The sequence below is a fragment of the Schistocerca americana genome, chromosome X, assembly GCF_021461395.2.
Source record: "Schistocerca americana isolate TAMUIC-IGC-003095 chromosome X, iqSchAmer2.1, whole genome shotgun sequence".
In the NCBI taxonomy this organism is placed as follows: domain Eukaryota; kingdom Metazoa; phylum Arthropoda; class Insecta; order Orthoptera; family Acrididae; genus Schistocerca; species Schistocerca americana.
In genome coordinates this window covers 591688355-591976712 of record NC_060130.1, presented here as the reverse complement: position 1 = coordinate 591976712, position 288358 = coordinate 591688355, and positions in this window count along the sequence as shown.

The window sequence follows — 288358 nt, the reverse complement described above, 5'->3', positions numbered from 1 at the left end:
ATATAAATAATTAATAAGAGAAGTTAAGCGTTTTGGTGCCAAACACCCGGATGTGCCAACCAATCAGAAGCAAGTTCAGTACAATTGGCGGACTCTCCCACGGGAATGATACATACTGTAACATCTGCTGCTTGTACCCCACTCCACTTTTGTACCATATGCTACTTCACGTATATCAAGCTGTATCAAGGCGAGATTCTTGCAAGATATAATACTGGCGGCCACAGCCAGGAATATCACAAGCGTCTGTCACTGTAGTTAGCTGATAATCTCTGTAACGCTTCCGCGTTTGCTAAATGAACGTGTAAGGTAATGACTCACGAGCAAAGTTCAGGTATTGGTCGAACGAGAGACATGTATGCTACCTCCTTTGTTGATGGCCTACATTTTCCGAGGATTCCTCAGATGGATCTGCCCGGCATCTGTCTTTCATGCATTCCACTCCAAACTCTCCGTACACATACTTCTAGATGTCTTATGGAAGCAACTGCTGCCAGCGATTGTCCTACAGTCGTGTAATCATAAAATAATGGGTCTTTCTGTCTATGTATACGCACATCATTTCATTTATTTATGTCGAGGGCCAATTTCTATTCCTTGCAGAAAGCGTCGATCCACTGCAGATCTTCCTGCACTTCACTAGAATTTTCTAGCGTTGCGACGTCTCTAGATACAACAGTATCATGCGCAAAATACCTCATGGAACTTTTGAAATTGTCTACTATGTCAGTTTTACATGTTGTGAAAAATAATGGATCCATGACACACACTTGGAGTACTTCCGAAGTCACTTTTGCGTTTGAAGACTGTTTTCTGTTTGCTGGAAACTCTTCAGTCCAATCATACAGTTGGTCTGATACTCCGTAAGCTCATATTTTGTTCATTAGGAGGTAGTATAGAACTCGTGGTCTCGCGGTAGCGTTCTCGCTTCCCGAGCAGGGGGTCCCGGGTTCGATTCCCGGCGGGATCAGGAATTTTTCCTGCCTCGAGATGGCTGTCGTCTTCATCATCATCATTCATCCCCATCACGGTCGGAGGAAGGCAATGGCAAACCACCTCCACAAGGACCTTGCCTAGTAAAGGGGTGCGGGTCTCCCGCATCGTTCCCCCACGCTCTGTAAAGAAGCATGGGACTTCATTTCCATTTCCATAGAACTGTACTGAATGCCTTATGGAAGTCAAGAAACACGCCATCTACAGGGTGAGTCAGGAGGAAAGGTACACGCTTTGAGGGGTGATAGTATTAGTGATTTTAAATAAAAAAATGTCACGTGAACATATATCCTGTTCTTAACAGTTTCCAAAGAAACGAATGAAAACAATGGGAAACAGGACTAATGCATTTAATAGTAAATGAAACTTGGTGATCTAATGTTTGTTTTAGTTAATTGTGTACATTTGCTCGCAAAAGATGTTGTAAGGTACCTCTTATTACAGATAAGAGCGCATTTTGCTTTATTTACACTTATGGTGTTTCACATACGTGAAGTGAACGTATCAGCGCTGCAGTACCTACGGCGCAAAGAGCGAGCGGTAGATTCCCACATTGGCTAGCAGACGTGGTTGGCCATCTGGCGCTTTCAGAGCCAATGGGATGGGTCTGATACAGAAATCGCTCGTGACATCAGCAAAGAGATACGTAGGGAAAGTGCATTCATTGTGGCGTGAATCAAGTATATGTTATTGATAAATATTTGCTAACAAAAGCTGCCTTTGTCACTCAGACATTAGAAGGAGTCTACAGGTCATAAATGCCATCTTCCAGTAATTTTACAAGCCAAGAAACGTTGAAATTAATAAATAAATTGATAATTTTGGCATAATCTAAGATGTAAGATCTTGTGCGAACTATATCGATTGTACACTCAAGTTACAAACTGTGCGCTGTTATGGCATAAAGTCAAGCACCGACACGCCAATTGGAAACGATAGAGAAGAGATGGCTGTGAGACGACGTCAGCCATTCGCACGCTGACCGACCCCTCTCGAGGACGACAACGTCTCAGCAGCGGCCCCTATGTAAAGAGGACATAAGCGCCGCACCCGAATTTTAGATTTAAAGTCGACACAGAGGCGAATGCAACCTGAAGGTTTGGGGAGCAAAACCAGTGGACTTGCCCACTGACTAGCTGATACGGACGCAATAACTCCGCTATCTTGCAATTCTTTAAGTTCAGCAGTGACTTTGTCTCGTAAGGCAATGGTAACAGTTCTGAGCTGGCCGGGGTGGCCGAGCGGTTCTAAGCGCTTCAGTCTGGAAGCGCGCGACCGCTACGGTCGCAGGTTCGAATCCAGCCTCGGGTATGGATGTGTGTGATGTCCTTAGGTTAGTTAGGTTTAAGTAGTTCTAAGTTCTAGGGGACTGATGACCTCAGGTGTTAAGTCCCATAGTGCTCAGAGCCATTTGAACCATTTTTTTAACAGTTCTGGCCCGGCAAAATTTCGGCTGAGCATTATCTTTCATAGTAATATGTACAACAAAACTGTTAGACTTGTCTAAACCTTCAGAAAAAGAGTTCAGGCATTGAATGCGGTCACTGCCAACACATTGCCCTGAATTTGAAAGCCAAACAAATCAAGCGAATCAATGCCAAATATGTTCTCACAATCACGTGATTGTAGCACAGTGAAATTCGTGTATGCGAGCGATACATGGCAGGCAAAGTACATTCTCTGAGAACAGGAATGTCTTGTCCATTATAAGCCGTCAGGTACGTGCTAGTTTTAGACAGGCATTGGGAGCCTGATAGTTCATATGTGTTACTATTGAAACACCGTCACCTCCAGCCAGGTCTACTTTCTTCATGAGTCGTTTGGTTTTACACACCTCATCTGGCATTACTGCCGGTGTTTTCTTTACTAACTCTCTGCGTTTCCAATCCATGTCTTGGAATATCCCAACATTATAAGGAATCTTCGAATGCCTGAACTATCTCTCTCTTTTTTTACTGTGTTATATACCAGTTCACCTGATGAAGATGATGACTACCTAATATAAGCTTCTGCTTTTGATTTCTTTTTATTCATATTTTTTCAGTTGCTTCTTTTATCAAATTTTCTTTCAATCTCTTTGCATCCCATCAAATATGTTTGTGAGTAGTTTTGTCTACTACCGCATATCCTGTTATGTTCCTAACATCGTGTGCTTGGAACTCAGTTTTCTCCTTATACTTACCTTGTTGTACTTTCCTTTTATGTTTCGTTTTTATACCTGCAACATCTTCAGCTCTCTTCGTAAATACCTCTAGTACTTAAATTCCATTTTATTTGTATCTAGTCTTCATTTTATAAGACGCTAAAATTGTTGCTTTATTTGATTTGGTATATCACCTACTTCAAATAAACATTTATAATCTTCATTTCGAATCCCGGTCTGATAATTTTTTTCTTATTAAATTTGTATCTAATTCTACTCAGTAGCACTAGTACATGATCCACTGATGTTCGGAAGTAGTTTACGATCGCTGCAATCTGCACAATACAGTTTATTTAGTTGCAGCCACATGAACATTCTTCCATTGGAATCTACACACCATACGGCGCACAGTCACCCTCTTATAGGCGTGACCGCAACGGAAAAGATCGACAAAGGAACGGATCTCGGCCAAATTTCGGCCTCCGACCTTTCTGCACATGAAGTATTCGTGACCTATTCCGTGTAGCACCAAAAAGCTGAAATCGCGATATATAACGTGTAGTAACATACATGGATCGTGACGTTTTAACAGCAGACCGCTCAGAAACCTGATGACGTCAAATAATCAGAGCGGCCACATTTGATGGTAAAATCCATAAATTTGCTAATAAACTCATTGCTCTATACGAAAAACATGCCCCTGTACGAGCAATCCATGCAAGAAACCCCCTGTTCCATGGTTGACAGCAAAATTACGTCCAATGACTAAATGATGAATGACTAAATGATGCCGGCCGAAGTGGCCGTGCGGTTAAAGGCGCTGCAGTCTGGAACCGCAAGACCGCTACGATCGCAGGTTCGAATCCTGCCTCGGGCATGGATGTTTGTGATGTCCTTAGGTTAGTTAGGTTTAACTAGTTCTAAGTTCTAGGGGACTAATGACCTCAGCAGTTGAGTCCCATAGTGCTCAGAGCCATTTGACTAAATGATGATTAATAGGGATGCTGCTCATAGACGATTCAAGATTAATGCTAAACCTGGATGCTACGAAACATACAGAAAGCTACAAAACAGGGTTCAGCAATGCGTTTGTAATGCCAAAATCAGACACGCTCCTTCCTTTGTATGCAGCAAAACGAGACCCACGATCCTGTGGAAGAATCTTCGTAGCTTGGGTGTTGGAAAGTCAAAATCAAGGTCCCGGCTGACGAACTGAATGAATTTTTCTCTGCACCAACCAACTCCCATGCGGCAAGGAACTGTCGCCCACAAGAATGTCTTAACTTCTTAACTAACCACGACACTTTCCTCCTAAAGCACAACAAGAAAAACAGTAATGAGAATCTCTTCAGAAGCGATAGGTAGCGACGGTATTAGCATAATCGTGATCAAGAACGAAGGCAATAGCTTAATGTCTATCTTAAAAGACAAATTTAATTTTTCTCCGATTTATTCCTTAGATCGAAAACCCGCAAATATCTTGTGATTACCGACCAATTAGCGTATTACCTGCTGTTTTCAAACCCCTGGAATATAATGTTCACGACTCAGTTACTTAACACTTATGCGAATCCGACTTGTTTGATAAATATTAATCAGGCTTTTGCAAACACCATAGTACAAACACTGCGCTAACCAGTGTAACTGATGACCTGAAATATGGCACGGAAAACCGTGAGGTCACAATATTGACTCTATTGAACTCCAGCTAAGCTTTTGACACTATCCTCTTTGACGTACTGCGACAGCTAAATCTCTCGGATAATGCCCTGAAGTGATTTGAAAGCTACTTGAAAAATAGGCAGCTAAGTGTTGTCTGTGGGAAAGAAAAATCTTCCAGGAAAAATATTCTTTCAGGAGTGCCACAAGGATCAGTCTCACCTTTGTTTCCCTCGTATGTCAGTGATATTTCATCAGTTCTGTCTTCCTGTTAATACTCGTATCATTTCTATGCCGATGACCTCCATGTCTACGCAAGCACCGGACCTGAATATATAAATACTACAATTGCCCAGATGAATGATGATCTGTCTTCAGTGGTAACATAGGCGAAAAACCTGGGGCTTAAACTAAATGCAGAAAATTCGGAAGTAATTTTAGTATCCCATAAGAAATTAAAGAGTTCGGAATTCCGCCATCACTTGCCTCCCACTCAATCTAACGGCAACGAAATATCGTGTCAGAAAGCAGTGAAGAACTTGAGTGTAATTTTGCATGAGCATTTAAACTGGACAGAGAATACTGTCTCAATATGCTGGAAGACTTCCGCTTGGCTCTATGCCCTGAAAAAGTTTCGGGACGTATTTCGACAGGCTGTGACTCGCAGACTCGTGCAATCACTGTTTTCTACGGAATCTCCACTATTTTGATGTAATTCAGCAAGATGCAAGTACTGAAAACACAAGACAGTTAGAGCTGAGTATGGATGCTTGAGTGCATTAGATCTGCAGCATCCGTCGATATGATCATGTCAGTAGTTCATATGTCCAATAAGGATAGTTGCGCTAAGGCAAGTTACGGGTCTACCATACGCTGTGTCTACTTCACCGGCTCCTCGGTGCATAAGCACCCCAGCTTATCTCGCTTCAGAGATTAAATACCTTTTGTGCAATCATAAACACAAGGTCTCACCTATCCAGTATCCTAGCTGTGCCGATTCGTAAAGCAAGACCATTTGCAAACTCCATCGCTGTCGCTACTGTCCGCCTCTGGAACTAGCTACCCTGCACTCTTTGCACGATTCACTGCCCTCTCACTTTTAAGAAAAAGTTGAAGGAATTCCTCCTGCCATCCTCAGAGTGTTTCCCCAAAATTTACGTAACTAGTCACCTTCCCCTCTGTCAATTAGCAAAATCAGTGCTCCTTCCTTCTCCTAGATATGCTTCTATTCCTTTTCCTTTCTCTATGAATCACCCCACTTTCTCTTCCCTTATAGTCTTTAACTGTATCTCATCACATTCATCTTTCCGTCTCTCGCCCATCCCCTTCCCCATACCCACTGCTGCTAGCAATCATAATTAAAACTTCTCACAGTAAACTCTAATTATTGGTGTATCTACCATGTACTAATATAAACTGTGTATGTTTATCTTACCTGTACTATTGTAACTTTTCTTTTCCTAAATTAATGTAACATGCAATGTAGAGCTCCTGGTTACTTGCAAAAATGGCTCTGAGCACTATGGGACTTACCATCTGAGGTCATCAGTCCCCTAGAACTTAGAACTACTTAAACCTAACTAACCTAAGGACATCACACACATCCATGCCCGAGGCAGGATTCGAACCTGCGACCGTAGCGGTCGCGGTTACTTGCAAGAGAGGACTTGATGTTCCTAATCTTGCCGGGTTAAATAAACCAATAAATAAATGATAAAATAAAATAAATTCACTTTCTCTATAGTATTATAAAATAAAGCCAATTTTATTTTTAGTTCCATTTGATCCTTTCTATTGCATTTGCTTTCTTATTGAAGTATATGGTAAGGACGCACATCGTGTTCTTTCTGGCAGATTCTGTTAATGTACAAACTCTATTGTTTCTACGATCATACCAAAAGTTTTCTAGTGAAGATTTGTTCTTTCATTTATTCTTTGTTTTGCGTGTAGTAGTTGCACTTGCAGTCATTTATCGGCTTCTGCAGCTCTTTGTACAAGTCTGCTATTTCCCTAGCGGACTGTCACCATTTTGAATTTGAATTATTTCGGTGGATGACCTATTGTTTAATTTTAAAACATATCTCGCTATTTTTTATGGGGTTCTTTAAACACTTGTAATATTATTTTTGATTTTCTTGATTATAATACTTTCGCACCTGAATTTACTTGCTGCTCTTTTCCTTTGCAACAAAACATATGTTCTGCTTTAATGCCATATGGTCTTCGTGTGTTTGTCGCGTTTGTGACAACTCTTCAAACGTGCTGTCGCTACGTAATGAGCATTAGAAGTACCTGGGTTTCTAAGGTTCTTATTACCGATAGTTTAGACAAACTTCGTGTTGCAAAGTGAGGGCGCAGAATAAGCTCGGCTTTCCCAGTGGTCTAAAATTACTACTTGCATTACCTCAGTCCACAACTCTTAGGCTTTCCCCACAATGAAGCAGCAGAAACAAAAATGGTTCAAATGGCTCTCAGCACTATGGGACTTAGCATCTATGGTCATCAGTCCCCTAGAACTTAGAACTACTTAAACCTAACTAACCTAAGGACAGCACACAACACCCAGCCATCACGAGGTAGAGAAAATCCCTGACCCCGCCGGGAATCGAACCCGGGAACCCGGGAGTGGGAAGCGAGAACGCAGCAGAAACGCAAGGTAACAAGAGCAATGAATAAAACCGTCTTATCTGTTTGATCTGACATGTCGGGTGTAATAATGTAGCACACACTCACCACATTTTGTTAACCGATTTCGCCTGACCGCTCCTGGTAGGTCATGGAAACACACCAATATCGATTCTGGTAGCGCTGTTCTAGCTTCAGGGTTTCTTCTCCCACCGTTGATTTTCGTTCCCATGTAAACGCACAAGCGTTTTTAAAACGTGCTTAGTTTGTGAAGTTAAGTCTTGTTTTTAAAATTTTCGGCTAGTTTGAATGGAGTGCCTTTCTATGCAGTAAAGGAGAAGTAGAGTTATCAGGCAGACAAAGGGACAGTACGAACTTCCTCTCAGTGATTTGATTCATACTGACACAGGCGTACTACACGGCTAGGACTTCAGCATATGTAAACAGAAAGGCGCAACTCCCAACCGTTTTCGACGAAACAGAGCTTGAAAATTTTCGGCAAGCAAGTATACAAGCAGCCCCAGCCAGGCAAGTGAGCGCTTAGTTTCTGAATCGTATCTCGCTGCCGGTAGTACTTTTTCTTGTGAAGTATCTGCATCAATATTCGGTGATACACTTCCATATGCGTGGTACGCTGTAAAATTGTGCGACGATCGAGAGCCGTTTATGAATGTAAACGAAGTTCGTTTTGTAGTAGAAAGAGAGAAAAAGCAATGTACATGGAAAAATTCAGCACTCATTACATGTGCTGTATACAGCAATAAATATTGTTTTCCGTAATTCTACAATCAGTATCATCCTGCTTCGAGCAGAGCTTCATAGGTTATATATTACACTTGCCACAAATGAAGATACAATAATGTAAATAAAATGCCTATACTAATTTGAAAGTTCTCGTGTAAAATTCAGTCTCCTTAAGAAATTTTTTTTACCATTTTTCAAGATAAAGATTAGGAGAATCATTAAAGACACTACTGGCTCGATCCCTGAGTCAACAGATGGGGACGTTTGCAAGACAACAACCATCTGCACGAACAGTTCGACGACGTTTGCAGCAGCATGGACTATCAGCTCGGAGACCATGGCTGCGGTTACCACTGACGCTGCATCACAGACAGGAGCGCCTGCGATGGTGTACTCAACGACGAATCTGGGTGCACGAATGGCAAAACGTCATTTTTTCGGATGGATCCAGGTTCTGTTTACAGCATCATGATGGTCACATCCGTGTTTGGCGACATCGCGGTGAACGCACATTGGAAGCGTGTATTCGTCATCGCCATACTGGCGTATCATCTGGCGTGACGGTATGGGATGCCATTGGTTACATGTCTCGGTCACCTCTTGTTCGCATTGATGGCACTTTGAACAGTGGACGTTACATTTCAGATGTGTTACGACCCGTGGCTCTACCCTTCATTCGATCCCTGCAAAACCCTACATTTCATCAGGATAAAGCACGATCGCATGTTGCAGGTCCTGTACGGACCTTCCTGGATACAGAAAATGTTCGACTGCTGCCCTGCCAGCACATTCTCCAGATCTCTCACCAATTGAAAACGTCTGGTCAATGGTGGCCGAGCAACTGGCTCGTCACAATACGCCAGTCACTACTCTTGATGAACTGTGGTATCGTGTTGAAGCTGCATGGGCAGCTGAACCTGTACACGCCATCCAAGGTCTGTTTGACTCAATGCCCAGGCGTATGATGGCCGTTATTACGGCCTGAGGTGGTTGTTCTGGGTACTCATTTCTCAGCATCTATGCACCCAAATTGCATGAAAATGTAATCACATGTCAGTTCTAGTATAATATATTTGTCCAATGAATACCCGTTTATCATCTGCATTTTTTCTTGGTGTAGCAATTTAATGGCCAGTAGTGTACTGATAATTTTCGCAGTCATAATAAATATGTTGTCAGAATTGCGTCGGAATAAGAAAAAGGGGCACCGGCGGTAAGATTCTGCCCAGAGGCCTCTGTCTTATGGAACTAAGCGCTTACTCGCTCGGCTGCGGACTACTTGGAGGTCACCGTCCGTAAAAGTATACAAGCACACCTAAAATTTTCGACCTCGATTTGCTCGAAAACGGTTGAGATTTGCGTCTTCCAGTTTACATAATTTGAAGTCCTAATTGTGCCACCGTGCGAGGTGGCGCAGCGATTAGCTCACTTGACTCATATACGGGAGGATGACGGTTCAAATCCGCTTCGGACATCCTGATTTAGGTTTTCCGTGATTTCCATAAACCGCTTCAGGAAAATGCCGCGATGGTTCCTTTGAAAGGGCACGGCCGACTTCCTTCCCCGTCCTTCTATAGCCCGATGGGACCGATGACCTCGCTGTTTGGTCCCTTCCACCAAATCAACCCACCAACCTAGTCGTGGCCGACACAGTCTGTCAATATGAATGAAATCGGTGAGGGGGAAATTCGTACGGTTCCTTGTCAGCATGAAGCTGTGCACTTGTGATATTTAGATAGAGAAAAAGAGCCACGGTGCTAATTAAATCAGAAACCTGAGTAAGTGATTTCCATAATCCACTTGCGTAAAAAAAAGAAAAAAACTAATTCGTAAACAAGACAGCGAAAAACGGTTTCCGAACACGGTTTCTGTGTTGGATATCTTGTTTCTTATGTAGACGTAGCAGCTGAAGAGGATGTTCGCCGTGCGACGCGCCTGCAGAGTTGCGATTTCTGCTGACCCAACTTTTCCATGCAAAACGTGTTTCGTATCGCGCAGCAGCACGACTAGGCAGGGCGTGTGTTTATGGAGTCAAAAAGGAAGTCTCGAGGATTTTGAAGGAACTATTCGGTTAAAAAAATTGACAATTTATAATCTTATATGTTCAGAGTGTTACTTGGATATGAGTTAATTATCTTTTGATCATGGGTCAAATTTATTTATTATTCGCCTCCCTTAAAAGCACAGTGAGCTGTTTTAGTTTTTAGTTTGATACCAAGGGGCGTTGGTAGTGGAGCAGAAGCGGTCCCAACACGGAGCATTTTGGAGGGGCTTACCAGTTCCGTTATTTGCCTTATAACCACTGGAAACTTACCGATATCTTTGTGTCAACTAGAGAACGAGAGCTATTTTTCAATTAACTCCGATGCGATACGCAGCCGCAGAAAAATAACTATTGAAGCCTAGTGTCTGGATCCACTGAGCCGAAACAAAATGACCACCTGCAAAATAGCATGTTTATCCACCTTTGAAACGTACCGATTCTGCATGGGATGGATTACAAATGTCCTTGGTAGGTTTCCAGAGGTATGTAGGACAAGTTATGCAACTCCCGCAAAATATGGACCGATGGTTTGTGGACGTGGAGCCGGCGCTCGATAGCGTCCCAGGTGTGTTTCGTTAAGTCCAGATCAGGCCAATCCGGTGGCCAAGGCATCAGCGTGAGTCCACTATCATGGTCAATGTACATCGAACCACTGTAACATGATTTCGGCCTTGTGACACAGACAGTTATCCTGCTGGAAGATGCCATCGCCGTCAGGCAGACATCAAACGTGAAAGGCTGCAGGTGGTCCAGAATAATATTCACGTAATCCACAACTGTCACAGTGTTTGCGATTACTACCACAGGTCCCATGGAAGCCCAATCATTTGCCGTACTTTTTCGTACCGAAAACAAGATTTATAGGGTAAATAAATGAACAGAAATGCCGGAAACATTTGCTTCAGCAAGTTAATGATTGAATCTTTCCCGCAAACATTAGCTAATACTCAACCCGGGAACCGTAGTCATGCACATGTCATGAAGTCCTAACCGCCAGACTATTAACGAAAACTTCGTCCTTGGTTCCTTCTTTACTCCAACTGAGCTATTGCTGTGTATCTGATGATTTGGTAGGCGACAAGTCTTTAAAAGCTAACCTTCCTTCCATCCTAGAAGCGGAATTCTGTTTCATCCCCATTTCTCAATAACAGTTCATCGTTCAGTTACTTGTGCCTCGTTTAGTGTCCGTTCTGCAGTCAACCCCTCACTAACTTCCCCACACACTATCTGAATGATCCCGCAGGATTAAGAAGCCCTTACGTTGGTAGGAGTACGAAGTTAAAATGCAGTTTGTGATGTTCGTCTTAATGAAACGTGCAGTTTCAACTTTTCAGTTTATTTACGGAGCTTAAAGGTTCATGACAATGAATGTAATAAAGTAATCTCGAAATGTAGTAACATAGACTTACTGATTGCAAGACCCTTTCCTCACATGACCTTTTTCACTTTACGCCTATGACAAGAATTGCTCTGGAGAGATAAACAATAGGGTAGATAGTGTTGGTGGAACGAAGCAACCGAGCCATATTTAATTTCCTAAACTTTCTTTTTCATTAAGTAAAGAATAATATGAACTAAAACATCCTACTGAAATCTTCTTTAATGTGACACGAAATCAAAGTATATATCTTTGAGTAGCACTTTTTTAAAATGGGACTTCGGTATTTTTTGCTCCATTATGGGAGGTCTGTGTGAGACAGAGTCATTGATTACATTTTTTATAGATCAACAAAGAAATTATGGAGATGAAGTGCATTGAATATGGAGATTCTTGTGCTGTTGTTGGGACCGTTTGAATGGAGCAACGCCCACAAATTAACAACACTATCCACGGAAATTAATGTCACCGATGAAAGCGATTAATGATGTTTACGTCACTCTCGTCGGAAAGTAAACTTCCCGGAGTGTGCCATGAAAACGCTCATAGCAAAGTTAAAAAATCTTCGTCTTCAGAATATTTTCACTTCATAATTTCTTGACAGATTTTCAGAAAAAGGTCTATCTTTCAATTTGTCTCATTCGTATCTGCTGCTCCGGCGCAAAAAGATTTTATTTTCCCATTGAAACTTCCCCTTTCAATATAAAGAAAGACTATGTTGGTAAAACTTCTACGTTACTTGATTTTCAAACTCCAGGGTGAAACTGAACGTACTCAGACTGTTTTTTCTTTACTTATTCTGATCATTTCTATACTGACACACAATATTTTAGCGCAAAGTTATCTGACTTTTAATAGTCCCTACAAAAGAATAGCCCTGACTAACAATAACCTATACCCTTCATGAATCACTTACCTCACAAAAATCTTCGTTACTCGAACTACTTCAATACAGCGAGCGCCAATACTACCTGCTAAACAGAAGATTCTAACAACTGAAGGCACTAACTGATATAGGCATACAGTTAGCAAATGAAAGATTTTGATAGAGAACAAACAATGTAATTCCCTTAATAGTGTTCAAAAGGCATAATATACACATAAATTCGTGACATCCAGTTTATCAAACTTCCTTTTTCTGACGGACACACGTCCAGATCGTCAGCTCATACACTCCTGGAAATGGAAAAAAGAACACATTGACACAGGTGTGTCAGACCCACCATACTTGCTCCGGACACTGCGAGAGGGCTGTACAAGCAATGATCACACGCACGGCACAGCGGACACACCAGGAACCGCGGTGTTGGCCGTCGAATGGCGCTAGCTGCGCAGCATTTGTGCACCGCCGCCGTCAGTGTCAGCCAGTTTGCCGTGGCATACGGAGCTCCATCGCAGTCTTTAACACTGGTAGCATGCCGCGACAGCGTGGACGTGAACCGTTTTGTGCAGTTGACGGACTTTGAGCGAGGGCGTATAGTGGGCATGCGGGAGGCCGGGTGGACGTACCGCCGAATTGCTCAACACGTGGGGCGTGAGGTCTCCACAGTACATCGATGTTGTCGCCAGTGGTCAGCGGAAGGTACACGTGCCCGTCGACCTGGGACCGGACCGCAGCGACGCACGGATGCACGCCAAGACCGTAGGATCCTACGCAGTGCCGTAGGGGACCTCACCGCCACTTCCCAGCAAATTAGGGACACTGTTGCTCCTGGGGTATCGGCGAGGACCATTCGCAACCGTCTCCATGAAGCTGGGCTACGGTCCCGCACACCGTTAGGCCGTCTTCCGCTCACGCCCCAACATCGTGCAGCCCGCCTCCAGTGGTGTCGCGACAGGCGTGAATGGAGGGAAGAATGGAGACGTGTCGTCTTCAGCGATGAGAGTCGCTTCTGCCTTGGTGCCAATGATGGTCGTATGCGTGTTTGGCGCCGTGCAGGTGAGCGCCACAATCAGGACTGCATACGACCGAGGCACACAGGGCCAACACCCGACATCATGGTGTGGGGAGCGATCTCCTACACTGGCCGTACACCACTGGTGATCGTCGAGGGGACACTGAATAGTGCACGGTACATCCAAACCGTCATCGAACCCATCGTTCTACCATTCCTAGACCGGCAAGGGAACTTGCTGTTCCAACAGGACAATGCACGTCCGCATGTATCCCGTGCCACCCAACGTGCTCTAGAAGGTGTAAGTCAACTACCCTGGCCAGCAAGATCTCCGGATCTGTCCCCCATTGAGCATGTTTGGGACTGGATGAAGCGTCGTCTCACGCGGTCTGCACGTCCAGCACGAACGCTGGTCCAACTGAGGCGCCAGGTGGAAATGGCATGGCAAGCCGTTCCACAGGACTACATCCAGCATCTCTACGATCGTCTCCATGGGAGAATAGCAGCCTGCATTGCTGCGAAAGGTGGATATACACTGTACTAGTGCCGACATTGTGCATGCTCTGTTGCCTGTGTCTATGTGCCTGTGGTTCTGTCAGTGTGATCATGTGATGTATCTGACTCCAGGAATGTGTCAATAAAGTTTCCCCTTCCTGGGACAATGAATTCACGGTGTTCTTATTTCAATTTCCAGGAGTGTGTTAACATTTCAGGACTCGGGCATCTCTCTCCCCACACCCACCACTGCTGGCTGTTCACATTCAACTGCCCAACACTACACAGGTGAATAACTTCCAAAAACGAGTCCAGCCAGCCACAGACTGCACACAGTGCAGTCAACGACTTTAATAGAGAGAGCTACGTGGCGTCATCAACATAAAAACCTAAACAGCCAACTTACACCATGTTAAAAATATTTAGTGATCACTGCATTTTTAGAACATACCATTCAAGTGATTTTCAGTAGCACAAACAAACTTTGTCTGAACCATTTTCTTGTCACATAAAAATTAACTCAGCTCCTGATGATGCCAGAATTACAGTTTGTATGTTTTTGCAACTTAGCTCCCCTTTTATCATTCTTTCTTCTAGACGTAATTATTTTCTACTGCTCGTATTCACTACTAAAAGAAATAGAGTAGAACTAGCAAATAACTCTAATAGGAAACTAAGTACTGATATCGTTGAAGAATTGGGAGGGAATCACTTTCACATAACACATTCAGTGCCACTGTCATCGTTTCGTCTAACATTCCTGTCACTTGTTGACGTCTATTTTCAATTGACGAGCTACTATTCACGTACTCTGTCGAAAGTTAACATTTTATATTAATTGCTCTGTCGTCTGTCTTAGTTATTTATTTCTGAAAATAGGGTTAATCTATGTACTCATAGTTACTGAACATTTCCACGAAATTTTATTGTTGTTTTTTTAAAACAACTCTGTGTATTCTGACTGAGACTTCATCAATGGCAACAATATTTTTTAACGAACGTCATATTTCTGCGTAGGCTGTTCTTATATTTTGAAATAAACACTTTCTTTCATTATTTAAGAATTATTTAATTTCATTCCCATTGGCATTATGAAGTTACATTACAATAAAAATTGTGTGGGGGGAAATGAAACATGTGATGGTGCTCCCAATAAGAGTTTCGCACAACCATAGCATGCACGGGCACAACGAACACAGATGTGAAGTCCATATGCAAAACTTCAAAGGTGCTATGCATATGCGTCTGTTGACAGCGTACCAGCCTGACAACACATACGTGGGCGAAATTATCTAATTTATAAATAAAATAAAACATCAGTGTACACACGAAAATAATTTCCAAAAAGAGATTAACAGCGGGTGTGGACCCATGCATAAAAAATTTGTCTTTAATATTTTTCAGTCTTCTTGTTTACACCTATACCTAGGCGCACGCGCCAGCACTTGAATTTCCTGCCTGCTCTGTTTCTCTATAATAAACTAAGTCACTTGATTTTAAGTCTATTTGTTCTTTTTTTTTTTCGTCGCAGTTCTGCCAACCCTGCTACATATATTCTGTTTGATGTTATTTAACTCCTTTTCCAACTGCACTCGCTTATTTTTGAGTCCTGAAGTTCCGTATTATATTGTCCCTAAATAAAATGTAGTGAAAAGAGATCGCAGCTAAGCTTCGTGCAGCATAGTGGGGGCGCAGAGGTAACGGACCGTGCTCCATGCTGCGCAGCAGTAGTCTGAGTTCCCTCACTACACTACTCGTAATGCTCTGTTATCTGGACCAAAATATCGACGTCGCAACGTACCGGACGTGACTGTAGAGTCTTCGCGACGCTGCCCGTGGGACATTAGTCTGTTAGAGCCTAAGAATTTGGGGAGGCACGTGTGCTACTAAATCTCAGAAGAGCTACAGTACTGGCCATTAAAACTGCTACACCACGAAGGTGACGTGCTACAAACGCGAAATTTAACCGACAGGAAGAAGATGCTGTGATATGCAAATGATTATCTTTTCAGAGCATTCACACAAGGTTGGCGCCGGTGGAGACACCTACAACGTGCTGACATGAGGAAAGTTTCCAACTGATTTCTCATACAAAAACACCAGTTGACCGACGCTGCCTGGTGAAACGTTGTTGTGATGCCTCGTGTAAGGAGGAGAAATGCGTACCATCACGTTTCCGACTTTGATAAAGGTCGGATTGTAGCCTGTACCGATTGCGGTTTATAGTATCGCGACATTGCTGCTCGCGTTGGTCGAGATCCAATGACTGTTAGCAGAATATGGAATCGGTGGGTTCAGGAGGGTAATACGGAACGCCGTGCTGGATCCCAACGGCCTCGTATCAATAGCAGTCGAGATGACAGGCATCTTAACCGCATGGCTGTAACAGATCGTGCAGCCACGTCTCGATCCCTGAGTCTACAGATGGGGACGTTTGCAAGACAACAACCATCCGCACGAACAGCTCGACGACGTTTGCAGCAGCATGGACTATCAGCTCGGAGACCATGGCTGCTGTTACCACTGACGCTGCATCACAGACAGGAGCGCCTGCGATGGTGTACTCAACGACGAACCTGCGTGCACGAATGGCGAAACGTCATTTTTTCGGATGAATCCAGGTTCTGTTTACAGCATCATGATGGTCGCATCCGTATTTGGCGACATCGCGGTGAACGCACATTGGAAGCGTGTATTCGTCATCGCCATACTGGCGTATCACCCGGCATGATGGTATGGGGTGCCATTGGTTACACGTCTCGGTCACCTCTTGTTCGCATTGATGGCACTTTGAACAGTGGACGTTACATTTCAGATGTGTTACGACCCGTGGCTCTACCCTTCATTCGATCCCTGCGAAACCCTACACTTCAGCAGAATAATGCACGACCGCATGTTGCAGGTCCTGTACGGGCCTTTCTGGATACAGAAAATGTTCGATTGCTGCCCTGGCCAGCACATTCTCCAGATCTCTCACCAATTGAAAACGTCTGGTCAATGGTGGCCGAGCAACTGGCTCGTCACAATACGCCAGTCACTACTCTTGATGAACTGTGGTATCGTGTTGAAGCTGCATGGGCAGCTGAACCTGTACACGCCATCCAAGGTCTGTTTGACTCAATGCCCAGGCGTATGAAGGCCGTTATTACGGCCAGAGGTGGTTGTTCTGGTTCCTGATTTCTCAGGATCTATGCACCCAAATGCGTGAATATGTAATCACAGGTCAGTTCTAGTATAATATATTTGTCCAATGAATACCCGTTTATCATCTGCATTTCTTCTTGGTGTAGCAATTTTAATTGCCAGTAGTGTATAATTCGCAGTACATGAAATATATTCGCAACTGAAAATACGGACAACCATCAGTTGTATAATGGAATGAAGACGATGAAAATTTGTGTTGGACAGGGACTCGAACCCTGATTTGCCCCTTATCGGGAGTGGCCGCCTTACCCTTAAGCTACTCGAACCCGACTCACTGCCAGACCAAAATTTCCGTGTGTCGCCAACCATATCCCTAAGGCCTGTAATCTTTCATCCACCATTTATGTTTCAGCACAGGCGAGACAGTTAACTTGAAAGTTGCTTACCCGGTGTCGGTGGATAAATAGGGCAATATAGTATTTATCCGCCGCCATCGGGCAAGAGACTTTCAAGTAAAATGTCTCTTCTGGATGGGAACATACGTAGTGGATGTACGAATACAGATTGTTGACACATGGTTAGCGACATATAGAAGTTTGGGTCTGGTTGTGAGTTGGCTCGGGCAGACCACTCGCGATGAGCGGGAAATCCGTTTTCGAGACTCGGCCCGGCACAAAATTTCACTGTCGTCATTCCATTATACAGCTGATAGTTGGCCATATTTGCAATTGTAAATACGTTTGACATATTTCATAAAGGTCCTTGTCGCCGTAGTGCCTGTTCCTTTGGAAGTGCATGCATGTCCAAAGGAAAGGTGCACCGTAACTCGGAATAAGACAGGCACTGCAATATCGTATATTCGCAGTTGTGTCCTTCAGGAGTGTGTGCTTCTCAGTTTCGGAATCTGGGATTAACAAAACCACTGCACGTGGTGGTCACATGCCAGCAGAGCTCTCAGATTGGTAATTGAGCACTTCGTCAGTCGTTGCGTGCCTCATCATGCATTGAAGTCTTCTCTGAAAAATTGCAGATACTGACACACAAGACTATTGGCAGTGCCGATTGGCGAGCAGCCCATCCATATTTGTTCCTCACAACTCGATCTGGCAGATGGTTACCACCTCTATATTAACAGCCACCAAAGTGAACGTCAGCAGTGGACATTTGGAACTAACATTCTTGTTTCCACTATCGTCACTAACATGTAAATGATGACTCTGTGCCGGCCGAAGTGGCCGTGCGGTTAAAGGCGCTGCAGTCTGGAACCGCAAGACCGCTACGGTCGCAGGTTCGAATCCTGCCTCGGGCATGGATGTTTGTGATGTCCTTAGGTTAGTTAGGTGTAACTAGTTCTAAGTTCTAGGGGACTAATGACCTCAGCAGTTGAGTCCCATAGTGCTCAGAGCCATTTGAACCATTTTTTGATGACTCTGTCCTCTCTTATTAGTAATGTCAGTTGACTACATACAACCTCAGGTGAACCAAAGTAGAGACGTAAGCCACCCATAGAAAACATCTGCAGGTTCCCATTAGTGTCCCGTTTATTGGAAGTATCTTACTTAAAAAAATTAAAAAATACATTATGTAATACAAAAAGAATTAAACGGAGCTGTCACTGTTGTTCTTGTTGTTGTGGTCTTCAGTCCTGAGACTGGTTTGATGCAGCTCTCCATGATACTCTATCCTGTGCAAGCTTCTTCATCTCCCAGTAACTACTGCAACCTACATCCTTCTGAATCTGCTTAGTGTATTCATCTCTTGGTCTCCTTCTACGATTTTTACCCTCCACGCTGCCCTCCAATACTAAATTGGTGATCCCTTGATGCCTCAGAACATGTCCTGACAACCGATCCCTTCTTCTAGTCAAGTTTTGCCAGAAACTTCTCTTCTACCCAGACCTATTCAGTACCTCCTCATTAGTTATGTGATCTACCCATCTAATCTTCAGCATTCTTCTGTAGCACCACATTTCAAAAGCTTCTATTCTCTTCTTGTCCAAACTATTTATCGTCCATGTTTCAGTTCCATACATGGCTAGACTCCATACAAATACTTTCAGAAACGACTTCCTGACACTTAAATCTATACTGTCACTGTATGATAACTTAAATTTCTTTTACACACAGAACTGATCTAGATCAAATGTATTTATTAATCCTCACGATGCATTTCAGCTATAGCTACCATCTGATCTAAATAAAGAAAAAGGAAACATAAGGAGCAGCGTAAGGAGTCAGCTGCCAGAAGGTCCAGTCTAGCACTTGTCACTGTAACATTCAGAACAGGTGTTGACGAGATACTGTACATAGTACCTATCAGTGTTTTATTTTAGTATATGACAGCAGTGCTATGCTGTCCGCGTTAACCTGATTGTGCGTCAGTTCTCAGTTGATTGGTCATTATGATTTCGCTTTTTTTATTGTGATCTGATGATGGGTAGAGCCACCCGTGTTAAAGCGCCGCTTCCAGAGCGCGAAGGTGTGCCACCACCGGATCGAATCCGCCCGATGGATTAACGGCTAGGGTCGTTGTTCCGGCCACCGTGGATGTGTTTTAGGTGGTTTCCCACATCACATAAGGTGAATAGCGGCTAGTACCCATGTACCGCCTCAGTTACACGATTCGCACATTCACATGAATAATACTACACGCACACGGTTGGAGTGCACATATTCCATCCCCGGGGTAACGGGATGGCGACAGGAAAGGCATCCTGCCTCCCCTTAAATTAACCATGCAAGTCCGTTTCTCACCATGCCGACTTTGCGCCGATGTTGGGTAAAGGCACAAGAAAGAGAGGAAGAAAAGTTGGTTATGACCGATTTCCGTCAAGAGGATCAATAAACTGGAATGGAAACAAATTGTATGTGCAAGTGCTAAGAACGGCCGCCGGCCTCAATAATGATTTCCTGTCCTGTGCCTTAAACATATCTTGCCTCGCAAAAGATAGAAAGGTATTTTTTGTCTGCATCTTCAGTGTCTATTTTCACCTAATTACTAATTCAAATTCAGCTGCGAACCAGTTCCCAATGTATGCTATATCATCTTCCCTAATGACACCGACTCAGAGCAGCGGAAAGCCTTCAACACCATTTTTATTTATTTCGTGTCAGAAGCAAACTAAAACACTATTGCATACATTACTGCGTACATTATGGTTTATAACTTAAAACAGTCAGAGAATAAAATAGATATATATGCACATAGATTATATTAACAAACATTGGTTAATTTAACTATACAGTGGATGCCCAAAATTTAGCAACGTCAAGTGCACTTTGTGTAGCATTTACAAGATCTTCCATAGTGTACACATTTGGAGGTAATGTGCATTGTAGCAGATGTGATGATGTCTGCACGGTAGCTCCACAATCACACTTGATAGAGTCCATATGGAAGCCCCATCTCTACAGGCTGCTCTTCGATCTTGTGACACAGGAACGCAGGCGATGTGGACCATTTCTTTGTGTGGCCTGGGGGGAAGAGCTTCTTGTGGAAACAGCCACTCCTCCAAATGCTGGCATCTTGCCTGCCATCTCTTTTCTCCGTGTTGGTGTTGAGTGTCAGCCAGTGCTTCTGTGCTGCGAAGAAAGCTCTTTCTAGACACAAGTCTTTGCTGTGCCGGTTGATGGGCATATAGTGGATGGGCTTTTCCACGTGTGTGGCTCTCAGACAACGGGTGATGATACGACATGTCTCGTTCAGAGCAACATCAACTTTCTTGGTATGTGTGGATCTGCACCATACTGGACAAGCGAACCCAGCTGCGGAGTAGCATAGGGCTAATGTGGATGTCCGCAGTATTTGGCTGTGCTCCCCATGTTGTTCTTAGCAGCTTCCTAACAACATTGTTCCTGGAAGCTACTTTTTGCTTTGTTTTTACGCAGTGCTTCTTGTATGTGAGAGCACGGTCCAGAGTGACCCAGAGGTATTTTGGTGTCTTTCAATGTTTTACAGATGTTCCTTCCCAATCTACCTGTAGGGTTCTGCTAGCTATTTTTGTTTCTAAGGTGAAAAGAGCAGGTCTGGGTTTTGAATGGATTTGGTTTCAGCTGTTTGTCCCTGTAATAGACACAGCATTTTTTCAAAGTATCAATGAACTTCTGCTCCACACTCTCAAAGCTATATCCTTGAGCTGTGATTAGACGGTCATCTGCATAAATAAAGTTTTGTGTTCCTTCTGGTAACGGCTGGTCGTTAGTGTACATATTAAAGAGAATGGGTTCCAGCACACTGCCCTGTGGCAACCCGTTTTTTTTGCTGCCTCCATCTGCTTCTTTGTCCTTGATATTCCACAAAATATCTTCGATTCTGCAGTAGATTTCTAATCATACAGGTTAGTTGGTAATGCTTGGTGAGGTTGTATAACTTCAGCAACAAGAGTCTATGGTTGACAGTCTCGTAGGCTGCTAAGAGATCTATAAAGACAGCTCCCGTGATCTGCCACCTTTCTAAGACGTCCTCTATATGCTGTGTCAGCTTCAACACCTATGCTGTGCAGCTCTTCCCTTATCTGAATCCTGCTTGTTGGGGGATCAGTAATGGGTCTATCGTATCTGTTACTCTTTGGAGAATAAGCCTTTCTAACACCTTATACAGGTGGTATAGAAGGGAGATAGGCCTGTAGCTTTTGGGACCATCCTGGTCTTTTCCTGGCTTATGTATAGCTATGATTTTTGCTTTCCTCCAGGATTTAGGTATCTTGCAGCTCTTCATAAAACTATTCATTAGTTAGAGTAGCCAGCACTTTGCGTCTGGACCAAAGTTCTTGATCTGTTCACTTCTTATATCATCTACCCCTGCTGCTTCCCCGACTTTGGACTTGTTTAGAGCCGAGTCGAGGTCGTACAGATTAAAAGGTCGAGACAGAAAGTTGCCCTCTTGCTCGGGCTCCCTTTCCAGGGTTCGTCTCTCGATTTTACTAGTACGGTCTGGTTTACCATTTTTAAAGAGCTGGTATGCAATCTGGTCTGTCTTCACATTTGTATGTGTATTTGAGTAGGAGAAATCGTTGTTGAGACATCGTAACAATCTCCAGGCCTTTTGGTTGCTTCTGCTCATCTCACACTTCGTCATCAGTTTAATCCACTGTTCTCTCTTCGCCTCAGAGATTGAGGAGAGAGTATTCTGTGCAGCCAGGTAAGTTTCCTCGCTATAAGGATTTTCTTCGTATAGCCCGTAATATTCGTCCAGCAGAGTCGCTGTTTCAGGTGTCACGCCCTACAGATACATTGCACTACATCCTCTCGGAATTGATGCCCGGGAGCAGTATTTTACAGTTTGAACAAAGCTCTCATATTCTTCAGGTATGTGTGGCACAGACCTATTCTTCTTGTCCAGCATGTTAGAAAATTTCGTTGGATCAGCTTTCTTGAAGTTGTATCTCCATTTGAAACTCACCTCCTGTGGCCTTATTGCTGGGAGGACTTGACACAACAGTGGCCTGTGTTGCGTCTTTGGAATGGACGAGCACACTGATTTGGAGCATAGCTGTGCGATGTCTTCACTCACAAAGAGGAGGTCAGGGTTAAATCCACGCTGACACCTGCCACTGTTGAAGGAAGGGGGTAGCTTGCTGTCAAGTAAAAGAGACAACTGGCAGGATTCAGCCCAGGAGAGGACTGCTTCCTCTTTTTCATTATCTTCAGAATATCCCTACACGTGATTATGGCTGTTAAAGGCACCCATCTCTATAGACGTTTGCTGTTGTGAAAGTTCCTAGGCGGTGTAAAGGAAAATGCAGCAGAATGGGGCTTATATATAGAGGTAACCACACAGTTACTCAGTTCCACTGAAATAACATCGAAAAATGGTTCAAATGGCTCTGAGCACTATGGGACTTAACTTCTGAGGTCATCAGTCTCCTAGAACTTAGAACTACTTAAACCTAACTAACCTAAGGACATCACACACATCCATTCCCGAAGCAGGATTCGAACCTGCGACCGTAGCGGTCGCGCGGTTCCAGACTGGAGCGCCTAGAACCGCTCGGCCACCCCGGTCGGCAGAAATAACTTCGATATTGTATTCTACAGTGCAGTGGGCACTGATTATCTGAAGCCCTGATCTTACAAATATGGCACTTCCGTACTGAGAGTGCGGTATTTCTGCAGTTAATTTCATGCTCGGTATTTTAGGTTGTCTTTGTTTGCTCTTCTCTGTGGGTCTCTTGTAGGCACAGGACGTCGCATTTTTTTGGCACAGTATGGGCTGTATAACAAATGTTCTTTGGCTGATGATATGCCTTAAATATTTATAAAACCACAGTTAAAGTTGGCTTTGATAAGGACCGTTTGTTTGCTCGCATGTCTCATCACCATGACTCCTGCATATGACATGAATGTGTGGACGTAATCCAGTTTCTAGTTTTTTTTCCTCCTAATACAAGACGCCCAGTGCCGAATCCCAATGTGACTTATCCTTATCACAGCACCTCTTTTATTAATTGAGGTTATCCTTTCTTCCAAATTATTTTTGGGGTATGATATTCGCTCGCTGTACCGATCACAGTTAGATAGCTGTTGAAAGCATTGTAAGAGCGTTCCCGCCTTAGGGATCCAATATTTGGCGTGGCGTGCAGTATTTCAAAGCGCAAAGGAGTAAGGCATGAGAAACGTAGATGAAGCAAGACGTGATAGTAACGGAAAAACTCGAAATTTAGTTATTAAGTTGCAAATGATATCATAGTTCATTGATTATTTATAAGAAGGGATTTATCGATGTGATGGACGGGGAGAAAATTTGTATTTTAGCAATATTTTTTTCTGATACTTTGAAGGTACAGTAAACATGGCAATCAAGTGAAAGCTATTGTACTGGGCTAGCTTTGCATTGACCTGTGTGTCACAGTGGTTGCACACCAGACTCACATTCGGGGGTACGACGGTTCAAATCCCCATCCGGCCATCCAGATTTCTCTAAACCGCTTGAGGCAAATTCCTGGATGGTTCCTTTGAAAAGGCAGGGTTGATTTTCTTCCTGATCCTTCCATAATTCGAGTTTGTGTCCCGTCTCTAGTGACCTAGGTAACGACGGGACGTTAAACTCAAATCTTCCTTCCCGCCATTCGGCGAGCTTTGTGATGCGCCGTTTTTTCAGCCGACTTCTAATCTGTTATAAAAGATGTCTGTTATAATTCAGCAGTACTGTTGATAACATCAACCAATGTCAATAATTATTTTTGTTTGGCCAATCAGTAAACAAGATTACCAGGGAAATCGGTTTTTAATGTTTTGTTAGATGTTGCGTCGTGCTTTGTAATAAGCTACCTCCTTCAGGGACATCATGAAATAACCTCTTTAATGGATATCATGAAATGAAAAGAAAATGAAAACAAGAACGGTCAAATGTTTTGTGAAGTCATTTGTCTAAAAGTAACGCATGAAATACATTAAAGAAACATTTTCCGGTCCTTTGAATGATGCTCTAAATCATGCACTTTCTAATTGGGATAAGTCTGTAAGCAAGAGTGATGATGGCAACACTTGTAAGGGGTACATTACTTCTTGAAAAAGCGCATTATCTTTATTTGAAGAATTCTCTACTGAAACATTTTAGAGGGCAATAAATTGTTGGAACTTTTTTACACCTGTATCTTGCTTGTAATTTTCCATCATCATCGACAGACGTATTGTTTTCTACCAACAGATGACGAATCCTTTTGTCATCTGCACACCATACGAAAAGTTGTGGAAACATTTGGGAATTGCAATTCCTGCATAGATGGTAGAAATATGTGAAGGTCACACAACAGTAGACTACGGGGTCTACATCATCCTCCATACCAATATCCTCTAATACTCTTTAAAATTATAAAATTATAAGTTAAACACTGAACTTTAAATTCTCAATCGGCACCTCAGTTACCGTACATGATTTCGAGCACCATTCAAAGGCACGTCAGATCTGTTTTGTTTCTTGCCCTTGGAAAAATTATTTGACAAAACATTTGACCCCTATTCAGATTTTTATTTTCAATTTTTGTCCAAAAAGCATGAAGTACTACATATTTAAATACCTATCGATATCAGAGGTATTTTTTTTTCAGGTAATTCTGTGCTCGTGGACGATTTTTTCCGTTCTCGATGCTTCTCACAGGCTTCTCTGCCTTCAACGTTGCTGGAACCTTCCACGTTTACGAGGCATCTTTTGTGCTTCTACACATCAGGTGATGATGACAGTATCTTGCTTGTAATTTTCCATTATCATCGACAGACATATTGTTTTCTACCAACAGATGACGAATCCTTTTGTCATCTGCACGCCATACGAAAAGTTGAGGAAACATTTGAGAATTGCAAACTTTGGAAGACTTTGTCAGAGAAGTGTCAGTGTAGCAAAGTATTTTATCACTGCTGTGTTCAGTTAATTCCACGTTCCTGGGTGATCTTTTCAGTTCTCCGTCCTCAACACTCTTCTCTGTCTTCAATGTTGCTGGAAGACCTTCCTCTTTTACCAAGTGTATTTGGTGGTCGACCACATATGCGCATTTCAGATGATGCTTGGTATATTCTGCAGTCGCGTCGGTGTAAGAGGCTCCCTGATAGCTAGTAGCTCTGTTGTCAGTTTTCAATTGTGAAGCGCTAACGGCTGCAGGAGAAACAATAGTCATCTATAGAACTGCGACAACACTGAGGCGTTACCATAGAAACGTATACAAAACCTTCTGCCCTCGAAATGCCTTGAATTTATTATTTTTACAGTTAAATACCACACCAAGGCAACTTTTTATGTGTAAAATGGCTAGACCTCCAAGAGATGAAATTTTGGCACTTCATTTACATAGGTAGCAGCAGCTGTTCACGAAATATTTAAATTTTTCCTCAAATCACTAATTAAGTGTTTCTTAATTATTCTGATTTTTGTTGAGCAGTTAAATAGATTTTGCGAAAGTACACCTCACACTGGTGAATTTGATACCCCATTTGTCCATTTCTCACACATCGTGTGCTATGAAAATTCTGACAAAAACCAATATTTTCGTTACACTCGTACATTTGACCGAAAAATTGACAACTAAGTGATTTTTACCGGCTCAGGAATGATTCGAGCCAGAGACATTAAAAGCGATGTGCCCTAAGCTACGATTTCATCTAGCAAATGCTTACAGCAGTGCGAGTCCAGCCTTGGTGTACTGCGTGTAGTCACAGAATAAATCATGGCCCGTGAGAGAGAAGTTCGACTAGGATTTTTTCTTCGCCACCGGGGTGCTACTAGATACCAAGTAAAGTGCTACTAATTATTAAAGTGCCCGCATCTCGTGGTCGTGCGGTAGCGTTCTCGCTTCCCACGCCCGGGTTCCCGGGTTCGATTCCCGGCGGGGTCAGGGATTTTCTCTGCCTCGTGATGGCTGGGTGTTGTGTGCTGTCCTTAGGTTAGTTAGGTTTAAGTAGTTCTAAGTTCTAGGGGACTTATGACCACAGCAGTTGAGTCCCATAGTGCTCAGAGCCATTTAATTATTAAAGTCTTCATTAATAGTCAAATTCAGCCATTTACTCAGGTGTGCACCAACAGACATTGAAAGCAACGGAAAAGTCACATAATCTACACATACAGGGTGATTTAACTGCTCTACCTGTGAGTTTTATGCAATACACAACGCCTTCAAATACCACATGCATGATTTTCATATTCTCTCGCTCGATGCGTCCAGACTGTTAGTCTTACAGAAAAAATGAACACGATCTTTTTCCGGGAAATTTAATGTAGACCAATTTTGTACGGGGTACGTTTTTGCTAGAGGTCATAGTTTCCAAATTATTAAAGAATAATGTACAAAAGTAACCTTCAAACGCGTTTTTCTTGAAAAGTCGAAATGACCTCTGACGAAAACATATCCCAGAACAAAATTTAGCTTCAGTAAATTTACTGCAAAAACTTTCTGTTCATTTTTCTTGTAGGACTAATAGTTTGCAGACAGCGAGTGAGAGAAGATGAAAATCTTGTGCACTGTTTTTAAAGGCGTTGCAGGTTGCATAAAACCCATATGTAGGGGCCGCTGAATCTCCCTGTACATATAATTTAAAGTCTCCGGCCACATTTTTCTGTCTGTATGTGAACGCTAATCTTGGAGATCTTGACACGGTTTTCACTAATTAGTAGACTGCTAAATGAGGAAGGTTTGTGTATACAATTTACTGTCGTACTCCAGACAAGTCATGTAGCTGTTGATATCTAGTGCTACCTGTGCAAAGCTAGGTTAGGTCACTAATCGTATATAAATACGAAGTTTGGCTGACAAGTCTTAAATTCCAACTATCACCAAAGCAAAGCAAGACCGTGGCAAATGCATTGGCCTGGCTTTCAGCATGAGTAGGGTTCAAATCCACGTCGGCCATCTGGACTTCAGTTTTCCGTGGTTTCGCTAAATCGATTAACACTAATGCCCTTCAGCTGGCGTGGCCGATGTCATTCCCCTCTCCTGTCCATTAATGGGGCTTTAAATACTTGTATTCTTTCTTTTCCATTTCCTCCAACAGACCATTCGCAATCCGCGTAATTTTAATGATTTATAAGGATAATTTACCTCGCACTTACGGTCAAAAAAGTGAAATCATCAATTTACATCTAAATAAAAAACATGCAAGACATTAATTTTCTCGATCTTTACGCCATTGTCTGCATTAAGTAAGACAGTTAATCCGAGCATTGTTTTTAACGCCATAGTGCTTTACTAGGCATGGTCCTGTTAGAGGTGATATGCTGTTACCTTCCTCCGATCTTTGAACTAACTTGTATGTATTGTATGTTAACCGGGGGCCTAGAAACGACGGAGAGGCTCCGTCCCCGCCGCAGCCGCAGTGGTCCACAACCCCACCACGACTACCGCAGTCCAATTCACTCCTCCGCTGCCCCACACCGAACCCAGGGTTCTTGTGTGGTTCGGCCCCCGGTGGACCCCCTAGGGAACGTCTCACACCAGACGACTGTAACCCCTATGATTTGTGTGGTGGAGTAATGGTGGTGTACGCGTACGTGGAGAACTTGTTTGCACAGCAATCGTCGACATAGTGCAGCTGAGGCTGAATAAGGGGAATCAGCCCGCATTCGCCGTGGCAGATGGAAAACCGCCTAGAAACCATCCACAGACTGGCGGGTTCACCGGACCTCGACACAAGTCCGCCGGGCGGATTCCTGCCGGGGACGAGGCGTTTCTTCCCGTTTGGAAAGCCGTGCGTTAGGCAGCACGGCCAACTGACCGGGCATTTGAACTAACTTACCGAGCCAGTTACAAGGAGACCTACCGTTCAAAGTGTGTTTCGAACCCCTGGGCAACTTAGCATTTTTTACCTCAATAAACATTGAGGTCAGATATCCTATATTCCTAGCTGCTCTCTAATATTTAATCCAGAGATTCGCATTCGCGAGGGATGGGGTGAAATCACCTACTGACCATCAAATTCTAGGCGAATGATGGTCCGAGTCATTTGAAAAGGACGCGGCCAGTATACGTCCGAGCCTGTGCTCTGTCTCGTATGACGTCATCGTCGACAGGGCGTTAAACCCTAACCTGCCTCCGTTACTTTTATCCGAGAAACTTTGAAAAACTTGTCATGGGACTTTCAACGTATTATCGGCGAAATTCGTTACGGTTCCTTCAGAGATGTTGCGACAGTGCGACAGACTTCCTTTCCGTTCGTGTTCTACTGGTTTGTAGTTCTACTTCTAACGGTGTCGACATCATCAGGATTGCAAGAGAGTACCTTACTTACTCTGAATGTAGTAACTACCTTCTCTTCAAGATTGTACGTGGTACTAGTTTGTACCGCCAAGCTTTATTTTTTAGGACTATTTGTAATGTTTGTACCATATATACTGTAACTATGTGCAGGAAGAAATAGAGCTTCACCGACAAACTTTCATCAGCGGTGGTAGTACGGAACAAAACAAGAAAAAATTGTCAACTAAACGTGGGCTCTAAAATGCTTACCTTAAGTGCTATGAGCACTTGTTCAGCAGAAGAGACGTGTTTCACTGTAGTGAAGATGACGAAGTGCTCATAGATGTTAAGATATGATTTTAAATATTTTTATAATTGCATCGTATGGCTCAAACAGTCTAATTCGTTATGTTCATAACATAAGAGTCCAGGTGGAAAACATGCTCTTTCCCTCTCTATCTTTCATTCAAAAGCAGTTGAAAGTGCAATGTTAGGTCTTTTATAAATTCTGTGAAATTACATTATAGTCAAACAAGATGATTTCCCTAAGTGCTGGCCTCTGTTCCTTTACAACGCTTTATATTTACGGCAATGCGTAAATTTCATCAAAAAAAAAAACAGTACTGAACGATAAAAAACGAATTAAACGAACAACTTTGTACCATGGGAGATAGCAAGTTCAAGTCTTAAGATACCATATATCCTAGTCTCTCACAGTTGGTGAAGTACAAACTCAGAAGTTCACAAAAGTTCAAAACTTTTGATTATTTTGGTAACACGATGTCTTTGGATGAATGCTGTAGCTGTTCCGTTCTTTGCTGTTACACTATCTCGAACGAATACTCTTTCGATTTAGCACAATAGAGGTAATCTAATCTCTGACAGCCCTGCTATCAGACTACGTTACATAATAATAAAAATTTCGGTGGCGGCATATCTTAATTTGACTGCCTCTACCATTTACATATACTTGTAAGAATCGTTTACGCAAAATTGCACATTCTCTTTATTGAGCAAAGTCCTGTGTGATGACTGAACACGACAGCTGGCTGCGTCAATCAGTACTCGTCATTTACGTTTGGAAATAGCGCAGTTTTCTTTGGAGTTGTGTGTGTGTGTCACCTCACTCTGTCACTACCGCTGTACCGTGAGTGATTCCGCAGTGATCCTGTTTGTTTCTGCAGTGAGTCCGCAGTGATCTCATTTATTTCTGCAGCAAACGTTGCCATCTAATTAATGAATGTCACAGTTGATTCTGCAATTATACCCCCAGGGCAGGTATGTTCTTAGGAATGCCTTTTTAAAGAGCACTTCACCCACACTCCCGTATTCTCGAAGGTTACGAATCTCAGCGGCGAAACGCTAGCGACACTTGCACAGAAGGCAGCGCCATGCTCTTCAAGGTATTCCAGAAAAGAGGAATATTTCAAACGCACATGCAATTTATGACATTACATCATGTTACGAGTAAACAAGTTTAGATCAGAACGTTTGTCGACTGGAGATCATTGTGGGGGACGAGAATGGGATAGGAAATGGAAAACGGACATGTCGAAATACATATTCCGTTGTTCACTTATTGTGGTTTAAGAAAACCAGACAAGACACAAATCCGACGGCTTAAATAGCAAATACGCAACCAGCTACTTTAGGTAATACTAATTTTTACAATTACCTGTTTCGAGGAACGAAATGGTATAATCATGTGTACATTTTTATTCATACATGTGAATGTACTTGTTAGTGAGTGTCTGTGTTGACAAGATTTAAAATTTGCTGTGATGAAGCAGTTCTACGATTTTTTTCCTTATGGTTCATAATAATAAGTCTGGACCTGTATTAACTACAGAACACGTTGCCTAAACGAACTTCGTTCACTATCGGTGAAATACCAAACAGCAACAAAGTTGTGTCAAACAATTCAGCCAATATTGTATACTGCGACACGTTATATGTGACTCTTAATAAGACTGACTAGACGGAGATTTGAATACAACTCTGCCAGAACGCGAGTCTGGTGGTTTAATATTTCGCAAGCTCTCTCTAGCTTTTTAAATACTGATTTATATATTTTTCACTACTTTGTGAACACAAGCAGTCAACAGTTTAATGTAATTACGCGGTAATTTCAATGTAAATACCCTAAAACTCAAACAGTTTTACCTTATAGATTTGATTGTATTGTTTTCAATGGTAATTACGTACAGTCACTGTCAAACAGGTCATTTCTCATAACATTTCTTGCAGTATGGCGTCACTAGACCAAGGAACTTTCCCCACAAGGGGGAAAAAAGTGAAGAAATAGTGTAAACAACAACAAATATGACATAAACGTGAACAGCCGTCTGAGGATCAACCTGTCGGCGCTGTTTGTGTAAACAAATGGAATTTTTAAGAAATATACGGTTTCTGTTTTCTCATTTCCAAGACTCAACTTGCACCAGATAAGTTTAAAACTTGAAAACAGAACAGGGGCACAGATGCAGCTATGTTGTTGTCCTGAGCAGCATGCTCAGTTTTTTGCTCTTCACAGAATCCGTCTAACCTATGATATTGTTTTAAAATATTCACTTTTATTGATATTTAACGCCTTTATGATGAAAGCTCCCTGAACTTCAAATTAGAAGTAAATACTGGCATTTAGATGGTTTAATTTAGAAAAGCGGGACTACTCGTAATATACTATCTTATCACCTGTAAACGTACCGGTTTCTGTCTCTTTTCGTAGCAAATGTCATAGCTACTGCAGAATAGTGTTAAACTGTCTTGCTGTTTCTTCTCATCCAGTGAAACTGACGGAGCAGTTTTAAGACATAAAGTCCAGTAACTTTGTTTTTATATCCCAATTCTACTTTCAAGCAATGGGTGATTCTGTTACCATCCATCATTGACAGGAGGCTCAGAAAACGCTTACGAAATAAGGTTCTTTTAGTATGAAGTGTCAAATCATTTTAGCTCTAGTGTAAAAGCAGTCTGGATGAGTCGCCAAAGCATCTGCTGGTGTCCTTAAGCACTAAGCGAATGCTTCTGATGATTATACTTCAATATTCTGGACTGTACTCCACGAAGTACGGAAGCCTTGGTATGAATCAAGGCCGCTGGAATAATTATACCTTCATGCACTGATGAAGCGATTATAACAACAAGCTTGTATATCTACCACCATATAATATGAAGGAAGTCAGAATGAAAATAATCACAAAAAGGGAATTGTGATTCTACCGTAGTAGAAGATGGTGTTCATTTTCACGTACGATGTAACACGTCCTCCGAATGTCAAAGTACTGAAATGATTTGGCACTTGTTTTCAAATCACGTAAAGACAGACCTAAATTTGTATGCAAATGCGACTAAAAAGGGGGCGTTGTAGTATTTTTGGTCATCTTGCCGCGAATCAGGATTCAGGTCACGTGCTCCAAGTGAGGTGCGGCGCGAGTGAGATCGCTACGTGACTTAATTACCCCACCGTAGCGGGCCAAGGCAGCATTAATTGGCAGACCCGGATCATCTTCTTCGACTCCTACAAGTGTGAGATATTTCTGACAAGAATCGACAGTTGCACGTAGGCCTCCAAGACAAGATCAGGAAATAACCTAAAAATCACATCCAGGCTGACCGGAAAACCCGCCCTCGTAGTTAATCCGAAGGCTGACTCGATCCGGGGCCGGCGCATCTCCCCGAATCCCAGAAGTGGCGTGCTATCACGCGCGGCTGTCCAGGCGGCTCTAAATTTCCTCCCCATTCTGTAATTTTAATCTGAAGCACATAATCAATAAATTATAGTCCGAGTCCACTTGTACCCTTGGAAATGTTTTGCTGCTTAAACGCTGGTTTTTATTTCTCTGACTTATCATTATGTAATCAGTCTGAAACCTTCCTGTGTCAACAGATCTCTTCAATGTATACAATATTCTTTCATGATTCTTAAATAAGAGTTAGAAATACTTAAATTGTGCTCTCTGCAAAATTCTACCAGGCGATTACTCAGTTCTTTCCTTTATTTTATTTATTATTTATTATTACACTACTGGCCATTAAAATTGCTACACCACGAAGATGACGTGCTACAGATGCGAAATTTAACCGACAGGAAGAAGATGCTGTGATATGCAAATGATTAGCTTTTCAGATCATTCATACAAGGTTCGCGCCGGTGGCGACACCTACAACGTGCTGACATGAGGAAGGTTTCCAACCGATTTATCATACACAAACAGCAGTAGACCGGCGTTGCCTGGTGACACGTTGTGATGCCTCGTGTAAGAAGGAGAAATGCGTACCATCACGTTTCCGACTTTTATAAAGGTCGGATTGTAGCCTATCGCGATTGCGGCTTATCGTATCGCGGTTCCGCGACATTGCTGCTCGCGTTGGTCGAGATCCAATGACTGTTAGCAGAATATGGAATCAGTGGGTTCAGGAGGGTAATACGGAACGCCGTGCTGGATCCTAACGGCCTCGTATCACTAGCAGTCGAGATGACAGGCATCTTAACCGCATGGCTGTAACGAATCGTGCAGCCACGTCTCGATCGAGTCAACAGATGGGGACGTTTGCAAGACAACAACCATCTGCACGAACAGCTCGACGACGTTTGCAGTAGCATGGACTATCAGCTTGGAGACCATGGCTGCGGTTACCCTTGACGCTGCATCACTGACTGGAGCGCCTGTGTTGGTGTACTCAACGACGAACCTGCGTGCACGAATGGCGAAACGTCATTTTTTCGGATGAATCCAGGTTCTGTTTACAGCATCATGATGGTCACATCCGTATCTTGGGTCGGGCTCCCGTCGGACGTTCGAGTCCTCCCTCGATCATGGATGTATGTGTTGTCCTTAGCGTAAGTTAGTTTAAGTTAGATTAAGTTGTGTGTAAGCCTAGGGACCGATGACCTCAGCAGTTTGGTCCCGTAGGAACTTACTACAAATTTCCAGAAATTTGGTGTCGGGATTTCTTTGCGTCAAGTTATATATAGGTGACGATCTGTGTGTTTGTCACACAAATCCTTAATTTTGTCCCTAGTGTGACTAAAATTTGTATAGCTTATCCTTAAAAAGAGGAGAAAGATCATTGCCTACATAACATTTCACCCCTCCCCTCATCATTTACTGATTTTAACCCAGTTAAACAAATGATACACTGGTGTGCAAAACTTAAGGACGAAAGTAACTATCGCATGATGCGTCCCAGCCAAGTAAGATAGCTCGGTGAAATGCGGATCATACATAGAAAGATTTACTACAGTTTAGTACAGAAGGTAACTGAATGAAGTACACAATGAGACGAACAGCAATTACACATTTATTCGAAGACAATAATTACACTGAAGTCACCGCGATTCATGAATTCATGATGTTGCCCTGGACATTACAATAGGCTGTGAGATCACCATGGGCGGCAATGCACGCTGTGCATCGTGCTCCCATGCTGGCCATGAGGTTGGTGATGAGTTCTTGTGGCAGGGCGTTCCATTCTACCACCAACGCGGTTGACAACTGCTGGCCGGCCGTTGTGGCTGAGCGGTTCTAGGTGCTTCAATCCGGAACCGCGCTGCTGCTATGGTCGCAGGTTCGAATCCTGCCTCGGGCATGGATGTGTGTGATGTCCTTAGATTAGTTAGGTTTAAGTAGTTCTAAGTCAAGGGGATTGATGACCTCAGATGTTAAGTCCCATAGTGCTCAGAGCCATTAACCATTTTTGACAACTGCTGGGTGGTCGTTGGTGCGTGAGGTTGTGCTGCAATACGTATCCCCAACGCATCCCACGGGTGATCGATGGGATTTAAGTCTGAGAAACGGGCAGGTCATTCAGCTCACCGAATATTCTCTCCTTCCAAGAGCTCCTCCACCAGCGCTGTTCGATTCGGTCTGGCCTTGTCACCCACAAAACTAAAGTCAGGGTCGAATGCACCCCTGAAAAGCCGCACATGGAGAAGAAGTACTGTGTCACAAGAACGATCACTGGACCGTGTGTCGTGTTCAAACATGCGGAGGTCAGTACGACCATGCAACATTATACCTCCACACCATAAAACCAGGGCCACCAAAATGATCATGTTCGATAATTCTGGTCGTAGCCTCATATGGCGAGAAGTGCGGGAAGACGTAATCTCCACATCCACATCTACATGATTACTCTGCAATTCACATTTAAGTGTCTGACAGTGGGTTCATCGAACCACCTATAAGATACTTCTCGACCGCTCCATCTCGAACAGCGCCCGTCAAAAACGAACTCTTAAGTCTTTCCCTGAGAGCTCTGATTTCTCTTATTTTATTGTGATGATCGTTTCTCCCTACGTAGGTGGTCGCCAACAAAATATTTTCACAATATAAGGACAAAGTTGGTGACTGAAATTTCATGAGAAGGTCCTGCCGCAGCGAAAAATGCTTTTGTTTTAATGATTGCCATTTCAACTCGTGTATCATATCAGTGGTACTCTCCTTCCAATTTCGCGAAAATTCGACTTGTCACTACTTTCCAGCTACACTCATATAACTTGATATTAAATGGTACAACTAACTGATTTCGCTACAGTCTTTTAGTTGACATCAAAAGCGCTTCTCCTTGGTCGGGGGACGGCCGTTGTAGCCGAGCCGTTGTAGGCGCTTTAGTCCGGAATCGCGCTGCTGCTACGGTCGCAGGTTCGAATCCTGCCTCGGCCATGGGTGTGTGTGATATCCGTAGGTTGGTTAGGTTTACGTAGTTCTATGTCTAGGGGACTGAAGACCTTAGATGTTACGTCCCATAGTGCTTAGAGCCATTTGAACCAGTCTTGGTCCGGGAACGTTCGAGAAGCTGGAATATCGAAAGAATTTGCTTTTCAGTAGAGTACAGAAACTCAAATTTCCGACTATATTCATCTTGCGATTATTAAACTTTCCACGTTGATGACCATCACTGATTACATCTTGTATTTTTTCTGTTATCTCTCTATGAACTCTACCAAAGAACCGCTCGCCGCGAGATCTCTCTAGGCACTGTCAGTACAGACATGTGCCAAGTAATGTTCGAGTAAAAAACAAAAGCACACAGTGTGTTACTGTATACAAATGTTCTTTAGTAATTTATAATCATACAGTTCTCATGTTAATATTTTATATAATTTTGTGCGATGATAACTTGACTTCTGTTATTATCATAGTGGAATCTGTGCACACAACTTATAAATTTTATGTAACAAAAACACGAATAATACAATTCGACAGAATCGTTAGCCAAAACCTCTTAGAATGACACACGCAGCTTAGAAACTTTAAAAAGAGAGGTGGTTTACACAAACATGCACAACTTTACACACACACATCAAAAAAAGTTTTGCATCCGAGAGTTCCGGAACCTGTACAGAAAACTAGAATTGAGATCAACATAAACATTTCCGCCCTTTTTATTGCTCATGAAAATCACACATTGCATGTTGTACCACCATACAACGAGACCTTCACAGGTGGTGGTCCAGATGGCTGTACACACCGGTACTTCTAATGCCCAGTAGCACATCCACTTGCGTTGATGCATGCCTGTATTCATCGTGGCATGCCATCCACATGTTCATCAAGGCACTGTTGGTCCAGATCGTCCCACTCCTCAACGGCGATTCGGTGTAGATCCATCAGAGTCGTTGGTGGATCACACCGTCCATAAGCAGCCCTTTTCAGTCTATCCCAGGCATGTTCGATAGGGCTCATGTCTGGAGAATAAGCTGGCCACTCTAGTCGAACGATGTCATTATCCTGAAGGAAGTCATTCACAAGATGTGCACGATGGCCACGTATTGTCGTCCATGAAGACGAATGCCTCGCCAATATGCTACTGATGGCTTTCACGTATCGTACAGACGTTACGACGCCTTCCATGACCACCAGCGGCGTACGTCGGCCCCACAATACCGTGGAAAAAAACAGCACCTTTTGACAGTAATCTTCGGCGCTTGTTCTGTATTGCGCGGCACAGTTTCTTAATGGTCTCGCAGTAACCATGTGCATTGATTGTTCGGCCTTGTGGTAAGAAATCAATCAGCCAAATGCCTTTTCGTTCCCAAGAAACGGTGCACATGACTTTTCGACGTGTCAAGATTTGCTTAGGCTTAACCTTCGTTGGGGATGAAGTGTGCCTCCATTCCAATGATTGCTGTTTTGTTTCAGGGATGTCGTACGATACACAAGTTTCCTCGCCTGTGACTATCCGAGATAGAAAACCATCGCCTTTTCATGGTAGCGTGTCAAAAACTGAAGTGCACTGCCCATCCGTTGTTTTTCGTGTTGTTCAGTAAGAATTTTCGGTACCTAACGTGAGCAAAGTTTTCGAAATTTCAGTTTTTCATTAACAATTTCATGAATTAGTGATCGTGAGATTTGCGTAACTTTCATAGCAAAGGCATGAAATGTAGATTTACGGTTGTGCTTTATCTTCTCGCCGCGCGGTGTAGCCGCGCTGTCTTGGGCGCCTTGTCACGGTCCGTGCGGCTCCCCCCGTCGGAGGTTCGAGTCCTCCCTCGGGCATGGGTGTGTGTGTCGTCCTTAGCGTAAGTTAGTTTAAGTTAGATTAAGTAGTGCGTAAGCTTAGGGACAGATGACCTCAGCAGTTTGGTCCCATAAGACCTCACCACAAATTTCCAAATTTCCTTAATCTTCTCTTCAATTGTGTGAACCAGTTCATCAGTAAGCACAGACGGGCGTCCACTTCGTTCTTCATCGTGCTCTTGATCACGTCCTTCATTGAACAGTCTGACCCATCTTCTAACCATTGAATTACTTACAGCATTTTGTCCGTAAGCCTCACAGATTTGCCGATGAATTTCCTTTGGTTTAACTTTCTTTGCATTTAGAAAACGAATCACAGATCTGATTTCACACGCGGTGGCATTTTCTATTACGGCTGACATTATAAAGAAGCACTACAAAGCACACGTCGGCAACAGCGATCTGAAAATGGCGTACATGTCTTCTCCTTGAGTCAGAGTAACTGCCGCGCAGGCTCGGAACTGCAATGGTAGCGCTGCCGCGGATAGAAATAGAAACGGAACTTGCTTTGTGGACGACCCTCGTATAACCACCCGGTATACTCACTACTGAGCGTAGTCTCGTCGAACTATAGGTGGAGGAATAAGCGTCGAAAGACATCGCATAACCACCTATGGCGTGCTAACATACACTCATAAGTGACAAAGTCCGGCCCCGGTAGCTGAGTGGTCAGCGCGACAGAATGTCAATCCTAAGGGCCCGGGTTAGATTCCCGGCTGGGTCGGAAATTTTTCTCCGCTCAGGTACTGGGTGTTGTGTTGTCCTAAACATCATCATTTCATCCCCATCGACGCGCAAGTCGCCGAAGTGGCGCCAAATCGAAAGGCTTGCACTCGACGAACGGTCTACCCGACGGGAGGCCCTAGCCACACGACATTTACAAGCGACAACATCGACAAGCCCCTGCACATCAGCAGTACCGACTGGACAGGCCAGCTGCTATCACAGCCGACCAACAGGCTACAGCAGGGAAGCCGACAAGCTCGCATACTAACGCACAAATAAACCGTCAGCACTACCCTACACTGAGAATCCGATATACGACCTAACGGACATTAACTGACGATGAACCCAACTGTTAAATGTATGCTGATGCTGGTTGAGAAGTCAACGCCGGTACCCAGGTGCAGCCGCCGAGTAACAACACTTCACAACGTCAAAGGTATCCGCCTGCATGATACCTCCTACTAACAAAACCTACTGTTGCATGACGTATCGCAGACAGTTCTTGCAACCTACCCAACTGTCGCAGAAGTTTTTTTCCCTTGGCTCTTGCCTTGGCACTTTTCTCCTCTGCTCTTCAAACCAATACCATTCGATCCACTTTCGACCCAATCTATCACCATATAAGCGCGTGTTAGTGGTTAATCATAACCAGACGTACGCAAACATTGCAGTACCCACATCCTGCGAGACCTCACTTAGTGAAAACTAACCAATATGCAGAGATGGCAGTAGACCTGGCCATCATCCCGGTGTGGTCGTGGAGGGACTCCACCATATCTAGAAAATTTAAATGTAGTCTCGCCATTGCCGCGCTCGTCATTATCACGATCACTCACTTTTGAATACTTTCCATATCATCAAGACCACGTTAATCTGCAAGTCTAAATGTGTAGAAATCTGGATACATAGTCTCATGGAATCAACTACGTGTTTATAAGATACTTGAGCATTGTGTACTATCTTATGATATAACTGTAGAATTTCTTTGCAATGGTATTTACGTTAAATGCAACGTTCAGTGTTTCGTAAAGATATTTCCAGAGGTGTCTGTTTGTATATATTACTGCTACTGAAGTATCACATAATTGGTACCGGTGATATCTGATGAGAAAAAGTACCTCATTCAGAAGCATGGGTTCTCGAGCGAAATGATTCCTCACACTATCTTCCCCACTCTGGATTCTAGAGCCTTGCGGCACCATAATCATGACATCGTGTGTAGTAGGAATGACATCCCCTACTTCACAGTTTTGGTTTAACTGTTGGAGGAGTCATTCAGCAGCTAAATTTCAGAGGCCGGGCTGTAGGCTAAGCTCTGTGCACAGCATTTTGTAACTTTTAATACATTATCTGTCCCTACTATTTACTCTGACGGTTTCTTCCCTATTAACAGTCGAGGAGGATACAGTAGAGGTATTTGCAACCACGGACTGTACGTTCACTGTAGCGTGCTATATAAAACCGAAGTTACTTGCAATGTTCATCACGCCAGCAATGGCATAGCACTAGTGTGTACTCTGTATCACGAAGGTAGCTTTGTTGTGCTACAGCTTAAATAGATTTGTTCTTACGCATTCCGAAACATGTCTGTCTGTAGGATCTAGAATCGGCAGGACCATTGTCCTCATCACTGTTACTTATAACTGCTTTGATTGTATGCGAAGGTACGAGGTACGAGCATGTGAAATAGGTTCCCAGATATGTGAGTCGCTCGAATACTTCTTAAGCTGACGGCGAGTGTTCATCAGAGACTAAATATCGTAAGAAGTGTCCCAGGGAAGTGTGATAGGACCGCTGTTGTTTTCTATAGACGTAAATGATGCGACGAACAGGGTGGGCAGCAACCTGCGGTTGTTACTGATGATGATGTGGTGCACGGGAGGGTGTCGTCCTTGAATGACTGCAGGAGGATAGAAGATGACTTAGACAAAATTTCCAGTTCGTGTGATGACAGGCAGCTAGCTCTAAATGTAGATGAGTATGAAAAATTATCCGGTAATGTTCGAATACAGCATTACTTGTGTACTGCTTGACACAGTTCGTGTGATGACAGGCAGCTGGCTCTAAATGTAGATGAGTATGAAAAATTATCCCGTAATGTTCGAATACAACATTACTTGTGTACTGCTTGACACAGTCACGTCGTTTAAATATCCGGGGGGAACGCTGCAAAGCGATATGAAGTGGAACGAGCATGTGAGGTATATGGTTGAGAAGGCGAATGGTAGACTTCGGTGTATTGGGAGAATTTTGGGAAAGTGTGGTTCATATGTAAAGAAGACTGCATATAGGACGCTAGTGCGACCTGTTCTGAAGTACTGTTAGAGTGTTTGGGATTCGAACCTAATCGGAATAAAGGATGACATCGAAGCAATTCAGAGGCGGGCTGCTTCAGATGTTAAGGGTAGGTTCAAGCAACACGCAAGTATTACATACTTGCTTCAGGAACTCAAATGAGAACCCTTGTAGGGAAGGCGCCATTTGAAGCTGACAGCAGAACGATTCTACTACTGTAACATACATTTCGCTTAAGGACCACGAAGATGAGATACGAGAACTTAGGGTACCTACGGAGGCATATAGACATAATAATTGGCAACCAATGCTGTACAATCGCAATAAAGTCATGAAATGTTCAATTACTCTTTTATTAGAACATGTTACACGTTTCGGAATTACACCCATCTTCAGACATCTGTTACAAAAAAAAGTACAAAACAGGTGAACAGCACGCTCAACACGTCTCAACGTTACAGAAAACGAGATCGGGTCATATGAGTTACATACCACAAACTTCAACTCCTTCCTAACCAACTAGGCGTACAGCCTTGACAACTCAAAGAAAGTGTCCAATAACATATGACTATAACTACACCCTGTTAGATGTTATATGCTGAGTACATTATTATTAAATTACATGTGAACGCATGGAGCACATGACCATGCAGCGCCCCCTACCGAGGGCGCTTTGCTGCTAATTGACTTGTTTAGCGTCAGTATACTCTCTGCTTCAAAACTGCTTGTGTCGCATTTATAGTCATATGTTATGGGACACTTTCTTTGAGTTGTCAAGGCTGTATGCCTAGTTGGTTAGGAAGGAGTTGAAGTTTGTGGTATGTAACTCATATGAACCGATCTCATTTTCTGTAACGTTGAGACGTGTTGAGTGTGCTGTTCACTTATGTTTTGTTATTTTTTGTAACAGATGTCTGAAGATGGGTGCACTCCCGAAACGCGTAACATGTTCTAATAAAAGAGTCAATTGAACATCTCATGACTTTATTGCGGTTGTACAGCACTGGTTGCCAATTATTAACATAAAAATGATCGCAGGCCTCAGACGGGATTTTATGTCCCGAATATCAGGCGTATAGACAGTCGTTTTTACCTTTCTCTATTTGCAAGTGGAACAGGAAACGAAACGATTAGTAGATGTACAGAGTACCCTCCACCATGCACCGTTCGGTGGCTTGCGGTGTTTCTGTGTAGATTTAGATAAAGAACGACGAAGCGTAGAACTACATTTGGTTAAGACTCTGCACTCGCATTCGGGTGAATGGAGACTCAATCCAGCGCCCAGTCATTCAGATTTAGATTTTCTGTGACATCATTTTAGGCAAGAGCTGAAGGTTATGGTAGATTTACTGCCCTAGCCTTTACCGAATTGAGCTTTTTCTCCCTCACTGATGATCCCACCGTCATCGTTTGTTCATCAGTCTTCACTGCTATAAAGCGTCATTTGCTTCTTTGTGTCAGAAATTACATCTGTGGTGCCACTTATTGCAGGACGTGGAAGTAAATGTCGATTTTTCTATTTCTAGTTCCTTTTTTTCAGCACAAAGTTATGTCTTGTCCCATGTACACGTCTTTTGACACAACCTTCTAGCGACCGTAGCGGTCGCGCGGTTCCAGACTGTAGCGCCTAGAACCACACGGCCACTACATTTCTGTCAGGCGTCTTTTTGCGAGAAAATCGTTGGAGCTATCTGACCTTTGTCTGAGAATTCTTGTTTGCTGAGCATACCTGGTGTTTTTAATTAGGTTTTGATTGAAGTTTACAGTGTGATGAATTTTTAGCGGCTTCTGTACCAAAAATAAGGTAAGTTTAACTACCCGAGAAATTACAGGGTGTCCAGAAAAGGACTCCCTGATTTCAAAATTAAATATCTCGAAAACAAACATCGATAGAGGAATGCAGTAAACGGTATGTTTATTGTGAAAGCTGTAAGAAGTTTATAAAGCAGTTTGAAATAATAGTTACAAAAGCTGCTAACATATGGCGCTGTAATCGCCATACGTAATGCCTAGTATAAATAGTGATCCGAAGCCCAGAGCGATCAGTTCCACTATTGAAACGTGAAAGGAGGTTAGCGTACCGAAGGAAGAGATTAAAACCATGTACTCCATTGAACAACGGGTTTTTCTGGTGCTAGAGTACCACAGGTAGAAGAGAGTCCTATGGCAACAAGGCGAAGTTTTCCAGCACGATTTAATGTTACAAAAGGACCCGAGGCGAAAACCATTCGTAGGCTCTTCGCAAAATTTCAACGAACAGGCATCGTAACTGATGATCTAGTGGGGCATGTTGGCCGCAAGCAAACCGCAGTTACGCCTGAAAATATCGCCACAGTTTCTGGAATTATTCAGCGAAATCCAATGTCATCCGTCCGTAGAATTGCACCTGAGACTAGTTTGAAGCGTTCCAGCACGGAGAAAATACTGAGAAAGAGCCTACACATGTTTCCATTCAAAATTCAAACGCACCAGGCCATACCCGTACGAGCTGTGCAACAAAGGGTTACCTTTGCTAATCAGATGCTCACAATGATTGAGGATTTGATGTTGGCTACATCTGGTTTACAGATGAAGCACACTTCCACCTGAATGGATACGTGAATAAGCAGAACTGGCGATTTTGGGGTTCCGAAAAGCCATATTGGTGTGACGCGAAACCCCTGTATTCTCCTAAAGTTACTGTGTGGGCTGCAGTATGCAGCAGAGGCATATTGGCCCTTTTTTCATTCGAGAAACGGTCACTGGTGCACGTTACGTTGCAATTTTGGAACAATTTGTCACCACACTGCTAGCGTTAGAGGATCGACCAGGTACTGAATGGTTTATGCAAGATGGAGCCCGACCACATCGGACCGAACAAGTGTTTCGCTTTCTTGAGGAATACTTCGGGAATAGAGTCATTGCTTTGGAATATCCCAAATTTACTGGTGCAGGCATGGATTGGCCTCCATATTCGCCGAATTTGACTCCCTGTGACTTTTTTTTGTGAGGCGCAGTGAAAGACATGGTCTACCCGAAGCATCCCGCCACGCTGGACGAGCTTGAACGGCGATCTCTGTGGCATGTGAATCCATTTCGGTTGAGACACTACGAAATGTGATGGCGAATTTCATTCTTCGTTTGCGCCTCCTCTGTAGTGCCAATAGTGAACATTTTGAAAACATTGTGATGTGATTGTTTGCAAAGATTGTTTTCATACGATTATTTCACTTATGTATGCTGATATGAGGTGTACAGGGTACAGCGCCATCTGTTAGCAGCTTTTGTAACTATTATTTCAAACTGCTGTATAAACGTCTTACAGCTTTCACAATAAACATACCGTTTACTGTATTCCTCTATCGATCTTTGTTTTCGAGATATTTAATTTTGAAATCAGGGAGCCCTTTTCTGGACACCCTGTAAATAGACCAGCACATGCATCGACTAGAATCGAAAACTGAAACAGTAAATCACTTGTTTGCGAAATATTACAGTTATTTTTATTTTTATGGGTGGCAGAGGCACACGTATTATATTACAGAATGGAGAATGAGATTTAATTTGAGAAAAGAAGGTATAATAATCGGAGAGGTTAGATGGAGCAGAAAACTTAGTAAATGTTACAAGCAACTGTCCCACTTTAGTTTCCAGAAATCAACTCTTTTTTAACCATTTCCTATGTGTGATTATTCACCCGAGTTTGAAAACAAAATAGGAAGTGGGAACTTTCGAGAAATGAATTCCTACCGCCATTCCTTACATCGCTTACGATGCTAAATTAGGTCGAACTGTTATAGAAGTCCTCACACATACTGATTGTGGAATAAAGTTTTTTCTGTGTTCTGTAATGCGAACTGGATTTAAACGGCAACTTAGATGTACTTTAATGCTTATTACTGAACACAATCTGATGTCCTGGTTTTCTGTGAAATTCAGAAAAAAAATTATGTTTCTTTCGGTGAACCGTAAGATCTTAGCTCTTAGCTGTTGAGTGGTGACTGACAAAAGTGGATTCCTTTTCAGTACTACCTTCATCCACTTCAGACTAGCACTATTGCCTGCTTTGGAATATTGTTCATTATAGTTAGCTGGAAACCCAGCTGTTTTCTGTAATTCCGATTAAGACGAAAAGAAATCTCTTCCGTATCAATGTAGTAATTGACAAGCTCTGTCTGTAAACCTCATATCAGCAGTTTTCTTCCGAGCTTCTTTCTCTGCAGTTACATCATTTCTCTATCCTAAGGTAAGACCGAAAAGCTGAAATTGGTGCTCCAAACGTATTTCCAGCTGCAAACAATCCTGTTTCTGTGTTCTGAACAACACGACGAGCAGAATTAATGATGATATGTTATATTCATAAAATTGAGGAAAAGTAAATGAAAAACTGAAGGCGATATTGCGAAAATGGTCATGGATAATATAACGCACATAATTTAGTTAGTAAACACATGCAAGAAACGGAAGTTTTTAAAAAAAAAACATTTTCGGATTATTTATTATAGATTGCTCATTTAACACCTTTTCAAATAGTATCAACAAGGAGCAGATTGGGTCGTAATTAAATTATCATTTCCTAGGAGGAGTGAATGTCAAAAAATGATGACCAAATTTAGAAACTTACTGTTCCATCATTGTCTTGTCTATCACTGATAAGAAAATACTGGATATTGCCGTGTGTACTGACACCACAAAGCTCGAAGTTAGACATATGAAATCAAATTTGGCGTGCATATTGCACACAAAACTGTTGTTGGGAATTTAGGGACAGGAACACGTGAGGCAATACTGACCTTACGACTTATCTTAGAAAAAAGATTAAGGAAAGGCAAACCTACGTTTCTAGCATTTGTAGACTTAGAGAAAGCTTTTGACAATGTTGACTGGAATACTCTCTTTGAAATTCTAAAGGTGGCAGGGGTAAAATACAGGGAGCGAAAGGCTATTTACAATTTGTACAGAAACCAGATGGCAGTTATAAGAGTCGAGGGACATGAAAGGGAAGCAGTGGTTGGGAAGGGAGTAAGACAGGGTTGTAGCCTCTCCCCGATGTTGTTCAATCTGTATATTGAGCAAGCAGTAAAGGAAACAAAGGAAAAATTCGGAGTAGGTATTAAAATTCATGGAGAAGAAATAAAAACTTTGAGGTTCGCCGATGACATTGTAATTCTGTCAGAGACAGCAAAGGACTTGGAAGAGCAGTTGAATGGAATGGACAGTGTCTTGAAAGGAGGATATAAGATGAACATCAACAAAAGCAAAACAAGGATAATGGAATGTAGTCTAATTAAGTCGGGTGATGCTGAGGGAATTAGATTAGGAAATGAGGCACTTAAAGTAGTAAAGGAGTTTTGCTATTTGGGGAGCAAAATAACTGATGATGGTCGAAGTAGAGAGGATATAAAATGTAGGCTGGCAATGGCAAGGAAAGCGTTTCTGAAGAAGAGAAATTTGTTAACATCCAGTATAGATTTAAGTATCAGGAAGTCATTTCTCAAAGTATTCGTATGGAGTGTAGCCATGTATGGAAGTGAAACATGGACGATAAATAGTTTGGACAAGAAGAGAATAGAAGCTTTCGAAATGTGGTGCTACAGAAGAATGCTGAAGATTAGATGGGTAGATCACATAACTAATGAGGAAGTATTGACTAGGATTGGGGAGAAGAGAAGTTTGTGGCACAACTTGACCAGAAGAAGGGATCGGTTGGTAGGACATGTTCTGAGGCATCAAGGGATCACCAATTTAGTATTGGAGGGCAGCGTGGAGGGTAAAAATCGTAGAGGGAGACCAAGAGATGAATACACTAAGCAGATTCAGAAGGATGTAGGTTGCAGTAGGTACTGGGAGATGAAAAAGCTTGCGCAGGATAGAGTAGCATGGAGCGCTACATCAAACCAGTCTCAGGACTGAAGACCACAACAACAACAACAACGGGCAATTTTTGGGACGCTCCAGTCCGAATAAAACGACTTACCCTACGTTACTTTCATTATAGGACCTAAATGGATATTTGGTGGAGAAGCAGTTGTGGGTACGTAGTCCCTTTAACTACTTAATGGCTAGATCGTTTTGTGATGCGTCATAGTGGATATTAGCAGTGGTACTTTGCTGGAGTAGACGACATTCCGTCAGAACTACTGATAGCCTAGGAGAGCCAGTACCGACAAAACCCTTCCATCTAGTGTGTAAGATGTACGAGACAGGCGAAATACCTTCAGACATTAAGAAGAAGGTAGTAATTCCAACTCCAAAGAAAGCACTTGTTGACAGGTGTGAAAATTACCGAACTATCAGTTTGATAAGTCATGGTTGCAAAATACTAACACGAATTTCTTACTGAAGTTGGAAAAACAGATAGAAGCCAATCCTGGGGAAGATCAGTTTGGGCTGCGAAGAAATGTAGGAACACGCGAGGCAGTACTGGACCTACGACTTATCTTAGAAGACAGGTTAAGGAATGACAAACCTACATTTATGGCATCCGTAGACTTAGAAAAGCTTTTGACAATGTTGACTGGAATATCCTATTTGAAATTCTGAAGGTAGCACAGCTAAAACACAGGGAGCGAAAGGCATTTGCAACTTGTACAGAAACCAGCTGGCAGTTATAGTTGAGGGGCATGAAAGGGAAGCAGTGGTTGAGAAGGGAGTGAGACAGGGCTGTGGACTATCCCCGATATTATTCAATCTGTACGCTGAACAAGCAGTAAAGGATATCAAAGAAAAATTTCGGGTAGGAATTAAAGTTCAGGGGGAAGAAATAAAAACTTTGAGGTTTACCCATGACAATGTAATTCTGTCAGAAACAGCGAAGTATTTGGAACAGCAGTTGAATGGAATGGACAGTGTCTTGAAAGGAGGATTAAGATGATCATCAACAAAAGCAAGACAAGGGAATGGAATGTAATCGAATAAATCAGATGATGCTAAGGGAGTTAGATTAGGAAACGAGACAAAAAAAGTAGTACATGAGTTTTGCAACTTGAGCAGCAACGTAACTAATGATGGCCGAAGTCGAGAAGACATAAAATTTATACTGGCAATGGCAAGGCAAGTATTTCTGAAAAAGAGAAATTTATTAACACTGAATATAGATTTAAGTGTTTGGAAGTGTTTCCTGAAGGTATGTGGTTGGAATGTAGCCATGTATGGAAGTGAAATGTGGACGATGAACAGTTTAGACAAAAAGAGAATTGAAGCTTTTTAAATGTGGTGCTACAGAAGAATGTTGAAGATTAGGTGGGTAGACCACATAACTAATGAGGAGGTACTGAATAGAAATGCGGAGAAAAGAAAACTGTGCTACAACCTGATTAGAAGAAGGAATCGATTGCTAGAACACATTCTGAGACATCAAAGGATCACCAGTTTAGTGTTGGAGGGCAGTGTGGGGGGTAAAAATCGTAGAGGGAAACCAAGAGATGAATACAGTAAGCAGATTCAAAATGATGTAGGTTGCAGTAGTTATTCGGAGATGAAGAGTCTCGCACTGGATAGAGTAGCATAGAGAGCTGCATCAAACCAGGCTTTGGGCTGAAGACCACAACACACACACTTTACTAGCATGACGGGAATGGTACCGGTCCATATCGTGTGGTGGCTCGTTATGTAACGTAACTATACTACCACAGATAGCTAATAAAGCTTCACATCTTTTTAGTTTTCTGATATTCTTTATTGTATTGGTTTTTGTAAGTGAAATGATTTAATGTTTTTCTACGTAAACTGTGTCAGTAGAAATGTGTAATAATTAAATTAGATTACTAGTAACTGTCAAAAAGAGTGTATGATCTCACACTGGTTAGGCAGATAATTTGTATATATTTGAATGTATCCGGGCGCAGTAAATTGGGATACAGGCGCACAGCAGATTGGAATGCACGCACAAAGCACAGCACATATCAGTACGTAGTGGTGTGTGCTCTTGAAAAGACGAAGCTGTTTTGAGATGCGTACGAGGCAAGAAGAGAGCTTAGAGAAGACAAAATGTGACTGCTTTCTGCTCAAGATAATGATTATTAGCGTCGGAGCGATGTTCTGTAAAAACTCACCTGGACAGCCAAGTCCGTTAAAGTGCCGCTACCCTGGTCGGGGGGAGGGGGCTTGACCCGGATCGATTCCGCCTCGCAGATTAACTACGAAGCGGGAGCGGCCAGCACGTGTTCTTTCTTCTTTTTGCGGTTTCCTACATCTAGCTAGGTAAATACGAAGCTGATACCCGCATCTCACCTCAGATACACGCTACGCAAACGTTTAGAAAACGTTTATTTTGAACCTAGATTTACTCTAGACGCAGAAAGACGGGGTAAACAAATTCTGCCCAAGGTGGAGCGATGGCGTCACAGGGAGGCATCCGGGCACCAACTACCACTAACAATGCCGAACCCATACAACAGTTGCGATCCTGTAGAAGGAACGAGAAAACGTAAAAGAAAAACAAGAATAAGACGAAGAATAAAAAGATGGGCGTTTTGTTTGAATACAGGTATAGGAGAAATACGAGGGCATTCTGAAAAGTATTGTCTCCGAATTTTTTGTGTGAAAACTCTTAAAGATTTTTAAATAAAACCAACGTTTATTATTCCACATCTTTTTTCTTCATGTCTACGTATTTATTTTTCAACATAATCACCCCGGTGACGAACATATTTCTCCCAACGAGAGACCAATTTGTTGATACCGTGACTGTAAAATGTCTGACCTCTGCTTGCAGCGCTCCTTCACTATCAAAGTGAAGTCACCGAAGGTATTCTTTAAGTTTTGGAAACAGGTGAAAAACGGCTGGGGCCAAGTCGGGACTGCATGGAGGATGATCCACGACAGTGAACCCAAAGCGTCAGATTGTTGCAGAGATCACAGTGTTTCCGTTTGTTCTGGCATTGTCATGCCGAAGGAGAGGGTGCTCCATGTGTGGACAAACTCTTAGAATTCGAAACTCGTTACAACACGCTGCTCCTTACGCACCGATATAATTACATTATAACACCGCCGTGTTACGTGCTACGATTGGGAGCCTTGTAGCGACAGCCGACGAATAAAGTTGTAGTGTTTGCTTTATTTAAAAAGCTCTAAGAGTTGTCGCATAAAAAAACTGGAGGCATTACTATTTCAGCACGCCATCGTAACTACTTGTAGAGGTATAGGATATAGAAGAAAGAAGAACGTACAAATGGTACATTTGTTACCTAGTAGAACGTAATATGTCTGAGCCTCTGTGAAGTGAACATAAATCTCACCATCATCGACCATAACAGTTACTATTTGTTTAAACTTATTTTTATAATGTGGTAACACTTTTTCTAAAGTTTGAGAATATATCATGTAACAAGAAGAATATGTTTCATTGACTTCAGATTATATTGTTATCCAAGTTATCATCTGCATTGTACTCATACGGACAAATTTCATTGGGCATTTGTTTCGTTGAAAGTGTAGAGAATAGCAAGATTAGTAGTGCTGTTTCACAGCTATGAAGTTTAATGCGTGTTGCTAAAGTAGTTCTATCTTTTATTGTTCTCAGTACATCAGCAAAAATTTAAGGGCCTTTAGCCATGCATTATTCTGATACCTTTCTGAAATTCGTTCAGATATAAGTCATGAATTCTAATACACGTGATTAAAGAATTGCATTTTATACTGGTAATAAATGAAGTATTTCTACTTTCTCAAATTTCATTCCAAGAGACATAGTTCAGATTCAAAACAGCATTAATTGTCAATCCAGAGTTTCTATGGCATTTTAAAAAAACATAAAAACTTTTAGGTGGGTTGTCTAATGGTAAGTATCAGCCTCTGCCTTAGTCTGTGTGTGCTGCGCTGCCGCAAAACTGTGATGCTGTTAAAGAATGCTAAGCACACAGGGAATGATTAAAAATGGAAAATTTAACGGCCATCGTTCAGTGTGTCGTTGGTCTCCAGATATCGATTGTCTTATGAATGATTTACGATTGATTAAAGAGGTCCGGTTTAGAATTGCTGTAACCATTTTATTAGGTAACTTAGGTACTAAAGTGGGGATCTATTGCAAGTATGTTATTCTATAGCTAATGTGAATACATTCTAGATATCTTATTAGGTGACCATATAAATAAAAATGAAACCACTAAACTAAACGAAAATAATTGTTTAGTTCTAACAGCATAGAGAGTTTGAATAGTAATCTCAACTCAATTGACTTAAAACAGGAGCCGTTGAAGTTGCTCTGAAGAGTCATATCATATTGCTGGCAGTAGATGAGCAATGTTGGTTCTAGCATACTCCTCAGCTCTGGCTTTTGACCTTGAATTCTGGTAGCAAAAACCAACGAGGGAATTTGTGACGGGTTGACTGTATATCTCATTGTTAATAATATCTACAGTTGAGTATGTCTGTCTGCAAAAGTGGTGGCAAGTTTTTATGTCACAAGGAAGTCTGATGACGCTGACTTAGGATATGTATTAGGGAATGGGGAACCTATATGGCATAGATTTCTATGCCATATAGGTAAAAATATGTTATACACTATAGGAACTTAAAGCCATGTCTGAATTATATTGTTACTATATAGATGAAATTCTCAGGATATTATTATTAGGTCATGCACAGTGGATTAAAGTATATCTCGACATCAGTGCTGACAAACGTTTGTTGTTGTGGTCTTCAGTCTGAAGACTGGTTTGATACAGGTATCCACACTAGTCTATCCACTGCAAGCCTCTACATTTCTGACCGAGCAAGGTGGCGCAGTAGTTAGCACACTGGTCTCTTATTCGGGAGGATGATGTTTCAAACTCGCGTCCAGCCATCCTGATTTAGGTTTTCCTACATTTCTCTACATCACTTCAAGTAAATGCCGGGATGGTTCCTTTGAAAGGGCACGGCCGATTTCCTTCACCATCTTTCCCTAATCCGAGCTTCCACTACATCTCTAATGGCCTCGATGTTGACGGGACATTAAAAACTAATCTCCTCTTCCTCCTCACTACATTTATGCATAGCTGCTGCTACCAAAATCAACATGTCCAGATTACTGCAGTCAAGCTTCGCTCTCCCATTGCAATTTTTACCTCTCCAGCACCGCTTTCTGACTAACACATTTCCCTTCACTAGAAATTAACAAGTCCTTGATGCATCAGGATGTGTCCTAGTTACCAATCCCTTAGTTTAGTCAAGTTGCATCATTTAAGCTCTCTTCTCCCCATTTCGATACAGTAACTCTTTCTAGCTATTCAATCTACATATCTAATCTTCAGTGTTCTTCTATAACAATTATTCTTTTTTCAAAAGTCGAAGCCTTGTTTCTGCACCCACAGCTTCTTCCCTTCAGTGGTCCTCTTCCTCTCCAATGTATGAAGCACTTCCCATCTCAGTAATCGTTATGTTCTCAGTTGTCTGTCCGTTTTCTTCCCTAAAATCTTGCCTTCGAAAATGTTATGTGTGAGAATATGGTATGTAATTAAATGTCGAACGAGCTTCTCTTTGTGCTGACCTATAACTTTCGATAGTTCTTTCTTCTCCCCTGTATCCATTAGTTATTCTGTCCGTTAAGCTTGTTATTGTATTTATCCTCCACAACTACATTTCTGCGGCTTTGATGCGAGCTTTATCCTGCTTTATTAACGTCCAGGTTCAACATCCATGTGCCTGGACAACTCACAGAAAGAAAGACAGGAAGATAATCTTTTCTTAGGGTGGATGCTGGTGTGCTTATTCAGTAGAGAGTTGTTCTTGTTCTGGAAGGCTCTCTTGGCCAGTGTTATTTCTTCTCTTGATTTCCTTGAGACGTCTATTGTTTTCCTCCATAATGCTATCGAGATAGTGGAATTCGGTTGCTGTTTTTATTTCAATTTTATCTCCACTTCCTTTCTTGTCTATAAATACGACTTTTTCTTCTTTGTATTTGTTTTTAATTATAGTTTTGTTACATCTTGATTTACGGACTTAAATATTTTGTTCACTTTCTTCTTTGAGTCTGCCACTATCGCAATTTTATCGGCAAAACTGATGCAGTGAAAATGAATACCATTAGGATTGTTTCCAGTCGCCTTTTCTTTCACTGTTGTTATTGCCTTCACGATGAACATATTACGTAAGTAAGGTGGTAGAGGGCACCCTTGTCTTACACCCCTTCAGATTTTTGCTTCTCTCCTACTGCCATTAATATCCAATTAAATACTTCGACTCTTGTGTATACTCGCCTGTCCTACAAGTCAAGTCCTACTCTGCGCATTGATTTGAACAATAACTTATAATAACCACACCAATTGCTTTTTCTTGGTCAATAAATATGTTTTTCTGTTTAGTTCTGATTTTCTTTCCAAAAGTCCGCCTTGTTAGCTGAGTGGAGCAGGCACGACAGCCAGCCGCGGTGGCCATGCGGTTCTAGGCACTCAGTCCGGAACCGCACAACTGCTACAGTCGCAGGTTCGAATCCTGCCTCGGGTATGGATGTGTGTGATGTTCTTAGGTTAGTTAGGTTTAAGTAGTTCTAAGTTCTAGGGGACTGATGACCACAGATGTTAAGTCCCACAAAAAAAAAAAAAAAAAAAAGAAAAAGAAACGGAACTTGAACTGATGTCATGTGACGTCCGCCCAGACCAAAGGCAACGAACAAGAAGTGGTAATGTACTTGCCTACCATGCAGCAGGCCTGGGTTCGATTCCCGAACGGGTTGGAGATTTTCTTCCGCTCTTGGACTTGGTGCTGTGTTGTCCTCATAATTACCGACATGCAAGTCGCCCAGTATGGCGTCACCTGAAATAAGACTTGCAACCCGGCAGCCGAACTGCCTCGGATGGGGCCTCCCAGCCAACAATGCTACACTATCATTTCATTTTCATTTCTTTCCAAAATCGAAGTAGTACTAATATTGCTTCTCTCGTTTCTTTACCTGTTCTGAATCCAAACTGATTATTGACTAAGATCCAATCTATCTTCTTTTTAATTCTCTCTTTAACTATAACACCATATAAATACTTTTAACACTTTGCAATGTGAAACACTAAAAATAGCCGGCCGGAGTGGCCGTGCGGTTCTAGGCGCTGCAGTCTGGAGCCGAGCGACCGCTACAGTCGCAGGTTCGAATCCTGCCTCGGGCATGGATGCGTGTGATGTCCTTAGGTTAGTTAGATTTAATTAGTTCTAAGTTCTAGGTGACTGATGACCTCAGAAGTTAAGTCGCATAGTGCTCAGAGGCATTTGAACCACTAAAAACACACACAATGATGCCGTTGTCAGTTCAGCGTGCGTTAGGCAGTTTTAGTGTATAGTCTTAGACATAAAATCTGACAGCCGGCCGGCCGTCACAGAGACTAAGTCCGAGTCGTTCACTTAAGGTGGCCAATAAACCGACCGCCCCTGACAACGCTAAGTCCGGACATCTGTACAATCTGGCATCACTGTCAGATGCGGAAGAGTCAGGAGGAAGTGTTGTTGACTTCCGAGATAGTGTCATGCTGTGTGAGTCCGTTGTCTAGTACAGTCCGGCTTTCGCCTACGTGCAGTGCGGACGTGTTGTTGTTTCCGCCTGCGGAGCGCGCCCGCTCGCTGTTGTTTACATTTCAGCGGCCGTCACTTACATGTCGCTTACGTGTACTAGAACCATGGCCAACCGCTTTAGAAAATCAACACTACGATTCAACTTCTGCAACGACTACGTACGACCAAAGCCCTTGGAAGTGGAACGCTTCTTACGCGACGTTGCTAAGATCCCAGCTTCTGACATCTTGGGCATCCATTTGTCCATATTAAGCAGTACGGTGTACGTCAAAGTCGTCAATGACGTGACATGTGAAAGAATACTTTGTGACACCAAACATGGATTACGATTTTGCCACGCGGTCACTGTCGACCATGCAGGCTTGGGCATGCGCACCATACGAATTTTCGAACTCCCGTTCGAGCTCCCGGCGGAAGACGTTATTGCGGCTTTCCGCCCCTACGGCACTGTACATGGCCGCACTGCCGAACGCTGGGCACAATTCCAAACGTACCCCTTTCTTAACTGTGTATGGCAGATCACCATCGATCTCCATCGCCAAGTGCCATCTTACCTGAAAATTAGCGGGTGTCGCGTGGTTGTCATATGCGACGGCCAACCCAAGACCTGTTCCTGGTGCGGCAAAGAAGGCCACCTCAGATCTGAGTGTCTTCAGCGACGAATCACCCAATTGCCAGCCGCTACTGTGGCACCTCCGGCTCCGACAACGGTTTAACCAATCTCCTATGAATCGGCGCTCTCTTCTCTTCCCACCGGCCGCCGCCCGTCGGACCATGTACCGGTGACCCTTTCTGCTGCTACGGATACCGCCAGGGTCGACACGTCGCGCTCACAGCCAGACGCTACTCCTGCGCCACTACCAACGGCGACGACTTCCGATCCCCACCCGCCCGATCATATGGACGCCCCTCCCAGAGCGCCGCGACTCCCTTCCGTCTTCCGACACAGAGGGACGAACCCGTAAACAACGTCCATCTAAGAGGCACAAGAGGAGGCGCCGTACGGTCTCGGAACGAGACGGATCACCTTCCCCTAATGTTCCAGAGGCCGTCCGACCCTACGATGCCTCGGAGAACCTGCACGACGATACGAATGACGACAACATGACGCCGACTGTGGCTGTGTCGATGCCTACTCTACTGGTTCGCCCAGGTGCTCCTGAACCAATGGACTCCACCGTGCTCCGCCCCTACGACCGAAGTGGAACGTACGACCATCACAACGACAGCGCCTTCAATGGCTTGGAGTGAGGACGTCGATGAAGGCCCAGACCACACGCTGGGGACAGGGTTACCCCAGACGGAAGCCTCGATACGCCGCTGATAACGCTGTCAGGTGGCGTACGGCACGACTCGTCGTTGCCTCGCCCCTCTTCATCCTCCGCCGGTGGAGTTCCCCTCCACGGCGGGGTACGGCTCCAAACCTACCGAGTAGCGACGATCAACACTAACACCATTAGCTCACCCGTGAAACTTCAACTGCTGCGAGAGACGATATGGGCGTCGGACGTCGACATCACACTACTACAGGAAATCCACTTGACCGCACTTCCAGATGTCGTGGGATATAACACTTATCCTTGTCCTGGTGACCACCTGGGACGCGGCGTAGCCATCTACGCCCGAGAAGGCATTCCAGTGGCCGATATCACATACCATCTATCCGCCAGAGACATGGCCGTCACCGTCATGGGGATGTGTATTGTCAACATTTACGCTCCGTCAGGCTCCACCCGCAGGCGCGACAGGGCACTCTTCTATTCAGAAGAAATCGCCCCTTTGTTTCTTGGACGCTGCGACCATTACTTGCTTGGGGGTGATTTTAATTGTGTCGTGCACCCTAAGGATCAAGTGCTCCACTATAACACTTGTCAAGAACTCCGAGATCTGTTGCTCCGCGACACTTGGGTAGTTCGGCACGGCGACGCGCCTGTACATACTTACCAGACGAGTCATTCCGCGAGCCGCCTTAATAGGATTTACGTCTCTCCGGAACTCACCCCTGTAGTCCAAAGTGCAGAACTTTGTCCCTTGGCCTTTTCAGACCACTGTGCCTATATCTGCAACATTATCCTCCCCCAGCAAGTGGTCTGGCGTAGTCGTGCACCGTGGAAGCTAAACACCTCCCACCTTCATGATCCCGAATGTCTTCAACGTGTTACCGAGACATGGGCCACCTGTGAAGATCGCTTACCTAAGTACTGCACGACCTTGACCTGGTAGCTGGGATTAGCCAAACCTGCCATTCGACGTACTTTGATTCAGTATGGCAAGGAAGTTGCTACGTGGCGCCGGCACGCTACCGACTATTTCTACGCCGTTGTCCGCGACCTGGACGCCCAGCCGCCCACCCCCGACACCCAGGGGGAACGTAGCAGGATTAAGGCGCAAATTGTAACGTTGACACGCCGTAGACTGCAGGGGGCTATGGTGCGAACCCGATGTCAAGATTCAGCGGAAGAAGAACATTCCACCATGCATCGTATCGCCTCCGATAGGAAACATCGACGACAACGACTCATCACCGAGATCAACACCTGTCGCGCCCAGCACGTCACTTGCCAGGCCGAAATCTTCAGTGCCTTTGTAGACCACTACCGCACAATGTACCAGGAGGAGACTACCAACAACCACGCTGAGGAGTCTGTGTTACCACACGTAACTCGCACCCTCGCCAGCAACGAAGCGGACGAGCTGATGGAGCCAATTACGCGTGACGAAGTCCACTATGCAATCAACAAAGGTGCTCTGAATAAGTCACCTGGTGTCGACGGATTGCCGATAGAATTTTATCGCACTTTCCTCACACTAATGGCGTCACGGTGGACGACGATGTTTCATGAACTGATGATGATGGGGAACGCCGTACCACCGTCCTTTGTAACGGGAATTATTACACCCATCCACAAACCGACACCGGGTGTGGCGACAGCACATTACCTTCCCCTGACTCTGTTTAACGCAGCCTATAAAATTCTTACGCGCCTACTGGCGACGCGATGCCGCAAGGTCCTGCCTAACATTCTATCCCCGGAACGGACAACTCCGGGTGATTCAGTTAATATGCAAACAGCCACAGGAGAATGTCGCGACTTAATTGCGCTGGCAGCGGCGTGCAGACTCCGCGCCACGGTGGTTGCCATCGGTTTTGACAGCGCATTCGACAAGGTGCGGCATCGTATTCTGTTCTCAGTGATGAACCGGATGGGTTTTCCACCAGCCTTTATCGACGTTATCCGGCGCCTGTACGGCACCGCCGAATCGCTGATTCAGGTTAATGGCCGTGTGGCGGGACCAGTGGCGATACGACGTTCCGTAAGGCAAGGCTGCCCACTTTCGACCCTACTCTGTGCCATAAGCCTGGAGCCTCTCATCGGGAGTCTGACGAGCCACCTTTCTGGTCTCACTTTGAGACAGCACAGTTTTCGGTGTTGTGCGTATGCGGACGACCTCCTCCTCATCATCTGCTCACGGAGTGAAACACAAACGGTACTTGATTTGATATCAAATGGTTCAAATGGCTCTGAGCACTATGGGACTTAACATCTGTGGTCATCAGTCCCCTAGAACTTAGAACTACTTAAACCTAACTAACCTAAGGACATCACACACATCCATGCCCGAGGCAGGATTCGAACCTGCGACCGTAGCGGTCTTGCGGTTCCAGACTGAAGCGCCCAGAACCGCACGGCCACACCGGCCGGCCGATTTGATATCAACGCACGGAACTGCAGCGGGCAGTAACATGAATGTGGCAAAATCCGCAGCGATGTCCATTGGACGCGGCCTCTCACACGGCGACTTAGCACCTTTCCCGTGTGTACAAAAACTACGATACCTTGGTATCATTTTCACCTCCACCGTGCGCCGCTCCGCTGCCATCAACTTTCAGCGTGCACTCCGAACTATCCGCACGACGGTGCGACAAAATCTCCGCCGACTCGATTCTCTACAACGTGTCCAATACCTCAATCAACATGTGGCGTCCAGAATGGTCCACATCGCACAGATCCTCCCGCTGCCATCAACTATTGGACGCAGCCTCCAGGCTCCTTTCGGATACTTTCTTACGGTCGGTACGCTCTTCAAGGTCCTCTACGACACGCTCACCCTTCCCCCGCGAGCGGGAGGCCGCGGCCTTGTCAATGTGCAACTCCTACCGGCGTCCTTGTACATGTCCACCATGCAAAAGCAGTGGCACGGGGGCACCCCCCTTACGCGCAGCTTGCTGGAAATTCTTGTGCCCGCGACCATAACGCCACCAGTAGCAGTCGGACACATCAAGCACCATCTGACGCACATTTCTGTTTTCATCGTCGACTTCAGTTATGCCCACACACACTTACCAACCACGCGTTCTCCTCGACCTAAAGATTTTTACACCCCACTGTTTCGTTGCATATCCAGCAACAATATCGAACTCAGACATCCGTCCAAGCGGTGGCCCACGGTTTGGCGTCATATACACGAGCCTTTTCTTCCCTCCAACGTCCGGGCAACGTGGTGCCACGTCGCAAGTGGAAAATTCGCCACAAATCAACGTCTTCACACCATCGGACTTACGGACTCTCCACTTTGTTCCATTTGCCACCTCACGGATGACGATGTCCACCAACTGACTTGTGGTGCCACCAGTGACGTCTGGAGCTTGGCCGACAGTTCGTTGCCTGTTACCTCCGCGTTCCGCCGGACTCGATTGACCCATGGACTTTTATCCATCCTGAGAATACCTATTTCCCCGCCACCAAAAATCATGCCATTGCATGGGTCAAAGGACGGACGATCGCCTACATGTATAATGATGGCGACAAATCACGCCTTGATTTCTGGCAGTAGTTACAAACCGCTCACAGTGAAGTCGAGTACCGACCTCGCTACCGCGCCTTCTTCGCCAATTACCTACACGCGATCTTTACGTCACCCTCGCTCAGTTGGATGGTGCCACACGACGACAGCACTCCCGCCGCCCTCCCCCCCCCCCCCCCTTCCTGACATCTGAGACTCTCCTCGCTACTTTCTGTATTGTAAACGTAAATCACAGTGGAGTACGCGCATGGACACGCGCCTCCTTTCTTTTGTGCACTATACCGGAAGACGCTGGTTATTCCCTCACTGCACTGTCTATTGCTTCACACCTCTTACCTTACATCATTATTATTATTCCTTTTTTCCTACACCTTGTTAATAAAAAAATTGCTCGCCTTCTACGAGTGTCATGTCTCGTGTTATTTCCGCCGGAAGGATGGCATTTCTGTTGTATTTAAGCTTGTACCAATAAAGATATTTTGTTCATTTACCCTGTTCCTGGTAAAAAAATAATAACATAAAAAAGTGGTAATCGTCATGCATTCTAAACTTATAGTCGCGCGTTCGTGTCCAACTGTATCTTTCTTCTTTTTACCACATTTCGGCCCTCATATAAAGCTATGAGTCTGATTGAACATCGAAGATAATTCGCTTCACATTCTAGCCACCGGTAATAAAAAATACTTCCAGAAACAGAATGAGATTTTCACTTTGCAGCGGAGTGTGCGTTGATATGAAACTTCTTGGCAGATTAAAGCTGTGTGCCGGACGACACTCGAACTCGGGATCTTTGCCTTTCGTGGGCAATTACTCTACCAACTGAGCTACCCAAGCACGTCTCACGCCCCGTCCTCATAGCTTTACTTCTGCTAGTACCTCGTCTCCTACCTCCCAAACTTTACAGAAGCTCTCCTGCGAACCTTGCAGAACAGAACTAGCACTCCCGAAAGAAAGGATATTGCGGAGACATGTTTTAGCCACAGCCTGGGGTGGTTACAGAAATAGTTCCGCAGGACAGCTTGTGGCTGCATCGCAATCAGAACAGTTTAAGCTCGAGCGTCTCTTCGTGTTGCAGCGGCGATCGGCCTACGGTCAGACGCCACCCGCCGCCTGAAATCGCTGTCAGGGTATGTCAGTGTATGTATCAACTGTCATTTGCGAATTTGAAGTTCTAGTTATCATCTTGAAGTTAAGCACTGGATTTTGCATACTTGAAAATCATGAACTGCGGTTAAGCGTTGTCATAGTGGGTCGCAAGTGGAAAAAGGTGTAACATCTGGAACACAATATTTACTTTTGGTATACTTGAGGGGTGAATCCAGAGCAGGCAGCTCGAGAGATCTGAACTGTGTGTGGAGCGAGTGCTTGTTTCAACAAAGATCGTTCTGGCAGAAATGATTTTCCACATTAAGGAAGTCTCGCCTACTGATATAAGTGATGGATTACCCTTTAACTATCATGCGACATTTGCATTCAACGGGCAAGTTTCGGAAGTCTGGTTTAGGAGTACTGTATGCTCTAATTCGAAACAACAAAAATGAGCGGAGTGACTATTATTGCAGTTTTGCTTGAACGTCATCAGGTCGCTCATTAAGCATTCATATGCAATACTGTTATTGGTGACGAGTTATGATGCCTTTATTGTTAACTTCCTAAGAAGAAATGAAAGACTGAACCCTAACCAATGACGTAAACTCGAACAAAGAATAGTGTGAACATAATATTTTCCATCAGATAGCTCCAAAACTGTGTTTTGCACTACGAATTCTTCCCCAAAGTTGTGTTCATCACAGCTTGAATTTGTTGCCAACAGCTGAGACATATTTCGGTCGCAGTGTAAGAAAATCGACCGACAAAACTACATCACGTTTGCTACTGCATGATAACGCACCCTGTTAATTTCAGAAACAAAACTATCCAGGTGATTGGTAGGGAACTCATCTCTCAGGCACTAGTATTGATAGGGAAATGATCTCTCACCGTAAAATTTTACCTTTCCCGCTCTTGATCGATCAACCGTAAAGGCAATCAATTTCCTTTCCAGACGAAAATGCGTTTCAAACTACATAAGAGACGAGAGTAGTTGTATTTCTCCTTTAGAACGACTTTCGAGGAATTAAAAGGATTTACTGATATTCTTATATCATATTTCAAGAGAAAATCACTCACATTATTCAACTGAAATGACATGATAATAGCAAATGAATTTAGAAGGATAGTTCTGTGCTATCAAGGAAGTAACTCGTCAATCACAGAGTTGCTAAACATATGCTGCGATGTTGTCAAGCTTCAGTTATACTACCAGGAAGGATAGCAGCTGATGTGTTCTGCGAGTGTCCTCGAAAGTTACTATAGATTCGTTTCAAAGTTGTGATTGGCAAGGACAGGCAAATCCTCATTATATGTCAATGAGTCGCATTCGCATTTCTGTAACTAGGTTTAGAGGCTAGAGGGTAATTACTTGTAATACATCGATACAAAGAGTGCAAACGAAACGTCATAAATTAATAACTGCGACATTTATTTGTGTTTTACTGTCTTAACTGGACCGAAACCTTGAAAGCGTGTTCACCAGACGCGATTCACTATTTTGGAGCTTCTCCAGTGGTTGAGTTCGCAACATATCTTTGCTAGACAATATTCTTATTGACATCATTACCTTTGGCACACCCGTCAGAAGACAGGCATGACTTGGCTTCTCTTTGTCAGCTTTTCTGACGGATATTCTGCAGTTGCTCGAAACGTGAAGACGTAAGTTGTATTCGAATGTTCCATATGGCGAAAATCTAATGTTTCTATTCTCCAGCTCTAACAGAAAAAAAATCAATAAGCGACAGAAAAGCACCTGTGAGCCAACAATTAATAATGCAGTCATAATTAGTGGAATCTGATAAACTCCATATGTCATCTGATAATTGTGGTCGACCGGTTTTAGGCGCTTCAGTCGAGAACCGCGCTACTGCTACGGTAGCAGGTTCGAATCCTGCCTTGGGCACGGATGTGTGTGATGTCTTTAGGTTAGTTAGGTTTAAGTAGTTCTAAGTGTAGGGGACTGATGACCTCAGATGTTAAGTCCCATAGTGCTTAGAGCAATTTGAACCATTTGAACCAGCTGATAATTGTGAAAAACTACTTTTTTTCATCTGCACAGCACCGCAGTATGAACAGAAGGGTTTTGTAGGATTCCTATACCTAATTTCATTGTGATCGTTTTCAGTGACAGTAGAGGGGGAGCAAGACCATCTGACTTGAAATATACGTTTCCAGCGGGATTTGAATCTTTGGCTACAGTTGCAATAGCACATCCCGTGAGGCATCAAGAATGTGAGCATTCACGCGTTGCTGCAGTATAGGCTAAGGCAGAAAGAAGCAGGTTTCCCTCAAATTTAACGGTGAGAGGCACTGTAATTAACGCATAAAGTAGCCATGTCGCAAACGTCAATTTTCCAAATCGCTGGCACTTACTAAGCATGAATTGTTCAAAAAATTACAACTATATCTAGTAGAATGAGTAGGTCACTGCAGCTCCATCCCGTCACTATCACTGAGTTGACAAATATTTTCCGAATCGCACTTAAGCCAGAAAGGTGTGTGTGTGTGTGTGTGTGTGTGTGTGTGTGTGTGTGTGTGTGTGTGTGTGTGGTGTCTGTTCTTGCGGACATGTCCGAAAGAACAGACACTACGAATCGAAGCATACAGCCTTGTTAATCTATTAAGTATCGAAGTACAGATGTCCAGGCTGTCACAGGGCATTAAAATACAGCTACGGCGGCAGATGAAAAATTGTGCCTGACCAGGTTCGAACCCGGATTCGTAGTGTTTTTTCTTTCGGACGTGTCCGAAGGAACAGACACCACACATATATGCATATACAGGCTGTTTCTGGAGGAATAGTAGATATTTTAGCAGGTGGTAGTACAGACGAATTGCATAAAAAATTCCGTCTAACTGTACCTACTTTTAATTGAGTACAGAGATACATAACCCTAACAAACTCAAATCAAAGGCAAATGAGGACGTTCAAAGTTGACTTTCAAAAATTCCCCCATTAACTTCAATGTACTTTTGACTTCTCTTGGTAACACCACGTGTAGATCTTCTGAGGTCTTCTTTGGGTTCTTTTATGAGGGCTGCACTATTCATAATCCGAACGATGAAATCGGCTCTTGGGTTTACTTGTTCTTTGTAGGCTTCGCCTTTCAATCATACCCACAGGCAAAATAGCAAAGCGATAAGGTCGGGGAACCTTGGTGGACAGGAAAAGTGCAAATATACTACAGATCCATTTTCCTGGAAATGTTAGTTTTGGATGATGTGTCACCTGACGACTAGAATGTGCAGCAGCCCCGTCATTCTGGAGGAACATACGCTTTCTCATAGCGAAAGGAAACTCTTCCAGTAATGTTGGAAGCTCATTTTCAAGGAAATGTAGACAATGGGGTCCTGTAAGGACCAACAAACGAAACGAAAATGCATTGAACCCAGCTGTATATACTCAATAAAAATTGGACACATGTTATATGGCATTTTCTGCAATTTGTCTATACTACTACGTCCTACAATATTTACAATTCCCTCTGAAACATTCTGTATAATTATTCAGGTCTCGACGGGCCATAAAAAGTTATCAGTGGTAGACGCACGTCATAGGCCGAACCCTCGCAGGAAAAATTTGTGCTCGACCGGAGTTCGAACCTGGATCTCCTGCTTACAAAGCAGACGCGCTGACCATTGCACTATTGACACACTACCCATCATTCCACTCGCGCGCAGCCACACTGTATTCCAGCTATGATGGACACACCTTTGGGGAGGAATTCGTAGTGCAAAACACAGTTTTGGAGCTATCTAACGGAAAATATTATGTTCACACTACTCTTTGTTCGAGCTTACGTCTTTTGGTAGGGCTCAGCCTTTCATTTCTTCTTAGGAAGTTAACGATAAAGGCATCATAACTCGTCAACAGGAATGCTTAATGAGCGACCTGATGACGTACAAGCAAAACTGAAATAATAGCCACTCCACTCATTTTTGTTGTTTCGAATTAGAGCATGCAGTACTCCTACACCAGACTTCCGAACCTTGCCTGATGAATGTAAATGTCGCATCATGGTTGAAGGGTAATCCATCACTTATATCAGTAGTGGAGACTTCCTTAATGTGGAAAATCATTCCTGCCAGAACGATCTTCGTTGAAACAAGAATATCTTTTTCTGGCGTATTTTCCCCAAAAGCGCTCGCTCCACACACACTCGAGCTGCCTCCTTTTGATTCACTCCTCTATTATACCGAAAGTAAAATATTGTGTTGCAGATGTTACACCTTTATCCACTTGCGGCGCACTATTACAACACTTAACCATAGTTCATGATTTTCAATTATGCGAAATCCTGTACTTAACTTCAAGATGATAAATAGAACTTCAAATTCGAAAATTACGCCGACCGGAGTGGCCGAGCGGTTCTAGGCGCTACAGTCTGGAACCGCGCGACCGCTACGGCCACAGGTTCGAAACCTACCTCGGGCATGGATGTGTGTGATGTCCTTAGGTTAGTTAGGTTTAAGTAGTTCTAAGGGACTGATGACCTTCGAAGTTAAGTCCCATAGTGCTCAGAGCCATTTGAACCATTTTTTGATTATCTACAAGGTGAATTAAATGAGATAGCTAAAGTGAATGTTCAGTCTCTAATTCGATCGAAGCAGCATATGTTTTCTGCTGTAAACAACGTGAACTGACATTATTGGTAGTTCATCTGAGTTCTTAATCTTGATACAGCTGCCGTTTGTTTCACCAAAGTTTCTTAAATTTTTCCTACGCACAGTTCCTGTGTTTTCAACATTCGTGCATTCTGCTATCGCGTTTCATTTTTCCTCTAGCAATTTGTGATTTGGTATTATACCTTCTATCAATTGCATAATTTAGACGTCTGTATTCTCTTTTGCCTGCTTCATTAGCTGCATTTTTTTTTATTTTATCTTTCGCAGTAAAATTTATCTGCAGTGTCATCCGAGAATTTCTGTTGGGCATTGTCTGATTGCCTAATTGTCTTTCTGCTGCCTTCATTACTTAATTTCTCAAAGGTATCCATTCGTCTACTGTTTTATTTTTAAAGCGCATTTCAGTACGTCGTTACCTAAACTTCTAACTTTCGTACGTTACTTTTCGTACTAAATGTTTCATCCGCATTTCATAGCTAAATATTTAAGGTAAATTACATATCCGCTGCTGGAAATGCTTAACAATTTCAAATCTGGTTTCTACATTTGTCTCAGACGTATGTAATCTAAGGAATACGTTCCATTGCGACTTCAACATTTACGACTTTCATTCGTGATTCTTAAATCAAGGGTCCGAAATGATTAATTTGTTATGGTCTAGAATTCCAGTCCCTCATCACAAAAAAATTTTGGTCTCCCATAACGAACAGAATAATTTATTTTATCTCATCATACATTTTTCAATCTTTTAATCATCTGCAACAGTGGCACTCATATATGAGGTGCAACAATAAAGTAATGAGACTGATGTGAAAAAAATGTTACTTACCGTTTTAGTCAAGTTTAGTGTTGTCTGCTTCAAAGTAGTTCCCTTCTGATTGCATACACTTTTTCCAGCGCTTCTGCATGGATGGTAACATTTCTGGAACTCATCTTCTGCAATATCCTCCAAGAACTTCGTCACAGTTTTTTGGACATCTTGTGTTGTTTGAAAAAGGTGTCCCTTGACCGTCGTTTTGACTCTTGGAAATAGAAAAAAGTCGCATGGAGCGATATCTGGTGAATAAGGTGGCTGTGATAGTACTGAAATTTGTTTTGAGGTTAAAAATTGCTGTACTGACAAAGCAGTATGGGATGGCGCATTATCGTGATGCAGAATCCAATTATTATTAGACGAACCGTTTCTCGATAGATGTTCAGTTCTTCTGCAATCATTTTCACGGATAATCATCGATCAGATCGTACGAGTTCACACACCCAGGCGAAGTTGACATCCGTCCACGAGGTTGATGGTCGTCCACTGCGGTCTTCATCTTCAACTTTCGTTCTGCCTTCACTAAACATTTTATGCCAACGAAAAACTTGAGCTCTTGACATAACCTCCTCTCCAAAAGCCTTCTGAAGCTTATCGTAAGTTGTCGTTACGTTTTCACCCAATTTAACGCAAAAAGAAGTGGCATACCGTTGCGCAAAATTATGCGGTTCCATTTCCGTGACGAGAGACACAAACACATGTTAACTTATTACAGCACAACTAACGACTGAGCAGTTGCATCGATGTGCCACTTGGACTAGAAGCAGCTTATAGACCAAGGTCAAAGATATTGTGCCTACGAAAGCCGGCAGGGTTGCCACATCTTGCAAAGAAAATCAGTCTCATTACTTTATTGTCACGCCGCGTATACGAGGCCCTGCTGAGAAGTAATGCCTCAGAATTTTTGATGTGAATTTTTTAAAGCTTTTTAAATAACGTTGGTGGTCAGTTGCTCAACAGCTACACATCTGTTTGTCCGTACACATCAGCGCAGCCGTCGCGCACCCATGTCATCTACGGCCCATGGTGCACCATAGTTTGCCGGCCGGTGTGGCTGAGCGGTTCTGGGCGCTTAAGTCTGGAACCGCGCGACCGCTACGATCGCAGGTTCGAACCCTGCCTTGGGCATGGATGTGTGTGATGTCCTTAGGTTAGTTAGGTTTAAGTAGTTCTAAGTTCTAGGGGACTGATAACCTCAGATGTTAAGTCCCATAGTGCTCAGAGCCAGAGCACCATAGTTGCCTCGGCACCGGTTTTGAATAGCGCCATTTTGCTTACTACGGAATATTTAAATTACGGTTGCACAAGTATAGTTTACTGTCTTAGCCATTTCGAAAATGATTCCACCTTAGGCCCGAAAGCCAATGATCATGCCCTTTTGGACGCCAGATATATCGCTCGGTTTCCGCATTGCGACGACGACCGCACTGTTATACGCGTTCTCCGACACAGTTTATATACCCTCTGCTGCTAGTGCTGCCACCTGACTTCTGTGAGTGGTTACTGCACGTTGATGTCGAACATAGGTGGCGGTTACATTAATGTGACTGGACCGTGTAAAAAGGTTTGAGTTTTCACATAAAAATTTCGGAGGCATTACTTTTCAGCATGTCCTCGTACTTATGTTACTGGAGTGGGACGTAATTTTATGTCTATCTCGGCTATGCTATTCATACTGATTTATCTGCATTCCTGTTTTCGCATTTATTATTAGAGTTACTGGTACATTAACCCTATTTGATGTCATGTTGATAAACCTGACCAGAAATCCTGTCCTTCCTGCCATAGCACCCCTGATTCCCTTTGTCCCAGACAATGAAGTGCAGCGGTGCTTTACATTACCTACAACCAAAATTCGATCACAAACGAAACAGAAACTCATCGATTATTTAATGGGGTAAACGACTGTAGCCAAGAAAAATTCTATCTAAAGCACATTACTTGCAACACCGTCAAGCAACCCATCATGTGTATCAGTACAGCATCTACCGGAGGCGATCCAAATGATGAACCGTATTACTGATCAACTACTGTCCAGTATAACAGATATTTTCAACCACTCCTTAATCACAGCTGTTTTTCCCTGAACCCTGGAAACAGGGACTAGTTAAGGCATTACCTAAAAATGGCGTTGCCATAGAATCCTCTGATTACCGACCTATTTGCGTTGTTCTTTCACTGTTCAGGGCCTTGGAATATATAGTCGACGATCAGCTAACAAACTAACTACAAACAAACCTACTAGACGAATACCAGTTAGGTTTCCGTAAACATCACAGCACAACATCTGCGTTAATAGAGGTAACATATGACCAGAAGCTTGCTATAGACGCACAAGAGGCACCTATTATGTGCTTTTTAGACTTCCGCAAAACCTTTGACTCTGTAGACTACAGCCGGCCGCGGTGGCTGTGCGGTTCTAGGCGCTCCAGTCCGGAGCCGCGCTGCTTCTACGGTCGCAGGTTCGAATCCTGCTTCGGGCATGGATGTGTGTGATGTCCTTAGGTTAGTTAGGTTTAAGTAGTTCTAAGTTCTAAGGGACTGATGATCACAGCAGTTGAGTCCCATAGTGCTCAGAGCCATTTGAACCATTTCTGTAGACTACAACATTTTACTTTTCAAACTTAGCATCCTAAATTTCTCGCCAAGTGCAGAGCAATGGGTTCGCTAATAACTGACATCTCGCCACCAATGGGTCATGTTTGGCACCAATGAAGGCAGGTAGAATCATACGAGGCGTCCCCCAGTGTTCGGTATCATGTCCTGTACTCTTTTCAGGGTGCGTAAACGATGTGTCATCAGTATTATCCTACTACAAATACCACATGTACGCTGATGACCTCCAGCTGTATATAAGTGCAATACCAATAAACAGAAGAGAGCTGAAAGTTCCTGGCAGATTAAAACTGTATGCCGGACCGAGATTCGAACTCGGGACATTTGCCTATCGCGGGCAAATGCTCTACCATCTGAGCAACCTAAGCACCACTCACGACCCTTCGTCACAGCTTCAATTCTGCCATAACCTCGTCTCCTACCTTCCAAACTTCACAGAAGCTCTTCTGCGAACTCTCATTCTGAAGAGAGCTATCGAGAATCTCAATACCGACCTACATGCACTGTGAAAATGGGCGCTGGGTAGAGGCTTAAAGGTCAACCCATCCAAAACCAAGCTGTACTGGTTGGTCAGTCTAAGCTCATTGGCCCGACAATCGGCAATCGCTACCTTCTTCAACCCTAAATGGGACAAATATGAACTTCTCTCCTTCAGCAAAAATTCTAAAATTAATAATAGACGAAAATCTAAATTGGACTGTGCATGTAAGTGCAGTGTGCAAGACAGCATCGGCATCTCACCATGCACTACAAAACTACAAAAAGTTCTTCCCTCTTGACCACGAAAAGAGAAAAGGCCTTTATCAGGAAATCTCTCGGTGCGTGGTACTCGTTATGAATGCCTGAGTTCGTTCTATTTGTGATGTTCGAATATTTTATCACATTCCACCAACGTTTGTCCAGCTATCCTGGCTGCATGCAGACAGGCGCAGAGATTTCCACATATTCTTTCTTCTCTGCTGTCTTATTAATGAACACTGTCTCTCATATCCCTCCTCGATCTTAACGCTCTTGCCAGGACAATATGAAAAAAACCACCCGTTCCCATCAGAGCAAAATCCTTTCCGTCCCACTCCACCCTTCAGCCAATTTCTCGAAGTCCTTTGCAGTAGCAGAAACTTGACTCTAGAATAACGTCTCGCGTTATATCAGAGAACTCAGTAACATCTACAGCTTCAGAAGACAATTCATTACTTCTCTACAATGACTCCCATTGCGCCTGTACGCATTTGTTACCCTTGTGCATCTCTCTTTACAACTACATCTTCCTTATTTCACAATATTCTTAGCCGATGAAATCTCCTTAAATTTTCTTTCCTCAGAACTCGCTATATCAGGAAACATTATTTCGTACACCTATAAACTCTTCTTGTATCTGCAGCTATCATTATTGTTATTAGTGTCATTATTTTTATTATTACTGCGAGCAGCTGCAGTAGTGCAAGTACTGCAAGTACACTCCTGGAAATTGAAATAAGAACACCGTGAATTCATTGTCCCAGGAAGGGGAAACTTTATTGACACATTCCTGGGGTCAGATACATCACATGATCACACTGACAGAACCACAGGCACATAGACACAGGCAACAGAGCATGCACAATGTCGGCACTAGTACAGTGTATATCCACCTTTCGCAGCAATGCAGGCTGCTATTCTCCCATGGAGACGATCGTAGAGATGCTGGATGTAGTCCTGTGGAACGGCTTGCCATGCCATTTCCACCTGGCGCCTCAGTTGGACCAGCGTTCGTGCTGGACGTGCAGACCGCGTGAGACGACGCTTCATCCAGTCCCAAACATGCTCAATGGGGGGCAGATCCGGAGATCTTGCTGGCCAGGGTAGTTGACTTACACCTTCTAGAGCACGTTGGGTGGCACGGGATGCATGCGGACGTGCATTGTCCTGTTGGAACAGCAAGTTCCCTTGCCGGTCTAGGAATGGTAGAACGATGGGTTCGATGACGGTTTGGATGTACCGTGCACTATTCAGTGTCCCCTCGACGATCACCAGTGGTGTACGGCCGGTGTAGGAGATCGCTCCCCACACCATGAAGCCGGGTGTTGGCCCTGTGTGCCTCGGTCGTATGCAGTCCTGATTGTGGCGCTCACCTGCACGGCGCCAAACACGCATACGACCATCATTGGCACCAAGGCAGAAGCGACTCTCATCGCTGAAAACGACACGTCTCCATTCGTCCCTCCATTCACGCCTGTCGCGGCACCACTGGAGGCGGGCTGCACGATGTTGGGGCGTGAGCGGAAGACGGCCTAACGGTGTGCGGGACCGTAGCCCAGCTTCATGGAGACGGTTGCGAATGGTCCTCGCCGATACCCCAGGAGCAACAGTGTCCCTAATTTGCTGGGAAGTGGCGGTGCGGTCCCCTACGGCACTGCGTAGGATCCTACGGTCTTGGCGTGCATCCGTGCGTCGCTGCGGTCCGGTCCCAGGTCGACGGGCACGTGCACCTTCCGCCGACCACTGGCGACAACATCGATGTACTGTGGAGACCTCACGCCCCACGTGTTGAGCAATTCGGCGGTACGTCCACCCGGCCTCCCGCATGCCCACTATACGCCCTCGCTCAAAGTCCGTCAACTGCACATACGGTTCACGTCCACGCTGTCGCGGCATGCTACCAGTGTTAAAGACTGCGATGGAGCTCCGTATGCCACGGCAAACTGGCTGACACTGACGGCGGCGGTGCACAAATGCTGCGCAGCTAGCGCCATTCGACGGCCAACACCGCGGTTCCTGGTGTGTTCGCTGTGCCGTGCGTGTGATCATTACTTGTACAGCCCTCTCGCAGTGTCCGGAGCAAGTATGGTGGGTCTGACACACCGGTGTCAATGTGTTCTTTTTTCCATTTCCAGGAGTGTATTAATTTTATTAGTTCATAGTCAGTATAATCCACTAACACTGCCACTTCAGGCACTCAAATCATTTTAAAACTAGTTGTCATATTAAAATTGTTATTTCTTAGACAAATGTGATGTAAAAGCTACTGCATATGTGAAACCGTGATCCGATGTGAGAGAGGACTTGATGTCCCTAATCAGAGCAGGCTAAATAAATAAATTCTCACTATATTTAACCTATTCATTTTCTGTTTAGAGATGTCTAACCTAAGATCACGGTTAATCACTCCTGATCAGAGAACACCAAATTAGTTTTCATTTTCTGATGACAGAATTCCCTTGCGTAGTTCCCACCCGGAGGCCCAAATGGGGAATTATTTTGCTACCGGAATATGAACGTAACAGGTTTCTATCACTATCACCACTAGACCACAGAGTAGAGCTATATATCCTCAGGGAATATGACAACTGTAGATTTCGCTTGCATGTAGGACCTTGTAGGAGACTCCAGGAAATGCTGATTCCTAGCGTGCTTTGCCGCTGCCGTCAGCCAAACAATAATCAAAATGTCGTGTGGCTAGGGCCTCCCGTCGCGTAGCCCGTTCGCCTGGTGAAAGTCTTTCGAGTTAACGCCACTTCGGCGACTTGAATGTCGATGGGGATGAAATGATGATGATAAGGACAACACAATACCCAGTCCCTGAGCGGAGAAAATCTCCAACCCAGCCGGGAATCGAACCTGGGCTGTTAGGTATGACATTCCGTCGCGCTGACTACTCAGCTACCAGGGGTAGAAGCCAACAATATTTGTGGGCTATTCATGAAGACTAGTAACGAGAAACCGGTAGAGCCACTAAACAATATATGTGCGCACTGACTGGAATAAGCTTTATAGTGGAAAGTAACATGCTACTGATGCTCCCCACCAGTAACATGGCAAATACGAACATCATGTTACAAGATCGGATCACTCAGTCATCCATACTGCTGCCTCTGCAACTGCCGGAAAGGCTGCTGCTTCTCATCACGTAAATAAATAAATTCTCACTAGATTTAACCTATTCATTTTCTGTTTAAAGATGTCTAAGCTAAGATCACGGTTAATCAGTCCTGACCAGAGAACACCAAATTAGTTTTCTTTTTCTGATGACAGAATTCTCCTGTGTAGTTCCCAACCGGAGACCCAAATGTTAGTGTAGCCCCTCGACAGATATCCCCCCTACGTGGTTGCATCTACGGTGCAGCTGTACTTTCAACTGAAGACCATATTAGAAATAGTTGCAGTTTGAGATTGGTCTCCGAAAAACAACGTGTCATGAATAAGTAGACACAGAAGGATGTCTATAGACTTCGTGAGTAACATCGATTTTTTGGCAAATTTAATGTCTAAAGATCAGAGAAGATAAAATATCACACACTGATGTCGATTATATATAAATATATTTTGACGCCTTACTACATTAAGTGGGAGGCACCTCAGGTCCATCAGAATTCCACAGGCAAATTGTGTTCATGAACATAAATCGGGTAAAACACGTTGCAAGTAGAAACTGGTCAACGTGATGTTTCTTTTTAAAGACTTTGCCGAGAATTCCGCCTTCATTTAGCCTTGAAACGTGAGTGTGTTGTGTTCATTGACCGATCTCTTCTTTTGAGTATCATATTCAGTCGATTGTACGTACATGAAAGCGTGTTTATTAAAACGTATATTATGTTTCTGTACAAAATTTATTACATATTGGCAATGCTTCAACTACGATTTGCAGTGTTCACATGTGTTGAACGCTGGGCCACCAGAGGCACAGCTGCGCATGATTTCAGTGTCTGCTGCGTGCACTCAGCCCTTCCCCTAGCTGTGCTATGACATTGCATAAAGAACACATTCTTTGGCTCTGCACAGATAAAGGTAGCATCAGCTACTGGATCTCTGAAAATTTCATCAAGCCCCTTCACATGTGTCGCATTGCAGAAACCGCTTCCGCACAGCTGCAAATAATTTCCCGGACTGACGCGTTGGTACGCACCTGTAACGCTTCCTGCTGTTTTTTCTTGCAATCACAAGAATTTTATGAAGATAATTTAGTTATGTTAAAGGGATAAAATGCTCATTATATCGACTGGAAGTGACATCGTAAAGAAACGACGGATATTGGCAAATTTGCCTTCACCACGTCTCAAAACCTGGAACTCAGGTTCTGGGATAGGTTGGAATTAAAACTGCTCTCCTACTGTCGGCCACTTCCTACTCATCCCAAAGATTTTCTTCCTTCGACTAACCAACCAACTTTTGAATTACTTTATCCAGGAGTGAGAAATTTTCAGTCACAACTTTCCTTACCGTCTCTCTTAGAATTCTTTCTGTTGGTCTGCGAATACAGCATCCAGATTTTCTCACCGTCTTATTCTTAGCTGGCGATCAGGTAGATTTCCCCGGTGCCAAGTAATCAGTTCCCGCCCCGTCGTGATTGCGAGATGAGGGAACGTAAACAACTCATTTGTGACGCCAGGAGTTTCCACCGGAGAAAAAGCGCACGCCGCAAGGAAAAAAAAATTGGGCTCCTCCACGTTATGCTGTTTCTCCAGAAGTAATGTACCGTCGTCTCTGTCTTAACAAAATATTTACTACTTCCACGTGTATCCTATATATACAGGGTGTCTCAAAAATGACCGGTATATTTGAAACGGTAATAAAAACTAAACGAGCAGCTATAGAAATACACCGTTTGTTGCAATATGCTTGGGACATTTTCAGGCAGACAAACATTCGAAATTACAGTAGTTACAATTTTCAACAACAGATGGCGCTGCGGTCTGGGAAACTCTATAGTACGATATTTTCCACATATCCACCATGCATAGCAATAATATGGCGTAGTCTCTGAATGAAATTACCCGAAACCTTTGACAACGTGTCTGGCGGAATGGCTTCACGTGCAGATGAGATGTACTGCTTCAGCTGTTCAATTGTTTCTGGATTCTGGCGGTACACCTGGTCTTTCAAGTGTCCCCACAGAAAGAAGTCACAGGGGTTCATGTCTGGCGAATAGGGAGGCCAATCCACGCCGCCTCCTGTATGTTTCGGATAGCCCAAAGCAATCACACGATCATCGAAATATTCATTCAGGAAATTAAAGACGTCGGCCGTGCGATGTGGCCGGGCACCATCTTGCATAAACCACGAGGTGTTCGCAGTGTCGTCTAAGGCAGTTTGTATCGCCACAAATTCACGAAGAATGTCCAGATAGCGTGATGCAGTAATAGTTTCGGATCTGAAAAATGGGCCAATGATTCCTTTGGAAGAAATGGCGGCCCAGACCAGTACTTTTTGAGGATGCAGGGACGATGGGACTGCAACATGGGGCTTTTCGGTTCCCCATATGCGCCAGTTCTGTTTATTGACGAAGCCGTCCAGGTAAAAATAAGCTTCGTCAGTAAACCAAATGCTGCCCACATGCATATCGCCGTCATCAATCCTGTGCACTATATCGTTAGCGAATGTCTCTCGTGCAGCAATGGTAGCGGCGCTGAGGGTTTGCCGCGTTTGAATTTTGTATGGATAGAGGTGTAAACTCTGGCGCATGAGACGATACGTGGACGTTGGCGTCATTTGGACCACAGCTGCAACACGGCGAACGGAAACCCGAGGCCGCTGTTGGATCACCTGCTGCACTAGCTGCGCGTTGCCCTCTGTGGTTGCCGTACGCGGTCGCCCTACCTTTCCAGCACGTTCATCCGTCACGTTCCCAGTCCGTTTAAGTTTTTCAAACAGATCCTTTATTATATCGCTTTTCGGTCCTTTGGTTACATTAAACCTCCGTTGAAAACTTCGTCTTGTTGCAACAACACTGTGTTCTAGGCGGTGGAATTCCAACACCAGAAAAATCCTGTGTTCTAAGGAATAAACCATGTTGTCTACAGCACACTTGCACGTTGTGAACAGCACACGCTTACAGCAGAAAGACGACGTATAGAATGGCGCACCCACAGACTGCGTTGTCTTCTATATCTTTCACATCACTTGCAGCGCCATCTGTTGTTGAAAATTGTAACTACTGTAATTTCGAAAGTTTGTCCGCCTGAAAATGTACTGTTGTCCCAAGCATATTGCAACAAACGGTGTATTTCTATCGCTGCTCGTTTAGTTTTTATTGCCGTTTCAAATACACCGGTCATTTTTGAAACACCCTGTATCTCTTTCTGACTTAACCGAGAAAAGTACTGTGGTACCTTTGAAGGTAATCACAAGGATGATCCGGAACTCCTAAACATTTTATTATTATATTAAGCGTATTATTGCGTATTTATGTTCTTTTAATTATGGGTGTTCCGTTACAGGTTCTGCCTTCTCAAGAAACTGCTCGACCGGGAAGCCTGTTGCAATTTTCCTGTTTCCCTCAGTTTTACTAGTGGTTCTGCTATTGTATTCGTATTCTGTAATTCTTACATCACCTTGGGCGGAGATTAAGATTTCACTGTGATCGTTGGTTGTAAGAAATTGTCTAAGGTTGCATCTACAGAGTACTGAACACCAACTGTGTTTAGGTAAATGATTTCTTTGTCCTGTGTTTTTATAATACAAGATATTTCCTCTCTTACTTCTAGAAGTAAATCTCTCCTCTGTCCCTTGTTCGGCTATTCTAGAGATGCAGATTTGAAAGTTGACATTCGTACCCATCGTCAGTGATAAACATGATTTACATCTTTATAGAGTAGTGTTGCGCTCTACCAAAACCACGGTTCGGTCGTTTTGGTACAAAACATAAATGACATAGTGAAAAAAAAAGAGATGATCGTATAGACGTTGATGGCTGGGCGTCTCCTCCTGGGCAGGTTCGGGCGCCGAGTTGCAAGTGTTTTCAGTTTACGTCACATGGGGTAACTTGCGTATCGATGATGATGAAATGTTGAGTACACTACAACGCCCAGTCCCTGAGCGGAGGAAATCTCCAACCCGGCCACGAATCGAGCTCGAGTCCAAGCCCACTCCATGCCAGTCAGACACGCTGACCACTTTTGTAATTATCAGATTGACGCGGTAGATTCATGAACATTCAGACGACCGTAGTCATAATCATCATGTAATATGAGCTGCAAATCGAGAAATCAAATAATTATTAGGAACAAAACAAGACAAAAAAAATTCTGAGTAACCAGGAAACTAACTCGCAACCTACGGTCTGTTTTTCTTTTTTTAAATTTACTTATTCTTTATTTTTAAATTTTTTTAAATTTAACATTTGCATTTTTGTATAAGGAGTAAAAGTGAACAAATCTAGGCTTCACGTGCCTGGCAACAGAAACAGAGAGGAATCAATGACCACAGGGGAACTTAACCAATACCCTGTCGATTAAACATGTGAGAAAAACATAATTGCAAAACGCTCTCGATAACGTGGGAAGCGCTGCTACTTCCAATGCGCGGTCTACAGGTGCTGAAACGTAGTGACTCAGGAGGAAGACGATGGTATTCAGACCGGCCGCTATGGCCGAGCGGTTCTAGGCGCTTCAATCCGGAACCGCACTGCTGCTGCGGTCGCAGGTTCGAATCCTGCCTCGGGCATGGATGTGTGTGATTTCCTTGGGTTAGTTAGGTTTAAGTAGTTCTGAGTCTAGGGGACTTATGTCCTCAGATGTTAAGTCCAAACGGTTCAAATGGCTCTGAGCACTATGGGACTTAACAAAAAAAGATGGCTCTAAGCGCTATGGGACTTAACTTCTAAGGTCATCAATCCCCTAGAACTTAGAACTACTTAAACCTAACTAACCTAAGGACATCACACACATCCATGCCCCAGGCAGGATTCGAACCTGCGACCGTAGCTGTCGCGCGGTTCCAGGCTGAAGCGCCTAGAACCGCTCGGCCATTGCGGCCAGCAGATGTTAAGCCCCATAATGCTTAGAGCCATTTGAATTTGATGGTATTCATTTTCGTCCGAGGAAAAAAGGATAGGTCCGTACGAAAAAAAAAGTCATACGAAATAGCGAATTCAGGACCTCAGGAAAGAAAAGTCAGCCGTCGACGAATCCAAGCCCAATGATACGGTCCACAACAGACCAGCCTGTGAAGTAAGGTGTCGCTGTGAGGTCATTCGTCACATTGATCAGTCAGGCGAAGGTATACACAAAAAAGACAGTCGCCAGTCGGTATCTAACGATGAATGACCCTATACCACGACGAAACAATCTCCATCGTAATACAGGAAGACTGATACGAGACTAGATGGTTTTCCAAGGCCATGCGATATTGCAGTGCCAGTGTTATTCTGAATTACGATTTAAAGTTCCTTCGGACATGCATGCATGATTAAAGGTATAGACCCTGCGGCGACTGCAACCGTTATGAAATACAGGGTGAGCACAAAGTCTTGTCCTGATTATAACAATTTATTACAGAATAACCGTTTGGCATAATAATTTACACTTGATGCCGCTTCATAGGTTAGTGTTACTAGTTTTTTTTAAAGACCACTTATGTTAGTAAGCCTCAACGTGTGCTCCCTTGGTAGCTCGAAGAATGTCGAGGCAGTAATCCAGTTCCCGCCAGGTGTTTCCCAACATGTGTTCTGTCACAGTGCCCACAGTAGCTTGTATCCTAGCCTTCAGTTCGTCGACGGCAGCAATTAGTGTGGCGAAGACTCTGTCCTTGATATAGCCCCCCCCCCCCCCAAAAAAAATAGTCAAGGGGCGTAATGTCTGGAGAGGGGAGTAATGTCCCGATCGGTGATTGGAAGGAATGGTTTAACACCCTGGCGACCCCGTTCTCCAGATATTACGCCCCTTGTCTTTTTTTTCTGGGGCTATATCAAGGACAGAGTCTTCGTCACACTGAGGCGTAGCGCCGTATACCGATCCTGCCTTGGAGGCTGTTAAGTGGGAGATGTGTCTCAGAGTGACAGATGGTGACGCGAGACTGGATGCGCACATACACTCCTGGAAATTGAAATAAGAACACCGTGAATTCATTGTCCCAGGAAGGGGAAACTTTATTGACACATTCCTGGGGTCAGATACATCACATGATCACACTGACAGAACCACAGGCACATAGACACAGGCAACAGAGCATGCACAATGTCGGCACTAGTACAGTGTATATCCACCTTTCGCAGCAATGCAGGCTGCTATTCTCCCATGGAGACGATCGTAGAGATGCTGGATGTAGTCCTGTGGAACGGCTTGCCATGCCATTTCCACCTGGCGCCTCAGTTGGACCAGCGTTCGTGCTGGACGTGCAGACCGCGTGAGACGACGCTTCATCCAGTCCCAAACATGCTCAATGGGGGACAGATCCGGAGATCTTGCTGGCCAGGGTAGTTGACTTACACCTTCTAGAGCACGTTGGGTGGCACGGGATACATGCGGACGTGCATTGTCCTGTTGGAACAGCAAGTTCCCTTGCCGGTCTAGGAATGGTAGAACGATGGGTTCGATGACGGTTTGGATGTACCGTGCACTATTCAGTGTCCCCTCGACGATCACCAGTGGTGTACGGCCAGTGTAGGAGATCGCTCCCCACACCATGATGCCGGGTGTTGGCCCTGTGTGCCTCGGTCGTATGCAGTCCTGATTGTGGCGCTCACCTGCACGGCGCCAAACACGCATACGACCATCATTGGCACCAAGGCAGAAGCGACTCTCATCGCTGAAGACGACACGTCTCCATTCGTCCCTCCATTCACGCCTGTCGCGACACCACTGGAGGCGGGCTGCACGATGTTGGGGCGTGAGCGGAAGACGGCCTAACGGTGTGCGGGACCGTAGCCCAGCTTCATGGAGACGGTTGCGAATGGTCCTCGCCGATACCCCAGGAGCAACAGTGTCCCTAATTTGCTGGGAAGTGGCGGTGCGGTCCCCTACGGCACTGCGTAGGATCCTACGGTCTTGGCGTGCATCCGTGCGTCGCTGCGGTCCGGTCCCAGGTCGACGGGCACGTGCACCTTCCGCCGACCACTGGCGACAACATCGATGTACTGTAGAGACCTCACGCCCCACGTGTTGAGCAATTCGGCGGTACGTCCACCCGGCCTCCCGCATGCCCACTATACGCCCTCGCTCAAAGTCCGTCAACTGCACATACGGTTCACGTCCACGCTGTCGCGACATGCTACCAGTGTTAAAGACTGCGATGGAGCTCCGTATGCCACGGCAAACTGGCTGACACTGACGGCGGCGGTGCACAAATGCTGCGCAGCTAGCGCCATTCGACGGCCAACACCGCGGTTCCTGGTGTGTCCGCTGTGCCGTGCGTGTGATCATTCCTTGTACAGCCCTCTCGCAGTGTCCGGAACAAGTATGGTGGGTCTGACACACCGGTGTCAATGTGTTCTTTTTTCCATTTCCAGGAGTGTAGTTTATGTATCAGCCGATAGAGGACAGTATTGGATAGGGGACTGGGATTTAGGTTCGATTGTGCCCACTAGAGTGCACTAAAGTAATAGAATGTTTTTCATAAACTGTTCTAGTATTTTCATGAAGTGTTATTATGTCTTTTTGCGCATGTAAAATGTTATAAATGTGTTTTAGCAGTATGAATGATGGGTGAGTGTGGTTTAAGGTTAATATGAAGATAACTGTTTAAAGAGTTATATAGTGGGATTTAGTGTGGGAACATTTCGAAGAAGTATGGATGTGAACAAAGGGGATTTATGTAGAATAGAAACCGGCCGCAGTGGCCAAGCGTTTCTAGGCCATACAGTCTGGAACCGCGTGACCGCTACGGTCGCAGGTTCGAATCCTGCCTCGGGCATGGATGTGTGTGATGTCCTTAGGTTAGTTAGGTTTAAGTAGTTCTAAGTTCTAGGGGACTGATGACCTCAGAAGTTAAGTCCCATAGTGCTCAGAGCCATTTGAAACATTTTTTGTAGAATAGATTTGTAAAGTAAGTTTATGGTAAAGGGAAAGTTAATTCAGGTATAAATAACAACAGTAAATAACTTTATGCATAAACAAAACTTCAGCATATTAGATAATTACATCGGTAAAAATTGCAGTCGTTAGGTTTACTATTTTGCGATTGGTTATTGATGAAAAGCGCGGACTGACGCGGGAGAATGTTGTTGTGCTGTTGGCTGTTGAGTAAACTGACCAATGCTAAAGCAATATTCTTCGCGTGCCTTTCTCTGCTGGTAGAGAAGACTTAGAGTATTCTAGAGAGGAGTCGGAGTCTAGCCACGAAACAGTTCGGACGTATGTAGTAGTAGTTCCGATGGAAATGATAAGTTGCCGGATCTAGCAGTGTTTCGTACATTAAAAGTGTTGTAAAGTGACGGCGTAATTATCCCGATGGATGTGTAGAAATTTCGGAATTATTAAGTGAATTTTGTGACGAGAAAAGACATAAATTCCGCGTGGCGTATTGAGCAGGTCGGTGGCTAAAAACTGTGACTGCATTAGGTACCGACAGACTCAATATTTGTCATGCATTCTCAATCAAAAACAATCCGTATTTTTGTAGCTATTACGTTTTCGGGAAATGCAACACCATAAACTTGCTAACGTGAGTGAAAGGGATTGTGAGTGACTGTGTTAAGACTAGCATGGGCTTGGCGGTGATACTTGTTCACGTAAGTTTCAGAATACATTAATTAAGGACAAAAATTCCATCCTTTCATTTCGTGTGAAAACTGTCTCCCGAAACGTAGATTAGTGACTTTAATTGCAGCCTGGTTCACGTCGAAGTACAGTAGGTTTGGCTCGGCTTCCCTACTGATGATCTGCTGAGAAAATGTTCACAGTTAGGTGCAGGTTCATCGTAAAGGGACGGAAGGAAACGCGCCGCCGTAACACCAATTGCTGAAGTCGACGAACTGAAGGGTAGGATACAAGCTGATTTGGGTACTGTGACAGAACACATGTTACGAAACACCTGGCGGAAACTGGAGTACCACCTCGACATTCTCCGAGCTACCAAGGGAGCACACATTGAGGTTTACTAACGTAAGTGGTCTTAAGAAAAACTAGTAACACTAACCTATGTAACGGCATCAAATGTAACTTATTATGCCAAACAGTTACTCTGTTATAAATTTTTAAAATCAGGGCAAGACCTTGTGCTCACCCTGTACATTAAATGTATTCGCAACTGCGAATATGAACACTCCTCAGCTGTAGAATGGAATGTCAATGAAAATTTCTGCATGACCAGGACTCAAACCTGGATTTCCCGCTTATCGGGAACGGTCGCCTTACCATTTGGCGATCCGTGCACGGTCAGATCCAAAGCAACAGGAGAATTAGTAAATGATATCCTCCAAAGAATTATTAAGTGGTTTTCTGGGAACGGACTCTCCCTAAATTTTGAAAAAAAAAGAACTACATTCAATTCTGTAACACAAATAATGTCATAGCAATAACTGACGTAGCACATGAGGAGAAGTCAATAAAGGTTCAAAAGGCTCTGAGCACTGTGGGACTTAACTTCTGAGGTCATCAGTCCCTTAGAACTTAGAACTACTTAAACCCAACTAACCTAAGAACATCACACACATCCACGCCCGAGGCAGGATTCGAACCTGCGACCGTAGCGGTCGCGCGGTTCCAGACTGTAGCGCCTAGAAGCGCTCGGCCACTCCGGCTGGCCGAAGTCAGTAAGTAGCGTAGAATGCTCCAGGGTTTTGGATGAACATACTGATGAAAACTTGAACTGAAAGAAGCCTATTACTGGGCTTCTCCAACAATTAAGTTCAGCCACTTTTGTTCTTAGCATAATCTTGGAAACAAACATATCAACCTCCTGACGTATTTTGCATATTTCCACTCCATAATATCGTACGGAATAATTTTCTGGAGTAACTCATAACTTAGAAAGTATTGATTGCACAAAAGCGAGCAGTAAGAATAATATATGGTTCTCATTCACAGATGTCATGTAGGTACCTCCTCAAGGAGCTAGGCATTTTAACTGTACCGCCACAATACATATTTTCACTAATGAAATTCGTCATAAATAATCCATCACAATTTGAGAAGAACAGTGCTACCTACAACACCAAACAGAAAAATGATCTTCATTACACATTGTTAAAGCAGGTAGTGGCTGAGAGAGGAGTTCAGTATGCAGCAATAAATATTTTTGATCATTTGCCCAGTAACATAAAATGTCTGACTGGTAGCGAAGTTAAGTTTTGAATCTAATTTAAAATCATTTCTCATGGACAACTTCTTCTATTTCATTGACGAAATTCTACTTAATAACTTGTAGCCATTTAAAAAATTTGTTTTTAAGTGTAGTTGCATGAGTAGCAATAAAATGTGTTCGTTAAAGTTAACAACGATCATGCATACATAACCTGTAAATTGATTCGTTCCACGTGGTTTCGATAAAAGAATCGTTTGGATGATCTATGGAACATATAACTAACGCTCTCAAGAGTCGGGCTGCACGTGCCGTGTGAATTTATCAAAATTGAAACAGACAGTTCCTCTACGTGGAAGTGGGAAGTATGTCGGATGCGGCGCGATACAACACAGCCTCAGGAAGGACTGTATAGACACCAGACACTAGACGGCAAACTGGAACGCGTACAGGAACTCACACGACACTGAATGGAAACAAATAGACACCCGGCGCTCATTACAAGGTGGAACTAGGACAACTACTACCTCGAAGGGCGACGTGGGAATGAAACCACTCAGATAAAAGGGCGGACTACGACGTAGTAAATGGTAGGAGTGCTGGTAGCACTGGTAAGGAAAGAAACACAAGTGAATGTGTGAGAGGAAAGCTGGGAGCCGATGACTTTTCTTTGTTTTTTGTTTGTTTGTTTTGCACATAATTAGAACCGTAAATTGTTCAGTGTTAGTCCATTGTGTATTCCACATCCCTGCAAAACATAAATAAAGTTTTATAAGTAATAAAAAATAGTTGATCGCGTATCTTATGCGCTTTTGTGTAACGAAAGCAATTATTTTTGAAGGAAATTCTTTTTACATGCACAAACATAAGAAATCTATATTATTATTGTTGTTTTTTTGTATTCAATAGAACTCTCTTCATCATGGGGTTTCCTGTTATTATTGACAAGTGCGAAAGATGTTTATGAACAACAGAACCATGTATTATTTTTGACACGTTTTTGTTTTTACCTTTTTTGGGTAAATAACGTTGTCTAGTGCTGTATGATAAAACTGTATCTTTTTCTTATTTTTACTGCAACACACCTCTGTTTCACGTTACAAATCAACAATTTTAGAATAAACCCGAATTAAATATTGACGATTTCAATTTTGCTGTACATAGTGTTTATTTTTAAGTAACAGACAGGAAGATATCTACGTGAAACAAAAATGTTCCATGGGCTACGCGACCTTTATATATCTTCACTCAGTTTCGACACATTTCATCGCTTTCGGTTTCTAGGGTAATCTAGGAAGACAGTGATCTCATACGCAAACAAAGCAACTGAAATGAGGAAAACTATAGTTTTACGCTTACTTGTGATAGTCTACTGTAGCCTACGGTAGCTTAACAACACTACTATATAGTAACTGCTTTTCATTTTTGCAAATATGTTTGTATGAGTATGTTATATGAGAACTGTATATAAAGTGTTGTAATGGTAAGAGTTGATGATGTTTGGTTTTTGCGGCGCTTGACTGCACGATCATCAGCGCCCATAAAAAATTCAAATTTTCACACAGTCCAATCTAGCCACAAACACCCAGTCACCGGGCAGAGAAAATCCCCAACCTGGCCGGGAATCGAACACAATACTCCGTGATCCATAGGCAGCAACTCTAACCGCATTTTTTTTTTTTGGGTGGTTTTGATCGTTATCGTTCGTTGTATTTGGTCGTAGCGAACGTCACATGACATCCATTGAAGGTCATTGTTGATGCATTCACTCAGTTTTTTTTTTTTTGTTACAGACGCCAGCCTGGTCTCTGACCGAACACGCTGAGCTATCGTTCCGGCTGTCACTATACCACGAGCTACAGACATAGTAAGAGTTCCTAACAAGGGAAACTTCCCATCGCAACCCCTTCAGATTTAGTGGGAAGATGGGCAGTGGATAGCCCATCAAAAACTGAATACAGATCAAGCGTGAAAATAGCAAGAAGGTGTACTGAACTGTGAAAAAAGAAGCAAAATAGAAACAGTGAACGTTCCAAGCTCAAGACTTGAAACACTGAGCGAGTTTGGTCGGGCACCGCTTCGTAGTTGTATGCTCACGGTGTTGGCGTATGAAGTGGGACATCCGTATTCAGATCTCCCTCGTGTCCCACTTTTCCCCACAAAATTATGAACTGTCTGTCCGCTCATTGACGTGTCTGTCCACTGGATTCAGATTTGTGTCTACGTCTTGGTGTAACGCTCGTTTCCAACAACGACGTGTAAGGAAGAGACCTCCAAACGTACGTCCCCGCTATTTGTTCTACAAAAGTTCCTGTTTGGAAGTTTTGACTCTTGAATTTCTTTGTTGTAGCGTAGTTGATACCCGTTTATTTGTTGTTTTCATTTCTTTGAGAGATCTATGCAGTATCTGGCCTTCTTTCACTGTTCATCACATTTACCTACGACAGTAATAAATTCTTACCACATGACTCATATTCTATAACCAATGTATAGTACGACACTGCTAAGACTACAGAATGAGAACAGACAAGTCAATAACAGGACGGAACGTTCATAATTACGTGGAAAACATGGGGTGCGTGGGAGATTTGAACACGGACCCTCCGATTTACAATCCAGCAACGGGACCACACAAGCGCGACGTCGCTGTTTTCGGAATGCGCTGGATGTTGCATATCTGGAAATTCGACAATTCACTGTTTCTATTTTGCTCTTTTTCACAGTTCAGTACACTTTCTACCTGTTTTCATGTTTGATGTGTGTTTAGTTTTTGACGAACTGTCACTAAATAAGATGGGGGGGGGGGAGTTTCCCCTGTAAGAAGATGGTGGACCTATGCGAAGACTCAGAATGACTTACTGACTGTTTTGAAATAACACTGAAAGAGGATTAATAATTTTCCGCTACATCCCTTGTAGTTTTAAGATTTCCGAAAATTTCTACATTTCGCCATGGGTAAAAATTAAAAATATTACAAGAAGCTTAAAATATTTTATCAGGTGGGGAATTTCTTAAAACAAAATTCGTTCTTGTTACTTTATAATAATTTGATTGGAAACAAAATATAATGTAACTGAAATTAATTTGCTACTTCGTCACTTTATCCACTCTTATCGTTTAAAATCAACATAACACCGTGTGAAGGGTCAGAGGGGAAAAATCGGGTAAGTCACTTTTTCCGATACTGAGTCACTGCTACAGCTCCATTCACACATGTGTTGAGAGGCTAAAACTGGAAACCCCCCTTCCCCCAGCGAATACAGAGATATTAGCATTCTAAGTTTTGCTGCAAGGGGAAGGACCCGGAGGAAAGAAAGAAGCAGGCAATTCAATGGTGACTTATCCACCCCCACGAGAGGAGAGAGCAAACATAATCCTTTTGCAATCTCTGCCCCCCTCTCCCCAGTAAATTAGAGACAAGGAAAAACAAAAAGAGATGGCTATCTGCATAGACTTTGCAAAAAAGGTATCCCTGCCAAATATAGCAACTTACGACGTTTACTTCAAACGGAAATTTTCGTTCAAAATCTATGTTCTTGCAATAGGCGAATCTTTTTTTTTTGTGTTTATCCTGAATACATTGTGAAAAAGAGCGAAAATAAAGTCATTCTTTTCTCACTTCATCACTTGTGCCTTGGATGAGGACACTAAAGAGCTCTATAGACGGTGTCTCAGGAGGTATGGTAAATATGCAGGGATATGACAGGAAAGATCATTCTAACCCCAAAAAAATCTAGTAAACGTGGGCTCTTTAATGCACACCCTCAGAGCTATGAGTCTTTGTTCAGCAGAAGAGATGTCTTTCACATAGCTAAGATGAACAAGTGCTCATTGCTCTTAAGGTATCCATTTTAGAGCATATGTTAACTAGACATTTTTGCTTCGAATAGTCGTGCCTGTCATAACCGTCAATATTGACCATTCCTCCTGGGCCATCCTGTATATTTTGTGACACTGCTGGCCGTCAAAATAAAAACTTCAGTGTCTCCCCCTTCATTCATTATGTAACTCTCAGCCAAATCAGTGACTTGAAGAAGATAATAATTAACATTCCTTAGGGGTGGCCATTTGTAATTAAAGTGCGATAAAAATATTGGATTATGGAACGTCAAGGAACTGATGGAAACAGCTGAAAATATTGAAGGAAATGACTGTAGCATTCAAATGCAAACCATCTCCTTTGACTGCAGTCAGTGTTAATCAAGAAACAGGGAACACTGTTGGACACAAAGTATGCTGCAAAATGCCATTTAAAAACTCAGTCTTATAAGACAATGTTATCTGAATGCAGCCACTATCGTATGCTGGAATATCAAACGAACTTCTCACAGGGGAATGCAAACTGGCATATTAAGGATATCACGAGAATGTCAACCAATCGATGAACTATTCGGACTGCCCATACCTGCTTATAACGGTGTGTTTAACTTCTAGTGTACAATAGCTTTGCAATTATTCTAGATATCATTCCAGTTTCAAGGCTAAAATATAAATAACTGCAAAACCTGATTAAGTTTTTCCGTCCTGATGCTATGAAGTTCTACAGTCAGCTGCCCAACGGCCAGATGTACGTGATATGAGTACTATCGCTGTGTTATCACAACCAGAAATTAATTTGTCCGTGATTATTATGGAATTACTGTGTCTGTTTCACTTGACTTATCTGTTTCTTTCTCCTTAAAAAGCGACGTTTCACTGCATCTTGGGAAATTATTTCATTCTGGGAACACTCCAAATGGTAATACGAGGGCTGTCCAGAAAGTAAGTTACGATTGATCGCGAAATGAAAATCACAGTGAAAATCAGAAATGTTTCATTTGTAACAGTTAGCTACACCTTTCAGCTACTTCTCTACGTAGTCGCCGTTCTGACTCAGACATTCGTCGTAGCGTTGTACCAACTTTCCAATACCCTCATCATAGAAGGCAGCCGCCAGTGCTTTCCGCCAATTCTCTGCGCTGGCCTAAAGCTCGTTGTCTGTGCCAAAATGTTGTCTTCATAGCCAGCGGTTCGTTTGAGCAGAGATGAAACTCAGTGGGAGACAATTACGGGCTGTATTGTGGGTAACCAAACATTTCCAATTGAAACGATGCAGGAACATCTTCATTGCCCCTGCAGAATGAGGCTGAGAATTGTCTTGAAGAAGAAACCGCACGACAGTTATGTAATGTTGGTTGCATAGCTTCAGGGGAAAATTCTCACCAGCCCTCGTACTTGGCTGGAGACACTATTTTCTATAACATCTTTACGCGCTCACTAAGAGCTCAGGAATGAAAAGAGCGACATAATTCTACCTAGAGTCATACTAGAGACACTGCCCAACACATCTTTGCAAAGCTTTATCGGATTTTCATAGTCGTTTCCATTTCGCGACCGATCGTAACTTACTTTCTGGACAGCCCTCGTAACTCTTATTCCACATTCAATTCACCCAAGACGTTTAATTTAGGAAATAAAAAGTGTTGTATGTTCTCATATATTAATGTAATCACAGTTCAAATTTTAAAATAGTTGTTTCTCTAGTTTTATAAAAACTGACCTTCCTGTGTCTTTCCTCTGACCCTCCATGTGTGTCTAAAAAAACGAAGTAATCAGTATAATGATTATAAATAAAGTTTGACTAATTTTGCTTGAAGTGCGCTGGTTTCTTTTTTCGATATATGTTTGTCCTCTTTTTGAAAGATACTCTCACAGGCCTTCCATGTAGCTGTGATACATAATCTTTTCATCTTGTGGAATGAAAACCACAAACAGTTATATGCAAGATCCTTTATTTGGTACAACAACCGGTTTCGTAGCTCCAAGCCACATCTTCGGGTGGGCATCTGAATACAAACGGGAAATATCAGTTAAAAACAGAATATTCTCCAATCAATAAGAAAGGATAGCAAATAAATTTTCACATTACTTACGTCAAATGAGACGTAGATGTGGGGATGAATAGGAGACCTAACACTCACTGTCCAAATAATAGTAACCCGCCAAGTAAGCGTGCTGTGAGTTTGTAAATAGGCAGGATGGTGTCATCAACATCAACATCCTCCAACAATCGAGCGGGAACCTACAACATAGTCAAACCAAGTGTAAAAATCACGGAATGTATCCTTAAAAACAGCACACTCCATGTTAACTAAACTTCTCAAAGTCCAGGAACAATATCTCATCGCCCGTGTTAACTAAACGTCTCCAAGTTCAGGAACAATATCTCATCACACCATATGAGCTCCAGCAATAACAGTATTGAACCTACAGGAACAGACGGAAATCTATCATAGCGTGGCGCATGCGCGCCGACCAGGCACACGCCGCGCCATTGCAGTATACAATAGGACAAGAACCCCGTAAGCTCGTGTCCTGACGGTGAAAATTGGCTAGCTTCTTTACGAAACCAAATTCCTTATAACTGTAAATGTCCAGTGTTACATACCACTGTACACAGCCCCACACACTATTGACTTACAACAAGGTGTAACTGAACAAACATCTGAACCAATATGGTAAGTTTAACGTCGTGTTCGTAATATAAAAAACACTGACGGAAAAAATAGCAAAACCAAAATATAATTAATGTAGAGTAATGAAATTTCGGGCAAACATTTGTCTAGGTAACGTATTTAAGTGATTCATACTGCAAGATCACAGGTTAATGTAAGCGTGAGATAAGCCATTACAAATGTCAAATGCTGGTACATTAATAACAAGTGCAACTGCAAGAATGTTGAATGTTGAATGCACTCTGTCGTACAGGTAACAGATGTCAGTTTGTGGGATGAAGTTCCATGCCTGTTGTACTTGGTCGATCAATACAGGAACGTGGTTAATACTGGTTGTGGATGACGCTGGAGTTGTCGTCCAATGATGTCCCACATGTGCTAGATTGGAGACAGATCTGGTGATCGAGTAGGCCAAGGCAACATGTTGATGCTCTGTAGAGCATGTTGGGTTACAACAGCACTACGTGGGTGAGCGTTATCCCGTTGGAAAACAACCCTTGGAATACTGTTCATGAATGGCAGCACAACAGGTCGATCACCAGATTGACGTAAAATTTCAGTCAGGGTGCGTGGGATAACCACGAGAGTGCTCCTGCTGTCATATGAAATCGCACCCTAAAACCATAACTCCAGGTGTAGGTACAGTGTGACCACCAAGCATACAGGTTGGTTGCAGGCCCTCAACTGGCCTCCTTCTAATCAACACCCGGCCATCACTAGCACCGAGGCAGAACACGTTTCCAGCAGAAAACACAACAGACCTCCACTCCGACCTCCAATGAGCTCTCGCTTGATGCCATCGAAGTCGCAAACTATTGTGGTTAGGGCTCAGTGGAATACACCCTACGGGGCGTCTGGCTAGAAGTAACAGATTTGTCCTTGAACTAACAGATATGTAACAGTTCGCTGTGCCACAGTGGTGCCAACTGCTGCACGAAGCAGGTGCCGAACACGACAGTCTTCTCTCTCGGTAGTGCCAAGTGGCCTCCCGTTTTTCTTGCTAGCGTGGCTTCCCGTGACCACAACTGCTAGCAGTCACGTACAGTGGCTACATTTCTGTCAAGCGTTTCCGTAGTATCGTCGAAGGAACATCCAGCTCCTCGCAGCCCTATTACACGACCTCATTCAAACTCAGTGAGGTGATGATAATGGCATTCTTGACCAACGTCAACTCACCGCGTCCAATCTCAAAAGTAACTAATACGCACGACATTTACAGCGCGCATGTAGAGCAAACCTGATTTGCATCTTCATAGTGGCACTACTAGAGCCACTCTTATGCGACTGACGCGAAATTGGTATAGACATTATCTTTCAGATGTAGAAACGCGCCTGCCAACTTTCGTTTACGTCGAACATTTCTTTTTGGTGTTACGTTTTCTTTGCGGCAGGGTAATTTACTGGTATCGATCTAAAAAAAAATTGAAATCCATTCCCACGCCCTAGGAAAAGCCGCTCACTATTGAAGCCAACAAGTTCAAAACCATAAGTGGCAGTGGACGGAAATCAGTACATAGGAACAGTGAAACAAATCACTGTAGTAGGAGTATAAGACAAGCCCATCCGGCAAAAACAATCTATATTAAGGCCCTATAGACCTGCAAAAAAAAAAAAAAAAAAAAAAAAAAAAAAAAAATAAAATAAATAAATAAATAAAAAAAATTGAAAATATAATGGGGACAAAAAGAACACAGAATAACAGCACAATTAAAAGGTAAAGACAAATGCTAATAACGGGTTGAAGGTGCCGAAAACTATGCCTAGAAACGGTGTATTACTATTATTTGGACAATGAATGGTGGGTTTTCTGCCCGTCCCCACATCTGGGTCTCATATAACGTAATTTATTTGAGTATTTATTCGGTATTGCCGTTATTAGTGATTGAGGGAACATTCCGAATATTTATTTTTTATTTTCAGATGTTTTCCTATTGTATTCGGACATCAACCAGAAGATGTGGCTTTAAGCTACGAAACTGGTTGCGTTTCCATATAAAGTATCTTACATACAATGATTTGTGGTTTTCATTCCACAAAACGTACCTTCATAGCTGCGGTTACCCTGAACGCAAAGTTGTTTGCAAGTATTTTTTCAGAAACAAGTTATCAATCGTTCGGTACAGCAATGGCTTGGATTCCCAAAAGTTTACGGAACCTCTGCTTCTAGGCGAATATGTCTCAGATGAATATTTATCTAGCTCGACAATCGACGCAGGTTCCAGGTTGGGACTTCAAATGGCTCAAAGGGCTCTGAGCACTATGGGACTCAACTTCTGCGGTTATCAGTCCCCTAGAAATTAGAACTACTTAAACCTAACTAACCTAAGGACATCACACACATCCATGCCCGAGGCAGGATCCGAACCTGCGACGGTAGCGGTCGCGCGGTTCCAGACTGTAGCGCCTAGAACCGCTCGGTCACCCCGGCCGGCGGTTGGGACTTCCTCGAGCCTGACTGACGGTATCATCGAACTCCTCCCAAATTGAAGATATACTGACCGTTATGATGGTAATTGGTTGTTTATTCATTTTTTAATTATCTTGTGTTTGAGCAAGTAAGTTGAATGCAAATTGACCCTTTTTTGAAAATACCTAACTGTTCTTGTATCCAGACAGGAAAAATTGTGTAGTTTCTTTGCAAAACAAATTCTTTATAATAGTAAACCACAACAACTCGACGTTACATAGTTCCAGTTCTTATCTAACTTGTAATATTTTCAGCAGAGTGTCTTAGTTCAGAATGGAAGCATACTAGAAAGTAAGACTTTAACTGAGTCTTCTTATCTAGAAAATGTGCCGTTAGTGCAGAGAAACTAATATTATTTATAGTTGTCCACCCGTCGTTGCCTTTGCACCAACCAAATAATTTCTTGTTTTATCAAATAACTAGGCGTTAGTTTGATAACGTTTTTCGAAATTGTAAATTATAATTTGGGCAAAGCATATTTATGATCGTTTAAAATGTTGTGTATCTAATTTCATAATTTCATTTAATGTGATCGGTTTTATAACACTGACAGATTTATTTATGGATTGCTGTAAACAAAAATCAGTTGCAGGAGATGGCGTCATAAAAGAAAGTAAATCAGGATCTGGTCGGGATCGAAACGACATGACTGCATACACACTGAGACTCACTTTCACTTCCTGGAAGGGGGACTTCATCTGAAGAGAAAGAAGACACTGGTGAAGACTATTTACGAGAAACGATTTCTCGAATTTCTGCAGAAGGATCAGTTTGAATTGATTCTTGATCCACATCTTTCCAGAGATTTTACTGAATGCTTGGACTTTAGATGTCCTACCGCTTTGGTTCGGAGCCAGAAGATAAGGAAGTTATCTGCTGGCAGTAATGGCATTTCCCGTTTTTAATCCAGTTTGGCGAAAAGAGACCAGATAAGTTTTCCTGGTTGAAGGCGATGTGGTTGACTTATATCCAGCAGCAATAAAAAATATGTTATATGGAAAAATTAAAATACATTACTCGACAAAATGAAGCACCCAGAACACATGGTGGGATGTCGATATAACTTCGTACACGCACAAAACAACGGCGGCTTTTGTAAATGATTCAAGTCGCAGTTCTCTGCGACAGGTAGAACGGCCACCAGAGTGCATTAGTGTTGTTACTAGGTCTGTCAGGGTATTTGACAACCATTAACAGAGTCAAATGTTGAATGATCGCTGCGAAGGACATGGAGGTGCTGAGGACACGTGTGAGACAGCTTTATCATCACCTGACAGAGTTTGAATGGTGCCTCATTGTGGGTCTCCATTTGGCCGACTCCTCGAACTGTGTAACACATAGATTAGTTGGGTATTCGACTGCCATAATGGCCCATTGTTCGACTGCGTGAGAATGTGAGGGCAAACAAACCCGTCGTTAAGCTTTCGGTCTACCACGTTTTCTCACTACGAGGATCGCCATGGTGTACTCCAAGCACAGTGTAAGCCATTCACAGTTGCGTCTGCCGTCCGGGAACGAATAATGAATTCCCTACAACATTCTGTATCATCCTGCACCATTGGTTGGAGACTAGCACCAGCCGGACCACGGAGTTACCGGCCCATACGTAATCTGCAATTAACACCACAACACAAATGACAGCGTTTGGAGTGGGGCCGTTACCTAGAACCACTGACCGCTGATGAATAGCGTAACTTTGCGTTCAACGATGGATCGTGACTCTATCTCGGATGACCATTGTCGGCGAGTATGGTGGCGACCTGGGGAAAGGGGCCATTCTTCCAGTGTTTCGGAGAGGCACAACGGTTTTACCTCTAGCGTCACAGTGTGGGGAACTATCGTGTATAACCTCAGGTCACGCTTGGTAGTAACTGAGGGGTCTCTGATGACAGAACAGTACGTCAAGGACATCCTGCGTCTTCATGTGTTAAGTCTCATGCGCCGGCAGATGTGGCCGAGCGGTTCTAGGCGCTTCAGTCCGGAACCGTGCTGCTGCTGCGGTCGCAGGTTCGAATCCTGCCTCGGGCATGGATGCGTGTGATGTATTTAGGTTAGTTAGGTTTAAGTAGTTCTAAGTCTAGGGGACTGATGAAAATGGTTCAAATGGTTCTGAGCACTATGGGACTCAACTGCTGAGGTCATTAGTCCCCTAGAACTTAGAACTAGTTAAACCTAACTAACCTAAGGACATCACAAACATCCATGCCCGAGGCAGGATTCGAACCTGCGACCGTAGCGGTCTTGCGGTTCCAGACTGCAGCGCCTTTAACCGCACGGCCACTTCGGCCGGCAGGTGACTGATGACCTCAGATGTTAAGTCCCATAGTGCTTAGAACCATTTGAACCATCTGAACGTCTTGATGAGGGACTCCCATGGCCAGAAACATCCTCAGATGATTAGCCGATAGAATGTGTGTGGGACCGGTTCGGACGTCAGCTCCGTTCCAGTACCCGCATCCAGTATATCAACGACCACTTACAACAGTTGTGGGCCAGCTTGTCTCAGCAGAGGATACAAACGGCTTTATTACACCCTCCCCAAACGAATGACTTGATGCATTCAAATCAGAGGGGATGCTGAGTCATACTGATAAGTGAGCTCATTCTGCCAAGTTCTCTGTAACTGTCACCCGGTTTTTAATCACTGAAATAACATCATATGCCCTCTCAATTCATGAAGTTTACTTCGTTTCCTCCTGCCCTTCTAGGTGCTTCACTTCTTCTGTCAAACAAGGTACATATTGTTACACTAATGAATTTGAAAATTTTATAATGTGACATACATACCGTCATTATTATAATCAACAACACAGTATTACGTTCAGTAGATCCTTATTTGACAAGTAAAGAACGCCGCCTTCCCTCCAGGGATTCCAATTTGAGTTCCGAAGCGTCTCCGTTACAGTTAGTTTTGTTCGAACCCGCCGGTAACAAATGCATCAGCCCTCCTCTGAATTACTTCGACATTGTGATCCAAAAACGGACTCCAGTCACAGTAATATAGGCCACGTGGCAACCAGTAAGAAAATACTCATAAGTCGTTAGAACATTAAACCCGTAAGATCGGGATGGGACGCAACCTTCAAGCTGTGTTCTGTGGTAAACTGTACTTTACATGTGTATCATTCATTTTATTCACAAAATAACAGCAATCGTCCTTTGAATCGTTGTACAGTAAATATATGTCATCAACATATCTGCACCACAGAACAATATTACTAGCAAAGAACGGAAACAGAGTGCCAGTTTTGTCACTTTCTTTAATTTATTTTAAAATTATTGGTGTTTGTTAATATATATACAGTGCGTAATGTTTGTCTCACGGAAAGTTACTGCTTAATGTGTTGTTGAAAAAATGGTGTGCTTAATCAGTTTTACTGTAATCCAAAGAAAAATTAGACAACTTGATCTGGAAAACCAGTATGTAATGCCTATAATTAAATCAGTCCCTCAGAAATGTACTTAGTCTCGTGAACACCGAGGTCTATGGCCCTGTGCAAAATCTGATAAAATTCGCTATGCAAATAAACAGTTAACTACACTTTCCTTTTTAGCTCTTGAGTCACAACGGATGTAAACTTGGTATTCTGTTCTCTCCACAGCAGACATATGAAATATTCAATCTTGGCTCAGAGAATTGCAATGCATAAAATAGATGCAAATAATGTCACACGACGTGGTAGAGGATGAGGTAATGATAACAGGATATGCTAAGACCGAATTCTTGGTTCGAAAATTGTATTCAAAATGAAGTTTCTCCTTCACAAAAACTAATATGAAACATTTTACATTAACTTCAAAATCAGTGAACTTCTCAACTGTTCTACAATTCTCATTTACTGACGTAGTTAACAATACTTGGATTGTTACATGACAAAAGGTATAACATAGTTTAACAAAATAGATTCCAAAATTTAACTTGTCTGTATCAGGTTTACAATATACACAGAATATTACAAATAAGGTATACCTAATCAATTTAGACATTAAATCTGATGGAAGATACTTGTTTCCTACATTCATGGGTCGGTACTGTTAGAATTATGAAAATCCACATTGCGTTGCTGCATACTTGAAACTAAATATACAAAATTTCATTACTTTACAAAACTGTACTATGCTGCGTCCATAGGCCAACAACTAAATTCTCACAGCTAGCCACTAAGTTAAAGTCTGACATCCTACCTTTATCAGAGTGCAACGGCAACTGATTGTGCCCTCCGCGAGCCCTTACTTACAATCGATTCTGCCACTCAGGCAACATGTTTGGTTCAATGGCGACAAAGAGACAATCTCTTCCACATGTGACAACCATTTCACATCATTTTTCGTGAAATGTATTACAAAATCGGGCTTCACGTGCAAGTGGACTCCTTATATAACCCTCTAGCGGGGGTTTGTTAAATTTGCCATACGGTTTGGATGTGCAATGGACACCGAATGTAGGGCAAATTTTTTTTACATTAGAATTTACAGTGTGAATAATAGGTATTACATAATCAATCCTAAAGACAGTACAAATCATCGATCTCTTGAGCAAGCCGGCGCTCTGGTGCAGAAGTTGTAGATTTCAAGTCTGGTAATGTCATATATAAAATGTTCTAACTTCTTGTTGCTAGAAGAGGCATAAAATTAATGATACTGGGAGTAAAGTATATCTATAGTTGTCAAGAAAATAATGGGAAAATGGCTGAGGAAAAGTTGGTGCATGGCTGAAGCTTATAACCATGTAGACGTGGCTGCATTATAAAGTTCAACTCTTTGCAGTTTCACATCTGAGCATTAGTCGTAGTAGATTGGTCCAGCGTCCAAGAACACCTAAACAAGTCACCATAGTCCCACTCCAGTACAAAGGTACAGTTGGTACCTGGCACCACATTAAACGACCCAAAGGTGATTGTTCTCAGTACATCAGTATTGTGATGATGATCATCATCACTACATTTGAAAATGAAGATTCTTCATCGATCCATATCGTGCATAGCCACACTGAAGTACTGATGCTGATATCCAATAGCTCCAATACCACGAGCGGAGGGAGGAAATTTGATGATGGAAGGTGGGAAGCAGTAAGACAGGTAAGGTAGTGGAACATATCCTAATAAATGTAGCAAAATGTCTATGTAAGTTCTAAATCATCCTATGCTGAGTGTTTCAACATGACAACTTCTAATGAATGTGGGAACAGTGAACAGTAAAGATGCAATATCCTAATAAAATCATGAACTGGACTAAGCCATAGTGCTGCACATTATGACATGTCAATTCTATACAGTATAATGAGAACTGTGGGAACATTCTGCCTGTAAGTACAATAATTCTCAATAAATGTGGCATCAGTCTGTGTGAGTATATCGATACTAGCATACATGCTAAATAAACAAGACATAAAGATTTAAGCAAACAAGGCAAGACAATGTTATTGGTAATAGACATACTAGACATATTAGAAAAGTAGTGAGATGGCTACAACCTCATTTTACATAGTATACATCCTGACAAAATATTTAAGAAGGTAATAAGAAATATTCATGGTGAGGCTGCATGTGGCCATTATATAAAGTATACATATTAATGGAAGATCATAGGTTGGCTACGTGGCCGTTATAGAGTATGCATGAGTACATAGTTACCTAAAATTGTAGTGTAAATTTAAAGTTCCTGGCTCTCAATGGCCATTTGACATAAATGCTTACACAAACTACTCATAAAATGTCATGAATGTTAGAATGCAGGCTCTCAGTGGCTTTGTTCATGCAGTACTGTGACATAATTACTTAAGAAAACCTAACAGTAAAATCAAGAATTGAATGGCTCCAGGTGGCCTTCTACTTGGAATACATGCACATCTTAGTAACTAAAATAACAGTAGAGAAAATATCAATCAGAGGCTCCAAGCAGCCTTCCTACACACATAAATGCCGGTCTTAATAGCTATAAAATGATTGGGGCTCCAAGTGGGCTAATACATGATATACATGCAAATCTTAATAACTAAATCAGTTGAATAGAAAATGTCACCCAGAGGCGCCAAGTTGCTTTCCTACTTACATAAATGCTGATCTTAGTAGCTATAAAATGTTACAGACATCATATTTGTGGCTCGAAGTGGCCAAATTTTACAAAGAAATAATTGTTGACCTTAATAACTAAAAAGTGACAAAATGTTCAGTGAGGCTCACAGCAGCCATGTTCCTACATGAAGTAAATGCTGATATTAATTGCTGATGTGACAGAAAACATCTTTCTGGCTCAAGGTGACCTTGTTTTACATAGCATGAACGTCAAAGCTAAGAAAGTACCAAAAAATATCATCTACGTATAACTTTATATGGCACTCAGAAGCCTATTCATGATTAATAACGGGAATGTGTAGCTCAGCATGGCTTTCTACGAAAACAAAGTGCATAAATATCGGTAGTATATAAAAGTATGGCTGTATATGACCTGTACGAGTACATATTAGACAATTAGACTCTTAGAGTAAAAGCATAATAATTATAGATTGTGTAGCACTCTCAGGGCTTCATAAAACTATCTATTAAATGACCTATATCTCTAACAATACGCATATCTGCAGGGAAGAATATGGGAATGATTGATAAGGGCAGTGTATCTGTAAAGAAAAGGAATAACAGTCAAACGTCATTCGTCTTGAGTCAAGAACTGCTATGGCCAAAGCAAAGAAAAATTGTGATTATGGTATATGCAAACATAAAGGCATGAGTTATAAGTGCAATATAGCTTACTGACTAGATAAATGTAACACATCACAGTAAATAAAGAGATAACTATGCAAGGATCAGAGTGAATTGCAGCAATAGTGAAACCTGTAAATTTGATTAGTAACCAGAAAAAAGAAGCAATCAAGCATGCTAACATAAGAAGGCAGTATCGTATGCAGTGTCACAAGGAATGGTGAAGAAAAATGTTTTTAGGTGTAAAGCTTCTGCGACGGTCTCCCACAAACACATCCAATTATGTGGCACAACGTAAGACAGATTTTCCTAGAAGGACGCAATATACACAAAATATTTATCAACATCATAGAATATCATTAAGACAATAATACTTTACATCTAACACAAAATGCAGACAAAAAATTCTTAATCCTAAATCTTCATACAATCTGCCTAAGTTACCTACCACACTAAGAGAAAAATGTTTATAAAGGCCTGCCAGGAAATAGTGTGAGAAGTGTCAACGGTGTTTAATTTCCTATAAGTTGCTTATTTCGTGCCTCCTGTGTACTGTATTTCCTGCCCTTTCATTTGCATCTGTTTACGAGCATAATGTCTCGTTTCGATGCAATGAGACTTTGGTACATTGGTTCTGCGAAATATAGGAAATAGAAGAGAACATGTAATAGACATGAGTGACACGTTACATTGATTTCTTAAATCTACATAGGTGAAAGCAAGTAAACTAGTTATATCACCAAGAATAAAAGATGTCGCTAATTAGAGCAGTCTAACGTTCTTTAATTTATTTTAAAATTATTGGTGTTTGTTAATGGATGTACAATGCGTAATGTTTGTCTTACGGTAAGTTACTGTGTAATGTGTTGTTGAACAAATGGTGTGCTAAATCAGTTTTACAGATTAAACAGCTTAATCTGGAAAACTAGTAAGTAATGCCTATAATTAAATCAGTCCCTCAGAAATTTACTTAGTCTCGTGAGCACCGAGTTCTATGGCCCTGTGCAAAATCTGATAAAATTCCCTATGCAAATAAACAATGAACTACACTTTCCTTTTTAGCTCTTGAGTCACAACGGATGTAATCTTGGTATTCTGTTCTCTCCGCAGCAGGCATATGAAATATTCAATCTTGGCTCAGAGAATTGCAATGCCAGCCATAAAATAGATACAAATAATGTCACAAGACATGGTAGAGGATGAGGTAATGATAACAGGATATGCTAAGACCGAATTCTTGGTTCGAAAATTGTATTCAAAATGAAGTTTCTCCTTCACAAAAACTAATATGAAACATTTTACATTAACTTCAAAATCAGTGAACTTCTCAACTGTTCTACAATTCTCACTTACTGACGTAGTTAACAATACTTGGATTGTTACATGACAAAAGGTATAACATAGTTTAACAAAATAGATCCCAAAATTTAACTTGTCTGTATCAGGTTTACAATATACACAGAATATTACAAATAGGGTATACCTAATCAGTCTGTACATTAAATCTGATGGAAGATACTTGTTTCCTACATTCAAGGGTCGATGCTGTTAGAAGTATGAAAATCCACATTGCGTTGCTGCATACTTGAAACTAAATATACAAAATTTCATTACTTTACAAAACTGTATTATGCTGCGTCTATAGGCCAACAACTAAATTCTCACAGCTAGCCACTAAGTTAAAGTCTGACATCCTACCTTTATCAGAGTGCAACGGCAACTGATTGTGCCCTCCGCGAGCCCTTACTTACAATCGATTCTGCCACTCAGGCAACATCTTTGGTTCAACGGCGACAAAGAGACAATCTCTTCCACATGTGACAACCATTTCACATCATTTTTCATGAAATATATTACAAAATCGGGCTTCACGTACAAGTGGACTCCTTATATAACCCTCTAGCGGGGGTTTGTTAAATTTGCCATACGGTTTGGATGTCCAATGGACACCGAATGTAGGGAATTTTTTTTTTTTCATCAGAATTTACAGTGTGAATAACAGGTATTACATAATCAATCCTAAAGACAGTACAAATCATTGAGCTCTTGAGCAAGCGGGTGCCCTGGTGCATATTGTGTTTTGAAGACTGCGAGGTTTAAGTGCTTCTCTCCAAGACTGTTACATGCAATGAAAGAGGACGATCTAGATCGTACAATAGAGGACTGCGATTAGTTAAATGCCATAGTGCGCAACAACGAAGTGCTTGAAGAGATGATTCTGTGGTCTGATGAGGCAAAATTGAAATTTAATGGTACAGTAAACGGCCACAATTGCGTCTACCGGATCGCTGCAATTACGGTCGTCAGTGTTGACAAAGCCGTGGATTTACCGGAAGTGAATGTGTGGTGTGGGTCATTTCATCGGGATTTGATTCGGCCGTTCTTCTATGACGGCACCATTACCGGTGTGTGTACCTAGAGAAGCTTTTTTTGCAACCCGTGACTTGTATGGGGACAAAAATTTTCACTTTCAGCAAGATAGTACAGATAGTACCACAGCCCACTACGATAATCGTGTCAGGGAGTATTTCAACGGAAATTTGTCCACGCGATGGATAGGCCGAAGAGGTGTTATCGAGTATCGATCGCGTTCTCCAGATTTAACGGAACTGAGCTTCTATCAAAGGCGACCACTAAAAGATCATTTATCAACAAAAGCCACGTACATTGTATGAACCTAGAGAATACATCGAACATTCCTGTGTGGATAACCAACTGGACAAGTTGCAGTCGGTAGTTCGTGCAGCAGCTTGGCGACACCGCCTGTGTTAATAGTGACCGCATCGAACAGCTACACTGAATTTTACAACTTGAAACTGAAGCTACACTTTCACCGAAAATGAGAGGTTTCAGTCATTTGATTTACAAATTATGGGCAATTAAACAGCGTATACATTTCTGCGTCACTCTGTCTTTCATGATCTCTTGAATACAGCAACAGCCTATTATTATTAAGCGAGATTGTACATTTACATGCAATTCTCGTAGATTGGAGAGGTAGTAACACACTGCTTCATATAATTTCGACCACAGGCACCTTTCTTTCTTTATTGAAATTTACTCTGTAACAAGTACAAGTTTTTTTCTTTTTTAGAAATTCGAGTCATGTATTTTCAGAATATGGAAACAGACGACTCAACATAAAACTCAATTTTTTTACTTCCGTGAACTATGTATGCAGTGGTACGATAATCGTGACATTCGAGGCGTGTACTCCGTACACCGCATGCAGCTACCACTGGATCTCTGATGCGGGTTGGAGAGTGGGAAAAAAACTGATTACGGCGAGATTACATTAGCACCGCTGCCTTTCTCCTAGCAGTGTCCTGGAATGACTGCTTTCACGGCAGTGCGACTGCATCGGGTTACATCCACATACAATCCCTTCTTGCTTTAACACGCACAGCGAGCTCGAGCATTAACACCGAGTTATGGGCGTTTATTCTGCAACATTCACTTAACGTTTACTCTCTGCAACCTTCACTTACGAAATTATAGGTGAAGTAGAAGCTATTAACTGAGAGTATCCGGCTTTTAAAAATTGTGAAGTCAGTAACTAATGGATACACTCTCATTTTTGCAATTATTTTGAACTCAAATTTTTGACTGAGATGCTAGTATGTTTGAGCAGAATCTACATATCTATATCTGTATCAACACTACGCAAGAAACCTTATAGTGTCCGGCGGTGGGTACTTCTGGCACCACAATCTTCTTTCCACCATTCCTTTTCCATTCGCGAATTGCTTCTTGGACAAATGACTGTCGGTAAACTTCCGTATTGGTTTTAATTTCTCGACGTCGCCATTTCGCGAGACATACGTGGGAGTAAGTTGTGCGTTTCCCAACATTTCCCGGAAGACGCTATCTCGGAATTCCAACAAAAATCTCCTCCGTGATGCACAACAACCCTCTTGTAGCGTTTGCTAATGGAGTTCACCGAGCATCTCCGCAATCCTCGAAGGCGAATTAATCGATAATGTGACGAAACACGCCCTCTTCTATAAGGAAGAAAAGTAAAACTAACGCTAAAATATACACTTAACTAATCGTTTGATGATGAAGCCCGCCCGGTTAGCTGTGCGGTCTAACGCACTACTTTCTGGGCGGGAAGGCGTGCAGGTCCACGGCACGAATCCACCCGGCGGATTACTGTCGAGGTTCGGTGTGGCAGCCAGTCTGTGGATGGTTTTTAAGGCGGTTTTCCATCTGCCTCGGCGAATGCGGGCTGGTTTGCTGCGCAAACACTTTCTTCACGTACTCGTACACAATAATTACTGTACACGCAAACATTGTGGTTCCACTCGTCTGGTGGGAGACGTTCCTGGAGCGTCCAATGGGGGCCGAACCGCACCATAACCCTGGGTTCGGTGTGGTGAGTGGACTACTGTAGTCTGTTGTGTACCACTGAGGGCTATGGCGGGGACGAAGCCTCTCCGTCGTTTCTAGGTCCCCAGTTCCATACAATACAAACGTTTGATGAAGATTTGTTTCAGCACCTGATATACACTTATCTTCACTGTCAGTAAGCGTGAATTCAAATTAAAAATACTTTCAAAATTATCACATGTAGCTTAAAGGCATCTTTGCTTTAGACGAATGGCGTGTGTCTACCTTCCAGTTGTATTTAGTTAGATTCTCCTCCTTACCTTTTAGATAAAAAAAAAAACGAAGCACCGTGCTCGAAGGTCCTGGCGGCCCATCGCTCCCGACTGTCCGACGTGCCATCCTCTGCCAATGGCGTCATTGAATGTGGTATGGAGGGGCGTGGGGTCAGCACACAGCTCCGTGGCCGTTGTCAGTTTTCGTGACTTGGAGCCGCTACTACTCAGCCAAGTAGTTACTCAGCTTCGAGAACGAGGCTGATTGCACCCCGTTCCAGTCCTCCCACCAAGGAAAAATCTCTGTCAGTACCGGGAACCGAACCCGTGTTTTCCAGATAGCACTCAGCCGCGTTTACCTCTCAGCTACGGAAGCAGACAACTTCCACGTGCGTTAAATAAATATATGAAAATGATACTGGATACGAGGTCTTTCGACAGAGTGTTCTGGTTCGGATTTCACTACCAAGACAGGTGCCTTGAAGATGGGACACAGGGACACAGGAATCGTGTACGTAAGGCGTGGAGATCATTTCACGGCCGACTGTCCAGATAAAGATTTTCGGCTTAACGCTAAATGGTTGTCTTGTAAAGAACATGGCAGATATCCTTCCTCCGTATGTGTTCAAGTTGGCTTGAGTTCCGTCACTGACAACCACAACAGAGACGAGACCTTAAAGTCACTCTTTTCTCCTTCGGACTTTCCGGATGAATCTGACCCTATATGATTCATTTACCCTAAATTTTGTCATCGGCTACAGAGCCTGTCTGTTAATCATACAGATCAAATCGTGTATGAAGTACTGAAGAATCTCGTTAGTATAAACAAAGTTAGAAAACGAAATAGAAAAATCAGTCCTCCAGATACCGCGAGCTTACTTTAAAAGGGCACTGCCGATTTCCTTCCCCATCCTTGACACAACCCGAGCTTGTGCTCCATCTCTAATGACCTCGATGTCGACAGAACGACAGACTCAATCTTCCTTCCTTCCTTCTTCATTCACACACTTTCGTTTCTCTTCTTTTCACTCACATCAATCTATGCAGTTAACTCACTTGTATCCTTTTCAATTACATCAACCACTGCAGTTAACTCGTTGATTAACCTCAAAATGATCAGAGAATAAGTATTTAATTCCTTGATACTTTTCCTGAGTACTTGAGCTCAAGTAGTGTGATAGTTAATTCTGTTGTTGAGCACCTGAGTTTTCAGGTCAGTGTACACACGAATTTTCTACCCTCCTCTTTCAGACTGATTGTGGGTGGATGTTCGCACAAACTTTTCCGTGCCGTAAACTATTGTGTTGTTTCACCATATATACAGGGTGATCATAACTAAAGTTAAATTTCAGACCGCTGTAGAAGTAACACCATTGGTCAGAATGACGTCAAATTGCAACGGAACATTATCGGAGAAGGGGGAAAACGCATGGCAGAAGAAAATAAATAGTTACAAAATATAGCAATAAATGGCGCTGTAAGCATCACAATTTAAGAACGATCGACTACAAATGACAAATCACACAACAATATCTAAGGAGTACGTTTGACGTTAAACAAACTGTACTACTCAGTGTGCGTGGGTGTACAGTTAGTTACGTAAGCCCATCCACCACGGCAACGTCATCTTCACATCGTATGGGAAAAATCGATTTTTAATTGTCCTGAGGCCAAAAACCGCATAAAAAGAGGTTTTTAATTGTCCTGAGGACAAAAACCGCATAAAAAGCATAAATCAAAATCAAATCGGATTATTAATTTCCGTGTGATTGGTGCAAAACATGTTCAGTATGCTGTCCACCGTTTACTGTAACAAGTTGAAATCGAGAAACAGCATGTGCCACAACTGATCGAAGTGTTTCCGGGGTAGCGTTGAGAATGTGTTGCGCAATGCGTGCCTCCAATGCAGCTAAGTTTGCAATCGGAACACTGAACACAACGCCTTTCAGATAGCCCCACAGCCAGAAGTCACACGGATTAAGATCAGGTGATAGGGATGGCCGGGCTGTAGGGAAATGGCGGCTGATGATTCTAGTATTTCCGAAATGACACTTCAGCAGCTGCTTAACTGGATTTGTAATGTGCGGAGGTGGGCCATCTTGCATAAAAAGGAACCCATCCACACATCCACGCTGTTGGAGAGCTGGAATGACGTGGTTGCGCAAAAGACACTCATAGCGTATACCAGTGACGGTAAAGATAACATGACCTGAAGCACCTGTCTCTTCGAAAAAAATATGGACCTATGATAAATGACGCCGTAAACCCGCACTAAACAGTGACCTTTTCAGGATGAAGTGGTACTGGTTGATTTGCGTGTGGATTTCCCGTTGTCCGTATTCGATAATTCTGTGTACTGACATCCTGTCAGATGGAAGTGGGCTTCGTCTGTCCTTGAAATCTTCCACGGCCAATCATTGTCCACTTCCATGCGAGCAAGAAATTCTAAAGCAAAGGTCTCTCTTGCTGGCAGGTCAACAGGAAGCAACTCGTGCACATGGGTAATGTTGAATGGATAGCAAATCATAATGTTTCGCAGGATTTTAAGCACTGTGCTCACGGGTATGTCCAATGTTCGGGCAATTCTCCGTGTACTACACGTTTGCACACCACCACTCGTCTCCTCCTGCATTGCTGCGGCCACTGCTCCCACTGACGTTGAATCAGTTCGTTTCCTCCCTCTACCATGTTGCACACCAAAAGAACCCGTCTTTTCGAGTTTCCGAATCATTTTCCACAGACCCACTGCAGTCGTCGGACTAACGCCTTTTTTCAAACCGTTCAGTGTCCGGAACTTCTGCAGAGCGACGTGTGCATAGTCATTATTCTTGTAATATAGCTTTACAAGCAGAGAGCGCGGTCTACATCTACATCTACATCTACATTGATACTCCGCAAGCCACCCAACGGTGTGTGGCGGAGGGCACTTTACGTGCCACTGTCATTACCTCCCTTTCCTGTTCCAGTCGCGTATGGTTCGCGGGAAGAACAACTGTCTGAAAGCTTCCGTGCGCGCTCTAATCTCTCTAATTTTACATTCGTGATCTCCTCGGGAGGTATAAGTAGGGGGAAGCAATATATTCGATACCTCATCCAGAAACGCACCCTCTCGAAACCTGGCGAGCAAGCTACACCGCGATGCAGAGCGCCTCTCTTGCAGAGTCTGCCACTTGAGTTTATTAAACATCTCCGTAACGCTATCACAGTTACCAAATAACCCGGTGACGAAACGCGCCGCTCTTCTTTGGATCTTCTCTATCTCCTCCGTCAACCCGACCTGGTACGGATCCCACACTGATGAGCAATACTCAAGTATAGGTCGAACGAGTGTTTTGTAAGCCACCTCCTTTGTTGATGGACTACATTTTCTAAGCACTCTCCCAATGAATCTCAACCTGGTACCCGCCTTACCAACAATTAATTTTATATGATCATTCCACTTCAAATCTTTCCGCACGCATACTCCCAGATATTTTACAGACGTAACTGCTACCAGTGTTTGTTCCGCTATCATGTAATCATACAATAAAGGATCCTTCTTTCTATGTATTCGCAATACATTACATTTGTCTATGTTAAGGGTCAGTTGCCACTCCCTGCACCAAGTGCCTATCCGCTGCAGATCTTCCTGCATTTCGCTACAATTTTCTAATGCTGCAACTTCTCTGTATACTACAGCATCATCCGCGAAAAGCCGCATGGAACTTCCGACACTATCTACTAAGTCATTTATATATACCGTGAAAAGCAATGGTCCCATAAAACTCCCCTGTGGCACGCCAGAGGTTACTTTAACGTCTCTAGACGCCTCTCCATTGATAACAACATGCTGTGTTCTGTTTGCTAAAAACTCTTCAATCCAGCCACACAGCTGGTCTGATATTCCGTAGGCTCTTACTTTGTTTATCAGGCGACAGTACGGAACTGTATCGAACGCCTTCCGGAAGTCAAGAAAAATAGCATCTACCTGGGAGCCTGTATCTAATATTTTCTGGGTCTCATGAACAAATAAGGCGAGTTGGGTCTCACACGATCGCTGTTTCCGGAATCCATGTTGATTCCTACATAGTAGATTCTGGGTTTCCAGAAATGACATGATACGCGAGCAAAAAACATGTTCTAAAATTCTACAAGAGATCGACGTAAGATATATAGGTCTATAGTTTTGCGCATTTGCTCGACGACCCTTCTTGAAGACTGGGACTATCTGTGCTCTTTTCCAATCATTTGGAACCCTCCGTTCCTCTAGAGACTTGCGGTACACGGCTGTTAGAAGGGGGGCAAGTTCTTTCGCGTACTCTGTGTAGAATCGAATTGGTATCCCGTCAGGTCCAGTGGACTTTCCTCTATTGAGTGATTCCAGTTGCTTTTCTATTCCTTGGACACTTATTTCGATGTTAGCCATTTTTTCGTTTGTGCGAGGATTTAGAGAAGGAACTGCAGTGCAGTCTTCCTCTGTGAAACAGCTTTGGAAAAAAGGTGTTTAGCATTTCAGCTTTACGCGTGTCATCCTCTATTTCAATGCCATCATCATCCCGTAGTGTCTGGATATGCTGTTTCGAGCCACTTACTGATTTAACGTAAGACCAGAACTTCCTAGGATTTTCTGTCAAGTCGGTACATAGAATTTTACTTTCGAATTCAATGAACGCTTCACGCATAGCCCTCCTTACGCTAACTTTGACATCGTTTAGCTTCTGTTTGTCTGAGAGGTTTTGGCAGCGTTTAAACTTGGAGTGGAGCTCTCTTTGCTTTCGCAGTAGTTTCCTAACTTTGTTGTTGTACCACGGTGGGTTTTTCCCGTCCCTCACAGTTTTACTCGGCACGTACCTGTCTAAAACGCATTTTACGATTGCCTTGAACTTTTTCCATAAACACTCAACATTGTCAGTGTCGGAACAGAAATTTTCGTTTTGATCTGTTAGGTAGTCTGAAATCTGCCTTCTATTACTCTTGCTAAACAGATAAACCTTCCTCCCTTTTTTTATATTCCTATTAACTTCCATATTCAGGGATGCTGCAACGGCCTTATGATCACTGATTCCCTGTTCTGTACATACAGAGTCGAAAAGTTCGGGTCTGTTTGTTATCAGTAGGTCCAAGATGTTATCTCCACGAGTCGGCTCTCTGTTTAATTGCTCGAGGTAATTTTCGGATAGTGCACTCAGTATAATGTCACTCGATGCTCTGTCCCTACCACCCGTCCTAAACATCTGAGTGTCCCAGTCTATATCTGGTAAATTGAAATCTCCACCTAAGACTATAACATGCTGAGAAAATTTATGTGAAATGTATTCCAAATTTTCTCTCAGTTGTTCTGCCACTAATGCTGCTGAGTCGGGAGGTCAGTAAAAGGAGCCAATTATTAACCTAGTTCGGTTGTTTAGTGTAACCTCCACCCATAATAATTCACAGGAACTATCCACTTCTACTTCACTACAGGATAAACTACTACTAACAGCGACGAACACTCCACCACCGGTTGCATGCAATCTATCCTTTCTAAACACCATCTGTACCTTTGTAAAAATTTCGACAGAATTTATCTCTGGCTTAAGCCAGCTTTCTGTACCTATAACGATTTCAGCTTCGGTGCTTTCTATCAGCGCTTGAAGTTCCGGTACTTTACCAACGCAGCTTCGACAGTTGACAATTACAATACCGATTGCTGCTTGGTCCCCGCATGTCCTGACTTTGCCCCGCACCCGTTGAGGCTGTTGCCCTTTCTGTACTTGCCCAAGGCCATCTAACCTAAAAAACCGCCCAGCCCACGCCACACAACCCCTGCTACCCGTGTAGCCGCTTGTTGCGTGTAGTGGGCTCCTGACCTATCCAGCGGAACCCGAAACCCCACCACCCTATGGCGCAAGTCGAGGAATCTGCAGCCCACACGGTCGCAGAACCGTCTCAGCCTCTGATTCAGACCCTCCACTCGGCTCTGTACCAAAGGTCCGCAGTCAGTCCTGTCGACGATGCTGCAGATGGTGAGCTCTGCTTTCATCCCGCTAGCGAGACTGGCAGTCTTCACCGAATCAGATAGCCGCCGGAAGCCAGAGAGGATTTCCTCCGATCCATAGCGACACACATCATTGGTGCCGACATGAGCGACCACCTGCAGATGGGTGCACCCTGTACCCTTCATGGCATCCGGAAGGACCCTTTCCACATCTGGAATGACTCCCCCCGGTATGCACACGGAGTGCACGTTGGTTTTCTTCCCCTCTCTTGCTGCCATTTCCCTAAGGGGCCCCATTACGCGCCTGACGTTGGAGCTCCCAACTACCAGTAAGCCCACCCTCTGCAACTGCCCAGATCTTGCAGACTGAGGGGCAACCTCTGGAACAGGACAAGCAGCCATGTCAGGCCGAAGATCAGTATCAGCCTGAGACAGAGCCTGAAACCGGTTCGTCAGACAAACTGGAGAGGCTTTTCGTTCAGCCCTCCGGAATGTCTTTCGCCCCCTGCCACACCTTGAAACGACCTCCCACTCTACCACAGGTGAGGGATCAGCCTCAATGCGGGCAGTATCCCGGGACTGCATTGAGACAGTCATGGCAAACGTCGCAGACACCAAGGGAGGAAAAGCTGTGTGCCAGAGGTGTTTACACCAACTTCAGTGACTTGTGCGCATGACAGGTGTTTTCGTTTACGTATTCTGACACATACAGCGCCATCTATTGATCAATTTTCACACTATTTTTTTCTTCTGCCATACGTTTTCCCCCTTCTCCGATAATATTCCGTTGCAATTTGATGTCATTCTGACCAGTGGTGTTAATTTCTACAGCGGTTTGAAAAATTAATTTTAATTATAGTCACCCTGTATATTTCGTGGTCTCTGTCAATGCCTACTAATGAAACATTTTCTCTTGTTGTAACACGCGCTGTACGTTCTCTTACTTCAATGAATCTAGAATCTATCCTGAACTCATTCTTCAGTACCACCTGCATCGAATCTGGGGGATGCATTAAACGGCATTTTCTCATTGACTGGAGTAAAATTGCCTTCAGTGATGAGACCCGCTTCGAATTTTGTCCCACTGACCAGTGAGAACGAGTCTGGAGACGCCCCGAACGGCGGTGGGAGCCCAGAGACGCGCGAACGGATTAAGATCAAGTGATCGGGACGGCCAGGCTGTAGGGAAATGTGGGCTGATAATTCTGAAATTTCCGAAATGGCGCTTCAGCAGCTGCTTAACTGGATTTGCAATGTGCGAAGGTGCTCCATCTCGCATAAAAATGATCCCATCCACACATCCACGCTGTTGAAGAGCTGGAATGACGTGGTTGCCCAAAAGACACTCATAGCGCTTACCAGTGACGGTACAGGTAACATGACCGGAAGCACCTGTCTCTTCGAAAAAATATGGTTCTATGATAAATGACGCCGTAAACCCACTGACAGCCACTCACTCTCGAGTGAAGACAGACCAGTCAGATGTTGCGTATTGGAAGTCGCAGCGACAACCTGATCACCAGGGGATTATAACTGCACCAAAGGTTCCAGGAGCTTCGTCTCCCGTGTATTAATGTCGCCATTGATATGAGCAGTAGTCAGAAGGCTGTTGACATTGGTTGATGCAACTTCCAGCTGTTTGTGGACAGTGGCCAAATCTCCTTGCGTCTGCACACAACAAGCACAGTTCCTATCAATATCGCACTGTGTAAAAACTGGATGAAATTTCAGAAAATACAAACAAAGCAGTTTGGATTAATTGAAAAACAACAAGCAGACGCCCGCAAAACCAGACGGCGCTAGCGCTAATTGTTCTATGAAGCTAAACTAAAATCTCGGATTTCACAAAAGCTACCGCAAGATATAAAAATGCAAGCTCTAAATGTAAGTAATCAGACAAAAGTACAGATACTTTTCACTCCTTGTTAGAAGCTCGTTCAATAATAAGGTAATGAACTAAACTTATCTGATTTTCTAATCCGCGATCACATTTCTCAATATATGCCATTTCGACATTCATGCGATGGTTGAAATGATCTTCAGCGGTGAAATAATTTAGGAAGACCGAATTCAGTATTTCAGCCTTTTGTCTGTCATCTTCTGTTTTGATATCAGTATGGAGAAACCTCGCCAGAGCAAGAGGCTCCAACAAATCAGAAATTATCTGAAAATGCCGAAGAGTGAAGAACATGACATTCCGAACAAAAACAGAAAGAAGCAATGTGGTCAGAAGCTCGGAAATAACAGCAAACTGATCGAAAGAAAAGTTTTCGGAAAAACCGGAAGTTAAATCTGAAGTTGCTACTTACGTGGTCAATAGGGGGCCGAAATCAAATAAAAAAAATTCAAATGATGACTATTTCGCGGAAAATGTACATACTGAACAAAACGCACAATATCTTTGAGATACGAAGTAGAGTAATGAAATGCGTACTCATCTTGCTACGCCTTAACCTCTGGGACACCGCACCATCTGGATAAGTAATCATAGTAGCTAGAGCTTGAACAACACAGAAAATATCTTCGTCAATTTTCTCAGAAACTACCATGTATTTAGTTACAAACCAAAAGACAAGTTGATTTTTAAAGAATTAAGAACATGTTTTGTGGGAAATTTCATCAACGTCCTTGACCACGACTGAAGTCGTTGTGAGCACAGATATAAGTGCTTAGCAGGTAATCAGCAACAGAGTGTGAACGAGAAACGCCATCCTGGCTGAATGCGGATGAATATACACTGATGAGCCAGAACATTATGACCACCTGCTTAATTTTTATTTGTCCGTCTTTATAACAAAATACACCACTGACACTGCGTATCATGGATCCGGCAATTTGTGGAGGTATGTGGCATTAGATGTCTACGCACAGCTCACGTAATCCGTGTAAATAACGGCCCGCGTATTTGTGTATGCGGTGATGGCACCCATCAGCGACCCAGATGGGTGTATTTACATCAGGCGAATTTGATAGCAGAGACATCAATGTGAGTTCACAATACTTCTGCTCAAACCACTGTAGCACGATCCTGGGTCCGACACACGGACAATTATACCGCTAAAAGATGACATAGGCGTCGGGGAAGACATCAAGCATGAAGGAATACAGGTCAGCGTGTCTTCGATTACCACCAAAGATCCTACGCAAACGCGGGAGAATGTCTCCCATAGCATAATACTGCTCCCAGCAGTTGTGTCCGTGGCGCGCTGCACGTTTCTAGCTGCCGTTCCCCTCGATGATGACGTTTGTGGAGACGACCATCGACCTAGTGTACTAAAAATGTGATTCACCCGAAGAGCCGACACGTTTGTATTGATTGACTGTCGAATCCCGATGGTCCCATGTCAGCTGCAATCGTAACTGACGATGTCGTTGGGTCAACATGTGGACACGTACGGATGGTCTGCTGCGGTGCCCTGTGTTCAACAATGTATGTCTTCCATACACTTGTTCGTGCACCAGCATCATGCGCTTTCGGCAGAGGTGCAACAGATCACCATCTATCCAACTTTACAGAACAGACAACCCTCCGAACCCCACATTCTGTGAAGAGTCGTGGACGTCCAACCATTTAATGCCTAGTGGCAGTTTCATTGTCCTTCTACCTCTTTCCGTACATGCTCGCGACAGTAGCACGTGAACATTCTACCAGCTTTGCGGTTTTTGAGATACTCGTTCGCAAGGTCCGCGTAATAATAATCTGCCCTTTGATAAAGTCTCTTATCTCAATGTATTTCTCCATTTGCAGCCCATATCTTGATTAGGGTGATCCCCGCGTCCGTGTCTGCTCCGCTTACATACTTTGATTACTGCATCACGTGCCCACAACGCATCCAACCTCGCGGTGGACAGTGATCATAATGATTTGGCTTACCAGCGTATGTCGACACATGAGCCAAGGCACGCAGTTCTAAGTAAGGTGATGGCTGCGCGTAACGAGAGATAGAACGTCTAACTCCTGAATATCGCTGTCGATTTCACGAACTGTAAGTTAAATACTGATCCTTTTCGGAGGAGACAGCTGAGAATAAAAACAAGCGACATACCAAAGTAAATTATTTTTAAGTAAAACCTAAGAAGTGACTACTTAGACAGTGTGTTGCAGTAACTTAGAACCTTTTGTACGATCACATGTATAACTTTTAGGGAGGAAACTACGTCCAAAGCTGATCCAAAAGCGAGAATAATAATATCTACGGTCAACAATATTGGCTCAGACAGAGTCTGCACCTATAAAATATAAGCGGCGATCAAAAAACGTACATTTGAAGACGTTGCTGCAGCGTTTATGCAATTGGTAATATTTCCTACAAGAGTAAGATTTTATGTCGTCCATCGCCACAACAATTAGTACTTACTGAAGCCAATCCATATCTTCCCTGAACGAAGTGGCGCACTGGATTTACATTCGGATGGACGGTGTCGAAAGACCCGTCTGGCCATCCAGATATCAGTTTTTCGCGTATTTATCAAATCAATTACGCCGGGAATCACAAGTCTTACTTAGAAACACGACACAGCCACTTTTTCTTCTTGTTATTGTCCAATCCGAGTCTGTGCTCCCTCTACAATGAACTTCTCGTTTATCAGACGTTAAATCCTAATTTTTCCTGAAAGTGAAGTTTCAGATCCTTCAGCCACTTTCACAACATCCCTAGTGTAAGACGTCGTGGTCTCCTGACCTTCATTGCTTACATATTCCGCCCTCACATACATATTCCGCACATCAAGACGCTTCATTCGAACCAAAACTCGATAAGATAAAGTCAATGTAGTATGAATTCATGTAAACGATACGCAAATAACAAGTGCACACCGGGGTTGAGATACTTGAGCCTGGCGTACACACACACATTCAAGACACGACGGTCACAAGAGCTTTTAGTTCTGGAGAGGCGGACCGCACGCCGAGAGTCCGGTCCCTTCAGAGGACGATTCAGCCTATCTACGTCGGATGGCAACCGCCCGTGGAGTGGACAGCGTTTGCCTGAGTGAAAGGGGAGAACGACCCCGTGTTCGGCTTAAAAGCAAATTCCGCTACATTGTGTGGGAGCGCCCAGCCTATGCATTCTTTACAAACATAGCACGCAGTTTCAGAGGTTTTCACAGGGAGACAGCAAACGCCAAACGTCGATGTTACAGATTTCCGGATTGGTCGCCTTAAACGAAACGTCATTCTCCCGTTTTAGAAGAGCAATGCTGATTGGCAGACGATATTCCTGACGCTTGGAGCTGAAGGAGTAATGGAAGAGACCGAAAGATATACCCCTTCACGTCTGGTGTGGAGAGGGGCCGTTGTGTTGTCGCTCTTGGAGCGAGAACATGTAACGAGAGCGTGTGTGCTCGTACGTGTACTCAAAGAGTGAGGAACAAGTCTCTCCTCAGTACTTCACTGGGAGAGCACCTCTGTCGAGAGCGAATCGGAGTGCGACTCTATACTGAGTCCTTGTGATTAAGCGTTGTTCACTGTGTTGGCCACCACACTTATTGTGCAGTGTGAATGGACAGAGTTATAGTTAAACGCCTGCGAGCGAATTTTTGAGTGGCATCGTGATGGACTGATTATCTGACCGGTGTACCACACCAATAGTTAGACTAGGGGCGAATAGGAGTCCTTCACTTCATCAAGGCGTAGGGGGAGTTTCATTGGCAAATGTCAATCCAGATAAAACGAGAGTTATCTTATTTTTCAGCAGCGAGTGGCGCAGACAGCAGTCATCGCAGCTTACGGTATTGTGGCTACAGCTCTTACGAGCCCCATATTTCCTCCACAACAATACACTTCACTGCATTTCACACGTGACAGCCTCAACCGTACCTAGCAACATTCTAACAGATAATTATTCAAGTTGAGTAGGCGCGGCTCTCAGCCATTCTGCCAAGTCAATAACAATCTTAAACTTTGTATAGAAATTTCATTAGCGAATCCTATCTTTCAGAGGTAACTTCACATTCCTAAAAGAACCCGTAAATAACTTGTACAGTTCATAACTAAAAGTACCATTGTGATTTCTCAGAATTTTTGCAAAATAAATAATAATTTTCGTTAGTTTCATGTTTTTCTTACACTAACTAGTTACGTAAGAAATTTTGTGAATTTTTGTGTCATTTCCCTACAGCGGACGACTCCAGAAGATATTTATTGCTGAAAGTTTTTCAGGCATTTCTCTTTAGAACGTTAGGAGCGTCTGTCTGACTTCTGTAGTAGTGTGGGGGTGGAAATTGCATCTTGCAGGAGCCACAGAGTAAAGGGTACATCTCAGATTAATCCGTTGCGCAGAATGACAGAATAGCAGCCACATGCTCACGCTAGATATATCACAAGCAAAAATATACAGTGCAGCAGGAGTTAACGGACAGGTCCCATCACGGAAGTCGGAGGCGATAGGCGCATCAGTTGTGTAAGTGACTGCGAATATTTTATTGGTGAAATACGAAAATTTGTACCAGACGAGGAATTAAACTCGGATTTTCCACTTTACGCGTGCGGTCGCATTAAACACCTCGGCTATCGGAGCGACCCAAACCCCCATGTGTCACTATGCGTTCGCGTCCTGTACCCGCACAGTTGCTGTGATTTCCACACAGGGAGAGACGTATTTGTTATTGCTGCAGCCTGTCCAGGCACGTAATACTGTTCTGCAGTGTCTGTGTTTTATGGTGTACTATGCAGTGTTCTCCAGACATGCATATCTAAAGGACATTGCATAGTACACTGTAAAACACAGACACTGCAAAATGGTAGTACAGGAAATTAGTTTTGCGACATCTAATTAATAAAATATTGGATTGGAGCGCCTGATCTGTGATCGGAAATGTGGACACGTTACAATACGAAGTTATTCTAAAATAAAACGATCTTTAAAGATGATTCAGACTGGAATTAAACATTGATTTTAATGGATGTGATGAGCTCTGGCTAGACGGGGAAGACGGAAAGCTAGACGGAGGACTATTGATAAGTTTACCTGTGGTTTTCTTTGCACACCAGCTATACTCGTGTTTTTCGACTTAGGTAATTTCTAAGCGATCGTAGGAAAATTATGTATACCAATGGCCGCTAGCTGTAACTATAGTTGTTGTCTTCTTGGGTGACACTTGTTATTCATATCGTAATGAAAACAGGAAAAGCTCTACATGTCTTATGTGCAATAAGTGGTGCATTTTGGGGAACCCAATCTGATATAATTTTTATCAGCTGAACTACGGACTGATGCGTTCTGTAATCCACTACGGGATTTTTTGTAACTCCTCACAATATGTGCTGCAGAAACTAACTATTACGGAATGTACAGGACCAATGAAATAATCACCAACTTGTGGTGTCACCGCCAGACACCACACTTGCTTGGTGGTAGCCTTTAAATCGGCCGCGGTCCGTTAGTATACGTCGGACCCGCGTGTCGCCACTATCAGTGATTGCAGACCGAGCGCCGCCACACGGCAGGTCTAGTCTAGAGAGACTCACTAGCACTCGCCCCAGTTATACAGCCGACTTTGCTAGTGATGGTTCACTGCCGACATACGCTCTCATTTACAGAGACGACAGTTTAGCATAGGCTTCAGCTACGTCATTTCCTACGACCTAGCAAGGCGCCATATTCAGTTACTAACAGATAATATTGTGAATCATGTACCGTCAAGAGCGACGTTCACCATTAATGGATTAAAGTTAAGTATTAAACTATTTAGTCCGCTATCTGAATTCTAATTCCTTGTCATATTCCAGACTTCACGTCAGTATAGTCCTTCCCTCCTCACGCCAGCCTGCGTGAGCTAAAACGCGTGCATTCCGGCCTCCTCTAGTAACACGGTGTTGGCTCTTCTGCCAACACAACACAACTAATCCCCTTCTAATAGAAACAAAAGGAAAAAATGCCTTCAAAATTCTCAATGGACCACCGATTTAAACTGTTTTCCATCAAATATGATATTATCTAACCTGCTCAAAGTTCAACGACCGGCCATTAGCGGAATTTCAGAAGAAAGCATACGAATGCCTCCTGAAGGGATTCCACAGCTTCAGATCCACGTTTCCTTTGGTACAGAAGGATTTAATGTTACTTACTCTTAGCAGAGATTACGAAACAATAATTTGTCAAGTTTAGATCTCTTACCTACCAGTCAGCATGAGTCAGCCGGTAACCGTTAATAATTGCGTAAGGTACTACGTGAAAAGTGAGTGGTCTGATTTCTTGCATATATGCGAGGTGTATAACAACCACGTGTACAAAAAAGTGGGCCGGCCGATGTGGCCGAGCCGTTCTAGGCGCTGCAGTCTGGAACTGCGCGACCGCCACGGTCGCAGGTTCGAATTCTGCCACAGGCATGGATGTGTATGATGTTCTTAGGCTAGTTAGGTTTAAGTAGTTCTAAGTTCTAGGGGACTGATGACCTCCGAAGTTAAGTCCCATAGTTCTCAGAGCCGTTTCAACCATTTTGAACAGTACAAAAAAGTGGAGTGTTTAGAGGAGATAAACACTGTTTTATGAGACAAAATTGTCACAGATGCACCGTTTCCCCCTGGGGATCCATGAAAATTTCGACGCTAGTGATGTTCGGACATGGTGTTCAGACTGCCGTGTCATGAATATTGTGTAAGGCATCATTTCCAAGCCGCCCAGGTGTCGCAGCCCAGTTTCAGCATGTTATTGCCCCAGCCAGTTTCCGGGACCCAGCTGAATTTTCCAGAACCCTTACACCGGTTGGTTCTACAAGGAGAAAAATTTACCCGAGTCGGCCTTTGCAGGAAGTGTGCTTAATGGCCTGCCTGGGGAGAGCACCTGCAAAGTGCTGTAAACTGGAACAAGTGAGTGTTCAATGATTACAACGATGCTACCCTGCAACGACTTTCTCAGGAAAGCGCTCGGCGACTGGAGCTGGTAATGAAGACGATATCGCAGTTATGAATACGATGTTGCCTGTTCGAAGGAACAGGCGCTGCAGCAACTACAGCCGTTTTGAAATGCATGAAATGTATTGGCAGCTGCGAATATGGACAACTATCAGTTGTGTAATGAAATGACAACAATAAAGATTTGTGCATGTTCTTCTGAACAACACAGACACTGCACTGTCGTGTTTATCCACGTACAACGGGCAAGCAACTTTCAATTAAAATGCCTGCTCTGAACAGGAATATACGAAATAGATGTACGATTGGAGTTTGTAGATACATGGTTGACGACATATGGAATCCTGGGTCTGCCCGTGGAGTGTGCTAGGACAGCGTAACGGTAAGGCGATCGCTCGCGATAAGCGAGAAATCTGGGTTCGAGTTCCTGTCCGGCACAAATTGCTACTGTCGTCATTCCATTACAGAGCTGATGGTTGTCAATATTCGCAACTGCGAATACATTTCATATACTGGTTATGAACGCATGTGTTTGTTATATCTGTGATGTTCGATTCTTTGATCATATTCCAGCTTCATATGTTCAGCCATCCTCGCTGCATGCAAACACAGAGATTGTGTTAGAGATCTGAATAACATCTCCAGCTTGAGAAGACAGTTCTTGACATATCTATTAAAACAAAAAATATGATTACCATTATTCCTGCAGACACTTATTACCCCTGTAGATCCTTTTTTCCACCCAGATCTTCCTCGTTTTCCAGTATTCTTAGCTGATGCAGTACCTTAATCTTCCTTTTCCCAGAACTCGCTATATCAGAAAACATCTACTTTGTATACCTATAATTCCTATTAATATCTGCCACTATCATTACTGTTGTCATTGTGAATATTATTATTATCATTATTAGTGGCAGCAGTAGTAGTAGTACTGCCAGGAATAACATTATTAGTTCATAGCCGTAATTGTCTACTCACACTGACGCTATAGACACTCAAATCATTTTAACACCATTTGTTATATTAAAATAGTTATTTCTTAGGTGAGTTTTAAGTAATTTTTGTTTGTGTGAAACACTGGCGTGATGTGAGGTAGGACCTGAGGGCAGATCAGGTTAAATAAATAAAATAAAACAAGTACCTACTTTTTGCTCCTGCTTTCTAATTGGATGAAAGGACTATTTTTAAACATTTTCGTGAAGCAGTGGAGAGGTCACGAAATCGAGGAAGACTGCTGGGAGCCCTTGTCGAGTTAAGGTGGCAGGCAGTGAACCTCTCGTATGGAGGTGGTGTCATTATTGCATATATCTGGAGTCAGGAATAGCGGTGGTCCTTCGTGATCAACCAAGGGAATGGGCACCACATGAAAGACTGAGTGAATCCAAAGTGCGTTTCCGGACGCAGTCATCGATTTCTGTTTTCTAGGTGTGTCTAGCGTATCAGATAGCATAGAATTCGTTAGAAGAGAAACCTCAGAACATTTCGAGGAGCCAGTAACTAGCTGACAGGCAGGGTGCATTGGACAAAATGGACTACATTAAGTTTATTTATAATCAATAAATTTTCCGTGCAAATCTGAGACTGATAGTGTTTGACATTTTCCCTGTTGATATTGAGCTGACTTCACATTTGGTTGGTAGGAGAATTACTAATTGCTAATAACCGGTTGAAGGTTATTTATTGAACTGTTAACGAAAATCTTTCGAATCCAGTGGTAGGTTTTAGGAATCTTACTCGAAAGTAGTTAGGTAGCGACAGAGCTTTTAATTATTTAATGTCGAGCTGAGAAAGGTATGAACGTGTCTGGCGGCTCAAAGCGAGGCTGGTGACCCTTATTTAATCTGACTGGATGTGTGGCTCTATAGACAGTTAATACGGGTCCGCCAAAAAAGTTCCCGATTAAATCCGCGGAGCAGTACTCGCATCATTTGCCTCGCGCGCCTCTCATCAACAACAAAGTGTAGATTCTGTAGGGGACCGTGACTGTGATTGCGCGAGACGTCACCGAGGCTTCGACGACGGACGAAAAGGAATTTCACAAATAATGGCTGTAGCTTCAGCCAAATGGGCGACCAGCTCTTGTACAGTGTCTATCGGTATCTCGTACATGAAAAACTTCATTTATCCCTATAAAAAGGAATCCATAGGAGTGAGGCCGGGAGAACGTGGTGGCCACGGTACTCGCCCACCTCGACCAATCCAGTAGTGTGGGGCGGGGGGAGAGACATTGTCTAAATATTCTCTGACATCAGAGTCAAAGAGTGGTGGAGCTCCGTCGGGCTAAGACCATAATCGTTGCTTGACTTCTAGCGGGACATTCTTCAATATTCCTGGTAGTACTTCACGGAGAAAGCTATGATAATTTCCACACCATATATATATATATTTATATATATATATATATATATATATATATATATATATATATATATATACTGACGGATCTAACACATAAGATGGACCTGGATGCGGATTTTTTTCCGCTGTCAGTAAAGAACCACACGTAACTGCGGTCTATACTGCAGAGGCGACTGAAATAGATGAAACTACTGTGTTTGGTACCAAAAAATGCACGCAAGGTACTTATTCTTGTAAATTATCTGTTTTGAAGTCATCTTACAACTGGCTCATGTATCTGTCCTGATAATTACACGCAGCAGTTGTCAAAAGTATGAAAAATTTATCACGACATATTTCAAGATAATGTTATCCCATTATCAAGTGCTAAAAGCACCATTATCAAGTGCTAAAAGCAAGGAAACAAATCAATAATCTTATTACTACTCATACTGACGACTATGTGAATGTGTGTATCGTCCTGTATCATAACGTAACTTAAAACTTTTGTGCCGTACTGCAGCAGAACAAAATGGAGCAGAGGTTGAAGCATTGGCACAGGGCAGAAATAGATGGGGAAGGTGGGAGTTTATGAGATGAAGTGACAGGATTGTGAAGCGAAGTGCGTACGGCAAACGGGTATAAATTTTAAAGTAAGGTTTAAAGAGCATAATAATAAGGAAAATGGCTCGTCGGCGGTGGCGATGCACCTCAAGAATGAGCAGCATTCATTGGGTAACGGCACAAACAGCATGTGGATATTGCACTTAGAGGACAAAATGTGGTTGCTGTTAAATTTAGAGGAAGTTGACTTTTTGGTGCTTTAAGACAGGAATGCGCCAGCGTGTTAACGAGAAAACCGATGTGTCCAAGGGACATTTTTGGTTCCACTTTAGCTATGTCCTCCTAGAGAAGCAGTAACCAACTGTAACTAACCTGTTACTACGGGTTATTACGTTAAGAGTGGAAGTGGAAATGCCTATTGATTGTGAAATTAACGTGTGAAAATTAGGGTCGCCACCGACTCTAACCATACAACTAATCGAAGGTTTGGTCGAGTCGGAAAATAAATTAATTTGATCACAGACCAAAAACTCACAAAAATTCATACGTTGTGATGTCGCTCATAGCGGATACGATGTAATCAATAGTATTGCACGTGCACTGTTCATGACAATTAAACATTTAAAATAAAATAGAAAATGCATGAACACTGCATAAGATCAGCTCCCAGCACACAACTGATAACAAGACTTAATCTAAAGCATTTGTTATAAAATACAAGGGGAGACTAATCACTGGACCTGTGCGTAAGGAAACGCGTTGGATGTGCTAGCGGGAAAGCTACGAGGTGAGTGGGTTAGGTGCAAAAACCTAATCTCGGAACACAAGAGAAAATTGTAGATAAAATAATTTATTCCTAAGATAAGGATGTGAGGCATGTACACTCGCGTGCCCACGTGGTTTGTGGAGGCGCAATTTCGAGGTATAGTGCCCAAATTGCAACAATATCACATCACACAATCATGTTAACATTATCTAAAACAAACATGCGGTCGGACAGTTAGTGATGCCGGTAGCCCAACAAACTATAATGTTCTACCACGTGGTTGGCTCCCCACGGACGAAAGACACATAAAGTAAGGAAAATTTACGAGAAGGCAAGGCACTAAATATTTAGAAAGGTGAAAGCTTATACAGGCACAGCTGAAGGCAAACAGACATTCATACAGAAGCGAGTGCTCACTTCTTATCGACACCTTTGTGTGGCGCTCTTCCGGCGGATCCAAGTCTGCTACAGAAATTTACTAAAAGAAAAATCTGCCAAAGTTTTGCATTCCTTGCTGCGACAAGGCAAAGCAATCTTTCAGATTTGAAAAGCGAGTCCAAAAGCTAACAGGTCTCCTCTCGCCAAGTAACAGCGCGCTACGCGGTCAGTCTAACTCATCCTTCTTCGACTGGACCACAGCTGCGGACGCTTCCCGTACCGGCGGCAGACTGCCACCCTTTTTCCTCTCCAGCCTCCTCCACGCTCCGCGTGGACCGGAAAACCCAAAGATGCCATTTCCGCCACCAACCCAACGCAGGTGGTTTTCTCACAAGTAGCGCAAACCTCTTTGCCTACTTGACCACTACGAGAGTTGGCTATTCTGTACAACTGCTGCTGAATCTGTATGACTGTCGCAGACTTTCTGCAGCGGACTACGCCATCGTCTAGCAACGTGACACACAACGACATTCATTCAATCACACCACTATGAGTTATGAGAAAAGATAAACAAGGAAAGAAAGAGAAATACTAGTGAACATGGGCTACCGGACCAATGAAAGGTGGCTACAGGACCCTTTCACAACTTATTACAATTAGTTGGTTATTCTATATGACTCCCCAAATATCAACATAGGTGAAGTATTGGTTTTTAGAATTTGCTAGGCCTTGACACATAAAGTTCAAAGTTTTTACGATGGGCAGTAGTATCGTTGGGGGCTATGATACATACGGACTTGAACAGTACCATCTTTGGTAGGTGAAGGTCTTTAGTTTACAACTAAGCCTTGTGAGAGTATGATGTTGAACTTGAGATGTGCTACTTTTGTGTTTGACAATGCATGTTTGCTGTTTACTTTTAACGTACATAATGGTATAAACGTTTTAAGGTATGTTATACTACAGGACGATATACACCTATACATAATCCTCAGTATGTGTAGTAGTATTTCACACGTTCGAAAACTGGTGCGTAAAATTTTCAGTACTTATTAGTACTGACTCTACAAGTGCTTTGGAGGAATTAAAATATCGAAAGTCGAAATGTCATAGAAAGAGTTATAGAGGCACAAATTACGAGCCAGCTGGCATGGTTTACCGGCAACAGTCGCTGCCTAGCGAAGTTTTGGTCACTAGTTCGATTATCGCCTCCTGAAACAATTATTACGAACATTTATAACGTCCAGAAAATTTAGGGACTTATTTATGTATGGAATATTGTAATTTGGTAGAAGATTCTACGTATGTATAAATAGGGGCAAACATTGCTGAGATAGGCAGTCAAGCTTCGTCTGTATTTTCGTGTATAGTCAATAAACGTGCTTTTAGTGTGACGACCCTGCTCACGTAATTGGTTCTTAATTCTGAATTCTGCGCAAAACTGTTTGCTGGATAAGCCGATTATCTCGGATATAGATATTGCTATGGTTCCTACCGTATGCACTGTCAAAGTACCAATAGATATAAAAGCATCGGGAGGTCAGTTGCCCATCAGGCAATTAGTAGTGTTTTTGGGAAATTTTGGCAAACTTACAACTAAGGGGTTGAAGGATTCGTCCGTGTCGCTGAATGCAACAGGTAGGATCACACGATGTGTTTTTCCAGTCTACTTGTACCTGAATGACAGATCGGAGGTGGCTTGAGGACTGTGAGAAAAAAACTGAAGAACTACGATGAACTTCAGGCTGAAACTAAGAAAACATTTAACGACTACCAGCAACAGGTCGGCATAGCCGGAGAATAACTGAAGAGCAGAAGCCATTGCCAGGGGAAGACAAAAAAGTCGTACAGTAAGGAGTGTTCTGGCGGTGCCACATTGTGAAGTCGAACACGACGGAAGAAGAATTGGGAGAGGAAATCTATCAAGACCTTCTTTTGAGGAATGTCAACACAACTGAGGACATCAGCATATTGAGGTAAAGTACCAGAAAAGGGTACATTGAAAGACGTTTGACAAACTGCCGAATGATGCACCGATGACAATCATGAAATACCATTCCTGTAGTGAGGCAAATAGTAAGAGAAAGTTTACGAAGGTTTATGGCACCAATTAATATTAAACTGAGACGGCCGTAAGTAGTAAACTGGACTGTCAAATCCAACCAGAAAGCAGCTACGGTAATTCAAAAAGAGGCCACTGAAAAGCTGGGTCATGTTTTTTACTTTAATTAGCATTAACTATATTTTTTATACAGTTACTTATAAAACAAGCAAGATGTTTAATAATACCAAAATAAATATTAATTCTCAACTTTTGGTACGAGATTAGTATTATACATTGCATTATGCTTCTTATGATCCATCGATCAGCTCTGTTCAGTTAGTATTTAATTTATTTATTTGTTTACACGTCAAGTTCCTTAGGACCAAATTGAGGAGCCAACCTCCAACGTCATGGAACGTGTCAATACATAAAATTGCAATATAAAGCTAATAACAGATAAAAATGAAATGTTTATGAACCCGAAAAAAGTCAGTCCATAAGTTTAAGTAAACGCAATCAATAATACAACAAGAATCAGCGTAATTTTTCAAGGAACTCCTCGACAGAATAGAAAGAGTGACCCATGAGGAAACTCTTCAGCTACGATTTGAAATTTAAATAAAAAAATATGCCTAGCGTTCGAAACCTTTTGTTTAACCCATCCAGTGCCTCACAGAGAACAGGGAATATAGCATTTTCAGTTGTTAAACGACTTCTAAAGCCGAACTGTACATCTGATAGCAAATCGTGTGATATAAAATGATCAATTATCCTTACATACACAGCCTTTCAATAACGTCAGCAAACACTGATGGCATAGAAATAGGTCTAAAATTGCCTAAATTATCCCTTTCTCCCTTTTTATAAAGCGGCTTTACTACTGAGTACTTAAATCGTTCAGGAAACTGACCATTCTTAAAGGAAAAATTACAAATATGGCTAAATACAGGGCTAACATATGCAGCACAGTACTTTAATATTCTGCTAGGCACTCCAGCATATCCATGAGAGTCCTTAGTCTTCAGTGATTTATTTATCGACCCAATCTCTCCCTTGTCTGTATCACAGAGGAGTACTTCAGACATCAATCTCGAAAAGACATTTGCCAAGCAAGTTATATGATTCACCAGCAATGATCAGAAAATGATTGTTAAATACTGCACATATATCTGATTTATCAGTAACAGAAATATTTTTACTACGAACTGACTTCATATCGTCGACCTTGTGCTGCTGACCAGACATTTCCTTCACAACTGACCATATGGTTTTAATTTTATCCTGTGAATTAGCTATTCTATTTGCATACCACATATTCTTTGCCTTCCTAATAACATTTTTATGCACCTTCCAATACTGTTTGTAATGGGCTACTGCAGCTTGATTGTAACTACTTTTAACATTTTGATATAATTTCCGCTTTGTTCTGCATGACATCCTTATCCCATTAGTCAGCCACCCGGACTGCCTATTACAGCTAATACTCAGTTTAGAACATTCTAAGCTATTAATTTTCTTAATTTTCAATAACTTGTACACCTTTATCACTCAGTAGCTGCTAATCTAATTGTGCTCCGAGGTCCAGTGTGGGCTCATCTGTTTCGTCATGACGAGATCTTTAATTTTATATGTTTCATCCTTATGTAGGTGTGGCATATCATTCAATTTCTGTTGTGATTAGGTTTGTAAAGTATCACATGTTTTGCCGCACACTCGAAGGAACTGCAGCATGTGCTTCCAGTGGTACTGCTACTTTGAGAGGCAAGCCTGTTGGCAAGTCACTTGGACAGACACTCGACGATACACGAGTGACTAAAAATCGAAGGTGCTTCGGGCATTGGGCTGAAATCGGAGAGCGGTCATATGCCTTCCCTCGCTCATGTGGTGCGATGTTTGTCTTCACCGATGAATTTACGAAAGCGTTGTTAAGGATCTCGCTTCATTCGCAGTAATTTAAGTTGTGCTTTTAGGTTCCTACGTAACCGCACCCTCGACAATCGCGACATATTCCAAATAAACAGCAAATCAGTGGTGACAAGAAAGACTATAAACGTGATTGCCGTTCGGTTTTCTCACAACAATTTAAGCTGTACTCTTAGGGCCCTGCCTAACCATAACATCATAAATCGTTACGTTTTCGAAAGTAAAGAGTCAAATTTTTATGTCAGGCAATTATGTATGTATCACGCCTGCTTCTTTTACTAGCAACAATTTAAGCTGTTCTCTTAGATTCCTGCTTAACCACATCCTAAGAAATCACAACGTATTTAAAAAAAAAACCTACATATATATATTAGAGACAAAAAGGAATATGAATGTCATTGTTGGTTGTTTCACTCACAGCAATTTCATCTTTCGTTTGTTAATAAGCCTGAAGTCACAAACTGGATGGAACTCATTAGTAAGAGAGCTCATTCATGTATAAATAACATCGAGTATTGCAGAAAATACTTCTGTTATAAGAATAAGAAAATCCCAGAATGTGCTATAATCGCGAAGATAAAAAGAAAAATACTACAAAGTACCTAGTTTCGAACCTACTTCTTTCGACTCTAGAACGACACGTCTCTAACCACAGCAAGCGGACACCAGAACTGGCATTAAAACAGTTTACAGTAAATTTTCTTAAGACGTCTACAAACGATGTGTCATCAAGTGGCATTATTATAACAAATAGCATCTAGAGTGATAAATCCTCCCTGCGCCTTTGCCTTAAAACAGCGTAGTGACAACAAGCGAATACGACCGAATTATGATGAACTCAAAATGGGGTCTCAAGAATAGGGAGCAAGGGACCCCACGTGACCGCGTTCCGATTTCAGCCGAATGCCAGACGCACTTCCGAAATTTAGTCACTCGTGACGGTGCAGTCTTCTGCAGGCCGCGGCAAAGCGCCACCACATCGCTTCTGCCCTGTGGGCACTGCCAACCGCGCCTCAAGCCACCACGCCCCCTTTCTCTTAGATTGATGAGCGTGTTCACGTGCGTGATTTCGGTCGGTACTCAGTGGGCCACTTTCACAAGCCCCATTTATAGCTGCACAGAACGCAGTGGCACCGGAGACGCAAAACGCACTATCTTATACCACAATAAAATGAAGTAAAAGTTATAACTACTTAAGCAGGCAGTTTGCAAGTAAAATATATCAAGATAAACAGTGATAATATAAAGCAAAATATATTCAATTCCTAACTTAAATATCCTTCCGCAGCATAATACATATCCCAAACTGCATTTCTGTAGTAATATTGTTAGTTATTGTGTATGGCGAAGTACATATATGTGTATCAAAGGTCAATAAGCAATTAAGCAAAATAGTTTTTCATTGAAAGTTGAATGAGCACGTATTTTTCCATTTTGATGCTCTATACTTGTGTTTGCACTGTGACGCGCTATTGACTTTGACTCGGGTTTTTACGGTTTTTTAACTTGTTTTAATTCACTTCATATGATCACAACACTACATTGTAGTTGTCGCTGTTGTTGCTGGCTTGTTCGTCGTCGCTGACGTCTTCTTTGATGTCTGGCTCTCTCGCTTAGCAACCAGAGCTTCTTGTTGGATCTCTTGCAGCTCCCCTGACAACCAATCGCATGGTTTCTAGCAAAATACAAAAAACAACAGACAGAAAAGTCGCCGAACCTGTGCCTCGGGTTTACCCACCACTTTCTGTGCTAGACAAACTTCTTAAATATGATATATAACAGATAGAACAACAAATGTCATGTACCATATTCACAACAAACAATGCACATCTATTCCCATATAAGTATTTCAGGAAAATAAACTTGAATTACAGAACACAAGTATGTTTACAGCGCAGTTGTAACATCTACTTCCTGTGAAGTGTCATCACAACAAATGTCCACAGTATAAGTTATTATATAATAATTATTATTAACTCCCATTAAATCTATCACTTGACAAGTAAATATAGTAAATTAAATTTCCTCAAAACTTTACATAAAAACTATCAAAGACGTAAGAATAAAAATATATCCCATGCATCTGGATTTAATAATTCAAAAATGTGCAGTGTATATTAATAGTGAAGAAAGCAAGTAGTGAAGATCAGGTTTTTGCTGAAATGTGGAAATATTCAAGTGACACAGTCAAGACCTCCTTACACGAGACTCTAAGAAAAATTTGGATAACTGAACAATTCCCTGAACATTGGAGCACTGCAGTCATCCATCCACTACACAAGAAGGGGGTAAGACCAACCCAGACAACTATGGAGGAATTTTTCTCCTAGTTGCACATACAAGATTTTATTCACGATCCTATATGGAAGTATCAAGGAACAACTGAGACAGGAATTAGGGAAATACCAGGGACGTTTCAGACCATGGAGAAGCTGTGGAGAGCAGATCATTAGTTTAAAATTATGTTATACTACAGAAAACGGAACAATCCACTGGCAACAACATCTGCAGATTTTAAGAAGCCATATGATTGTCTCCATAGACCTTCAGTAATAAAATTTTTAAGAAATCTGGGGCTCAATCCAAAATTAATTAAATTAATAGGACTTACTCTAACCAACATCAAATCTAAAGTCAGGTTTACAGGAGAAATTTCTAAACAATGCCTTATAAAAACAGGATTAAGACAAGGTGATTCTCTATCACCATTACTGATCAGCTGTGTACTGGAATACATAATGAGAGAATAGTACAAGGATAACCCAAAGAACACAAGATCTGGAAGTGCTAAAAATGATGTAAGTTTGAACTGCTTGGAATTTGCTGATGATCTTTCTCTCCTAGCCAACAATGTTCAAGAAACCAGGCGACAAGTTAAATCACTACAAGAAATAGCACAGAAAATTCGCCTCAGAATATCATTCGAGAAAACAGGGATTATGCTAACTGACCCACCATTTGCAATCAAAATTACAATATGGAAACAAGAAATCAAAATTGTCGATAAATTTAAATATTTAGGGGAAATCGTTACTTACAATCTAAATGAGGAACCGTCATGGCAAAACAGAATAAAAAGAAACTGAACGAAGCAAATTACATTACCAAAAATACATTAAACCAAAAATCCTATTCGTAGATGCTAAATTAAAACATTATAAAACAATTAAACAATTAGAAATAATTTGCGCTACTGAAACCATCTTCAAAATAACTAACACAGCAGAAATTGAGAAAATTCTAAAGACAGAAGGAAGAATAATTACGACATGCTTAAATAAACAATATCAAGTAAGTGGCCATTAGAGAATAGCTTGAAATGAAACAATGTACAAGAAAATAGAACCAGTAATGAGCACGATCAGGAAGAAACATATGTAATTCTTTCGACATCTGATGAGAATATCAGACATGAGAATTAGTAAGGGAATGATAGAAAAACTGTGGAACAGTAAAAGCAACATTAAATGGATCACAGAAATCACAGTAGATGACCTTAGAAACAAAACAGAGAAAACCAAAATACTGCAAGACACACAAAGCTGACTACAAACGGAGATCAGTAAAACGGCTGCAGAAAGGGTGATCTCAGACGAAGAAAGAAATAAAATATCTGAAAGAATGAAGAAGTATTAAGCAGACAGAAAATCAAAACACCCTTCATACAAGTATAATAATAAATTATAATAATCCTTGTATAACCACTGCATAATTGAACTGCGTTATTGAATTACTATTGAACTATATTTTATTACTGAATCACAACAAGTTGTATAACTGACCAAAATGGTCAATGAAGGCCATAAAATAAAAAAAAAAAATTAAAAAGGTAAATTAATGAAGAAAGCAAATCGTAACACATGCTGTATAATCACCAGCTCCCGTTCTGCTGGTGGTTTATCCACCCTCATGCCGGCCGGAGTCGCCGAACGGTTCTTGGCGCTACAGTCTGGAACCGTGCGACCACTACGGTCGCAGGTTCGATTCCTGCCTCGGGCATGGATGGGTGTGGTGTCCTTAGGTTAGTTAGGTTTAAGAAGTTATAAGTTCTAGGGGACTGATGACCTCAGAAGTTAAGTACCATAGTGCTCAGAGCCATTTGAACCATTTTTTAATCCACCCTCATGCACCATTTTGTGGTGTTGATCAAACTAATGCATCAAAACCATATGAAAATAATGCGGCAATTAGCTAAAACTGACATACCAAAGAAAATCTTAGTAATCTAAGCATAAACGTATTCTTTCGTTTCCTCTGTTTTTTTCCGTGAATAGCTGCCCTGATATCTCACACACATACTTCCCATGTCTCCTTATATATACTCATGATTATCATTAGTGTTCTGTCGAAAGGTAGATTTTCACGAGGTAACTCTCCATGCCCCCCTGCTTTCTGCCATCGTCTTCAGGTCCGCGTAATTTCCGTTTGCCTTTATGTTGTCTGTCTGCTTGTATCCTCTCCTTCCTCTTAGTTTCCTCTAACAAATTAGACCAAAGCGTCTCAACGAATGTCTCATCCAGTTCTTCTTCCTTTCTCTTATATGCTGCAGCACTCTTCTCCTCTCACCAACACTTTCCAGCATTCTTTCGTTACTCACTATTTCCCTCCAGCTTATTCTCTCTGTCCTCCTTCACATCCACATCTCAAAAGCTTCTAGGCTTTGTCTATCCTCTCATCTCACTGTATAGGTTTCTACCCCAGTGAGTGCCACACTCCAGCCAAAACGCCTGATGAGCCTTTTCCTTAGACTTTATATAGTTCGCCACATGCTAATCTAGTCTTTCTAATGTATGCCACATTCGATGTAGAACTGCGAGTTTTCACCTTCTTATATTTGTCCTGAATATCTGTTACATGTCTATATGTGCGTGAATGTTGGCATTGAAAGAGTCCTCTGGCTCTTCCATAATTAATGACTAACGATAAGTCGTGGTGGGGTCTCCAAGGCGCAATTGTAAATGTAATTTTGTAACAAAAAAAAAAAAAAATGGTTCAAATGGCTCTGAGCACTATGGGACTTAACATCTGTGGTCATCAGTCCCCAAGACTTAGAACTACTTAAACCTAACTAACCTAAAGACATCACAAACATCAATGCCCGAGGCAGGATTCGAACCTGCGACCGTAGCGGTTCCAGACTCTAGCGCCTAGAACCGCTCGGCCACCCCGGCGGGCTTTTGTAACTCAGTCGAGAGCGTTATGAAGAACAGCAATCTTTATTAGTTGTTTAACTTATTAGTTTGTTCAGCTGTTATCGAATAAACGTGATAATTTTAACAGAGCATACGCTTACGTATTCCCTCGCCAACTTCCATTTTACGTCCTACTTCTATCCTTTGTGCAACAGATAAATATGGCCAAGTTATTTATTTAATATTTATTGAACTATGATAAATGTGCAGATCTGGCAACTCAGTTCATTTAAACATCAAAGGTTTTCATTCATGTATATCCAGACACCGTCTTCCCACCTTACATGTCAATAGGTACCTCATTTTCATGGACACTTTCATCACGAACACCGATCCCCAACCAGATCCTTTACCGACAGATACCCTTCACCAGTTTTGGATGGGCTTGACCGTGCCTCGGATGTCTATTGTCATTTTTGTGTATTTCTGTTATGTGTGGTGTGTTGTGTTTAACTACTGTGTCATCATTCTTTTCTTGGTAGGCAAGACCGTGTCTCGTGTGCCTATGTCTATTGAGTATAGTGCGTTGTTTCCACCGTGTGCTTTACTGAGGGATTCCTCTTCCAGTTCTTCTACTGTAAGGAAGGTCGCAGTTTGGAGTGTTGCTCGCTGGAAAAGTTCGTGTTTAATATGCCTCGTCACATTGTAGTCTATGGCATCGTAGAAACATACATCATCGATGTAAGATGTTTAGCTAAAATATTTTTCTTGCACAATGTTGCAACTGTTGAGGGGATTCATGTCCGTTGGAGAGTCTATGACCACCAGCAGCCCAAGTTGTTGCCTTCCGTAGTTGATATTTGTATTCATATCCCTGTCTAAATTTCCAAAGAATGTTGTTGTTTCACTGCTGTTGTTTTGATGTGTGCTAGTTCACATTGTTGTTGACCTAATACTCCGTTTTCTTTCCATTCGTATTCTGTAGAGTTCTTTTTACGTAGGGAAATATAGTGCCTCTGCTTTGTTACATGTTCCTTTCCTGTTTTTGCAAGGAATACAGCACCGAGCGGGGTGGCGCAGTGGTTAGACACTGGACTCGCATTCGGGAGGACGACGGTTCAATCCCACGTCCGGCCAGCCTGATTTAGGTTTTCCGTGATTTCCCTAAATCACTCCAGGCAAATGCCGGGATGTTTCCTCTTAAAGGGCACGGCCGCCTTCCTTCCCCATCCTTCCCTAATCCGATGAGACCGATGATCACGCTGTCTGGTCTCCTTCCCCAAACCAACCAACCAACCAACCAAGGAATACAGCCAATAATCGTTTCTTCATGACATTCGAATTTTTTTGACCATGTTTCGTACATTTGACGAATATAGCTTCCCTGTCACACCTTTTCGAAGATTGGCCAAAATCCCAACACTTGAGGCACTTTTGCACTGACAAGTAGTCCTTAAAGCGCTAAGATTCAAATTGTGTGTACACCCTATCCCTCTGTAATAACAGTAATCTGACCCTTGGTGTCACCTCTGGGCCGGCCGACGTGGCCGAGCGGTTCTAGGCGCTTCAGTCCGGAACCGCGCTGCTGCTACTGTCGCAGGTTCAAATCCTGCCTCGGGCATGGATGTGTGTGATGTTCTCAGGTTAGTCAGGTTTAAGTAGTTCTAAGTCTAGGGGACTGATGACCTCAGATGTTAAGTTCCATAGTGCTTAGAGCCATTTGATTTTTTTCACCTCTGGAATATTGTTTACCGCTCATTTCCCTTTCGGACATGTTTTGAATCGTATTTTGACTTCTTGAAATTCCTCTTTGGTGATGTGGTTGCTGAGATTTATTTCAAACAGTTCTTCTAGAAAGTCTTGATTTGTAAATGTTGTTGGAACATTGTATACTGCCAGTAGTGGTCTTAGTTTTCAGGGTTCTTCGCGTCGAATGTTCTTTGCGTTTGATGTTTATTCCATAATCTTCCTCTTGTCAGCTGGTGTCTCGGTTTCAAGAATTACTATGTTTTCTTCATTCATTATTGCTTATTTTGTCAAAGCTAGGGTTTATTGCTTTAGTTGACGTTTCCTTTGTGGCTTTAGCACCTTGGTTGTTCTCTAATTGAAAAAAGAGGACAGCTGCCTGTTTATTTTTTGCTAATTTGATTTGTTCTTCAACCCTGGTTTTCGCTTTGGTGATTTGACCAACTGCCGCGACTGCAGAGAAAGTCAGTGGTCTGGACCTAGTTTCAGTGTGTAATTTCTGATTTTCTTCCTTTAGGACTGCTATCTCCATTTCCAAACGTTGAGTTCTGTCTATTGCGTCAGGGGCATTTGCAGTCGCTTATTTCCTACACAATCTTTCGTTTTCAGTTTCTAGTTCATCATCTGACTTGTCTGACTTGATCGAATGCTAATGGCAATATTTTGTTCCTAACTGGCGCAGTAATTCTGGTGGACGCCTTTTTCTTTTTCAATTATAACTGAAAATCCGTCAAAATTTCATCTACAGCTGCTATCATTTTTGGTTCCGTGTTTGTAGGTCGAGTGTTACATTCCCTGTTGAGTTTTTTCTTCTGATCACTCCTTGTTCCCGTGTTGGCGTGTTGTTGTTCCCGTTTCCTAATCATACTACTCTAGTGTTTAATTTCTGCGTCTGGCCGCCTTCTTCGGTGTTTGATGCAGCCGACTCCAGCTTTGTCCACGATGTATGCTCCGCTTGTTTGCGCGGACGTGGAGCTTAACCTTGTGCACGTACTCATAATCTTTCACAAATTAAAGTAGATGGAACCCATACCGGGCAGTAGTTGTAGCCTACAGCCAGCTCCCGATATCTGGGTCTAATGTAAGTGAGAAATAGTCTTAGTCCAGATAAACGCTGTTAACTCTGCCTTCGTGTTCAGGAGTGTACCAGTGCGTCAGTGCCAGTGTCAAAGACACCCAGGGGAGTAACAGCCACACGCCGGTTGATAATACCTGCACCCACTGGCAGTAGATGGGGCGTGCTGAGTCGGCCGCTGCTGTCTGGGACGCCTGACGCAACGAACAACTCTAGCTCGCGCAGTTAGCAAGCCACAAGCCACACTGTCAGCACCGTCCGCGTCCGACGTTACTTCAGTCCGTTCTGCCACGCGCCGTCAGTAGAAGGCGCCACTTGTCGCTGCAGCCAGAGAGAACAATGGCCTTCCACGAAACTTGCCACTCGGCTCTGCAGAATACGTTCACTAACACGGAAAAACCTCTCACGTCCAACCTACTGTCCCGAACTGGTCTTTACTGACTAACGTGACAGATTACACATTTAACTATCTGCGCAGAAAGTTGTACTGCATTCCGACCGTTTCTTCCCACCAAAGCGATAGCCGAACACGTCCACACGCCATTCCACGCCACGCCACCACAACCTGTCGGAACTACTTTAGCTCGGCGATGTGTAGCAGCTCGACGTGGCATGAAGTCAATAAGTCGCTGAAAGTCAGCTGCAGAAATATTGAACCATTCTGCTTCTGTGGCCGTCGATAACTGCGAAAGTGCTGGCGGTGCAGGATTTCGTGCACGGACTGACCTCTCAATTAAGTCCGATAAATGGTCGATTATATTCATGTCGGGATGTCTGGGTGGGCAAATCATTCGCTAGAATTGTCCATAACGTTCTTCAAATCAGTCGTGAACAATTGTGGCCTGGTAACATGGCACACTGTCATCCATAATAATTCCATCGTTGTTAGGGAACATGAAAGCCATGAAAGGCTGCAAATGGTCTCCAAGTAACCAGACGTAACCATTTCCAGTCAATGATGGTTAAACTGGAGCAGAAGACACAGAACATCCATGAAAACACAGCCACCACCAGCTTGCACAGCGCCTTGCTGACAACTTGGGTCCGCTCAGTCCGGAGCCGCGCGACTGCTACGGTCGCAGGTTCGAATCCTGCCTCGGGCATGGATGTGTGTGATGTCCTTAGGTTAGTTAGGTTTAAGTAGTTCTAAGTTCTAGGGGACTGATGACCATAGATGTTGAGTCCCATAGTGCTCAGAGCCATTTGAACCATTTTGAACAACTTGGGTCCATGGCCTCATGGGATCAGCGCCAAACTCGAACCCAACCATCAGCTTTTACCAACTGAAATCGGGGATCATGTGACCAGGCCATCATGGTTTCCCAATCTTTTAGGGTCCAACCGATATGGTCACTAGCCCAGCAGAAGAGCTGCACGCGATGTCAAGCTGTTAGCAAAGGGACTCGTGTCGGTCATCTGCTGCTAGGGCGTATTAACGCCAAATTCCACTGCAGTGTCATAACGTATACGTTCATCGTACGTTCCACTTTAATTTCCGCTGTTATTTCACGCGGTGTTGCTTGTATGTTAGCACTGACAACTCTTTGCCAACGCCGCTGCTCTCGGTCGTTAAGTGAAGGCCATCGGCCGCAGCCTTGTCTGTGGTGAAAGGTAATGCCTGAAGTTTGGTATTCTCGGCACACTCTTGACACTGTGGATGTCGGAATTCCCTAACGATTTCGGAAAAGGAATGTCCCATTGCTCCAGCTCCAACTACCACCCCGTGTTCAAAGTCTGATAAACCCCGTCCTGCGGTCATAATCACGTCAGAAACCTTATCACGTGAATCACCTGAGTACAAATGACAGATCCGCCAATATACTTACCTATTATACCTTGTGTACGTGATACTACTGCTATCTGTATGTGTGCATTTCGCTATCCCATGACTTTTGTAAAAAAAAAAAAAAATGTTCTAAACACTATGGGACTTAACATCTGAGGTTATCAGTCCCATAGACTTAGAACTACTTAAACATAACTAAAGTATGGACATCACACACATCCATTCCCGAGGCAGGATTCAAACCTGCGACCGCAGCCGCAGCTCGGTTCCAGACTGAAGCGCCTAGAACCGCTCGGCCACAGCGGCCGGCTGACTTTTGACACATCAGTATACCTCATCTATAAAATTTTTATTCTCACCTCTGCACTTTTCTAATGCACTTCTGCAGTTCTATTTTTCTTCTTCCTGTACCTCTGGCATAACCCTGTGATAAAACTTAGTGTACTGCTGCCAGTCACTACCTTCATCCTCTTACAAACCCTTCCTCAGCCAGTCAATAATCAGAGATTTAACGTCTGTGATTAGTTCCTGTCCATCCAGAAATAAATGTACCTTCTGCTGTGCCCCCGCCAATGGACACAGCCGTAGCTGGCGCCCCGAAACAGTTTCAGACTGGCGCCGCATGCGGCGCTTTGACGTTCGCCGCCAACCAGAAGTGAGGCCTAATCAGCAACATTTTACGCCGCTGCCAGAGAGAGAGAGTTTCGCGTTGTGATAAGCGCCGCCCACAGGCAGCAACGAGGGGTTCATGTTCGTCGTTTGCTTACGACAGTTCTAGTCATGTGTTCCAGGATTGTAGTTCGTAGGTACAGTTAGTAGTGGTGATCAGCCTGCGAGACTTAGTCTACAAGTGGGTTTACCTATAGCTTTCGTATACTGACATGTGTTTACTAAAGAGTGTGACGACCAGGACGGACAGTCTTTTTAATACTGTATTCAGTAACGTGGGCCTTGACAGGCCACTGCTTAGTTGTATTTGTCCGCAAGCAAATCCAACAAGATGCTGTATAACTTCATTTAAGCATCGCAGAGCAATCAAGTGCATATTTGTGTGTCACTAACTTTTTTGTACTGTCACAGTTCCACTACCCACCGCGAAGTACCTAAACCTAATACGTGTGCGAGCCGTTCTACGCAGACGACCCGTACACTTCATCTGGCTTCGAGAATTCCGAACTCACTGCACTGCTTCATTTCCTGTGTCACTTTGCCATTCCTTGCTTGGTTGTTCGTCAACTTTTCGTGCTTGTGCAAATTTTCTGTTACAGATTGGTGCTCTTAGTTTTTACTATTTACCTGATGGGCTGCCATACTTCGTCAGTTAGCTTTAGGGTTTCTTCTGTGCTTGTATTTGTTTACCATAACAAACCCACCGTTCCAAACCCCTCGTTTGCCTGCCTCACAATTAGCGGCGCCACCGCTCGATCTAAATCAGTTTCTTCACTTACAGATGCAGTCAATGAACCAGCTTACGGAACTCATGGACGGGTTCATTCAAACGCAGATGGTAGCAACTGAGTTACTGAATCAGACTCCATTACCCACTGCACCGCCGCAAGCAGAACAACGTTCGCTGTTGCCTCCGTTTCGACAATCTGAAGAAAAAACGGAGGAATGGTTGGATTATTTGCCACAATTTGAAGCATACCTGGCCGCTCACCAATTTCATGTTACTGTGAAGCAGTTTTTTCTTCTCTCCACTGTTGGCGTCGCCGTTTACCGCATTTGTGCGAAGTTATTCCCTACTACGAGGCCAGAACTAGTTAGCTATTGGGAGCGTATTCAAGCGCTGAACAAATATCACGATGATAAGATCAATTTGGTGGCTGCTAGATTTAAATTCTTTAGGCTCAAGAAACAATCTGATCAAACGTACAGGCAATGGGTGTCAGGTTTGCAGGGTCTCACAAGACAGTACAAATTTTAGTGTGAATGTTGAAAATGCTATAGTTGCTTGATTCGTGAAGCTATTACCCAAAACGTGGCAGGTAGTAGAATCCGTAAACAAATCTTAAAATACCCTGACCCTATGTTGCAACAGGATTTGCAGATTGTACCGTAGCTCCAAGACGTGGGAACGCAAGCAGCCCACTTCGGAGGCAAGCACGCAGAAGCCCAGACGGGTAAGCCACAGGTCGCCACGTAAACAACCTGGCCGGAAATCTACCGGCATGGTGTCTTATCCGCGCTGCTTCAAATCTCACAAATGTGACCGATGCCCTTCGGGTTATGCGAATTATTTTGCGTGTGGTAAGAAAGGGCACATTCAAGCTGTCTGTCTACAGCTTACTAAGGCTTCCGCTCAGTACAAACGCCAGCATAACTTGAGCTTTCAAGTCCTTGGCCGGCCGCTGTGACCGAGCGTTTCTAGGCGCTTCAGTCGAGAACCACGCGGTTGCTACGGTTGCAGGTTCGAATCCTGCCTCTGGCATGTATATGGGTGATGTCCTTAGGTTGGTTAGGTTTACGTAGTTCTAAGTCTAGGGGACTGATGACCTCAGAAGTTAAGTCCCGTAGTGCTTAGACCTATTTGAACCATTTAAACCACTTCAATTGCTTGTTGTTCATTCTGACATTCATATCGACTAGCTGTGGTGCCAGTGGAGAACATAACAATGAAACTGTGCAATAAAAAGAATCAGTAGTTTCTTCAGTGCAACGCCACTCCAACAAACGTTTTGAGGACCTTGTTATGGCTGGCCAAAGTGTTCAGTTTCAGTTAGACACATGTGCTTCAGTGTCATTGCTGAATCGCAGTACTTACGATCTGCTTAGCAAACACGAGTTACAGACGTTAACAACTACGCTGACAGCGTATAATGGACAGGGTATTCCACTACCAGATTCTTGTAGCCTTTCTGCTTTGCGAAACACTGTCATTCCAGGTTTTGCGTTCACGGGGCGGTGCTATATTTTTGGCCTTGATTTGTTTGGACTGCATGTTGTACACAGTGAGCTATCAGTTATTTCGTTTGACTCTAGAGACTGTGTTGCTCAGCTGTGTGACGAATTTAAAGATTTGTTTGCTGAGGGCTCAGATATAGCTACCAATGTTGGTGCTCATTTGACGCTTTTGTAGAGCTCGTGCGGTACCATACGCGCTCCGTGAGCGTGTTGCAAAGTAACTTACACAGTGGCAGGAAAAAGGCGTCATTTCACCCATTACAGACAGTTTGTGGGCATCCCCGTAAGTTTTAGTGAAGAAAACGTCGGAGAAATAGAGAACCTCTGCAGGATTTAAGGTGACAGTGAGTCCTCAGACAGTAGTTGATTCATTCCCACTGCCACGACTAGATGAGCTTATGGATCGCTTAGGAGCGGATCACTACTTGTCCAAGATGGATTTACGCAATACCTACCCACAGATTCCATTAGAAAAACAGTCAAAACAGTCACAGGAAGTGATTAATGCACACATGGGATTCTACAAATTTATTCGCTTTTCTTTCGGTAGCGCATCTGATCAGCGATCATTCAACGCTATCTGGAACAGTTAACTGCACCTGTGCCTTCATGAACAAATTAGTTGAATGACATTGTGGTATCAGGTTGCATAGCAGAACTGCATCTCAGTAATTTGTGTACCCCGTACAAAGTGTTGTCATATGCAGGCCTCAAATGTAACAAAAGTGCGTGTTCTTCCAGACTGAAATAGAATAGTTAGGTCATGTGATCAATTCTCAAGGTGTTCATCCAATGCAGTCGCCCTCTCAGGCTATTCGTGACCTCATACGTCCAAGAAATCTCTCTGAATTGCAATCAGTACTAGGGTAACTGACCTACTACAGCCACTTCATTTCTGGTCCACCTCAAATCGCGCCGCCCTTACATCGTCTTCGTCGCAAGAATGTGGTCCCACGAATATGACATCGCATTGCAGAAACTGAAAGACGCTTTGCTCAGTGACCGTTGTCTAATCCATTTCGATCCTGGCAAACCAGCTGTTTTGGGCATAGATGCATCCTATTACGGCTATGACGTGGTACTTTCGCACAGAACTGGTTTTGTAGACAGACCAATAGCTTCCGCCTCCAAACTTCTCAACCAGGCTCACACCAATTATTTGCAGGGAGAGAAAGAGGCCCTTGCAATCATTTATGGGGTGATTAAATTTCACTAGTATGGAAGCAAATTCTGCTTAGTCACTGACCACAAACCGTTGCAGTCACTTTTCAACCCAGCGAAGCCTGTTCCAAACTGCACTGCACAAAAATTACGACAGGTTCTTATTCTCTCACATTATCAGTACGAGACAATTCACAGGCCCACATCCAAGCATGCCAATGCAGACATGCTCTCGCGTCTTCACATGGGACCGGATGCAGACTTTGACACAGTGGAAGCATCATGTTGTCACAACGATGCACAGGAGTTAGATGCTTTGGACCAATTCCCATCAGATCTCCAGAGGGTCGCCCAGGCAACGGCAGTGGACCTGGACTTGCAGATTTTGTTTCGCTACGTCTGCATGGGTTGGCTTCGCTCAGTAGAACAAATCATTAGCCCAGTAATCCGCCGATACTTTACACGTCTTGCAGTGTTTCAAGGTGTTATTTTGCTGGAAACTGAATCAGAACAATCGTATGAGGTGATCCCAAAGGCTATCTAGAGACATGTACTCAACTTGCTCCATCAGGATCACCGGAGTGTTGTCTGTATAAAATAATATTTGCCGACACTGCACTTGGTTAGGCATGGACGCGCAAATATAACAGGTGATGGTCTAGTGCCATGCTTGTGTGGAACACCAAGCAGCCCCTCCTCAACGTTTCTTTGATTGGCCAAAACCAGAAGCGCCTTGGCAGTGCGTTCATTTGGACTTTGCTGGACCCTACTGGAACATTTATTTGCTGATTGTCTTCGACGAATTAGCAAGTTTCCTTTTGTCGTGCTCATGAATTCAACATCAACACGTTGCACACCCCAGTCTTTGCAGTACACATTTTGCATTGAAGATCCGCCAGAGTTGCTAGTGACTGACAACGTATCTCAATTTGCGTCGGCAAAATTTGAGGATTTTGTGCAACCACAGGCATTTGTCTCATCGCCGGTGGCGCCTTTTTACCCTCAATCAAACGGAGAAGCGGAGCGCTTTGTGCGCACTTTCAAATGGGAGACCGACACGCTTCGCACCCACCACACGTGGATGAAGCTTTGCTGCTCTTCCTCTCGTCTTAGCTCTCCCAGCCTTGCAACGGTCTTTCACCAGCGTAGTTGCTCCATGGACGGTGCCAACATACACTGCTTCAGCTGCTACACCCACCACGGCAGCCAGCGCCTACTATGCCTACTCGGGCTAATAAAGAAATTTTTTAAGACTGTACGGCATATGGATGACCTGGGAGCGCGGCGGTATTGTAAAATCGTTAGGTATATCCATATTTCTTGTATAGGATGCAAGAGGTTTGCAGCATCTGCACTAGAACCAACTTCGCCCTCGTAATTTGCATGATCCTGCTGCAGAGTCTATGTTTACAGATTCGTTGCCTGCCCAGATGACACAGCCTGCGCTCTATCTGGCGACCTGGGGTCCTACATCACCACCACCAGCTCCAGACTCAGCTCCCGTTCCCTCATCACTTGCTGCATCCACATCTCCTCAGCGCCATCGTAGCAGGAATGTACACCACACGACGACAGCGAGTGGTTTGTTAGGGTGGGGGGTGGGGGGTGGGGGGGGGGGGGAGAGAGGAGTGCTGTGTCCTCGCCCTCGCCAATGGACGCAACCAGAGCTGGTCCACTGACACAGTTTCTGACTGGCGCCACAGGCGACACTTCGAAGTTCCAGGGGGTCCATGTTCGACGTTGGCGTACGACAATTCTAGTACGGAGTTCCAGGGTTGCAGTTAGTAGCTACAGTTCGTAGTGGAGATCAGCCTGTGAGACTTAGTGAACGAGTGGAGTCGCCTATAGCCTTCGCATAGGGACATGGTTTACTAGAGTGATTGACAGTGTGGCGCCCAGGACAGATATAGTTTTGTTGAATTTGTCTTCAACAACACACGCTTCGAAATGCCACTGCTTAATTGTGTCTGTCTGCAAGCACATTCAATGAGTTTCTGTAAACTTTAGTTAAGCACTGCAGCGCAATAAGGTGTATATATGTGTGTCACTAATATTTTTGTATTGTCACAGCTCCTCTGTCCATCTCAGAGCAGCTAAACCTATTACGTGTGCTAGCCGTTTTACCAAGATGACCTGTACACATCACCTTTACGTCACACTCATCCACATTGGCATTACTGAGAGTTGGCAATACTATCTTAGGATTTAAAGGTTGGCTACAGCGCGCATACACAAGCTCTGGAATCTAAGATATTGTTGTCACGCTTCGCAGCGCACGGATTAATTAGTGACAGTTTTGAAGCCAGTATAGGAGCCCGCCTGCTGTGATGCGCACGTGTGTTGGGCGAGGGGTCGTCGCCGAGCTGCCGTATTGCCGTGTCCGCCAGCAGCGACACAGGATTTGGTACTGAGTTGATATTTTTTATAATTTGCAGCGCGCTTATTAATTTAAAGAAAAGGGTTTGTGTATGTGCATAGCAGCAGACGGTAATTTTGATAATGATAGGAACTGAATTCTTAAGGGAAACCATTGCTAGGCGAATAGATTAAGTATTGATTTTTGTCATTGATTTCTTTTGTAATTTTCAGGGAATTGTTTCACTATGTATTTAATTCAGAAGTATTTCAGTTTGTCTCAAGAGTTTGATTAATTTGTAATACTGCTTTAATGCCACTGAAGGCAGATTTACATACGAAGCGATTGTTCAAAGAGCTTCTAGCGTTTTGTTAATTGAATAAGAAAGAATCGCTTTCAGAATATAGTTTTTGAAAAAAGGGATTATTTGTTTGGGTTATCATTTATCGAGTTTAGACTTGACCAAACCCTTTCTCTTGAATTATATGTAGTTGTAGTAAGCAGCAGCAGCCGCAGCAACAGCAGGAGCCGCCATACAGAACCTATATTGCACTCAGCATGAATAATGGTTTTATTTTATGTTTTTGTTAAATAATGGAATGCAGCAGGTCAAGCAGTGGCAGCAGAAAGACCAAGTAAGTTATTTGTTGCGCACAGGACCAATTAAAAAAAATGAAGTTTAGGCGATCTCTGTAATAGTAAAGTTAACAAGAGTACAAGCACGAGCTTTTCAGTAGAAAACACGAGACAAGAAGATAGAGCTAGCGACTTTCATTATTGTTGACGCCCTCTTCATCATTAACCTCATTCAGTGGCTCACCCACTTCATTATGATCATAACCGACCTCACCCACAGCATCTGCTTAAAATAAAACGACATTGGCACTGCCTTCATATGTGCAAACCCACTATCATCACTATCACGCTTCTCTAAACCCCTTTCTATCATATCAACATCCCCTTCTTCATTAATTTCTGTTAAACTAGATGTTCCACAATATTCTAAGTTGTTTTTACAACAGCCTCAACACACTCAATCACCCTAGGCACATCAGCAATTCCAATACGTTCATCTGACACCACATATCGAGCATGACTGCCTGGATCGTCAGATCCATATTATCATCTCTCACATTACTTTCATTAAAAATTCGTTCACTCTAAAAATCTTTTCATTACCAGCGACACTGTCGTCTTCTAAAACCATTGACCCAAAGTTCACAATTTTATTAATCATTTCATCCCTTAAAAAGTTGTTAGTCTTACCAGAATACCCAGAGTTACAACACCCTTCTCTGATCCTAGTTATCTCGATGAAATCTGCTCAATCACACATATCACTGTTTAACACTGCTTTGTATGGCATACACTCACACTGCTTCAGCTACCACTGCTGCTGCCATAGTTTCTATTCTTAGCCCTATGCATTACTTGTTTTCTTATCCTATCTCGAGCCACAGCTGAGACAAACTTCAATTTCCTTGTCTGTGTCTTGGCTGCTCCCTTCTGTAAGTATTATCATTCAGCTGATGCACTGGCGTCGCCTGCGGCTCGCGTCTTCACCTCCGGCTGGCATCAGGTTCGTGTCCGACGCCGACAGAAGACGCGGCTATTCGCTGGCAGGAGTTTCGCTGGCACGCGCGAGGTGGCGCGCGAGGCGTGCAATGAGTAGAGAGACTGTATACAGAGAGAGTGGCCATAGGTGAAGTTGTCCGTTATTGGTTGATTAGCTTTGGCGCCATTTTTCTGCCAAACGTCTCTCGCGCTTCCTATGTTCGCCGTGCTTTTGAGTTGAAGTTCAAAGGAATTTGGAAACGATTAAAAGGTATTTGAATTATTGAGAGACTTGTTATGCGTTGTGCATGCATGTTCGATTTAGTTGTACAACGTTTTTAGTACGTAATTAGCGTTTGCGTGCATACTGGTAGCATCACAAGCTTTTCTGAAGCCAATATCTGACAGCCCTCGCTGGAAACGGAAAGGTCCTGTAATTGTAGTGCCGTGCTCATTCGACTTTATAGCGTCAAACTTAATTTCGTCCCGAATCAGAACACTAGGCATTATTTTGGTTTCAGTATTATTGCCTGACTGTTGACGCAGGCAAGTTGTAAGCACGTTTTCCGCAGTTGTCGTGGTTGCTGAAACATTATTCATAATAAATAATTGTAGGTATTCTTGAAGACAGATTTTGATAGGCCTACTTACTGTGGGGTAGAAGGAATACCGTAGTTTTCTTGTTATGTAGACAAACAGAAGCTAAACGATGTCAAAGTTAGCGTAAGGAGGGCTATGCGTGAAGCGTTCAGTGAATTTGAAAGTAAAATTCTATGTACCGACTTGACAGAAAATCCTAGGAAGTTCTGGTCTTACGTTAAATCAGTAAGTGGCTCGAAACAGCATATCCAGACACTACGGGATGATGATGGCATTGAAACAGAGGATGACACGCGTAAAACTGAAATACTAAACACCTTTTTCCAAAGCTGTTTCACAGAGGAAGACCGCACTGCAGTTCCTTCTCTAAATCCTCGCACAAACGAAAAAATGGCTGACATCGAAATAAGTGTCCAAGGAATAGAAAAGCAACTGGAATCACTCAATAGAGGAAAGTCCACTGGACCTGATGGGATACCAATTCGATTCTACACAGAGTACGCGAAAGAACTTGCCCCCCTTCTAACAGCCGTGTACCGCAAGTCTCTAGAGGAACGGAGGGTTCCAAATGATTGGAAAAGAGCACAGGTAGTCCCAGTCTTCAAGAAGGGTCGTCGAGCAGATGCGCAAAACTATAGACCTATATCTCTGACGTCGATCTCTTGTAGAATTTTAGAACATGTTTTTTGCTCGCGTATCATGTCATTTCTGGAAACCCAGAATCTACTATGTAGGAATCAACATGGATTCCGGAAACAGCGATCGTGTGAGACCCAACTCGCTTTATTTGTTCATGAGACCCAGAAAATATTAGATACAGGCTCCCAGGTAGATGCTATTTTTCTTGACTTCCGGAAGGCGTTCGATACAGTTCCGCACTGTCGCCTGATAAACAAAGTAAGAGCCTACGGAATATCAGACCAGCTGTGTGGCTGGATTGAAGAGTTTTTAGCAAACAGAACACAGCATGTTGTTATCAATGGAGAGACGTCTACAGACGTTAAAGTAACCTCTGGCGTGCCACAGGGGAGTGTTATGGGACCATTGCTTTTTACAATATATATAAATGACCTAGTAGATAGTGTCGGAAGTTCCATGCGGCTTTTCGCGGATGATGCTGTAGTATACAGAGAAGTTGCAGCATTAGAAAATTGTAGCGAAATGCAGGAAGATCTGCAACGGATAGGCACTTGGTGCAGGGAGCGGCAACTGACCCTTAACATAGACAAATGTAATGTATTGCGAATACATAGAAAGAAGGATCCTTTATTGTATGATTATATGATAGCGGAACAAACACTGGTAGCAGTTACTTCTGTAAAATATCTGGGAGTATGCATGCGGAACGATTTGAAGTGGAATGATCATATAAAATTAATTGTTGGTAAGGCGGGTACCAGGTTGAGATTCATTGGGAGAGTGCTTAGAAAATGTAGTCCATCAACAAAGGAGGTGGCTTACAAAACACTCGTTCGACCTATACTTGAGTATTGCTCATCAGTGTGGGATCCGTACCAGATCGGTTTGACGGAGGAGATAGAGAAGATCCAAAGAAGAGCGGCGCGTTTCGTCACAGGGTTATTTGGTAACCGTGATAGCGTTACGGAGATGTTTAATAAACTCAAGTGGCAGACTCTGCAAGAGAGGCGCTCTGCATCGCGGTGTAGCTTGCTCGCCAGGTTTCGAGAGGGTGCGTTTCTGGATGAGGTATCGAATATATTGCTTCCCCCTACTTATACCTCCCGAGGAAATCACGAATGTAAAATTAGAGAGATTAGAGCGCGCACGGAGGCTTTCAGACAGTCGGTCTTCCCGCGAACCATACGCGACTGGAACAGGAAAGGGAGGTAATGACAGTGGCACGTAAAGTGCCCTCCGCCACACACCGTTGGGTGGCTTGCGGAGTGTAAATGTAGATGTAGATGTATTACAGTAGCCTACATTTAACTTTACCTGATTTTTGTAATCTTTTTTGTATGTTGTCTACGAGAGTTGTTCAGAAAGAATATCGTAAACATTTGTTTACTTGTGACATGCAAAAAGTTTGAAGACGTGACAAGAAGTTCTAATACGTCTCACACTTTTTGCATGTCACAAGTAAACAACTGCTTACGACTTTCATTCATCTGACGTAATACAGGTACGTTAAATCTTTAGCGTTATGCACTTCCGATACAAAACATGTCACAAGTAAACAACTGCTTACGACTTTCATTCATCTGACGTAATACAGGTACGTTAAATCTTTAGCGTTATGCACTTCCGATACAAAACAAATGCTATACACTATATTTTTTTATTTACGTTACGTTCATTGCAATATGTCTAGTAAACGACCTTTAAAGGAGATAAATGCAAGTAACGAATAATTTTTACAGCCACTGTATCAAATTTTCCTGTGCTGTACGTAGTAGGCTACTATGAGTATATTATAGCTGTAAAGAAATGCATTTAACGAATGATTTCGCCATGTTGTCTTGTGCTTTTGATTCGGTGAGTGTGTACTCCACTACTCCACTACTGGCCATTCAAAAGTCCTGCCCGCAGGTTGGCAGAAAAATGGCCGCCGTATCGTCCGGTTGGCCAGTCTCTCCCTATACAGACTTTCTAGCAACGAGGCGAGGAGGGCGGTGAGATGGTGCGCTTCGACCTCAGTTACCGCGGTGCCTTGAACGAACTCGGACTGTTCGTGTTTGACAGCAACTGGGTTGGAACATGCATTGTGGACTATGTGTCCAAGCTGTGATTATGTCCATAGGGATAGGCAATGCCGCCGAGGAGGCTAAGTGTTTCTGGTGTCGGAGATTGGCACCGGTCGCGGTGTCATAGTAAACCACTTATAGTGTTTATCGTGCTTCCAACGAAGTGGCCTTGTGGATTACTATGGAACTGACTATCTTTCAACATTATCCCTGCAAGTTATTAGCTCAAGTTTGTTACAGCTGGTATTGAAATGCACTGTGTTGTTCTGCAAGCAATATGATAATGTTATTATTGGCACGAGAAGCAAGAACCACGAGGAAAGGTTGACGTAGGGAAGTATTTGACTCCCTGGAATCTTCTGATTTTTTCTTGTAGTTTGTGTAATTAGTGTAGATTTTGTTTATTGCTAGCGCGTAATTGTAGAGAGAATCTCCTTTGTAGTTGCAGTCTTTCATTGTTGTACAGTAAAACAGGTGTGGCACGCATGTAAATTTGCACGAAGTACTTCGCAGCTGCGCTTGCAATTAACTAGATATTATTTTCAATGCTATGTTAATGTGTTTTCTTATTTTGCTCTTTAAATTGTGCTTTTCTGTGTTGTCGTGTGAAATATTGTGACAATAATGGCGTGTGAAAAACGTAACACTAGGCTCCAAAGTAAACTGAGAAATAATAGTGACGACGAGTGTAGCTTTCCAGCACCACTGTGTAATGAATTAACAGACATTCAAAGTAGTAATTTGGTAACTGTGCATAGGGAAATGGAGCGGGCGTCAAATAATGGTGTAGACAGTGAAACAGGTAGTGAACAGGGAAGCATTATCGATCGATCGGTCGGCAACAGCTCGCCTCAGGAATCCGAAATGACAGGGCACAATCTTGCAAATACTGTAGATTCAGGTTTTGCGTCCTCGCCGTTTTCTCAAATAAGTCAAGACACATTTTCTGCTTGTCAAAATGTGAATGTTGCCGGTGCAAATCCACTGCCGGAAAGCGCTGAGGAACATGTTTCAGACACCAGTGCAACAAATCGGACAAAAGCTTCAAAAGTTAGACACAATGGAACAAAATCTTCAAAAGTTAGACACAATGGAACAAAATCAGAGACAAACACAGCAAAAGCTTCAAAAGTTAGACACAATGCAACAAAATCTTCGGAAGTTAGACACCACGCTTGAACAAACACATGAAGATTTAACTACTGAGTTACATAACATTGAATCGAAATTTCAAAAAGTCTGTAATGACTTAAAAACGCAAATTTGTGAGCATTTTCAACCTATTTTTTCGCGACATGAAAATGCATTACAGAATCACGAAGCAGCCATAAAAGAACTGCAAACTATTGTTCATGAAAATCATGAGACCTTGCAAACTAAATTTGACTCAGTTGCATCTACCGATTCGGTTTCGCAACTTGCAAAAACTCAGGAAAACTTAAAGGACACAGTAGATACTCTGAAATTTGGATCAGAAAGACACATGGAGGAAATTAGTTCATTATCAGAGAAAGTAGTTGAACTTTCGGATCAGCTAAATAATTTATCTACGAAGGTAGATGATAATCTGAATGACACAAGACCTGTAGCCTTCACTGACACAGAACAGTACGAACAAATTAGGAAATTCAAACAAAATCAGAATCAAATTAATACGCAACACCAAAGAGAAATCCGGGAAGTACAAGATCAGTTGGCACAAGTGATACAAGAATTACATATTTCAGAGGACACTCGCGCTCCAACACGGGAAGAAGGACTTAAAAATACGGAAAAGCCACAAAATAATACCACAAGGCATTTCGGAAATTATGAAAGAAATTGGCAAGGTGCACCGAATTTTGAGATGGAACCGCCGACACGACATAACAATGACCGATATGCGACTCGCCGACTCGATGATTTTGACTATAAGCTGTTCATTACCACACGTAAATTCAAAACATTTAAGAATTCTGGCAACGACATTCATCCACAAGCGTGGCTTCATCAATTCTCTCATTGTTTTTCTCCCAACTGGTCATTAGAGCACAGATTAGAATTTATGTGTGGCTATTTAGAGAATGAACCAGCTGTAAGAATGCGATCGGTCATTAACGATTGTCACAGTGAAGGAGAATTTTATCATGCCTTCCTCTCAGCATATTGGTCTCAAGCTACACAAAACCGAGTAAAACATAGCATCATAATGATGAAACATTTCGAACAATCGGAATTTTCTAGTCTTATCAAATATTTCGAAGACATGTTACATAAGAATCAGTATCTTTCAAACACTTACAGCTCCTCAGAACTCATCCGCATTTGTTTAATCAAATTGCCTGAACATTTACGACATATTATTTTGGCAGGACGTTGCAAAGACGACATTGAAGCTTTTCAGGGACTCTTACAAGAATTAGAAATTGACACTGACAATCGCGGAACGCGGAAACAGGAACACAACATTTACATGTCACATCCGTCACAATTCCACGATGAAAGAAATAATAACTGGACACGACAAGGCTATTCTCACAATACAAATCGTGACCAAAACAGACACCACCCGTATGACAACCGTTGGCAGAGTAGAAATAATTACAGGGAAAGATCACCTCTACGTGGTAGTGACTATCCCAGAGACAAACAGAGAAACAGACAATATGGGAACCAAAATAATTATTATCAAGGGAGACAGAATAACTTTAGACGCAACGGTACTGTGCGCAGTTATGGTTCAGGTAGAAATTCTCCACCACTTGACCGACAAGAAAGAAACTATGGAATCTACCGACTTGACGACAGACGATATAATCGTAACGACAGACCTGAATTGCATCAGAACTGGCGGGATTCAAACAGAACAGGGCACTCTCGACAAGGTGAATTTGTAGAAGTTAGGTCTCCTAATCCCAACAACGACGCGCGCCATCAAAGAGACAGACAATGACTCGTACCGCAGGCAGCCACGTGCGCCAGGTGGCTCAGCGAAAAATAACATAGACGCTAACCTTGAGAAAAAATTTAGCATTCCTTACCGACGTATACAACATGATAATTGGGCTCAAGTTGTAACTCTGCGTACTAGGAAGAGTAAAAGTTTACACCACATTTCACATGTAAAACCGTTTACTAAGAAGAGAATCTTTTTTTTTTTAACTTAGTCTTTGCCATAAAATTTTTCACTTCACGCTACTAGCACAATTTGTCACACTGTGAAACTGTTAACATGCAACAATATTTTGAAGTTAACTATCCAGCCTAGAACCTAGGGAACATATTTAGACAGTAATTACGAATGCATTGTTATAGTGAACAGACGACACAGTGTTATTGTGTGTGTACATTCTTGCTTGTTAGTTGCACGATTACGTAACGACCATAAGGCTCACATACTTAGAACACGTCCCGTTACTGCTAATGAGATTTTAATGCAACATTTTGGTTTACTTGAAAATACATTCTGGATTTAAAGTACTTTCTGAGAGATATCAGATGACACAGTGGTTAGTTTATGTGACAGCTACACGATTATATCACGATGCTACTAATGAGTAACACAATTTATATTATTGCTTCTGCGCTGTATCTGTTTTATATCTGCACAGTTTTTCTGAATTCTTCTGGAAAGTAAAACATGTTTTAGTAGTAACTTTTGTGGTATAACTACAATGAGACAGCCTTTTCCGTAGCACAACAATACGTTACAGCACAGTACTATCTTCATCACGGCAATAAGCGTAATAACTAAGATATCTATACACAAAGCATTTCACTTTTGTTTGTGATGAGGTAAGTACATTGACTTCAGCAGAACTTTGCTTACAGTGGACGATAACTACGACACTTCCACAGAATTATCTTACAGCAAGAAACACATTTAGCGCTAAAGGACACGTATCTGAGTGATTAATTTTGAACTTGAAACATTTATTTTTATAGATTTTTGAATCACAAAGATACAAAGAAAGTTTTCGTTGATACATTTCATTCCATTGCTGTAATCTGTAACACCTGAGGGTATAATTACATTAATCCTCACGGGGGTACACGCTTACTTTGCGTACCATGTGTCTGGCAAGCACAAGGAGCCCTAGCTAATATGCTATTTGCTTATACAACTTTACACATCGGTACCATATTTCTCTAACACATAAATTACACAGATATCTGATCATTTAACTGAGCGAGACAAACATTTTTTTTACTACATCAGTGACAGGTGTTTACGCAATTACACAGTTGGATAACTTCACACTTATGAAACTGTATTTTGTCTGTACTTCGTGAACTGTTCATATTTTTTCGGAACCATTGTGATACTAAGAGAGCTTTGAATGATGTATTTGATATGGGATCATGATTTCTAAAGTACGTTTGAGGTAGATGACACTATTGAAATGAGCAGAGAATATTTTTTAGGGTTTGAAATCATTGCAGAAAGCTACGACGTTTTTGAGATTTGGCTGAGTTTTTATGATGTTATTATTACGATGACAATGTGTATTATGCTGTTGAGGTATGTTTATGATCAATAAGCTGATGCTATATGAGGAATTTGATTATGCTATGTATTTATTATGATGGAATACTGAAGAAGTGTCGGCAAATATGTATATGTGTAATAAGGTAAGGAATAATGAGTAGTGGCTAGGAACTCTGATTTGCGAAAAAAGGATGTTGGAAACCAAGAATCGTACTTTAAGAGTTATGAAATGAGTGTAAATGCGTGAATGTATCTCAATGCCGGCGAAAATTTTTTTGGACACTGTTATATTCATAGGATTTTGTTTCTACACATTTGCAAAGCAAATTCTCGACCTGTGAAATTTTTTATATGAGAATGTCACGGTAGTGCAAACTGGTGTCGTAAATATTTCGGTAAGAAAGCTAAGTGACCTTGGCGTAATGGTTCAAATGGCTCTGAGCACTATGGGACTTAACATCTGTGGTCATCAGTCCCCTAGAACTTAGAACTACTTAAACCTAACTAACCTAAGGACATCACACACATCCATGCCCGAGGCAGGATTCGAACCTTCGACCGTAGCAGTCGCGCGGTTCCGGACTGAGAGCCTAGAACCGCAAGACCACCGCGGCCGGCTTGACGTAATGCGTTATGGGCGACCAGCTGTGCGAGTCGCCTGGAGAAAAAGCCATTAGGTGGAGAAAAAAAGAGACCATTAACCTCGCTATTGACATTCCTTTGTAGAAAGCATCGCAAATATGACACGCTATTACTTGGAAACATATGATTATACTGTGGAGCACGTGCTTTGTGCTACTTGCTGAAATGCTTATGAATTGATGAGAAACATTTTACATCTATTGTCTTTCTAGTTGAGAGATTGCTCATTTTGTTTAATATCTGGTTTCCAGCTGTGTTGCAGCATTGGTTTTATAAAGTAAAATTAAATGCATTTGCTAATGTGAACACTTTCTGCCAACAGATCTATTAAATAATAAATTTATGATCCACATTCTTCGAAATACGAGCACTTGGAATGGAAATAACAATAAGAAGGGATTAATAACAGTAACTGCATACATAATTTTCTTTTCAACTACTCGGTAATTTTTTATAGAATAAGTTTTTGTGGTGCACCACTTTAATTATATAGACATAACGACGTGAATAGACATTTCCATTATCTGCATTGTTGTCTTTAGTGTACTATTTTTTCTGCTTGAGCTTTGTCATGTTTAGGTATAAGTTATAGCATTTGCTGCTGCTGTTTGCCAGGCATAGTGCTACTGAATTTCACTTTGTATTACTCTGTTAAGCCAGCTTTACTAATTTATTTTTCTTGCTGCTGCACATTGGCTCATATTAGTTGTAATGTTGCATTTGCTCTGCTAATTTAGATATACTGCTGCTTCCTTTGTCAATTTGCATTTTTTTGTCATTGCTATTTGTATTAATTGTTTTGAGCTGCTGCATTGCCTCGTCCCTTAGTCTGTGCATCTGAGCTCAGTAGATTTAAGTTAGCTTAAGAGGGGGTAGACTATTTAAGAGAATGAGTTGCGATGAATTGGAAGAAATGCATTGAGAAGTTATACGAAAAAAGTACAGGAAGCAGGTATAGATAGGACTTTTTGGAAATAATGAAGAACGAAGGGAGATCTCCAAGAAGTAAAGAAAGTTTTGTTTGCAAAATACTACAGTAAAACAAACCCTGTCCTTTCCTTGTGTTATCCCACTATGTGTTTGTCTAACCTTGGGTATTTGTGTTCTTCCTGTCTTTATGTGTTTATCTGATGAGAGTTACGTTGTAGAATGTTTCTAATAATATGTTATTTTCCTTTTAAAGATGTTAATTGATATTATTAATTCTGTTCTGTTTCAATGCTCATATGTGAAATTAATGTTTCGAAACCTATTCTCATTATTTTATATATTTACTTATGTCATAATTCCTGTAACACTGATGTATATGTCTATTTCTATTCTTTTGTAAAGCCTGTATTACTACAAATGTTATCTGTATTCTGTTTTCATGATGTTTTCTGCATCTTTGTAATTGTATTCTCATGTTATAAAATTATAATGGACACCAGTTCATCAAATTAAGTAACTTGTAAGCATACATTTCACTGCACACGTTTCTGTTGGTCATAGTAATGCACAATATGTGATAAGTTGGGACTGTTAGTGTTTGACCGTGTGTTAATAATTCAGCGAGGGACTGGTTAACAGCATTGCTGGTTCCAAAAACTTTGTGAGTGCACAAGTGGTGGTTTATGGACTTGCTATATTCTCCGCAAGACTCTTCGATGGTGATTGTGCACCTGCACAATCGCAAGAGATGGCTGTTGACCGTCTCTACAAGGACTACAGTGTGTCTGCACCTTTGATGATCCACCAATACCATTATTTCTACAAGGACTGCAGTGGGTCTGCACCTCTGGTGGCCCACCAATACCATAATCTCTACTAGGACTACAGTGGATCTACTCTGTGATGACCTACCTACCATTATTCTTCAAAACTTCGACTGACTCTGTTGTGGCCCATTACCTGTCTGCATGTCAAGAGTCAGCATTGTCTTTCCGTTGGAAACTTCTTCAAGACTGCATGGAAATCCACTACTTCCATGTGCATTCTCTTTTACTGCTCAGACTTTGAGAAAAACACTGCAATTTTACTGTGATGAACGATTACGACTGTCTTTATGGACTGTGAGAAAATTTAAGCTTTTGACCAACATTGTATCGATAAGTGTGTGCATTTGATTTCTTTGTTATTGTAATTATGAAATTTTTTTCAAATCTGTATTGGCCAATGCCAAAAACAATTTGTAAAATTTTTTGTGGGGAGTATGGGCGCTATGTAAGGAGTCTGTTTAGGTTCTTATATTGGTAACGCCACCGCCACGTAGCGTTCTGTATGAAAATCACTGGCTGTGCTGTGTGCAGTCTGTGGCTGGGTGGCATTGTTGGTATTTGCTATTGTAGTGTTGGGCACTTGGCTGTTAACAGCGCGTAGCGTTGCGCAGTTGGAGGTGAGCCGCCAGCAGTGGTGGATGTGGGGAAGTGAGATGGCGGATTTTTGAGAGCGGATGATCTGGACGTGTGTCCATCAGAAACAGTACATTTGTAAGAATGGATGTCATGAACTGATATACATATTATGACTTTTGAACACTATTAAGGTAAATACATTGTTTGTTCTCTATCAAAATCTTTCATTTGCTAACTGTGCCTATCAGTAGTTAGTGCCTTCAGTAGTTTGAATCTTTTATTTAGGTGGCATTAGTGGCGCTCGCTGTATTGCAGTAGTTCGAGTAACGAAGAGTTTTGTGAGGTAAGTGATTTGTGAAACGTATAGGTTAGTTTAGTCAGGGCCATTCGCTTGTAGGGATTATTGAAAGTCAGATTGCGTTGCGCTAAAAAATATTGTGTGTCAGTTTAAACACAGTCATGTATAATTTTTCTAAGGGGACGTTTCATATGGTTATTAGCTCAAGTTTGTTACAGCTGGCATTTAAATGCACTGTGTTGTTCTGCAAGCAATATGAGAATGTTATTATTGGCACAAGAAGCAAGAACCACGAGGAAAGGTTGACGTAGGGAAGTATCTGACTCCACAGCATTGCATTGATAGAAGGGAAGACACGTTGCTTTATTTCATTAATAGTTAAAGTATACGGTTTTTCATATATGCCTATTTGCAGGATTTCTTTTGTTCAATGCTAATAATACTGTTTCTCTTGAAGAACTGATTTTAATGCATCATAATTAAAGGTTGTTCTGTCTTTTATGCAGTGCTGTTAACGGCACCACTGAACGGACGTAGAGTGGATGATTCTAGCATAGGGGTCCACTTCATATCGTCGGCAGCTCGTGATCTAGTCGCTATCTTTGCTGCTTCTGGATCACGGGCCCCGGGTTCGATTCCTAGCTGGGCTGGGGCTTTTCTCTGCCTGGGGACTGGGTGTTTGTGTTGTCTTCATCATCATCATCATTCGTGATAGTGGCTAGATTGGACTGTGTAAAAATTGGGACTTTGTACGGGCGTGCCGGCCGCTGTGGCCGAGAGGTTCTAGGCGTTTCAATCCGGAACCCCGCTGATGCTACGGTCGAAGGTTCGAATCCTGCCTCGGGCATGGACGTGTGTGATGTCCTTAGGTTAGTTAGGTTTAAGTAGTCCTAAGTCTAGGGGACTGATGACCTCAGATGTTAAGTCCCATATTGATTAGAGCCATTTGAACAACTCTTTTTTGTACGGGCGCTGATGACCGTGCATTTGAGCGCCCTACAAAACTAAACATCATCATCATCTAGCATAGGGGAGCTGTTCCTCTGTCACGTTTTGTACTTTTATTACGTTTGATTACACAGAAGTCGCCAAGTCAATACAGGGAGGACTTTGTGTAAATTTTTTTATTTCCAGCTGAAATACCTGTTTATACTTCATAGTTGGAACATTTTCGTATTTAACATTTCCGTATGTTGAGGAGCCTGAGGGCTGCAAGTCTGTTGTTTAATAGAGATGTATTTACTGTTGTGTTTTTTTAAATTATAGGTAACTTTTGTTAATGAATGATTTCAGAAACTATTGCGTGTTGAATTTTATTAATTTTTGGTGTCTTTGTTTTTTAAATAAATATGTATGAAAATTAAAGGTCCTCTAAAGCTCAATCAATCGTTCCGCCTCTTGACTTGCAGCTTCCTGTTACACTATCATTTCTTTCGTAGTCCTGACACTGATAAAATCTTTGCTGTACCTGGCTATTTATCCATGTGCGTCTGTGTATCATTGCCTGATGCCACCTCTCTAGAAAATCCAAACATTTTTCCACATACCAGTTGCACTGGCAACCAGTTCCCGCTGCAGTTGTTCTGGAATTAACCTTTTAAGAGCACAAATCTCTGTCAGTGTCCCTAGCATCCTCAAACGGTTTAACTTTCGTCACAAAACAGGCTCATGGTTTGCCTGCCTGTTCTGTATGCAGAAATTCGTTCTGTTGGTGTAATTTCTTTGCTTGGCTCAAATACTACTGCAAAAACAACTGTTCAGACATCTCGTAACCGGCGAAATCATCTGAGAGTCGATTCACTCATGTTTACACTGAACCCTCCAACAACCTGTTCATAACGTAATTTTAGCCTCATCACTGATTCCAACCACAAAATTATTGCACTTGACATTTATATTAGGGATACATGGGACATAAAATTAGCATGAGTGTCACTTAGCTCTAAATTGCGCATTTTCTCATTACAAAATTTAATCTCTCTATCTATTTGTCTAGCAGCTCATCGGCTGTGTTACTTATTACGTTACGTAAAGCAAGTTCTGTTTCCTGTACTTCTCGATCTACTTTAGCCAGAGCCTTCCCAGTTGAGATTTCATAATAACTAATCTGCTGTTTACATAGGTCAAGCCGCGCGGGATTAGCCGAGCGCTCAACGGCGCTGCAGTCATGGATTGTGCGGCTGATACCGTCGGAGGTTCGAGTCCTTCCTCGGGCGTGGGTGTGTGTGTTTGTCCTTAGGATAATTTAGGTTAAGTAGTGTGTAAACTTAGGGACTGATGACCTTAGCATTTAAGTCCCATAAAGTTTCACACACATTTGAACATTTGAACATTGCTCAATCTATCCTTGTAGTTCCACCTGTACACTCCTCATTCTGCCATTAACTTTGCCTTCAACTGTTCCTAAATTATCTGTGATTTAGTGGATCGTTTCATTGCTCAACTCCACCAGTTCCTTAAACTTTTCAGCAAAACAGTTTTTCAACTTCCCTATCTCGCAACTGAAATTACTCTTCATTTTCCCATTTCGCATCTATGCTCTCTGTCCATAGTCCCCAGTTTATCATTCAAATTTCCCTTTTTACTTTTCTGATTCCTCAGTGAGTCTTTGATTTGCATAATAATGTTACTAAACATCGGTAGGCATGTGACATGATGTACTGCCTAATACGAGGGTTGGAACTTAAATAGTGGCAACTATTTGATCACAACCGATACAAAAGAGTTACATGTTTGCACCTGTTACTGTCCTTCAAAGTAGTCACCAGCGTTTTGTAGAGCACGTTGCCAGTGATGTGGAAGGCGTAGTATACCGTTTGCAGAAACTGTTCTGTTGATGGTGCAAATAGAGCGGTCTACTGCCTGTCGAATCTCTGGAATAGTTCTGAAGCGAATGCCACGAAGTGGTTCCTTCATCTTCGGAATCAAATCAAAGTCACAAGGGGGGGTTGGGTTGTTTGGGGAAGGAGACCAGACAGCGAGGTGATCGGTCTCATCGGATTAGGGAAGGATGGGGAAGGAAGTCGGCCGTGCCCTTTCAAAGGAACCATCCCGGCATTTGCCTGGAGCGATTTAGGGAAATCACGGAAAACCTAAATCAGGATGGCCAGACGCGGGATTTAAAGTCACAAGGACTTAAGTCGTATTAGTGTTCGTTTTTGGAGCATCACCTGCGACCAGCTTTGCGAAAGAAACGGCGACACTTTCTGCGCAACCCACCTACGATTTTGCACGACAATGCGCGGGTGCACACAGCGCAAGCTGTCGCTGCTCTGTTCGGTCGATGGACAGGGAAGTACTGTACTCCTCGGACTTAAGTCCTTGTGGCAACTATTTATTCAACCGATACAAAAGAGTTACATGTTTGCACGTGTCACTGTCCTTCAAAGTAGTCACCGGTGTTGTGTAGAACCCGCTGTCAGCAATGTGGAAGGCGTAGTATACCGTTAGCAGAGCCTGTTTTGTTGATCGTGCAAATGTCGTTTGTCGAGCGGGATTAGCCAAGCGGTCTGAGGCGCTGACGTCATGGACTGTGCGGCTGGTCCCGGCGGAGGTTCGAGCCCTCCCTCGGGCATGGGTGTGTGTGTTTGTCCTTAGGATAATTTAGGTTAAGTAGTGTGTAAGCTTAGGGACTGATGACCTTATCAGTTAAGTCCCATAAGATTTCACACACATTTGAACTTTTTATTTTTTTTTTATTTTTTTGCGTTTGATGAGGTACACGGTGCACCTTAAGGGGCTTATGGAGGCACCATTAGTTCATTATTGGTTCATTATAAAACCTAAAAAGAGTGTTTTTACCATTTTTTCGTACCAAAACCGAGCCGCAAATTTCAAGAAGGTTATGCACGGGAAATGGCTGAAACTTTTACGATATATTCCTAAGATCACGTTCTCTAACAACATTGAAAGTTTTCTTGATACCTTTATCCGTTTCCGAGATACAGATCTTCGGAGTTACGCTACTTGTATACGTAAAGTACTCATGTAAAGTCCAGTGTGAGGCGCAAACGTAGTTTGTAAAGTGACATAGCACGGAGAAATATGTTGTAAATTGCCTCCGTCATCATGAGAAGGGTTCTGGGAGCGAAAAGAAAAAGCAATAAATACTGGTCGACAGTGGACAGTGGTTGTGGTATAGATGAGCAAAGGAGACAGTGGTAGTGTGAGGAAAGGACAGGGGAACAGTGGCAGTGGAACACAGTTGACAGTGACGGAACAATTCTAGAAAGGGAGTGAAGTAGACAGTGCCAGTGGGAGAAGCATAAAGAGAGGGATAAGGCGGAAGTGGGTGAGAGCCAGTGAAAATCAGAGACAAAGTCTATGACAATGACTAGGAGGAATAGAGAGACAGCAGCATCGAAAATGAAAGATAGTAGCTGTAAGAGAGAGCACAAGGGAGACAGTGACACTGAGAAGAGACGTTATCCCAAGGATAGAACGAAGGAGACTCTGGCTGTGGGACAGGAGACAGTGATAGTTAGGGAGAACAAAGGGTTAATGACAATGAGGTGGGCTGAATGAGTGAATGAGAATGGGCAAGTGGGAGTGGATGGGTATGAGCGACTTACAGCGGTGGACTAATTACAGTTAGGGGAGCTTGTGGGAGTGAGAGGTCAGTTGCATGTTAAAAAGAGCACGAATATTTTTGCGTGCCAAAATTTTTGGGAAAACTTTTAAAGGTGATGAGAAAGGTAGAATGATGCAGCTGGTGCCCCAATTTTCAGTCAGGGTCTTTTAAACAGGAGCATATTTACATTTTTTGTGCTCCGCTAGGAGCATTTTTCGCTGGTAGTACCTAGAGCAACATCTGTCTCTATCTGCTAGGGATCCCAGGATCATCACTGGCCACAGAATTTGTTACTTGGCGATCTCTTTATTTCCTGCTCCACACTGACTGCCAAGATCTCCACAATTACAAAAATATGCGCCGCTGTCTACTTAGCACTGTTGACCAGCGCCCACTCTCGGCTGCCGTAGCCTCTGATCGGCGGTGTTACCGCTGCAAACCATGCGTTCAGTCCTTTCGCTCTCCAGTGGGCCGTCTCTCTGATGAGCTAAGCGCGTTGTTTGCTGTCTGTAGCTGTCATCGCTCCTCAGCTGTGCACTGCGAAAGCTGAGTTCCTATTGCTCTCTCTACCTTCCTTCAGTGCCGGGCTGCTGACTGCTATCCAAGGTCGTTGCTTTGCCGCGTCACCGGCCGATTCGATAACTGTGCGCTACGATGGCTGAGTTGCTACACCGCTTTCCGGGTCGCCTCTGGTGCACATTCTCACAGCACACCTGACTCCTCCTTCACTGCTTTAGCTATTGATTTCGATCCAGTGGGCCACTCTACCACACTTTTCACATTCAGATTATATTCCTCTTATCTGTTTCAGTACTAAACAGTCCCAGAGAGAGAGACCACAAATCGTGACCCTACCCCTCAATTTAGACTATAAAACGTAACTGATCACGACTCTAATGTTTAGGGGTGTCTAGGGGCCCTATAGAGTACCCACTTTTACTTTTATGCCCACCGAAGTCTAATAAAGTCATATAAATACGGAACTGCGACGCTTTTTACTAACAAAATACAGTGACAAGGATGCTCTTTGAATGCAACAGTTTATGAAAAGTCGCTGAATCGGCTGGATCCTCAGACGCAATAACACATTACTAGTGGCAAGTAGTTTGGATGGCGACTAATCAGTACACGAATGTTGAGTTTCCTGTCCTATTTGTGATCCAAAAAACATATCCACATGAATGCTTGCAATTCTTGAAGTAAGAAATTACAATGAAATCCAGACATTTAGCTGCTTACAGGCGTTGATAAGTATCAACGGGGACAGTTGAAAATGTGTGCCCCGACCGGGACTCGACCCTGGGGATTCCTGCTTACATGGCAGACGCTCTATCCGTCTGACCCACCGAGGACACAGAGACTTATCTCTGGCACGCTCCCCGTGGGACCTACATTCCCAACTTACTGTCCACACATTACATTGTGCCCCTGCCCACTATACTCATTACTCGCGGCAGTCAGTCTGTCCGAAAGAACAGATACCATCTTCATATAGATAAGGCTTAACGGCCAATAATTTTCTTCATTGCGAATGCACTCACATTTCCCGAACTCTTACGTTAACCGGTAGATTGACTGCCGCGAGTATTGACTATAGTGGGCAAGGGCACTACAAAGCCGGCCGGTGTGGCAGAGAGGTTCTAGGCGCTTCAGTCCGGAACCCCGCTGATGCTACGGTCGCAGGTTCGAATCCTGCCTCGGGCATGGATGTGTGTGATGTCCTTAGGTTAGTTAGGTTTAAGTAGTTCTAAGTTCTAGGGGACTGATGACCTCAGATGATAAGTCCCATAGTGCTCAGAGCCATTTTTTTGGCACTACAAATTTAGTGTGTGGACAGTAAGCTGGGAATGTTGGTCTGACGGGGAGCGTGACAGAGATAAGTCTCTGCAGTCGCGTGTCCTCGGTGGGTCAGACGGATAGAGCGTCTGCCAAGTAAGCAGGATATGCCGGGTTCGTGGCCCGGTCGGCGCGCACATCTTCAACTGTCCCCGTTGGTACTTATCAACCCCTGTAAGTAGCTAAAGGTCCGGAATTCATTGTAATTTCAAACGTATTCATAGTCTGAACTTCATCGAATTATTTCTGAGACCATAGCTGCCTACACAAAAGGAAAGTACATCTGATCTTGTACCACACCAAGTCCAATGACTGTTGGAAATATTTCAAAATTCAACACTAAAGAGAATATTTCCAAGTCCCTCAACCTATAAAACTAGCAAAATTTCTCCAAATGCATCATAGGGGCAATTTCGCCACTGATCTCCCAACAGTTACTACTTACACAAATCGTACTGTGATACTAACTACACTCACGTTCATAAATTAAGGATAATGGTGATACATTGTGAAACAACGTTCTGCGGGCCGGTGTGACCGAGCGGTTCGAGGCGCTACAGTCTGAAACCGCGCGACCGCTACGGTCGCAGGTTCGAATCCTGCCTCGGGCATGGGTGTGTGTCATGTCCTTAGGTTAGTTAGGTTTAAGTAGTTCTAAGTTCTAGGGGACTGACGACCTCAGAAGTTAAGTCCCATAGTGCTCAGAGCCATTTTTGAACCAGCAGACAGGAAACGTGTCCAGACGCTACAGTACGGGACGTCCATAGTGTACAACACCACAAGAACACCGATATCTCACCATCAGTGCCCGCAGACGGCCACGGAGCACTGCAGGTAGCCTTGTCCGGCATCTAACCGCAGCCACTGGAACAGTTGTCTCCAGACACACAGTCTACAGATGACTGAACAGACATAGCTTATTCGCCCGGAGACCTGCAAGATGCATTCCACTGACCCCTGGTCACAGGAGAGCCCGTAAAGCCTGGTGTCAAGAACACAGTACATGGTCATTGGAACAGTGGTCCCAGGTTATGTTCATGGACGAGTCCAGGTATAGTCGGAACAGTGATTCTCGCCGGGTTTTCATGTGGCTTGAACCAGAAACCAGATACCAACCACTTAATGTCGTTGAAAGGGACCTGTATGGAGGTCGTGGTTTGATGGATTGGTGCATGTACACCCCTGCATGTATTTGGCAGGGGAACTGTAACAAGTCATTTTTCACCAGTATGTCCGCCTTTTCAGGGGTGCAATGGGTCCCACCTTCCCGCCGATGGATGATAACGCACGGCCCCAGCGAGCTGCCATCGTGGAGGAGTACCTTGAAACAGAAGTTATCAGGCGAATGGAGTGCCCTGCCAGTTCTCCAGACCTAAACTCCATTGAGCACTTCTGGAATGCTCTCGGTCGACATATCGCTGCACGTCTTCACACCCCCTAGGACACTTCAGGAGCTCCAGCAGGCACTAGTGCAAAAATAGGACGCTATACCCCAGCAGCTGCTCGACCACCTGATCCAGAGTACGCTAGCCCGTTGTGCGACCTGTGTACGTGTGCATGGTGGTCATATCCCATATTGATGTCGGGGTACATGCGCAGGAAACAGCGGCGTTTTGTAGCGCTTGTGTTTCGGGACGGTTTTCTCAACTTATCATCAATAATGTTGACTTCCAGATCTTTGCCGTGTGTGCTCCCTATGTGCCTGTGCTACTAGCGCTAGTTTTGTGTAGTGCCACGTTGTGTGGCACCACATTCTGAAGCTATCCTTAATTTATGAGCATGAGTGTAGCACGACTGTTTGTGATCATGGCTAGTAAAAGACTGTCCCTATGAGCGCCCTTCCACCCCTTTATATAGTGTGGCGACCATTTTTCAGTGTAACTGAAGTTAAACTTTGCTTTGCCAATTAAAACTTTTTCAGTTTATTTAGGTGTATACAAATCAGATGATGCATCTTTCCAGCATGCAACTTGTTGTGTGTTTATAAAATCTCTGCAGTTATTATTTATCCCACAACATTTGAAATATTGAAATAATTCTCTGCACAAGGATTCCTTACAATTGTGTGAAGTTGTTATATTCTCACACGCTATGGAAGGACAAAACATCAGCTCTTTTATGTGGTGTGTGTTGCAGGGAGCAGGTGCTTTACTTAGGCACTATTTTGACGTGTTTCTTCATGCCACTCAATGCTGATTTTTTCCGAGTCAGACTGAGGTGCACCATAGCTTTTGGTACCTCAATCGACTTGTCTTTAGATCTACTCTCTTAAACTGAATTGGGTTTCTTACTTTTAATTGGCATCAACGATATTTTTTACTAAAATTAATTGCAAGATATGAAAAACTTCTAATAATATCAAAGTAAATGTTAATTCCGCACTGACTAGTACATGCTGAATGACTACGCCCCCTTTCTCTCAGACCGACAAATGCGCTCACGTGTGTGATTTATCTTTGTGTTTATCGGGTCATCACAACTGGGTGACGATGTTTTCTGAAAGACATTTGAAGAGTATCGAAGCCGCTTTACAACTATGCCGAAATGTATTCATGGCACAGGTCTTTGCCTGAATCATATAGAGTGCCTCCTCATTGCCCAATAAATTAACATCTTGGGGCATCCAGTTAATGGAAACAGAGTCTCTCTTGATCCAGAAAAAATAAGAACCATAAAAGAGAAGGAGCATGAAAGATCTTTCGTAATGAGGTGCTGACAGCTTCACCAGTATGACATTTTTTGATAAGAATGCCGAGACAACTACACACTGATGCTAATGGGTATGGGATAGACACAGTTCTAGTGCGAATTCGTGATGGAACTGAAAGAGATTGCGGGTGCCACTGTACTCATCGGGTCAGAGAAGTCTAGCAGTTGGTAGTAACCAGTAAGTTCTGACACTATTTGTATTCCAGATCATTCACAGTTGTGACTGACCACAAGTCTTTATGCTTGCATGAAGCATCCAATAAGTCAGCTAACAGGATGAGCACCAAAGCTACAAGAATATAACATCACAGCAGTATAGAAATATTGATATAAACACAAGAATGTAACTGCCTTTCATGGAATCCATTAGAGGAACATTACAGCATTGGTGATATCCCTGACACTGCAGCATTAAGAAACATTGCAGATGAACGAAGGGAAAAATCCATCCTTTAAAAATACCATTGAGGACTTAGAGATGGAAGAATCTGTCAAAGGAAAATTCAGGTTAACGGATAAAATATTGCATAATACAATTTATGACTCAGCACAGCGGAAATGGTTGCGCATCATGTTAGCTCATTAACAGCAGCTGTATAGTATTTTCTTCAGCTCTGACATCAAGTAATCTGGGATTTATGAAGACTCTTGACAGAATTAGAAACAAGTATCTTTGGCCGGATTTTACATTAACCCTATCAGTACCTTTGGTACTATGTGCTCTATGATAGATTGTCAGAGAAACAGTTGAAATTTTCAGAATAAAGACTGTATGAACCACATGTGATACTCCTTTGTGCAGAAACTGTTTCAAACAATATCAAAAGTAGGATGATCGATGTGAATGTCACATGAGATACTCGAATTTGTATGGAACAATAAAGAGCTTGTCATTTGGAATAATCTACCGAAATGTCAACTATTTGTAATCAGAAATGTAATCCCAGTACTTTTCTGAAAATTTAGATCGTAAATGAAAATACAAGATGATCATGTTTTTCATTACCACCAGGATGTATACTTCCTATGTCAAAAGATTAGAGGAACAAATATATCCCATCCCTCCTTGTAATGGAAAACGAAACGGCGGAAAATATTTTTTTCATGTTGTTACTAGTGATTACTACATTAATTAAGATAACCATACATTAACGCTTTTCAGTCCAAAAAAAGTGCTAGTGAAAGGGTTAAGTAATCCACAATAGGAAATGCCAATGGTGAAACCATGTGCCTCAGTTACTCATAGAGCATCAGAAACTAATTCTCTCTACATTTGCTCCATTACACTGGATTAGAATTGACCTATTAGGGAGGTTACTTATTTGAAAAGTGGGAATAAGTGGACGAGCGTGTGCCCTGACTACCTCGCCCACTAAGCAATCACTAAAGATGTACCCTGTACCTTATTTCCAGGTACTGCGAGCTTGCTTATTGAAGACACAACTTTGAAAGTGTAGTGCTATGTTAGCTTAGGAATTCCTACTGGCCTAACGAAACGTTCTAGTTAGGCAATGACTTTTATGCTTTCAGTATATGTTGATGTTAAACAGGTAGCCGGCAATACGGGATTGCCTGCCGTGATAGTCACACACAATTCAGTAAAGCAAGATACTTCACATTTTACAGCTGTTTTTCTGATTGAAAGCCGAGAGACTGAAACTACTTCAATTTTTTTTCTGTACCAATCTGACAACGCTTAGGATGATTGTATCAAACAGCCTGTCACCAGAACCGAAGAAGCGAGACAACTTTAGCGTGTATGGACCTTGGACGCCCAGGATAATGGCCGTGAACGTTATAACGAGAGACACCCATCTGTCAGGTTAACTACCATGGACTTTTACACCTGATCAGAAGGTCGTGTTGTCAGAAAAATTATTTAACCGCTGTTATGACCTGTATCGAAACTCAGGTCGCTTATCAGACCTTACCTGTGAAGTCGCACATGATGATTATATATCGAGAAGACAAAAGGGCAAGTAAGTCTTTCTGGTACTGTCCTTTCATAGTCCTAACGATCCGTGATGCCTCGACCGAAGTAATTTCATTTGAACGTCGAAGCAGTGACCATGTTATGAAAACAAACAGAACCTGCGAGATTCTACCACTGCCACTATACGGAGGACCACTGGCTAGACTGACATCCAGAAAGTCATAGTCAATTTGAGAACAATGAATCAATGTATTGAAAGGTTGGGGGGTGGGGGAGAGGGGAGGGGTGGAGGCTATGACTCGTACTGTACAATTTCATACCCCTGAAATCACTGTAGCACGATTCTGGGCTTGTGACACAGAAAGTTATTCTGCTGGAACATGCCATCACTGTCGGGGAAGACACTACGCAATATGAAAATGGTTCAAATGGCTCTAAGCACTACGAGACTTAACATCTGAGGTCATCAGTCTCCTAGACTTAGAACTACTTAAACCTAACTAACCTAAGGACATCACACACATCCATATCCGAGGCAGGATTCGAATCTGCAGCCGTAACAGCAGCGCGGTTCCGGACTGAAGCGCCAAGAACCGCTCGGCCACAGCGGCCGGCACGCAATATGAGCTGCAGTTGATAAGCAGTAATGTTTACGTGGTCCACAGCTTTCGTAGTGCCTTACATTATTGCCGCAGGTCCTATGGAAGCCCACGTGAATATACCCGGTGTCTTAATAGTACCCCACCGGCTGACGCGGCGCGTTCTTCGAGCAGCCTGTATGATGTATCCGGACACTGTCATCGAACTGTTGTAACTATAAACGTGGCTCGTCCGTCCAGGCGACACGTGTCCGTTGATCCACGATCTAATGTCGATAATCCTGTGCCCACTTCAATCTTAACTGGTCGTGTCGTGGGATCGACTTGGAAACATGTGGGGGTCGATTGCTGCGGAGCCCCACATTCAACACTGTGCACTGAACGGTGTGCTCTGTAACACTTGTGTCTACTGAAATTACATTCTGTCATCAGATCTGCCACAGAGTGTCGCCTAACATGTTTACAGGGCGGGAAAGACTCCGACATCCATATTCTGTGATGAGTTATAGACGTTCAACACCTTGTTGTCTACGCGTGGTTTCACCGTTCTTCAGTCACTTTTCATAGATACTCACGACAGTAACACACAAACGACTACCAGCTTCACTGTTTCCAAGATGCTCATTCCATGGTAGTTGACTATGACGATCTGCTCTTTGTCAAAGTTGCTTATGTCAGTACTGGACTCGCATTCTGGAGGACGACGGTTCAATCCTCCGTCCGGCCATCCTGATTTAGGTTTTCCGTGATTTCCCTAAATCTCTCCAGGCAAATACTGGGATGGTTCCTTTGAAAGGGCACGGCCGACTTCCTTCCCCGTCCTTCCCTAATCCGATGAGACCGATGACCTCGTTGTCTGGTCTTCTCCCCCAAACAACCCCACCCAACCCTTATGTCAGTGGGTGACGCTGAGTAAGTGTTTAAGGAGACCAAACAGTCTCCTATTCACCCCCAAGACAGAAGTAGTGTACCCAATAAGTCATGATATAGAGTACATTCCGTGCGTAAGTGCGAGAAAGTGTTCTACTCGTAAATGTTTGCGTAGCGTCTGTCTCAGACGGAATAACGGCACCAGCCCGTATAAACCTAGCTGGATGTGAAAACCATCTAAAAACCACATCCAGGGTGGGTGTTACTCTAAATAGTGTGGGGCGAGTTTGACTATCGCCTTGATATTTGTCGTGCTTCCAATGAGGCACAGTGAACATTCGGGAACGAAAAATGAAAACTTTAATCTTAAGCGTAACTCTTAAAAGATCCACCAACGTCCCAAGGTTGTTCGTGTATGCATGTAAGAGATGTACGCTAGTAAGATCAGATGATTCTTCTCAAAATAGGAGAACGTGCTGAAAAGAAATGCCAGAAATTGTTTTATTCTGTTCTCAATATCTGTTGCGATATTACAAAACATACATATTAGTTAGTCGACTTTCCCGCTTCACTGACGTAAGTTGCAACCATCTGCCGCTATAGGACTCCGAACTGTAGCGTTAACATGGCGGCGAGTAGTCTAACTACGTCGGTGAATGAGAAATCGCAAAAATCGTGCCCCCAATTGAAATCCATAGAAGAATGATAACTGTTTACGGTGATGATTGTATCGACGTTTGGTTGTTACTGCTCGAAATGAAGGAAACGGTGATGCTAACCTCTGTGACAGAGCTCAGACTGGACTACGGCGTACGGCAACCGACGATACTCATTAAAACCAGACTGTGAACTCATTAAAGCAAATCGTCGGATAACATAGACACAGCTGTCACGCAATTGTGAAATATCACGATATCAGGTTATCATTGCAGAAGTGCGGTACAGAAGACTGTGTGCACGATGGGTGCACAAGAGAGCTTCAATGGAGTTCCGTCACAAAGGATCACCGACCCCAAAAAAGTTGAAGACAATGCCATCGACAGGCAAAGTCAGGCTCACAGTGTTATGGGACGTTGAAAGCGTGCTGCATTTGCAATTCGTGGCTAAAGGCACCACCATAACCCCTGCAAGGTACTGCAAGACTCTCAGGAAACTGAAAGCACGAATTCGATGAGTTCGTCCACACATGGATCATCTTCTCATTCTACATGACAATGCCACACTACACACGAGTGCTGCGACATTTGCAATAATCCGAGGACTTGAGTTCACTGTCACCGATCATCTTCCATACAGTCCCGACTTAGCCCCATCCGATATTCTGAAACGTCCCCTTAGAAAAATTTATGAATTACTGTGCTGGTAAACCCCTTACGTTATTTGATTTTCAAACAGCTGAGCAAAAGTGAACGTACTCAGACATTTCGCTCTTTACCTATTCTGATCAACACTAAACTGACACACAATATTTTTAGCGCAACGCAATCTGACTTTCAATAATCCCTACAAAAGAATGGCGCTGACTAATATTAACCTATACCTTTCACAAATCACTTACCTCACAAAAATCTTCGTTACTCGAACTACTGCAATACAGCGAGCGCCAATACTGCCAGCTAAATAAAAGATTCTAACTACTGAAGTCACTAACTAGTGATTGGCATAGTTAGCAAATGAAAGATTTTGTTAGAGAACAAACAATGTATTTACCTTAATAGTGTTCAAAAGTCATTATATATATATATCAGTTCTTGACATCCAGTCTTACAAATTTACTCGCTCTAATGGACACACGTCCAGATCATCCACTCTCAAAACTCTGCCATCTCTCTCCCCACATCCACCACTGCTGGCGGCTCACCTCCAACTGCGCAACGCTATGCGCTGTTCACATCCAACTGCCCAACACTACAATGGCGACTATTCCAACAATGAAAACCAGCCACAGGCTGCACACAGCACAGTCAGTGATTTTCATATAGAGCGCTACGTGGCGTTACCAACATAAAAACCTAAACAGGCTACTTACATAGCCCCCATGCTCCCCACAAAAAATTTTACAAATTGTTTTGGGCAATGGACTATACAGATTTGTAGAAATTTTTCATAATTACAATAACAAAGAAATCAAATGCACACACTTATTGATACAATGTAGGTCAAAAGCGAAAATTTTCTCACAGTCCATAAAGACAGTGCTGATCATTCATCACAGTATTAATTACAATTTTATGCAAAAAGTCTGAGCAGTAAAAGAAAATGCACACGGAAGTAGTGGATTTCCATGCAGTCTTGCAGAAGTAGTGTTGTCCTTCCAATGGAAAGACAATGCTGACTCTTGACATGCAGACAGGTAATGGGCCACAACAGAGCAAACCCACAGCAGAGTCAGTCGAAGTTGAAGAATATTGATAGGCAGGTCATCACAGAGCAGACTGCTGTAGTCTTGTTAGAGATTATGGTATTGGTGGGCCACCAGAGGTGCAGACCCACTGTAGTCCTTGTAGAGACAGCCAGCAGCCATCTATTGCAACTGTGCAGGTGCACAATCACTATCGAAGAGTCTTGCGGATAATATAGAAAGTCCATAAACCACCACTTGTGCACTCACAAAGTTTTTGGAATTGTCCTTAGAACCAGCAATGCTGTTAACCAAGAACTGGTGTCTATACAATTATAAATTTACAACATAAGAATACAATTACAAAGGTACAAATACATCATTAAAGAACATAATAGTACAGATAACGTTTGTAGTAACACAGCCTTTACGAAAGAATAGAAATAAACATGTACATCAGTGCTGTAGTAATTATGACGTAAGTAAATAAATAAAATAGTGAGAATAGTTTTCGAAACATTAATTTCACACATGTGCATTGAAACAGCACAGAATTAATAATGTCTAAACATCTTTACAAAGTAAATAACGTAGTATTAGAAAAATTCTACAACATATCTCTTATCAGATAAACATATAAAGAAAGGAAGAACACAAATACACAAGGTACACAGACACATAGTGGAATAACGCAAAAGGACAGGACAGAGTTTGTTTTCAGTGTGACATTTGGTACTGCAGTCCAACCCAAAACTTCATTTCATAGATGTTTCCTCTTATTTCACTTTTTTTTTATACCTTGTCAATGCATTATTTCCAATTTATCACAACTTATTCTCTTATATACTTATATAGCCTACCCCCTCTTAAGCTAACTTAAATCTACTGAGCTCAGATGCTAAAGTAAGGGACGAGGCAATGCAGCAGCACAAAACAATTAACAGAAACAGCAATGACAAAAAATGCAAACTGGCAAAGCAAGCAGCAATAAATATAAATTAGCAAAACAAATGCAACATTATCACTAATATGAGCCAATGTGCAGCAAAAAGAAAAATAAATCAGTAGTAAAACTGGCTTAATACAATCTAAAATTCAGTAGAACTATACCTGGCAAACAACAGCAGCAAATGCTATAACTTATATGTAAACATGACAAAGCTCAAACAGAAAAAATATTACAGTAAAAATGGTCATGTTTAATACCTATGTCACATCTTAACACTAGAGTGATGCATCACGATAACTTACTCTAGCAGACAAGTTACCAAATCGTAAGAAAATTATTTATGCAATTCCTGTGAAGGGAAAGGTCTGTTTGTGTTCCATTTTTTAAAGAAAGTAGATCGTAAAATTGTTTAATGGATCTGTAGACAGAAAATATTTACATTAGTACATCTATTAAATTTTATATTAACCAATGCTGCAGTGCAGCTAGAAACTAGATATTAAACAAAATAGGCAAATATATATACAAAGGAAGGCATGAAACATCATTCACTAGCCATATGGCATTTCATATGGCAGTAAAAAAATCTCTCAACTAGAAAGACAGTAGTCATAATCAGGTGTATAGACATAAAATATTTCTCATCATTTCATTAGGCATTTCAGTAAATATCAGAAAGTATGAGCTCAAAACTGTTATCATATGTTTCAAGTATGAGTGTGTCTTATTAGAAATGCTTTCTACAAAGAAATGTCAGTAGCGAGGTTAATGGCCTCTCCTTTTTTTTTGTTGTGCCCCTGAAAGGCACGGCCTTCTTTTTTTTTTTCAGGTGACTGTCGCATTGCTTGGCGCCTACAGCACATTATGTCAAGGTCACTTAGCTTTCTTACCGAAATATTTACGACAGCAGTTTCCCCTACAGTGGTAGTCTCATATAAAAATTTCACAGGTCGAGAATTTGCATTACAAATGTGTAGAAATAGTGTCCAAAATATTTTCGGCAGCATTGTGATATATTCACGCATGTACACGCATTTCATAACTCTTAAAGTACGATTCTTGGTTTCCAGCATCCTTTTTCACATATCAAAGACACTAAGCACTTTTCATTACTCCTTACCTTATTACACATATTCGTCGACACTTCTTCAGTATTTCATCATAATAAATACATAGCATAATCGAATTCCTCATATAGCATCAGCTTATTGATCATAAACATACCTCAACAGCATAATACACATCATCGTTGTAATAATAACATCATAACACCCCAGTCAAATCTCAAAAACTTCATAGCTTTCTGCAATAATTTCAAAACCTAAAAAAAAATTCGCTGCTCATTTCAATAGTGTCATCTACCTCAAACGTACTTTGAAAATCATGATCCCATACCAAATACATCATTCAAAGCTGTCATAGTGTCACAATGGTTCCGAAAAAATATGAACAGTTCACAAAGTACAGCCAAATACAATTTCATAAATGTGAAGTTATCCAACTGTGTAATTACGTAAACATCTGTCACTGATGTTGTAAAAAAAAATGTTTGTCTCTCTCAGTTAAATGATCAGATAGCTGTGTAATTTATGTGTTAGAGAAATATGGTACCGATGTGTAAAGTTGTGTAAGCAAGTACCATATTAGCTAGGGCTCCTTGTGCTTGCCAAACACATGGTACACAAAGTAAGCGTGTACCCCCCTCAGGATTAATGTAATTATGCCATCAGGTGTTACAGATTACAGCAATGGAATGAAATGTATCACGGAAACTTCCTTTGTAATTCAAAAATCTTTAAAAACAAATGTTTTAAGTACAAAATTAATAACTCCAATGAGTGTCCTGTAGCACTAAACTGTGCGTCTTGCTGTAAGATAATTATGTGGAAGTGTCGTAGTTACGTCCTCCGTAAGCAAAGTTCTGCAGAAGTCAATGTACTTACCTCGTCATAAACAACAGTGAAATGCTTTGCCGTGATGAAGAAAGTAATGCATGGTTGTGCTACGGAAGAGGCGGTCTCATTGTAGGTATACCACAAAAGTTACTACTAAAACATGTTTTACTTTCCAGAATAATACAAAAAAACTGTGCAGATATAAAACAGATACACCGCGAAAGCAACAATGTAAATTGTATCACACATTAGTAGCGTCGTGATATAATCGTGTAGCTGTCAAAAAAACCAAGTGCTAAGTCATCTGTAATCTCACAGAAAGTACTTCAAATAAAGAATGTCTTTTCAAGTAAACCAAAATGTTGCATTAAAATCTCATTAGCAGTATATTAGCAGTATATGTTACATAATCGTGCAACTAACAAGCAAGAATGTACACACACAATAACACTGTGTCGTCTGTTCACTATAACAATGAATTCGTAATTACTGTCTAAATATGTTCCCTAGGTTCTACACTGGATAGTTAACTGCAAAACATTGTTGCATTTTAACAGTTTCTAAGTGTGACAAAGAGTACTAGTAACGTGAAGTGAAAAATTTTATAGCAAAGACTAACTTAAAAAGCAGACTATCTCTCAATAAACGGTTTTACATATGAAATGTGGTGCAATCCTTTACTCTTCCTAGTACGTAGAGTTTCAACTTCAACGCAATTATCATGTGGTATACGTCGGATTCTGTAAGGTCCATTGTAAATCAGAAAGAATTTGTGACTCAAGTGTTTCTTCTTATGTGACAATGAATGAGCTTTAATGAGAACTTTCTGACCAATATATAATTTCTTTGCATTTGCTTTACCGTGTAGTTTTCTCCTTTTGTCTACTGCAGATTTTATATTTTTAATAGCTAAATGAATTATGTCTTTGTTTCGGAGTTTACGTGTATTCGGAAGAGGTACAATGTCTCTGATTCTGTTCGGCGGTTCTTCATTCTTCAGTACAAGAATAGGTGGTAAAGCAATGGAGTCATGAGGCATTTCATTCAGCACGTTTTGAAATAAGTGTAAATATCTATCCCAATACTGATGCTTTCTGTGACAATAAAGTCTGCAAAGCTTATTGATTTCTTTCATAATCCGTTCAGACGGGTTACAGTGTGGTGAGTACAATGAAATAAAAGCAGGTTTGATTTTATGATTCCGAAGCATGCGTGACCAAACAGCAAACCTGAATTGCGGTCCGTTATCTGAAATGACTTTACTAACGTGTCCAACTTCACGTAAGAAATTTTTAACAAAGCCGTTCGATACAGATCGTCCAGTGGCTTTAAGTAACGGTGTGTACGAAACAAATTTTGAAGTAAGTTGAACAGCGACTAGAACGTACAAAAATCCATTCGATGTTCTGACAAGGGGTCCCAAGAGATCAACATCAGCAAATTCTTTTAATTTAGAAGGAATGATAGGAAACAACGGAGCACGATGTGAGATAGTAGATTGTTTAGCTTTTTGACAAAGTTTACAAATAGACAAGACTCTTCGAATTTTCTTTTCCATATTGTTAAAGTAACAAGTCGTTCGAAGAATATGATAACATTTTCGTGGACCAAAATGTGCGTAGCTGAAATGAATGTACCAAATGAGCTTATTAACAAAATCGTCTGGAATGCGAAGTACCCATAGCTTGTCATCAACAGTGTAGCGTTTGAACAGTATGTTGTTTCTAACCAGATAATAATGCCGAAACTGTGTGTGTGTCTCTTCACGCCATTTTCTTTTGATGTCCTTCCAAATCGGATCTTTATCTTGTTCATGAGCAATGTCCTTTAAAGATGTGGTGATGAAGTTTTCAAAGGCGTCTTTCTGAATGTAAAGAATATTGAAATTTTTCTCGAGGTTGCCTTCTGTGTTACTTTTCTCAAGCCCAGCCGGTGCGCGTGACAGTGCGTCCGCAACAAAGTTCTCCTTGCCGGGAATGTGGGCTATTGAGAAGTAGAATTCTTGCAGAAACAATGCCCAACGTTTTAACCTGTCATGATTTAATTTTGAAGACATAAGAAATTGTAATGCACGATGATCACTGTATACTTTTACGTGCTTACCAGAAGAAAGAAACGGAATTTGTTACATGCCCAAACGATAGCTAAAGCTTCTAATTCAGTAACGGAATAATTTTTTTCAGATTTTGTTAGCACTCGGCTAGCAACAGCAATGGTTTTCTGAACAGTAGTGTCATTTTCTATGGCTTCTTGAATTAAATGGGCACCAAGACCGACTTAAGAAGAATCCGTGCTAAGGCAGAAATCTTGTGACAGATCTGGATGAGCTAGTATTGGCGCGTTAAGTAGCGCTTCTTTCAAAGAATTGAATTCCAACTGTGCCTGTTGGCCCCAGTTCAAAATAGTATTTTTTCCAGTGAGAGAAAAAAGTTTTGGTGTAACTAGAATTTGCATATTCAGAAAACGACGGTAAAAATTTACGAGACATAGAAAACTGCGGCCTTGTTTTTTTGTGGATGGAACTGGAATGGCTCTGATTGCTTCTAACTTTTCAGGATCCGGCTGAATGCCTTCAGAAGAAATGATATGTCCCAAAAACTTCACCTTTGTCCTACCGAATTCAGACTTCTCCAAGTTAACTGTAATTCCAGATTCTGCAAAAATATGTAACACGCTGTTGAGGATGCGATTATGTTGTTCCCATGAGGCTTCTGCTATCAGAATATCGTCCACATATAAGGTGATATGACGTTTTAAGAACTCAGGTAATATGGAATTTCTCCCGGAATCATAACTGCGCGATGGACTGTTGCGTCTGAAATTGTTCTGTCTCACTTGATAATAATTATGTTGGTTCCCATATTGTCTGTTTCTCTGATTGTCTCTGTGATAGTCATTACCGCAGAGAGGTGATCTTTCCCTGTAATTATTACTACTCTGCCAACGGTTGTCATATGGGTGGTGTCTGTTTTGGTCACGATTTACGTTGTAAGATTAGCCTTGTTGTGTCCAGTTATTATTTCTTTCATCGCGTAATTGTGACGGATGTGACCTGTAATTGTTGTGTTCCTGTTTTCGCGTCCCGCGATTGTCAGTGTCAATTTCCAATTATTGTAACAGTCCCTGAAAAGCTTCAATGTCGTCTTTGCAACGTCCTGCCAAAATAATATGTCATAAATGTTCAGGCAATTTGATTAAACAAATGCGGATGAGTTCTGAGGGGTTGTATGGGTTTGACAGGTACTGATTCTTGTGCAACATGTCTTCAAAATATTTCACAAGACTGGAAAATTCAGGTTGTTCGAAATGTTTCATCATTATGATGCTATGTTTTACTCGGTTTTGTGTAGCTTGAGACCAATATGCTGAGAGGAAGGCATGATAAAATTCTCCTTCACTGTGACAATAGTGAATGACCGATCGCATTCTTACAGCTGGTTCATTCTCTAAATAGCCACACATAAATTCTAACCTGTGCTCCAATGATTTTGATAGAGAACAAACAATGTATTTACCTTAATAGTGTTCAAAAGTCATAATATATATATATCAGTTCATGACATCCAGTCTTACAAATTTACTCTCTCTGGTGGACACACGTCCAGATCATCCGCTCTCAAAACTCTGCCATCTCTCTCCCCACATCCACCACTGCTGGCGGCTCACCTCCAACTGTGCAACGCTACGCGCTGTTCACATCCAGCTGCCCAATACTACAATGGCGACTATTCCAACAATGCAAACCAGCCATAGGCTGCACGCAGCACAGTCAGTGATTTTCATATAGAGCGCTACGTGGTGTTACCAACATAAAAACCTAAACAGCCTACTTACAATTCATCTGGTCCCGAAACTTCAAGAACACCTTCGAGGACTTCACTTTGATAGTGATGAAGCGGTGCAAGTACAGCTGATGTTGTGGATCTATTAACAGGGTCAAACATTCCACAGTGGCGGTATCAACAAACTGGTCTCTCGTTGGGAGAAAAAATAAAAAAACCTTTAGAAATAAAAACTTACTATAGCCAAATTAAAATAATAGTTCTTTATTGTCGACAACCTGTTTCGACAGACTTTTCTGTCATCTTCTAGTCTGTAACGTAGTGCATGTACATGGAATAAATCTCTTATCAAGATCGATTGACAGAAACATTTAAAATCAAGAAGCACCTTGTGCAATGGCTATGTCTGTACATGTAGCGCTCGTAGATGGTTGTTAAGTCTTAAAAATCACAATATACAGTAGAATGAACATTAGCACATCTGTTTAGATTAGCTTGATATGTTCCGTTCGTTGATGATATTCACCAGACGACGTTTATGTTACATCTGCATGGCAGTGTTGCAAGGATAAGACGTGTGCAACATTGCCATTTGTTTCACGACGGAGATTTGAAAGGATGGTGGTCTTCCCTTCCTTTATGTGTTGGTGAGGAGGAAGGCTGATGACACGTTGGGACATACCTATTACACTGACTTCTATCTGCAGGTTGATAGTTGTCAACATACAGCTCAACGTGAAAGGGTATTTTGTACCTTGGTTCTCAGGACCTATGTTATGTTGGACCCTGCTCATTTGTCAGCCGAGTTAGTCCATCTCGAAGACACCTTTCTTCAGAATGGTTACAGTGAAAGACGAATCAAACGTGCGTGTGTTGTCGACCAGCTGCGCACCGGATGATAGGTAATACCGAGGCGCGCCAAAGACTACAGTCTTTTTGTCTTATACAGGGAACATTTCGAACAGGATTGGTCCTATTTTGGGGAATTATAATGTGAAGTGTGTTTTTCGACCACCATCCAAGATCAGGGTCCTTTTAGGTTCCGTAAAGGATGATCTTGGTTTGCGTAAGAAGGCTGCCTACCGTATTCCTTGCAGCGGTAGCACGTCATATATTGGTCAGACTTTGAGAACTATGGAGGAATGGTGTATTGAGCATAAGCAGCACACACACTTAAGACAGCCGAGCAAATCCGCCATTGCAGAACTTTGTCTTGGCACTTGTTATCCTGTGGTATATAACGACACTGAGATTCTGGCATGCACTTCCTGCTATTGGGGTAGTGTTAGTAAGTAAGCTGTCGAAATTAAATTAGCAAGTAACCTTAGAAATAATGGATTTAGTTTAAATTCTGCACTGAATCCTGCTCTCTCCCTTGTTGCAAAACAGAGGGACAGAGTTAATGCTTCCTATCTCGTTGATTATTAACTTCACTATCGATAACTTCTTTTGTTTGTGATGGTGCTAGTGTTTGCAATGTGTGTGTTATCTTTCCGGAGTTTCTCTGAAAACTGAGGTTTCAAATTCTCTTGCACAGTCCCTACTTCTGCAGTTAGGCCTTGAATATGGCAGGATGTGCTCCTGTCGAAATATCGGTGGTTGTCGATGCCGTTATGTGGATGCATTCCCTTAAGTTACTTGAACATTTTGCATCTTTATTCTACGTGTATATTTACTTATTCCTCAATATACTGAATTTTCTCATGTTGAGAAATGAGAAATACCGATCCGTTTCACGTGTTAAAAAACTTTTTATAGTCAGGATCGCATAAACACCTCCTCATTATGGACAACGGTTTCGACAGACTTTGCTGTCATCTTCTGATCTGTAACATGGTGTTTGTACATGGAATAAATCTTTTATTATGATTTATGTCGCAATATAAGAGAAAAAAGTTTTTGTTTGACGCTGTAATAAGCGGAAATGGAATCTGTACATTTACATACCTTCAAAAATTTTGTTATAAACGGTGTTTGTTGTGAGCTGGAACCCCCTGCCAAGTTGTTATATTATTGGATAAAATGTAGTTCATCATGCAAAGGTTTGTCAGAAGTAAAACATTTACAATCAAAAAGCACATTGTACACGTGGCTATGTCCGGATATGTAGTGCTCACAGATGATTGTTAAGTCTTAAAAATCACAATATACAGTAGAATGCACATTAGCACATCTGTTTATGTTAACTCGACACGTTCCATTCATTGATGATCCACCTTCGACGGAGTTTATGGTACAAATGGATGACAATGCTGCCCACATGTTATCTTTGCAACACTGCCGTGCCCAATAAGTTGGCCAATACTTTTTTAAACAGAACCAAAGACCTTTTTTCTACTAGATTCTTTGTACATTCAAACAATTTGTCTTTCATTAGATTTCTAATCTGCTGACAAAAAAAAAATCCCTTTAAGTTGCTCATAAGATTCAAATAAATGTGGGAAACCACAAAACTACATTTACAAGCAACACCACTAAAGATTCCCATCTAACAGCCAGATGGATGTGACAAGTGTGGCCAACTATCCCATCATGAGGGAATAAAATTTCTCTTAGTTGCAGTAAAAGTTCTCTCTATGGAATTAAATGAAAAATGAGTTTACTTGATTTGTGAAAAGACTGTCGCGATAGAAAAAAACTAATAACGGATCTGAAAGTACTTCAGGAGCAACCAGATTACGCAAACATCAACAATCATTTATCTTTAATGGGTGGTGCCTGTTCTTTCAGACATGTCCGTAACAACAGACACCACACATTCGTGATAATTGATTCGTCTCAGCGAGAAACGAATCCACAACCTTCGTTGCGGATGCAAATTTAAGTTCGGCCTCTATCTGGAATCTAAAATTAGCGACGATGGAGGACATGGACGGGGTCTTTGGATAGATGGTGCCAGGTGGGAATATGAGTCGGCTGGGGAGCGTGTTGAGATAGTTCGTGCATTTGCGATAAACACTGTGTCCGGGTGACCCAGTGGTTAGTGGATCCGCTTAGTAAGCAGGAGATCCCGTGTTCGGATCCCGGTCCGGAACGCTATTTCAGCCCTCGTCGCTGATTTCGCACGAAGTCTCGATGCAGCTGATATCATTAGTTGCTTCTCTTTCCTTTCCTTTCTCCTACCTACCCCTTCAATTTACATACTCGTAATAACTATCACAACTGTGGATTCCGTGTCTGTTCTTCAGGACATGTCCAAAATAACAGGCACCATGCATTTATAATAATTGATTCGACTCGATGGGCAATGAAACCACGACCTTCAGTGCAGTTGCACGTTCACGTTCGATCTCCATCGAGAATCTAAATTTAGCGAAATGAATGGAAGACATGGATGGAGACTACGGATAGGTGGTGCTAGCTGGACATGTGAGTCGGCTGGGGAGTGCGCTGAGATAGTCCGTACATTTGCGATGAACAGTTTGTCTACGTGACGTAGCGGTTAATGAAATTTCCTATGAAGCTGAAGATCCCGGGTTCGGATCCCAGCTCAGCATACATTTTCATTCGTCGCCACTGATTTCTCACTAAGTCCTGACGCAGATGATATCATTGGTATCTTCCCTTTCCTTTCTTTTCTCCCCTCACATCTTCACGTTATGCTGGTGAGAGAGAAGGGAAGTGTTCTGGGAATTTGCGATGGGCACTGTGCGCCAGGGTGCCGGCACAGTCCTTTTCGTCAGCTCAGCAAGGGTTGTATTCAGAGCCGAGTGAGGGTGGGTGTCATAGCCCCCTCTCATGGCCCCTTCCCCTCCCCAAAAGCAAAACCACTGTACTAGTCACTGCTGTCAACAAATTGGTATGATTATTTTAAAATTATTTATTTTATTGTTATTATTATAATTAAAATCCTAGGCGTCTGTGTGACATTAAATGTAAGGCTGACGACAAATTATATTTTGTGTGTGTGGTGGTGAGGTAGAAGGGGGAGTGAAATGGTTCAAATGGTTAACATGGCTCTGAGCACTATGGGACTTAACTTCTGAGGTCATCAGTCCCCTAGAACTTAGAATTACTTAAACCTAACTAACCTAAGGACATCACACACATCCATTCCCGAGGCAGGATTCGAACCTACGACCGTAGCAGCAGCGCGGTTCCAGACTGAAGCGCTTAGAACCGCTTGGCCACACCGGCCGGCGGAAGGGAGAGTGACAGTGAAAAACTGTGGCGCCCAGAACCGAAACCTGGATCCGCGCCTGCCTGTACGAGGAAGTGACAGAGAAGAGACTTTGGACATTATTGCAGCACTGTTCTGTAAGGGTTCATATCACCCTTGACTGTAGGACAGCGTCGAAGGTGCTGCTGCGCCTAGAAAACGTCCTAATTTCTCATGAACATTGTGACAGATAAACATACCCTAGTTACACAGTGTGAATCAGCTAAAATTTGCACCGCAAATGTTGCGGAAATGGAAAGTGCTCTTGATGTACGGTTTTCACAGAATGGGTTGGTAGTCAGGGGCTAGTATTCTTAGCCAACAAATAAATTATAGAAATACTTAGAAAATGTACTTTTTGTGTAAACATATTCTTTTTTAAATGGAATAATGCCATTAACATTAACAGACTAAAAGTAGGGTAAATTAGAATGTCAGTAGTGTTTGTTGCAGGATTCTAGTGGGACTCGTTTACGAAATACATTATGTGATCAAAAGTATCCGGACACCCCCAAAAACACACGTTTATCATGTTAGGTGCATTGTGCTACCATCTACTGCCAGGTACTCCATATCAGCGACAGCAGTAGTCATTAGACGTCGTGAGAGAGCAGAATGGGGCGCTCCGCGAATCTCACGAACTTCGAACGTGGTCAGGCGATTGGGTGCACTTGTGTTATACGACTGCACGCGAGATTTCCATACTCGTAAACATCCCTAGATCCACTGTTTCCGATTTGTTAGTGAAGTGGAAACGTGAACGTACACGTACAGCACAAAATCGTACAGGCCAGCCTCGTCTGTTGACTGACAGAGACCGTCAACAGTTTAAGAGGGTCGTAATGTGTAGGCCTAATAGGCAGACATCTATCCAGACCATCACAGCCAGCCGGAGTGGCCGAGCGGTTCTAGGCGCTACAGTCTGGAACTGCGCGACCGCTACGGTCGCAGATTCGAATCCCGCCTCGGGCATGGATGTGTGTGATGTCCTTAGGTTAGTTAGGTTTAAGTAGTTCTAAGTTCTAGGGGACTGATGACCTTAGTAGTTAAGTCCCATAGTGCTCAGAGCCATTTGAACCATTTGAACCAGACCATCACACAGGAATTCCAAACTGCATCAGGATCCACTGCAAGTACTATGACAGTTAGGCGGCGAGTGAGAAAACTTGGATTTCATGGTCGAGCAGATGCTCATAAGCCACATGTCACTCCGTCAAATGCCAAGCGACGTCTCGCTTCGTATAAGGAGCGTAAACACTGGGCGACTGAACCGTGAAAAAATGTTGTGTGGAGTGACGAATCACGGTACACAATGTGGTGATCGACGGCAGGGTGTGGGTATGGCGAATGCCCGGTGAACGTCATCTGCCAGTGTGTGTAGTGCCAATAGTAAAATTCGGAGGCTGTGGTGTTATGGTTTGGTCGTGTTTTTCATGGAGGGGGCTTGGACCCCTTGTTGTTTTGCGTGGCACTATCACAGCACAGCCCTACATTGATGTTTTAAGCACCTTCTTGCTTCCCACTGCTGAGGAGCAATTCGGGGATGGTGATTGCATCTTTATCACCATTTCATCATGCACGGCCTGTGGGGAGTGGTTACACGACAATAACATCTCTGTAATGGACTGCCCAGCACAGAGTCCTGACCTGAATCCTATAGAACAGCTTTGGGATGTTTTGGAACGCCGAATTCGTGCCAGGCCTCACTGACTGACAACGATACCTCTCCTCAGTGCAGCAGTCTGTGAAGAATGGGCTGCCATTCCCCAAGAAACCTTCCAGCACCTTACTGAACGTATGCCTGCGACAGTGGAAGCTGTCCTCAAGGCTAAGGGTGGGTCAACACCATATTGAATTCCAGCATTACCGATTGAGGGCGCCACGAACTTGTAAGTCATTTTCAGCCAGGTGTCCCGATACTTTTTATCACATAGTGTATCATATTGTGATAATTTTCCACACCGACACTTGTTACGCCATTCAACCTACGTAGTTTCTGGGTACGATGTTGTTATGTTTGTTTACAGTGTGCTTGTTTGTTCCTTGAGTACATTGCGATTTGCTGGTCAATGACAGTGAAAAAGTGTGACAGTCCAAGCATTAGGTCATGAGTGGACGATGGGATTTACCAATGCAGAAAAAGCCGGCATGCCCATGGTGTATGGAGAATGTAGGAAGAATGCAGTTCGTTCTTGTACTGTGTACGCGGCAAGATATCGCAACAGACGTCAAGTATTTCGGCAGTTATTTATTAACCTCTTAAACCAGTTACGTGAAAGTGGTTGTGGAACACCTAAACAACGTAAACATAATAAACAATTGACAACAGAAGAGGGGGAAATAAATGTTCTAACTGCTATTGCTGTTGATCCTCATCTTAGCTCCCGTGCAATCGCACAGGAAGTGGCATGAGTCAGGCAAGTGTCCTACGCATTCTCCATCGACATATGCTCCGTCCCTATCGTATCCATCTCCACCAAACGATTTTGAGAACAGTGTTAATTTCTGTACGTTCTCATTAAGGCAGGCTATTCCAGACATATCATGTATCTTGTTTAGTGAAGAAGCTACATTTACCAATCATGGCCAGATATACACTGTTGGTTTGTTGACAATCGCCATTGGCTTCGTCAGATGGAACATCAGCGTCCATGGCATGTAAACGTGCAGTGTGGGATAGTGAACCTTCAGCTAATAAGACCGCTTTTCATAGACGGAACACTGAACGCTTACTGGTATAGCAGGCTTGTAACAGACCATCTTTCACGGTTTCTATAATATGCTCCTCGAAAGACTAGAAGGAAACTGTGGTACCTACATGACGGCTGTCTGGCCCAGAATGTCTCCACGAAGTGCTTCCAAGTCGTTGGATTGGACGGAGAGGACCTGTACCTCGGCTGGGCGATTACCCGGATTTGACGCCTGTAGATTTTTTCCTGTGGGGAAAGCTGAAAGACGCTGCCTACAAGGACATACAATTACACCTGGTGATAAGCAATGACGTATTACTGCCTCCGCTGAAATGCTGGTATGTGTGCAGCAGTCGTTTCATACCAGGCCGGAAGCGGGTATTGTCGCTGCCAGTGATCGTTATGAATAAAACCTGTGATGGTCAATTGTCTCGTTAATGGTAAGAATCCACATAACTAGCGTATGTACTTGCGTTGTTCTTTAGTGTGTGCTACCACCGGTATAGTACAAGTGTCGATGTGGGAACTTTTCAAAATACGGTATCTTGTAAACGACTCGAACTAGAATCCTGCAACGAACACCACTGACATTCTAATTTACCGTATCTTTAGTCTGTTAATGTCAATAGGCATTGCTTCATTTAAAAAAGCGTATGTTTGCACAAAAAATTCACTTTGTAAGTATTACTACAATCCATTGACTGGCTAATATACGAGCCCGTGACGATCAACACATTCTGTGAAAACCACACATCAAAATCACTTTCCATTCCCAGAATATTTGTGGTGCAACTTTTAGGTGATTGATGAAGCCGCAGTATTTCCCGTTATGCTTGCTAATGCCAAATTTGCAGTTTAGTAGAACCGAAACGCATTATTTCTAGACATGGGTGCGAATTCTGTAATGAATGAAAAATCCATACCCTAGATTCGAGGAAAGGGCAAGTACCCCCTCTTGTACCCCCACCCCCCTTCTCTCTTTCGCTCCCTCCAGCACTTCCCTTGTGGACGCCCATGTTTCACGCGTCACTAGATTAGGATCATTTTAACGGGATTATCAGACCAATGACTGCTTTGTTCGCACCATCATCGTGCATTCGTTCTGGTTAGTAGTCAGTTTTCGGCAACAGCACGCCTATGTGCAGCGCGTTCCATCACCTTACCACGGACAGTTATTTCATTGGACTTTCTACTTGAGGTGCAGTGAAAGTTCACCGCAGTATCTGACGTTTCGTCTTTCAGAATTGCGTTTGTGTTTAGTAATTACCAAACGTTTGCCTTTGACAACAGCTTCGATGGCCGTTCTGTGAATTTCATTTATGGGTTGGCTTAACATGTAACTACATTCTCTACGTTAGCACGTTCTGGCAGAAAATATGTCTGTTTTGTTGATTTTATGTTCCTGTACCTTATACTCTCGGGTGCATGTCCTGACGTTACAGAGAGCGCGATATCTGAGACTTGGCCATGCGATGAGGCTGTAAAGGTGGAGCGTAAAATTTCCGCCATGATTGGAGAAGAGAATTGGTCATACTAATCTCTAAAAAAAAGATATCAAATATACCTGTTTTACCATTAGCCGGCCGGAGTGGCCGAGCGATTCTACGCGCTACAGTCTGGAGCCACGCGATTGCGACGGTCGCAGGTTCGAATTCTGCCTCGGGCATGGATATGTGTGATGTCCTTAGGTTAGTTAGGTTTAAGTAGTTGTAAGTTATAGGGGACTTGTGATGACTGGGTGTTGTGTGATGTCCTTAGGTTAGTTAGGCTTAAGTAGTTCTAAGTTCTAGGGGACTGATGACCATAGATGTTAAGTCCCATAGTGCTCAGAACCATTTGAACCATTCTGAATCTAGGGGACTGATGAACTCAGAAGTTAAGTCCCATAGTGCGCAGAGCCATTTATCATTAACCTCAACGTGGGTTCAAATACTAATCACCACTGAGCAAAATGTTCTTCGCCATGGAAACCAGCATGGACTCCGCAACATCGATCGTGTGAAACCCAACCCGAGATCTTCACGTGCGATATTTTACATGAAATGGATAGAGGTGATCAAGTCGATTAGTTGTTTCGAGACTTCCGAAAAGTTTTAAATTCAGCATCACACAACTTATAGCAAAGAAAATACGTTCGTCTGAGATAAATGAGCAGGTTAACGATTGGATGAAAATTTTATTGTCAGTTATTATGGATAATGAGTTATCTGCAGACTGAGAAATAATATCCGATAGGCCTCAAGGATGTGTATTGAGGCACCACAATTTAATGACTTAGCGGATAAGTTTAGCTCAAATCTGAGCCTTTTTGCAGATTATGTGACTTTTTGAGAGGAGGTTTTGTTCTATGAACGCTGTGATAATATGCGGTTAGATCTTGGAAAAATATCAGTAGATTCAAAGAATTAATGTACAGAACTGATAAATTGTGAAATTAATGTAAAGTAAAAAGTATCATATTTATTACACATTATGTCACAAAAGATTCTGCCATTTCCTACAAAATATCCAGAAGCAACAATGTCCAAAGATATGAAGTGGAATGATCACAAAATCATTGTTATGGATAAAACAAACGGGTTTGACGCAATACCGATACGAAACAGTTTACTTACAGAAAGCCTCTGCGGCCCGTACTGGAAGTTTATTGATGTGCATGAGTTCTCTACCAGATCACAATCAATTAGGATATCAAACCTATCGAAAGAAGTGTGGGCGTGAACTGGCACAGACTTGTGTGACTCGTGGGAAAGTATAACAGGCACTCGAAAAACTGCGCTGTAAAAGCGTAATTCCGAACATATACGCAGACTGCACTGACCGGCTGCAGGCGGAACCACTGGTTCCCATTGTTTGCAATGTGAGGCGTGCAGTACGAGGTGACACCGTCGACGCCGCCGTATACCTGCTACGTCGACAGACCGCATATCCGGTCAGGAACTAGTAGTGCCGCAGCCGCCGAACCGTATAGCGACGGTAGGCTCCTTCTGCTGGCCGAACAAACCCAATTCAGTGAAAATGAGTTTCTCGGACTCCGACGAAGAAAAGTTAATTAACAGTGTGACAAAATATTCTGTAATTTATGACGCAGGACATGAAGAACAAAGAAATGTTTTTGTAAAAGGTAACGTCTGGAAAGCTGTAGAACAGGAGTTAAAGAAAATAATTAAGTATATTCAACTAATTATTTATTAAAAATAGCCCCATATGTGCATTAACAATTACTCTATCAGCATATTAAGAAGGCAAGAGTATATATGATTTGGCTTCTATAAATCCTTATTTACGATCCTTTGATTATTCGTAACCCGTTGTTAATAGACGCCTCTTGTCACACCACAGAACTGTATTAACTGGAGAAAAAATCTTTATGTTCGTCTCTAATTTGAAAACCACTGCTGTTCAGAAATCGTCGAAAACGAGAAAAGCTATGCATATCGTTTTGGCTGGTTGCTTCGTTAACATTATAGCTATAAAATGGAATACCATTATTTCATGGTAGCCATCTCGTAGGAAACTGTGTAAACAAAATGCTGATGAAACTAGGTCGTCAGCCACGTCAGGCGCTACAGATTTAGAAAGTACTCTAAATACTTGGCTTAACAGTCCAAAGCCGTTTCACGATACCCGACGATTATGGGATAAACCGTAATTAGAGATCTGATAGTCTCGATGCGATGTAGCAACTCTTCTGGGATAAAGTTTCATCATAAAGTCACCGACAGCAAATTTCCTGTCAAGAAATGTGGTAATATTTGTGCCCGACAAACAGTTTGGGGGAGATATACAAAACTTCTATGTGGCTATTTTCTTGCCCATAGCCAATTTCTGAACTATCCCGTTATCAGCTCTTTCCGTAAGTGCCGACGTCAACTCCAATGGATTCACAATTTGCGTCCACAGTAGCCAACAAAACAACTGCAAAAAATCTTTGTAATTTAAAAACAGCGATCCACTCTTTTCTGGTGTTCTTATGCGATCATGTCATCCATCTACAGCGCCTACACAATCAGGTGTATTCCATTTAAGTCAAAATTGATGCTCAACACGTCTGAATCTGATTCACTAGACATTGGCATCAACATGGGCAGTAGCCTTGTTCTTAAAATCTTCCAAACATTTTTCACAATTCTTGATATGTAAGATTGTGACATATATGCAACTGACGAAGACCGGTAACTTTCACCTGTGGCGAAGAACATGAAAGAAACGAAACATGTAGCTAACATAATTTTCGTTTACAGGTGATGACTGTGAGAAATGTAAGTTTTTATTGGACGGTTACTAGAGGTTCAAGAAGAAAAGCAAATTAGAAAAGGCTCTGCTGCCTGCAGAAATTGAAAAACAAAGAGGTACGTATAGCTATCGTACCTTGATAATTTTCCACAACGCAGATGTGGAGGAACAAGTATTACATCGATATTATCACAGCCAACAACACAAAAAAGCCAAGAAGACAATGGAGATCAAACTAGTCAATTGAATTTTTCGCCATCACAGAAAGAAGATATGGCAGAAACACATACAACAGAAAAGAGTGGTGAAACACTTAAGGTAACAAACGATGAACGTTATGTGCCAGCACGGAAAAGGAAACGTAGTAAAGTTTATAGCAATGACGATTCAGTATTAAAGTGTGGAAAGAAAGGGACGAAATTAGGAAAAATTTACTAAAAACATTTACAGAACAAAAAAAAAAAAATGATACTGACTTATTTTTTCGGCACATCAGTTCAGTTGTACGGAGTTTAACTCCAGTTTACAAGGCAGAAGCCAAAAGAAAAATTAGTAATGTCGTTTGTGATGGCTGCACAGTGCAACACACATCAGCCAAGCCCTTCAGCCTCCACACCTCTCTCACCTGAAGTCCTGGAACTGCAGCACAACATAATAATGTATAAAATTCTGTGGACTTACCTCACCGTCAAATATGTTTTTCTTCTACACTTATTGCATGTCTTAGGCACTGTGGTTTTATGTCATCTTTAATAAAACTGAGCACGAAATTCAACTGTCTTTTATTTACACGACAATTGCTCCTGAATATATTTTCATCACTTAGCAAATGTTTTTTTATCAGTTCTGTGTAACTACCTTCTGCAGTTCTACTTTTATATAAAGATATTACCAGCTTTCGCCTTTTCCTGAAATGTAACAATTCCTCTTCGAATAACACAGCAACAATCACGGTGGAGCTACCAGACATCTCGTCTCGCGAAGTTCGAACAAGCGACAGCATTGCTTATCTGTTCACGCGTTCAACACACCGACTGAAGGCGGCAGCGTTGCCGTCTGCGGTTCAGAATCGCGCATTAAATCTTACGAAAACCACCTTAGAAAAGTTTAAGAACCTCAGTTGCACAGTGCCTGCTGGATGCTAGCGGATTGATGGTGACAGTGTTTGTAGCGAATAGTGATTAATTCTGTGGGCAATAGCCAATGGGGGAGGGGGGGGGGTTGTTTGCGGGAAGAGACTAAACAGCAAGGTCACCGGTCTCATCGAAATAGGGAAGGATGGGGAAGGAAGGCGGCCGTGCCCTTTCGAAGGAACCATCCCGGCATTTGCCTGGAGCGATTTAGGGAAATCACGGGAAACCTAAATCAGGATGGCCGGACGCGGAATTGAACCATCGTTCTCCCGAATGCGAGTCCAGTGTACTAACCACTGCGCCACCTCGCTCGGTCATAGCCAATGAAAATGAAAGCTTCCAGATGGATATTAACGACAAAGCTACCCACTCTGTCGCAATACAGTACCATGTTACCAAAATAAATATGTGGCTTCTGACTATCCCATCTGGAGATGATCCTGAAAAGGCTATAAAACTAACTTACGGAGTAAAAACAAGTACTTCATAGGGGACTGGTGTCAGATATCTGTAGTTACATTCAATTAACACATAGTCACATGTTCCACAATATCCATAACGGAAAAGATAAGCTGAACAATTATTTGTAGTATGAAATAATTTGTATACTGGTTGTTAGTGGTGCGTAACAGACCCATGTTTACTGGAATGTTTCTACTTTTGCCGGCCGGAATGGCCAAGCGGTTCTAAGCGCTACAGTCTGGAACCGTGCGACCGCTGCGGTCGCAGGTTCGAATCCTGCCTCGAGCATGCATGTGTGTGATGTCCTTAGGTTAGTTAGGTTCAAGTAGTTCTAAGTTCTAGGGGACTGATGACCTCAGAAGTTAAGTCCCATAGTGCTCAGAGCCATTTGAACTATTTTTGTTTCTACTTTTGTTTCCTTATACTTTGACCCGTGCCAGCTTTACTGTTAAATATGACATAACCCGTATATGATTTACGTTTCTTCCGGAACTGTTAGTTTCACGTTCCATAGATCATTTGAACGTTTCTTTATCGAAATGACGTGGAACATGTTAGTTTACAGGTTGATTAGTATTAATGTTAGTGATCACATTACTTTTTAGTCCTGGTATTGCAACTACACTTAAATTGAGTACTTCTCCAGGTTACGAGTTTTTAAATAGAAATCCGTTCATGGAACAGGAGTTGTCCCCGAGAAGTGATTTTAGAACTGATTTAAAACTTGCTTTCCTACCTGTCAGACATTTTATGTTATTGGGCAAATGATCAAAAATTTTTGTTGCTGCATATTGAACTGCTTTCTGAGTCACTGACAGCTTTAATAACTTGTAATGGTTGGTTGGTTTGTTGGTTGGTTTGCGGGGTTGAAGGGACCAGACTGCAAAGGTCGTCGGTCCCAATAATTTGTAATAAAGGTAATTTTTTCCTCTATTGTTCTAAGTATGGATATCACTGTTCTTCTCAGACTGTGATAGATTATTTATGACGAAATTCGTTAGTGAATATTCGTATTGTAACGGTGAAGTTAAAATGCCAAACCTATTGAAGAGGTACCTACCGCCGTTGAACACCACGTATTATTTTTACTGCTCGCTTTTGTGCAATCAGTACTTTCTAAATGGTGAGTTACCACGGGAAATTATTCCATAAGACATTATTGAGTGGAAATATGCAAAATGTTTCCAAAACCAGCAATGAAATGAAGAACAAAAGCAACTGAACTTAATTGTTTGAGAAGCTCAATAATATGGTTCTTCCACTACAAGTTTTCATCAGTATGAGCACCCAAAAATTTGGAGCATTCTACCTTATTTACGGACGCCTATTCACGTGATACATCAATAAAATTGTTGGTATGATTCTGTTGTACAGAACATGTAATAATATGTCATGATCATCTTCAATGTCCATGTAAAAGTGATGCACGTATGAACAAAATCTTCTTCTACTGCTACTACCACTACTACTACTACTGCTACTACTACGAGTACGCGTTGAAAAGTAATGCCTCCGAATTTTTTATGTGAAAACTCTTTAAGCTTTTTAATTAAAACAAATGTTACTAACATTCTACATCTTTATTCTTCATGCCTACGTATTTATTTCTCAGCATAGTCACTCTGGTGACGAACACATTTCTCGCAACGAGAGACCAGTTTGTTGATACCGTCACTGTATAGTGTTTGGTTCAGTTGACGGAGCCACAACCTCATCTCTGACTGTACCGCCTCGTCGCTATCAAAATGAAGCCCTCTAAAGTGTTAGGTGTTCTCTAAGTTCTGGAAACAGATGAAAATCGCGTAGGGACAAGTCGGGACTGTATGGGGGATGAATCCAAAGAGTCGGATTGTTGCAGATGTCGCAGCACTTGTGTGTAGTCTGGCATTGTCATGCTGAAGAAGGGTGTGCTCCATTTGTGGTCGAACTTTTCGATCTCTAAATTCAGTTGCAACACGCTGTTTCTCACGAACCTATACAATTAAGTTACACATGGCCATATTAAGCTGCTACAATTCGGAGCCCTCTAGAGGTAGAGGCTTACACATGTGTAGACATCAAGAATATATATGTAGAATGTTAATAACGTTTACTTTACGTAAGAGGAGGTTTATTCTCGAAAGCAGTCGTGGGCATCCCTTGGTGACCCACGGGGCCTGATTCACGCGCTTACTTAATTTTGCGGCCCGCCTCGTCATGTAACGTGACAACAGTGCTCCTAGCGCATGAAGTAAAAACTATACCATCTGTGACGTTAATGTACCTTGGGTAACGCACCGATATCAATAGCACTCCTTTCTCGAAACACCACGTCAACTAATTATGTGTCAGACGCGCTCTTTGAGAGTATATTCATTTTATGTTCACGCCATCTTCAGATGTTTACATTTATTTACGCATCATGAACGATATTTCGTTACTTACGACGTTTTACATAAGCTGTCTAAAAAATTTCAGTTACAAAATGCTGTAGCGTCTCGCTCTCGTTTCCATGTTCTTGCACGCGCCGGACTGAAACTAAAGCCTAGATTATACGACGACACTAGGTTGCAGGCAACTGCGCTACAGGCCACTGCGCATGCGCGCCGCGCATTTGCGCAACTCGTCGGTGAAACTAAACAGTTGGCGTGTTACAACTTTGGTGACACTAGTTGCATGAGTTTTGAGGTTATGTGTGTTCGTAGAGTTTAGAAAAACTGAAATATGAAGTGGGGAAGGGAGAATAATGTTCGCTTTTTGGATATCTATGCTTTGCATAGGTGTTTGTGGGATTTGAGTGATGCTGATCACAAAAATAAGCAACATACTTCTGCTCCTGAGACTGTCATGTGCGATCAGATCATAGATAGTTCGAAAGTAACTGAGCTGCAGGGCAAAATTTATTGAATTAGGAGCACATATACAACTGAATTATGAAAAATACAAGCAAATGTAATTCTAGCTGTAGAAATGCTCTTGTCTACAAGACTAAAATTCCATCGTTCAAGTTGGCCCACTCTTTTTTTTTAAGGAATATTGTTGAGTGGAGGGAAGGCTACACAAATCAAGAACTTACATTCTTGATTCAGTATTCATCTATTTAAAACGTCGCAGCAGTGCTCCCCATTCACATATGTTTGAATTTTGAAATATTGTCACTGTACAGATCTATCTTCAAGAGAGTAGTTTGCAAACCATTCTATTCTTAATGCGGCCTGCTTCGAATAATTACTGCTGTTAATGTTAATAATTATTACTGTTAATACTTATTGGTGTTAATGAAAAAGCGTCATCACCAACTAAAACCGCATCTTATAGCATGCCGAGTGTTCTCGATTGTAATGCATGCAATATGCGACAGTGCTTCATGAATTATTCCTTATCTCATAATTAACTCTATTTAGAAGTAACGTTAACAGTTCTGGTGACATTCTAAGATAATTAAAAGAACTTCTTGGATCTTCCGTTATAAATTATTTCAGCAAGGATGCTGAGCAACCGAGCTGACGTCTTTTCTTCATCCAGTCACGAATCCAAACACGTTTCTTATTTTTTTCTTATGCAGCGATTCCACGCAACAAGCTTTAACTCCATCACAACTCGTGCGACGTGCAGCTGCCAAACTTTCATGTCAGACACGACTCAGGAACCCACAAAACGACGAAACTGAAGTATATACTGGATTCGCCGTGTCTACAGCCAAATGTGAAACCATATGCGTGCAACTCATTCCACGCAACGAGTGGCGCAACCCAATGTTGACGTGTAAACTAGGCTTAATCGCGGGCCGGATACGGCTAATGGGTCGCGGGTTGCCCACCCGTGTCTAAAATGGTTCAAATGGCTCTGAGCACTATGGGACTTAACTTCTGAGGTCATCAGTCCCCTAGAAGTTAGAACTACTTAAACTTAACTAACCTAAGGACATCACACACATCCTTGCCCGAGGCAGGATTCGAACCTGCGACCGTAGAGGTCACTCGGTTCCAGACTGTAGCGCCTAGAACCGCTCGGCCACCCCGGTCGGCTACCCGTCTCTAAAGGGATTACGAAGATCCCATTTCAGAAATTAATGTTGACTATTAGCTTTCTCAAAGTGTTCTTCAGAATAAGAGCCTCTCGAGCATTGCGAAAACAGTGCCGTTCAGTTGGGGGGACAATATGTTAGCCGGATGGCGGTCGCCGACAGCTTGTGCGGCCCTCCTCGCTCCGCAGCCGTTACGCAAACTGGCCACGAGCACCTGCAAACAGAACTTTCTTTGCTTTCCTGCCAACACCGAACGGCCAAACGTCGTGAGCCACGAGGCATCACATTACAGCCACGCAAGATTAGCAGCAACGTTTCGCGTCTTAACGCTTGCGCAAGATGAATGATTAAGTGGTGTCGTCTTTGCCAGTCTAACGGTAGAAGCTTCGTCGAAGAATGGCAGAGGACTAAGTGGAAGAAACATACATGCATCAGACTGGTGGGAAATAACAGTTTTCACTTTACTAGAAAGCTAGATAGATATTTAAACCATACTAAATCAATTCTAATATCCTAAAGGGGAGCAAAAGACGTATGACCATGTAACGAATGAAACAAAATCAGTAAAGTCAGAAGGAGTTTTACAGTTTATGATGAGATCCATCTGAAGAAGGGAAGCAGATACTCTGAAGTCGATGACTAGTCACTAGCTCGAACTCAAACCTCGTGAGCCCTTTTGGTGGATTGTCTTGGGACAGAATGTAATGGTAAGGAATGACTGACTGACTCCGTCCGAACCGGCCTCGAAGGCCCAACGGTACGACCGACCGCCGCGTCATCCTCAGAACACAGGCGTCACCGGCTGCCGATGTGGAGGGGCATGTAATCAGTACACCGCTCTCCCGGCCGCTGTCAGTTTTCGTAATTGGAGCCACACTTGTCAGACAATTTGATCCAATGACGCACTTGTTTTCTCGCTGTGCAGGTGTATAAATTCACAGAAGCATTTATAGCTAATAATCAAGCCTCCCCGGGCAACGGGGCCCTGTGATAGTCTATGAAATCACTATGAAATATAAAATGTAGATGGAAAAACAGAAGACAGATGCAAATATTGCGACAAGCTCTGTCGTTATGTACTGGCATCGAGAGTGCGCCACCATCTCAAGGAATATGTATATATATATATATCGCGGGCCGGATACGGCTAGTGGGTCGCGGGTTGCCCACCCGTGTCTATATATATATATATAGGGTGAGTCACCTCACATTACCGCTGGATATATTTCGTAAACCACATCAAATACTGACGAATCTATTCCACAGACCGAACCTGAGGAGAGGGGCTAGTGTAATTGGTTAATACAAACCATAAAAAAATGCACGGAAGTATGTTTTTTAACACAAACCTACGTTTTTTTAAATGGAACCCCGTTAGTTTTGTTAGCACATCTGAAAATATAAACAAATACGTAATCAGTGCCGTTTGTTGGATTGTAAAATGTTAATTACACCCGGAGATATTGTAACCTAAAGTTGACGCTTGAGTACCACTCCTCCGCTGTTCCATCGTGTGTATCGGAGAGCACCGAATTACGTAGGGCTCCAAAGGGAACGGTGATGGACCTTAGGTACAGAAGAGACTGGAACAGCATATTACGTCCACATTTTATTTGCCTTTTTCACTGACGCACATGTACATTACCATGAGGGGTGAGGTACACGTACACACGTGGTTTCCGTTTTCAATTACGGAGTGGAATAGAGTGTGTCCCGACATGTCAGGCCAATAGATGTGCAATGTGGTGGCCATCATTTGCTGCACACAACTGCAATCTCTGGCGTAATGAATGTCGTACACGCCGCAGTACATCTGGTGTAATGTCGCCGCAGGCTGCCACAATACGTTGTTTCAGATCCTATGGGGTTGTAGGCACATCACGGTACACATTCTTCTTTAACGTACCCCACAGAAAGAAGTCCAGAAGTGTAACATCAGGAGAACGGGCTGGGCAATTTATGCGTCCTCCACGTCCTATGAAACGCCCGTCGAACATCCTGTCAAGGGTCAGTCTAGTGTTAATTGCGGAATGTGCAGGTGCACCATCATGCTAATACCACATACGTCGACGCGTTTCCAGTGGGACATTTTCGAGCAACGTTGGCAGATCATTCAGTAGAAACGCGATGCATGTTGCAGCTAAAATGGTTCAAATGGCTCTGAGCACTATGGGACTTAACTTCTGAGGTCATCAGTCCCCTAGAACTTAGAACTACTTAAACCTAACTAACCTAAGGACATCACACACATCCATGCCCGAGGTAGGATTCGAACCTGCGACCGTAGCGGTCGCGCGGTTCAAGACTGAAGCGCCTAGAACCGATCGGCCACCCCGGCCGGCTTATGGTGCAGCTGTTTGTTACAACACGCAACTGAACGTCGGAGGTTTCAGGCGTCAACTTTAGGTTACAATATCTCCGGATGTAATTAACATTTTACAATGCAACAAACGGCACTGATTACGTATTTGTTTATATGTTCAGATGTGCTAACAAAACTAACGTGGTTCTATTTAAAAAAACGTAGGTTTGTGTTAAGAAACATACTTCCGTGCATTTTCGTATGGTTTGTATTAAACAATTACACTAGCCCCTCTCCTCACGTTCGGTCTGTGGAATCGGTTCGTCAATATATATATATATATATATATATATATATATATATATATATATATATATATATATACTGCTAAACGAATGATTTCGTCACAATCTATCAGAAGAAAGAAACCGAGACAGTCGTAAACAGAAGGTGAAAGGAATGGTGCCGAACCAACACCTTCTAAATCAACAAATACAACGTGGTCTGCAGAGGCATCTGAGCTGACTAACACGCCTTTGCTCATATAGTCTTCTCCCACTCTGTCTACAGCTGTCATAGGCGTAAAAGTTCATGAAAGTACTGCCAGAGCGGTGTATGCTGTCAGCGTACCGTTTTCATAGTTAGAATCTGAATACTGGCGAACTGCCTTCTATAACATACGACCTAATTATGAGCCACCTAAACGTCATGCACTTCGAGGAAGCTTTCTAGAGGCTGAATAGCAGCGTGTGTGTGCTGCTATCATGTAGAAGATCCAGTAGTCACATTCTAATGAACAATTTATTCTACTCCTACACTTTTTACTTATTTGGATTTTGTTTAATACTTACAACAGTGCCATCGCTCACATAAAATACCGTACGTAACGAAAAGAGGTACCACATGAATCAAAGAGAAATTTATTAATACCGTTGCCAGCCAAATTGGGCACTCTCTGTCCAATACCTCATCGATAATGCGGACAGCAATGAATACGTAACCGTTTGGCTGTACATCTGGCAACAGATGGTTGACTCACGTTTCGGACAACTTAATACGTTACAAATAATACTGTACAAAGAAAGCAACGGTTAATACTCAGATATGTTAATTTGGGAAAGATGTTTTTAAATGGTAGTTGAAAAGTCTATGATTTACCGGAGGTAGCTCTTTTGTTACGATAGTAATCTACGTAACCTCAGACTAAAATTTACTTTCGTGCATTGTTTTCCTGAATACGAGAAGCTACGTACTTTGAGTAGAATGTAATTGCTATGAACATTTACTGCCTCAAATAAGCAACTATTGGCTTTCAACAAGTTGGAAACGCCGAAATTCGAACATTGCCAGTACATCATAACATTATTGCAATAGACGCAGATATGAATTACGTGAAATTATTTTTTGCTGTTCTTGGAGTTGGATCTATCTCGATTATTTTAAGTTACGTTACTTTACTTTGTCCTTAATCAGTTAGCAAGAATGACTTTGCCTCTAAATATTATTGAACGACATTGTTATTTTGTTGGGGCTTTATTATTAATTACTTTCAGTTATCTTTTAGCAAATGAACAAAACTGGCAATGACAATCTTTTAATACATTTCTTTTAACTATTTAAACAACGGCATTCCTCTGGTATTCATTAACTGGGTAGGAATGGGACTCTAAATAGGTGATAATGACTGAGGACAATGACAAGATCAGGTACCTGCAGTTTTTACGTACAGCACTTACTACTGAAATAAAAATTCACTGAGAACGTTGCTAGGTAATGCCCCACAAAGTTTCTAACGTGAACTAAAATAAAACAACCTTACAGTTTGTTGCAGATGTTGAGTTGTCGTCTTCTTGTATTCTACAATGCCCTCATTGCTCCATGTAACATTGTGGGCACACCTTGGTTCGTAATAACCAGTTATTGGGCAGGATCTTGATTTTGTTGGAGCCTCTTACCTCTGCCGACACTCGTCATGCTCTTGGTTCCTCGCTAGTAGCAATCGCGCCTCACATAAGCCCGACAGTGCCGCCACTTGCGTGTGTTCACTCTAACCAGTTAAGTCTTCAGTGCGCTCTTCTGACACTTGCGTCCAGAGACAGCACTCCTATACAAGTCTTTGCTCTCTGCCAGCGATATTGCTTTTCCTAACGGCATTAACCCAGTATAAACACATCATAATACAAAATAGTTTACGCAGGTTACAGCACATATCACACTTCTAATTAACACATATTATTTAAAGTTCTACAGACCAAAGAAAATACATCATATTTACAGTAAGAATAATGGGCAAACACTTGTATTATAGTGTCGCAAACTGTGGTTGGTAGGACGGATGTTGGGGGGCAGTGTGGTTAATTTAATGATAACCACTCTACATCAAGTATTTTACAAGAGCAGTCGTCCTGGAGAGCAAAAGGAAACCGCTGAAAATTGTGAGATAGGCAATGAAATGTTTGTTTGCTGTTATGACAGGCAATGCTCGAAATATGCTGGCTGCGGGCAACATTTTATACCAACGATAACCACATATCGCCAGCGCGCGTTGCGCAGTGCGCAGTATCGACCTACTGATGTTGGGTTGGGTTGGGTTGCCGGCCGGAGTGGCCTTGCGGTTCTAGGCGCTACAGTCTGGAACCGAGCGACCGCTGCTGTCGCAGGTTCGAATCCTGCGTCGGGCATGGATGTGTGTGATGTCCTTAGGTTAGTTAGGTTTAATTAGTTCTCAGTTCTAGCGGACTGATGACCTCAGAAGTTAAGTCGCATAGTGCTCAGAGCCATTTGAACCATTTTTTGGGTTGGGTTGTTTGGGGAGGAGGCCAAACAGCGAGGTCATCGGTCTCATCGGATTAGGGAAGGAAGTCGGCTGTGCCCTTTCAAAGGAACCATCCCGGCATTTGCCTGGAGCGATTTAGGGAACTCACAGAAAACCTAAATCAGGATGGCCGGACGCGGGATTGAACCGTCATCCTCCCGAATGCCTACTGATGTAAGACGTTATAGCTGTAGCAGTACTTCATGAAATTAATCGTGGGACCAAAAAGATAAATAAATCTTTGAAGTACAGCCATGTTCCCAATGTAATATTAGAGGATAAGAAGAAAGAGAAACACAGTGTATCATGTGTCATATTGAATGTTCGATGTCGAATGCTATGGGCTAACGCAGTAAAATGTTTTTATAGCTTGTTAAAGAACATGGAAGCTATACTGCAAACAACTGTTTGTTGCAATGTGCAATACGCCAAGGCCGCCATCCTAGAGGATGAGACACAGCAAGAAACTGGAAAAGATTTTGCGGTTACTGAAACCTATGCACGACTCTATAAAGCGAGCAGGTGCAGGAAATACCATATTTTCGGAAGTACACGAACTTTTTATTGTGAGTTTAGCTAACGTAGAAGCAGTGCTGAAGGAGAGTAAAATAGTTTATGCAAAATACCGATAAATTATGAAAGCTGTCGTGAGACGTAGGAAAGAGTTTACGCGCAAAACGATCCACGCAGTACTAAACCTTCTGAATCTACGGTATAAGGAAGGAGCTCTTACTGTAAATATGGAAAACCGAGCTGAGGACAATGTAGCAACGCTAATTAATTTGTTTCATCTTGATTCCCAAATTACTTCGGCTAATCCAGCGGGATTTCGAACTGTTGTTGCTAACTTTTCGAAAAATTCTCTTTTGGTTGATGCCTGATCCATTTCTCCACCGAGCTAGTGGCGAGGAACGTTCAGTGAACAGCTTTTGTACACTTTGGTATCCAGAATTTGCAGTTGTTTCGCTCATTCACAAGGAAGTCCGAAACAGGTTGGGTCCAGAATGAACAGAAAAACTGGTGCCAGCGCATTGGAACCTCAGATACAATTTTGATCTACACTCCTGGAAATTGAAATAAGAACACCGTGAATTCATTGTCCCAGGAAGGGGAAACTTTATTGACACATTCCTGGGGTCAGATACATCACATGATCACACTGACAGAACCACAGGCACATAGACACAGGCAACAGAGCATGCACAATGTCGGCACTAGTACAGTGTATATCCACCTTTCGCAGCAATGCAGGCTGCTATTCTCCCATGGAGACGATCGTAGAGATGCTGGATGTAGTCCTGTGGAACGGCTTGCCATGCCATTTCCACCTGGCGCCTCAGTTGGACCAGCGTTCGTGCTGGACGTGCAGACCGCGTGAGACGACGCTTCATCCACTCCCAAACATGCTCAATGGGGGACAGATCCGGAGATCTTGCTGGCCAGGGTAGTTGACTTACACCTTCTAGAGCACGTTGGGTGGCACAGGATACATGCGGACGTGCATTGTCCTGTTGGAACAGCAAGTTCCCTTGCCGGTCTAGGAATGGTAGAACGATGGGTTCGGTGACGGTTTGGATGTACCGTGCACTATTCAGTGTCCCCTCGACGATCACCAGTGGTGTACGGCCAGTGTAGGAGATCGCTCCCCACACCATAATGCCGGGTGTTGGCCCTGTGTGCCTCGGTCGTATGCAGTCCTGATTGTGGCGCTCACCTGCACGGCGCCAAACACGCATACGACCATCATTGGCACCAAGGCAGAAGCGACTCTCATCGCTGAAGACGACACGTCTCCATTCGTCCCTCCATTCACGCCTGTCGCGACACCACTGGAGGCGGGCTGCACGATGTTGGGGCGTGAGCGGAAGACGGCCTAACGGTGTGCGGGACCGTAGCCCAGCTTCATGGAGACGGTTGCGAATGGTCCTCGCCGATACCCCAGGAGCAACAGTGTCCTTAATTTGCTGGGAAGTGGCGGTGCGGTCCCCTACGGCACTGCGTAGGATCCTACGGTCTTGGCGTGCATCCGTGCGTCGCTGCGGTCCGGTCCCAGGTCGACAGGCACGTGCACCTTCCGCCGACCACTGGCGACAACATCGATGTACTGTGGAGACCTCACGCCCCACGTGTTGAGCAATTCGGCGGTACGTCCACCCGGCCTCCCGCATGCCCACTATACGCCCTCGCTCAAAGTCCGTCAACTGCACATAAGGTTCACGTCCACGCTGTCGCGGCATGCTACCAGTGTTAAAGACTGCGATGAAGCTCCGTATGCCACGGCAAACTGGCTGACACTGACGGCGGCGGTGCACAAATGCTGCGCAGCTAGCGCCATTCGACGGCCAACACCGCGGTTCCTGGTGTGTCCGCTGTGCCGTGCGTGTGATCATTGCTTGTAAAGCCCTCTCTCAGTGTCCGGAGCAAGTATGGTGGGTCTGACACACCGGTGTCAATGTGTTCTTTTTTCCATTTCCCGGAGTGTACCATATATCCAAGGTTCTCCATAAAATACATTTCTTTCACCTGATGAGGAACCAATGTAATGACCGTCTGTATATTGCCGACTGAGTCAATAATTTTGTGAATTTACTTGATATATCAAGTGAGCTCTTTGTTCAAGCTACGAGGAATTGCTATAATCTTTTGTTTGTAGCAGTTATGTCTTCCAGTACACGGGTAAAACTGCTGTCAGGAATAATGGAGAAAAGCTCAATTTAAATAACACTTTTAGATTGAAAACAATTATTTGTCTGTAAATTCTGGACCTGAAATATGGAAAATAAACTCCATAAATAATTTTCTTATGATATTATACTTCCACAGTCCATACACTGTGTCATTAAAACAAACTACGAGGGCTATCCACAAAGTACATTACACTTTGGAATTAAAAATAAAGTATTGGAATTTTTTTTATTATATACAGATGAAAGCCACACTTAAATACTACTTTTCTACATAGTTGCCATTTAAATTAAGGCACTTATCGTAGCGATGGACGAGCTTGGAAATTCCTTCGTCGTAAAATTCGGCCGCCTGCGCCTTCAACCACGTGGTTACCTCTTTTGGGACAGAAAAGGTGTGATTTTTGTGGATTTCCTGGAAAGAGGCACTACAATAAACTCTCAAAGTTATTGCCAAACTCTGCACAACCTCAGGAGAGCAATACAAAACAAGCGCAGGGGAAAGTTGGGCTCAAAGATCTCGCTGATTCACGGCAACGCCCGGGCCCACACGGCAAATGCCACTCGTGAAGTTCTCGAATCTTTTAAGTGGGAGTTTTTTCCTCATCTGCCGTACAGTCCCGACCTGGCACCGAGCGACTTCCACTTATTCCCAGCAATGAAGAAGTGGTTGGCTATGCAGCGTTTTGATGACAACGCACAGCCTCAAGAAGAGGTAACCACGTGGTTGAAGGCGCAGGCGGCCGAATTTTACGACGAAGGAATTTCCAAGCTCGTCCATCGCTACGATAAGTGCCTTAATTTAAATGGTAACTATGTAGAAAAGTAGTATTTAAGTGTGGCTTTCATCTGTATATAATAAAAAAAATTCCAATACTTTATTTATTTTAATTCCAAAACGTAATGTACTTTGTGGATAGCCCTCGTATTAAAGGGATTTAAACCAGATTGTTACTAAAACCATTATTGCTGGACCGTTTTAACCCACCAGCACATCCCTGCTAATGCATGACTGTTAGCAGAATATGGATCGGTGTGTTCAGGAGGGTAATACGGAACGCCGTGCCGGGTCCCACCGGCCTCGTATCACTAGCAGTCGAGATGACAGGCATCTTATCCGCATGGCTGTAACGGATCGTGCAGCCACGTCTCGATGCCTGAGTCAACAGACGGGGCATTTGCAAGACAACAACCATCTGCACGAACAATTCGACGACGTTTGCAGCAGCATGGACTATCAGCTCGGAGACCATGGCTGCGGTTACCCTTGACGCTGCATCACAGACAGGAGCGCCTGCGATGGTTCACTCAACGACGAATCTGGTTGCACGAATGGAAAAACGTCATTTTTTCGGATGAATCCAGGTTCTGTTTACAGCATCATGATGGTCGCATCCGTGTTCGGCGACAACGCGGTGAACGCACATTGGAAGCGTGTATTCGTCATAGCCATACTGGCGTATCACCCGGCGTGATGGTATGGGGTGCCATTGGTTACACGTCTCGGTCACCTTTTGTTCGCATTGACGGCACTATGAACAGTGGGCGTTACATTTCAGATGTGTTACGACCCGTGGCTCTACCCTTCATTCGATCCCTGCAAAACCCTACATTTCAGCAGGATAATGCACTACCGCGTCTTGCAGGTCCTGTACGGTCCTTTCTGGATACAGAAAATGTTCGAATGCTGCCCTGGCCAGCACATTCTCCAGATCTCTCACCAATTGAAAACGTTTGGTCAGTGTAGGCCGAGCAACTGGCTCGTCACAATATGCTAGTTACTACTCTTGATGAACTGTGGTATCGTGTTGAAGCTGCATGGGCAGCTGTACCTGTACACGCCATCCAAGCTCTGTTTGACTCAATGCCCAGGCGTATCAAGGCCATTATTACGGCCAGAGGTGGTTGTTCTGGGTACTGATTTGTCAGGGTCTATGCACCCAAATTACGTGAAAGTGTAATCACATGTCGGTTGTAGTATAATATATTTGTCCAATGAGTACCGGTTCATCATCTGCATTTCTTCTTGGTGTAGCAATTTTAATGGCCAGTAGTGTATGAAATTGAAATCGTTAGGAATCTCACTGGTAGCTGCCAACACACTATGAACTTATAATTTAATTTGATGGCCTTGAGTGGGCGTGTCAGACTCACTTCTTGAATGAGATCTGTTTTGAATTCAGTCAAGTCATAAATCCGAGCAGTAACTTTTGCGAAACGACAACTGCATTTGTAAAGTTGGATGATTATTTGTGTGCTAGCGTAAGCTGTCGCCAGCACATATGTCGGCAAAGATGTACCGCGAAGACAATAAGCAGGCGTAGGATCAAGCGCGCCTGTCACGAGAGAGGCCAGAGACACTCCGACAAGCAACACGCCACCAATACCCTCTCAACAGCAAGTGTCTAGGCTGCCGCTGCTGACCCGTGGGCCTCACTGACTCACTCTCTCAGTTTTGTGTCTCTCAGTACATTCACAGAGCGGGTATAGTTCATCACAGGTTACGACAGTACATAGCAACCAGATTAGTGCCTGTAGCGAGAGTTTGTAAAAGCAAGATTACCGATATTCTCTGCACGAGGACTATTACTGATGAGCTTCTACCACGACATATGGACTCTATTCCAGTTAAGTAGAACTTCATGTTCATGTAAATAAATAACCCTATTAATCCACGTGTGTATTTGTGCTGTAGAAAGAGGATACTGGCCATTCATAGCAACATCCCCTCCCTTGCATCCTACGGTACAAGACTCTACAGTGGCGACGAGAGTACTATAATTTGTTCATGACATTTCAGTTTAGTTAATACAACTTTATTTACTGTAGAAGAGTGAGGAGGCCTCAGCGAGATCGAACTACATCTGATGCTGATTTCCGACAAAGCGGAGATGGATTTCGGTGAAGTAATATCCTCAAGGAAGATAGCGTACCACAAACATTTGACTTAACATTATTTGTAATAGGGACAGACGTTGATGAGACCTACAGCTACATTTTAGGTTTCATTCTTCTATCAACAAACACCTAATTACCTTGTAGATCTCCACGACAACGCTCCAAAATTGGAATGGCAGCGACATGTTGTTCGAACGTTAGCGATATTGACACTGTTTCACGTTCGTGTGTGAACCCAATTATTGTGAGAATATAATGAACAGCTTCACATATACCAAAATCTGCTATAGTTAGTGTAAAGCATGTCTCTTGACCCGCCAGGATAGCCGAGAGCGCTAACGCGCTGTTTCCTGGACTCGGGTAGGCGCGCTGACCCCAGATCGAATCCGCCCTGCGGATTAACGACGACGGCCGGTGTGCCGGCCAGCTGGGATGTGGTTTTTAGGCGGTTTTCCACATCCTACTAGGTGAATACCGGGCTAGTCCCCACGTCCCGCCCCAGTTACACGACTCGCAGACATCTGAAACACATTCACACTATTTCACGATTTACACTAGACGCAGACAGCTGGGTACACTAATTCCGTCGAGGGGGGGAATGGGGTGGCGGCAGGAAGGGCATCTCGCCACCCCTTAAAATTCACCATGCCAAATCCGTCCTTAACCCTGCCCACAATGCGGGATAAAGGCAGTAGCGAAAGAAAGAAAGCGTAAAGGATGTCTCTTGGGTAATCAAGGTCAGTTTATTTGATGATCATGAAAACTCTTGCCGTGATGGCTGTAGATACACTACCCAGTCCAATCAAAAGTATCTGGACATCCCTATGTGATGCGAACGGACAGCTAGACGTCACGAGAGGCTGTCCCACAAGTATAAAAGGAGGCACGGGTTATTGTATTGTCAGTAGGGAAGCAATAACAGCAGAATGGCTCGGCCGGTCACGTGAGTAACAAATCCACCAGGAAGATTTGAATCTTTCTAAAGCTGCCCAAGTCGACTTTTGGTGATTTGACTACGAAGAGGAAACGCGAGAGAACAACCGCAGCCAAATCAACAGTAGGTAGACCTCATGTACTTACTGACAGGGAACGTTCTTAAAATAATTTACATTAGAAAACCCAAACTGGATTTTTAAATTTGATTTTAATGAGATGAGTAGGTCTGGTTCTGTTTTTGCATATATACCGTCGAGAATTGTCATCACAGATTCGGTATCACGTCTATTACGGTATTTCTGATTTGTCGACAAATAAACTGAGAACCCTGTTGGCACATACACTTTGTTCCAAATCGGTAAAGTATCAACACAGCCTTTTGCGACAACTGAGGATGTTCATATTTTAATATACACCCGAATGCCATTAACGGCATTAATTTATGTCCTTTTCCAACGACGAATTCCATGCCAGTTAAATAAGAGATCCATATTCTCTTGATGATATAGTCGAAGGTCGTGCATTGACATATGAGGTTTGTAATCCACAACTGATTTTGATGTTTAACCTTCTCTTCACTTGGAAGACACTGTATAAACGCTTCAATCAAACATTTCAGGTTTTCTGAGAGGAATCAGTTTTTATTTTTTTTTAATTTAGCTTCCTGGATGTTAATAGAAAAGGCATGGAAGTCGCGCAGAACCCTTACTTGATCTGTGCAGAACCTTAAGGTTCCGCGGTACATAGTTTAAAAAACGTTGCTCCAACACATCGCGAAAATGTCTGATGGTGTTTAGGTACGGGCTTTGAGCAGATCAGTCAGCTTATCCATCCGATTTTCTTCAAACCCGAAGCAGTGCTTGTTGCATCGTGAAGAGAGACAATATCATGATTGTACAGAGAGGATCAGTCCCAAAGCGTTTCTACTATTTGAGAAGTATTATACTGTGTGAAGTGTTTTCGTCAGTTTCGTTTTAAATGGTTAAGACAATGGATTCGTGTTCAGGAGGAAAGCCACTCTAGTCTAGTTTTCCCCAGGTTGCCGTGATTTTTTTTAAAATTGAGGTTAAGACTGATTCCTTAAACAAGTCTGAGGTCGATTTCTCGCCGCATTACAGTCCAATCAGAGCTAGGGCAAGGTCGTCGACGGGATTTCCGTTTCTTCTATTTACACTCACTATGTTCATTTCGAACAGAGGCTAACTAACCTAGAATAAAAGTCTTTGTCTTGAACCGAACTTTTATGAGGTCTGTAGAACGAGTCATGTATGCTAAATTTTGACTAAGTTTTATCATACAGGGCGTTTAGGGTTTCGACTGATTATTTTATTGATTTGTGTGAATCAATGTGTAAAAATGAGAGAAAGAAATTATTATCTCGCCCACCTGTAGCACTTAATAAGGAAAGGGGGACATGTGGCTTACAGCTGACAGGTAATAAAGCAGATGACTGTAATTGAAGAAGAGACACATTAACTTGTCACATTTTACTTAATATCGTTGCGAAAAACACATACATCAAAAGGTGACCGAAGATAACGCATTTAAATTTTCGGCTACTTGATCCCCATAAATTTTATGCTCAGTCTAAACATTGAGGAATTCTAAAAGATCACTTCTCTCACGTCGCTAAAAGTTGCGGGACTTGTGACCACTGAAAAGTTGTTTGCTGAACTTTGTACCAGATGTACGGGTACCTCCGGAACAGGTTTACTTCGAGAGTCCCTTTTCTAGTTTGGCGTCCTTCGCTTTTTCCCCGGTTTTGCTGTAGCGCAGTTCTGATCAAAGTCAGTTATTTTTAGTATTCCGCTCCAATAGTGACGAGTAGCACATCCATTAATCATTAAAGATGGAAGTTTCGATCGAATAGCAATCGACTCTGTTTATGTTAAAGGCTTCAACAACTGTGGAGCTACTACCAATGAAGGCCGAGTCGCAGCGCCACCATCAGCTCTGGTGGCACCTAGAGCTGCTAGTCTCGTCTGTTGGTTCTGACAGGGGAAGACCTAATTCAAGACCAATGCATTCGGCTCATATTTGGCAGGTTGCTCGTATACAACCTAAAATGAAAGACTCTAAGATATTTTCTCTCCATACCTCCCCGTTTAAGAGAAAACCACCGCTAAATTTCATGACGCGTCATAGATTCAATGTTGATGAGATCATTTATACTATATGAATGCGTGGTGTCTATTCTGAAAGAAGAGACATTATGCGGAATACGTAGCTGTAAACTGAAGGTGGAGTGGGGGAGGGGGGGGGGAGAGAGAAAGGAGAGAGAGAAAATGAAAGGAACTGATTATATCAGCTGTATCTGGAATTTATATGGAATCAGCGACGACGAGTGAAAATGTGTACCGGAGCAGGATCCGAACCCGGGATCTTCTGCTTACTGGGCATTTGTGTTAAGCACTGCGCCACGCAGACAGAGTTTTAACCGCAAATATGTGGACTATCTTCGCACGCTCCTCAGCCGACCCACGTTCCCCTTCGCGCCATCACTTATCCCTAGTCCCCGTCCATGTCCTCCATGCTCACTAATTTTTAAATTCCTGCTGGAGGTCGAACGTAAATGTGCATCTGCACTGATGGTTGTCGAATCATGGCCCATCGAAACGTATCAGTTATATGACTGCGTTGTGTCTGTTCTTTCGGACATGTCCGAAACGCATTCATATAATTGGTGTGCCTCTATGAGCTATGAATCGAAAACCATCAGTGCAGGTGCGCACTTGTATTTGACCTCCAATGTGAATCTAAAAATTAGCGAGCATGGAGCACATGGACGGGGAATACGGATAAGTGATGGCACTAGGTGGGAATGTGGGTTGGCCAAGGAGTGTGCCGATATGTCCGAGCATTTGTGATTAAAACTATGTCTGGCTGGCGAAGTGTTTGGCGCAACCGCCTAGGAAGCAGGAGATCCCGGGTTCGGCACACATTTTCACTCGTCGCCGTTAACTCCGCATGAAGTACCGATGCAGCTGATATCATCAGTTCCTTCCAATTCCTTTCCTTTTTCCCCCTCCCACCTTCAGTTTACATTGATGCGAACAACAAATGGTCGAAAACTGAGCATTTTTCGTCATTATAGATGGGGTCCATAAACGCACATTTTTCTAGAAAACGAGGACAGGAATTGTTACGATAGCAGCTTCTGTACCTATAGAGGACAAAGTGTCCAACAAAATCGCCTCTGGCGTAGTGATCAAGGCATCTGGGTAGGGAACAGAGAATCTGTTTTCAGTTTCAAAATTGATTCTGCAGACTTTCTTCATTTTCATTGTTTCGCATCGAAACGAAAGTGGTAAGAATGGATCTTCTCTTCAGTGCTGCGCTGTACACACTTATTATTAGTATGTTTGTTTCTAAACGTCCTGTGTCGTATATTGATATTCATGACAAGGTCTACACATTGTTTAAGTAGCGACAAATGTAATGTTGTAGCTTAAACCATTTTAAACCTCATCCGTGAAGATGGTCCATGACTGAAACCGATTGATATTTGGGTTTAAAATAAAAGGAGCTTCAGGTCAAATATGCATTTTATACATTACTTGACGACTGTTGATGGTTACCTTCTAGAAAGTTTGAAAGAGCTATTGGCGCTAACTCCTGATACTGTTGTGGGATAAGCAAGCACCCAGATTCATCGCCCTTCTAGTAAGAGAAGCAGAACATCACATACATTTTATACAGTAGGCCAATAATGTTATTACTCCAATCAAGCTTTAAATATTAAAATGTGTAAAATTCATAATTCGAGTACACTTTAGCACTGGTTAATTTAAGATTGTTGAATATGCTGAAACCCTTTTCAGATTTACCTCCCTACCCGTTTGCAGAGCCAGTATAATAAATCAAGGCCTTTGTTGTTGAACTGCTGTTTCGATGTCCCAGGTCTCTCTGGATGTCACTGTTAGAAATGGCTATTCAAATAGTTAAAAAAAATGGTTCAAATGGCTCTGAGCACTATGGGACTTAACTTCTGAGGTCATCAGTCCCCTAGAACTTAGAACTACTTAAACCTAACTAACCTAAGGACATCACACACATTCATGTCAGAGGCAGGATTCGAACCTGCGACCGTAGCGGTCGCGCGGTTCCAGACTGAAGCGCCTAGAACAGCTCGGCCACTCTGGCCGGCTCAAATAGTTCCCATGAATGGAAACTTAATAGCAGCTGAATATCTGAATTCAATACAAGTAAAAATTTCAAATTTTCCTAGTCTATTACGGAAATATATGAGTATGGCGTTTTCCATGGCAGTTTCTGGAACAAAATTTTATTCTCTTCAAAATTACTGGCATACTCTCGTCGAAGGTTCAAGTTGTTATTCATCACACTTTGAACTAGGATTATTTCTTGTTTAATTTTCATGATGACAGATGTCACATAATTAAAAGTGCCCTATAAAAATTTTGGTTGGGGTACATACACTACATTGATCAGTAAACCGTTAAAACCCAAAGTTAATGTAGAAACATATGTATTGAGGATTGATCTGATTTCGACATTTCCAGTGTGGTCGATCTCCACACTATTCATTTCGTATCTACTTGACATATAAAGGTGAATCCATTATTTGTAATAGGAGAGAGAGTGTGGCAGATATGATACGCGAGTTGGGATGGAAGTCATTAAAGCAAAGACGTTTTTCGTCGCGGCGAGATATATTTACGAAATTTCAGTCACCAACTTTCTCTTCAGAATGCGAAAATATTTTGCTGAGCCCAACCTACATAGGTAGGAATGATCATCAAAATAAAATAAGAGAAATCAGAGCTCGAACAGAAAGGTTTAGGTGTTAGTTTTTCCCGCGCGCTGTTCGGGAGTGGAATGGTAGAGAGATAGTATGATTGTGGTTCGATGAACCCTCTGCCAAGCGCATAAATGTGAATCGCAGAGTAATCATGTAGATGTAGATGTAGATGTAGTGGCTCCGCTGCAGAGCTTCCATCCCTCTCCTGAAATCTTTCTTTCAAGTATAGGAAACTTATGTTCAGTACTGTTAAATCACCTTGGTATTGAATGAGAAACCTTATCTCGTCATTATTATCAAACATCACCAAAGAAAAAGGTTTATGGGAGAAATGGATCTAGTGAAATCATATTAAACTGGTTTTATTATATTGAGTGACGGCACTGTGTGCTTTCAGTCTTATTGATTTAAGGAACTTGCAATTCGCCCACGTTATTATAGCATGTTTCCGCTGCAAAGTACCGACTGGTGGCTGCATGTGTCGATTTCGTACCTTATACCCATGCTGCTCTACGAAGTGAAGACGTAAGACGATTTCCTCTCCCCAAAAATCCTAGTCCATAATATTCAGCTCGAGATCGTCTCATATCTGAACGGACACTGGAAGACATAGGGGTTTGTTTGGCACCTCAACGAGTTTATATCTTGGCCCCACTCTAGGGAAGAATCTGCACGTTGTATGAATTAATCTGTCACTGAGATACGAATTTGTTGTGATGTTACACTTGACACAAATCATGCAAACTGGTAAGATGTCGACTGGTAGTTCTGATTGGTAATTTTTATCAGGATTATCCTCCAAAACTTGACTCCTTGAGAAAACAAGTAGTGATCCTAATGAAGCTTCCTGGTTAAAGTCCATTGTCTGTTTTGTCGTTTTCATCTCTGTTTTAAATGTGGTAATGACTGCACATAATTCAGACTCTTTACAGATTGTTTGATAAATGCACTTAAATCGTCAATATCATAAAAACCAGAGGGCATTTCCACAACTTTACCACTTCCTAAGTGAAATTCATCGTTCGCTTCTGAAATATTATGAATAAGTTGTATATTTCCAGACTGATCAATGCAAAACTCCATTCCCCTTTGCTTCGATCTATTGACAGACGGTGATTTTCTCTTAACATTGATGATCGTTCTTTAAAAGTTAGAGTGTACAGCATAATACCTATAACTAAACTGATGTACTGACGTGCATGCTACTTTTTTATGTATTTGTCAGGATGAACATTAGGGAGAATATCCTCAGAGATGTGAATCGAAGACTTGGAAGCGTTGAAAATTGTAGAGCTCGTGACTGTTGCAGAAGTAACGACATAAGACTCGAGACGGCCAGAAATCACTTTACAAGTAAAAAAGTAGTATACGTTATTCTACTATTTTTAACATATTAAACCCAATGGGCGCCAGATACTCTTGCAACATCTCAATTTACAGTCCCACATTCTATGGATTTCCAAATCGTCCTTGGCATCGTATTCTGCTCACTCACTGAAATCTTGGGGGTCTGAATTTATTGACGAATTTAAGATGATCTGTATTTGTAAGCATAGTATTATCTGTAGGGTTACAATGTTTTTTAAAATAAACAGTCCAGATTTTTTCTTGGGCAGTTTTAAATACAATCTTCTAACAATAGCGACAGTTTCTATCTTCCAGTTATGCCTTTTCGCCTCCTGGAGTTGCACCTCTGCTCTTTGCGCATTCTCTACTGCTCGAGCTATGGCTGCCGTCCCTTTAGCTAAAGAAGCAACTGCTGATAGCCTCACAAACACTAGAATGAGGAACGGAATAATTCCACAAGATGTATTAGGTATTGGTGGAGCCCTGGTTGTTTTAACTCACGTTCTTCATATTCCTTTCTGCTTCACTGAACTTTTAGCTACTGACGCCACATACTGGGTCAAATTTTTATCCAACACACAGGTTTTTTCTTCTACTTCTTTAGTGTATGACATGCTGCATTTATAACTTCTCAGAAATTCATTCCAGCACCCAGTTAATGTTTGGCACACATAGCTTTACTAACTGCAGATGCTACAAACGTTGTCACATGCCTTCTTATATGTATTTGCTTGACTTTATTAGGTAAAATTCAATCAGCAGCATGACTTACTGTCAAACCTTTGTTTACAGTTGACGCTAAATCATGTTTCTTGCAGGCATCGTCCAGCGGAGTAATCTCCTTATCCTTGTGAGCTAGAAGCTTTTTCAGCTAAGTTCCAAGTCCACAGTGGTTATATTCAGGGATGTGCGGTTCAACAGATAGCTTGTTGGAAATATTGTCATCATGTCTAATGTGTTTCCTAGCATTCGTGTTGTGCTACTGCACTGTTTGAGGCTTGCAAACTCTGTTATATACCAAATCATGAGCTTTTACTAAACTATTTTGCAATGATGGGAAGCCAAGCCATTTAACTTAAGATTCATTCTCTCGACAGATTACAATGCGCTCTTTGAGAAACACATCTCGTTTAGAGGTTCTCTGTCATTCTTCTGTATAAAAGCTCCCAGCAATATAAGATATTCCTTCTTCAGTATCCTTTGACATTTAAGTTCTTGGGTATGTTCGTTGCACTTCGGAACCGGAAATACCATCGTTGACCAGGATAATGCACTACCGCATGTTGCCGGTCCTGTACGGGCCTTTCTGGATACAGAAAACTTTCGACTGCTGCCCTGACCAGCACATTCTCCAGATCTCTCACCAATTGAAAACGTGTGGTCAATGGTGGGCGAGCAACTGGCTCGTCACAGTACGCCAGTCACTACACTTGATGAACTGTGGTATCGCGTTGAAGCTGCATGGGCAGCTGTACCTGTACACACCATCCAAGCTCTGTTTGACTCAATGCCCAGGCGTATGAAGGCCGTTATTACGGCCAGAGGTGGTTGTTCTGGGTACTGATTTCTCAGGATCTATACACCCAAATTGAGTGAAAATGTAATCACATGTCAGTTCTAGTATAATATATTTGTCCAATGAATACCCGTTTATCATCTGCATTTTTTCTTGGTGTAGCAATTTTAATGGCCAGTAGTGTACATAATACTTCAGCATACAATTGTATCTCTTTTGGCAAATATTTGCAGGGTTTAAAGTTGTTAAGAACATTAGATTCACTGGACCAGGTGTTTATTTAAATTACTCATCCTCAACCTGTATTTCAAGCTTCATTAAACAAACTGAATGCTTTCCAAGCATATACGATTGATGACTGCTGACCCTGTATGTTACATTTATTTCACTAACACTGTGATGCTTAATGTAATTGGTACTAGTGTGGTGTCTCCAACCAAAGCAAGGCTGGTATCTTGTAACGCCGGAAATGCATATCCTCCTATTTCCATCTATTGTACTATAAATTTTTTCCTAATTTTGTTACCTGAATATACGACATTCTGTGTCTTTATGTATTGTAATTGTTTTACTATTTGTATATACAGGGTGTTATAAAAAAGGTACGGCCAAACTTTCAGGAAACATCCCTCACACACAAAGAAAGAAAATATGTTATGTGAACATGTGTCCGGAAATGCTTACTTTCCATGTTAGAGCTCATTTTATTACTTCTCTTCAAATCACATTAATCATGGAATGGAAACACACAGCAACAGAACGTACCAGCGTGACTTCAAACACTTTGTTACAGGAAATGTTCAAAATGCCCTCCGTTAGCGAGGATACATGCATCCACCCTCCGTCGCATGGAATCCATGATGCGCTGATGCAGCCCTGGAGAATGGCGTATTGTATCACAGCCGTCCACAATACGAGCACGAAGAGTCTCTACATTTGGTACCGGGGTTGCGTAGACAAGAGCTTTCAAATGCTCCCATAAATGAAAGTCAAGAGGGTTGAGGTCAGGAGAGCGTGGAGGCCATGGAATTGGTCCGCCTCTACCAATCCATCGGTCACCGAATCTGTTGTTGAGAAGCGTACTAACACTTCGACTGAAATGTGCAGGAGCTCCATCGTGCATGAACCACATGTCGTGTCGTACTTGTAAAGGCACGTATTCTAGCAGCACAGGTAGAGTATCCCGTATGAAATCATGATAACGTACTCCATGGAGCGTAGGTGGAAGAACATGGGGCCCAATCAAGACATCACCAACAATGACTGCCCAAACGTTCACAGAAACTCTGTGTTGATGACGTCATTGCACAATTTCGTGCGGATTCTCGTCAGCCTACACATGTTGATTGTGAAAATTTACAATTTGATCACGCTGGAATGAAGCCTCATCCGTAAAGAGAGCATTTGCACTGAAATGAGGATTGACACATTGTTGGATGAACCATTCGCAGAAGTGTACCCGTGGAGGCTAATCAGCTGCTGATAGTGCCTGCACACGCTGTACATGGTATGGAAACAACTGGTTCTCCCGTAGCACTCTCCATACAGTGACGTGGGCAACGTTACCTTGTACAGCAGCAACTTCTCTGACGCTGACATTAGGGTTATCGTCAACTACACGAAGAATTGCCTCGTCCATTGCAAGTGTCCTCGTCGTTCTAGGTCTTCCCCAGTCGCGAGTCATAGGCTGGAATGTTCCTTGCTCCCTAAGACGCCGATCAAATGCTTCGAACTTCTTCCTGTCGGGACACCTTCGTTCTGAAAATCTGTCTCGATACAAACGTACCGCGCCACGGCTATTGCCCCGTGCTAATCCATACATCAAATGGGCATCTGCCAACTCCGTATTTGTAAACATTGCACTGACTGCAAAACCACGTTCGTGATGAACACTAACCTGTTGATGCTACGTACTGATGTGGTGGTGCTAGTACTGTAGAGCAATGAGTCGCATGTCAACACAAGCACCGACGTCAACATTACCTTCCTTCAATTGGGCCAACTGGCGGTGAATCGAGGAAGTACAGTACATACTGACGAAACTAAAATGAGCTCTAACATGTAAATTAAGCGTTTCCGGACACATGTCCACCTAACATCTTTTCTTTATTTGTGTGTGGGTAATGTTTCCTGAAAGTTTGGCCGTACCTTTTTGTAACACCCTGTATATATTTATGCATTTTTGTCGATGTATAATTGGTTTGTTTTGTAAATACTATTTGTATTTTTACGCTGGGTCTTGCCTAGGGAAAATTATGCTATCGAACGACTACATCGATAGGTCGTGTGGAGAGCGAAGTGCTTAGGATCTTTGGTAGTGTTAACTCTGCCGCGTGGAGCGCGGGCAGAGCAGAGTCTGGCTGGAGTAGGACGGTGCACAGGTGTGTTGTGTGACGCTCCCGCGAGCTGCCGCGCTTTCGGGGTTTGGCAGCATGTAATTGCGCTCGACTTGCTATTATAGTTTCTGACACGGTGTCGCGGACGGGAAACATTAGCTGGTGCACATCAAGAGCCCGTTTCGCCTGGTGACAGTGTCGAGAAGAAGGCGCGCCAACATCCAGCTTCTTCAACAGCGACGGCCGACAATGAGTGACTTCGCCACCTCTTCGACCGACGACTTCAAACCTTCAATCAACCAACAAGGAAGACTGGAAGCACGTAAAGTTTTAGAACTGTATGGCAGACCTCAGCTTTTCAAACTATTCCATTAGCAAACTACAGCATCTTAGCATGAACCTTTGTTGCTCATTGTCCCAATTGCATTACCAAGCAGGGTCCCTTCCTTTTCCGAAATGAACCCGAGTGTCGTTGAAATTCAAACGCCGGCATTAAAGTAATATCATTCCATTTCACTGCTTTAATTTCAAAGTTCAGTTAAAGTATTCATAGCTGGCTACAATATTTACACTCCTGGAAATTGAACTAAGAACACCGTGAATTCATTGTCCCAGGAAGGGGAAACTTTATTTACACATTCCTGGGGTCAGATACATCACATGATCACACTGACAGAACCACAGGCACATAGACACAGGCAACAGAGCATGCACAATGTCGGCACTAGTACAGTGTATATCCACCTTTCGCAGCAATGCAGGCTGCTATTCTCCCATGGAGACGATCGTAGAGATGCTGGATGTAGTCCTGTGGAACGGCTTGCCATGCCATTTCCACCTGGCGCCTCAGTTTGACCAGCGTTCGTGCTGGACGTGCAGACCGCGTGAGACGACGCTTCATCCAGTCCGAAACATGCTCAATGGGGGACAGATCCGGAGATCTTGCTGGCCAGGATAGTTGACTTACACCTTCTAGAGCACGTTGGGTGGCACGGGATACATGCGGACGTGCATTGTCCTGTTGGAACAGCAAGTTCCCTTGCCGGTCTAGGAATGGTAGAACGATGGGTTCGATGACGGTTTGGATGTACCGTGCACTATTCAGTGTCCCCTCGACGATCACCAGTGGTGTACGGCCAGTGTAGGAGATCGCTCCCCACACCATGATGCCGGGTGTTGGCCCTGTGTGCCTCGGTCGTATGCAGTCCTGATTGTGGCGCTCACCTGCACGGCGCCAAACACGCATACGACCATCATTGGCACCAAGGCAGAAGCGACTCTCATCGCTGAAGACGACACGTCTCCATTCGTCCCTCCATTCACGCCTGTCGCGACACCACTGGAGGCGGGCTGCACGATGTTGGGGCGTGAGCGGAAGACGGCCTAACGGTGTGCGGGACCGTAGCCCAGCTTCATAGAGACGGTTGCGAATGGTCCTCGCCGATACCCCAGGAGCAACAGTGTCCCTAATTTGCTGGGAAGTGGCGGTGCAGTCCCCTACGGCACTGCGTAGGATCCTACGGTCTTGGCGTGCATCCGTGCGTCGCTGCGGTCCAGTCCCAGGTCGACGGGCACGTGCACCTTCCGCCGACCACTGGCGACAACATCGATGTACTGTGGAGACCTCACGCCCCACGTGTTGAGCAATTCGGCGGTACGTCCACCCGGCCTCCCGCATGCCCACTATGCGCCCTCGCTCAAAGTCCGTCAACTGCACATACGGTTCACGTCCACGCTGTCGCGGCATGCTACCAGTGTTAAAGACTGCGATGGAGCTCCGTTTGCCACGGCAAACTGGCTGACACTGACGGCGGCGGTGCACAAATGCTGCGCAGCTAGCGCCATTCGACGGCCAACACCGCGGTTCCTGGTGTGTCCGCTGTGCCGTGCGTGTGATCATTGCTTGTACAGCCCTCTCGCAGAGTCCGGAGCAAGTATGGTGGGTCTGACACACCGGTGTCAATGTGTTCTTTTTTCCATTTCCAGGAGTGTAGATTACACAAGCACAAATTAAGAGCACGAGTTTTGTTACCATATTTTAGCTTACCTGTGACTGCAGCTCAGCTTGGTACATGCTAAATTTTACTATTGTTAATTGTTCAGAATCAGTTAATTCAAGTTCAAAGTTAAATTTCTGATTTCTAAATTGCGTAGATTCAAGTAGCTTTTGAAATGATTGTTGAGGTAGCCCAAGACTAACCTTATTTTATTGAGTTTCGTAGTGCTTCAGAAACAAAGTTCACTATTAATTTCAGTCATCAAATTAACTTTCAATTTTCCGCTTTTATTAATTCTTTTGCTAAATTAAGCCAGAGTGTAGCGAAATTTATTAATTCTGATAAACATTCAGTTTTCACACAACGGGCGTCAACCTTCAGTTGCCACGCTTTTGGTGCTAAATATATGTGCATTGTTCTTTCATTTCCAATTATTATAGTAGTTGTCCATAGGACTGGCGACCGTAATTTTCCCCAAATCTCAAATATCTAATTAACGCCAATTAATTGTTAACGTAACAACCGCACATTTACTTTCATTATTAATTTTACCCTTTTCTCAAAATTAATTTCCATCAATTTCATTTGCATTTTTCCTTTCATTTAGATGTAACCCTTTTCTCCCTCTTTACCGACAAATTAACTTCGGTGACGATTGCTTTTCCCAAATTTCCATTAGTTGCACGCGGTTTAATTTTTCACTGTCATTAAGGTCGATAAGTGAGGGTGAGGTTACAATCCAACACAACAAAAGAGAAGATAATAGCAACAAGCCGCATCAATGAATGAGTGACACCAGCATAGCCATCTCCACAAACTTTTTGCTACGCCTCTGCAACCACTCTTCTACTTACGACTGAGCACAGGAACACTCAGCCCAGTCTGCCGTCACGAGTAAGATGACAGCATTATCTTCCGGTAGTCTAACTGTGTGATCAATGTATTAGGCAGAACACTACGTTAAAGTTATTGTTAAATGTACTGTGAGTGAGATACCTGTATCAAGTGATATGTTAATGTTCAGAGCCAGCTGTAAATACTCATGACATTGCTGTGGAAATGAATTTTACAAAGTTAAGTAATTCTCCTTACCTATGTTACAATAAAATGAATTAATACTATTTTTGTCCCATACAATAAAAAATATATCCCTTTTCTACTTCTTCTTCTTTTTCTTCATATTTGCCTCCCTTCTGTCTCCATCTGCCGTGTGTGAGAGCTGTCTAAACTTTCAGCTAGTGGCGTTAAGATTTTCAAGGGGGAATGATCTCGCTTCAACTCTCTTAATTTCAGCATTCATGATTTCTAACAAACAGCCACCCTCGCCTCTACGACTTTGCATTTTGTCAACATACTACTGCATACTAAACTGACTCCAAGATAGTGCACATCTTGTATAGTCTCTCACAAACTTAAACTGACTTTTCTCTTTGTGTGTCTAAAACTCTTTCAGTCTCCTCAACCTTGTCTTTACTGTTTTGATTAAGCTCAGGAAAGTTCTGCTGCTTTATCCCCAAGCATTTTTTTCTTTGACATTTACAGGAAGTGCTTCTTAATTTCTTCTAACGATTTTTCAGTTTCATGGAGCTATACAGTTACCATATTCACAGCATCTCCAGCGCTTGCTCTTATGCAGTATGACGTTTACTTAAGAGTGCCATTGATATTTTGAATTTCCATAGTACAGATTTTAAGAGTTCCATTTATTGCTTCGATTCTTCTGTCAATGTGGAAATGAATGTTGCCCTGTGCATCACCCCCTTAGACTGAGTGCAATACATGTGTGAGAATTTGTCCATAGCAGACAAGGTAATGACATAGTTATGTGATAGTACACTATCTTTTGCACATAAACTCCTGGAAATTTCGTCTATATAACCCATCGTTATATTTTATCGTTTTATCAATAACCAGAAATCTGTGTTGTGTGCCAGTCCCGCAACATTCACATATGCTAATAAATTCATTGAATATCACGTCAGCTCGTATATATACTTGATAAGTATGTTTAAAATTAATATTGTCCTGTTTGAAAGTCATAATAAAAGCCCGTATTATCCCTTACGAACTGCTTCGGAATCCTGGAATATGTTTGGCTCAAATAACAGATGCAAGTCGGCAAAAAAAAAAAAAAAAAAAAAAAAAAAAAAAAAAAAAAAAAAAAAATCCTTATTTTATCCTCGTTTTTCCATTCCAACATCATCAAAAACGAATTCACTGTTAGTATTTACTTTTTCAGGTGGCATGGTGACGCTGCTTTTGGTGAAAGTCTGGTAGATTCCTTCATTGATGCTCTCCAAAATCTCTTGTAATATCTCGTATTTGGGCTGAAACAATGTTTTCGAATATATGTACACATGCTAGCAGCAGCTTCCATCAGGATGTATTAGCAATGACATAACAACGTTAGTCTTGCAACAGTCAGATGGACCAACAATTATAGCATGTTTATTATTGGGAAGGAGTGAGCCATTCTTCTTCTTCCATCTTCAATTTTCACTATCATTAAAGGATTAACAAGTTACTATGAGACCATTTGGGATGAGTGTTTTGCCCACTTAGTCACGGTACTGGCTACGCGTTTATATTAGGATAGTGAGAATTTCGTAGAGGAACAAAAACACAGAGATGCACGTCCTATACTTTTTATTTACTTATAAACTCTTACATATTGTTGGGTATAAGAACATACTTAAATAAGAACGTACTTCTGTGCTTACATCTGGCATGGTTGAGTCATACATATTTTCACGTATTGATGCACAACATGAATCATAAAGTTGAGTGATGGTTTCTTCATATGGATGGAATAGATTGCTCCTTGTTTTCTTGTAGAATCGGTACACATATGGTTGACAGTTTAGCCAATTTTCTAGAGCATGCTGGATCGTGTAAACAGGCATGCATTACGTTTCTAAAGGAATTCCCTTGTAGAAGAGTGAATTCTCTCTCGTTAAACAGTTTAACTGTTCGTGGGAAGTATCCTGTGGAGACCATATGATTATCTAGTGTCACTGATGGAGATGAGCCATTCTGTGGAATAACACGGAAATTTTCATTGGGGTATCACATAAGCGAATCCACTCATCCAAGAATAACACGATTTTGGTATCACTGTGTTGAAGGGTTTTGAATGCCACCACTTGGTGAAACTGACAATCTGAGGTGATTACCCATTTATTGCCACTGTACTTTAAGCTATAGGTTGCTGTGATGACTTTGCTTCACCTGCACGGAAAAAAGAAAAAAAATACGAGTTACTCATATTTCTCTTTTTACAACTACATTCTTATTTACCATCATTGTCACTAATACTTACATGATGGTTGTGATGTGAGAAGGAGTGTTGTTGTGTGTTCTGGCATATTTACCCTTTAAGAGTTCTTAAGTGACTGGTCGAAATATTTATTAACGACTGTAAACATATATAAAATATTAGCAGCTGTGTATGCAACTTCTTAAAAAATTAATTTATATCATATTTAATTTCTTAAGTATAAAAGAAAAATAAATACGCTGTGCTCTATAGTTAGTTCATCGCCATCACTCATGTAGACACTGTTGAAAGAAACGAACAAGATTACCATTCTTGACTTTAAACCTGATAAATGCCAAGCATTAGTATTGGTTGTTAACTAGTGTGACGGCAGTGAATGTATACTGCAAAGTCTGAATGCTGAAGTACCTACTCGTACTTCAACACTTCTATTAACTCACTCTTAAAGGAGAATGATGAGACACAGCGTTATTGTATTAAGAAAAATCTGCTTAACCCAGACGTCTTAAATATTCTGTAATTAATTGGTCCCAATTTTGTCATGCTGCTTCAACTGGAGAGCTGTGGATTTCACAAGAAGGAAGCGGAATGTTTTAATGCTTATTGTTTGTTTAGGTGGCTGAAACTGCGTGTAAACTGCTTTCAGACATTCATAAGAAACTTACAGAAAAACCAAGCAGTTTGAATCCAACTGACTGTTATTTACCACGGTTATGAGACATTTCACACTGGTTTCACTGGCCATCTCAAGTGTTTAAAAGTACGAACCTTGCTATAGGGATTACCATCTGCATGCATGATGTAAAATTGATGGCCCCCTCCTATTAAACTGCGCTATGAGGGTTCTAAAAATAAAGAAACTGGAAAATGACATCTCACTATATTATCTTTTCTTTCTTAGAAAGAAGCTTAGCAAGTTTATTGGATTATGGTAATGGAAACAATTTGTGTTTAGGAATCAAACACCATAGCCACTGACTCACAATGACTAAGGGTCTACATTAATTTTTGATTCACATTTGAATTACGACTGCTGCTACTGTCAGAGCGGGCAGCAGAACTATTATCTCTCTCAGATGCATGTTTGTGCCGGCGCTGAGTAGTGTTGGCAGCGCATGATCACTACTGGATGCTATCTATCATACGTGGTTTGGTGTAATAGAGAGCATCCAAGGCCTTCTCGTATAGAGTTATGTATAAAGTAAGTGTCTAGGCGCCAGCTGAACACTGAAACAGTTGGCATGTCTGATATGGAAGGCGGCCACAAGTTCCAGGTGGTAGGCCTGATATCTTCTCTGCCATTAACCAGAGCGACAAAGAACGCTCATTTATTTGTTATGTAGGCTGTTTCTTACCGTTGGAATGGTCGGCGTCTCGTGTGGACGGCAGTGGCTCGTGATCATTGCAAGGGGACGACTACTGTCTTCTAACCAAGACTGGAGCTTCTGATGTAGGCGCGATTGCTGCAACTATAGCTCTCTCTCTGGCTGCGTGCTGTACGACATACACGATACAGCCATAGTGGTGGTAGGCCCTGGGCCCATTATCAGTTTGAGGTGTGCATGATCAGTAGTTCCTTGTAAACTTGCTTCATAGCAGAAGTTAATTTGTTGCAGTGTGCTAATTGTTTACAATGGGATATCATTGAATTTGTTAAAATATCACTCTGTGATATTTGTTTAATGTCGGATATCGGTGTATTTGTTAAAATATCTCACTCCGGAAACAGTTTAACATTTAAAGTCTAGTATTTATGTGTATCATTGGTTGATGATCTTGAAAAGATTGAGAAAGCAGTGATATTGCAACAAAATGGAAATTTCAGTGTCAGTGGTTGCACAAACCCTCCCCCCCCTCTCTCTCTCTCTCTCTCTTCAGCGAGCACAGTGGCGATGTGGCTACACATATTTCTAAAACATTCGAATGACAAGAAGGGATAAGGGGACAATAAAAACAATTTTGTAGGAAATCTTTGTTATTGTTTAAACTTATATGTACATTGTCAATCATCACAAAATTACAGTTACAATGTTCTGCAACATTTTACAAATAATGGTATCCTACACATCTTCAATTCTTTTTGTATCGTATTCAACCGTATAGGAGCAGTAATCATAGATATTCCATCAGTAAATTTTTCTTTTACGGATTTTATACTTATGTAGACAAAAGCTGCAGTCTTTAGTAGTGCATGAACATAGGAATTTATACACTGTTCTAACTCACTCATTTATACATTATGCTGAAGGTTACAGAATACAGCTCTGACATACGGCCACCAACAACTCAACCTGAATGTCGTGATCACTAATGCACTGTATAGGTTGTGTAAGTTCACAACACTTGACTGCTTAATGTAGATGCCAGAGTCGTCAGAAGTTAATTACAGCATTGCTTCTCCATATATATATCAATTATGGATACCTTCCTGCCAAATATATGGATATCAATCAATGTATGAGATGCATCGTAATTGTTCATGATCGTCCTCTCAATATACTCTATCATATTAAATAATAATTCCCCTCATACCATGTATACTCTACTTTAGCACCAACAAATTGAAATTCACAACTTCAATTATTATGTCAAAATCATTATCAAGTACTAAGCGTACATTCATGCATTTGGACCTGCTGGCAGTCATATTAAAAGTCTTGACAACCAGCAATGTTCTGGAATAACTTAACTGCAGGTCAGTGGGTTGAGGACATTCCGACGGCTCCTGATGCGTGTTTGCTGGTGCAAGATATACGAATGGCGGATCTGATAAATCATGAAGGCCGACTGTGGCCTGATACTGCTGTGATGGTGGTGGTGTAGTAGACAGTAGAGTTCCGAACACCTACATGTCCTGGTCCAACATTTCTGCTAGCACTGCATCAGGGGCCCATTGCACTGTTGGAAAAATATTTTAAGTATAAACACTTGGAATACTATTAATAAATTATCAATAACACCACGAACCTGTTACGGTGTCATAAGAGGAGGAGAGGTGTACTCCTACGTGGCGAGACCCACGTGGCGGACTGGGGGGACCTCACCAACTTTGCTGGCGGACTTGAGAAAATAAAATATCTCTAGCAGACCAAACACACATTACACCAATTTCATTTTTCATCCTTCCACACTTCACTCATCACCTTCCAAGATCACTACTGGAATTGTAAACCCTGACCTTGGTCAGGGACTTTATCAATGCTGATTAGATTAGATCAGTATTTGTTCCATAGATCAGGAATACGACACTTCGTAATGATGTGAAACGTGTCAAGTTAATAAAAGGTGTCTACACAAGATTTTACATTACACAAAATATTAGATGACACTTAATATTTTTAATTTTTTTAAAATTAAAAAAAATTTTTTTTGGGTGGGGAGTGAGGAAATTACCCACTTACTATATCCAAAAATTCATCTAATGAGTAGGAGTTGCCATTCAGAAATTCTTTTAATTTCCTTTTAAATGCTATATGTCTATCTGTCAGACTGAGACAATCAAACAAATATGAGGAGTCTTCTATCGAAAGAGTCCACCGGTTTGGACTGTCACAACAAGATTATCCAGGCGAAGACACCATTCGGATGCGGTGGGGTATCACATTGAGGATTATAGCAAGTTGGAGTGCCTAGCGACACACTGAATAAACAAACAAACATGTAACATGTTTTACTTACGAACAGGCTAAAATTTAACAAAGTGGTAAGATTTTCGAATTTTGCAACACTAAATATATCAATTCTTTAAGGAAAGTCGGTAAATTGAAACATCTGACAGGTATCTGAGATCAACACAAGACAGTTATCACAGTCCTTAAAGAGTTACGTAATACTGATCAGGACCCGATCGAATCTGGAGGATATCGGCTTTGTACAGGACGACCACGAGAAAGGGCAATACAAAACGTTCCACAATACGGCATGGGTTCCTTAGTACACTATACATTATTGGATTACATTGACGATTTTTCTTCTAATTCTCCACGAATGGCATTGTCAACAGTTAAGGTGGAAAATAAAATCTACACAATGACAAATGTTCATGCTCCAACTAATGTTAGAAATGGAACTGATATGTATGGCACAGATACTTGACCAACTGGTAATGACCACACTGGGAGCTAATGTTAAAATTCTTCTTGGAGACTTTAATGTGAAGACAGGACGAGGGAAGAAATTTCGAGTGTGGGAGGCCTATGGCCAGTGCATAAACTCGTAACAGGAATGGAGAACGGTTATCTGAATTTTGTACTACACATGGGTTGGTTTTGGAGACAATGAAGTTTTAAGAGAAGACCACATAAATTAATGGCTTATAAATACCCCAACGTCAAGCTAGGAGAGTTTCAGATAGATCATGTGGACATAGATTGAAAATTTCATAAAGAAATCTATTATGTTAAAATTCCTCCGTGGTGTTGATATTGATTGAGACCAATACATGTCAAAAGTTAAAATCAAACTGACATTTCAAATGAAAAACAAACCTCAAAAGTTAGATAGAAACAGAACTTATAATCCTAGTTATATTCTTAATAATCCGTGTGGGGTTGCTAGTCCCCCATCGGGTGCCTCCCCAGGTGGCGGATAGGGGAAAGCCTCCCAGATATGGGTGGCACCGGGGAAATGAAATACCCGGGGTGGACCAAAACCAGCAGCGTGGTGGCGTCTGTACTCTAGTGGAGCGGCCTACCAAAGGCGTCTGTACCCCATGTCAGGGGCGGCCTGGAAATTATATCGTCAATCCGTTCTGAAGCAAGCGTGGCGATTATGCTGCTCACCTTCGAGTTATGTTGTGCGACATTAATGTTAAATTTTCCGGAGTAATAGCCCCACAGTCGGATCTCCGGGTGGGAGCAACTTTGAGGTCCCAAACACCAAGTGGTGCTGAGAAGAAGATACAGACTCTTCAAGTCTGTACATTTAACTGTCGCTCTCTATTAGGCAACGACAGACTAGAAGAGATCGAGAAAGAGCTTACAAAAATCAACTGGAGTATTGTTGGTTTAAGCGAAGTACGCCGAAAAGGGGAAGACTGTCTCCGTTTGCGCTCTGGCAACTTGTTTTACTTTTGTGGCGACCCAGAAGGAAAACTCAATGGAGTTGGGTTCTTAATCAACAAGAATATTGCTGATAGAGTATCTGTCTTAGAAGGAACTTCCAGCAGGACAGCTCTAATGATCCTGAAGGTGTCGAATAGGTATAAAATACAGATTGTTCAAGTGTACGCTCCCACCTCAAATCACCCTGACGAAGAAATTGAATCCTTTTATGAAAGTCTGGATAACACCTGTAAAAAAGGTAGCGATTGTCACTTCCAGATGGTCATTGGCGATTTCAATGCAAAAGTTGGCACCAAGAAACAAAGCGACACAGTGGTGGGCAACTATGGGATTGACGACCGAAACGATAGAGGTGAGAGATTAGTCCAGTTCGCTGAGTACACCAATATGTCCATCATGAATACGTTCTTTAAGAAGCACCCTGACCGAAAATGGACTTGGAGGAGCCCAAATTTCAGTGTCAAAAATGAGATAGACTTTATTCTGTCAAATATTCCGCAGATTGTAAAAGACGTATCAGTGCTAAATTACTTCAACACTGGCAGTGATCACCGTCTTGTGAGAGCAAGGGTCGAACTCAATGTAAGAAATGAAAGGAGTAAACTTATGAAAGGGAAGAGAAGGGTAATCAACCTCAAAAACCTGGAAGAACATTCCTCGAAATTCCAAGAAGTCCTCCAAAGCAAGTTCCACGTAACTAAAGATTGTGATTTGGCAGAAATGATTGTTTCAAGTGCACAAGAAGTCAGTGGACTATGCCAAAAAAATAAACAACCAAAGAAATTCAGTGCCAAAACTGAAACCCTTTTACAACAGAGGAGAGAAATGAAAATCCAAACCGATCGTGACATGGTTGCGTATTCCGAACTATGTAAGGCAGTGCGAAGAGAAATGAAAACTGACATACAGAAATTCACTGAAGACACCTTACGAGCAAGCTTGTAGAACAAGACAAGTTTAAAGTCAGCCAAACGCAAACTAACAATCGGTAAAAAGTAGATTATCGCACTCGATGGAAATGACAGTCGAATCACTGAAAAGGAGGCGGTTTTGAAGTTCATCAGTGACTTTTATAGCAATTTGTATAGCAATCCAGGGGAAAATTTGAGTGTATCTAATTTAAATGATATACCTAGTGTTCCAGATATACTCCCATCGAAAGTCAAGTGTGCTCTAGATAGCATGAAGAAGGGAACAGTGCCGGGTGATGATGAGCTCAGCGTTGACATCCTCAAACTGGCAGGAGAGGTAACAATAAATCACTTGGCAAAAGTATTTACTTCCTGCCCGCACTATGCTTCAATCCCAGTATCGTGGAACAAGGCTAAGATTATTTTGATACACAAGAAAGGAAGTATTCACAATATTAAAAACTACCGGCCTATCAGCTTGCTCTCAATTTTGTACAAAATTTTCACAAAGATCTTGTTAAACCGAATTAGTTCCACCCTAGACTCAGCCCAACCTATAGAACAAGATGGATTCCGAAGCAATTTTAGCACTATTGACCACATTCTGACAGTTAGTGAAGTGATAAGCAGAGCGAATGAATTCCAACTGCCTCTCTGCATTGCCTTTGTTGACTTTGAAAAGGCATTTGACTCCGTTAGCCATGTAGCTGTCCTCCAAGCTTTGAGTGAGCAAGGAGTGGGAGCAGCGTACATTGAAGTGCTCAGGAAAATCTACGAGAATTCTTCAGATTATGTTAACATCGGCGAATCAACTCAAGAATTCCGCATCATGAGGGGTGTCAAGCACGGCGATCCCATCTCCCCAAAACTGTTCTCTGCTGTATTGGAAATGGCTATGTCAAAGCTGAGCTGGGAAGGTAAGGGAATCAGAATTAATGGAAGAAGGCTTACCAACTAGAGATTTGCTGGTGATATTGCCTTACTGGCCAAAGACTTCGCAGAGCTCCAAAACTTAGTTACAGATCTTGCATCGAAATGTCAGCTGTTTGGCTTGAACATGAACCTTTCCAAAACAAAAGTAATATCCAACAAATGGGTCCCAGCTGGAGATGTGAAAATCAAGGCCAGTCTACTAGAAGAGGTGAGTGAATATGTCTACCTTGGCCAGATTATAAATATGAAGGGAGACATAGGGCCAGAAATCTATCGACGCATCAAGCTTGACCGGCAAGAATTTGGGAAGAATTCAAAAGTATTCAGATCAAAAATGCCAGTAAATCTGAAGAAAGCAGTATTTTATCAATGCATTCTTCTTGTGATGGCGTATGGCTGCGAGACATGGACACTGAACTCATTCACAAAAGGGAAACTTAGGACAGCACAGAGGGCCATGGAGAGATCAATGCTGGGCTACACAAGAAAGGACAGGAAAAGGGCAGATGACATCCGGTCTGTGACGAAGGTTAATGACATCTTAGAGAGAGTATGTTCCTTGAAATGGCAATGGGCTCGCCACGTCGCAAGAAGAAAAGACAACAGATGGACGAAGCTAGTACTGAAGTGGAGTCCGAGAGAGCACCGGAGGTCTACAGGAAGACCACCAGACAGATGGGACAAAGACATCAAGAAGATCGGTGGTAACACCTGGCAGAGAACTGCCCAAGACCGTCCCACTTGGAGAAGACTTCTGAAAACCTACCTGAATCCACGACTCGAAGAGGCCACATCATCTAATGATTGAATTGGCTGATGATGATGATGATGATGATGATGATGATACTGCTAGAAAACTAGAACATATAGAAGTGAAAATCTAGGAGCAACTGTCAATGGATTAAAAGATTTGGTTGAAGAAATTGCTCCCTTACACAAAAGGGAGAAATATGCTTGGTGGAATGAGGAATGCGATATGGGAATTCTACCCGGTCATAAAGCTTGATTAAGTGACCAACAGAACAAAACCGGAAATTCCAGGGAGAAATTACTTAACGCTAGACAATCAACGGCTATGATGCAAATAACTACAGAGGTACATCCCTGCCCGATACAAGTTACAAAATTTTCTGTAAGGTTCTGTATTTAGGATTTCATGGACAGCTTGATGTTGAATGAGGTGAATAACAAGGAGGTTTCCATCCAGGACTAAGCTGTCCTAATCAAACTATTAATCTTAAATGGTTAGTGAAACACCAAAAGGTCAGAAACAAAAAGCTAGTGATCACCTTCTTCGATTTTTAAAAAAGCCTGTGATAGTATCCTTCGTGAATCTCTACTGCCTATCTTTACAGAATTTGGTTTACACCAGAAACATGTCAGCTCCATTGTGGAGACCCTTCGAAGCACTAAATCCAGAGTAAGGTTCAGAAATGAATTCTCTGAACCTTTTGAGATTCGAACTTGTTTTCGACAAGGTGATGGATTGTCTCCATTACTGTTTCATTGTGTACCGGAGAAAATCGTGATTGAGTGGAACAAGATATGTCCACTATCTGTTAAGACTGGAAGAAAGATTCGATTTAACCGTATTGCATCTGCAAATGATTTGGCGTTGTTAGCAAACAGTATCGATCGAGAGAAGTTTCAGACGGAAGAACTAGAACGATTAGCGGCAAAGGTTGTGTTGTAATTTTGTTGTTGTTGAGAAAACAGAAATTCCCAGCTGATACATCCCATATTATACTCCATAACGCTCAAAAAAATTAAGCTGGTAAAAGAGTTTTAATATCTTGGAGATATTATTACTTTGGATACCAATGAGGTATCATTAAGAGATGGTAGAACATTAAAACTGCAACGAGCACAGAGAACTACGAGGCCAACTTAAAAGAAACGGTCACTTTCAGTAAATGCTTAACTTCGACATTATTCCTCCGACGTTAAACCGGAGGCAACATATGGAAGTGAAACACTATTTAAATTAAACACTCAAGCAACAACTGATAAATTGCAGAAAGTTGATAGAAGAATACTTGGAACGATTATCAACAAAAAACACCAAGATAATGATCAGTGGAGACTCTTGCACAATTTAATGGTTTACCAAGGAAGTGAATCCTTTGTTGATACCATGCGAAAACGAAGGGTTGCATTTTTGACCATATTTCTCGCTTACCGAATACTGAACTCATGAAACAACTTTTTGACTACTTTCGGAACTGTAAGATAAAAACAACTGGTTTACAGAAGTAAAAATGGATCTGTATGAATAGAACATTATCAGACGCCAAGCTGAACATAGAGAAAAGAAGCTGCTTTGAAGAACAAATACGTACGACTGACATTCAAAACATCACAACAGAAGAAGTGCGTCATATCTGCAGAACAGCGAGCGACCAGATCACTCTGAATATAAAAGTATTGGGAAAGGAAGAAATTGTTGACTATTAAGATCTAAAATTATTCTTTGCAGACTCTGTTGTATAATGTTCGTTTTAGTGCAACAAAGAGGGCGTAAGCTATGTAAAAACACAAATATTAATAATAATAATAATAATAATAATAATAATAATATTAAATGATGGATGGACAAATACTTTCTAATAAGACAGTCTTCTTTTTCATTTGATTCTGGCTGGAGGAGAGGGCTGATCTCTGCTGCTGGCACTTCATGAACCTTTCATTACAGCGCGCAGATATCGAATGATGAAACTCTCGTAATTGGAATAATAGTAATAATAATAATAATAATAATAATAATAAAATGGGGGAATGAGGGACTTGACTGAAGTAATGCTATTGGTCTAGAGAGAAAATGTGGTAGGGGATGGGGTTACTTCCTTTTCCCACAACAATTGCAGCACACAATTTTATTGGCCTAAATCAATGGGGTTGAGGGACAGTGACCTTGATTTTGGTGCCAGAACCCACACAGTGGATGGGTGAACCTGGAGAGCGTTGCCTCTCTCTGTATACGTGCAATATCCCCTTTTAGTCCTGTTTGGTATGGGTTCCAAACACTTGCGTAGTAGTCTAGGATTATCATACGAGTGCCGGCCGAAGTGGCCGTGCGGTTAAAGGCGCTGCAGTCTGGAACCGCAAGACCGCTACGGTCGCAGGTTCGAATCCTGCCTCGGGCATGGATGTTTGTGATGTCCTTAGGTTAGTTAGGTTTAACTAGTTCTAAGTTCTAGGGGACTAATGACCTCAGCAGTTGAGTCCCATAGTGCTCAGAGCCATTTTTTTATCATACGAGTGATTTGTAAGCAGTCTCCTTTGTTGACTGATACCGTTTCCCCGGTATTCTACATATAAACCGAAGTCTACTGCCTGCTCACGACTGAGACTAAATGCTCACTCCAGTTCATATCCATACAAAGTGTTACACTCAGGTATCAATATGAATTAACCAGTTCCAACTGCGATTCACTGATATTATAGCATGTTTCTTGAAGTGCACAATTTAACATTTCTGAATACTGAAACGGAGTTGCCAAACCTTGCAACATTTGGAAATTTAGAGATCTGGCTAAATATTTGTGCATCTTCTTTCACACAGTACTTCATTATAGAGAGTTGCATCATCTGCAAAAGACTGAGGTTACTATCAATACAGCCCTCAAGGCCATTAATATACCACATGAACAGCAAGGATCCCCGAATGAGGAGAGCTTCTGTAAAGTTTGGAAGGTAGGAGACGAGATACTGGCAGAAGTAAAGCTGTGAGGATGGGGCGTGAGTCGTGCTTGGGTTGCTCAGTTGGTAGAGCACTTGCCCGCGAAAGGCAAAGGTCACGAGTTCGAGTCCCGGTCAGGCACACAGTTTTAATCTGCCAGGTAGTTTCAGCAAGGATCCCAATATACGAGTACTTCCCTGGGGCATGCCCAAAGTCACTTATACGTGTATTGTTGACTCTCCAGTTAAGATATCTTGTTGTATCCTCCGTACCAAAAATCTTCCATCCAGTCACAGATTTCGCTTGATGCCTCATAGGATTGGACTTTTGATAATAAGCGTAGATTTGGTACTAAGTCACACGCTTTTCGAAAAAAAAAAAAAGAAATACTGCATCTCCCTGACTGTGTTGGTCCAAAGCTTTCACTACGTCATTTCAGAAAAGTGTGAGTTGGGTTTCTCACGATCGACTTTTTCGGAATCCATGCTGGTTGGCATGGAGCGGGTCATTCTGTTCGGGGTATCGCATTAAGTTTGATCTGTGAATATGTTCTAAGGTTCTACGACAAATCGATGTCAAGGACACTGGATAATAGTTTTGTGAATTACCTCTACTAACCTTCTTGTAAATCGGTGTGACCTGTGCTTTCTTACATCTACTGGACACTATTTTTGGTCGAGGGACTTACAATAGGTTTTAGTTAACAGAGGGACTAACTCAGCCACAAAATCATTACAGAATCTGATAGGGATTCCTCTGAAACTTTGTTCAGTTTTAATGATATGAGCTATTTCTCAACGACACTAACACCTGTTTCACTCATCTTTTCAGTGGCAGAAGTATGAAACTGAGGCAATTCTCCAGGATGTTCCTGTGTAAAGGAACATTTGAAAATGAAATTAGCCATTTCTGCTTTTACTTTGCTGCTGCAAGGGTCTACGGGTTGCACACAGCTGTGCGGTACGTTAATACGCGCTCGCCAGCCTACCTGCCTGGAATACTGACGATTCGCTTGGTCAGTAGACGCGCGTCCGGCCGCACTGCGACAGAGAGTACGCGACTGGCCGCCGTCCACAGCGGGCAGTATTAACTAGCGCGGCCTCGGGCACGAATATGTCTCTTTTCTTAGCTAATCATGGAGCCTTTCGATATGACCGAAACTAGCCGGTGTTAGGATGTCAGACACAGTGATGATGGGTGAGCGTAGCCTGCGTGTTTTATAATCCGCCTTTGTTAATAAAACTGTTTAAACTTACTTGTCGTGTTCGTGTATTGCCGTACCTCAAGGAGCCACCGCTTACAAAGCCTGACAAAATATTCGTGTTATCATCATCGGGGGGCAACAACACAGACTAATCCCGTTATACTGCCATCGAGTTTAATTCTACATATCTATTCAGTGCATGGCCAATTACTCTTTTAAACTTGATCCATAGTTCCTCTACATTTTCCTGGTTCAAATGGCTCTGAGCACTATGGGACTTAACATCTGTGGTCATCAGTCCCCTAGAACTTAGAACTACTTAAACCTAACTAACCTAAGGACATCACACACATCCATGCCCGAAGCAGGATTCGAACCTGCGACCGTAGCAGTCGTACGGTTCCGGACTGAGCGCCTAGAACCGCGAGACCACCGCGGCCGGCTACACGTTCCTGTCCTGTGCTAAAAGTTTCGGGTCACTCATTGAGATATGACAGTACTGCCGTTTTATCTAGTTTATTGAACATATTTATCTTTCTACTTGTTTTAGTGACCTTTTGTACTTTGTGATCGTTGCTGCCAAAGCCGTCTTGTGATCACTGATACCAGTATGGATGTGGACATCCCCAAAGAGGTCACGTCTCTTTGTTGCTGTTAAATCTAATATATTTCCATCATGAGTAGGATTCCGAACTTTTTTTTTAAATAGACTTCAGAGAACGCCTTTAGCAATGTTGGATGTCTTGCCACGCCCACCACTAAGAAAATTGTAATTTTCCCAGTTGACCGTTGGACGATTACAGTCTCCACTGACGCTGAAATATGATTGGGGAAGTTACCTATAAGCGAACTGAGATTTTCTATACACTTTTCGGTTACATTGAGAGGTGAGTCTTGTAGTTGATAGACGGTCACAACTGCAATTTTGTTCCCACCACTGATACCCAGTCTTTCCCAACCGATCTCTCATACAACTTCAATTTCTATCTCGGTGGATTTGAGTTGCTTCCCTACGGCGAGACAAACACCACCTCCATTTCCTATTAGCCTGTCCATTCGATATACACTTAAATTTTCCCCAACAGTCTTACTGGTATGAACTTCATGTTTTCGCCAGCTTTGTGTTCCTCGTAATATGTGAGCTTCACAGTTTTTCAGGAGCGCTTCGAAGTCTGGCACTTCGTTGCAAATGCTTCGACTGTTAAGTACTGGGATTTTAGTACTCTTGCCACTGGGGTGCATTCTTTTGGATCTTACACTAATACCTCCGGGTCTCCTATAACTGCCGTCATCTGGACTGGATCGAGAGTCGCCTATCTAAAAAACCCTTGTGTGCACCCACACCCAGTCAGCTACATGAGTAGCTGATGTTTGGTCCACACCTGACCCTTTTAGAGGGACTCTACAGTTCTCAACCCTATGGCGCAAGTCCAAGAAGTCGCAGCCTTCAAAGCATCTGGTTCAGTCCTTCCATTCGACTTAGAACCAGAGGCCACGATATATTCTGGAAACAATGCTGGAAAGTGTGAGCTTCGTTGCAACTCCTTGAGCAAGGCTCGTATTCTCAACCTTCTGTGCCAGTTGCTGGAATGATCCAAGTATGACTTCTGAGCCCACACGACAGGTATCGATGTTCCAACGTGTGCCACAGACTGCAGTTGGTTGTGCTATGTTCCCAGCATGGCTGCCGGAGTCGCTCTTCAACATTTTGAATGAGGCCCCCGGCATACTCATTGGTGTTACTTTCTGTCTCTTGCTGCAATATCCCTAAGGGGTATGGTTAATAGGTTCTCTACCCATTTGCGTTTGCCTCCTCTTGACACGGAACAAAGCAGGTTTCCCAACAGGTGAAAAGAGTCACAATGGCTCAGTTTCAGCTTAGGTGGAAGAGAGCGCCTCGAATCTGAGTCCTCCCTAGTCTCTGTCTAGGTTGTGTAGGACGCCTAGACGTACCACTGCCACACCAGTCAAGTGAACTAGTAGTGACTGATTCTGTACGCCCCACAGAGGAGACAAAATTGACAGGAGAGGACAGTACATGAGATACCTTTGGTAACTCTGGTACACGATTCTCAGGAGCCCTCCCAACATACCGACTCGTCACAGCTGCCAACAGTTTGACAGTAGTCATGGCGTTTTACAGCTGCTTACGAACGTTAGCTAACTCATCCAGTGATTGAGAATAGCACTGACAACACAATTCGCTTTAAGAACTGAAGGAATTTGTAATCAAAACGAGATTTCTGTTAAGGCAACAGAATAACCTGTGGTAAAAATTACTGGTTCCCTGAAATTTTTTGAGATTATAGTAGCTAAAAACTCGAAAGTAGCGTTAGCTTACGATAAATGTAGGTAATATACACTCGTCTTGAAAGGGGAAACTACATGTGAAACGACATGCTAATTACAATATGTGCTACACTCACTAAATCACAAACGCCTGTTTACTACGAAATAGCGTATTCAGATGACATTTGTAACTTCAAGAAAATTCTCAAAAAATACTTTTATTCACGTTGAAATATATTGAAATTCGGAGCGAGCTATTTTTTGACGGCAACAGTAAATCACAAACGCGATAAACAGCGGAATCAGTTATCCACAACACGTCAAACCTACGACAGCCGTGTGAAGCACTGTGTTTTAAAAGTGAAGGATCATGAAACATTCGTAAAGCAGGAATGAAATGTAATGCATATTTACACCTACAATACAGAAAAAGATTTAATGTTCAGAAAAATAAAACACTATCTCCTGCCTAAAAACAGGTGTGACGACACGCTGTACACGTCGTAAAATGGTATTGGGCAGATTTCATGTGACTTTCTAAGAAACGAGAAGTCTGATACTTTCTTTACCGTCCTAATTTCGGTTGTACTGGCTACAGGATGAGCAGCACGAGCGAGAGATCGGACGGCTAAACCTCAGACATCCTTAGTGGGATGAATGAGCAAACAAGGAAGGAAGTGGAATGTCTTTTGCAGAGAAGTCCGAAACGTTTATTGACGCTATCCTCTCGGGATAGAACGGAAGGAATACGTTGGAAAAAGGGCACGACTTTTCACGTATAGGTCACTGTTCATTGTCCCGAATGTACTCAGTCAGTAGCAGCTTACATCGTCTACAACATTCTTCGTTATGACAGCGGGCAGTGCACCATCACAAATTACGTTCACGTCTACAGCTCCTTACGCGGGTTTGTTCATGACTGAAGTTGAATATTACTTGAATATTTGTTAGAAATGATGCAATTTCAATACACATCAATAATTACACGAAGAAAGAAAATGTTTTTCATTTATTTTTGCACGCAGGACCAAAATTTAACTTTTCCAAATATATTGTTGAATCTTTGGATACTCTCGTGAAATTATTCTTTGCTGTAACCAGGTTAGCAACAGTACGCGGCGTGTCGAGGTTCTTGCAGTCGAGGAACTAGTCATCAGTCTGCATCAGACCACTCTTGTATGTTACCCCACACCCGAGGAATTCCAATGTGCTAAGGTTTCACCATCTCTCGAGAAACCCGTAATTAGTGTTAAAGGTCTGTCAGCAAAAGAACATGTTTTACTGTATGCGGCGACCTGAAAAGTAAACGAATGCGGATGAACACACTGTCGGTGGTTTAACCATTCCTAAATCATTAAGATTCATATAAATAGTAAGTAATTTTCCCAGTGCTTAAGTTAGTTTTCAGTTCATAGATTCGATCTTAACTTTGACACTAGTTACCTGAAGTACAGAGTTTAACAATATCGTCGACATGGACGTCATTAGAGATGAGATTTTACATGAAACATAGGTGAAGTCTCACAGAAAGTAAAAATGGCAAAGAGCCATTGTTGATAACTCAATTTATTATTTTAATAAGTAAAATAATTAGTGAAAAACTATGTATAACAAATTTTAGAGTGTTTAGAGTAGATAAAAAGAAACACTTTTTTATGTGACAAAAATGTCACAGATGTGGCGTTTTACCGTTAGGAACCCATGAAGGTTTTGATGCGACTGGGTTTCGAAGACGGTGTTGAAACTGCTACGTGTTGTATATAGTTTTAGAGATATTGTTGAAAATGTTGTCCGTTTACATTAACGCACAACTGTCATCTACATGCTATTGATTGTCTAACACAGGGCTTCCCAACGTGTGGTCCGCGGACCCCTTAGGTGTCCGCCGGCTCTTTCTAGAGGGTCCGCGGCCACCCTTCACCAAATCGTGTAAAATAATGAGTAAAATTATTAAATAAAAATGTGAAAATCAAATTCATCACTTTTTTTTCGTGTGAAAAACATGTGTACTTTTACTTCAGGTCGTATTCCCAAGCAGCCTTTGCGGTTCCTAAGTGAGAACGCATACACAATGCGGCTTCTCTGATCGACTGTTTCGCAACAATGCAGAGGTCGTTTGTGCGCCGGCTCACGGCGGTAGATGTGCTGATACCTTTTACGTATGCGCAGGGAGAGAGCTTTGTTTGGTCTCGCGGTTAAGGCGCTCAGTCCGGAGCCGCGCGACTGCTACGGTCGCAGGTTCGAATCCTGCCTCGGGCATGGATGTGTGTGCTGTCCTTAGGTTAGTTAGGTTTAAGTAGTTCTAAGTTCTAGGGGACTGATGGCCACAGATGTTAAGTCCCATAGTGCTCAGAGCCAGCCAGCCAGAGCTTTGTTGACCAATCACAGCGCTCACTGGCACGTATGCGGCCCCACCATCATTAAATGTCAAACTTGCTTTGTCAGTGCACTACCTATTTCATAAGTCGATTTTTGGCCTTCAAATTGTTTTCATTCATCGCTAAACCAAAGACTATTGATACTTTTTGGGGGGGGGGGGGGGGAGGGGGTGTCATTGGGAACATGGGACTTGTATTAAGAAGCTCTGAAATTTATAGCTACTGTGCTCTTGACTGACTAGGGGTCCGCCATGGATTTTCGACTGAAGAAGGGGTCCACCAGCTGAAAAGGTTGGGATGCCCTGGTCTAACACATTCAAAAGAGCCAGGTGTTTCAAGGATAACGGCTGCAGCTCAGCCAAACGGGCAATCAGTCCTTGTACGGTGTATCCGTGTCTCCTACACAAGACGCTTAACCCCACCCCCCTCCCTTTACACACACAAAGAAATCCATAGGAATGAAGGTGGGAGGTCATAGTGGCTACGTTAGTAGCTCACCCCTCCCAATCCAACAGTGGGGTTAAACATTATCTAAATGTGGTGGGGCTTCGTCATGCTGCAACCATAATCGTTGCCTGACTGTTAGCAGGACATTCTCCAAAATTTGCTGTAGTACTTCATGGAGAAAGATATGGTAGTTTCTTCCACTGACCCTGTTAGGAAAAAAATTGTCGCCCAATCTGATGGTCGTGAACAATACCAGCCCACGTATTTGTTGAAAATCTCTGTTGATGGTGGAACACACGGGTTGCCTTTGGATTTTCAAACTCCCGTACATGGCTTTTGAGACTGTTGGATATTCCTTCCCCTGTGAACACAGCATCGTCAGAAAGTAAAACACATGTTTGGAAGTCAGAGACGTTTAGATGTTTATAATTTGTTGTCGATACAACTGGCACAATTCCAAGTGCGGGGGAAAGGCGTCAGCTGATAGGTCTTTTATCCTCTGCTATTTGAATGGATGCATACCCATCTCGTGGAGTACGTGGCACACATTGACGTTGGATGTATTTAGTTCCTTGGTTATGGATCGTATACTGTGGATGGGGACGTCCTCAGTTCGCTGTAACACAGCACAGCTTCCTCAAACTGAACAGTTCGCACACTTTGAGGTCTACCATTTACCAGTCGGCCTAGTCTAAGGGATTCTGTTTCGCGAAGACAACAATAAGGTCTTTGAAATGTGACATGATTTGGTAACCTTCTCCCTGGAAATCGTTCTGCACACATTCGCCTTGCTGCTCGACTGTTGCATCGTGCCTTCCCATGAATGAGATGCATGTCAGCAAACTCGCTTAGAGTGTAGCCAGCCACCAAGAACTCGTAAAAATCAGTAGAAACTTTCAAGTAAATACAGCATGACAATAATACTGTAATTATTTATCCAGAGACGTGGGTACTGTATACTTCTACTTCTGGCGGTAATGAAAACGTCGCATTGCTAGCAGTAAGAAATAACAGTGTTGGAGATAAGATTCCAATGTTAGCGTGTTGCGCACGAAGCACTCACACCAACTGTGAACATTGGCACCTAGGCATCAACTGTCAAAGTGGATCGTTAGAGGAGTCCAGAGCCAAATCCTTCAAAGGTCTACAGCGCGTTAACGGCTCACCTTTGACGTTTCTGTCACATGACGAAAGTGCTTTTCTTATCTCCTATAATAGCTGTACAGATGGATGTAGGTAGTTTCTTGTGTCCAGTATATTTGCTGTAAGAATCCACCGTGTTCTCATACAGCAGTAGGCTTATTGTGTCACACTTTCATAAAGCAGCATTAACTGATATGTATAAGAATTGGTGAATGTATAAGTGGTGACCGTGGGCAACCAACATGGAAGTTTCTTGCTGAGATTTTGGGAAATGACACAAAACCTGTATTGGTATCTGGCGGACTGGGCGACATTCAAAACTGGATCGCGCCTGTTCACGGCCGTAATTATTGCATCACTTCGTTCCACAGCTGGAGTACTATCTCGAGAAATGTTTTCAGAATGTTTTCAGAAGAAGAAAATAGTTCTCTCTTCTAATTTTTTTGCGTGTGCCATTGCTGAGAACCTGCATGAAGACTTTGTGTTAGGTAAGCTACCACCATTATTCGTATTAATTCCACATGTTTTTTTTAAATTCTGTTTTTGAAACAGGATGAACTTTGTGGATAGTTTCACTTTCATATTCAAGCAAACATAAATATAAATTATTTTTAGAGCTATTGCACTGTTAATTATTTACACAAATTCCTTGCATGTTAGATTTGCATTGTGTGGAATAGGCACGCACCAATTTTATACTTTACACGTATGTACTTGCATTATTTAATGCCAACGCAACTAAGCATTTTGTCTGGGAAACTGAAGATTTTGAGAGTATTTCAAATATATTTTCGTTACAAAAATATTTATAGTCGTCTTTATGACTATAGCTGTGGGTAACTTACTACTACAACCAATCGTTACTTTATATCAGTCTGGTCGAATCGCCAACTGAACTCCATTTCTTGGACATTTCTTCGTAGGATGCAGATCAGTTCGGCCAGAAACTGGCGGCAACTATTCAACATGCTTAGAGAAGACTGGAAAAACATAATTGTACCAAATGTAATGGGAAATGATACTTAAATATTAAACCGGTAACTCTATCCAAAGGACGTGATCCACGTTATTAATTACAGTGGAACGGAATGAAAGGCCATCTGTGTCTGGCGACTTAGGTCACACAGGATAAGTAAAAAAGGCCAACAGCGGCAAGTGGAGCAACCTGTCTTACGGATCCCAACAACGGATCAGTAATCTTAGAATACGACGAGGTGTCCTTTCCGTATTAATTTGTAAATATGGTCTCATAAAATAACGCTGTAAATGCTAAGAAGGAAATTTTATCGGTTATTACAGTATCTTGGAAGGAAATTTTCTGTGTAAAAATGTATTTTCGTAAAAAATTACACTTTGAAACTGATGTTGCTTGGTAGTGTTCTTCATACAATGCTCGTACAGTGTGTAAACACGATATATACGGTCCTGTCACATTAATGAGGCAACCGCCTATGCTCGCGTCAACATACAATAACCAATCACAGATGGCGTGTGGCACCATTAGCAGTGGAGGGTATATAAAGCGTGGCAGGGGGGGGGGGGGGGACAAGGAAAACAGTGCAGTCGTTGTCGTAATGTGCAAACGGAGCGATCTATCTGACGTGCAAAAGGGCATGATCATGGGATTTCGGGCCAATGGTGGAAGCATTTCCGAAACCGCTAAGTTTTTAAGCTGTTTTCATGTTGCCGTGCTTGAAGTATACCGTGTATGGCAAAATGGCGCTATCCAAAACCACCACTTAGGCAACTGTGGTCAACCACGGACCGTAAATGACAGGTGTGCACGGAGGCTGCGGAGGTGTGTTCGAGCGAACAGACGTGCAACTGTTGAGCAACTGACCGCCCAGATGAACCTCAGGGCTACCAACAGTGACTCCTCAACGAACATTCAGCGAATGTTTCTGCGCATGGGCCTCCGCAGCAGGCGCCTGGCTCATGCACCCATGCTGACTGCTGTTCATCAACGACGAAGATTGGGATTTTCACACCAGTACCGCAACTGGACGTCAACTGCGTGGCGACAGATGGCCGTTGCAGGTGAATCACGCTTTATGCTCAATCGGACAGATGGCCGTTGGCGTGTACGGCGTGAAACGTCTGAAAGCAAACAAGGAGAGAACATTAAAGCGTGGGGAATGTTTTCGTGGCATTCCATGGGTGATGTCGTCATTCTGGAGGGCACAATGGATCAACACAATTATGCATCTATCCTCATTGACCATGTTCACCCATATTTGCAGTTCGTTTTTCCTCGACAAGATGGCATCTACCAGTAGGACATTGCAACGTATCACATGCTCGCAGTGTACGTGTGTGGTTCAAAGAATACCAGGATGAGTTTACCATACTCTACTGGCCAACAAACTCACCGGATTTAAACCTGATCGAGAATCTGTGGGACTACTTCGATCGAGCTGTTCGCGCCATAAACCCTCAACCGAGAAACCTAGTGCAGCTGGGCACGGCTCGGGAGTTGTCATGGTTCCACATCACCGTCAGTACCTTCCAGAACCACATTGACTCTCTGCCTAAACGTCTTACAGCGGTCAGCGCTGCAAAAGGTGGTTATTAAGGCTTTCGACAGGTGGTCCCATTAATGTGACTAGACGGTGCAATACCCTCAGATTGTCACAGTACAAGCCAGCGAGTATCGTAGCGAAAATTTCATGATCAGTTACTGGCAGTAAGTACATATAGTGTCAATTTACATTATTTCCATAATCTTCATTTGAAACTCAAAGATATTTACGTAAGGCATTTTCCTCTGAATTGTGTACACACACACGTACACACGCACACATGCACATGCACACAAACATGCACATATGCACACACACACGCACACATACTCGTGTCATCAGCTTGTCACATGATAGATGAGGGGAGCATGACTGCTGCAAAGTTGGATCGTGACGTCATGGGTGTTGACATGATGATCACGTGATCACCTGCAAGGTCACTGACGCATCCAAGGCAATTTTTGATCCAGACTCCTTATTGCCACTCTGTCCGCTGCTTAGCTGGCTGGTAACGTGCTCGCCTCACATGCAAGTGGGCCCGGGTTCGATTGCCGGCCGGGTTGAAGATTTTCTCCGCGCGGGGACTGGATGTTGTATTGTCCTCATCAACATTTCATCATCATCACCGGAGCACAAGTCACCCAATGTGGCGTCGAATTAACTAAGACTTGCACTTGGCAGCCGAACTTCCCCGAATGGGGTCTCCCAGCCAACGATGCTACACTCTCATTTCCATTGCCATTCAATTCGTGTCACGTAAATACTGTAAACATGACATACCAAAGTAAGTGCAGCTTGAAATCGGTTGACTGCTGTGTTATACTGAACTGTATTTATGTCGAATGTTTCTGACAAATTAAAGCTGTATGCCAGACCAGGACTCATAGCTGTGGCCTTTGGCTTTTGCATGCAGGAGCTCGGCCAACTGAGCTATTCAGTCACAACTCATAACTCACCTTCACAGCTTTACCACTGCCAGTCGGTAGAGCACTTTCCCGTGAAAGGCACACTTCCACTGCAGAGTATAAATTCAATCTGTATGCATGTTAATTGACGTATATTTGACTAGTATCTGTAGTTACATGATGTATGTAATGTAGATGATAACATGCATGCATTGTGTCGCATAGGTGCCTGATGCAGAGACAATACTGCCTTGAAATCAATAGTACATGTATGTGATAAACTTCAAGATAAAATACAAAAAATATAGTAGCAAGGAATCTGACTTTCATTGTATAAGTACGACTATCAGGTCCACTGTACTGGGCAGACAATACAACGTCAGATACCTCTGATCTGTGGTGCTGCACGTTAATGTCAGAGCATCATTCAGACAAATATTTTAGAGGAGACCAAGTCATTAGACACAAGTCACCTTTAAAATAGCCCTTATGGTTTATAACATAATATACGTACACATCAAAGAGTTCTAGTTACCAGTGTTTATTTGGCCTGCCTGTCTACCTGTTTGTAGCAGTAGGATAAAATAGCATGAACACTAACTAGATACGGTGTTGAAATAAATCGAGATGCATGGGCCCTTCAGACACAGCATTGTTTGGATGACACCTGATTTTGTTTCTTATCTTGTGCCCCTTATTTCCAGACTCATGTAGGATGCTGGTGAATTAACTGACATGATGAGTTCCCCCTTGTATTGGTAGGAATGGGGAGGCTTTCTTTGACACATGTCTAGTGGCTGAAGGAGACTTGGATCCCATGCTAGGAATAATCACTAGGAACTGCCACTTCGGTGACTGACAGCACAGCTTGAGATCATCTCCAGTTTTCCATAAATTTGAAGGGAGCTGGTCTCAGAAACTGAAATCTAATCCTATCCACTAGTCATATTGTCAAGGCTATCCTGGCCGTATCCCCACAACTGCGACATATTTGTTGAAATGCCCCATCCTGGCTGTCCTTACAGGGGTGCCAGATATCAGACGATGATGACTACTTGACATAAGTGCAAGGGTTGGGTATTCAAATTAACCAGAAGTAATTCAAAGTCCTGGGAAAGCCTCAACATCAGCAAAGGCAACACGCCTGGTCCATCCTACCCTGAGGAGAATCGAAATGTCCTACCTGCCCCTCATTTATCAATATGGTGTAGGCACATCGTGTTTCAACTTTTTCTATCCCATTTCTCTCTTTGTTCTGCAGTATTTAACGTATTATTCTTATTCAGTCTATTAACAAACACAGTTCTATCTGGCTGTTCAGTGCCTGTTTAAGGACACACTGCTATTAACCACAGCGCATATATTGCATTCCAGTGACAATAAATGCGCAGGGGTGAACATGTACTCAAAATACAAGTTAAAACTAGTGTTAATTTTCGAAAATTCGGAATTCGAGGACACAAAAGTGATGTTACATACTTATGGATGATGTGAATTACACAGCAATTCAATGTAAACTGTGGAACTGCGCAGCCGTCAGATTCATTATTGGACAAACATACCTTATATTGTGTAATAAACCCTACAGCAGTTAAACCAACAAAACCACCGATAGCAAGCAATGTACACACCAAACTCAGAGCTGGCTGGAGAGACAACATCGTTGTTACAGTCTACGGAAACACGTTCATAGGTGTTGGCCACTGATGGAATAGTATATACGACTGAAGTTAAATCCCTCAGTGTCAGTTACGGCCTGAAGATGGTGTACTGAATCACCGAAACTGGTATCCATATAATAAGTAATATCGAAAGGACGGCTGTAGGTGTTCCATTTTATTACATACGTGAACGGCCAGTCGCTCAGACCTTCAATCAGAAGGATGGAGATACAAATACCAGGTACATTCTTAAAATTTTTTGATAGTGTCTCCAAACTTACCAGCCACCTAACGTGTACTTCAGAAATGAAGATGGAAAATTAGGCTTAAACAACCAAGAAAACATTGAAACAATATCGAGCTATTTTAAGAAGTTATTAAACTGTGAGGAAGCAAGAGCAAAATTTCCAAAACAAAATCCAGGATGCACTTACACAAACTCAGAATCTCCCCAGCATGAATGAAATCAAAATTATCATTAAAAATTTGAAGAATGATAAGCCGGTGAAGATTCATTAACTGAAGAAATGAGGATAATTGCAGGTGCTGTAACAGTCAGGAAGCTACATGGAGTCTTTCAAATAATCTGAGAAACAGGAGCTACATCAGAAGATTGTAAAACTGCATTTATTCATCAGATCCACAAAAAATGAGATAAAATTGATCCCAACAACTAAAGAGAAATTTCTCTCCCCACGGGAAAACAAAGTTATTTCAAAAAGAACGCAAAACAGGTAGGAAAGTCAATCGTATCAGTCATTAGCAGAGTATCAAGGATGGTTTAGAAAAGGACGATCCTGTGTGAAACAAATTCTAAACCTGGAATTTAAGTTCAAGTACAGAGGAATGAAAACCAAATATATATATATATTTCATTTGTAGACCCCAAAGAAACATATAGTTCGACTGACAAGGAAACATTACTCAACACATTAAAAGAGTTTGGAGCTGGCAAAAAATCTGTGGCGATCATAAAAGACACACCAACAAGTACAAAATGCAAGATTGAACTTTTAGGTGAAACTTACAAGACTTTTAAGATCAAAACTGGTGTAAGACAGGGAGATGGACTGTCCCCAGTGCTGTTCAGTTGTCAACTAGAAAAGGGAATGCAGGAAAAGGACAGAAGAAGAAAGAATGTTGAAAATCGCAATTGACAGGAAGGTGAATAATGTTAGTATTAATTGTTTCACTTTTACAAACGATCTTACCATCCTAGTTGAATCTGTAGAAGTTGCAACGATGCAGGTAAATCTCCTAGAAGAGACGGCTCCAAAGGCAGGATTCGAAACAGAATATATGGCAGACTTAACAACGTCAAGTCTTCCGGTCCAGGTTGTATACTAGCCTTTCTGAGCATGCTGATATCGTAGCTCCGTACCTAACAATCACATATAACTGCTCGCTAAACGAAAGATCCGACCTAAAGACTCGAAAGTTTCACAGGTCACAGCAATACTCAAGAAAGTAAGTAAGAGTGATCCGATGAATTACAGACCGTTCGAACATTATGACTGACTTCGAGAAAACGACCTGTTGCGAGGCAGACAGCACGAATTCAGAAGGTATCGTTCTTGTGAAACGTAAATAGCTCTATATTCACACGAAGTAATGAGTATTATCGAAAGGGGACCACAAATTGATTCCATACTTCTAGGTTTCCAAAAGACTTTTGATACCGTTCCTCAACAAATGACTTCTAATCAAACTGCATGCCTTTGGAGTATCTTCTCAGTTTTGCGTCTTGATTTGTAATTTCTTGTCGGAAAGGTCACAGTTCGTAGTAGCTGACGGAAAGTCATCCAGTAAAATAGAAGTGATATCTGGCGTTCCCCAAGGAAGTGTTATAGGCCCCTTGCTGTGACTAATCTATAGAAACGATTTAGGAGACAGTTTGAGCAGCCCTCTTACATATTTTGCAGATGATGCAATTAGATGAAATAGAAAAGAAAGAAAGGAAAACCAGCAGGAAAAATTTTGGGATCAAAATATGACAATGATAAATGGAAATTAAGAAGTATTATTGAAGTTTATGATAAAGTGGAACGAATTTATCGTTTGGTCGAGTCATTAGAAGATAAAACAAATTTCAAAATGATTTAAGCACGATATCTATATTGGTGGAAAAGTGGCAGTTGTCTCAGAATAAGGAAAAGTGGGAGGTCATCCACATGAGTACGAAAAGAAATCCGTTAATTTTCGGTTACACGATAAATTACACAAATTTAAAGACTGTCAATTCAACTAAATACATAGGAATTATAATTACGAGCAACTTAAATTGGAACGTTCACGTAGATAATGTTGTGGGGCCGCCAAAGCAAAGAGTGCCCTTTATTGGCAGAACACTTAGAAGATGTAACATGTCTACTAAGGAGACTGCCTACGCTACACTTGTCTGTCCTCTACTACAGTACTGTTGTGCAATGTGGGATCCTTGTGAGATAGGGTTGACGGACGACATCGAAAGAGTTCAAAGAAGGGCAGCTCGTTTCGCATTATCGTGAAGTAGAGGAGAGAGTGTCACGGATATGATACACGAGTTGGGTAGCAGTCATTAAAACAAAGGAAAGTATTCGCTTTTCCCCGTTCGCTGTTAGATAGTGGAATGGTAGAGAAATAATATTAAATAATATGAAGTGAGGTGCCCAGGACGCACCGAGATACATGGAAACTGCTTCTTGAAGAATAGAAAAGGCTACGAAATTTAAATATCTACGTGAAATAATACAACCTAATGCTTTGGACAAAGAAGCTAACTTACCAAAGGCAAGGAAAATGGAGGTGACTTTTCTACTAACAGAAAACCTGTGTGAGGGGAAGAAATCTATATTACAGGGATGTTATTGTCGTGTAACCACTCCGCCACAGGCAGTGGATTATGAACAGGTGCTCGATCGTGTTGAAACCTGCAATCCCCATCCCCGAATTGCTCTTCAACAGTGGGAAGCAAGAAGGTGCTTAAAGCATCAATGTAGGTCTGTGCTGTGATAGTGCCACGTAAAACAACAAGGGGTGCAAGCCCACTCAGTGAAAAATAGTACCACACCACCGCCTCCGAATTTTCCTATTGGCACTACATACGCTGGCAGATGATGATGATGTTCAGATGTGTGTGAAATCTTATGGGACTTAACAGTGAAGGTCATCAGTCCCTAAGCTTACACACTACTTAACCTAAATTATCCTAAGGACAAACACACACACCCGTGCCGGAGGGAGGACTCGAACCTCCGCCGGGATCAGCCGCACAGTCCATGACTGCAGCGCCTTAGATCGCTCGGCTAATCACGGATGGCGCTGGCAGATGACATTCACCGGGCGTTCGCCATACCCACGCCCTGCCATCGGATCGCCACATGGTGTACCGTGATTCGTCACTCCACACAACATTTTTCCATTGTTCAATCGTCCAATGTTTGCGCACCTTACACCAAGCGAGGCATCGTTTGGCGTTTACCGGCGTGATGTGTGGCTTATGAGCAGCCGCTCGACCATGATATCCAAGTTTTCTCACCTCCTGCCAAACTGTCATAGTACTAGCAGTGGATGCTGATGCAGTTTGGAATTCCTGTGTGATGGTCTGGATAGATGTCTGCCGATTACACATTACGAACCTCTTCATCTGTCGGCGGTCTCTGTCAGTCAACAGACGAGGTCGGCCTGTACGTTTTTGTGCTGTACGTGTCCGATCACGTTTTCACTTCACTATCACATCGGAAGCAGTGGACCTAGGGATGGTTTGGAGCGTGGAAATCTTGCATACAGATGTATGGCACAAGCGACACCCAATCACCTGACCACGTTCGAAGTCCGTGAGTTCCGCGGAGCGCCCCATTCTGCTCTCCCACGATGTTTAATGACTACTGAGGTCGCAGATATAGAGTACCTGGCAGCAGGTGGCAGCACAATGCACCTAATATGAAAAACGTATGTTTTTGGGGGTGTCCAGATACATTTGATCACATAGTGTGTGTGCCTGATGGTAATAGATATTTATTCAAAATTTTCTTGTTTAATACTTAATACCTGTCAAAAGTACCAAGTACATGAACCCTGTATGTAATATTTTGTGGTCTTCGTATCTTCTATTCACAATAACAAAATGCTATACAAAATGAGTCGGACTGTTTCTGTAATGGTCCCAATATAGTTGAGAAATCCTTTCTTGTTTTTTATTTTCATCTGAATTCAACAACTGTGGGACCTATCTTGACCACAGCTCTTTCGTAATTCATCTGTAGTGTCAAATGTACCTTACTATTTTTATGATAAGACTTAAACGTCTTTCGTTGAATACCATGTTGTGCACTTTGTCATGTGTTTGATATGTGGTTGCAGTTTTGGGCTGTCCTTCTCTAGCTGTTCAATTTTAAACTGTAAAAAATGAAGGACCCCTCTTTGGGTCAGTTTTCACCACCTTTGGACGAATTTCCGTTGGTAACAAAGCGTCCAAAACAAAGAATTGTATGACTACACTGTATTCCAATTTATTTATATCAGCGACGTATATCACAACCACATTTCTCTAAAATACGGTTTCACTGAAACCGCTGCGCTCTTTTGTTCCACCGCGCTCAATGGTCCTTTCCTTGCGGGGTATGGGAGCTGTGTGCAATGTGGAGGGGAGTGTGTTGTGTCTTGGTACACTTTTCAGATTCCCGCCTCCAGCCAGTCCTCTAATAGTTTAGTATATGTACTTACTCCATTCTCAAAAGATGGAATTCATTTTTTATGTGCTGCTGTCTTCTTCTGCAATTACAAAAACTGCTTCGGAATATTAGGGCTTTACCAAATGTGAAACCATTTTCCAAGATACAGCATACTAGGAGTAAATATTTCACTGAAATGTTGTTGCAATCTGGGAAATTTTGTCAGTACTTTATGTAATAGTCTATCTGTTACACTAATAGTCTACTGCATACCAACAATCATTAAGTGAAACCAAATTAAGTACAACTGTTACCAAAAACCAGTTACAAGTTAAATACGTTTTGAAATATAAGCTACTGGAAACTAACAGAAATTTCCATTTTCAAGACACGCTAATATTGTCCAGACATTAAAGAATCTCAATTAATTTACAAGTAACACATATTCCACGGTAAAATACCTTCTTGTGTTTCAACGGACAATATTCTGCACGACCGACAAAGTATGGCTCAACTGTCCACGTGTTACATAAATAGTTCTAAAAGTATATAGCGTTTTACTTCCCATAAGATTGTGTACCTGAAGAATTAACAATACATATTCCAAATAGGATAAATATAGTATACAGCACTTAAGCGCTTAGAACTCGAAATATTTACAAATTACATGTGTGTTACGTTGCGTCAGTTTGGGGGCGATCCGAAAGATTATTCTTGAAGAATCAAGTTAGCCAAGTTCGCTAGAATTTTTTTTTATTACTATGACCGGTTTCGAAAGATCTATGCTGTCATCATCGGATCTTATAACATCATTAGTTACTTTATCTGCTTATTGCAATACTGAAAGTCACATAGTGATGTTTCGTCAGATAAAAAGTGGCAGGGAACATCAGCATGTCACAAATAAAATAACACAGTTAAAAACGGTTATTATATGCTGGTACATCAGCACAACATGAATGTTTCAATTATGTGTTACTTTATTCGTGACATGCTGATGTTCCCTGTCACGCTTTATTTGACGTAACATCACTAGATGACTTTCAGTATTTTAACAAGCATGTACAACTAATATTGTTATAAGATCCAGCGATGACAGCTTAGGTCTATCGCAATAAAAAGAACTGTTAGCGATCTTGGTTAACTTGATACTTCAATAATATTGTATATTTACAAATGATGCACGAAGGACCATCTCGTGTCTACCAACAACAATAATAGTATAAAATGTACGAAACTGCTCTTCGCGGTCTCTAGTTCGAATTCCTTCATGTGATTCTAAAGCCTGTCACTAAACTAACGTACCGACCAAGAAACATCGTGTGTTCCTGGATACACTATCCCACAGGTACAACACTCTCCCCCATAGGTTGGGAATCCGCGACTGTAATGGATTGCGTACCATGTGGTGACGTGTTCGTGTTGTGTGATGATGAAAGAAGCCAGAGAGTGAAACTTGGTGCCAGCACATAGCATATTCTTCTCGAATACCACCAAGATGGCCGGCAAGCATCTGACGGATGGACCACTGACAGATGTATTACACGCCGTTACTCGACGAGACGCTGCGGGAAAGTTTGAAATTTAATACAAATGGGCACAAAGTTTGGGGGTCGGGAACTTTACGCTACCACCTCTGTTCTCAAACAGTGACCGTGAAAATTTTACCTGCGCCCGAATTACCTCCGCGCCGCACCCCACTGTGAAGGCGTATGCTTGCGATTTCTCTCACGGAGGCAGAATATATTCCATTACATTTACCTGTCAGGAACCTTAAAATTCTAACAAACTTTTGTTGAGTGCCTTCATTTTAATTCAGAATCAAGAAATGATTTCAGTCAAGTTGAACTTTTTCTAGGAATGTTTCACATTTAGTTTAATGTACTTTAATTAATTAATTTATTTATTTTTGTCTTCTGACTGGTTTGATGCGACCCACCACGATTTCCTCTCCTGTGCCAACTTTTCCGCATCAGAGTAGCATTTACAACTTACGTCCTCAATTATTTTCCGGATGTATTCCAACCTCTGTCTTCCTGTACAGCTTTTGCCCTCCAGAGCTCCCTCTAGTACCATGGAAGTTATTTCCCGATGTTTTAATAGATGTTCTATCATTCTGTTCCTTCTTATAGTCAGTGTTTTCCATATATTCCTTTCCTCGCCGATTCTCGGAGAACTTCCTCATTCCCCACCTTATCAGTCCACCTAATTTTCTGTAGTCTTCTGTAGCATCACATCTAAAATGCTTCGATTCTTTTCTGTTCCGGGTTTCCCACAGTCCATGTTTCCCTACCATGCAACGCTATGCTCTAAATGTACATTCTCAGAAATTTCTTCCTCAAATTAAGGCCAATGTTTGATACAGCGAACTTCTCTTGGCCAGGAATACCCTTTTTGCCAATTCTAGTTCTGCCTTTTATGTTCTTCTTAGTCCGTCATCATGTGTTATTTTGCTGCCTAGCTGGCAGAATTCCTTAACTTCGTCTACATCATGATTCCGAGTTCTGATATTAAGTTTCTCGCTGTTCACATTTCATCTACTTCTCATTACTTTCGTCTTTCTTCGATTTACTCTCAATCTATATTCTGTATTCATTAGACCGTTCATTCCCTTCAACAGATCCTATGATTCTGCTTCACTTTCACTCAGAACAGCTATGTCAACAGCCCATACTATCAGTGGTATCCTTTCACCTTGAATTTTAATTCCACCCTTGAATCTTTATTTTATTTCCGTCATTGCTTATTCGATGTATGGTTTGAACAGTAGGGGCGAAAGGCTACATCCCTGTCTTACACTTTTCTATCCGAGCACTTCGTTCTTGGTCTTCCTCTCTTATTGTCCCCTCTTCGTTCTCGTACCTGTCTTTCCCTACAGCTTACCCCTATTTTTCCTATAATTTCGGACATCTCGCACCACTTTACACTGTCGAACGCTTTTTGCAGATCGACAAATCCTGTCGACGTGTCTTGATGTTTCTTCAGTCTTGCTTCCATTATCAACTGCAACGTCTGAACTGCCTAACAGTGTATTAATCGGCTATTGCATCTGTTTATCAACAGATAAAAAGCTGTGCTGGAGTTACGAACGAGGTGGGAGGCGTTGTGTGGAGTTAAGTCGTAAGAGGTGAGTGCTTGTGTCACGGCTGAGTGCCACACAGAGGGAAAGCGCGGAAGTGTCCTCGCGAAGAACCTGACGTGTCACTTGCAAACAAGCGTGTTCCTGTAGACATGCACTTTCACCTTAATTTCTTCACTCGTCTCCGGCTACAAACTTCACCGACAGACGGGTCCTTCGCTTGGCGTTTGGTATTGCGATCTTTTTCCGTTATTACGAGTATCAGTATAGATTTGTATGTCTAGTCATTAGTTCGAATTCGATAGTTGCAATGTATTATCTTGGGTGTTAGCTGGACATAACGAAATACTCAAGTAGTAACTCTGTTTTTCCCTCCGTGTAGTAGATAGCGTATTCGCGTCACTACAGTTCTTGATACTGGTCTAGCAGTATAATACACTACTGGCCATTAAAATTGCTACACCACGAAGATGATGTGCTACAGACTCGAAATTTAACCGACAGGAAGAAGATGCTGTGGTATGCAAATGATTAGCTTTTCAGAGCATTCACACAAGGTTGGCGCCAGTGGCGACACCTACAACGTGCTGACATGAGGAAAGTTTCCAACAGATTTCTCATACACAGACAGCAGTTGACCGGCGTTGCCTGGTGAAACGTTGTTGTGATGCCTCTTGTAAGGAGGAGAAATGCGTACCATCACGTTTCCGACTTAGATAAAGGTCGGATTGCAGCCTATCGCGATTGCGGTTTATCGTATTGCGACATTGCTACTCGCGTTGGTCGAGATCCAATGACTGTTAGCAGAATATGGAATCAGTGGGTTCAGGAGGGTAATACGGAACGCCATGCTGAATCCCAACGGCCTCGTATCACTAGCAGTCGAGATGACGGGCATCTTATCCCCATGGCTGTAACGGATCGTGCAGCCACGTCTCGATCCTTGAGTCAACAGATGGGGACGTTTGCAAGACAATAACCTTCTGCACGAACAGTTCGACGACGTTTGCAGCAGAATGGACTATCAGATCGGAGACCATGGCTGCGGTTACCCTTGACGCTGCATCACAAACAGGAGCGACTGCGATGGTATACTCAACGACGAACCTGGGTGCACGAATGGCAAAACGTATTTTTTTCGGATGAATCCAGGTTCTGTTTACAGCATCATGATGGACGCATCCGTGTTTGGTGACATCGAGGTGAACGCACATTGGAAGCGTGTATTCGTCATCGCCATACTGGCTTATCACCCGGCGTGATGGTATGGGGTGCCATTGGTTACACGTCTCGGTCACCTCTTGTTCGCATTGACGGCACTTTGAACAGTGGACGTTACATTTCAGATGTGTTACGACCCGTGGCTCTGCCTTTCATTCGATCCCTGCGAAACACTACATTTCAGCAGGATAATGCACGACCGCATGTTGCAGGTCCTGTACGGGCCTTTTTGGACACAGAAAATGTTCGACTGCTGTCCTGGCCAGCACATTCTCCAGATCTCTCACCAATTGAAAACGTCTGTTCAGTGTAGGCCGAGCAACTGACTCGTCACAATACGCCAGTCACTACTCTTGATGAACTGTGGTATCGTGTTGAAGCTGCAGGGCAGCTGTACCTGTACAGGTCATCCAATCTCTGTTTGACTCAATGTCCAGGCGTATCAAGGCCGTTATTACGGCCAGAGGTGGTTGTTCTGGGTACTGATTTCTCAGGATCTATGCACCCAAATTGCGTGAAAATGTAATCACATGTCAGTTCTAGTATAATATATTTATCCAATGAATACCCGTTTATCGTCTGCATTTCTTCTTGGTGTAGCAATGTTAATGGGCAGTAGTGTACATTTCAGAATTTAAATGGGCCCTTCGGACTCATACTTGTACCAATATGGATCGAATAAACCTAAGTACCAAAAAGTGTTTTCGATCGAAAGCGGCTTCTACGTCTACATCATACTCTGCAAGCCACCTAACAGGGTGTGGCGGAGGGTACGTGTGGTACCACTAACTGATCCCTTCTTCCCTGTTCCACTCGCGAATGGCGCGTGGGAATAATGGTGGTCGGTAATCTTCTGTCTTAGCTCCAATTTCTCGAATTTCTCATCGTGGTCATTTAGCGAGATGTATGTGGGAGGAAGCCCGCCCGGCTAGTCGCGTGGTCTAACGCGCTGCATCCCGGGCGGATTCGTGTCGAGGTCCGGTGTGCCGGCCAGCCTGTGCATGGTTTTTAAGGTGGTTTTCCATCGGCGAATGCGGGTTGGTTCACCTTATCCCGCCACAGTTACACTATGTCGGCGATTGCTGCGCAAACACTGTCTCCACGTACGCTTACACCATAATTACTCTACCACGCAAACGTTTGGGGTTACACTCGTCTGGTATGAGATCTGATATGAGGCGTTCCCGTGGGGGTTGGGGCCTCCACTGGGGGCCGAACCGCACAATAATCCTGGGTTCGTGTGGGGCGGCGGTGGGGTGGGTGGACTGCTGTAGCCTGTTGTGGGGCTGTGAACCACAGGGCTACGACGGGACGAAGCCTCTCCGTCGTTTCTGGGCCCCCGGGTTCAATACACACAATGTGGGAGGAGGTAATATGTTGTCCGACTCTTCCTGGAAAGAGCTCTCTCAAAATATCAATAGCAAATCTCACCGTGATGCACAACGCCTCTCTTGTAGCGTCTGCCACTGGAGTTTGTCGAGTATCTCTGTAAAGATCTCTCGCCAACTAAACGATTCCGTGACTGAAACGCGCTGTTATTCACTGGATCTTCTCTATCTCTTCTGTCAGTCCTGCCTGGTAAGGATCCCCGAATGATGAAAAATACTCAAGAATCGATGGAACAGGCGCCTTGCAAGCCACTTCCTACGTGGATGAATTAAATTTTCTTAAGATTCTTCCTACGAATCTAAGTCTGGCATCTGCTTTTCCTACTGTTTTCTTTATGTGGTCATTCCACTAAGGTTGCTCTATTCTTAAGACATTTTACGGTAGATACTGTTACCAACATGTTGTCATTAATAGTGTGGTTGTACAGTAGCGGAGTTCTTTCCCTATATGTGCACAATACATTACATTTATTTTCGTTCGAGGTCAGTTGCCAGAACCTGCACCATTCGTCAATCCTCTGCAGGTCATTCTACAAATAGATACTGTCACCTAGTGTTGCTGCTTTCTTATAGACAACTGCATCATTTGCGAATAGTCTTAAACAGCTTCCAACGCTTTCTACTAGGTCGTTTATATACACTGTTAACAGTCATGATCCTGTCACACTTCCTTGGAATACTCTGGAAATTAGCTTTACGTCTGTCGATTTTGTTCTGTTAGGACCGACGTGTTGAGTTCTGTCTGCAAGGAAGTCTCTAATCTAGTCACAAATCTAGTCCAATAATCGGTAAGCTTGTACTTTTTTCTCAATAGAACGCAGTGCGGGACGATGCCAAATGCCTTCAAAATGGCTCTGAGCACTATGGGACTCAACTGCTGTGGTCATAAGTCCCCTAGAACTTAGAGCTACTTAAACATAACCAACCTATGGACATCACACACATCCATGCCCGAGGCAGGATTCGAACCTGCGACCGTAGCGGTCGTGCGGTTCCAGACTGTAGCGCCTTTAACCGCGCGGCCACTCCGACCGGCAAATGCCTTCCTGAAGTCAACTTGAGAGCCGTTGTTTACAGAGCTATGTCTCTCGTGAAGGAACTGAGCGGGCTGAGTTACTCAAGATCTTCTTGCAGAAACCATATTGATCTTTATAGAGGAGATTTCCGTTCTCCTAAAGCGTTACGTAGGTGTAGAAGGATGTGTGAGGATGAATGACTGTGAGAACTGTTGGGCATGCTGTCGTGCGCTGATTCACAATATGTATTGTAACTGCTGAGCATTACCGTTAGTTACGAATTTTGACGCCCATATTGACACGAGAATGTCTTACCCGTTGGTCTAGTGCTAAAGCGCATGGCAAGAAACCAAAACGCCGCCGACTCGAATTCAGGTAAGTCCGCCTCTAACTGAGCCTTCACATCTCAGTGATGTTGATATAAAGATCCGTATGTAGTTTGGACTCCCCGTTAAGCTGTAGGTCCCCTCTACCTGATAACATCACTGGGATCTGTTGTGGACACACAAGTCGGCAAAGTGGCGTTCACTTGTAAGACTTGCACTCGGCCGTTGAGCCACACGAAATTATTATTGTTATGGACACGAGAGTATGTAAAAAATTGAAAATAACTGTGTACACTCACATTTTATACTGTTTTCAGTAACAGCACAATGTATCATATTTTATTTCTAAGATTCATTTGTAAATTTTATTTAGTGGTATTAAAAGCTCAGTTCTGTGCGATATTTTAGTACATCTTCATTTCCCTTATGTAGAAAAGTTGTATAATACGTGTATTCGAGTCTAATAGCTGATTTTCTAAATTATTCATAAAAATATCGGACTTTTGTTTCACTGTCTGGAGCCCATTTGGAGAGCTCCTTAACTGTTGTACACTGTCCAGTCACAATAATGTGATCACTTGTCAAGAGCCTGAATAACCATCTTTTGCAGTGTGAACCACTGCGAGACGTGAAGGAAGAGTCAGTGAGGTTCTGGAAAGTATTGACCGGGATGTGAAGCAATGCCTACTCTAGTGCTCTAGTACCATGGCCAGCTGCGCTAGGTTTCTAGGCGGAGGACCCATGGGGCGTACAGCCCGATCAAGGTGGCCCCATAGATTCTCGACTGGGCTTAAATCCGTGGAGTTTGGTGGTCAGGGAGGTACGGTAAACTCATGCTGATTCTTTTCGAACTCAGCAAGTACATTGTTGGCTACCTTGTCCTGCTGGTAGATGCCATCATGCAGAGGAAAACCAAACTGTATGTAGGGGTGGACATGATACTCAAGGATAGGTGCATAATTGTGATGCTACATTGTGCCTTCCAGATTGACGATATCACGCAGGGAACGCCACGGAAACATTCCGCAAGCTATAACACTGCCTCCTCTGGTGTGGACCCTTCCCACGATTGTTGCATGGTGCTTGCAATCAGACGTTTCACGTCGTACACACCAAAGACCGTCTGTTCGATGGAGCATACAACGCGATTCGTCTAAAAAGGCCACCTGTCGCCACCCAGTGGAGGACGAACTGCCGTGCTGGCGTGCAAATTCCAGCCCTCGTCGCCGATGAACAGCAGTCAGAATGGGAGCATGAGACAGGCGCCTGCTGCAGTGGCCTATATGCGGAAACCTTTGCTGAACAGTCCTTGAGGAGTCACTGTTGGTAGCCCCTTGGTTCATCTGCACGCTCAGTTGCTCAACAGCTGCTCATCTATTCATCTGTACACATCTCTGTAGCCGTCGTTAACCCTTGCCATAAATGACCCTGATGCACCACAGTTGCCTCCGCGTCGGATTTGTATAGCGCCATTTTGCCGTGCTCGGTATAATTTAACGACGGCAGCCAGTAAACAGTTTACAGACTTAGCTGTTTCGGAATTGCTTCCACCCTTGGACCGAAAGCCAATGATCACTCCCTCTTGGATGTCAGATAAATCCCTTCATTTTCGCATTTAGACGACTACGCCGTTATCCTCGTCGCCTCCTCATCCCCCGCCGCCCGACACCCTTTCTATATCCTCAACTGCTAGTGCTGCTAACTGCCATCTGGGAGTGGTTATTGCACGCTGACGTGCTGATCACATTAATGTGGCTGGACTGTGTAAAATTTTCCTTTAGAAATGAAAGAGTTGTAAGATAGTAAGAACTCAAGCATTTTCCCATTTCATGTAGACTGATTTTATTTACATGCGCAAGAAATTTTTACTAGTTGGAATATATTCGTTAGTGAAATGTGTGTCTAACAATTTGTTATGTGTCGTTACGTGAAGTGACACTTCTGGAGTTATTTGTTTCTTACCTTCCAGAAAATTCAAGACTGTTTTTTGATATTGAACTATCTCTGAACGTTTTGCTGCTTTTATTTTTTGTCTGATTATTTGCTAGCATGGAGAATCTGAATGTAGCCTGTGAACGTTGAAGAATATAACGCATTTAGTGTCCGAGGGAAGATAACTAGTGTTTAGTTAGGTTTCTTCAGTAAAATATATGAACCGTTGTTTCACAGTCAGCTTCAGTTGATGGGGAATTTTCTCGAAAACGTTGACCCAGAGAGTTTGTTCTTATATGTATGTCGTTATTAGCAGACTAACTTCCGCAAATATGTGATCTAATTTACTATTTTCTCCCTTTCAGATATATTGTGATAAGAAATTCGTTCTTAATCTGTATCACGCTTTTCGACTGGGACTAACAACAATCAGAAATATTGCAGGTCGACTTTGTTGGACTACCCTGGATATCTAGAAAAAGTTATGTTTTACAGAACTGACCAAGGACGACAGGCTACAAATAGGCAAAGGTGCATCAGTGTGTTAACGGGCTCCATGTCGGCGAGAACTGATATCACAAAGGCATCGTGGGAACATGAACTACGCTTGGGAAACGTTAAGCACACAAACTTAGTGCTTGGAAGAACTTATAACTCATCTCTTGTGCCGTGTGGTACACCCTGTTTACATGCGAGATTTTTCTGGGTCACTTGTTAAGAAACATTACGCTCCAGCGCATGGCAACCAAGTGTTGACGGCGTGGGAGAAGGGGGTGGGTGGGGGGGGGGGGGATATGGCGCGCTCGGGAAATCCAAGGAGAACTAAAATACGTATTCCACAAGATTTCGGGATTGCAGCCGGATCTCATCGACTTCTTTCCACGATATTTGGCTGACAACCTTACAGCCATCTTCAGGCGAGTGTTTGACACTGGAGATTGCTAGTGCAAGTCGCTCTATTTATACGTAAAAGTGCCGCAGGCGCGCATGCGCAAGTTACCGTAGCATGCGCGCCACCTGTCGATTCCAAGGCCCTCTACAATATTACTGCATCTATGGAGCGCAATCGAATGCGTGAAAAAAGTAAAACATGCACGCAGACGTGTCCAAAACAATAAAATTTCAGTATTAAAATTACTTGTCGCTCGACGTGTCAGAAGCCATAAAAAGTTTTCTTTTGGTTGAAATTAAAGAAATCAACGGGTCCCAGGCCTTATTCAATAAAAAGCCGACATCACGATTAATGAGATTATCCGCTAAACGTATTTCCACGGATTCCTTCACAACTGAATCCCAGAAGGATCTCGATGGGGCCAAGATTTTCGTGGCCGAATAATCCATAGTATGTCCTGTGGAAATACAATGTTCGGCTATAGCCGACTTACTTGGCTGTAAAAGGCGAGTGTGGCGCTCATGTTCAACGCAGCGGTCGTGTACTGTGCGTGTGGTTTGACCAATGTAGGCTTTCCCACACTCGCAAGGTATTTTATAAATTCCAGCCTTCCGTAATCCCAGATCATCCTTGGCTGAGCCCAGAAGAGCACGAGTCTTTGTAGGTGGCCGGAAGATTGCTTTCACACGATGTTTCTTTAAAATTCTGCCTACTTTCGATGAAATGTTCCAGACATATGGGAGAAATGCTCTGGACTTAAACACCTCCTTATCCTCTTGATCTTGTTGGTGGTCACGTTTTTTCCTCCTTAAAGCAGTACTGACCTGATGTGCAGAATATCCATTACGTTGAAATACCGATTTCAAGTGCTCTAATTCGTCTGCAAGGCTGTCTTTATCAGACACGACATGTGCCCTATGCACCAACGTTCGAAGGACGCCCATAGTTGGTGACGGGTGATGACAGCTTGACGCCTGCAGGTACAGATCCGTATGCGTGGGTTTTCGATAGACCGAATGCCCCAATGACCCATCCACCCTGCGTTTAACCATGACGTCCAGAAATGGTAGGCAACCATCCTTTTCAACTTCCATCGTAAACTGAATGTTTGTGTGGATGGAATTCAGATGTTGTAAAAACCGTGAAAGCTCTTATTCACCGTGAGGCCACACTACAAAGGTATCGTCCACGTACCGCCAGAAGACTGTTGGTTTCAACATCGCCGAATCGAGAGCCCTCTCCTCAAAGTCTTCCATATAAAAGTTTGCCACCAGAGGGGACAGAGGACTGCCCATGGCAACACCGTCAAGTTGCTCAAAATATTCATTATTAAATAGAAAGTAAGTAGAGGACAGGGCATGGTGAAACAGCGCCGTTATATCGGCCGTAAACTTATTACCGATAAGTGACAATGAATCCAAAAGAGGGACCCTCGTAAAGAGTGAAACGACATCGAAACTTACTGTGTGAAAGTAGTTGTTGGAGGAAAACACTATTGCTCTCCACTACAACGTCAGCTGGCATATCACAGTGGCAACAGCTCTGAGTAAGTTTCAATGCAGATCGGCCAGTTTATTAAAATATCTATAAAACTGAACTTCGCCCGAACAGGCCATGAAAGCTCAACGGTACCGACCGGCCGCCGTGTCATCCTCACCCAAAGGCGTCAATGGATACGGATATGGAGGGGCATGTGGTCAGCACACCGCTCTCCCACCCGTATGTCAGTTTAGGAGACCGGAGTTAAAAATCTGATTTCTTTGAAATGTATGACTGTTGTTTGATAGTGAATATTCTTTTACAACTTCATTATTTGAGGTAGTTGTCTCTGACAGCCAGTTCGATATTTTATTGTGTTCCATGTTGATAAATAAATCATTTAATATAACTAATTCTGATAAATGTCTTCCTAATGAATCGAAATAATTTATTGCAACAGTCTCTACAGATATGATTAACTTCTTCAAAGAAGTTAGTTTCTTGCATTGACTGTTTTTATTCTACTTTATTTTTATTTTGTGTACTACGAAGTTTCGGTTCCGTAGCCATTTTCAAGCATCATATCAAACAAACTTAATTAGAATAGAAGGTGGAAAAAACCACTGGCTATAGTCACAATCATAAAGACAGGATAAAAAAGAGCACTTACAACGTTTAACCTGTTAAATACGCGTACATGTGTTCAAGGGCGGTACGTGGTTGACCTGATAAAAATGGTAAGTAGGCAGTAGCTGAAAACGCTATATAATAAAATGATTTACCACATTACCAGGCTCGAGAGTTGTAGCCATGATGCCCGGTTCTGTGCAAACAATGCACAGAGCCACGCCGTTTACTAGTGTGAGGGAGCAGTGAACTGCGCGCTGCGACACCTCGTGGCAAACAAGCCTACGGCCGCAACAGCTGAGTGGTCGGGGCGTGGCGAAACTTTGCGGCCGGCGAGATAAGCACTTCCGTTTAACACAGCCTGCATCTTTGCACCCGACCAGCCAGCCGATGCCCTGACCGCGGCCAGACTAGAGTGCCATCGTCACATGTAGGACAAGACTATTGCAATAGGTACAGGAAAACAGGACAGAATTGTTGCAGGCAGAGGCCATAAGGAATCAATAAGGAAAATTTACAATTCCGAACTCTTCAAAAATCTTAAGACTTGGCGTTGCCGTTAGAAACGGATGTGTATTTGTAAAAGACAAAGAGACAGAACAGGATATGAAAATGGGTTCTCTACAGTGACACAGCAATTCAGAAACTAATCTCTGGCGCATGAACGATACACAAGTGCTGACTTTAATTCAGATCAACATTTAGTACTGTTGAATAGTAACGTTAAATTTAAAATGAAGACTAAAAGGTTATGTGTGTACTCATGGGATGCTAATAGTATCAATGTAAAGTGCATGAAATTGATATTATTGAAAGTTTTATGTCGCACGATTAGCCAAACCAATGAAAACTGCAATAGACTATAATATGAGGAGAAGGTAATAATTATATATTGAAAGGAAAGAGAAAGACATAAACTAAAATGATGAAATTGGCGAGTTATTAACCCAAAGTAACTAACTCCTCGTAAAATTAAGGACTGCAGCTGGCACGATTTCACGGTTCCCATCAGTCTAGCATTGTCAATATAGGCTGTAAAACAGGACTTTTGTCCTTTTTTGTATTGACATACCATTGGAGGCCTCACAACTGTAATAAACTAGTTCACAGAACTGTCAATTAAGACATCCAGTAATAAGATTTACGATAGTTTAGTAACAATGTAAGATTTCCCCCCTTTAGTGTTCTAGAGTTAAAGAAAGTGTCAGACGTGAAGACGAAAGAATATGCTATAACAATACAATGGGTTATGATATAATGTAGGAGTCCAGATATAATGGCTAAATCTTGAAGAGCATCAAACATACAATTTCTTATGGAGACGCGCAACGTATGATGTAACTGAAGATGGCTGAGTAATGAAGAAACAAGTGCGAAAGGGCGAAACACAGAGTATTTTTACTACGAAACATATAGACTGAAACTACGTAGTTTAAGCATAACTGTAAAAAACAGGCACTTATGATTGTAGCGAAACACATATAAGTGGAGAAAACTGCAGACTAACTTCCAAACTCAAAGAAACGTACAATTAAATTGAAGATAGAGTTGACCCGACGCATGATTGGTAACTCTTTGCATCTAGCAGCGTGAGTAGAAGTGAGCGAGAACCGATACATCCAGGTTATCTAAGGATAGACGATCTTTTTTTCTAGTTCCTCAGTGAACTGGCCGGCCGAAGTGGCCGTGCGGTTAAAGGCGCTGCAGTCTGGAACCGCAAGACCGCTACGGTCGCAGGTTCGAATCCTGCCTCGGGCATGGATGTTTGTCATGTCCTTAGGTTAGTTAGGTTTAACTAGTTCTAAGTTCTAGGGGACTAATGACCTCAGCAGTTGAGTCCCATAGTGCTCAGAGCCATTTGAACCATTTTGAACCTCAGTGAACTAACTGGGTAATGGCACATTACGTGATAATCTGGGCTAAAACTTCCAAAATACGAATTATGTGTCACTATAATACCGTTCACAACCCGCCCGGGAAGCTGTGCGCGTAAGCACAGCGCTTGCTGCATTTCGGAAGACGTGTCGGCCCCAGGTCGAATTCGCCCGGCAGATTACCGACGAGGGCCGGCGTGTCGGCCAGAGTGGATGTGGTTTATAGGCGATTACTCACTTCCGACTAGGTGAACACTGGGCTGGTATCCACTTCCCGCATCAGTTACGCGATTCGCAAACATTTAAAAAACTCACGCTTTCAGACTGGATGACCCTAGACACACATAGATGACGCACACAAATTCCGTCCCAGAGGAGAAAGTGGTGGCGGCAGGAAGGGCTTCCGGCCACCTTCTCCCACTGACATAGCAAAATCTGAAAATTAACCTTCTGATCCCGTGAAGATACGGGATAAATGCCAGTACACGAATGAAATAGAGCAGAGAATCACTATTGTCGGTACTCTCAGACGTACTCTGTGCAGTAGCTAGCGGTGTGTACAACCATCAGCCAGAACATTATGATTGTTGTGGCGTAGCAAGACAGCCACTCCACGGAAGTAGCCGGAAGGCACGCGTTTAGCTCACGCAGGCAAGAGATAGGTCTGTAACAGGATACGTAATGAATGCTATAAAGAAAAGTACGTAGCTGCTGGAATACTTAACTTTAATCCATCCTTGTGGTACATCGCTATTGACGATATAAGTGAGACTCCATAGATACACGCAATGTTACTAATGGCGCCTTGCTAGGTCGTAGCCATTGACTTAGCTGAAGGCTATTCTAAGTATCTGCTCTGCAAAGGAGCGAGGCTTCGTCAGTGTGGACCGCAGCCGATTTAAAGCTACCACCTAGCAAGTGTGGTGTCTGGCGGTGACACCACAATGATCACCGGCTTAATAGCCGGTGTGTCCACCTTTGGTGTGGATAACAACGGCGACGCGTCGTGGCATGGAAGGAATGAGGTCTTGGTAGGCTGCTGGCACCACATCCGCACTCACTAGCCACCTAACTCAAATGGTTCAAATGGCTCTGAGCACTATGGGACAACATCTTAGGTCATCAGTCCCCTAGAACTTAGAACTACTTAAACCTAACTAACCTAAGGACATCACACACATCCATGCCCGAGGCAGGATTCGAACCTGCGACCATAGCGGCCGCGCGGTTCCTCACCTAACTCCCGCAAATTCCTGGGATGGGGGCGATGAGCTCTCATGCCACGTTCAATCACATCCCAGATGTCTTCGGTTTGGTTCAGACCTGGCGAGATGGGGTGCCAGAATATTAACTGGACTCGCCGCTGTGTTTCTCGAACCACTCTATCACACTCCTTGTCTTGTGACATGACGCATTATCTTGTTGAAAAATGCCACTGCCGTCGGGAAATTTGATCGTCATGAAGTGGTGTACGTGGTCTGCAACCAGTCTACGATACGCCTTGGTCGTCATGGTGCTTTGCGCGAGCTCCACTGGACCCACGGACCCACTGATGCCCACGCGAAAGTTCCCCAGAGCATAATGGAACCGCCGCCAACTTGTCTACGTCCCGCAGTATAGGTGATAAGGAGCTGTTCCCCTGAAAGACGAGGGATTCGCGCCCTCTCATTGGCATGATGAAGACGGTATTGGGATTCACCAGGCCATGCAACGCTCTGCCACTGCGCCAACGTCGAAAGCCGATGATCAAGCGCCCATTTCAGTCGTAGTTGCCGATGCCGAATGTGTTAACATTGGCACATACATCGATCTTCGGCTGCGAGGGACCATCGTTAGGAGTGTTCGATGCGCTGTATGTTTAGACACACTTGTACTTTGCCCAGAATTAAAGTCTGATGTTAATTCCGCCGCAGTTCACCGCCTGTTCTGTTTTACAAATCTGCACAGGCTACGACTTCCGACATCTGTAAACATGGGTGACCGCCCAACCCCACGACGTCCGGAAGTGGTTTCACCTTGGTTTCGCCATGTGCTGAAGACACTATCGCAGCACCCCGAACACCCGACAAGTCGTGCTGTTTCCGAAATGCTCGTGCCAGGTCTCAGGGCCTCGGTCAAATTGAGATAAACCGTGCGCCTTCCCCGTTGTACACACGGAATCACGGGTAGCAAGCTCACTGATACTATGTGCACAGTGTGTGTGTGTTGCTAGCAGTCATTCCTCGCCAGGTTAGCTGCTATCGCCTGGACGGGTATATATCGATAGTAGGTCTATGTTCATAATGTTGTGGTTGATGTGTGTATATATAGATGTAGATTTAGATATTAATTTAATTATCAGTAGCAAAACGACAACGTTATCTGTGATGAAAGACCAGGTTCAAGAATAAATTACGTACAAACAGGATTTGCTTTTTGCATTTTATAGCATTACTTTTTCTTAAGTTGTTGGATGCCTATTAATAATTTCGTGTTATTGTATTTGAAATTACGTAGTTTCTATTGTTGGAAACTACTGATTCGAAGTTTGCCCCGTACTTTATTATTAATGAGATGAGAAGTGGGGGATTTCTGGGGTATTAGAGGTGTTTTTAAAGGTTTTACATGTGTGCAATAAAACATTAAACACTAGTTTTTTTTAAATTTACTTCAAAATCACAAGATATTTCACAGAAACATTTGGTTTCAGGAGAAGCTGTGCATTTTTGAATTTACAAATGAAAAAAAGAGTTTTGCTATTTTTAAATACGTAAAATTAAAAGATCATTACTATATTATAAATAATTTACGAGGGCATGCTTAAAAGTAAAGCCGCCAAATTTTTACCTAAAAACTGTTATGACTTTTTAAATAAAACAAACGTTATTAACATTCTATATGTTCATTTTTCGTATCTACATATTTGCTTCTCAATATAGTCACCCTGGTGACGATCACATTTGTTCCTACGAGACACGAGTTTGTTGATACCGTTACCGTAAAATGTTTGTTGACAGAGCCACATCACCTCCTCTTGCATAGCTTCGTCACCATCAATATGAAGCCCTCGAAGTTGTTCTTTAAGTATTGGAAATGATGAAAGTCAGATGGGTCAAGTCGAGACTGCATCAAGGGTGATCAATCACAGTGAATCCAAGGTGTTGCATTGCTGGAGATGTAGCAGTACTCGTGTGTGGTCTGGTTTTGTCATGCTGAAAAACGCTAATGCAGCAGAGTGTTTCTCACCCACCGACATAGTTAAATTACACACTGCCATACGCTATAATTCGGTACCCTCTAGTGATATAGGACTGCAGATATGTAGGCATGAAAATAAAGATGTAGACTGTTAATAAGGTTTGTTTTATTTAAAAAGCTTTAAGAGTATTCACCTAAAAATTCATAGACATTGTTTTTCGTTACGTCCCCGTACGTATGGTAAGACTGAGCTCATCCTAAGGGTAATTGAAATATTTGTAAAGCAAAGCATAGTATTCTGTGCGGGAAATGTGGCAGCCATTAGGCCCGAGGACAAACAACGTGTTCCCTTTGTCGTTCTGTTCCTCTCCTCTTTTCTAAACTGAGATGACAAAAGTCATGGGATTCGTCCTAACATCGTGTCGAACCTCCTTTTGGCCGCCGTAGTACAGTAACTCGACTTATCATGGATTAACATATCGCTGGAAGTCCCCTACAGAAATAATGAGCCATGCTGCCCCTATAGACGCTCATAATTTCGAAACTGTTGCCGGTGCTGGATTTTCTGCACGGACAGATCTCCCGATTATGTCCCATAAATGTACGATGAGATTCATGTCGGGCGACCTGGGTGGTCAAATCATGCGCCCGAATTGTGCAGAATGTTCTTCAAATTAATCGCGAACAATTGTACCCCGATGACATCACTGTTGGGGAACATGGAGTCCATGAATGCAAATGGCCTTCAAGTAGGTGAACATAACCATTTCCAGTCAACGATCGGTTCGGTTGGACTAGAGAACCAAGTCTATTCCATGTAAACACAGCCCACACTATTATGGAGCACCCAAAAGCTTGCAAGATGCCTTGTTGACAACTTGGGCCCATGACTTTGCGGGGTCTGCGCCATACTCGAACACTATCATCAGCTCTTACGAGCTGAAATCGGGACTCATCTGACCAGGCTAAGGTTTTCCAGTCGTTTAGGGTTCAGCCGATGCGTTAACGAGCTCAGGACAGGCGCTGCAGGCGATGTCGTATTCTTAACAATAGCACTCACTATGGTCGTCTGTTGCCGTAGCCCATCAACGCCAAATTTCGCCGCGCTGTTCTAACGGATACCTTCATCGTACGTCCTGCATTGACTTCTGCGGTTATTTCAGGCAGTGCTGCTCGTCTATTAGCAGTAACGACTCTGTGCAAATGCCGCTGCTGTCGGTAGTTAAGTGAAGGTCGTCAGCAACTGCGTTGTGAGACGTAATGACTGAGATTTGGTATTCTGAGCACACTCTTAGATTAGATTAGATTAGATTAATACGTGTTCCATAGATCATGAATACGACACTTCGTAATGATGTGGAACGTGTCAGGCTAATAAAATATGTCTGTACAAGATAGTACATTACACAAAATATTGCATGACACTAATGTTTAAGTTTTTTTTCCCCTCCCTTAATTTATATCTAAAAATTCAGCCAATGAGTAGAAGGAGTTGTCATCTAGAAATTCTTTTAATTTATTTTTAAATGTTGGTTGGCTATCTGTCAGGCTTTTGATGCTGTTTGGTAGGTGATCAAAGACTTTTGTGGCAGCATAATTCACCCCTTTCTGTGCCAAAGTCAGATTTAACCATGCATAGTGAAGATCATCCTTTCTCCTGGTGTTATAGATGTGCACACTGCTATTACTTTTGAACTGTGTTGGATTATTAACAACAAATTTCATAAGTGAATATATATACTGTGAGGTTACTGTGAGGATCCCTAGATCCTAAAATAGATGTCTGCAGGATGACCGTGGGTGGGCTCCAGCAATTATTCTGATTACACGTTTTTGAACAATGAATACTTTTCTACTCAACGATGAATTACCCCAGAATATGATGCCATACGAAAGCGGTGAATGAAAGTAGGCATAGTAAGCTAATTTACTGAGATTCTTATTACCAAAATTTGCAATAACCCTAACAGCATACGTAGCTGAACTCAGACGTTTCAGCAGATCATCAATGTGTTGCTTCCAGTTTAACCTCTCATCAATGGACACTGTCGATCTCGAAATATTGAATCCCCTACCGATTTCCGAAACGAAATGTCTCATACGTGTAGCTCCAACTACCTTTCCGCTTTCAAAGTCTGTTAATTCACGTCGTGCGACAATAATTAAGTCTGCTCGGAAACCTTTTCACATGAATCTCCTGAGAACAAATGACAGCTCCGCCAATGCATTGCCCTTTTATACCTTGTGTACACGGTTTTACCGCCATCTGTATACTAGTATGTGCACATCGCTATCCCTTGATTTTTTTTACCTCAGTGTACGAGGGGATTCACGCAGCAGGTTGTCCCGGTGGGCAGCGTAGGGAAAGGGTGGCAGGTCTGCAGTGACGTTTTCCGCTTTGGGAATGCCTTTTCTTCCCCGTAAGAGATATACCGCAGACAGACTGAGCTCTGCAGAGTAGCCTGCTGGCAATGATAGTGAGAAGTCATGGAATACTTGTACTGCCTTCAGAACAATTAATACTAACTAATAAATTTGTAAAATAAAGAAAGCGCAAATCTTAAGAAGTCTTCATTCCCATCACCTCTACACAATTAATGAACGCACTGACCTTTATCACAAAAATATTTTAGTTAATTATGATGTTATTCAGGCAGGTTAAGGTGTACATATAACTTATATTTCTCCTTTTTTTTTTTTTTTTTTTTTTTTTTTTAAACGTACAGATTCTCTTTCCTCCTAATGTTGTAATGGTTCCGTCTCCTTTCTGCTGTTACTTCCCACTGTTTCATACCGCGCTGCACTAAGGGTCGTGTGCGGCCTCAGTACTTAGGGCTAGTATTTACTATTACATAGCAATTCCGAGCAGTATACGGATTCTCGTTCCCCTTTTATTGTATTTTAAATATTTGAATTTTCTGGTGACTTTTTGTCTCCTGTCATGATGTTAGTTTTTTCGGATTTTTCTAGGTCCCTTTTTTATCCTTTTGACATGGATCTTTTGGTTCCATGACAACACTGGGGTGACGATGACCTCAGACAGTGAAGTGATTTTATTTGTGAGTAACGTGCTGTCCTCTCTTTTAATTTATCTTAATTCATTTTAGAAATTTTAGCCGCATATTTCCTTATCTGACATTTCAGACTTGAGGATGCCGTCTCATTGTCGTTTAACACAACATCTTCATTATTAAAGTTTACACCAGGTGCTGGAAATTTAAGTGTTCCGATACCGGTCGTGTACACAATAAAAGATTGTTGATTGAGCAAGTTTTGTGTAGTTTCTTCATTTTACAAATTAAGCTTATACAGTTGCTGCTGCCCCATAAGAAGAACTTTTTGTAACAAGTAATAACAAGCACTTCTGCAAATAAATGTCGTCTCTATTTTATCGTTGCGGTGGATGCAATAATTTTTCGAAATTGTTGGGTGCCACAAATGTTGCTCCGTATTGTTTCAGGTATGCTGATGAAATATAGCCATCATGGTATTTCGGTCTATCCAAGTTGTTAGAAACGTGTAGAATATGCAGGAGTACTTTAACACTACGTCCTCATCTGCACTGCACCAGCAAAGGCAAGCTATAGACAATTCATTCTTTAGCGTTGTTTAGAAGAGCCGGACTCATAGCCATTTGTCAGGTGTGGGAAGAGTTTTTGTTAAAAATATCAACTGTGAAAATTAATGAGTGTCCACATTTAATTACGGAACCTATTACATTCGCTTTAAATACTTGCTTAAAGTTACTAGTTTCTGATTGGAAAGTTTCACCAGTTAAAGTGATGGCGTTGTTGTGTGTTAATGTAAGAAAGGGAGCGTCACAAATGTGATGGGTTGCACTGTTTCAGTCTTTGCATGACTTTTATTGACATAAATTCATTCACTGAAAGCTCTAGAATAAAGTAACTGTTGAACAAAACCCGCATTAAATTCAGTTTTCCTAACAAATTTCTTAAAGTAATACTTGAATACGAAGTAATTTAAAGTCTATAAGCTTCATTATGGCATAACAAACATTAATATCACTCATGAAATAATAAATCCAATAACTGTTCAAAGTCAAACAAACTCGGTGGCTTTTCTATTATTTGTCCATTCAGTACGCGGCGACCGTTTATAGCATACAGTAATTTATTTTTCAGAAGATGGGTCAGTACAGATCTTAACCTAGAAGTGTATACTGTCACTACGCTTTAATGGGAAACATTGTTTATCAGAACGATAGTTCAAGGTAAGAAGTGAAATTCATAACTTTGTTTCACAGCAACTCTCTAGTTTGGCCGGTAAATGATTCGAGCGAAATTAGATCGCTTTGCCAATTCTCAAGGACGTACAAACGCCCTTAATTATATTCAGAGTGTGCAATTTAGTTGCGACCCGAAACGTATAGTTTACGAAAGATAGCCAAAGTGTCATGCTGAATTGTAGACGCGCCCGAAAACTCCCAATAAAAAACGATCACAGAAAACTGTATTTTACGAATAGGAATGTGGGTAATATGATCGTTAATAGGTGTAATTGTAAGCTAAAAACTATGTGATCAAGACTATTGGCACACTCCTATGAAATGCGGCATTGACCACTTGATGCCACGAGAGGGCCGGCCGTTGTGTCCGAGCGGTTCTAGGGGCTCCAGTCCGGAACCGCCCTGCTGCAACGGTCGCAGTTTCAAATCCTGCCTCGGGCGTGGATGTGTGTGATGTCCTTAGGTTAGATAGGTTTAAGTAGTTCTAAGTCTATGGGACTGATGACCTCAGATGTTAAGTCCTATAGTGCTCCGAGCCATTTGAACCATTTGAATTTGCCACGAGAGGTGGGCCGAATACAAGGAGACGGTGAGTGGTGTTTTGAGGGTAGAGAAACAGTGACTACAGAACTGGTCGGGCAGGAGAGCTCAGTGACTTCCAACGTAGACTAGCCATTGGATGTCACCTGAGTGACAGATCCATCAGGAAGATTTCAATCCTTCTAAAGCTGACTAAGTCGACTTTGGAGGGGTGATTGTGAGTTGGGAACATGAAGGAGCAACCACAGCTAGACCAAGAGCAGGCAGACCTCTTGTACTGATGGAGCAGGCCGCTGTGGCCGAGCTGTTCTGGGCGCGACAGTCCGGAACCCCGCTGCTGCTACAGTCGCAGGTTCGAATCTTGCCTGTGTTTGATGTCCTTAGGTTAGTTAGGGTTAAGTAGTTCTAAGTCTAGGAGACTGATGACCTCAGATGCTAAGTCCCACAGTGCTTAGAGCCATGCCATGTGTACTGATGGACAGAGATATCCCGCATTGCGGAAGATGGTTGTAAACACTGGCATGAAAGCAGTGGAAGGAATCACTAGTGAGTTCCAAAGTGCTACCAGCAGTCCGGCTGGCACAATGACTGTGCGTAGTGAGCTAAAAAGAATGGGGTACAATGGTCGAACGGCTCCTCATAACGCTCATATTTCTAGTCAGTACTAAGCGACGCTAGAGCTGGTGCAAAGAGCAACGCCGCTGTCCAGTGGATGACTGGAAACGAGTGATTTGGAATAATGAATCACGCCTATATCCTGTGGCAATCCCAGGTAAGGGTTTGGGTTTGGCAGATACTTGGAGAACATTACTTGCCACCGTGTGTAGTGCCAACATTGAATTATGGGGGAGGTGGTGTTACGATAGGGGACTGTTTCTCGTGGTTAGAGTTTGTCCCCTTATCGTGCTTAAGAAAACGGTAAATCCAGGAGGATATGAACACATTTTACAGCATTGTGTAATATATTGATTATTCCTTGCTACTGTAGTGCTATCGTGAAGCTGTGAGAAAGGAGGACAGGCGCTCCAAGGAGCGGAAACAGAGACGATGCTGAGGACACACGAAACTAGGAGAGATATTGTTACATGAAGTAAACCGTAAGGGGAGAGCCTTGCGAAAATGCAGACGCCCCCGGACCGCGCGGTCCCAGGGCGCTAGTTACTCTTCAAGGAATTAACATGTAACTTCATATGTCGTCTAGACGTTGTGGTGGGTTGCCACCATAGAACTTTGTAACCAACATGCACGTATTAGCGTATAAAGGCAGCTTGATACCAGCCCTGAGAATAGCAACGTCAGTAGACTCACAAGGGTTAGAAAGAGAGCGAAAACGCCAAAAAACTGTTGACCTAGCAGTCCCTACTCAGGGAGCCCGAGGGGCGGGGCTAAATGACGTATAACAATAATGTTGCAAGCCTTATTTGGCAGAGCAGTTACGTTTAGCTTTCAGCTGAACAATGTTGATACCAAATACGGACTTACTTAGTGCAACTGCATTAACATCCCCGCTTTGGGAGCAGTAGAGGGGACCTAACTAAACCGTGACTCGCAGATGCCTGCAAGAGACCTGCGGGATTGGCTGGGTGGCTTTAAGTGGGAAAAACAGTGCCCTCACGCGACTCTTTAAAACCCCTAGATTCCGCATTTTGGCGGAGTTCTCAGTCAGACGATCAGGGCGCCGAATCCGAGTCCGTCGACTCCAGCCTCGGTCCAGCTCCGCGTAAGTTTGCTCTCTCACTTGGAGTGCCTCAGTGAACAGTGTCACATTCAGTATGTTCTGTTTTGCAACTAAGTTGTATCCTTAAGATGTTGCTAATGTTTGCTACTGTGGTTAGCATCCACTCCTGGGACTTCTCCACTGGCTTCTGTTGTAACAGTGTTATTCATGCTTTTGTACTGATACTAACAAAACGAATTGACAGAAAGGTGGCAAATCGATTATGTGGTATCAGATATTTATCATGAGGGAACCAAGATCTATGTAGACTACGTGATCAAAAGTATCCGGACACCTGGCTGAAAATGACTATAAGTTCGTGGCACCCACCATCGGTAATGCTGGAATTTAGTATGGTGTTGGCTCATCATTATCCATGATGACAGCTTCCACTCTCGCTGGCATACGTTCAGTCAGGTGCTGGAAGGTTTCTTGAGGAATGTCAGCCCATTCTTCACGGAGTGCCTCACTAAGGAGAGGTATCGATGTCGGTCGGTGAGGCCTGGCACGAATTCGGCGTTCCAAAACATCCCAAAGGTATTCTGTAGGATTCACGTCACGACTCTGTGCAGGCCAGTCCATTACAGGGATGTTATTGTCGTGTAACCACTCAGCCACAGGCCGTGCATTATGAACAGGTGCTCGATGGAGTTGAAAGATGCAGTCGCCATCTCCGAATTGCTCTTCAGCAGTGGGAAGCGAGAAGGTGCTTAACACATGAATGAAGACCTGTGCTGTGGTAGTGCCACGCAAAACAAGGGGTGGAGGCCTATTCCATGAAAAACACGACCACGCCATAACACCATCGCCTCCGAATTTTACTGTTGGCATTACACACGCTGGTAGATGACTTTCACCGGGCATTCGCCATACCTACACCCTGCCATCGGATCGCCACATTGTGCACCTCGATTCGTCACTCCATACAACGTTTTTCCACTGTTCAATCGTCCAATGTTCACGCTCGTTACACCAAGCGAGGCGTCATTTGGCATTTACCGGCGTGATGTGTGGATTATGAGCAGCTGCTCGACCATGAAATCCACGTTTCTCACCTCTTGACTAACTGTCATAGTAGTTGCAGTGGATCATGATGCTGTTTGGAATTCCTGGGTGAAGATCTGGATAGATGTCTGCCGATTACACATTACGAACCTCGTCAACTGTCGGCGGTCTATGTCAGTCAACAGACGAGGTTGGCCTGTACGCTATTGTGCTGTAGGTGTCCCTTCACCTTTCCATTTCACTATTACATCGGAAACAGTGGACCTAGGGATGTTTAGGAGTGTGGAAACCTCGCGGACAGACGTCTGACACAAATAACAACCAGTCACCTGACTATATTCGAAGTCCGTGAGTTCCGCGGAGCGCCCAATTCTGCTCTGTCATGATGACTAATGATTACTGAGGTCGCTGATATGGAGTGCCTGGCACTAGGTGGCATCACAATGCACCTAATATGAAAAACGCATGTTTTTGGATGTGTCCGGATACTTTTGATCACATGGTGTAGGTATGTTAATGCATTAATGCAGAACCGAACTACGCTGGGAAAAACAATAGTTCCAAATTTTGGCCAACAGGAGCAAATTAGTTGTTGTACAGCACTTCGTCGACGTCGAGTGCTCATACTGAACAAATTGTGTAAGCGACAGTTAATAATGAAGTAAACATTATACCTTTCTCACTTGACTGACATCTTCTGCCCACATCCAGTTCCTAATACATTACACTGGAAACATTTCTGTTTGTCTTTCTTGCATTCACAACGTCAGATTTCCAGATGGTGGCCAAAATTAGAACTAACTTTTTTACAGCGTAAATCGGTTCCGTATTAGTATATTAGAATATGTACCAAGTTTCGCTGCCGTACGGTAATTACAGCCCACATTAGTCCTCTGTGAGCAACTGCACGTTAATTATAACCAGTCGACATTCTAGTCTTCATCTGAATCTATTTTTAAGCGTTATTTCTTTATGCTATAGATTTTGTACGTTGAGATATAGTGTTAATTTCCGTTGACTGCGAAGTGACTAACGTACCTTTGTTGTAACAGTTCTATTGTATTTGCTCATTTTTTAAAGCAGCTTATGACTTATTTCCTGCTAAGTATTCATTCAGAAATTCTCATATCCACATACAAAGATAGGCGTTCTCCTTTGTATTTTATTCTACAACTTTCGCCCTTGGAGGTACTTTCTTTGGATTTGGTGATAACAACATGCTGAACGTGGAAAACTGAAAAAGTTTACTAACCGTTTTCACTCCATTCCTTGATAATATCTTGGTCATTTTAATTCGTGAACGATTTTCTCATCTGTTAAAACATAATGAATATGCTGACATCGTGCTGGGGATGAGCTCGTTACATTTTTCATTCACCCTGCTTATGTTGGCTCTGCAAGAGAACTTTAACATTCAAAACTGTAGCCTGTCTTTTTTTTTTAATGTGGGGTGCTTAATTTCAGATAGAGACACAGACTATAATATGTACAGTTTGCACAGAGATATCAGGTGCCACTACGGTGACTAATATTTCAAGCATCCTGTAATATGTCGTCCCCAGGTACAACTGTATTCCGCACTAGTTTTGAAGTAGTCCAACATATGCAGCGCCTCCATAACGTCTCTGTGTGCCTCGACGACCTTACTCAGATGAAGTGTGCAAACTTCAATGGTTTGAAAGTACCTGCCAGTTCCTCTGATGTATCATATATATATATAACAGGTCATCTAGGGAGCAAGTTTATATGACGAATTTTGACAACATTTCATTGTGGCTCCCATTATGTGCATACAAATTACAATCAAAGAAATTTTTCCTACAGGATAGAAGCAGTTGCCGAGAAAAAAAACTTTTCCAGTTTATTTTCAAATTTTACTCTGTCAGATATTTTATGTCACTGGGTAACTGATAAATTTTTTTGTTGCAGCATTGCGCACTGCTTTTTGTGATAAAGACAACCTTAATGTGGGGCAATGTGTGCTGGCATAAGCAGTCGCCAGCACAACAGTCAGCAAAGACATAGCTCGAAGATCGATAAGTAGGCGCTGGATCAAGTGCTCCTATAACGAGAGAGGCCAGAGACACACTGACAAGCAAGAAGCCGCCAACGCCCTTTCAACAACATGTATTTAGGCCGCCGCCACTGACTATGGGTATGGTCTGCAAGAGGACTATTACTGATGAGAATGTACCACAACACATGGACTCTATTCCAGTTAAGTCAATGTTAACGTAAATAAAGAAACGTTTTAATCCCCGTGTGCATTTTTGTTGTAGAAAGAGGAATTCGGCCACCCATAACATCATCATCTCCCTTGCTCCCTTGCAGTACAAGACTCTACAGTGGCGACGTGGATACTACACAATGAATATCAGTTTCCCTTCTGATATTGTAATTCTGTGCGTCATTGGTCCTTTGGAACTATAGCGGATTATTTACAACAAATTTCATGAGGGAATAAACATACTGTGAGGCAGTACTCAGAATGTCCATCTGCATTAACAGATGTGTACAAAAATGAACATGCACAGCCACAATTGAAATAAACTTCTTTTTCTTATAAGGGTACTGGTTGCTGTCTGTTTTAGACCGTCTTCGGACCTCACACCATGATGGTAGACGGTGGCTGTGAACGGAGCAGACGCTACGACTCCACGAACGCTAACTCTTAGTAGTCGTAGTGCCTGCTCCGTTCACAGCCACCGTCTACCATCTTTATGTGACGTCTGAAGATGGTAACGTTACACGAAAAGAAGTTTATTACGGTTCATGTTCATTTTTAAGTAATAAAAAACCGCTGTAATCCAACAAAAATGTTCTTAAAAGTTACAGATGTCTACAAGATGATCATGGGTTTACGCAACACATTGCTCTTAAAGCCAGTTTTTGAGCAATGAAAACTTTCTTTCTTAAAGATGAGTTAATCCAGAGCATTATTCCATATGACACTACTGAATGAAATTATGTAAAATATGTGAACTTACCGATTTATCTCTGCCTTAGATTTGCAGTGATTCTAAGTGCAAAAGCGGCTGAACTAAGTTGTTTTACGAGTTCCCAAATGTGTTTTTTCTAGTTTAAAATCTCATCAATATAGACACCTAAGAATTTTGAAGCTTCCACCATTTTTATTATTTGCTCACACTTATCACTGGTGTAGTACCACTATATGTGCAGAACGGAATGTGTTGTGTCTTTTTAAAAGGGTTAGACCATTAGCAGATATCCAGCCAGTGATACTTTTAAGAACATTGTTACCATTTCTTCTGTCTGTACATATGCTTGGACTGATTACAATACTAGTGTCAGTTGCAAAAAGAACTAATTCTGCTTGTTGTATATTAGACGGAAGATCGTTCACATCTATGAGGAACAATAGTGGACCTAAGAGTAAGCCTTGGGGAACCCGATACGTGAATTCTCCCCAGTCAGTCCTCGGACTGACATATCAAGTACAGCTTCTTGAATTCTTTTGGTTAGACATGACATAATCCATTGGTTGGTTATACCATCAACCCCATAGAATCTCAATTTATCTAGGAGAATACTGTAATTCACGCAGTCAAACGCATTAGATAGCTCGCAGAAAATTCCAACCGGCGCTATTTTATTGTTTAATGCTTGTAAAATTTGGCGAGTGAACTTGTAAATGGCATTCTCAATACAGAAACTCTTCTAAAATGCAAACTGGGATTTTCTGAGGATTTTATTATTGCTATGATGAGATACTATTCTAGAATACATCACCTCCTGAAAAATTTTGGAAAAATGTGAGCAGTCGGTGGTTACTGAAATCTCTCTTATCACCTTTATTATTAACGGCACATTTCAGCCTCTCTGAAAAAAAATGCCTTCAGTTAGTGATAAATTACATATTTCAGATACGACTTGGCTTATTATATGGGAACAAATCTTTAGTACCCTATTGGAAACATTATCAAAACCAGACGAGATTTTGTTTTTGAGAGAGTGTATAAGTTTCTTAATTTCAGAGAGAAAGTTGGTAATACATTAATATGACTGAATTTTGTGGGAGCTAATTTTTCAAAAAAGTGCTATGATTTTTCTCTTGAACTGTTTGTCCTTATGATTTCTACTATATTTAAAAAATGATTATTAAATACGTTCGCTACCGGTAACTCAGTGGATCGTAAATGAGTGCGAATTTTCAGGATGAAGGGCAAAGGGAACGATCTTCGGAAGTGACAGGGGAACTGATGGAAAGGAATGACATGATTATTACAGACAACAGAGATTTTTCAAGAATAACGTCTGCTTTACCGTGACGACAACGAAATAAAACAAATTATCACTCGCTGATAATCCTCAGAGCGCTACATTTTTATGATAAAGCTGTACAAAATATAAGCCTTCTCTGTCATTGCTGTCTGAACAACGAAGGTAGTTTAGTAGGAAAGTAACGGAATGTGATCACGAAAAATGCTATTTATTGCGATGTGACATTTGTCAATTCTCTTCGGAACTAACTGATACAAGGTTAAAAATACTTCAGATGTTATAATTTTGGTATTGCCTTTTATTATGACAATACAATTATTCACTTCGGAACGCGTTCCGCTGTGTATTCTGTCTGACGACTGAGCTGGACAAATAGACTTCCCGATGTCTCTTATTGAATTTGGTGTTATTACTCACTGATAGTTCTCTCTCATCGCTCGTTGTTTAATTGTGGATTTAAATCTGGTTTCCGGAACAGCAAGGAAAACAAATGATCAGGAAGCATAATGTTTCACATCTGACCAAGCATAACACTTGTAGATGATGCAGAATTTACACACTAGCGTTTGTTTCTCCACAGTATTTATCCACAATTTATGCAGTTCCTACATTGCTAGGCATAAAAGTGTTTAACAGACATTTTTGCTTTCAGCAATATCCAGACAACAAAACTCATATCAGAACTCTTCCCAACACAGAGTTTCACCATCAATGTCTAAAGTACACTTGATGCAGGTATGTACGTTATCATTCTTGAAAGACGTTTGAAATGTTATACACCACTACTGACTTAGATTTTCCCCGTCCGTTACAGTTTGGTATTTTGTGAGGAAAATATGTTAGATTAGCGACCCACGCCGCTTTCGCATGGGTAGCTCTAAGTATCTTCGGACAGACGGCTTGTTTAGCTAGCGGTATTAAATTGTATACGCAAACTATCCTCGTAAATCAGTTTATCTCTTAGTGAAAACCGTACGAAAATCCCTACTCTAATTCCTGAGATATAGAAACACAAACATAAAAACGTGGTGGGGCCTTTAATTTATAAAATTTTGATGTAAATCTCTTTAATTGAACCGATAATTCTCCTTCTTACAATGATGGTGCTGTTAACACTTGCACAACTGCAATAAACAGCTGCTCCGCCGACGGAAAGTGACAGCTGTGGCTATAAACATCTGTAACCTGTTTTTCTGCGCGTAACAAGATTTATACCCATACTCATTACTTGTAACTATTACAACGTTCCAGTGATTATCTACGTCAGTCTTAAAATCGAAATAAATCTTTGTGGTGAGTATTTTGAGCCAAACTTCCAGAATCAAAGCTCAGTTAGGTAAATGGAAGCTTCACATCACGTGAAACTACGTATACGGTTATCTCACGCCCAATACTCACGTACCTAAAAACTATTGAATCGTATCGTCCTTCCACGTTCTCAAGTCTGTCTTAAATTTCCCGAGGGCCTCGAGGCAGCCATATCCATTGGTTCTTAACAAATTTCACGTGGGCACACGGCAGCTTCTGGATTGTGCTTTCGATGACACAAATCGACCTCTGATTGCATCGGACTGAGATAGATCATGGTCAGGAAGGTAAAGAAAGATAAAAGCGTCTATCGAAGGAATGTTAATTATTCACGAAACTTCTGCCCTACACGACATAATGAGTATTCGTCTAGCAAGCACGCATAGGCCGAATAATACATTACGCGACTTGGTTTTGTTGCCTCTCATCAGTCTGCATTTTGCAGCGAAAACAAAAACGTGACCGTCTTAAATCAGTTCATCTACTCCGGTAGTCCTTTCACCTGTAGCCCAAAGCATACGGCGGGAAGCAAATGGTGACACCAGTCACTTTCAGTCACGACCAGGACACTAAAAGCACTGTTACTCTAACGACCGCGTACGCAACGCAGTCTCTCAATTAAAAAATATCACCTAAACTTGTTCTCTACATGTAGCCTATAATCATCTAGAGCTAATTTCAGCAAACAGAGGTAATTTTAATAGTAATTGCAGTTACTCTTCATTTCAGTCCTGATGAGGAACAACGGACAATCGCTTAAGGCAGACGCTGGAGTGATTCCTTTGAAAATGCGCGACCGACTTCCTTCCTCATCCTCTCTAGGCCGATGGGACCCACCAAATCAACCATCTAACCAATCCAACTGACTCTTGGAACTGTTCTTCTGAATGGAACCCATATCAAGTTTGGTATACCGTAACAAATAGCGAAATTTCGAAGAAGAGATTCACAATTCGTCGCGGAGTTAAGTCGTCCGAGAGCGTTACGGATATACTGTACAGTTTCCAATTGGAAGCTTAACAGGAACAACATTGTTCGTCACAAATATATTACATCCTCTGGAAGACAGTTCGCTAAAGATCATGAATAAAAAATCAGAGACGTTTCCGTTTTGAAGAAGTCATATAGTAACATCCGACAATGGAACAGCAAGTGGGTAAAGTAACAATAGAAGAGAATTCATCCTTCGTCGCTCTCCGTAAAGTGGCTTTCAGAATTTGGAAATTTGTGGTAAGGTCTTATGTAACCAAATTGCTGAGGTCATCGATCCCTAAGCGTACACGCTACTTAATTTAACTTATGCTAAGCAAAACACACGCACCCATGCCCGAGGAAGGACTCGAACCTCCGACGGAGGGAGCCGCGCGGGCCGTGACAAGGCGCTTTAGACCGCGCGGCTACCCCGCGCGGCTGAGAATTCGGAAGAAGCAGTACACTGAATAGCCAAAGAAACTGGTACACCTGGCTAATATCGTGTAGGACCCCCATGAGCACGCAGAAGTACTGCAACACGACGTGGCATGGACTCGACTAATGTCGGAAGTACAGTTCTGGGTGTATGGGGTGTCTCATTGTCCTGCTGGAAGTGTCCGGGTTCGTCGGAATGCACAGTGGACATGAATGAATGCAGGTGATCAGACAGGATAATTACGTACGTATCACCTGTCAGAGTCGTATCTATACGTATCAGGGGTACCATATCACTCCAGCTGCACACGCTCCACACAATTACAGAGCACCCACCAGCTTGAACAGCTCCCTGCTGACATGCAGGGTTCATAGATTCATGAGGTTGTTTCCATACCTGTATACGTCCATCCGTTCGATACAATTTGAAACGAGACTCGTCCGACCAGGCAACATGTTTCCAGTCAGCAACAGTCCAATGTCGGTGTTGATGGTCCCAGGCGAAGCGTAAAGCTTCGTGTCTGCAGTCATCAAGGGTAGACAAGTGGGATTTCGGCTCCGAAAGCCCACAACGATAATGTTTCGCTGAATAGTTCGCACGCTGACCTTGTTGATGGCCCAGCATTGAAATCTGCAGCAATTTGTGGAAGGGATGCACTTCTGTCACGTTGAACGATTCTCTTCAGTCGTAGTTGGTCCCGTCCTTGCAGGATCTTTTTACGGCCGCAGCGATGTCAGAGATTTAATGTTTTACCGGATTCCTGATATTCATGGTACACTCGTGAAACGGTCGTACGGGAAAATTCCTACTCCATTGCTACCTAGGAGATGCTGTGTCCCATCGCTCGTGTGCCGAACTATAACACCACGTTCAAACTCACTTAAATCTTGATTATCTGCCTTCGTAGAAGACGTAACCGATCTAACAACTGTGCCTCACAGTTGTCGTCTTATATAGGCGTTGACGACCGAGCGCCGTATTCTGTCTGTTTACATATTTCTGTATTTGAGTACTCATACCTATACCAGTTACCTTAGCGCTCCAGTGGACATGCAGATACTGATGCGGCATTTGCCAACTACAGAGCTGATAAAGATTTATCTTCGGAAATAGTATGTATTATTATTAGCGAAACAAAAGTTTGCCAATTTCAAGTGATATACACTAATGAGACAAAACATTATGACCACCCTACCATGCGCGCGAATGGTGACTATTGGCGCTGTAGACACGTGACGAGCCAAGGAAAGTATATAAGAGTAACAGATACGAATCGGTAATGATTCCAGCTACTGTACGGGATGCAAATGGGGAAATGAATTGAGGTAAATTACTTTGCCAAGGGCAGACTGTTAAGGCCCGACACGTGGAGACGACTATCTCGCAAACGGCTGTCTGTGTGCTACTGTCGTGTGCATCTATGGAAAGTTGATGAAGAACGGGAAAACCATGAATAGGCGACAAGGTGTTCAACATCCACGCTTTATCGCAGAATATGGACCTCGGAGGCTTGCCAGATTTGTAAAGCAGAATAGGCGGCAACTTGTGGCAGATCTGAGAACAGAATACAATGCAGATGCAGGAGCATATGCTTCGGAGCACATTATTGAACATGGCACCCTGCAGCACATGAACCCAACCTATTCCCATGTGCACCCAAGAAAATCGCCAATTGCTGTAGGTCAATGGAAACGTGTCGTTTGGTTGGGTGACTCACGTTTCTTGTTACGCCATGTCGATTGTCGAGTCTGAATATGCCGTCACTTAGGCGAACAGGCCGGTTGTGTGAGAGTTACACTATGGGGGACATTCACTTGGGGTTCCATGGTAGCTGTGGTAGTAATTGAAGGCACAATGACAGCTGTGGTCTCCTTTATTGCGGATCACCTGCATTCCTTCATGCCCGATGTCTTCGTCGACAGCTATGTCATCTTCCAGAAGGATTAGTGTAGGTGTCACACGATCAAAATAGTGCAACGGTGATTTCAGGAGCATTTTAGGGAACTCACGTTGACGTCTTGCCCACTAAATTCACCTGATCTGAATGCGATAGAACACATCTGGAACGTTGTCGGGCTCCAGATCTGCGTCAATAATTCATTCACCGGTCCATAATTTACGGGCTTCGGATGACCTATGCGAAGACGTACCTCCGGAAATCTACCAAGGATTTGTCGAATGCATACCATGCAGAACTGCTACTACATTTCGTTCCAAAGGTGAACCAACACGTTATTAAGCACATGAGCACAATGTTTTATCAGTGCATGTGTGGTAAAGTTATATATTACAAGAAGTTATATGAGGTTTGATGAGCATATTTGCGATGTGTATTGGATTCCCCGTTTATTTCTCTGAAGATTTTGTGGCTGTACTCCTAGGGATGCATGTTAGCATCATCAAAGATTCACCAATATGGAATAAAATCACCGACAGATAAAGAATCATACGGGATTCCATGACGAAAAGAATTCCAATGTTGAATGAACATTTCTACGACAATTAAACGGCCCAGTCACACTATCAAAAGCCTGAATAGCCACCTTCTGCAGCGCAGAAGTGCAGAAAGAGAGTCAGTGACGTTCTAGAAGGTACGGAAAGGGATTTGAAACCATGTCGACTCCAGTGAAATGGGCAGCTGCGATAGGTTTCTCGGCTGAGGATCCACAGAGTGAACATTCCGATCGATGTGGTTCTACAGACACGATTGGGTTTTAATCCAGGAAGTTAGTGGCCATGAGAGTACGGCAAACTCATTCTGGTGCTCTTCGAACTATGCACCTACAATGCAAGTCGTGTGACAAGTTGCACATTCTTTCTGGTAGATACCACCGTGCCAAAGAAAAACAATGTACATGTAGAGGTGCACATGGCCCCAAGCGTAGATGTATACTTGTGTTGATACACTGTATCTTCCAGAATGACGAGATCGCCCAGGGAATGCCACAAAACCATTTCCCGGACCATAATGCTCCCTCCTTCGGCCCGGATCCTTCCAACGATTGTCGCAAAGCCGTACACGCCAATGTGGAGCCCATGGAGCATAAAACGTATTCATCTGAAGTTGTCACCTGTCGTCACTCAGTGGACGCCCAGTTGCCGTCGTTCTCCCTGTCATCTATGGCCCGTGGTGCACCACAGTTGCCTCGACTCCAGCTTTGGATAGCACCATTTTGCCGTGCACGGCGAACATTACCCACAGCGACACGCGAACAGTTTACAAACTTGGCCATTTCGGAAATGTTTGATCCAGAAGCCAATGATCACTCCCTTTTGGACGTCCTATAAAACGTTCCCTTTCTGCATTACAATAACGACTGTACTGTTTCCCGCGTCCCTCCGACACGCTTTATATACCCTCCAGCTGCTGTCTGTGAGCGGTTATTGCACTTCGACGTTGAACATAGGAGGTAGTCACGTTAATATGACTGCACCCTGTACATATTACTGCATGAGATGAAATGTCACATTATGGAAATCGCATGGGGAGGAATCGGGACTGCACGGAGGCCGTGTAAGAGCTTCCCAGAGAAACTTCCGTAGCGTAGTCGAAACTACTTTGGTAATATTTGTCCCCGCCCACGTGTTGTCAAGGTTGCTTCGAGTACGCTGCAGAAGTTTCGCTTGGAAGCCCTTACCTCCTACACATCCTCCATACAGTCCCGATCTTTCCCTGTGCTATAAGGGGCTTTCAAAAAGAAACGAGTCGGGGCTTAATTACAGAAATCAGTACCTGTATGTTAGAAGAATTGGCTCTGGCTGTTGAGACACTTGTCCCACTGTGTTACAAGGTGGTTAATGGCTGTCTCAAAAAATTCCCGGGGCTGCGATGTTAACCAGTTCCGCACGTACAGATGGACGTCGTCGTCCGAGGTGAATCGTTTGCCCCTGGGCCAAAAATGGCGTAATCACAAGGAGAGAGGTCCGCCTGTATGGAGGGTGGCCGAGAACCTCCCATTTGAATTTCTGCAGGAGTGCCGCGATTATATTGGCCGTATGAGGCTTTGCGTTGTCGTGGAGCAGAATGACCCCACGGGTGAGACTACCTCGTCGATTTGATTTGATCGCTCGGCGATGGGTGATCAAGGATTGCGAGTAACGCTGCGCGTTCACTGTTGTCCCGTGCTGCAGGAAGTGAATCAGAAGGGGATCTTTTTTGGTCCTCTTTAAAAGGCTCTGAGAGGCAAACGATTAATCTCGGAAGTGGTTAACATAGTAGCCCTGGGAATTTATGAGACAGCCATTCACCGCCTTGTGTCACAGAAGGACAATTTCTGAACAGCCAGGGTCAATACTTCTAACATACAGGTATTGGTTTCTGTAGTAATGGCTCCGGCTCGTTTCTTTTTGGACTCCCTTATATTTCCAAATATTTGGAGCCCTGAAGAAGGACATTCGCGGCCGTCGATTTACTTCAGACGAAGATGTCCATGCTTGGGTAATATCATGGTTCTGTAGCCAAACGAAAACATTTTTTCGTGAAGACATTAACCGTCTTGGCTCACAGTTGTATTTACAGTCTGAAGATTACTTCTGAAATAGCAGACATTACTCACTTTTCACCATCTGTCTCGTTTTCATTTGACTACTCTTTATACGAGGACGCGCTGAAAAGTATGTCTTCGAATTTTTTATGTGAAAGCTCTTCAAATTTTTTTAATAAAGCAAACGTTATTAACATTCTACACTTTATTTTTCATATATCACACTTACGTCTCAGCATAGTCACCCCAGCGACGAACACAATTCTACACCAAGGAGAGACCAGTTTTGCTGATACCGTCGACCTAGAATTTTTGGCTTTGTTGACTGAACCACAATCTCAACTCTGCTTGAACCTCTTCGTCACTTTCAAAGTAAAGTCCTCGAAGATGCTCTTTAAGTTTTGGAAACAGATCGAAATCGGATGTTGTCAAGTTGGAACTGTCTGAAAAATGATTGATGATGGTGAACCCAAGGCGTTGGATTGTTACAGATCTCGCAGCACTCGTGTGTAGTCTTGCATTTTCATGCTGAAGGAGTGAGTGCTCCATGTGTGGACGAGCTCTTCGAACTCGAAAATCGATTACAGCAAGCTGTTTCTCACGCACCGACATACACTGGGATGACAAAAGTCTTGGTATAGCAATATGCATATCTAGGGTGATTTTTTCCACCGTGTACAAACTCTAGGGATTGATCGATGAGAGGATATGGAACAAAAAAGGTCTAATGAATTTATGTCCGGAAATGCATGGTTTCCATGCTAGAGACCATTTATTTAATCATACATTGTTACAGAGACTGCGGTCTAATATGTGCTGTACCATGCAGCCACAGTTACAGTACGTGTTGAAAATGGTTTACATGTGCCTCAACGCATGCATGTACGCATTGTAACATGTTCTGTTTCACGATTACATCGGTCAGGCTGTATACGAACAGTGTGAAAGGGAGCAGGAATATGCTGTTCCAGTGTCTCCTCATCTGGAATGGGCTCTGCGTACACGATACTTTTGAGATGACCCGATAATCGCAAAGGGTGAGATCCGGTGTACGAGCGTCCATGCAACTGGACCCCTCACTAGATCCATCTACCAGGGAAGACAGGATTGAAATGCGTCTGGACGCTAGCAGCGAAACGGGTTGGAGCACCATCAAGTAGCAGCCACATAACCCTTCGTATCATCAATGGTACTTCTTCCAGCAGGGGAGGCAAAGCCACCCGCAAGTAACGCCCATAGTTCCGGCTTGTTATGCGACGTGGAAGGAAGGTTGGTCCGAAAATGCAGTCACCAATTACACCGGCCCACACATTCTAGCTGCACCGATGCTGATGTTTAGCTATCACCATACCATGGGTGTTCTGCATACTATCTCACAGATGCTTGTTATGAAGTTGAAAATACCACTACGCGCTAGGGTGGCCTCGTGTATGACTAGGATGGATGATACAAATCCCTGAATCGTGGTTGCATACGGAAGAAACCTATGACAAAACTTCTCCCGAAGGGGAAAATCTGTCACTAGTAAGCCCTGCACACGATGTAAGTGATAAGAGTAGTAACAATTATCATGAGGAATGTTCCACACGGTCGTCTGGCTCACCCTGTACTGGCAGGCCAACTGCCTGGAAATGACATGGCGCTCGCCTTCCACAGTTTTAATCACATCTTCCGCCAAGTCTGGTGTCCGAACATTTCAGGTACGTCTTTCATGATTTCCTGATTCCTGAAACGACCCTGTCTCAGACAAACGGCGAAACACTGTTGCAAATATTGAATGCTGTGGTTGTTGCCGGCTGGGATGGGCCTCATACAACGCTGCTGTCCGCCGCCCGTTGCCATTTGCCTTTCCGTGAGTGAACACCGACAATCTCTCGATTCGAATACGGAATCATTGTGGACAACGCTGTATCACATCCACTACAAAGTGAGTTAGCAAGCCGCGCGGTATTAGACCAACGGTCTAGGGCGCTGCAGTCATGGACCTCGCAGCTGGTCCCGGCGGAGGTTTGAGTCCTCCCTCGGGCATGGATGTGTGTGTTTGTCCTTAGGATAATTTAGGTTAAGTAGTGTGTAAGCTTAGGGACTGATGACCTTAGCGCCGACCGGTGTGGCCTAGCGGTTCTAGGCGCTACAGTCTGGAACCGCGCGACCGCTACGGTCGCAGGTTCGAATCCTGCCTCGGGCATGGATGCGTGTGATGTCCTTAAGTTAGTTAGGTTTAAGTAGTTCTAAGTTCTAGAGGACCTCAGAAGTTAAGTCCCGTAGTGCTCAGAGCCCTTTGAACCATTTGATGACCTTAGCAGTTAAGTCCCATGAGATTTCACACACATTTGAACTTTTTTTTGAGTTAGCAAGAGAAGTGAATCGGACACAACTTTACCAATTTCTATGGTAGGAGAGGGTGCTAGAGCATGACGTATGGGGAACAGTACCACCCTCTAGGAGGAAACCATGCATACTGTAACTGTGGCGGTATGGTACAGCGCGTATTAGACCGCAGTCTCTGTAACAACTGACTGAATAAATGGTCTCTAGTACGGAAACCATGCATTTTCGGACATAAGTTCATTACACCTTTCTTGTTCCGTTTCCTCTCTTCGATCAACACCTAGAGTTTATATACGGTGGAAGAAATCACCCTGTATACAGATAGCGGTGATATCGCATACACAAGGTAGAAAAAGGCAGTACTCGTACATTGGCAGAGCTGTCTTTCGTAGTCAGGAGGTTCGTGTGAAAAGCTTCCCGACGTGATTATGGTCGCACGACGGGAATTAACAGACTTTAAAGGCGGAATGGTAGTTAGATCTAGACGGATGGGACATTCCACTTCGAAAATAGTTAGGGACTTCAGTGTTCCTAGATCTACAGTCTCAAGAGTATACCGAGAACACCAAATTTGAGACATTACCTCTCACCATGGACAACTCAGTGGCAGATGGTCTTCACTTAACGATCGAGAGTAGCGGCGTGTGCGTAGTGTTGTCAGAGCTAACAAACAAGCAACACTGCCTGGAACAACCTGAGAAATCAATGTGGGACGTACGACGTACGTACCCGTTAGGACAGTGCGGCGAAATTTGATGTTACTGGGCTATGGCAGCAGATGAACGTACCTAGTGTCTTTCTAACAGCAAGACATCGCCAGCAACGCCTGTCCTGGACTCGTGACGATATTGGCTGGACACCATACGAATGGAAAATCGTGGCCTGGTCAGATGAGTCCCGATTTCAGTTGGTAAGTGCTGATGATAGGGTTCGAGAGTAGCGCAGACCCCACGAAGACATGGACCCACTTTGTCAACAAGGCACTGTGCCAGCTGGTGGTGGCTCGATAATGGTGTGGGCTGTGTTTACACGGAATGGACTTCGTTCTCTCAGGTCCAACTGAACCGATAATTGACTGGAAATGTTTATGTTCGGCTACTTGTAGACAGTTTGCATTCATTGACTTCATGTTCCCAAACAATGATATAATCGGGCCACAATTGTTCGCGATTAGTTTGAAGAACATTCTGTACACTTCGAGCGAATGATCTGGCCATCCAGACCTACCGACATGGATACCATCGAATATTTATGGGACATTATCGAGAGGTCATTTCATGCACAAAATCCTGCACTAGCATCACTTTCGCAATTATGGAGAGCTATAATGCGGCGTGGCTCAGTAGTTTTGCAGGGGACTTCCAACGACTTGTTGAGACCACTACGCGTTGAGCTGCTGAACTACGCCGGGAAAGATGACGTCCGACACAATACTGGGAGGTATCCCATGACTTCTGTCACCTAAGTGTGGTTGCGTTACATAATTCCGCGTTACACGCTACAATTAGGTGCCCTCTAGCGGCAGAGGGTTGCAAATACTGTACGTAAACATGAAGAATAAAAGTACAGAATATTAATAGCGTTTGCTTTGTTTAAAAAGTTTTAAGAGTTTTCACATAAAAATTTCGGAGGCGTTTTATTACTGTACATTGATAATTTTTACTTATGGACCATCTGACAGCAACTGAATAAAACCCAGTTTTAGTTCCATACGCGTTTCGCCTTTATTTTCTGCAAGGCATCATCACTGGCATGGAATATGTACATATGTTTGCAATTTAATTTCCATTTTGGTCACTGTACCTAAAGTATATAATCAGTTCTGGTGGTTGGTATTTGCTATTGAGTAATAATGTTTTGAACTGTACTTACAGGTTGCGTGGATGAGTTCCTACATATTACCCTCCTATTGCATTTTTGGTGTTGTTGTTCTTCTTACGAATGCCAATTTGCGTTTTTTTCCTACATTCCACAGGACTACGAACTGAACACTTGTTGCGATGCAATGTTTTGGTTTCTGTTGCCGACTGTCAAATATTTTTGCCAAAGATCGAATGTTATTTCCAGATTTTCGAGTGTAATTATTGAAGTATCTGTGATCTGTTCGTGTATGCATTTGTGTGTCCGTTTGTGAGTGTGTGTGTGTGTGTGTGTGTGTGTGTGTGTGTGTGTGTGTGTGCGTGTGTGTGTTTTGGTGTGATGTAATACAGCACAAAAAAATTATATCACACCAAAACACACACACACACACACACTCACACACACACACACAGACACACACACACACACACACACACACAAATGCATACACAAATAGATCACAGATACTTCATTAATTACACTCGAAAGTTTGGCAATAACATTCGATCTTTGGCAAAAACATTTGACAGTCGGCAACAGAAACCAAAACATTGCATCGCAACGAGTGTTCAGTTCGTAGTCCTGTGGAATGTGGGGAAACAACCGCAAATTGGCATTCATAAGAATAAGAACACCACCAAAAATGCAACAGGAGCGTAATATGCAGAAAATCATCCACGCAACCTGTAAGTACAGTTCAAAACATTACTACTTAATAGGAAATACGAACCACCAGAACTGTTTATATCCTATAGGTACAGTGACCAAAATGTAAATTAAATAGCAAACATATGTACATGTTCCAGGCCACTGATGATGCCTTGCAGAAAATAAAGGCGAAACGCGTATGGCACTAAAATTGTGTTTTATTCAGTTGCTGTCAGACGGTCCATAAGTAAAAATTATCAGTATACCGTAATATTACACGCAACTGAGGAAGGCAGGACTACAAAAGTTTCGGAGGCGTTGTTTTTCAGCACACCCTCGTAAAATACTGGGGAAATGCAATGTATATATAAAAGGGATTGCTTACAAGGACTCATGTGACCCAGCCTAGATTATTGATCCAGTGTGTGTGAGCCATACAAACGACACCTAACAGGGGATATTGAATGTAAACGAAGAGAAGGTCACAGGTTTATTTGGTCGATGGGTGACGGAGATGATAAAAGAACTGAACTGGCAGACGCTTGAAGATAGACGTAAACTATCTAGTGAAAGGCTAATAACAAAGTTTCAAGAACCAGCTTTAAGCGAGGAATCTACGAACACGTTACAGCCCTCTACGTATCTGTCCTGTAGAGTTCGCGAAGACAAAATTTGACTAATTACAGCGCGCACAGAGGTGTTTAAGCAATCGTTCTTCCTATGATCTATACGTGAATGGAATGGAAATAAGCCCTAATAACTGGTACAGAAGTACTCTCTCCCATGTACTTCACATCCTTTCGCAGAGTATAGCTATAGAGTTACAGGGAAGACTAATTTACTTGTTCGAGTTAGAAATGCGCACATTTTCTCGAGAAGGAATTAACGACCTCTGTAGCCTACATATATGTTTAGGTTAATACAGTGATTTACCGCTTAGTTATTCTTCAAGAAGCTAATAGTGAATTGAAAACCAAAATATAATTTAGTTTTCCGGGAAACTTCTCTTTCATCGCATTTCTGACGTAAGACAGAGCGCTTGTTTCGCGCGCGCCTCAGCTTACGTCATCCGAGTGTCGTATGAGGGCGATTTTATGGTGTGATCTTCCGCTGTGGAAAGACTTGCTCGACTAGGTCAGCAGCTGGGCTCCTCGTTTGCGGTTCGAACAGGTTCACGACGCTGGCGGAAGTGGGCAACCTGTTGTGTTCCGCGGGCTGCCTCCACG